This window comes from Microcaecilia unicolor, chromosome 2, assembly GCF_901765095.1.
Source record: "Microcaecilia unicolor chromosome 2, aMicUni1.1, whole genome shotgun sequence".
NCBI lineage: Eukaryota > Metazoa > Chordata > Amphibia > Gymnophiona > Siphonopidae > Microcaecilia > Microcaecilia unicolor.
This window is the reverse complement of record NC_044032.1, coordinates 232431968-232663215: the sequence shown is the minus strand read 5'-3', so window position 1 is coordinate 232663215 and position 231248 is coordinate 232431968. Positions and strand designations below refer to the sequence as shown.

The 231248-nt window shown below is 44.9% G+C and overlaps 1 protein-coding gene across 4 annotated transcripts; it reads right to left on the bottom strand.

Annotated features, from left to right (window-relative positions):
* Nucleotides 1-17979: 17979 nt before the first annotated feature.
* On the bottom strand, nt 17980-227066 carry LOC115463361. Of its 4 annotated transcripts, XM_030193784.1 has the most exons (14): nt 227021-227049; nt 216368-216397; nt 165907-165959; nt 165630-165720; nt 162679-162769; nt 132485-132739; nt 126599-126853; nt 104083-104337; nt 87771-87839; nt 84277-84312; nt 69337-69450; nt 54401-54513; nt 41134-41305; nt 17980-18383 (listed from the first exon to the last, which is right to left on the bottom strand). In XM_030193784.1, the coding sequence occupies exons 6-14, from the start codon at nt 132714-132716 to the stop codon at nt 18373-18375; spliced, it is 1257 nt and encodes a 418-aa protein (XP_030049644.1). In that variant the 5' UTR covers nt 132717-132739; nt 162679-162769; nt 165630-165720; nt 165907-165959; nt 216368-216397; nt 227021-227049; the 3' UTR covers nt 17980-18372. The 4 variants fall into 4 exon arrangements, with proteins under 4 accessions (XP_030049644.1, XP_030049645.1, XP_030049646.1 ...); XM_030193785.1 differs by lacking the exon at nt 165907-165959 and having other exon boundaries at nt 227021-227066; XM_030193786.1 differs by lacking the exons at nt 165907-165959; nt 216368-216397 and having other exon boundaries at nt 227021-227039.
* Between the last annotated feature and the right edge of the window lie 4182 nt (nt 227067-231248).

The window sequence follows — 231248 nt, the reverse complement described above, 5'->3', positions numbered from 1 at the left end:
AGTCATCATCAGCTTGGATGAAAACCTCCTTATGGTGGTGGTGGTACTAAAGGGAGGGGCGTCAAAGGTAGCTAGAGTCAAGGAGGTTTGATTGAGAACTAGGGGCGGCATGACGTCCAAATGTTGAAGCCACTTAGGGTAAACTGAGTTTCCCCTTCCCCGCGTTGCCGTCGTTCTGCGTACACTCAAAACAAAGCAAACAAACCTCTGAGTTACTGCATCCACGTTGTCGTTCTTTGTTGTTGGTATCATTTTTATTTAATCTCACTTATATTTTTAAACATGCCAGCTTGTGCAGCGTACGGATGTACTACTACTACTATTACTACTATTTAGCATTTCTATAGCGCTACAAGGCGTACGCAGCGCTGCACAAACATAGAAGACAGTCCCTGCTCAAAGAGCTTACAATCTAATAGACAAAAAATAAAGTAATCAAATCAATTAATGTGTACAGGATAACAGGAAGGAGGAGAGGAGGGTAGGTGGAGGTGGGTGGTTACAAGTGGTTACGAGTCAAAAGTAGGGTTACCATTTTGTGTCCTCTGAAAAAGAGGACACATGTCACGCCCCTACCCCGCCCCCGCCACGCCTCATACCCCACCCCCGCCACGCCCCCTTCAGGTCCTCGTTCCGCCCCTCTATTCCCCGCCCCCCGTCACATGGTTCCCCCCCTCACTTACTATCTAGCCCTGGTGGTCTAGTAGGGTCTTCTCTTCGGGGCAGGAAAGAGCCCCCTCTTTCCTGCCCGGAGCGCTGCCTGTCCTTGCCTGCTGCATCCTCCTCGGTCTGGCTGGAGATTCAAAATGGCCACCGAGAGTTGAAGTGGCCTCGCGAGAGTTCAACTCTCGGCGGCCATTTTGAATCCCCAGCCAGACCGAAGAGGATGATAGACAGGGGAGGCAGCACTCCAGGCAGGAAAGAGGGGGCTCTTTCCTGCCTCGAAGACGTCACTAGACCACCAGGGAACATGGTAAGGAAGGGGAGGGGACGGGAGTAGGGTTACCACGGCGCCGATCGCCCGCCCACACGCACGCGCCTGCCCGCACCCGCGCCGACGTTTGTCCAGAAATCCGGACAAACGTGGGTGCAGGCAAAATCCGCCGGACGCCCCGGACATGCCCTCAAAAAGAGGACATGTCCGGGGAAATCCGGACGAATGGTAACCCTAGTCAAAAGCAATGTTAAAGAGGTGGGCTTTCAGTCTAGATTTAAAGGTGGCCAAGGATGGGGCAAGACGTAGGGGCTCAGGAAGTTTATTCCAGGCGTACGGTGCAGTGAGACAGAAGGTGCAAAGTCTGGAGTTGGCAGTAGTGGAGAAGGGAACAGATAAGAAGGATTTATCCATGGAGCGGAGTGCACGGGAAGGGGTGTAGGGAAGGACGAGTGTGGAGAGATACTGGGGAGCAGCAGAGTGAGTACATTTATAGGTTAGTAGAAGAAGTTTGAACAGGATGCGAAAACGGATAGGGAGCCAGTGAAGCGACTTGAGGAGAGGGGTAGTATGAGTAAAGCAACCCTGGTGGAAGACGAGATGGGCAGCAGAGTTTTGAACCGATTGGAGAGGGGAGAGGTGACTAAGTGGGAGGCCAGCAAGAAGCAGATTGCAGTAGTCTAAACGAGAGGTGACAAGGGTGTGGATGAGGGTTTTGGTAGAGTGCTCGGAAAGAAAGGGGCGGATTTTACAGATGTTGTAAAGAAAGAAATGACAGGTCTTGGCGATCTGCTGGATATGATCAGAAAAGGAGAGAGAAGAGTCAAAGATGACCCCAAGGTTTCGAGCTGAGGAGACAGGGAGAATGAGAGAGCCATCAACAAAAATAGAAAATGGGGGGAGTGGGGAGGTGGGTTTGGGGGGAAAAATGAGAAGCTCGGTTTTGGTCATGTTTAATTTCAGGTGGCGTTGAGACATCCAGACAGCAATGTCAGACAAGCACGCTGAAACTTTGGTTTGGATGCAAGGTGAGATATCAGGGGTAGAAAGGTAGATTTTGGAGTCATCAGCATAGAGATGGTAGGAAAAGCCATGGGATGAGATTAATGAACCAAGGGAAGAAGTGTAGATAGAAAAGAGAAGGGGACCAAGAACAGAACCCTGAGGTACGCCGACAGGCAGAGGGATAGAAGTAGAAGAGGATCCACCAGAGTGAACACTGAAGGTGCGGAGGGAGAGGTAGGAAGAGAACCAGGAAAGGACAGAGCCCTGGAATCCAAGTGAGATCAGGGTATCGAGGAGTATGCTGTGATCGACAGTGTCAAAAGCAGCGGAAAGATCAAGAAGAATGAGGATGGAATAGAGACCTCTGGATTTAGCCAGTAATAGGTCACTGGAGACTTTAGTAAGCGCAGTTTCGGTTGAGTGGAGAGGGCGAAAACCAGATTGTAGTGGGTCAAGAATAGCATGTGAGGAGAGAAAATCAAGGCAGCGGTGGTGAACAGCACGCTCAAGTAATTTGGAGAGAAAAGGGAGGAGGGAGATGGGTCGGTAATTAGAGGGACAAGTAGGGTCGAGTGAAGGCTTCTTAAGGAGAGGTGTTACCACAGCATGTTTAAAGGCAGTAGGGACAGTTGCAGTGGAAAGTGAGAGGTTGAGAATGTGACAGATAAAAGGAAAAAGAGCAGGTGAGATGGCATTAAGAAGGTGGGTGCGAATGGGATCAGAGGAACAGGTGGTACATTTTGAGGAAGAAAGGAGAAGTGTAGTTTCCTCTATAGTAACTTCAGGAAAGGAGGAAAAGGAATGAGGGGAAGGAGAGAGAGGGGAACGGGCTAATGGAGGGAGAGGTGGCGAGGTAGAGAATTCAAGGTTTATCTTTTGAACCTTGTCATGAAAGAATTCAGCAAGGGTCTGAGAAGATAATGAAGGGGGAGTTGGGGGAGGGGGCACCTTGAGGAGAGAGTTCAATGTGGTGAAGAGAAGTCGAGGGTTAGAGCCAAGAGAGTTGGTCAGTTAGATATAATAACCCTGTTTGGCGTGTAAAAGAGCAGATTGGAAGGAGGTCAGCATGAACTTAAAGTGTAAGAAATCAGCAAGGGCCCGAGATTTCCGCCAGAGGCGTTCGGCGGAGCGGGTACAGGAGGAAGTATAATAACGGAATAACTTTTCATTTTATTAAAAATCGTAATCAGTGTGTCAATTTGTAGGGGTTTGTTATAGGGACACTCTAACGTGTTATATTTGTGCAGATATTTTTTTTCTCCTGGTAAAGGGCCACAGAAACAGATATCATGTTATGAGAATCAGGTGCTCAACATTCAGAGTTTCTATCTATTTACTTATTTATGACATTTATATCCCACATTAAACATGAATTAGGTTGAAACTTGGGAACATTTAAAATTAGGGCTGTTGATCGATTACATGTTTCAATCACATGATTAATCGCAATTAAATTTTTTAATTGTGTGATTAATCACATGGTCCAAGTGTAAAATAAATGTACCACCATGTACACATAGTTGTTTACATTTTTTATTGATCCTAAACATTTCAACCAATAACTTTGATTCCAGTTTCCTTACAAGAATGCAGTTTCTTCAAGCATGTGAAAGGCAAATCTGTAAGCTTGTGCATAGAGAGATGTGTGTCAATTAAGCACCACCAAAAGTGACTGCCTTGAGTATGTTTTTTGCTTTTTTCTGGATTTAGCTGGCATCTTTCTCAGTAGTAGCTATGGGTGAGCTACATTCAGGTAGACTAAGTATTTCCTTGTCTAGTGGTGAATTACAATCGAATTTTGTTTGGTTTTGGCCCTAATAATTTTTATTAACCATATTCAAAATAACAACTATGACTTTATTATATCAAAACCATCCTCTACAAAATGAATAAAACCTGCAATCCTTCTACACATTGTTGCTCGTAATACAAACACATATTCACACAACATCACACCAATACCATCAGTTGAAACAGCACATAAGTCCTCTTCCTCAATGTGGAACAAATATTGAAGTATAAAAGTCTCTGTACTTATCTTAAGCATCGTCCATCTCTCTGGCCCACTGTCAAATATATGTGTCCATGTTATTTTATCACCAAGATCTTCAAACCAAATTCTTCAGCGAAACAACACCCAGTCAGTGGGACAGTGTGACAGTCAATCTTCCAGAATTGCTGTTGAAAGCACACCCTCTCCAGAAGCATTCCACTCGTGCTTTCCTCCACATCCAATGAACCATTGTTTAAATGAGTCCACAGCCACCAGCATTATGAATCCATTAAGACATCTCTCTTATCTGCACCCTTCTCCTCCACCGCTAACTCCAGACTCCGTTCCTTCTATCTTGCTGCACCATATGCCTGGCATAGACTCCCTGAGCTGGTACGTCAAGCTCCATCTCTGGACGTCTTCAAATCTAGGCTAAAAGCCCACCTTTTTGATGCTGCCTTTAGCTCCTAACCCTTACTCGTTCAGTACCCATACTTTATCATTCCCACCTTAGTAATTCCCTTATCTCTTATTTGTCCTGTTTGTATGTCCTAATTAGATTGTAAGCTCTGTCGAGCAGGGACTGTCTCTTCATGTTCAAGTGTACAGCGCTGCGTATGTCTTTTAGCACTATAGAAATGATAAGTAGTAGTATTAAGACTTGACCCTACATGGTCCATGTTTCGCTCACCAGAGCGTCTTCAGGGGTCAATATATCTATACATAGAACAACAATCATAGTAGCATATTCCAACCCACTCACACAGTACTCCAAACATACAGATAGTGCTTCATATTCAAACTAAACCCCAAACACTTATCGGCTACAGTGAGCTTTAGTGACCTCGATCATGCTGCCATATCGCAGCAGGTAAGTCAAAAAGACACATACATATGGCGCAAGACAGGATATCAGTCTTTAAATACACTTCCTGCCTATACAGAAGCCATTCAATCTCTTTGTTAAGACCATGGGGAATCACAGTGTTCCACAAAAAAATCAAACGTTGCTCCTTCCTAGACAACATCAGGGGAACATTACCACCCCTATGGGTTAACACTTTATGTAATACCACAAATCTTAAATCTTGGACCAAATGACCTGCATGTAGTCAATGGGATACCAGGGGAGCTTCCGTGCGTTGTGTACATAAATGACTTAGGTGCTGGGCTAGCTGCACCTTAACTTTGCGCGTGGTCTGCCCGATATACCATAGCCCACATGGGCATCATATTCCATACACGCACTGAAATGTATTGCAGTCAGTGAGAGTTTGTAATTTAAACCTATGTCCCTGAGAATGTGGAACAACAATCTCCTTCACCTGCAGGCCATATTGGCAGTAAACGCATTGACGACTTGCATAATGACCCTTAACAACCATATCACCCTCAACATACCTCCAGCAAAGAGCCACTCTCTCAAATTCATACCTCAAGTAAATGCAAACATCGGCATTTGTTGAAATTGGGTATGTATAGCCAACATGGCCCAATGCTTCTTGATAACTTGCATCACCAGTTTAGATGCATGAGTATAAGCTAATCCACAGGTAAGATGCGACGACTGTTTCACAGGAGTGGGCTGGCTGAGCCATTCCCATTGGACATTATACGCACACTTTAAAGCCCTCCGTACCACCTTGAAAGGGTAGCCCCGCTATTTAAAGCGAGTCATCATGAGTCCCTCTTGTTCTTGAAAATCTCGATGGGAATTACATAATCTGCGAATACACAGAAATTGGCTTCCTGGGATACTATCTTTCAGCTTCTGCGGATGGTGGCTGCGGTAATGCAGGATGGCATTACAATCTGTATCCTTATGATAGTATCATGTTGTGAGTTGCCCATCAGCCCACTGAATATTGACATCCAAGAAGTTCACACTGGAACCACCTACATGGGATACCATTGGGAACAATGAACACCACAACCAATGAAACATAAGACATAAGAGCCATACTGGGTCAGACCAATGATCCAGCTAACCCAGTATCCTGTTTCCAACAGTGGCCAAGCCAGGTACATGACAGAAATCCAAATCATGGCAACATTCCATGCTACCAATCTCAGGGCAAGCAGTTGCTTCCCCATGTCTGTCAGTAGACTATGGACTTTTCCACCAGCATATGTGCCAGCATACCACACAGATTATACTTCACATATTTAGAATGTAATTTTGTACTTGTGGCAATGGAAGGTTAAGTGACTTGCCCAAGATCACAGGGACCAGCAGCAAGATTTGAACCTAGCTTTGCTGGTTGTCAGCCTGGTACTGTAACCACTAGTCTACTCCTCCACAAAGCTGCAGAACTTCCTGTTATAGAGACAGTTTTGGGGTCAGGTGAGAAGCAGCATGCTTTCACTGCAGTGGTCAAGGCCATGAGGAACAGAAAGAAGGAGCATGCAGAGGAGAGGGGGCTGCCAGAGTGGGGCACCTAATTTGAGGCACCAAGTTATAGAATTGCTGCCATAGACTACACAAATGAATTAGCCATTAAGCCAGTTATTTAGACAAAGCAATTGATTGGCACTCTCAGAGAGCAGAGATGATCTACGTTTGTCAATAATAAACCCTGCTTTGGAGAATAAACGTTCACATGGAACTGTGGTTGCTGGAGCACAAAGATAACATCTTGCCAATTTTGAGAGAGCTGGGTACTCGGTGCAGCATTTTCTCCACCAGTCTAAAACGTGAACTTCTCCATTTAAAATGTGCTTTGCTGGTAAGGATCCAAGATGGCCGCAGTCTATTGAGGCGCTGTGAGTCGCGATTACTCTTGTTCTTAAAATGCCTAAACGACGAGGGCGAGTAGCAGCCAGAGCCCCGCTATCTACTCCCTCCTTACCTGGTCCTCTTGACCGCTTCGTTCGACCACAGAGTGTTGCTTTTGAAAGCGGGACGTTACCAGTCGGGATGTCCGGCATGTTAGGAGATTCGGTCTCCCCTGGTCTGGAAACCACCCTCAGTCCCGCTATGCGGACTCCGCCTCCCCAGCCGGTTGGAGCAAGCTCCTTTCTTGTTGACTCGATCGGGTCTCCCAACGAAGGTGAGAGGGACCCGGAAGAACATCGAGTGGAGGACTCGTTATCATCTCAAGTTGGGGAAACGCTACCACCGTGGAATGCGGGGAGAGGTCCCGAGGAACAGAGAGAGATCCATGCGACGGCATCTGAGAGGTTTGAAATGCCTAAAGAACTAATTGTTAAACCAAAAGAGGTAACTTTAGATAAACTATGGGATTTGGTTTCTGCCTTGGGACAAACTTTCCTGAAACAAGCAAATGAAATTGCCCCAAAGGTAAACTTATTAGAGAAAGACTTGGGAAAACTGGAGGAAAAAACTAAAGAAATGGATAATAAAGCTGACAAGGCTGAGCAAAGAATTGCAAAAATGGAAACATTACAACCTTTGATGATAAATGACTTGGCTAATCTTCGAAAAAAAATGGAAACATTTGATAATTATACTAAAAGTCATAACTTAAGATTTGTAAATTTTCCCAAGATACAGACAATACCTCCTCTTGATATGTTAAAGAGATATTTCCGTGAAGTTTTGAATGTATCAGACCAGAACTTGCCACCATTTACTTCTGTTTATTATGTCCCAGGAAAAGAACTGAATCCAATTCCTGAAACTCCAATAGATGTATCTCTTTTGCTTGAAACTTCTGATTCTGAATTAGCAACGGCTGCAACCTTGGTTGCTACCGTTGCTTTGTTGCCGGATAAGGGTTGGATCTTCCGTCTTTTCTTTCGTAACAGAGAAAAACCCTTTTTGGGCTGTAAGATATTATTATTTCCTGATGTCTCTAAGGAGACAAGGAAACGGAGGAAACAATTTTTGCTCCTTAAGTCTGGCATAATACAGTTGGGGGGTACCTTCTTTTTAAGATACCCCTGCAAGTGTATAGTAAGACTTGATGGAAAGAAATATGTGTTTACAGAGCCTACGCATGCATCGGCTCTTATAGCCTCGAGAAAAAAGGACAACGCTTAATAAATAAGTAATACACCTCAATGGCACTTGCTTAATCCTGTTAATTTTTAAAAAAATTTAATTATTCTCCTTGTATTCCTGAATCTTGGATTCTTAGTTTATGGACTTGAGTATTAATGATTTCTTTACAGATTGTTAATCTTTATTGTTATATGATATTTTTTGTTTTATGTTCTTTTCCGATCAAGATGTTTTCTTGAATGTTTGATGAAATGAATAAATAATAAAATAAAAAAAAAAAAAATAAAATGTGCTTTGCTTTATAAAGTTCCAACTTGCCTACTGGTTGTTCCTCATCTTTATCATCAGAGCTAGGTGGCAGATTGAATTTAATTTTCTTCTGTGGTTGTTTCTTGAGAGATAAAAGTAAAGGTCTAAGGCTTTAAGTTTCCACAGCAAGCAATTGTTTGATGGAAACCCAACTAGCTTCTTGTTCTGTATGAGTAAGAAATGCCAACTTCTTGAACTGTACATCCAAAGCACATGCTATGGACAAAAAACTCTGCTTGTGCCTGCTAAGCTCTGCACAAAATGTCTCCTTAAAGCGAATTATGTATGCAGGATCATCATTAGATATGGTAAACTTCCCGCACCTGGGGGCTCAACCCCTGGGGAAAGGAGGGAGACACAGGGGGAACTTGGGGTTGGCCAACAGCTCGGTGGGAATTCTTCCTCCATCGGGCACAAGGGCTCACATCTCCACTTGGCGAACCTGACAGCAGCTTAGTAAAAGGAGCCCATTATTAAAAGGACTCCTAAATGTTTAGTGAAATTTATTACTATGAGATATTTTCTTTAACTCAGTACATTTGAACATTTTTCTTAATAAACAGTTTTCTATCTCGGTAGAAACTAGACCTACAGATGATGTGATGGGGTTTTCCTCTTGTTAATATGGAGATTTACAAGTGAACATTATAGTCTGTTTTTTTCTTTTTAGTTTAAGTTTCTTTCTTTCTTCTTCCCTATTGGTTTCTGATGGATCATCCATGTATAGGTATTTATTGTTATGTTTCACTTCTCTATTTGCTGTACAAAATGGATTCTTGTAATTTGTGTTGGAAAACCAATAAATAATAAATTTAAAAAATTGCAAATTATTTAATAAAAACAAATATTAATGCTGTCATGCAAAAAGAAGTTTATGGAGGCAATTTCCTTAGTACTTGCCTAGCTGCAAAGTCCACAGGTACTTTCACATGTCAGCTTGCATTATTCTACTTTATATGTGGCCATTATTTTTTTTTACTAAAAGTTTTGAAAATAGAAACTTATGTACATTGTTTCAATCCCTTCACTAACCCTGTCTCAGAAAACCACCCCCAAATGCAAGTAAAAACACACCTTGTGGAGATTTATGTATACAAGATGGACAATTTTCATACATCCAGTTTATACAGGTAAAAGGCTTCTTGCTCTCAGAGATTGCTTTAAAAATTGTTGCGCCTCTGTCTATATACTAGTAACACATTCATCTTTTTGGTACAGACACTGTCACTTTCCATTGCCTGGTGATGTGGTCTACATCTTCAACAGCAGCTGCCATGGGGCATAACAATTTGCTGTTTGCCAGCAATACACAGACAGCAGCTGCTATAGATCTGTGGGGATCCCTTCTCTGTGCCCACCATACAGATTAGATCTACAGTGGGGCCAGGATAATCCCTTCCCCACCATCTCTGATGCAGACAGCTGCCAATGCAGGGCTACGGGATTTCTCCTCCCTGCCCTCTTGCCACAACACAATCACTATGGGGCTATAGGAACCCAGTCCCTGTCGTTCCTTCCACATACACTGACTGTAGCTATTGTGGGACCAGGGGGTCCCCTCTGTACCATTTTGACACAGACTATAGAGCTGAGGAGAATTCACTTTCTCCCCCCTCACTTTCAACTCCTATACACAGAGAACAGCTATTACAGGCCACAGGATCCCTTCTCAGCCTTCCCTACACAGGCTAGAATCACCAGTGGACCAGAGGGATTCTCTCCTTACCCACCCCAGTACAGGCTGGGGTCCTTCACTTCCCCATTCTAATCACACAGACCACATTTGCAATAAGACAAGGGCATCTCCTGTTCACCTCTCCAAACCAGCACAGTTACCCTCAGGTCAGGGAAATTCAGTTCTATGCAACCTTACAGACTCAAGTCATTGCTGAACCAAGGGAATCTCTTCCCTGCCAACCTCACTAATACAGGCTGGAACCACCAGAGGGTCAAGAGAATCCCCTGTTCACCATGTCTGATGTAGACAGCAGCCATTAGAGTAAAAAAAACTCACTTTCCAAGCCCCCATCCATCCATTGTAGGTATAGGAGTATCCCTCTCCATCAACAGAGATAGCAAGCCATCATGAGTCTACAAAAATCCTAGCTGCCCTACATAGATCTGAGCTACTATGAGATCAGAGGTATCCTCTCTTCCCAGAGAAATAATGGCCTTTAGTGGGTCAAAAATAATCCCCAAGAACAAAGTCATAGGCGCAAGCTCTTTGCTTGTTTTTTTTTCTTTATTTATAATTTTCAAGTTAAATGACAAGTAATAATCTTACAATGTCACAGCAATACAGCAATATAATAATTTTTAAACATATATACTACTACTACTACTACTACTTATCATTTCTATAGCGCTACTAGACATACGCAGCGCTGTACACTTGAACACGAAGAGACAGTCCCTGCTCGACAGAGCTTACAATCTAATTAGGACAGACAAACAGGATAAACAAGCGATAAGGGAATATTAAAGTGAGGATGATAAAATAAGGGTTCTGAACAAGTGAATAAGGGTTAGGAGTTAAAAGCAACATCAAAAAGGTGGGCTTTTAGCTTAGATTTGAAGACGGCCAGAGATGGAGCTTGACGTACTGGCTCAGGAAGTCTATTCCAGGCATATGGTGCAGCAAGATAAAAGGAACGGAGTCTGGAGTTAGCGGTGGAAGAGAAGGGTGCAGATAAGAGAGATTTACCCAGTGAACGGAGTTCCCAGGGAGGAATGTAGGGAGAGATGAGAGTGGAGAGGTACTGAGGAGCTGCAGAGTGAATGCACTTATAGGTCAATAAGAGGAGTTTGAACTGTATGCGGAAACGGATAGGAAGCCAGTGAAGTGACTTGAGGAGAGGGCTAATATGAACATAACGACCCTGGCGGAATATTAGTCATGCAGCAGAATTTTGAACAGATTGAAGAGGAGAGAGATGGCTAAGTGGGAAACCTGTGAGAAGCAAGTTGCAATAGTCTAAGCGAGAGGTGATAAGAGCGTGGATGAGGGTTCTGGTAGTGTGCTCAGAAAGGAAAGGGCGAATTTTGCTGATATTATAGAGAAAGAAACAATAGGTTTTAGCAGTCTGTTGAATTTGTGCAGAGAAGGAGAGGGAGGAGTCGAAGATGACCCCAAAGTTACGAGCTGATGAGACAGGAAGGATGAGAGTGTTATCCACAGAAATAGAGAATGGGGGAGGAGGAGAGGTTGGTTTAGGGGGAAAGATAAGAAGCTCAGTCTTGGTTTTTTTTTTTTTTTTGTTACATTTGTACCCCGCGCTTTCCCACTCATGGCAGGCTCAATGCGGCGGGCAATGGAGGGTTAAGTGACTTGCCCAAAGTCACAAGGAGCTGCCTGTGCTGGGAATCGAACTCAGTTCCTCAGGACCAAAGTCCACCACCCTAACCACTAGGCCACTCCTGGTCATGTTTAGTTTCAGATGGCGCTGAGACATCCAGGCAGCAATGTCAGACAGGCAGGCTGATACTTTGGCCTGGATTTCGGCTGAGATTTCTGGTGTGGAGAGGTAGATCTGGGAGTCATCAGCGAGTCATCAGCGTAAAGATGATACTGAAAACCATGGGATGAGATCAGAGTACCAAGGAAAGAAGTATAGATGGAGAAGAGAAGAGGTCCCAGGACAGATCCCTGAGGTACACCAACTGACAGTGGGATAGAAGTATAAAAGGATCCACTAGAGTATACACTAAAGGTATACGCTGGGAGAGATAAGAAGAAAACCAGGAAAGAACAGAGCCCTGAAATCCAAGTGAGGACAGCGTATCAAGGAGTAGGCTATGATCAACAGTGTCAAAAGCAGCAGATCGAGAAGGATGAGGATAGAATAGAGACCTTTGGATCTGGCTAGGAACAGATCATTGGAGACTTTAGCAAGCGTTGTTTCAGTTGAATGATGAGGATGAAAGCCAGATTGAAGTGGATCAAGAATAGCTTGAGATGAAAGAAAGTCAAGGCAACGGCGGTGAACAGCACGTTCAAGTATCTTGGATAGGAAAGGGAGGAGGGAGATGGGGCGACAGGTAGGGTCCAATGAAGGTTTTTTAAGGAGTGGTGTGACTACGGCATGTTTGAAGGCATCAGGAACAGTCGCAGTGGACAGTGAAAGATTGAGGATACAACAGATAAACGGGATGACAGTAGGAGAGATAGTGTTAAGTAGATGGGTGGGAACAGGATTAGAGGAACAGGTAGTTAGTTTCGAGGAGGAAAGAAGATGTGTAGTTTCCTCTTCAGTGGTTTCAGAAAAGGAAGAAAAGAAAGAAAAGGAGGCAGGGGTTGGAGGGTTGAGAGAATGGACTAAGGGAAGGAGAGGAGGAGGTGACCTGGTTGAGAATTCAAGTTTAATCTTGTGAACCTTATCATGAAAGAACTCAGCCAGAGTCTGGGGGGGAAAGGGAAGGGGGGGTTGGAGGTCTTCCATTATTTACTCAAAAATATAAGCAATAGGTAAATATATAACTATTATTCCATTTATCCATTATTTTTCATTTTTGCTTCCTTAGACCACTATAAGAAAGGGGGGACGGTCATATATATTAGAGAAGATTCTTACAAATCATATACTCATATAAAAGAAAGGCGTCAAGATGGCGATGCACCTGGTCGTGAGGTAAAACGCTCCGAAGACCCTGAAACCTCTTCGGAGTTTGGTTTTTTTGTTCAGCGCTTAAAACTTTTGGAAAATTCTTGGTGTGATGCCGCACACGAAGAGGAAAGGTGTGACGAGGGTGGGAATCCCGCCTACCTCATCCTCGACGCCACTTCAGCCGACTCTGGAACGTTTCCTGACCAGAGCCTCCCAGATGGGATTGAGAGGGATGGGACCCACTGAAGAGATGCCTGGAGAAGAAGACTCTCTATGGGCAAATGAGACATCTTTATCCCCCACTCCAGCTCCAAAAATACCTCCATGTCTAGGAGAGACTGCATTGAGGAAGGGCGAGGTAAACTCCACCAGAAGTGCAAGCAGTGAGCCCCCCGATCGGGATTCCGAGCTGCAGCAGAAGTCCCTGGCGTTAGAGTTCCCAACTATTGCAGGGAACTCAGGAAAAACTATGGAGGTTAACCTAGAAACGATATGGCTGGTTCTGAAGAAAATGGAGGTTTCTATTCAAGAATCTCAAGGTGAAGTAAGTACTTTAACCACCAGATTCGGAGAACTACAAGGTATGGTTGAAAAAATCAAAGATGAACTTTTAGATAAAGGTTTTACAACAAAAGGTAGATCAATTTTCCGAATTCAAAACAGCTGTTGCAAAAGATAAAGTTTTCCTTCACAACAAAATTGAGCAAATAGAAAATCATAATAGACGCTTAAACCAAAGGATCCTGAATTTCCCAAAGACTCCTGGAATTTCGCCTTTAGATATGTTTAAAAGATATTCAACTGAAATTTTGAAAATGCCCCTGTGAAGCCTTTCCCCCAATAAATAAGATTTTCTATTTACCACAAAAGAAAGGAAAAGAGAAGGGAGAAACAGGTGTTCCTGAAGATAAAAGTTTGGATTTGGAAAATATATTGGCAATATTAGAACAATCCCTTGAAGTTATAACTCAGAGAGTGACATTGTTAATTTCGTTTGTTTTTGAGGAAGATCTGAATGCAATAATGAGACTATACTTTAGAAATTCATCCTCTTTATTTGCTGGTGGAAAATTTTGGATGTTTTAGGATGTCACTAAAACCACTCAACAGAGAAGAAAAATGTTTTTGAAAATGAAACAAAAAAACTTTAGAAGTGGGTGGGACTTTTTTCTTGACCTACCCTTGTAAATGTATAGTCCGATTAGGACTAACAAAGCAGTGGCGTAGCCAGACTGCCAATTTTGGATGGGCCTGAACCCAAAGTGGGTGGGCACAAAATTTTCTCTCTACCCCCCTCCCCCAGCAAAATTTAGTCACGCTAATCAGATGCATTTGTCACACAGGGTAAAGTGCTGCTTTTCAGTGCATCAGATTTCAGAAAATTTATTTAATAGCCTAACACCCTTTTCAATGAGCTTTCAGAGGCCAAAACCTCCTGCCTCAGGTCAGTACATATAAGTACATAAGTAATGCCATACTGGGAAAAGACCAAGGGTCCATCGAGCCCAGCATTCTGTCCACGACAGCGGCCAATCCAGGCCAAGGGCACCTGGCAAGCTTCCCAAACGTACAAACATTCTATACATGTTATTCCTGGAATTTTGGATTTTTCCAAGTCCGTTTAGTAGCGGTTTATGGACTTGTCCTTTAGGAATCCGTCCAACCCCTTTTTAAACTCTGCTAAGCTAACCGCCTTCACCACTTTCTCCGGCAACGAATTCCAGAGTTTAATTACACGTTGGGTGAAGAAAAATTTTCTCCGATTTGTTTTAAATTTACTACACTGTAGTTTCATCGCATGCCCCCTAGTCCTAGTATTTTTGGAAAGCGTGAACAGACGCTTCACATCCACCTGTTCCACTCCACTCATTATTTTATATACCTCTATCATGTCTCCCCTCAGCCGTCTCTTCTCCAAGCTGTATAGCCCTAGCCTCCTTAGTCTTTCTTCATAGGGAAGTCGTCCCATCCCCGCTATCATTTTAGTCGCCCTTCGCTGCACCTTTTCCAATTCTACTATATTTTTCTTGAGATGCGGCGACCAGAATTGAACACAATACTCAAGGTGCGGTCGCACCATGGAGCGATACAACGGCATTATAACATCCTCACACCTGTTTTCCATACCTTTCCTAATAATACCCAACATTCTATTTGCTTTCTTAGCCGCAGCAGCACACTGAGCAGAAGGTTTCAGTGTGTTATCGACGACGACACCCAGATCCCTTTCTTGGTCCGTAACTCCTAACGTGGAACCTTGCATGACGTAGCTATAATTCGGGTTCTTTTTTCCCACATGCATCACCTTGCACTTGCTCACATTAAACATCATCTGCCATTTAGCCGCCCAGTCTCCCAGTTTCGTAAGGTCCTCTTGTAATTTTTCACAATCCTGTCGCGATTTAACGACTTTGAATAACTTTGTGTCATCAGCAAATTTAATTACCTCGCTAGTTACTCCCATCTCTAAATCATTTATAAATATATTAAAAAGCAGCGGTCCTAGCATGGACCCCTGAGGAACCCCACTAACTACCCTTCTCCATTGTGAATACTGCCCATTTAACCCCACTCTCTGTTTCCTATCCTTCAACCAGTATAATGCTGTTACGGTATCCTCGCCTGACCTAAGGAAGGAAGTATTGGTCTCTGAAACTTCATTAACACAGGTACCATATTACTTTATCCTAAATTAAAAATAAAATTATTTTCTTTACCTTTCTTGTATGGCCATTTACTTTTTCTCATTGTGTCGCTCCCAGTCTCTAGATTCTGCTTTCCTTCGTTTTCGCTTAACTCTTCTGCCACGGTTTCCTGGCCATGTCTCATTTTTCTCTCCTTTTTCTTTGCGTTCTTCAATATTTTTCTGCCTCTCTCTCTCTGTCCAGATTTAATTCATTCTTACTATCCATTCTTTAATTTCCTTCATCTACTTATGGCTTTTCATCTTTTTCTCACCCTTGTTCTCCCCATGCCCCTTCCTCTTATTCTCCAGTCTTTCACTACTCTCCTTTTCCATCCAGCAGCTCTCTTCTTTCTCTCCCCATCCTTCCAGTCTCCCCTCTCTCCCCATCCTTCCAGTAGTCTCCCCTCTTTCTTTCTGCATCCTTCCGTCCAGTGTCACCTCTTTCTCCCTACCCTTCCATCCAGCGTCTTCCCTCTTTCTCTCCCCATCCATCCTTCCATCCATCTATCCTCTCTCCTGATCCTTCCATCTAATGTCTCTCTCCCTCTTTCTAACCAGTGTCTCTGTATCACTCTACCCTTTTCTGTTCAGTGTCCCTTCTCTCTCCACATCCTTCCAGTCTCTCACCTTTCTCTGCATCCTTGCAGTCTCTCCCCTTTCTCTCCCCATCCTTCCATCCAGAGTCTCTTTCCCCATCCATCCGTTTTCCCTCTATCTCTCCCCATCCTTCCATCTGTTTTCTATCTTTTCTCCCCATCCTTCCATGTTTTCCCTCTTTCTCCTCATCCTTCCATGTTTTCCCTCATTCTCTGCCATCCTTCCATCTGTTTTCCCTCTTTTCTCCCCATCCTTCTAAATTTTCCCTCTTTCTCCCCATCCTTCCAAGTTTTCCCTCATTCTCCCCATCCTTCCATGTTTCCCTCTTTCTCCCCATCCTTCCATGTTTTCCCTCATTCTCTGCCATCCTTCTATCTGTTTTCCCTCTTTTCTCCCCATCCTTCCATGTTTTCCCTCTTTCTCCCCATCCTTCCATCTGTTTTCCCTCTTTTTCTCCCCATCCTTCCATGTTTTCCCTCTTTTCTTCGACGAGGCTCGCCCTGCATGCCAGCGCCAGCCCCCATTGCCGGCCACTGCTGCTTTTCCTGTTGAGCAGCAGGGCCGGCGCTACAAAAAAGAAGAAGCGCTAAATGCGCTAAGGACGAGAAATGTTTAAAAAAAAAAAGCACGGCACCGGCAGGCACTGTCTCGGCAGCCTTGAGGCATTGGCTGCTGAAGCATTGGCTGCTGGCTCGCAGGCTCCTCCCGTGGAGGAGCAAGCCTGTGAAAACTGCTGGAAAACATCAAGGTATTTGTAGTTATAAGAGTATAAATTGTTGTAAGTGGGTAATGAGTGAGATACAGGATCGTCAATGCAGCTTTCTTGTTTTGTTGTAGCTGAACCCCTGAAGATGCCTGTGAGGCGAAACGCATTGAGTACGTAGGGTTTCAACAGCAGGAACCGGGTTTTAACAACAGAAACCTGGGTGTAACAGCGGAATATCAAAGAATTATCAGCTTCAAGAGGCAAAGCTAATTTTTCATGAAGAGGTCATCTTCATGGTGAAGAGTTGCAGGATATGACAGCTGAGTAATAAGAATGTGGAGCTCAAGCTTTAAGGATTTACAATAATAGTAAACACCAAGGAGGAATTGAAGAGCTTTGTGGACTGTGCATCATGGTGTTTTAATAGAGCACTGGACCTGTAGTATTTGAACTGGAAACTGTCATTGATTATTACTCAGCAGTCTTAAGTTCTGTGATAAAATAATGTAATATGTAATGAGTAGATGAGAGAAAGGGATAATGGATGGTGTAATTAGTAATAGGAAGGAGCAGAATTAGCTGATTTAAGATTGTTTTGTATTGAAACGGAATATGAAAAAATATATTTGAAAAAACAAAAAGAAGAGTTATTATTTAAATATAGTGGTTACGAGTAGGTTGGATATACAGTTAAAGTTGGTAACCCCTAAGAGTATATAGAGCTCGGTGGCAGTGGATTATATACATATTCATTAAGGATATCCTGAAAACCTGACTGGCTCTGGGATACCAAGGACACGTTTTGGAACCCCTGATCTAGATTGATAACTATCAAGCATGTATAAAATTTGCTTGGTTGGCCCAGAACAAATCATAGAAATTATTAGCCTTGGGAAGCCCACACCATCAGGATGTTTTAAAACACTTGCACTCAGGAGCAATTAGTCAGTCCAGAATTTATTATGTTTTTCAGCATTTACAAATTAGATCAATGTTACAAGCAGGGGCGTATCTGACTTTCCCTGGTAGGGGGGGGCCAGAGCCCGAAGTGCGGGGGCCGTTTTTCGCCCCCTCCCATAGGCTTCCACTGGCAGCACGGGAGGGTTGGCGGTGGTAGCGGGGGCCAGGGCCAAATGTACGGGGGCCAGGCACCCGTTGGCCCCATTACAGATACGCCCCTGGTTACAAGACTGATGGAGAAAAACATGACAAAAAAAGAAGCCTCTTATAAAAAAGGTATAAAATAAAATGGTGTCATAGCTACACCAAAGGTTGCTACAGAGCATCATGATCCATTATATGTAATTACAATATTGTGTATGCAATTATGTGTTTATTGTAATCTGCTCTCTTCAGATTGCAGAGGGCAGAATATTAGGTTAAGAAATCAAATAAATGAAATATTTCAGCAGGCATTAAGACAGAAATACGTTCATTTTATGTTATACACAAAATATGTTCAGCACTGTAGAAATCGTTACATGTAAGCAGCCGTGAGACAGGATTGTACTGATGATTCAGCTACTGAAAGGTACCTTCTTGCATATGATATGGAGTGGTAATAAAGTACAGTCTTATGGCATCTCTGTAATAAAATATACAAAACAATAAAAAATTAAAAAGATCCATTTCTTTAGTAAACAAACCAACACCCCCAAAAACTTTTATAATTGTGATATATACCCTCAATAGAGAGCCACCCATCATCCCATCATCGCACATGAAAAGTCCTATAAAGTCTTTAGACCTAACATTCTTTAAATTGTGGCCTATAAATGAATCTTGATGTTACTAATGTCCAAATGATTCCACCAACACACTTGTGAAAATTAATAAGCATAAGAAGATGAAAAAAGCTTGACATGGGACTTGTCTGGCCAAATGCTTCCAGTAAACTCCCAGATAAAAGATTAAAATGGCAAGTTGGGCTCCATTGTGCATCCCTGAGTGATTAAAACATTTCAACCCTACAATATATTCATATCTCCGACACCAGCTATGTTTCCCATTATGCTTCTTCAGGGAGATATAACTAATCTAAAAATGAAAACAATATCAAAATTATGTTTAAAAAATAATAAGATATACTTCAATCAACACATTTCTAAATTTCATGCATGGATGTCATCGGAGTGAGCACTCTCTGGTCTGCTCTGAACTAACTGTTCAAAAATGCTGTTTAGCTATGCGGGTGTTGGCATTGAATATTTCCAAGCTACATAACTGCCGGCTCCTTGTGAACACCGCCGCACTGCCTGGTTACTTGTCACTGAATATTGGTGGTTGGGCAGCCAGGATTCTCTCCTGACGCTTAAATCACTTTGAATACTGGGCAGAATGTGATTATGGTGTGATAGAAAGATGTGGGGCATGAACAGCATGGTAAAATCTGATTAAAATGCATTTCTCCTGATGTTTCTGCTCCAGTTAACTCTTTTGGGAACTAAGGCAGTGGTTCCTAAACTTGGTCCTGGAGGTACTCCAGACAGTCAGGTTTTCAGGATACCCACAATGAATATTTATGAAAGAGATTTGCATGCACTGCCTCCACTGCATACAAATCTATTTCATGAATATTCATTGTGGATATACTGAAAACCTGGTTGACTGGCTGGGATGCATCCAGGACTAGGTTTGGGAATCACTTGGCTAAGGGATTTTGCTTTTATTTTTCATTTGCCAACTTTTTTCCTTTGTATTTGATTTCCTATTATTCCTGCTTTCTGGGATTCAGTGGAATTTTACTTGTATTGTATATTTTGAAATTTCAATGAAGTTAAAGTTTTAAAAAATCTTATTAAAATGCCATTGACAGCTTTTATGGTGCTATTTTACAGACACTTATTTATTTATTTATTTATTTTCTGCATTTATATCCCACATTTCCCCACCTCTTTGCAGGCTCAATGTGGCTTACAAATATGTACCTATGTGTCATTATAGAATAGATTCAAAATCTGCCTCCTAGTGTAGGCAACCTGTTTTCAAATTGCCCTCATGCTGCACATTATAAGATGTGCATAATGTCATAAGACCATAAGAATAGCCATAGTGGGTCAGACCAATTGTCCATCTAGCCCAGTATCCTGCTTCCAACTGTGGCCAATCCAGGTCACAAGTACCTGCCAGAAACCCAAATAGTAGCAACATTCCATGCTACCAATCCCGGGGCAAGCAGTGGCTTCCCTCATGTCTATCTCAATAAAGACTATGGACTTTTCCTCCAGGAACTTGCCCAAACCTTTTTTAAACCTAGATACGCTAAACACTGTTACCATATCCTCCAGGAATGAATTTCCGAGTTTAACTATTCTTTGAGTGAAAAAAATATTTCCTCCTATTTATTTTAAAAGTATTTCCATGTAATTTCATTGAGTGTCCCCTGGTCTTTGTACTTTTTGAAAGAATGAAAAATCAATTCACTTTTACCAGTTCTACACCACTAAGGATTTTATAGACCTCAATCATATCCCCACCTCAGCCGTCTCTTTTCCAAGCTGAAGAGCCCTAACCTCTTTAGCCTTTCCTCATATGAGAGGAGTTCCATCCCCATTATCATTTTGGTTGCTCTTCTTTGAACCTTTTCTAATTCTGCTATATCTTTTTTGAGATACGGTGACCAGAATTGAATGCAATACTTAACGTGAGGTCACACTATGGAGCAATACAGAGGCATTACAATATTCTTGGTGTTAATTTGCATCCCTTTCCTAATAATTCTATAACTTGTGCACTATTCTATAACTTCTGCATGCAATTTTACATGCTAAGCATAAAAATATGCATGCAAGATTATAGAATGAGGGGGTAAGGGTCTACAAATGAATACCTTAGAAAGAGATACAGTGGTGGAAATAAGTATTTGATCCCTTGCTGATTTTGTAAGTTTGCCCACTGACAAAGACATGAGCAGCCCATAATTGAAGGGTAGGTTATTGGTAACAGTGAGAGATAGCACATCACAAATTAAATCCGGAAAATCACATTGTGGAAAGTATATGAATTTATTTGCATTCTGCAGAGGGAAATAAGTATTTAATCCCTCTGGCAAACAAGACCTAATACTTGGTGGCAAAACCCTTGTTGGCAAGCACAGCAGTCAGACGTCGTCTGTAGTTGATGATGAGGTTTGCACACATGTCAGGAGGAATTTTGGTCCACTCCTCTTTGCAGATCATCTCTAAATCATTAAGAGTTCTGGGCTGTCGCTTGGCAACTCGCAGCTTCAGCTCCCTCCATAAGTTTTCAATGGGATTAAGGTCTGGTGACTGGCTAGGCCACTCCATGACCCTAATGTGCTTCTTCCTGAGCCACTCCTTTGTTGCCTTGGCTGTATGTTTTGGGTCATTGTCGTGCTGGAAGACCCAGCCACGACCCATTTTTAAGGCCCTGGCGGAGGGAAGGAGGTTGTCACTCAGAATTGTACGGTACATGGCCCCATCCATTCTCCCATTGATGCGGTGAAGTAGTCCTGTGCCCTTAGCAGAGAAACACCCCCAAAACATAACATTTCCACCTCCATGCTTGACAGTGGGGACGGTGTTCTTTGGGTCATAGGCAGCATTTCTCTTCCTCCAAACACGGCGAGTTGAGTTCATGCCAAAGAGCTCAATTTTTGTCTCATCTGACCACAGCACCTTCTCCCAATCACTCTCGGCATCATCCAGGTGTTCACTGGCAAACTTCAGACGGGCCGTCACATGTGCCTTCCGGAGCAGGGGGACCTTGCGGGCACTGCAGGATTGCAATCCGTTATGTCGTAATGTGTTACCAATGGTTTTCGTGGTGACAGTGGTCCCAGCTGCCTTGAGATCATTGACAAGTTCCCCCCTTGTAGTTGTAGGCTGATTTCTAACCTTCCTCATGATCAAGGATACCCCACGAGGTGAGATTTTGCGTGGAGCCCCAGATCTTTGTCGATTGACAGTCATTTTGTACTTCTTCCATTTTCTTACTATGGCACCAACAGTTGTCTCCTTCTCGCCCAGCGTCTTACTGATGGTTTTGTAGCCCATTCCAGCCTTGTGCAGGTGTATGATCTTGTCCCTGACATCCTTAGACAGCTCCTTGCTCTTGGCCATTTTGTAGAGGTTAGAGTCTGACTGATTCACTGAGTCTGTGGACAGGTGTCTTTCATACAGGTGACCATTGCCGACAGCTGTCTGTCATGCAGGTAACGAGTTGATTTGGAGCATCTACCTGGTCTGTAGGGGCCAGATCTCTTACTGGTTGGTGGGGGATCAAATACTTATTTCCCTCTGCAGAATGCAAATAAATTCATATACTTTCCACAATGTGATTTTCCGGATTTAATTTGTGATGTGCTATCTCTCACTGTTACCAATAACCTACCCTTCAATTATGGGCTGCTCATGTCTTTGTCAGTGGGCAAACTTACAAAATCAGCAAGGGATCAAATACTTATTTCCACCACTGTATGATAGTTATATATTTAAATACTCATCAGAGCATGGCAGCAGTTGGCATAGGAACTGATAATCTCAGGATCCTAAAACCAGGAGATAACCTGTTGAGCAATGGGACCAATAAAAGGTGGCAGTTTCCTCTAGAACAGTGGTTCTCAAACTTGTTCTGGGGAACTTCCAGCCAGTCAGGTTTTCAGGATATCCACAATGAATATGCATGAGAGAGATTTGCCTATAATAGAGGAGTAGGCATGGATATTCATTGTGGATATCCTGAAAACCTGACTGGCTGGAGGTTCCGCAGGACAGGTTTGAGAACCACAACTCTGGAATCATGGGATGTTGGATATTCCGAAAAGCAAAAAGAGTCAAGCTTACTTTGACAGGCATTTTTTCTAGGTGCGCTAAAAAATAATTCTGCGCACGCCCAAAACGTGCATCTACACTACCATCTAGCATCTCTCCCATCTCTCTCCTTTCCCTTCCATCCAGTATCTCCAATGTCCAGTTTCTCTCTTCCTCCTCTTCCATCCAATATCTTTCCTCTCCCTTCCATCCAGAATCTCTCTCCCCATTCCATCCAGCATCTCCTCCCCCTTCCATACAATATCTGTCCCTCTCCTCCCTTTCCATTCAGCCAGGGGCAGTGGAACTTCTTTTTGGTTGGAGGGGCCAAACAAACCTAACTCTAGATCTCTAATTGTTGACACTGTGATGGTAAAATATTGGTGTCATGGCCCCTGTGGCCCATCCCATTCTGCTGCCTATGCATCCAGAATCTCCTCCCCCTTCCATCCAGCATCTCACTTCACTACCCATCATCCCCCTTTGTCATGTCCCCTACCCTACCTCAACGCAAGTGGCATTCTCGGGCTGCACAGGGTCCCGTCGACATGCACACTTGACTGGCACAGCCTTGAGCCATGTGTGTATAGTTCTTCTCTGGCTGCAGGCTCCTTGATTGCTTTGCTTCCACCCACCTGGGTCTGCTCTTCCTGGCTTCCCTTGCTTCTCTCCTATTAGTCTTCCGGTTCCTCCTTCCCCTGCTCGTCCTATGGCTGTGCCCCTTCTCCCTGCTGATGTCAGATGCCAGCACTTGATCAGCTGAGCTCTCCCTAGACTCCTTGCTTCGGCTTCTACTTTGGTAGGTGTTACTTGCTCAGTAGTGTGTTTCTCCTCTACTTTGTTCTTCGTTGCTGACCTAGCCTATACCTGGATTACTCTCGTGTCTGCTGCCTGCCTACTGACTCTGCCTGTACCTGGATTACTCTTGTATCTGCTGCCTGCCTACTGACCTTGCCTGTACCTGGATTACTCTTGTGTCTGCTGCCTGCCTATTGACTCTGCCTGTACCTGGATTATTTTTTGCTGCAGGGGCGTAGCCAGACCTCGGCGGGAGGGGACGCCAGAGCCCGAGGTGGGGAACACTGTTTAGTAGCCTCCCCCCGCCACTTTGGACCCCCCCGCAACTGCAACCCCCCCCCCCCCCCCCCCCCCCGCTGCCACAACCGCATCTATATAGTAACATAGTAGATTAAGACCAGTATGGTTTATCCAGTCTGCCCAACAAGATAAACTCATTACATATGGTATGAAGTGATACATAATATGTATGCCTGATCTTGATTTATCCTTGCCTTTTTTAGAGCATAGACAGTAGAAGTCTGCCCAGCACTGTCCTTGTTCTAAAATTTCTGAAGTTGTTGTTATAGCCCCTGAAAAGCTCCACTCTAGCCTATCCAAGTCTATTCATCCTTGATTAGGGCACAGACTGTTGAAGTCAGCCCAGCACTGGCTTTCCTACCTAATCTCTCCAGAGCTTGTTTGGATCTGATCCTTCTAAACAGGATTCCTTCGTGTTTGAATTCCATTACAGTTTTCATCTCTTCCACCTCCCGCGGGAGGGCATTCCAGGTATCTACCACCCTCTCATTGAAAAAATACTTTCTTTTTTTTTTTTGAAAATATCTTTATTGTGTCTTTGGTGTACAATATTGTCAGAAAAAAGTACAACATAAAGTACATAAACATGTCCCTATGAGGGGACTTCCGCTGATACAACAACAAACATATTGATAACCAATACACAGGTATATCACAAGGAAGGCTGCATGACTGTGTCTTGTAAATTTGTAGAACACCTTAGACTTTTTTATGATTAAACTTCCCATCCCTCCCATCCCCCCCTCCCCCCCCCCCCCTGTTGCCCACTGCTGTTAACCCGACACTTCTAAATCTCCTTGATTTCTGCTTGGAGATGTCTTTCACTCTCTTTTCCGTGTATTAGCTTAGAATCCATCAATTAGCCCTCAATTATTCTCTGCCGAGGGATCTATTAGCAAAGTGTCAGCCTCTGGAAATCTACCCCAAATCAGTCGGTATTGCTGCAATCCTGTAGATGCCTGGGGTTGTATTGTCTTCAGTACCCAGCTAGCCATTTCTCTCATTAGACCCACCCACACATTGAGCAGGGGAGGGACATTGTCTATCCAAGACATCAGGATACACTTTTTGACCAGTATGGTGGCCACTATAATGAACTTACATTGGGCCTCATTCAGCCCTTGCTCTCTCAGGTTTATCAAACTACCCATGTATACAACTGAGTAGGACCATTCAAATTCCGCTTGTACCAGACGCTCTATGTGAGTAAGAGCACCCTGCCAGAGCTTATCCAGTTTGGGACATTCCATAAAAGAGTGCAGCAGAGTCCCCACATGCGCCCTACATCTCATACAGTGATCATCTGTCCACAGCCCCAATGCTTTCCCCTTTGCCCTGGAAATGTGAACCCTGTGCAAAATGCGAAATTGTATCTCCTGCAAAGCAGCATTGGGTGTAACTTTGCAAAGCTCTCCAAAGGCCGTCCCTAATTCTTCCTCGGTTACTGTTCCCCCAATTTCTTTACTCCACGTATTTGCTAGTTGTGTCAGGTATGTAGTTTTTCTGTTGTCCCTGATAATCTTATGCCACATAGACAACTTGTTTAAGATAGGTGGCACCTGCATAAGCATTAAATCCAATTTACTAAAGGTGACCGGGCCCCCGTTTTTACGTTCTATTGACAATACATAGTCCCTGGCTTGCAAAAAAGCATAAAACTGGGTATTAGGGAAGTTCCATGCACGCTTGAGCTGCTCGAAAGACGGGAAGGTCTGTTCACCCACCTGACGGAATTCCCCAATGTATCTACACCCCCTTGCTTTCCAAGATTGAAATACCGTGTTTCCAAGACCCGCTGGGAAGTCTGGGTTCCCCGTCAACGTGACAAAAGGACTCACTCCTCCCCTAGTGCCGCCAAGCTCTTTCCACCATTTCCAGGCCCTCCGCAATGCGAGCAAGTATGGACTGATTTTTACCTTGCCAAGACCACTAGTCTGAGCCTTGTCTATAAGTACGAATGGATCTAGAGGAGCACACCAACTCTCCCAAAAATCATCCGGGGAGAAAGTCGATCCCCCGGAATGTAACTCATGTATCCAGCGCATCAGTGCTGCCACGTTGTACGCTCTAAGGTCGGGGAGCCGGAGGCCCCCCTGTGTTTTATCTAGCACTAATTTAGCAAGTGAGATCCTGGGTCTTTTCGCGTGCCAAATGAATGAAGTAATTATGCTGCGATATTGGCCCTCTTCCCTTTTACAGATCCATAATGGCACCATCTGTAGGGGATACAATATTTTCGGTAGCAGGACCATTTTTACTAGAGCCACTCGCCCCATAAAACTGACTGGAAGGTCTTTCCATTTGTTGCATAACTTTTTAATGGCTTCCAGCCTTTCCACTACATTTTTTTTGTACACCCAGTCTACCCTTGCACTTAAGTATACTCCCAGATATTTGATCCCTTCACTGGCCCATCCCAACGGAAAGTCTGACATCTGAACACATGCACAGGGATTACTAATTGGAAGTGCCTCCGACTTCCCAAAGTTAATGCACAAACCCGAAAATTGGCCAAACTGTTTAATAAGGTCCATCACTTGGAAGATGCCTGTGGATGCATCGTCCACCAGTAACAGCATGTCGTCAGCGAACATATTTATGCGGTATTCCCGACCTCCTACCTGAACCCCTTTCAAAGTCGGCTCTTGTCTGATTTTTGCCGCTAATGGCTCGAGGGTGAGGATAAACAGAAGAGGCGACAAGGGGCACCCCTGTCTGGTGCCTCCCCCCAAGCGCACCACCGGAGTCAGCATATCATTTATTATAATTTGGGCAGTGGGATTGCTATATAATGCCTGAACCCACTCCAGGAACTCGCCTGTAATACCAAATTTGCGGAGTACCCAAAATAGGTATTCCCACACTACTTTGTCGAAAGCCTTTTCGGCATCTAGGCTTGCCATGATCTTGTCCCCTGCTATTTTCCTGCCCTCCAACAGAATGCGGCTGACCTTCAGTATGTTGGCTGAGGCGAATCTGCCCTTTACAAAGCCCACTTGGTCTTGGTGCACTAGATGTGGGACCACTGCGCCCAGACGCGCTGCTAAGACTGCCGCCAAGATCTTAATGTCCTGGTTCAGTAGGGATATAGGGCGGTAAGAACCTACAAGCTCCACATCTTTACCGGGTTTTGGTAGTACCGTGATATGTACATGGTTCAGAACAGTACCCATATCACCAGAGTCACGTACCTCCTCACACATAGCCACAAATGATGGGACTAGCTCACCCTGCAGAATTTTATAGAACTCTGTTCCCAGGCCATCAGGTCCAGGGGCCTTTGCCAATTTCAATTGTTTTATGACCTTCAGTACCTCCTGCCCCTCAATTGGTCTATTCAGACTAGCCACCTGAGTCTCAACAAGGGATGGCAATCTCAGCCCTGCAAAAAAACTCTCGCAACTGGTCTCTGAGAACGATCCCTTTGCATAGAGTGAGGAGTAAAATTGAACAAATTCTTGTTGAATCTCTGTCCTCCCCGTTTGGATTTTACCTTGTCTATCTTTAATTTTTCCTATGAAACTTTTCCCACTTCTTTGCCGCACCAGGGTTGCTAGCAGTTTCCCCGTTTTGTTGCCCCATCTGTGCATGCGGTATTTATATAGACGGATATCGTACAATGCTCTAGCATCTAGCGCTGTCTGTAATCTCTTTCTTGCTGCTGCGTATTCCAACCTTTTTACTTCTGAGGGCGCGAGGACGAGCTCTCTCCTTGCTCCCTGCACCTGAGCTATAAGTGTGTGAAGCTCCCCATCCCTTTTCCTATTGAGTGCAGCGGTGTACGCCAATATCTTTCCGCGGATTACTGCCTTTGCCGCTTCCCAAAAGACTCTATCATTTACTGGCTGCTTTGAATTGTCTTCTACATATTCTTTCCACACCTGCTTTAAATATTTGCAGAAGGCCTGGTCCTGGTACAGTGCCGGGTTCATTCGCCAACGGTTCATCTTTTCCTTTCCACCCCACCTCAGTTGGACCCATACTGGGGCATGATCAGATACGACCGCCTCGCCAATGTCTGCTTTCTCAGTCAATCTCACTAAAGACTGACTTATCAGCACATAGTCAAGGCGTGCATGGACTCCGTGAGGGTGAGAAAAAAAGGTAAACTCCCTCTCTTCTAGGTGTAATAATCTCCAAATGTCAATTACTCCCAATTCATTGATAAGAAAGTTCACCCCCCTCCCCTCATGGTCTTTGCTGACTATCTTGGCTGGTTTCCTGTCTATCGAGGGGTCACTGGTTATATTGAGGTCTCCCCCTAGTATAAATGGGTAGTTGTCAAAGGTGGTGAGCTTTGCAGCCAATAGGGTAAAGAACTTCTGTGAATATATATTAGGTGCATATATGCTACATATAGCTACTTTCTGTCCCTGCAAGAGGCCTGCTATAATTACGTACCGGCCCTCCGGATCTTGATATAATCTGTGCAGCTCAAAGGCCAAGTTCTTTTTTAAAAGGATTGCCACACCTCTCTGCCTATTATTGTAGGAGGCGTAGTATACTTCCCCCACCCAATCTCTACGTAATTTGATATGTTCAGCGTTCCCCAAGTGTGTTTCCTGCAGTAAGGCGATGTCAGCTTGTTGTTTCCGTAATGTCTGTAAAATTTTAAAGCGCTTGACTGGTGAGTGGACTCCGTCCACATTTAGTGATATCACTCTCAAGCTAGCCATATAAAAGCAATCTCCATAGCCAAATGTTTTCAGTAAATATCATGAGATTCATACCAAGGGGGCCTCCCAGCCAAACCCCCCAGGAAGTTCTTGTACCAGCATACAGTATGTTAGTTAGCTTCTTCATTTGTGTAGTGAGCAACTTCTTCCCCAATCCCTCCCCCCTTCTCTTCACTCCCTGCCCCCCTCCCCTGGAAGGATATCCCCCCTTGCCTTCCAAGCTCTCCCGCCCAGTCATCACATTCATTCTCCCCTCCACACACAACCAGTACTTCACATCATTCATCCCCCTAACACTAACTCTCCCCGTTCCCTTGAGCTTACCCTCCCCCCCTACAAGTTAATCTCTTATAACCTTCTTTGAGCCTGTCCTGATTCTACTCCATGATGCCCTGCCTGTATCGTGCGATACATTGTTAAACGTAATGCCTTTAAACTTTAGTCTCTTAACAGAGACCATTTAGCAGGCCACCCACTAAAGGAGCTTATAACATTTGGAACATGTTAACCATAGCATGTAAAACATAAACATAACTAAACTCGTACAGATAATCAATTGCAAATTACAAATTACAATTTGAGGGGCTCACATTCTTTGCAGGCCATATCTGAGTGTGAAATACTTCAGGCACTACCACTTTTCTCGTCTCGTGCCCCACAGCTTGGGCAAAGTGAGATATAGTAAAAACTTTGAGGAGGCTCTCTTTGTTGCCAGACCGTGAAGGGTGTCAGCTCGTTGCTGAGCATGATCCTTCTCCTCCCATCTCCACGTGCATCCATCTCTAGCAGGCAGCTTTTATTAATCTGATCCATTAGCCTGCAAAAGTCCAACACTTGTCGAGAGCCTCCTTCCCCTTGCTGAACTTGCTGTGGGGCTCTGCCCATTGTCAACTGACATTTGCCATCAGTGCTGCGGCCATATCTTCTGTGTCTCAGAATTTTTGAAATAAGAAAATTGGTAACTGTACACTGAAAAACATGCTTTCAAAGCTGCATACGTTCCACATAGTTCTCCAAGTCTTTAGGTTCTGTGAAGAAAAGTACCTTGTTATCCTGCATGATACGAACTTTAGCAGGGAAAAGCAATGCAAACTTCACTCCTTTCTCATACAGCCTCTTGCAATGCTGTCCCATCTTTCGACGCTGTTCAGTTACTGCGGCAGAGTAATCTTGAAACAGTAAGATTTTATGCCCCTCGTATTCCAGGCCCCCTTTTCCTTTCCGGAATGCTAATAAAAGTTTTTCCTTATCAGCATAATTTAGGATTCTGGCAATAACCGTCCTAGGGCGTGCATTTCCCTCTTTCAGAGCACCGAGTCTGTGTACCCGCTCAACCTTCAATCCCTTCTCAGGCTCCTTTAATCCCAGCTTTTCCGGTAACCATGTCTCCATGAAATGCCATAAGTCTTTCTCCTTTACTGTTTCTGGGAGTCCCACTACTCTCACATTGTTTCTTCTGCTCCTATTCTCCAGATCGTCTAGTTGCTGCTCCAGTTTCCCGCATTTCTGTTCAAGTGCCACCAACCTCGTGTCTGCTGCCTCTGCCCTGTCCTCCTGCCTGGAGATTCTTTCCTCTGCTTGTTGCAGCCTCGCGCCCTGCCGCTCCACAGCCTCTCTGATTTGTTCCACTGATGTCTGAAACTTTGATAGTTTTTCTCCCAGGATTGCGGTAACTTGTTGAATCAAGTCTTTAAAGGCGTCTGCTGGCTGGCTGACCTCCCCCGCGGCCATGTTTATCGTCGCCATTTTGGCGCGCGCTTCCACCTCGCGGGTCTTTTTAGGCCACTGAGTCTTAGCGGGCATGCCCGTCTCTCGGCCTCGTAAAGCTGTTGATTAGGGCGCCGATGCGCTGCCCCGCTCTTCCGCTGTACGCGACTCCGTTTTTTGTAATTTAAAAGAGCTTTTTGCGGTTAAATTTGCAGATTTTCAGGGGCGTCGGGAGCGGAGCTAGATCGCGTGCGTCCGATCAGCCGCGTTGCATCATGGGACCCCCGAAAAAATACTTTCTGACATTATTCCTGAGTCAGCCCCCTTTCAACTTCAATTCACGCCCTCTAGTTTTACAACCTTCCTGTCTCTGGAAAAGGTTTGTTTGTGGATTAATACCTTTCAAATATTTGAACGTCTGTATCATATCATCCCCATTTCTCCTTTCCTCCAGAGTATGCATGTTTAGGTCAGCAAGTCTCTCCATATACATCTTGCTATGTAAACCCCCTACAATTTTCTTCACTTTTCTCTGAACTGCTTCAAGTCTTTTAACATCCTTAGCAAGATAAGGCCTCCAAAACTGAACAAATACTCCAAGTGTGTGTGGGGGGGGGGGGGGGGGGGACTCACCAATGACTTGTACAGGGGCTTCAACACCACTTTTCTTCTGCTGGTTATACCCCTCTCTAAACAATTGAGTCAATATACTGTTTAATAAAATTTGATTCATCTTCATTGTGATCCAGTCTCTGGGACTCCTGGTTCTTTACCCACTTCTTCATTGTTTTGTGATTATCCGTGGGACTTCTCTGAGTTCTCCATGTTTGTGGATTCTCTACTGGTCTACACCCCTCTCTATGCAACCTAGCATCCTTCTGGCTGCAGCCACTGCCTTGTTGCACTGTTTTGTCACCTTCAGATCTTCAGACACCATCACCCCAAGGTCCCTCTCTTTAGCCGAGCTTACCAATCTCTCCTCTCCTATCCAATAGGTCTCTGTTGTATTTCTGCACCCCAAGTGCATTACTCTGCACTTCTTGGCATTACATTTCAACTGTTCTCAAAAATACAGCACAATTATATACTATTGATTTAAAACATATGAAGTTTGTTATATTAACCCAAACTAATAGATTTTACATTATGTTTCTGTCAAATAACAAGCTCATACCAATAGCCAACACCGTGATTGACGTACACCTCTTTATTAACTCTATTTAATATCTTAATACATTGTCTGTCTGTAGATGAAAATAATAGAATTGTATGGTACAGGGTGAAATCATTTGGGTTATGGACAAGATGTTAGTTTAGGTGTAATTAGAGTTAATAAAGAGGTGTACATCTATCACAGTGTTGGCTATTGCTATGAGCTTATTATTTGACAGAAATATGATGTAAAATCTATTAGTTTGGGTTACCATAAAAAACTTCATAAGTTTTAAATCAATAGTGCATAATTGTGCTGTATTTTTGAGAACATGTGTAAAGTACCTCAATCTGCACTACCCCAGCTGTAAAGGTCTCAAGTACAAAACTTATTATGGATCCAATTTCTCCTTCCTGGGCAGCCGTCTATGGAACGCTCTCCCTAGACCTATTCGAGCAATCCATGACCACCTACCATTTAGAAAAGCATCTATTCAAACAAGCCTACCCAAAAGACCCAGATTAATCTCTTGAACCCATCTACCTTACATATATTGAAGAGAAAACGACATTGACCCAGACTCTATCTCCCACCTTACCTTCCTCTCTCTATCACCTGTCTCTACCTACCTATCCATCCTATTACTACCCATCCATCCTATTATGATGTTATACTTAATTTCCTACCTTACATAACAAAATTCTGTGTTACCTATTACTATGTAAGCCGGTTGTGGTAATTAGTCATTAAATTTCAACTGCCAGACCCTTGACCAGTTTTCTAGTGTTTGGAGATCCCTTCTCATGGTTTCTACTCCTTCCAGGGTATCCACTCTATTTGCTATCTTTGTGTCATCTGCAAACAGGCAAACTTTGCCTTCTAACCCTTCAGCTATGTCTCGCACAAATATATTAAAGAGAATCGACCCCAGCACCAACCCCTGAGGCACTCCACTACTCACCTTCCTTTCTTCAGAGCTGATTCCATTTACCACCACTCTCTGCCGCCTGTTCGTCAACCAGTTTCCAATCCAGTTCACCACTTTGGGTCCTAAGCTCAGCCCTTTCAATTTTTTCACAAGTCTTCTGTGAGGGACTATATCAAAGGCTTTGTTGAAATCCAAGTAGATTACATTCAGACCACGTTCTTCATCCAGTTTTTGGTCACCCAATCAAAGAAGTCAATCAGATTCATTTGGCAGGATTTTCCTTTAGTAAAGCCATGTTGCCTCAGATCTTGAAACCTGTTTGCTTCTAGAAAGTCAACTATCCTTTCCTTCAGCAGTGATTCCATTATTTTTCCTACCACCAGCATAAGGCTTGCTGGCCTATAGTTTCCCACTTCTGCCCTGTCTCCACTTTTCTGAAGAGGGACCACATCAGCTCGTCTCCAATCCCTCGGAACCTCTCTTGTCTCTAAAGAACTATTAAATAAATCCTTAAGAGGTCCTACCAGGACTTCTCAAGCTCTCTCAGTATCCTGGGATGAATGTATCCCATCCGGCCCCATAACTTTGTCCACTTTTAGAATTTATTTATTTATTTATTGCATTTGTATCCCACATTTTCCCACCTTTTTGCGGGTTCAGTGTGGCTTACAATATATTATGAATCATGGAAATACAATTTGTTACAACTCGGTTATGGATTACATTGTGATGAGTTATGCGAGACAAAGTCAAAGTATCATTAAGGAATATAATAATGGAGAAGAGCACTGAAACATTGGAAGGAAATAATGGAAACAAAAGGGGGCAATATATAATAACAGGAAAACATTTGGTATACATTTTCTGTGAGTAAAGGTATGAGTGTGGTGAGATTATGGGGGATGAGAGATCAGAAGTGGCTGTATTGATGCATTACTCAACAGTGAGTGTGGGCTTTATGTGTTTTGATTCTTTCCGTAAATTTTCTCAAAAAGATGGGTCTTCAATAGTTTGCGGAAGGTGGCTTGCTCGTAGATCATTTTCAAGCTGTTTATAAATGCTTTCTTTTGTGAACGGTCAATATCCACTCCATTCCCAGATATTCCCTTGGCAACTGACCACGGTCAATGTTTAGCACATTTGCTTTATCCTCATCATTCTCCATATAGCTATTCTCAGTATCCTTCAGTCTTGCAATCCCATTCCTATTTTTTCTTCTTTCTCCAATATATCTAAAAAAGGTCTTGCATCTCTCTTTACATCTTTGACCATTTTTTCTTCCGCCCACACTTTCATTAGCCATATTTCCCTCTTTGCTTATTTGAGCTTAATCTGGTAATCTTTTCCGTGATCCTCTCGTTGCGTTATTCTATATTTCTTGAACGAAACCTCCTTTGCTCTTATTTTTTCATAACTATTAGAAAAAATAGAACCATAACAAGTTGCAATAATTTAAATATAAAAGTGAAAATGGTGCACAGAAACATACACGTGACAACTTGGAGCTCATTTTCAAAACAGAAAAACATCTAAAAAGTGACATAAAGCAGCATTTGGACATTTTTCTCACAAAAACGTCCAAGTCAGTATTTTCGAAACCTATTTTTAGATGTTTTTCTTTGAAGTCCGTCAGAAGTGCGTCCAAATATCAAGGGGGCGTATCAGGGGTGTGTTCAGGGCGGGACTTGGGCGTTCCTGAGACTTAGACGTTTTTCAACCATAAGGGAAGAAAGCAAAAACATCCAGGACTAAAACTACGACATTTTCAGCTAGACCTGTTTTTATAATGAATAAAGCACAAAAGGTGCCCTAAATAACCAGATGACCACTGAAGGGAATCAGGGATGACCTCCCCTTATTCCCCCAGTGGTCACTAACCCCCTCCCACCCCCCCACCCCCCACCCCCCCGAAAATGTGATTAAAAACATTACTTGCCAGCCAGCTTCAGATGTTATACTCAGGTCCATTAGAACAACATGCAGGTCCCTGGAGTAATCTAGTGGTGGGTGCAGTGCACTGCAGACAGGTGGACTACTACTACTACTACTATTTAGCATTTCTATAGCGCTACAAGGCGTACGCAGCGCTGCACAAACATAGAAGAAAGACAGTCCCTGCTCAAAGAGCTTACAATCTAATAGACAAAAATAAAGTAAGCAAATCAAATCAATTAATGTGTACAGGAAGGAGGAGAGGAGGGTAGGTGGAGGCAAGTGGTTACAAGTGGTTATGAGTCAAAAGCAATGTTAAAGAGGTGGGCTTTCAGTCTAGATTTAAAGGTGGCCAAGGATGGGGCAAGACATAGGGGCTCAGGAAGTTTATTCCAGGCGTAGGGTGCAGTGAAATAGAAGGCGCGAAGTCTGGAGTTGGCAGTAATGGAGAAGGGAACAGATAAGAAGGATACTTGTGGAGGAAACTGTGAGCCCTCCAAAACTCACCAGAAACCCACTGTACCCACATATAGGTGCCCCCTTCACCCATAAGGGCTATGGTAGTGGTGTACAGTTGGGGGTAGTGGGTTTTGGTGGGGCTCAGCAGACAAGGTAAGGGAGATGCGTACCTGGGAGCATTTTATGATGTCCACTGCAGTGCCCCCTAGGGTGTCCTATTGCTTTCCTGGGATGTCAGGGGGACCAGTGTACTAAAAATGCTGTCTCCTCCTACATTCCAATGGCTTGATTGTGTGTGTTTTGCACTTGGACTTTTTTTTTTTTTTTTCGAAAATGGACCAAAAAATAACACGACCAAATCACAAAGCCTTCTATTTTTGAAAACAAAAGATAGACGTTTTTCTTTTTTGAAAATGACCTTCTTTCCTATTCAGATTTTGGATTTTTTTTGCAAAATATCCAAAGTCGGACTTAGACGTCATATCGAAAATGCCCCTCCTTGTGACTCAAATCACCACTTGGTCAACACTAGTTCAATCATTGCACCAACATACCCTACCAGAAAGTTCAGTTCTCAGTTCATAAAAATATATATCACACTTATCTGTAGATGGAGTAATCTTTGAAAAATTAATGGTAGGGTTTGTGTAGTTCTCTGATGGACCTACCCTATTTTGTGATTTTTGGATCCAGCCTCCTGATGAAGCAATATTGTGAAACATGATCATGTCGAGGACTGGATTTGGAGAGGGAGATTTCATGAAGATGTGATTTGATTTGCCTTTACATGTTGATGTGTGTTTTGTACTGTTATGAGTATTCTACATCTTAATCTGGTGCACTAGCACCTCCCTACCAGTGATTTCTCCAAGGTTACTCCATCTACAGGTAAGTGTGATATATATTTTTATGAACTGAGGACTGAATTTTCTGGTAGGGTATTTTGGTGCAATGATTGAACTTGTGATGACCAAGTGGTGATTTCAGTCACAAGGTATCACGTTTGTGTTTCTGAGAACCATTTTCACTTTCATATTTAAATTATTGCAGCTTGCTATGGTTCTATTTTTTCTAATAGCATTAGTTATTTGAACCATAGATTTTCAGGCTCATTTTTGAAAGAGATGGACGTCCAAAAAGTGACATAAATCAGCACTTGGACATCCTTCTCACAGAGACGTCTAAATCTGTATAATTGAAACCCGATTTTGGATGTCAAGGGGGCTATCGGAGGCGTGTTCGAGGCGGTACTTGGGCGTTCCTACAACTTGGACGTCTTTGAGCCATAATGGAAAAAAGCAAAGACGTCCATGACTAAAACTTGGACATTTTCACCCAGACCTGTTTTTATTACGAATAAGGCACAAACATGTGCCCAAAATGACCAGATGACCTCCCCTGACTCCCCCAGTGGTCACTAACCCCCTCCCACCTTCAAAAAACATCATTAAAAATATTACTTGCCAGCCTCTGTGTCAGCCTCAGATGTCATACTCAGGTCCATGACAGCGAATGCAAGTCCCCGGAGTAGTTTATTAGTAGGTGCAGTGCACTTCAGACAGGTGGACCAAGGCCCATACCCCCCCCCTACCTGTTACATTTATGGAGGAAACAGCGAGCCATTCAAAACCCACCAGAAACCCTCTGTACCCACATATAGGTGCCCCCCTTCACCCGTAAGGGCTATGGTAGTGGTGTACAGTTGGGGGTAGTGGGTTTTGGGTGGAGGGGTTGGGGGGCTTAACACACAAGGTAAGGGAGCTATGTACCTGGGAGCAATTTATGAAGTCCACTGCAGTGCCCCCAAGGGTGCCCGGCTGGTTCTGCTGGTGTCCTGCCATGTCGGGGACCAGTGCATTAGAAATGCTGGCTCCTCCCACGACCAAATGGCTTGACTTTGGACGTTTTAGACTTGGATGTCTTTGAGTTCGAAAATCACTGAAAATCAAAGACGTCCAAATCCAAGGACATCTAAATTCAAGGACGTCCATGGTATTTTCGAAACCAAAGATGGACGTCCATCTTTTTTCGAAAATGACCATTTCCCTGCCTCCGAATTTGGACGTTTTACAAAGACATCCAAATTCCAACATAGTTGTTTCTTTCGAAAATGCCCCTCTTTGTATCCCACACAAATTTCTTTGCTTATTAGCCTTATTTTTACAGTCACTTGTTTGGAGAACCGTATAGGCTTCCTGTTTCTCTTGTTTTGTTTACTTTCCTTGTGTAAATATTGGTTGCCATATTTATAGCAGTTTTCAGCTTGGACACTTCTACTTCTCCAATTACCCCTGCCGTCAGCTCCTTCTTCAAGTATTCCCCCATTTTACCAGAATTAGTATGTTTGAAATCCAGTGCTTGGAGTTTTGTGCATCCTGCACTCCACTTTTACTCTTACATCAAACCATATCGTGTGATGATCACTATTACCTAGGTGGGCACCCACATGGACATTGGAACACTTCCTCCATTTGTGAGCATCCCATGTTGACCCTTCCCTTGTGGGTTTGGTCAACATTTGTCTGAGCAAAGAACTTTGATAGGCATCACGATCTCTCTACCTCTTTCTGATTCTGCCGACGGGACAATTCAATCCACTTCAGGCAAGTTGAAATCATCCAACAATAGCACCTCGCTTTTCATACTAAGCTTATGGATATCTTCTATCAGGTCCTTCTCCAGCTTCTCCATTTGTGCCAGAGGTCTGTAAATAACACCCGTGTGGATAGGTTCCATCTTCTCTTTCCAGGACAATCTATATAGCTTTTCCTTTCCCCAGGTACCTCACATTTCAGCTGCTCTGATATTGTTTTTTTTACATATAATGCCACTCCACCTTTTCGGATACTTTCTAAAAAAAATCATAGCCCGGTATGGTTGCATCCCATTCATGGGAATATTTGAACCATGTCTCTGTAATAGCAACAATATCTAAATTTTCCTCAAATATCAGGGCTTGCAGATCCTTTCTACTTAGGCTGCGAGAACATTGATGCCTGTCAAAGTTCTTTGCTTTCAATATGCTAATTGAGTTAGGCTGGTTATCTTTATTCACATGACCTTTCCCTTTGCCATCCTGTTTTTTCTGGGGATGACTTTCTGAATTCCCTTGTTCCCAGGGCCGGTCTTAAGGTGAGGCGACTGAGGCGGCTGCATAGGGCCTTGCGCTCAGGGGGGCCCTGCGCGGCGCGCCTGAGGTCGCCCCGCCCCGACCGCCCGAGCTCCAGTCCTCCCTCCCTCTGAACGGTGCGTGACGGCGGCGTGATGGGGTGGTCCGCCCCGGATGTCAGCGGGTGGGGGGTGCTCTGCTCCTGCTGCTCCCACCCTGTCCTGCCTTTAAAAAAACAATTTTGAAGCGCCGGAGTGACAGGCAGCGCCTCGCGTCTGCCCTGCTACTAAAAATCTCTTCGATGACTTCGTTTGGCCTTCCCACATTGAGTCCCGCCCGCCCTCACAGTAATTGGAAGTTACCTCAGAGGAGGGCGGGACTCGATGTGGGAAGGCCCAACGATATCAAAGAGATTTTTAGTAGCAGTGCAAATGCGAGGCGCTACCTGTCACTCCGGCACTTCAAAATAGTTTTTTTTAAAGGCAGTGAGGGTGGTGGGCGGCAGGAGAACGGAGCGGGTAGGTGGGTCGGGGGGAGGGACTCAGATGGGAGAAGGGTGTGGGGTAGGGGTTCTCAGGTGGGGGAAGGGTGGGGTGCGGAGGGGGTTCTCAAATGGGAAGGAGACTGAGGTGGGGAGGGGGTTCACGGATGGGAGAAGGGAATGGGGAGGGGGTTCTTGGATGGTTGAAGGGGACGGGTGGGGAGGGGACTGGGGTTCTTGGATGGGAGAAGGGGACTGGGGAGGGGGTTCTCGGGTGGGAGAAGGGGACTGGCACTGGGGTCTGAGAAGGGGCCATATGGGAAAATGGGGGCCATGCCTGGGGCTGGTGGGAAAATGGGGCATGCGTGGGTCAGGTGGGAGAATGGTTCTGAAAAGGGGGGCCCTAATACAAGGCATGTGGATGAAGGGGGCTGAAACTAGGGGCTGAAAAGGAGGGTAAGTGGGATAAGGGGGCTAGTACTGGGACTGGAGGCAGAAAAGGGGCAGGGGCTGAAAAGGGGACAGGGAGAAGTGGCTGGTGGGCTGAAGCTCGGGACTGGTGGGAGAAAGGGCTAGGGCTGAAATGGGGGACTGGTGGGATAGTGGGACTGGAACTGGGGGCTGAAAAAAAGGGGTGGAGAGAGGGGCAGATCCTGGATGGGGGAGCGAGAGGGAGGGCAAACCCTGGATGGATGGGAGAGGGAGGGCAAATTGTGGATTGAAGGGGCAGAGAGAAAGGGCAGACAGTGGATGGACGGGATAGAAAGGGCAGACAGTGAATGGATGGGAGAGAGAGAGGGGGCAGACGGGCAGATGGTGGATGGATCATGGAAGGGGCAGTCCGCCCCGGGTGCACACGCTCGGGGGGTGCCGGCCCCACTGGTTCCCTGCTCCCTCTGCCCCGGAACAGGTTACTTCATGTTCTGGGGCAGAGAGAGCAGGGAAACAGCGGGGCCGACGCAGCTCCGAGTGACGTGCACTCGGGGCGGATCGGCCCTCCTGCAGGTAAGAATGCGGTCCGGGGGGGGGGGGGGGGTTGGCTCTGGAGGGGGGGTGCGCAGCGGCAACCCGCCCTGGGTGCCATTAGCCCTCGCTACGGCACTGTGTGGATGGAAGGGGCAGGGAGAGAGGGCAGACATTGGATGGAGGGGACAGCAGAGAAGCCAGACACTGGATGGCAGAGAGAGACCGAAGACAGATGCTGGATGGAAGGAAGACAGTGAAAAGAAGATGAGGAAAGCAGAAACCAGAGACAATAAACTGTAAATAAAATATATATTTTTATTTTTTTGCTCTAGGATAAAGTAGTATTGTAGATGTGTTAATAAATGTTTATAATAGAACATGTAAACAAGGTAATCTTTTTATTGGACTAATTTTAATACATTTTGGCTAACTTTTGGAGAACAAAACCCCCTTCTTCAGGTCAGGATAGGATACTGTAACAGTACTATACTATATTGACCTGAGGAAGGATGTTTTGGCCTCTGAAAGCTAAATCTATTAGTCCAATAAAATGGTATTATTTTATTTTCTATATTTGTTTTATTTCTATTTGTTAATTTGTAAAGTGGTGATTGATATTTGCTAGTTTTTTTTTCAAATTTACATCTGCTGTCTTTATATTTTGCACAGTACTAGGGGACATTTTCTGTTTCTGTGGTATTGCATTGTATGCAGAGTCTGGCATCTTGGGGGTTCAGTTTAATTTTTGTCTAAATAGAAAGTTTAAATATTACTACTTATTCTATAGTGGATTAGGGTGTATCTGTGTTTGTGAAAAAGACATGGCTTTCAGTTGGCATTGACTGTGCAGAATCGATGATCTGTACTATTCTGTCTGGTTTCATTTTACAATAGGTGAATTGATGTTCTAGTGCTCACAGTAGTGTTTTAAGATGTTTTCCTTTTCTTTGTGTGATTCGTAGAAATGACTGCTTATGGTATGGTAGAATTGCTCTATAGGTCCTGAGTGTTTTGTATTCTCGGCATACCTAGTACTGGATTTTGGAGGGGGGTGTTAAAAAATGACAGGGAGGGAGGGAGAGGGGCCTTGGAGCTGGGAGGGAGGGAGGCCTTGGAGCTGGGGGCCTTGGAGCTCGGAGGGAGAGGTGGCCGGCCCTGGAGCTAGGGTGGGGGCGGAGTTAGGATGGGGGCAGGGCTAGGGTGGGGCCCCATCAAATTGGTCTGCATAGGGCCCCGCACTTGCTAAGACCGGCCCTGCTTGTTCCCTTTTGTCACCCCCACCCTCTAGTTTTGTCACCCCAACCATCTCTTCCCTCTCTCTATCCTTCCCTTTCATCCAGCCTCTCCTTTTCCATATCCACCCCCCCAAGCATCTTCTATTGCCCTTCCCCGACTGTACCCCAGTCACTGCTGCTTCTTGGAATCAGCAGCAGCAGCAGCAGCAGCAGCAATAAAAAGCAAATATGTATGAGGCTGTGGGCACTATTTGTGTCCCTACTTGCTGTTTTTGTTCCTTCCCTCTGAAACAGGAAATTGTATCTCTACTCAGCCCAATGTTTTCATCATCGACCTTGTTATACCCAATGTTTTATTCCACTATGTTACTCATATTCTTGTATTATTATTAATTGTATCTCTACTCAGCCATGGTAATTGCCAGGGCGGAATATTGTAAGCCACATTGAGCCTGCAAATAGGTGGGAAAATGTGGGATACAAATGCAACAAATAAAATAAAATAAAAACATCAGAGGGGGCAGGACCAGCATCGCCAGCAGACGTGCGAATAGAGACTGTGGCCTGCATCTATTTCTGTTGTTTTTCCATTGCTACTGCTGGTCTCAAGAAGCAGAGCAGCAGCAGCGGAGATGCCAGTGGAAGGGAGGGTGAGGAAGGGCATGGTCATACCGGATGCCTGTGGTGGAGAGGAGACAGATGGGAAGATGATGGATCATGTTGGGTGGGGGGGTGGAGGCAGTGGGCCTCCTGATCTGGGCCCTCAAGCATTACCCAGTTGCTCAAATGGTCAATCCATCCCAGTTAACATTGATTTTACCTATCTCAAATTGTAATTCCGCCTTTTGGTTGTTTCTCGTCATATCGATGTTTTCTCCTTTGACACACAGATAGAGGTCTTTATTTAAGTGCCACTGGAATGACCAAACATTTCCATTCTTATGTATGATGAAAAGATGTTGATGATCATACTTATCCTCTTGGTCTATTTTCTATTAAAAAAAATGATACACAAATGATGTAATTAGTAAATTTTTTTTCTTAATAAGCTAAAGAAAATATTTCAACCAAGAAGTTACAGATAAGCATGTATAAACTTAAAGGGGTTAATTTCATAGCAGAGTGCTTAGGTAAAGTGAGCAGAAAAGTGCTATTTTGGCACTAATTTATAAAGACATAGGCACCTGTATGACTTTATAAAATACTAGCTCAAATTCAGCAGCAATAGCTCCTGAATTCAAGGTGCTGACATTACACCTGCAGGTACAGCGAAGATGCATACCTGTAACAGGCATTCTTTGAGGACAGCAGGCCATATATTCTCACATCTGGTGACGTGTCCCATGTCGCCCAGTTTGGAGCTTTGAAAAAAGCTTTGTATAGATTTAAGAGTGCACACAGCACTCCCACTGTGCATGTACGAGTGCCTTCCCGCCCACCACGAGAGTGCAGGACCATCAGTACAATGGAATAGTAGAGAGACAACTCCATGGGGAGGAGGGAGGGTAAGTGAGAAAATATGGTCTGCTGTTATTGGAGAATATCTGCTACAGGTAATTTATCTTTGCTTTCTCCGAGGACAAGCAGGCCAATAATTCTCACATATGGGAATCCCTAGCTATCAGGCTAACTGAAAACAACAACAGTGGTCAATTTAACCTTGCAACGGTGAGGTCAAAATACAGATTAACCTGAAACTATACACAAACTGTATGAGAGTGCAGTCTGGAACAGAACAAAACAGGCCTAGGGATGTAGAGTTGGATTCTAGACACCAAACAAATTCTACAGTACTGTCTGTCCAAACTGACTATTGCATCAGGTATGCTGCTGAAGGCACTAGTGAGATGTGAATGTGTGGCGTGAAGACCACATTGCAGCCTTGGAAATTTTTCAGTGGAAGCTGACCTCAAGTGGGCTACCGATGCAGCCATGGTTCTGACATTGTGAGCCTTGACATGACCCTCAAGAGACAGCCCAGCCTGGGCATAAGTGAAGGAAATGCAGTCTACTAACCAATTACAAATGGTGTGTTTCCCCGATGATGACCCCTATCCTGTTAGGATCATAAGAAACAAAAAATTGGGTAGACTGTCTGTGGGGCCTAGTCTGCTCCAAGTAAAAGGTCAATACTTGCTTGCAGTCCAAAGTGTGCAGTGTGCTCTCGCCAGGATGGGCATGAGGTCTGGGAAAGAATGTTGACAAGACAATCATTTGGTTCAGATGGAACTTTGACACAACCTTAGGCATGATTGTAGGGAGCATGCAGAGAGCTACTCTGTTGTGATAAAACTTAATAAAAGGTGGATACACTACTAAGGCCTGAAGCTCACTGACTCTGTGAGCTGAAGTAACAGCAACCAAAAACAAGACCTTCCAGATCAAATACTTCAGATGATAGGAATCAAGTGGCTCAAAAGGAGCTTTCATCTGCTGGGTGAGAACAACATTGAGGTCCCATGACACCAGTGGAGGTTTGACAGGCAGCTTTGTCAACAGCAAACCTCTCATGAATCAAACTAAAGGCTGTCCAGAGATGGGCTTACCCTCTACATGATGATGATAAGCACTAACTGCATTGAGGTGAACCCTTACACAGTTGCTCTCAGATTCAGAAAGGTGTAGAAGGTATTCAATTAGGCTCTGTGTAAGGCAGGAAATCAGACATTTGGTAAAGACCCTGGCGGCCAACACAAGGCTAAAGGGCAACACGCAGTACTGGAAGTGATGTGTCCTTAGCCAAAACTGAAGATACTTCCTGTGATGTGAAAGTATTGGGATATAAGTGGAAGCATCTTTTAAGTCAGGAAAGCATAGCCTGAATCAAGGGGAGAAGGGTGTCCAAGGAAACCATCCTGAACATTTCTTTGATCAGGAATTTGTTCAGAGCCCTTAGGTCTAGAATGGGATGCATCCCCCTTGTCTTCTTTTGCACAAGGAAGTACCTGGAATAGAATCCCTTCCCTTCTTCCCCTGGTGGAAGGGGGTTGACCACATGGGCCTTTAGAAGGGCGTAGAGTTCCTCTGCAGGTACCTGAATCCAGCACAGGGACCTACAGAGGACTCCCAGTTCTTTTCTTGATTGTCCTATAAGATCTCGTGATGCAGAAACATCACAGCCTCTCTAGGAGAAGATTGGTAGTCCAGGACCTTGAACATCTTAGCCCTGGGCTTGTCCTCCACATCCAAAGGAATAGGAATGGCAGCAGCCATTTCCTTAACAAAAGATGGGAAGGAAAGGCTTTCCAGTGGAGATTTTCTCCTTTCTTTTGGAGAGGAGGGATCAGATGGGATACCATAAGACTCCTCCTCTGAGAAGTACTATGGATACTCATCAGACTCCCATGAGCACTCCTCATGGGAGGGCTGAGACCAAGCCTGCCTCGACAAAGAGGAATCATGTCCCCAAGAGGGTTTTCGAGGTGTTGGCTCCACCTCGACTCTGATGAAGCTTCCTCCACTGACGTCGAGGAGGTGCCAACATGGGTGGCAGTTGACGACCATGCTGCAGGAGGCACAGGCATTGGACACCTCACCGTAGGCTGATGGCCATATGAGGCAGAAGTAAGAGGTATGGCAGGCGCAAGCACCCCAGATGCCAATGCACTCTGATGTAATAGCCTTGCCAAAAGCTCAGGGAGCAAGGCCCTGAAGTGCTTATTGAGGGCCAACATCGGGAAAGGCTGGGGTGTCGGTTCAGAGATAGGCTGCAGAACTGTCAAGGTCGGAGTAGGTGCCTGGCAATTCCTGTATGGAGGCGGAGTGGTCCTCCCAACGCTGATGCTTCTCAAATATCGGGTGTTCCCTCGGTGTCCTGGAGCTCCCAGCACCATGCATTGAGGACAATTGATGCCGATGCTTCTTGGGCTTCCCCCAATGCCAGTCATCGACGTTTCTTGGTGCCGACAAGGCCAATGTCAAATCCTCACGTCGCCTTGTGGTCAGGTCCGACTGGGCCTGGGGGGGCCTGCACAGCAACCGGCATCAAGGCAGGTGGAGACCCACTCGATACATGGCTACTCCCAGTGTTTAAGGATATAGCAGACATGCGGACAGATGCACTTGATGCTGATGCAATCCCTGATGCCAATACTGAAGACACTGATGCTGATACTGATGCTTCGAACCTGGCTTCAAAACGTTTTTCTCATTGAGCCTCTCTGCCCAACTGGGTTCTTTTCTTCATACAAAGACAAAGAACACAGTTAGAAGGGTATGTTCAGTCCTCAAACACTGAAGATTCCAAGAATGGTGTTTTTGCCAGAGATGGTCCTATTGCACTGGCTGCAGCACTTAAAGCCACTGGGAACCTTCAATGACATGGAAGAAAAAACAGCCATGGCTAATTCAAAAGAGGCAAAGCACCAAGAAAGAAAAGGGAGAAAGCCAGACCGAGGCTCAGGCCTAAGTGCGACCTACCAAGCATGGTTAAAACGAAAGGAAACTTTAAAAGAAGGACAAAATATCCTAAGACTGTAAGGGTAAGGGGAAAAAATGTCCCGCAAGAGAAAGTAAGACAAAATGAAACAAAAAACCCCCAGGCAGGCACAAAATAGAGGCTCTCAAAAAAACTCTCTCAAACTGAGCTGTGAGGAGTGATGAAAATGGCATCCTCTCCTCACCATGGAAAAAAAAGAGAACTGGTGGTCCCGCACTTGTACATGTTCAGTAGGAGCACTGTGCACACTCTTAAAGCTATATAAAGCTTTTTCCAAGCTCTGAACTGGGTGACGCGGGACATGTCACCCACATGTGAGAATTATTGGCTTGCTTGTCCTCTGAGAAAAATGTTAGTGTGTACTACTTTATGCATGTATTCATGTATTTTATAATTTATGCATGTGTAGTAGTTGTGTATGCTCATTCTCTGCCTAAACTCTGCCCTTGTGCACAGCTACTGCAAAAGTATGTGCCAGCATGCATTTTACTTGCTTTTAGACATGACCTAATTTTGTAAGAGCCCATTTACTTGTTAAAAAAAAAAAAAAAAAAAAAAATATATATATATATATATATAAGATGATCCTTATATATCTGCTGTCACTGCAATAAGCACACAGATGCTGAGACTGAGCCACCTTAGGGTAGGTGGAGCTAACCTGCTGAGTCAGGGGTTGGGCTCAGGCAGGGAGGAGGTTAAATGCCCTGGAGCAGAACAGATCAGGGAGGACCTAAGTGACGGAATCCTCCCAGGGTGTTCCCGTTAGCTGCAGAATCTGGGGAGATCCCAGGGAAGAGGAGTGGCCCTCACCAGACTTTGATATCCTGTGTTTGCCAGAAGCAGAGGCTTGCAGTGAGGTAGGACAAGTTTCCTTAGAACCTTAAATTACAAGAGTGAGTGTCATCTAAACCTGTGAGGCTGTATTAGAGACAGACTACAGGAATCTTGGAGTTAAGGAGAGTTGACTATGCACGGAACCTGTGGAAGCCACGTCCGGGACAGACTGCAGGGACCCTGAAGCAAGAGGGAAAAGTACTGTACATTGAATTGTGCAGCTTGTCAGGGACAGGGATCAAAGGAACTGTAGTAAATCTCCAAGAAATTGTTTGGTTAGAGTATCCAGCCTGTGGAGAGAACTGATTTGGTAAATCCTTACTTTCAATTTAATAAAGTTATTGTTTTACTTACCGTACTTATGTGTGGCTGTATTCCTGAGAGTTCCAACCCTGGCCATGGAGCCACACTGTCACATTTATATATGTCTGTTCTGTCAGTATTTTCTATGCTTGTCCAAGTTTAATCATGGAGATGGGTTCTGGACATTTACTTTCATATTTCAATACCTTTTGTGTGTTTGGATCTGTTAATACTATTAGGTAGGCCTGGATGCCTATGATAGCTGGTGCTAACTTTAAAAAAGGAGATAAAGCAGCTTTTAAACTAGAATGGGGGGAAAGCTGGAAAGCTGACAGTCACCCAGGAGCACATAGTTTGGTATGGAGTATCCTTGAAGGATACTATTGAAACAGGACATTTAGGGAATCCCAGTAGAGAGGTTTCAACAATGCTTAAAGAAGCCAGGTGTCCTTAATGAGAGAGCAGGATAAAGGATGCACATTATCCCCTTAACATCTAAGCAGCTTGTAGATCCAAGGAATAAACACAATTTGAAATGCCTGTATACAAATGTTAGAAGCCTAAAAAATAAGATGGGAGAGTTAGAGTATGTAGCACTAAATGATGAGGTAGATATAATAGGCATTTCAAAGACTTGGTGGAGAGAGGGCAATCAATGGGACACTGTGTTAACAGGGTACAAATTGTAATGCAATGATAGAGAGGATCAAATTGGAGGGGCGGGTGGTTGCGCTATATGTTAAAGAGGGAATTGAGTCAAATAAAATAAGCATTCCACATGAAACAGATAATAGCGTGGAATCATTATGGATAGAAATTCCATGTGTGAAGGGAAGGAGTATTCTTGTAGGGCTGTACTACAGTCTGCCAGGAGAAATGTTTATAGAGATAAGGAAAGCTGGCAAATTGGGCAACACTATAATAATGGTTGATTTCAGTTACCCCAATATTGACCGGCTAAATGTTACATCAGGGAGTTCCAGGGAGATAAAATTTCTAGATGTAATTAACAACTGCTTCTTGGAGCAACTGGTCCAGGAACCAACAAGAGGGGGAACCATTTTGGATCTGGTCCTTGGTGGCGTGCAGGGCATAGTGCGAGAGGTGGTGGTGTTGGGTCACCTAGGAAACAGTGATTATAACATGATCAAGTTTGAGATACTATCTGGGATGAACCCACAAAGAAAATCTACATAGCTGCATTTAAGTTTCAAAAGGGTGACTATAATAAAATGAGGAACGTGGTTAAAAAGAAGCTAAAAGGATTGGCTGCTGAGGTTAGGACACTAAATCAGGCATGGACGTTATTCAAAAATACCATCTTGGAAGCCCAGACCAGATACATTCCACATATTTGTAAAGGTGGAAAGAAGAGAAAATGACAGCCAGCATGGTGCTAGGTTTGTTTTTGGAGTTTCCAGATTTGAACATATAACTCCATATTTGAAACAACTTCATTGGTTACCTGTGAAATATCAAGTGCAGCATAAAGTTTTGAGTATAATTCATCAATTAATAGATGGTAAAATACCTTGGTATTTTGGCCAAGTTTTCACTCTGTCTATATCAGGAATGTCTGAGTTTGCAATTGATGTCTTCAGTAAATGATGTCTTTACTCAGGTTTCTGCTTTTTCTATAGCAGGAATGTTAATGTGGAATATCTTGCAAGGTCAGCTTTGCTTAACTATTAGTTTCCAGCAATTTAAGAAATTATTTAAAACACAGCTTTTTGTTCAAGCATGCTATTGATATAGTGCAGATTTGGAAGTTATGACAGCATCATCTTAAGTTTTGGATTATGTTAGTAGTATTTCATGTTATATTTCTGTTAATTGATAATTTGTTTTACATTGGTATGTATGTTTTTATGGGAACCGCCTAGTTTATAGGCGGATTGAAAGTGTTTGAAATAAATAAATAAAGAAAGAAAATAATAAAGAAGGCTAAAGGAGAATATAGAGAAACTTGTTGCAGAGGCTAAAACTCACAGTAACAACTTTTTCAGGTACATTAGAAGCAGAAAGTCTGTGAGGGAATCCATGGAATCGTTAGAGCATGAAGGAGCAAAAGGGACAATCAGGGACAGTAAGACCATAGCAGAGAAACTGAATGAATTCTTTGCTTCGGTCTTTATGGAAAAAGATGCATGAGATCTGCCTGCACGGAAATGGTTTTCAAGGGTGATGATACGGAGGAACTGAAAGAAATCTTGGTGAACCTGGAAGATGTACTGAGCCAAATTAACAAAGAGTAGTAAATCACCTGTACTGGATGACATACATCCAAGGGTACTCAAAGAACTCAGGCATGAAATTGCTGATCTGTTGAAACCTGTAACCTGTCGTTAAAATCATCCATAGTACCTGAAGGTTCGAGGGTGGCTAATGTGACACCGATTTTTTAAAAGGGCTCCAGAGATAATCTGGGAAATTACAGACTGGTAAGCCTGATGTCAGTGCCAGGCAAAATAGTGGAAAGTGTTATAAAGAATAAAATTACAGAACACACAGACAAACATTGTTTAATGGGACAGAGTCAGCATGGGTTCAGCCAAGGGAAGTCTTGCCTCACCAACTTGCTTCATTTTTTTGAAGGTGTGAATAAACATGTGGATAAAGGTGAGCCAGTTGATGTAGTGTATCTAGATTTTCAGAAACATTTTATAAAGTTCCTCATGAGAGACTCCTGAGAAAATTAAAAAGTCATGGGATAGGAGGCAAGGGTCTCGTGTGGATTAGGAATTGGTTATTGGACAGAAAACAGAGGATAGGGTTAAATGGTCATTTCTCTCAATGGAGGAGGGTGAACAGTGGAGTGCCACAGGGATCAGTACTGGGACCGGTGCTATTTAACTTATCTATAAATGATATGGAAATCGGAACGACAAGTGAGGTGATTAAATTTGCAAATGACACAAAACTATTCAAAGTTGTTAAAACACGTGCGGACTGTGAAATATTGCAGGAAGACCTTAGGAAACTGGAAGACTGGGCATCAAAATAGCAGATGAAATTTAATGTGGACCAATGAAAGGTGATGCATATTGGAAAGAATAATCTGAATCATAGTTACCTGATGCTAGGGTCTACCTTGGGGATCAGCACTCAAGAAAAACATCTAGGTGTCGTTTTAGATAATATGCTGAAATCTTCTGTTCAGTGTGTGGCAGCAGACAAAAAAGCAAACAGGATGCTAGGAATTATTAGGAAAGGGACGGTGAATAAGACTGAAAATACCATAATGCCTCTGTATCGCTCCATGGTCTCCACTGTTACCACATTCTCCAGAAAAGAGTTCCAGAGTTTAACTATTTGTTGAGTGAAAAATTATTTCCTCCTATTTGTTTTAAAAGTATTTCCATGTAACTTCATTGAGTGACCCTAGTCTTTTTACTTTTGGAATCAGTAAAAAAATCAATTTACTTCTACTCATTCTACTTCACTCAGGATTTTGTAGACCTCAGTAATATTTCCCCTCATCTGTCTCTTTTCCAAGCTGAAGAGGCCTAACCTGTTTAGCCTTTCCTCATATGAGAGGAGTTCTATCCACTTTATCATTCTGGCTGCTCTTCTTTGAACCTTTTCTAATTCTGCTATATCTTTTTTGAGATACGGTGACCAGAACTGAATGCAATTCTAAAGGTGCGGTCACACCATGGAGCAAGTTAAACCAAAAAAGCTGCACTCTCAAGCTTTTATTTTATCAAGCTGTGTGAATGTGGAACATTTTGCTTGTTCATCTTAGAATGGAGCCTAATTACTTGAAAATTTTGGAGTAAATTGAGAACTTTTTTTATTTTCTAAATGTTACTGAGGGCAAGGGGTACTCCAGGACTGGACTTGGGAAACACTGGCATAAAAGGATGGAGCCTCCTGTAACCACAACCAAAACAAACCAGCAAGGCAATAAAACGTAAGAACCAGTTTATTATGTTGTTGACTTTTGATGTTTTCAATATTTATAATAATCCTGACAGATCAGTGGCATAGCTATGGGGGGGCCTGCCCCCCCCCCCCCCCCCCCACAAAATTGGATCCAGGGCTCCTGGTTTCGCTGGTGGGGATTCCCAACCCCCGCCAGCTGAAGTTTTTCTCCAGTGATGTTATCTGCACATTGCCTTGCTTCCCCTCACGTTGCGTGCTTGCTCGGTTTTCGTGAAACTGAGCATGCACTATTTGAACATGCTCAGTTTCACTAAAACCAAGCATGCAAGTGACATGAGGGGAAGCAAGGCAGGCAATGTGCAAAGAACAATGCTGTAGAAAGGCTTCAGCTGGTGGGGGTTGGGGACCCCTGCCAGCTAAGGTATATGGGGGTTGCGGCAGGGCAGGGACTGTGGCGGGGAGTGGGCTACAAACTGTGCCCCCCCCCCACTTTGGGCTCCAGACCCCCCAAATGCTAGGGTCTGGCTACACCCCTTCAGTGTATATTGTTTATCCTGTAAGGTTTGCAGTTATTTACTTTCATTCTTTGTAACTCCAATTTTAAAAGTTATTCTTAACCAATTTATATTGGTTTTATGTAATCAATACTTTATTTATTTAACATTTGTGCCCTAGAATGTTCAAAGCTACTGTAGGTGGATTCATAATTGTAATTTTAATAGTTTCCATTTGTATTTGTTTTGACTCGTTTTATGTATGGAATCATTTATTCATGTATTTATTTATTATAAATGAACTGTTTATAGTAATGTATGACTCCTGACCATAGGCGTAGACTGGGGGGGGCGAGGGGGGGCAATGCCCCCCCAAACGACAATGACGTGGACTGGCGCTAGAATGAAAAAAAAAAAAAAAACAAGCAGGCACGCGCTCGTCTCCGTCCGCTTCGCTGCTTCCCTGCCCTCTCTGTCTGCGTCCCACCCGAAAGGAAATGACATCAGAGGAAGGCGGGACGCAGACAGAGAGGGCAGGGAAGCAGCGAAGCGGACGGAGACGAGTGTGTCTATAATCTACCCCCTCTCTTCCTACCCTCCGGCGCAGGCAGCACCAATCTTCTCTAAGCCTTTCTTGTTCCTGGCAGCGGTAGCGACGTACACGCTGCCTTCAGCTCTGCCCCGAAGCCTTCTCTTCCTGTTCCCGCATAGGTGGGAACAGGAACTTGAAGAGAAGGCTTCCGGGGCAGACCGAAGGCAGCGTGTACGTCGCTACCGCTGCCAGGAACACAGAAAGGCTGAAGAAGACTGCTGCCCGCACCGGAGGGAGGGAGGAAGAGAGGGGGTAAACGGAGTCACGATCCTGGACCTCGCGGGGGGGGGGGGGGCAGCAGAGGGAAGATGAATGGGACTGGGAGGGTGGAGAGCAGAGGGAAGGAGTAAGAGATGGATGGGACTGGGAGGGGTGGGTGGGGAGCAGAGGGAAGGACCAGGAATTGGATTGGACTGGACTGGGAAAGGAGGTCAGAGGGAAGGAGCAGGAGATGGATGGGACTGGGAGGGGTGGGAAGCAGAGGGAAGGACCAGGAATTGGATTGGACTGGACTGGGAAAGGAGGTCAGAGGGAAGGAGCAAGAGATGGATGGGACTGGGAGGGGTGGGTGGGGAGCAGAGGGAAGGACCAGGAATTGGATTGGACTGGACTGGGAAAGGAGGTCAGAGGGAAGGAGCAGGAGATGGATGGGACTGGGAGGGGTGGGAAGCAGAGGGAAGGAGCAGGAGATGGATGGGACTGGGAGGGTGGGAAGCAGAGGGAAGGAGCAGGAGATGGATGGGACTGGGAGGGTGGGAAGCAGAGGGAAGGAGCAGGAGATGGATGGGACTGGGAGGGTGGGAAGCAGTGGGAAGGAGCAGGAAATGGATGGGACTGGGAGGGGTGGGAAGCAGAGGGAAGGAGCAAGAGATGGATGGGACTGGGAGGGGTGGGTGGGGAGCAGAGGGAAGGACCAGGAATTGGATGGGACTGGGAGGGGTGGGAAGCAGAGGGAAGGAGCAAGAGATGGATGGGACTGGGAGGGGTGGGTGGGGAGCAGAGGGAAGGACCAGGAATTGGATTGGACTGGACTGGGAAAGGAGGTCAGAGGGAAGGAGCAGGAGATGGATGGGACTGGGAGGGGTGGGAAGCAGAGGGAAGGAGCAAGAGATGGATGGGACTGGGAGGGGTGGGTGGGTGGGTGGGGAGCAGAGGGAAGGAGTAAGAGATGGATGGGACTGGGAGGGGTGGGTGGGGAGCAGAGGGAAGGACCAGGAATTGGATTGGACTGGGAAAGGAGGTGAGCAGAGGGAAGGAGCAAGAGATGGATGGGACTGCGAGGGGTGGGGAGCAGAGGGATGGACCAGGAGATGGATGGGATTTGGAGAGGTCAGGCACAGCAGAGGAAAGGAGCAAGAGATGGATGGGACGGAGGGATGGTGAGCAGAGGGAAGGAACAGAAGATGGATGGGACTGCGAGGGGTGGGGAGCAGAGGGATGGACCAGGAGATGGATGGGATTTGGAGAGGTCAGGCACAGCAGAGGGAAGGAGCAAGAGATGGATGGGACGGAGGGATGGTGAGCAGAGGGAAGGAACAGAAGATGGATGGGACTGGGAGGGGTGGGGAGCAGCGGGAAGGAGCAAGAGATGGTTGGGACTGGGAGGGGTGGGGAGCAGAGGGAAGGAGCAAGAGATGGATGGGACTGGGAGGGTGGGGAGCAGAGGGAAGCCTACTGGAAAGAAGACACTGCATAAAACAGAAGACACTGGGATCAAAGCGAATAGAAAAACTAAATGATCAGACAACAAAGGTAAATAAAAGTTTATTTTATTCATAATTTATTAATTGAAATGTGTCAGCTTTTTGAAATGTGCATCTGTGATATTTTGCCTGTAAATTTAATTTCCTTCCTCCATATTAGCATATTATTTGCATATGTATATATGCAAATGATATGCTAATATGCTCCGCCCATTCTTTGCCCCCCCAAATGAAACAGTCAAACTACGCCTATGCTCCTGACGCAAGCACTGATTGCCGAAACACTGCCATGTCGAGTCTTTTGAATTGTTCCTTTTGTGCCACAGACATTCATTGATGGACTGAATATTAAATGCTTTTGACGTTTTTCTTGGACTGGTTCTTGTGTTTTATTGCCCTTCTGGTTTATTTTGGTGCATATACTAGTAGCACCATTAGTACATGGCATTACAAATTGTCCATTTTACTGCTGTGTTATAAAGGCCCTTAGCATGTGGGAAAAACCCACTAGGGTACGCTATCCGCCTTATTTTCGAAAGAGAAAGACGCCCATATTTCGACCCAAATCGGGAGATGGGTGTCTTTCTCCCGTGGGCGCCCAAATCGGTATAATCGAAAGCCGATTTTGGGCGTCTTCAACTGCAATCTGTCGCGGAAACGGCCAAAGTTGATGGGGGCGTGTCGGAGGCGTGGTGAAGGTGGGGCTGGGGCGTGTTTATCAACCGAGGAGAGATGGGCGTCCTTGGCCGATAATCGAAAAAAGAAAGGCGTTTTAGCGCGAATTTGGGTCACTTTTTTGGACCTTTTTTTTTCACGAACAAGTCCCAAAAAAGTGCCCTAAATGACCAGATGACCACCGGAGGGAATCAGGGATGACCACCCCTGACTCCCCCAATGGTCACTAACCACCTCCCACTCAAAAAAAACAACTTTAAAACTTTTTCTTTCCAGCCTGTATGCCAGCCTCAAATGTCATACCCAGCGCCATCACAGCAGTATGCAGGTCCCTGGAGCAGTTGTCAGTGGGTGCAGTGGACTTCAGCCAGGTGGACCCAGGCCCATCCCCCCCTACCTGTTACACTTGTGGTGGTAAATGGGAGCCCTCCAAACCACCCCCAAAACCCACTGTACCCACATCTAGGTGCCCCCCTTCAGCCATAATGGTGTAGAGTTGTGGGGAGTGGGTTTTGGGGGGGATTTGGGGGAGAATTTGGGGGGCTCAGCACCCAAGGGAAGGGAGCTATGGACTTCAGAGGTAGTTAACTTTTTTTTTAATTGTTACAAGTGCCCCCTAGGGTGCCCGGTTGGTGTCCTGGCATGTGAGGGGGACCAGTGCACTACGAATCCTGGCCCCTCCCACGACCCAATGCCTTGGATTTGGTCGCTTTTGAGCTGGACGCCTTCAGTTTCCATTATTGCTGAAAAACGAAATCGCCCTGCTCAAATCCGCACAAATCCGATGCATTTGGCTGGCACAAACCGTATTATCGGAAAAAAGATGGACGCCCATTTTTTCCGAAAATACGGTTTATCCTGCCCCTTCACGTACCCGTTCTCGGAGATAGACGCCCATTAAGATGGGCATTCGCGTTCGATTATGCCCCTCTATGTCCACTTTACACTGCAGCTTAGTAAAAGAACACATAAAATAGTCATCCAGTGATTTTGTTTTTTTATAGATAATCTTCTTCAGTACAGCTAACAATTCAGCACTATACATAGGACTAACAAAAGCAGATCATTTTAGAGGCCATCATGTGCAACATTCTTCTTTTGTCTTCCTGTACACCCACCTTTTGTTCACAGGGAAAAAAAATAGAGGTTTGGTACAATACCTCAAGGTAGAGCTTCTTTTTATAACACAACTGCAATATATATTCTCCGAATGTCAGAACCAAAGCCACTTTAGATTTATTGTCTTCCGCTGGGTGGTAATATATTGATCCACCTAAAACATAACATGAAGACCTTGTGTGAGAACATGGAAATTAATAAGGGTTTTAATTAATATTATCCTAATAATAAACAGGGCTGGCCCAAGAGTATTTGACACCCTAGGCAACCTTCAGCTATGTATCCCCCTCCCCCCACTAAGGGGTGGTTCAAGGCCCTACTCCTTACATGCCCACCATCCCCCTTTCTCTACATGCACCTCCTCTCCAAGCTGTTCAGCACCTTTCCCCTTCCCTACCTCCCCTCCCCTCCATGATGGCCAGCATATCTCTCCTTCCCTGCCTCCCTCCACCCCAAGGGGTTCAGCATCTGTCATTTCACCACCTCCACTCCAAGGTAAGCAACATCTCTCTCTTTCCCTACCTCCCCTTCTCAAAATGTCCAGCATCTCATATTCTCTCTCTTCTCTTTCCTGTGGTGCTTGGCATCCCTTTTCTTCCCTACCTCCTCTTCGCAAAATGTCAAAAGTATGTAAGCATCACTATACTGGGACAGGCCAAAGGTCCATCAAGCCCAGTATCCTGTTTCCAATCATAAGGACCTGGAAAGATCCCAAAAGAGTAAAACAGATTTTTTTTCTTTTCTAAAAAAGGCAGTGGATTTCCCCAAGCCTATCTTAATAATGGTTTATGGACTTTTCTTTCAGGAACTTAGCCAAACCTTTTTTAAACCTTGCTAAGGTAACTTCTTTAAACATGCAACTGGCTCTGCAGTATAACTATTTCATTTTGGATGGATGTATTTATTAATAAATTGTTGGGCATTGTGATGGATGCATAATTTCCCCCTCACTCGCCAATTTATTTAAGGCTAATTTTGAAGAGCAATAGGTTTATTCTTCCCTTGCTAATTGTTATTTGACATGCTAGTATCAATACATTGATGACATTTTTGTTCTGTGGTCTGATATAGTGACCCAGATTCAAGATTTTATACAGACATTGAACAATAGTCATCCTATTATTCATTTTGACTTGAGCTTTGGGATTTTTCACAATACGTTTTTTTCAAAACCTACAAAGAGAAATACTTTTTTGCATTACGATTGCATGAAACCTCAACATGCCAAGATAAGTTTTCCTTTTTCTCAGTTCTTGCATTATAGGAGAACTTGGGATTCAATAGAATATGCTCATCTCATCACTTAAACTGGAAAACAGGTTTATCTCAGGAAACTCGTGAGTAAAGCTTGGAAGAGAGCTTTATGTAATTATCATGAGGATTAATTATCTCTCTACTCTCATGAGACTGAAGAGATGCATGAAGGCTTTTGAACGGTTACTGCTTTGTTTGCATACAGCAGGTCTGATGTTTGGTTTGGTAAATCTGAGACTGCATCGGGACGTGGGAAATGTGGCAGTTGTTCATTGTGTGCCTTCATCCGTAATGGCACACAACTGGTGGATCCTGTGAAGAACCGTACTTTCAAATTTAGTAATTCCACTACATGCACATCTTGAAATGTGATTTACATGATCACTTGTCCTTGCCATTTGAAATATGTGAGACAAATTTCACGCATGTTTAAGACAAGGATTATCGAACATCGACATTGTGTGTCCCGTGGGAAGCTAGAAGAACCTTTAGTTAGACACTCTTCAGTTTCATCATACATTTTCAGAATTATGCTGTATGGTCATTGATCAGATTCAGTACACTTCAAGAAGTCAAAACATACCTCTTTAAAGCACATATAAATGAATCTCTCTTTGCGGCAAAATGAACCAGGAGGTACCTGTGGCATTCCATATCATTTTTTCCTTCCCTTTCTACCCTATCAATTATTGTACTTCTCCCTTTTGCCCTAATAGGTCTTGCCTGTCACGGTTGTGGCCCTGTTTCATGCTCTCACTCATCTCGCCACCTGGCTGCGATGGACTGTCTGTTTGCTGTTTCCCATGTTCCAGAAGTCATGCTGGTCCGGTCCGGATCTTCCAGCCTTCCAGACAGTCTTGGGATTTTTGGAACTTAGCAGCACCCTTACCTGGTGAACTCCCTTGCATGTTGCAGTGGCGTAGCCAGACAGCCAATTTTGGATGGGCCTGAGCCCAAATTGGATGGGCACAACATTTTTTCTGCGCTGTCCTACTCTCACATGTCACCCCCACATTTCACCCTCTCATCCACCCCCATGTTCAACCTCTCTTTCTTCCTCCCTCTCTCCTTCTGTCCACATCACTCTCACTGTCTCCCTTCCTTGTGCCCTTGGTCCAACATCTCTCTTGTTCTTCCTTCTTCTTCACCATACAGCATCTCTCCCTCTCTCCTACTTCTATGTCCAACATTTCTCTCTCTCTCCCTGTCTCTTCTGCATCTCTCCCTCCCACTCCACACCCAGCATTTCTTCCTCTCTCTCCCCATGCATCTCTCCCTCCCCCTCCATCCTCATGTCCATTTCTCCCTCTCTCGCCTCAGCATCTCTTCCTCTCTCTCCATCCCATGCAGCAGCTCTTCCTCCCACCCCACCTCCAACAGTTGTCTCCCCCGACCCATGTAGCATCTCTCCCTCCCATCCCATGTCCAACTTTCTCCCTCACTCTTTACCCCCCTGTGCAGCAACTCTCCCTCCCACCCCACCTCTCTCTCCCTCCCATCCCAAATAATTATTTTTTCTTATCTACACCCCAGGCAGCATCTCTTCCTCCCTCACCTCAAAAAATTAATCCTCTCTCTTCCCTCCCCCTGTGCAGCACCTCTTTCATCCCCTCCCCTCCATGCAGTTCTTTTTGTGATCCTTTGTCTGAATCTCCCCTCTCCTTTTACAAACATCACATCAGCTTGTCCTGCGCCTACCTCAAAGAACTTCTGCCTGAAATTCTTCTCCCCGCTGCTGGATCAGACACACAGAGAAGCACAACTGAAAAGGCGACTGATATCCTACAGCACAGCATCAACTGGCGGACGGGGAAGCAAAACCAAATGCAAGAGAAAAAAAAAGTGTGTTTTAAGTAACACTTTAAAGGGAGAGAAGGACAATTCAGGAGAAAGCGCTGGAGGGAGATCATTCCAGAGCTAGAAACGCAGTAACTGAAAATTCACAGCCCCGAAACAGTGCCCAAGGATATTTCACCTTTGAAAACCACAAACTGTGTCTGACAGCTCCTGTGTCGTGTCCTTCACAAAGCAGCTATGATATTTACACATCAAGCAAATCCATGATTTCTCGCAGTTCGCAGGACTCACCTCTGCAGGATCCTTTTGAAGTTCCCAATCAACCAGAGAAGTGCTTTTCCAGGAAACTCACACTCAGGAGGCAGCAGATAGAAGACTCAAACTTCAGCCAAAGTAACTAAGTCATTGGGTGTGAACAGCGTCCGCCAATCTTGGCTCAGCGAAATGCTGAAAATGTAGCGCAGGGTATGTGTAATCGGTGACACGTACAGCAGTGGACATTAACAGGCCAAAGTACAGCTTCTTGCACCTCTTCGGGTTTTAGTGCTGAAGTGCATTCCTTTAAGTGTGTGCTCTCAGGTGGAGGAGGTGTGCCAAGCATTGAAAATATGATAATCCCAACAGACCCTAAAGATTTTGACGTTTTTACTATTACAGCTGTTTGAGAACGGAGGGGACAGCACGAGTGTCCAGGTATTATTTCTGTACTAAGGGATTCAACCTTTGCCTTCCTTTTAAGGTCCCTGCAGCATTCTTTTTTTTGCCCGTCGCCGGCAGCGCTGCGATTCACACAGGCTGCTCCTCTCCCCCTTGCCGCATCCATCCGGCCCTCTCTGATGCACTTCCTGTTTTCATAGGGCCAAATGGATGCTGCAGGGGGAGCGGAGCGGCCTCTGTGAATCGTAGCGCTGCCGGCGATGGGTGAAAAAAGGAATGCTGCAGGGACCGAGGCAGCAGCAGGGAGAACAATTTCAGGCAGGCAACACTCCTGGACCAGACCCAAAAGCAGCGATGTTGTTGGGTTGAGGCTAGTTAGGGCGGGCGGGCCTGGAGCAAAAGTGGCTGGGCCTGGGCCCATCCAGGCCCGCCCGTGGCTACGCCCCTGGTATGTTGCCTTTATTTAGCACCTGGGAACTTTCAGGCTTTGCCTTGGCATCAGAGGTCTTCAGTCCTGTTCTTGTCCTTGTTGGTCTGTTGCGATTCCTGCCCTGAAAGCTTGTTTTGCCTGTTTTTGACCTTGCTGGTTTCCTAGTTTATTCTACTGTCTGCTGCCTGCCCAAGACTCTGCTTGCTTCCTGGTTTGTTCTAAGGTCTGCTGCCTGCCCAAGACTCTGCTTGTTTCCTGGTTTATTCTACTGTCTGCTGCCTGCCCAAGTCTCTGCTTGTTTCCTGGTTTGTTCTACTGTCTGCCACCTGCCCAAGACTCTGCTTGATTCCTGATTTACTATTGATTGCCGCCAGCCTACAGACTCTGTGTGGTTCCTGGTTTCCCTGCTGCTTTGCTGCCTACCGGTAAGACTGCGTGATTCATGGTCTATTCTCCTGCTTCTGCTTAGTGCTTCTGCTCCAGTCCAGCTGCTCCAGTCTGGCCTGTGCCCGTCTGTCTGTGGTCTGCCTTGCCTCCTGTTTGGGTGATTTGCCTGCCGCTGCCACTCCTCGGCAGTGGCCCAAGGGCTCACAGACCCAGTGTGTCGTGAGAAGCGTGACATTGCCTGAATATTGTCTTTGTTTGTGTTGTCCCCTTTTCTTATTTATAGATTGTACACCGCTCTGAAATACTCCAAAGGGTGGGATAGTACATTTTTAATAAACTTGAAACTTGGTGCTGAAAGAAGCAATATCCAATGTGAAGTTAAGTCCTGATAGCATACTAGTGAGGTTGAAATAGACTGGGCCCTGGCAGTGCGGTAGCCAGGAAGGTCTCACAGTCTCCACCCTTGACAATCACCCACGAATGCTAAATGAAATGTCAAGAAAGGGAGAAGTCTTACAGGTGGATGTGATGCTAGGGAACACCTGGAAGGTAACAGCCAGGTTGCTTGTATCCAGTGATGTATCTCTCATTAATATCACCCTCACTCGCCAAATCAAAGAGCAAGGGCTTGCCAGGCATGCAAAATATCCACCCCAGGCTCTTCTTGTGCCTGGCTTGGGGGTTAACATGTCCTGGAAATCATTTGTGTTCCCATGTGATTGGTGAACAAGGAGTTTGTGCACAACTGTTATATTGTGCGAAACTTCCAACAGCTGCTTCTGCTGGAATTAAACTATTTTGTATGGTTGGGAGCAATAATCAATTTCTTACACAGCGTACTGTGGAGTAGACTGGAAAGTGCAAGGTCAAGAGCACCCAAGACATTAAAGCTCTGTATTTGCTTGGGCCATCAAGCCCTTGATACAGTGGTTTTCTTCAACCCAAATACCCAATTTGGGGAATTGGGATTAACCACATCTGCTGTGCCATGCATGGAAATAACTGAGATCCCTATTTATCTACTGGTTACGAACCGCTGGCCAGAGGCAATCGCTGTCCGAAGAAAGGAGTCCTTGGGTTTCCTAGTGGGGGAATCCTTTCCTGGAGTTGGGTCAGTTTGCCCGTTATTGGCTCTGCACCTAGAACCTGGGATTGTAGCCCGGGGGGGGGGGGGGCGGCACCTGAGTGTGTTTATACTGGACCAAAGGGTCTTTTGGATATGATGTTTGTTTTGTTCATATGAAAATGAATCAACCTCAATAGGGCTAGAGGAAGACCGTCTACTTCTGTCATATGATTCTGAGGCTGCTGGGGCATCCTTTGATTTACCCCACGCAAGTCATGTAGTGCACATTGTACAGACAACCTCTTTGCATGACAAGGTAGAGGAATCCATAGAAAAAGGAATCACCCTTTTCCTGGGTTCATGAGTTTGGTAAAGGAACAGGCCATCCAGGCTGATGCCTGTATATCAAAAGAGGAGTGACAGAGCTCAAGAACTTAATTTACAAATATCAGGACCTCTTCGTAGTTGACTCATATGATTGTAAGTTGATCAACCTCCATGTCACTCACAACCCAACTGAGCCCAACAGTAAACCTGTCTTTGTGTGCCAGTATAAGATTCCACTGACATCTTATGAGTCTGTACAAGAGATTCTGAACATCCTAGAAGCATGAGACAACATCTGACAGTGCAACGGCCGCTATAATTCACCCATATGGCCCATTCTGAAGAAGAATAACACATGGAGACCCAGCCATTGGGAGGTTCTATGCCTACATCTCAGACCCCGAGTGTCATGTGTACATTTACCAAGTGGCTTCAGTATTTACTAGCTCCCAACTGCACTGCTGAAATGACAGCTACTCTTCTCATCAAACATGTGTTTAGTCGATGAGGTCTACTAATCTGGGTAGACTCCGATTAGGGACCTCATTTCACAGGTAAGGTAATTCAGCACATGTGGAAAATTCTAGGTGTCGAGAATTGCTTATCATCCTCAGTCCTCAGGTCAGGTGGAACGATTAAACAAAACCATATTAGCATACTTAAAAAGTATGTTTCCTGTCTGGCAGAGGCTGGAATATGAAGTTACCCTTGGTGTTAATCCTTTAGTGTCCAATGTTCCCGTAATAAGCCATATGGGAACTGATTGATGGGAACATTGGACACTAAAGGGAATGGCTATCAGGTCCACACCTTACCGTTCCATGGGACTGTCACTATTTGAGATGATGACAGGTAGGGAAATGACTCTGCCCATCCACCTACTGTACAGAACCCAGGATGTCAATCTCACTAGTGTCACCACCGCACATGAATATATCACCCATTTACACCAAGTCTTGCAGGCAGCATATTCCTTTGCACAGAGAAACCTGAACAAAGCTGTCAGAGGGCAGAAAACCTATTATGATCTAAAAGCTACTGACAAAGAATATCAAGTTGGTGATAAGGTCTTCTATTATAATTTTGAAAGGGACAGGGCCAAGAGTTGTAAATTTCTACTTAACTGGAAGGGCCCCTACCAAGTTGTTAAGGCATTCCCTGTTGCCTATCAACTCTGCATTAGGAAGGCCAGTGATGAGGAAAGTACGCTAAAGTGGGTCCATATTAATCAGCTCAGGTCATGTCACCCTAGGAAGCTTACTGCCATCCTAAGTGAGGAGGAAAATGAGGGAAACTCTGGTTCTGATGAATAAACTGTTTGTATTTATATTTTCCAAGTGAACTCCTAAGAAATTGGCTGGGATGATGAGTTGTCAAAGATCTTTCTAGCTAAACTAACTGACTTTCAATTTTAGGAGAGTGGACCTCATCCCTGTTGCTCTGTCTGCTAGACCTTCGATTCTGTCTCTCCAGGCCTAGGAGAAGGATAGACACAGTGGTGTAGCTAAGGGTGGGCTGGGGGGGCACAGGCCCACCCATTCTTGCCTCAGGCCCACCCAGTTTTGTGGCCCCCAAAGCACCTCATTGGCAGGCCTCTCTCTCTCACAGCAGCTATCCATCTCTCTCTGCCCTCCCCTGTCTACCTTTGAGCGTTGTCTGCAACAATTCCTTTAGGCGACGTGCGCCAACCCTGTAGGCTTCCCTCTACCGTGTCCCACCCTCAATGATGTCACTTCCTGTTTCTTCACTGGCAGCACCGCAGGGACACGGTAGAAGGAAGTCTGCAGGACCGGTGCAGGTTGCTTACAGGAATTGCTGCCGGTGACAGCTTAGAGGTACACCAGGGAGGGCGAGGTTTCAGAGAGAGATAGGCAGATGCCGGGCAGAGTGGGGGAAGAGAGGGGAAGATGCCAGGTGGGGGGAGGGGAGAGATGATGATGTGGAGGGAAAAGTTTTTTTTTAAATATGTATGCACGGGGTGCACCCGGGTTAACGCAGGGCCTATGCTCCTGGATAGAAAAGTCACAAGGGGGGGGGGGGGGTAATGAAAAAGTTTAGATTGCTAATTTACTAACTCCTTTTAATGTGAAAGAGTATCATATCCAACACTAACCTCTGGGTGGTCCCAGGGGTAACCTTTGGGTGGTTCCAGGGGTAACCAATTAATGCCCAGTAAACACTGTTAGTGCTATTATTTTAAAGTTAGTATTGTTTTTTTTCTCATGTGTGTGTGTGTGTGTGTGTGTTTTTTAAGTTTACACTGTCCAGGTCATTGCAAAATAAATAAAAACAATTTTTGAAACCTTTCTTTAAAGGTAGGGCTTGTGCCCAGGAGTCCTGGCACGGACACAAAGTTATTTATGCCAAGGGGCACCCCCTTTTACCATTTTAATGTCATTTTGCCATGTATGTGGTCACTGGCTTTTGATCTGCTATAGCAAAGAAATAAACCATGGTTCAATATTTTTGCTTTTTGCCAATGGCTATATTATCTTTGGCCTTGTGCATTATTTTTGGTTTTATGATTTTGCCAGCGAACAAATCAGATCATGACTATTTTTGTAACTTAAGGCTCAAAAGTGCTAACATAAAATGCTTATGCTTAAAAAACTGTGGTGCACTTTTTTGAAATTTAAATTCCAATCCAATTTTAAAGTTATATAAATGCATTTCAAATTTGTTTTCCTAAATATGTATGTACATACCTCCTAGGTGTAACCACAATGGATCAGATTCACTATTCAGTTATGTAACCAAACACACTGTGAATCAAATGTACACATTAACAAACCACTTAATGTGTATTTGCTGAAATGAGAGGAAAAACCTCATACTGACGTGGCTCAACTCGGTTGCTTAAACTGGAAATATTAACAAAGACTGTGAAAATCTGTAAAAAAAAAAATCTCTGAGCCCACAGTGAAAAAGTAATCATAGGCACAAAAACCTCTCACTTTTTCACTGTGGGCTCAGAGATTTTTTTTTACAGATTTTCACAATCTTCGTTAATATTTCCGATTTAAGCAACCAAGACTGTGAAAATCTGTAAAACAATCTCTGAGCCCACAGTGAAAAAGTGAGAGTTTTTGTGCCTATGATTACTTTTCACTGTGGGCTCAGAGATTGTTTTACAGATTTTCACAGTCTTGGTTGCTTAAATCGGAAATATTAACGAAGATTGTGAAAATCTGTAAAAAACAATCTCTGAGCCCACAGTGAAAAAGTGAGAGTTTTTGTGCCTATGATTACTTTTCACTGTGGGCTCAGAGATTGTTTTACAGATTTTCACAGTCTTGGTTGCTTAAATCGGAAATATTAACGAAGATTGTGAAAATCTGTAAAAAAAAATCTCTGAGCCCACAGTGAAAAAGTAATCATAGGCACAAAAACCTCTCACTTTTTCACTGTGGGCTCAGAGATTTTTTTTTACAGATTTTCACAATCTTCGTTAATATTTCCGATTTAAGCAACCAAGACTGTGAAAATCTGTAAAACAATCTCTGAGCCCACAGTGAAAAAGTGAGAGTTTTTGTGCCTATGATTACTTTTCACTGTGGACTCAGAGATTGTTTTACAGATTTTCACAGTCTTTGCTAATATTTCCGGTTTAAGCAACTGAGTTGAGCCACAGCAGTATGAAGTTTTTCCTCTCATTTCAGCAAATACACATGAAGTGGTTTGTTAATGTGTACATTTGATTCACAGTGCGTTTGTGTACATACCTCCTAAACAAAGGAGGTCATAAGGTACTGGTTTCCTGTCTACATTACTCATACCTATTATCATAACAGGTTTAGTTTAGGCAGATATACATTTCTACACCTGTTTTTCTTAGGTTATACAAACTTTTATTCACACATATGTTTTTACCTCTCATAATTACATTTAGGTTTTCCTAAATACATTTTTTGTGTTAAATTAGGTCACATATATGCAGTCAGTATTAGATAATAGAAAGGTAATTTACTTTCATTATATCTGAGTGTTTTCATATCATACTGTAATGGTACCAATACTTGTTTCAGAATTATATACGGATTGCTTCATTGCATTTTGTGATTTTACTGACAATGATATGTATATATTCTGTACATTATTGTGTTTTATTCACTTTATTGTTTGTTTGTAAGCCACATTGAACTTGAGTCTATTTCGGGCTAATGTGGGGTATAAATGTCATGAATGAAATGAATGAATGAATATATATATATATATATATATATATATATATATATATATACTGTATATATATATTCTGAGTGAAACATTTATCTTAAGTTTGTGCTTGGCTAGTATATTGTTGTTATTCGATATGATAAGCGATAAGGTTTTCTCCATTTTTAATGGTTTTACTAGTAGTACATGCACACCTAGTATAGTGCAGTTTTATCTATATCTTATAAGTTAGACCAAATATTACTATTTTATATACTGCTTTCATATTATTTCCATTGTCATAATACATATTAGGTTAAGTTACTACATTCCGATGATGTTTACTGTAATTTTAGTGCAAAATCTCTGTAGGTTTTTTTCCATGAATAGGTTTTTCCTATGCTGACATATCGTTGATGGCTATGCTTGCAATATTTATATACTATCGATATTTTGTTGCACTGATTTATGACAGACATTATACAGTTCTTTTTGTGTATTTATTGCAATATTATTTCATGTAGTATACTTTTTGTTGATGAACTAAGCTGCATTCATTGTCAGAGACTTATAAGCATGAATGTCTATAGTTACTGTGGCATGGACTTTCTAATTCACTCAAAGAAGTGTGTTGTATGCCACACTCAACTTTTGTTATAGCGTTGTTTATTCCTGCTTGCAAGTTTTAAGTGTAATGCCCAGCATGGTAAGGACTGCATCCATTGAACTTTCCCATGGATTCTATGGACAGACAACTATACATCGCCAGCAGCCCATGCTGTGGACATTAAAGATCACTAAAGTCAGTGGTGTGCTGGTAAATGTTTAACAGGCTCTCTCCCCGGTCCCCCTTCTGCACCCCCCCAAATTGCAGAGATGGCTATAGCCAGGGAGAGAGCCTGGGGGGGGGGGGCAATGCATTACTCCAGGGAAAAAAATTAAATGATCCCAGGTTCCAATCGAATTCATGTTTAATGTGCGATAAAATGCCATAAATAAGTAAATAAATATAAACTTTTAATGTTGAGCACCTGATTCTCAAAGTGAACATATTCCAAATGCTATAATGAAAATAAAATGATTTTTTCTACCTTTGTTGGCTGGTGACTTTGTTTTTCTGATCATGCTGGCCCAATATCCGATTCTGCTGCTATCTGTCCTCTTAACTCCGTTTCCAGGGCTTCCTTTCCATTTATTTCTTTCATTTCCTCTTCATTTGTGATCCTCAGCTGCTGCCTATTTTCATCCATGTGCAGTTTTTCTCCTCTCTTCCTTTTCCTTCATATCATCTCCTTCCTCACTCTTCCCTCCCCTCCATCCATGTCCAGCATTTCTTCTCTCTCCCCTACCCTCCCCTCCATCCACCTACCCATGTCCAGCAACCCTCCTCTCTCCCCTGCCCCCCCTCCATCCACCCATGCCCAGCGACTCTCCTTTCTCCCCTGCCCCCCTCCTCCAGCTACCCATGCCCAGCGACTCTCCTCTCTCCCCTGCCCCCCTCCTCCAGCTACCCATGTCCAGCGACTCCTTTCTCTCCCCTGCCACCCATGTCCAGCAAGTCCCTTCTCTCCCCTGCCCCCCTCCAGCCACTGAGGTTGTCCAGTGGATGCTTCGGGGCAGGCAGGAAAGATCCCCAGTCTTTCTTGCCCGCTGCCAGCGCTGACTCTCCCCCGCTGTTGGATCGCTCTTCAAAATGGCCACCGAGACTAACAAGGGCGGCCTCCAAGACTTCAGCATGCAACCCATGATTTTGTTATAAAAGGGGGCTCATCTGAGGCAAAGGGCTGTTGGGTTGACATTCCATATGAGGAGCAGACTTGCACCGCATCTGACTGACCATCTGAGGAACACATTGCCACCTGCTAGAAGTCTGCATCAAGTTGAATGTGCCATGTGCTTTTTTGTAGTGCTGTGTGGGGATAGAGTAGCTTGACTGGATTAGAACTCCGTCTAGAATAATGTGCATTTACTCTGAGCAGTTTCTATGAAATGACTTCCTGTGTCTTTATTTTTGTCTTCTTTGCACATGATCTTTGCTGCTATTTTATATAAATAAGCACCCTATTTTTAATAATACTGGGTTGTGGAGTTAGTTCTTTTGATATTTCGGCATTGTGAGCTTGGAGCTAAAGATAAAAGGGAACACATATGCTTCTGACATTTCACTTACTAATGCTGGTATTGCTAGAGACCCATTCTTTTATCATTTATACTGTGTCAAGTTCTCCCCATAACCCTCCACAAGGTTGATATCTGTGTACACCCCACACTCCTCTTCATCCCACAAGTCCAGCACACCTCTGTTTTCCCTCCAGCATACCTCTCCCTTCCCTCCCGCCCTCCTCCTCCTCCTACGTCCAGCACACCTCTGTTTTCCTTCCAGTCCTCTTCCTCCTTCTCCTCCTCCTCCCACAAGTCCAACACACCTCTCCCTTCCTTCCAGCCCCCTCCCCCCCCAAAAAAAGTATAGCACTTCTCTTCCTTACTCCAATCCAGCCACCCCCAATACAACATCCCTCACTGCCTTCACTCCCACAGTCCAGTATCATTACCTTTTCCTTCTCCCCTCACCCACCCACTGATCACTGCTGCCACAGTGCTTGCAGCTTATATTTTCAGGCTGTCGCTGGCAGTGGCAGCAATTCACAAAAGCACTTCAGAGCCTTCCCTCTGTTGCATCCAGTCCTCTCTGATGCAACTTCCTGTTTATGCAAGGTCTGGATGCAGCAGAGGGAAGGTCCTGAACTGCATGTGTGAAACACTGCCAGCGACAGCCCGAAAATGTAAGCTGCAAGCACTATGGCAGTGGTGGTGGGGGGGAGAGAAGGGAGAGGCAGTGATCCCTGATCTGTAGGAAGGAAAGCAGCAAGGGATGCTGGAATGTGGGTGGCTAGGGTGTACCACTTCTGGGTGGGCCTTGGGCAAAAGTGGGTGGTTCTGGATCCATCCAGGCTCACCTGTTGCTATGCCCCTGGTTGGCAGAAGGGGGAGCATGAGGGGCTGGGGCCACCACAGAGACTGTGAATGTGAACCAGTTCACATGCTGCACAAAGATTCTCTCTTTCTACTTCCAACACCACCAGCTGAAGACATGCACCACTTTAATCTGACCCTTAAAAGCGTTTGGCTCTGGGCCAAGGACATGTTCCTTGTGGCAATGCAGCTCCGGGCAATTCTGCTGGATGCTTCTATTCTTGGCCTTGGGTGGATTATTTTATAGAAGATGGCAGGAGACTTGCAGGAAGGGGATACTTGAAAACAGAATCCTCCCTATTATGAATGACTGCTTGGGTGCAGAGTGGGTAAGGCAGTGATTAAGCCCTTTGCATATTGCAAGTAAGGCTCTGTTACCTAGTGCACTGGATCTAACTTGTGCTGCTCTACTAGCAAATTAGCATGGAATGGAACCTACAGCGGCCAATTATAAGGCAAGTGGGCACTTAGATTCTTCTTGCTAGAAATAGCTCAGCTGAGACTTCTAGTGCCTCGACTAGTAATTGGACTTACTAAATTTTATTTTGCTACGTTCTTACAGCTTGAAAATCAGAGGGCTGTTTCTTCTGCCTAATTGACAGTAGTAGGAGGACAGAGCCTTTGGAGGGAAACTGTATTGATACAAATAGCAAGCCCAGTGGGGGTAGCCTGGTTTTTGGCTTCAGCTCCCTAGCCATTGTACCACTGCTGCAAGGGGACTAGGCTTGGACTTATTCTCTATGAGGAAAGGCTAAAGTGGCTAGGGCTCTTCAGCTTGGAGATAAGATAGCTGAGGGGATAACTCATCTACTATAGCTACTTAAATCACTCCTCTCCTTCTTCTTTTACCCTCATCTAACCTCTGCACAACATTAAATGTATATGTCACCTTGCAATGACAATGTTAACAAAACTATATAAGCCACATTGAGCCTGCAAACAGGTGGGATAATGTGGGATACAAATGCAATAAATAAATAAATAAATAAATATGATAGAGGTCTATAAAATAATGAGTGGAGTGGAACAGGTAGACGTGAAGTATCTGTTTACTCTTTCCAAAAATACTAGGACTAGGAGGCATGTGATGAAGCTATAAAGTAGTAAATTTAAAACAAATCGGAGAAAATGTTTCTTCACTCAACATGTAATTAAACTCTGGAATTCGTTGCCAGAGAATGTGATAAAGGCAGTTAGCTTAGCGGGGTTTAAAAAAGGTTTGGACGGCTTCGTAAAGGAAAGTCCATAGACCATTATTAAAATGGACTTGGAGAAAATCCACTGCCTATTTCTAGGATGGTATACAACAACTTATAGGTGGCGTGAAAAATGGTGGCATTTTTTGCGCCACCTATAAGTTGTTGTGTACCATTCAAGATATAGTGGTGGAACGTTGCCAACTTTTTGTGTGTATTTCTAGGATGAGCAGCATAAAATGTATTGTACTGTTTTGGGATCTTGCCAGGTATTTGTGACCTGGATTGGCCACTGTTGGAAACAGGATGCTGGGCTTGATGGACCTGTGATCTGTCCCAGTATGGCAATACTTATGCACTTATGACTGTACGTAGTTAACTCTGAGAAGTTCCATTTTTTCCCAAAATCATTCAAGTTTAAATAAACTATTGGACTCAGAACTGCAATGTTGTCCTGGATTGACTTATTGGATGAAAGAAGAGTGCTAAGTGACTGGATTTGCAGTTTTGTTTCAGCCTCTCAGGGTGCTGGTCCCAGTCTTAACCTCACAAAACAGTCCTAAACATACTTAAAATAACACATCCTGATGTTTCCCAGGCAAACAAGATGAATTCTTATATCTGCTGTAATAAACTAATCTGAATGGTTAATTACACAGAGGTATACTCAGCAAAGGCATTATTGACAATTTTTAAAAAACATGAATTTAATACGTAAGAAATGTTGTACAATACCTTTATCGTCAGCACGTTCACCAGCAGCCAGTTCAAATTTATCACAAGCACTCTGCTTAACAATTACAGATTTCTGACTGGCTACTGACATAATGTTGTAAAATTTTTTTATATCTGAAAAAAATACAATTCATTCTTAACTTCTAGAACATGAAACATTGAAACACAGAATACAATAACAGATAAAAACCATAAGGCCCACTGAAACAATTAAGATCTTCTCAGATGGCATTGTTGGCATTTTCAATTTTAACTATTTGTGTTTCATTGACAGGTTGTTACACAGACTAGCTGTTGGCTGAAGGGATACCTAGAGTATATTTAAAATGTTTAATGTTTACACAGAGGCTTGATGTACCGCCTTTCTTAAAAAGAAAACCAAAGCTGTGTACAATACTAGCATGAAGCAAATACTATACTATACTGTACTACCAGAGTTTTCTATACCACTATTTTTCCAAAAAGGATTCAAAGCGGTTTGCATTAATGGAAGAGACTCCAATAATAAGGAGCAAATAAAAATCTAACAACATAACATATTAACTAAATAAAATTATTGTTCAAATAGATAGGTTTTTAATTCTTTCCTAAAAGAAAAGTAAGAAGGCACAAGCTTTTAATTCTTTCCTAAAAGAAAAGTAAGAAGGCACAAGCTTCAATTCCAAAAGTAATTTGTTCCATATTCTGGCCCCAATAAAAATAAAAGAGGCCTCAAAAACAGATTTAAATCGAATATTTTTTTTTAAAGAAGAAAAAACTAACCTCAGAGTTCTCAAGAAGCCTTTCTATCTACAAATGGACTCACCAACAACCCCAAAATTGATTTAAATATTAAAGGATATACATTTACATATCATTAGCCAATAAAAATCTCAAAAAATAAGAGCCACACTATCAAAGCGCCCAGTACCACTAATTAATCTGATAGCTGTGTTTTGCATCAATTGTAAATGTTTTAACTGCTTTGTCGAAATATGAGAATAAAGTGAGGGAGCAGGACTGCTTGAGCAACAGTTCTAAAGTCTTCCTTCACTAATGAAGATCTTATTGCCCCTAGTTGTTGAATATTAAAAAAGAATCTACGATAACTCCTAGCACTCTGGAATAATCCTCAATATTTAACTCCTCACCTGAAGACAATCCGCCCGATATTCAAAGGTATTTAACCAGCCAGAAACAGCACCTGGATGGTTAAATACCTTCACGCTGGTTACCGCTGATTTTCAGTGTCTGACTGGTTAAGTGTAGTGGTCAGACAGACCCACATAAATAGTAGGTCTATCTTTGGCTGCTAGAACTTAGCTGGTCAGCTGATGAATATTGGCTAAACCAGCTATATTTGCAGCGCTTTAAAAAAAACCCTGGAAATTCAATGCTGGTGGCCGCATACGGCCCCAACATTGAATTTCCGGGTTCATTGGTGACAGCGGGAGTTAGCCGGTCTAACTCCTGCTGTCTCAATATCGGGGCCAATGTAACTATCATATTTGGCAATTTAACTACATCTCCGAACCAAAGTACCTTTATTTTCTGTTTATTCAACTTTAAAAGATGATTCATAGCCCAATTGTCAATCAAAGAGATGTAATATTTGATATAATTTAAAGTACTATCCAAACTAGACAAAGCAATACCAGAAGAAATATATCATCTGCGTAAGATAGTATAAGAATTTCGTCATCTGATTGCTCAGTTCTGATGGCGGGAGGTAATGCATTCCAGAGGGACTGAGCTTGGCAGAAGAATGCCGAGTGTCTTGTAGATTTGAGATGGCAGCAAAAGAGAGGTGGAATAGATAGAAGATTAGATTAGAATGAGTGACATGTCCGGGAAGGGACATAAAGTGTAATAAAAGAAGAAGCATAAGCAGGAGCACCCAAATAAATAACCTTATGGGCCATGGTTAAGATCTTATGTTGGATGTGATGTGAAGCTGGATAGGAAGCCAATGGTGGTGTGCCAAAACAGGGGAAACCTGATCATAGCGATTGGCCCAAATCAGAATTCTAATAACAGTACTTTGAACTGTTTGTATTCTCTTTAACGAAGATAGCAGGAGTCCGGAGAGGATGATATTACAGTAGTTAAGACAGGATGTGACAAGTGCACGGAGCAATGTAGCACAAGGAGAGTCATCTAAATAGTGATGGAGAGAATAAGTAAGCTGTAGTGAGAAGAATCAAGATTTGACAGTTGAGGAAATATGAGCTGTAAAGGACAACTAAGAATTGAGAAACACACCAAGATACTTCATAGAGAACCCCTTAGAGAGGGTGTGACAGAAGGCCACAAGAGGTGTCCAGAAACACAAAGGACCATCTTTTTAGAGGGATTAAAGATTAACTCATGAGAAGAGAGCCTGGAATCAATTGTCTCTAAACATTTTTGTAGAGGAGATAAATTAGGAGTAGAGTTCTGAGGAAAAACAGCAAGATATCAGCATATATATAGAATCTCACAGTGTAAAACTGGATAAAAGAATCTAAAGACTCAAGAAAAATTGAAAAGAGGAGAAAGCACTGAGCCTTGGGGAAGGCCTGGTGTGAGGGGGGAAAAGTCAGAAACAGAAGAAGGCCAAGTGACCTGAAAGAACGGTTGGAAAGAAAAGAGAACCACTTGAGCACATTTCTGGAAATGCTACAAAAAGAAAGTTGGTGAAGAAGTAGGCCATGATCTACCAGAAAAAAAGTTGCTGTGAGATCCAGTGAAATCAGCAATACACTGTTGACCCTTTCAATGGCAGAGTAAAGATAATTTAGTAGAGAAGCCATAATGATTTGAACAAAACCAGATTGGGTAGAGGGACACTGTGAATGTGTGTTTTTAAATTAGAATTTGGATGCATAAGAACAACCATACTAAAACCAATTTTGCATACATTACATATAAATAAAACCATAAAGTAAACAGACATCTTAACAGAAAATTCACACTGGTCAATATTCAGCCTGTAGTGATCAGCATTCAATGGCAATGAATATCTTGGGCTAATGCAGGTCCCAACTGATTAGATTGTAAGCTCCTTCGAGCAGGGACTGTCCTTTGTTAAACTGTACAGTGCTGCGTAACCCTAGTAGCGCTCTAGAAATGTTAAGTAGTAGTAGTAGTATATTCAGACACTTATGTGGGTCATGGCTGAGGCAGCACTGAAAACTGCTCTCTCTCTCTGGTGGAGCCTTTCCTCTGCTGCGCACTGCCAACAGGAAGTTTCAGCAGAGAGGCAGGACGCAGCAGAGGAAAAGTCCCGCCAGACAGAAAGCAGCTTTCTGCGCTGCCTCAGCCACAACCCACCGCAGTGTTTGGAGAACCTGTCGGGGGGGCACGGGTAGACAGATGCATGCGAGCGTTTGGGGGGTGAGGGGAGGGTGAAGAGATGCCAGATCCAAGGGAGGGAGAGCAGAGGGAATACAGAGAGTGCAAGGGACACCTGGAGCAAAAGTAGGAAAAAAAAGCATTTTTTCTGAATTTATTAATTGTAATATGTCAGCTTTGGGAAATGTGCATCCATCCTCCCTCCCCCCAGTCACCACTATCGTGGGAGCGTTGGTGTTATAGGGGAACCCATCTCAATTTTTCCACCCAGGGCCCATTCAATCCTAGCTAAGCCATTACACATAGCATAGCATAACATTTCAGTACATGCACAGTTATGTGATAATATGTTTTCTGCTCAGACATGTGCACAGCACAAGCTGCCTTTAGTGCAGAATCTTGTGTACATGAGTCCAGTGTGCTCTCCCTGTTTAGTGCACAGGTTCTTTGCAGGTCCTATTTGCATATGATTTGTTTACTGCATCAGCAAGCAAAATATGCATTATGCTTGTATCAGAAGCCATGTGCTCAGCCATCATTATGGACAATATGTTGAAATTTTCAGTACAGTGTACCGTGGATGCTAAAAAAGCAAATAGAATGTTAGGGATTATTCAAAAAGGGATGGAGAGCAAAACTGGGAAAATGATAATGCCACTGTGTATTGTGTCAATAAACAACGTTAAAGCTCCAGTGATTAGCACAAATTCAAAGCAACAACACTTCAAACCATATATTTAGGTTTGTGATATATATGCCTTAATTTTTTGTTTAGAAGACCTCAGTTTATCAGAGTCATGGGGCACTCAATGGTTTTAGCTGCCACTCTCCTATTGTCACTGGTCTTCATATAAATTTTATGTTTCTTTTTTTCACAGTCTATTCCCCTTGGAAGTAATCTATCCAAGTTAAGTGTGCTACTAAGTTGTTACATAAGAACACTGCCTTTTGTATGGTAGAAGTCTTTAAGACAATATTTAATGAAGGAACAACAAAAGTATAACAGAAAATTATATATAATAAAAATATATAACAAAAATTAAGGCATATATTATATCACAAGCCTAAATATATGGCTTGAACTGTGTATTGTGTGCCATTCCAGGTGCTCCATCTGTAAAAGGATATAGCACAACTGGAAAAGGTTCAGAGAAGGGTGACAAGATTGATAAAAGAAAATAGAACACCTCCCTTATTATGAAAGGCTTAACAGGTTAGGTCTGTTCAGCTTGAAGGAAAGATGACTAAGAATGGATATAATGGATATTTATAAAATAATGAGTGGGGTGGAACGTTTAATAGGGAATAGTTGTCTAACCTTTCAAACAAAACAAAAACAAGAGGACACGCTATGAAACTTTACACAACCTGCAGACTGAAATCAAATTGTAGATAATATTTTTTTCACATAGCTTATAATCAAGTTGTGGAATTTGTTGAAAAAGGACGTAGTCAAGGGAACCTCCATAGTAGGATTCAAAAGAGGACTGGACAAGTTCCTGGAGGAAAAGTCCATAAAATATTATTAGCGAGGTAGATTTGGGACAGCCATTGTTCTGCCAGGAAATGAGCTAGGAGAAACAAATCGTTTTGGGATCTGCCAGGTATTTGTGACCTTGAACGGCCATTGTCAGAGATAGGATGCTGGGCTTGATGGACCTTGATCTGACCACTGGTATTGAGAGGGATAGCTACTGAGTTATTTTCTATCTTTTTGCTGAAGGGATTTCTATCCTGAAATATTGTCCCTGCTATAGTTTTGATGTAGGTTCATTTGAACTTCTTCACTAAAGCGGGGACAAGGAAGAAGTGGGAAACTACAGGCCGGTATGCCTCACTTTGGTGGTTGGAAAACTAATGGAGATGCTGCTGAAGGAAAGAGTACTGAACTTCCTAGAATCTAACGGGTTGCAAGATCCAAGGCAATAGGTTTTACCAAAGAAAAATTGTGCCAAATGAGTATGATTAATTTATTTTACTGAGAGCCCAGAGAACAGCATAAAGGACATGCGCTAGATGCAGATCTACTTAGAGTTCAACAAAGATTTTGATATGGTTTCTCATAGGTCGGAGTGGGCTGAAGTTAGGACACAAGGTGGTGAACTGGATTAAAAACTGGTTGACTGACAGATAACAGAGGGTGGGGTGAATGGAGTTTATTCAGAAGAAAGGAAGGTGAGTAGTGGAGAGCCTCAGGGATCAGTACTGGGACTGATTCTATTTAATATATTTGTGAGCGACATTGTCAAAGGATTAGAAGGAAAGGTCTCTGTCTCTGTTATGAAAGATGGATTTGGATGGGCTCCAGTGGGCTTTGACAGCAACTTCAGCAATTGGGAAATAGGACCAGTGCTGGGCAGACTTCTACAGTCTGTGACACAAGAATAGCAGAGACAGATCAAGAACAAGTGTGTGTTTTTTTTGTGTCACATTCATATCAAAAGCCATGAGACACCTTAAGGTTGATAGCAAGTAAAATGTTGTCAGTTTGCAAAGTATTGACAATGAATGTGACTATGCTGCAGCCAAAATTATAAAACCACTCTTCCATGATTATGTGACTGTCCTATTTTTGATGCCAGTATATGATCACGATGGAGTGTAACCTGCATGGAGTGGCAGGTGCGGCTCTTCCCCCTTTATTGGGCAGTCTGGATGGATCACCAAATATTGTATTGAGTCTATGTTCAAATGCCACATTCAGAATTTGTTTTAAATGCCAGCTGTGGTGTTTAAATTGTCCACATATATTCAGCATCACTGTCTGCAGAGGTGGCGGTGCTGAATAACCAGTTATACAGATAGCAGTGATATTTAGTCACTATCTGGAGGGCTATGCAGCCTTTTGGTTGTCCAAACCACTGTTCCTTCTAAGCTGAGTGGGAGTCCTTCACCTATAGACATGCCAGTGGGAGAAGCTATTTCACTCTCACATTTTCAATAGTGAGAGGTAGGCAAGCTCTGCGGGACTCCAGAGACCCTGCCTGTCCCTAGCAATGGAAAACACAATATTGAAGCACCTCCTCCAACCTGTAGCAATGCAGTTGGAGGACTCCCGTTCAGCTTAGAGGAAACAGTGTTCCCAACTTTATCCATATATCTCTGCAGATAGTGGCTGAATATGCAGAGCTAGACAAAACACCCACACTCTATCCAAATGGTGCAGGGGCAGTGTCCATACAATGCTGCTGAAAATTCACAGATAGGGCCTGGATAGAGCATACTGCATATTTGGATAGTGGCTGGCACTGTTTGTATATACCTTTTGTCAAAATTAACTGATTTTGACAGGTGACACACCCACTTCTGGGTTCTCAGCTAATCAGAAACTAGGACATACTCAAGCCATGCCTACTCCCCACCCCCTCTGATGACATCATCACCCTTACACCACCCAATCCCCGTCCCCTTTTGATGATGTCACCAGATATAACATCTTAATCCCATCCAAGCCCTGCCCTTTTTGCATAGCCATGCTCCTTTCCCTGACTTATTTCCATACTCATACCCCAACCCCACCTCTTTTCTTACATAGACCTGACACAAACTCCACCCCTTTTGGTGTTATCATGGGAAGTGACATCATAGCCATTCCCCTTTTGCAAAATGGTGGCTACTGTATACAGCACATCACTTCCTGTTTCCGCTACTATCCACCATCTTGGATGGGGGTCACATGATGGAAAATGATTTTTAAAAACCCTGACACTGCCCCCTACAGCTGTGGAGGAATGTGCTCATGTGCAGCTTAACTATTTTTTTCTCATAGGAAAGAAAACAGACATTTTGGGGTTTTTTCTTATACTTTTTCTCTTTCAAAAGGATACCTTGTGCTTATTTTTAAAAAGCTGTTTTTAAGAATGACAGGCTGATTACTGAATGACAGTCATTTTAGTATAACCCTAAGGGGTTAAAATAATCTTAACTGGGCTCCTCAAGAGGGAAAAGTAAGGGTTCTATAGTGACATCACTATGGGACAACAGCTGAGCAAGCTGAGACCTGGTTGCCTTGCAACGGCTTGCTGGTCAGCAGAGGAGAAGGGAAAAAGCGGTTGAGAGAGAAGGTGAAAAGCACTGGAAGTGAGAGGACGTATGGTGGTGATCTATGATAGGGAGAGGAATAATTTAAAATCATTTCTTTAGGGAAGATATAAATGCCGGGGAAGACAGTGGAGACACTGGCTGTGGGTGACTGGTGAGAGTGAGAGGGACTGTGATTTTTGATTTCTGGGGGAGAGTGTGGAAGTTAAAGGGGTGTCTGAGGGGAGTTTGAAGGTGAGTTTAATCTGTGAGAAAGGAAATTTTAAAGCTGTGTCTGTGTGAAAGGAGTGTGGTGTGACAGTGATCTGAAATAGGGTTTGTGAAGTTAAAGAAAATCCAGCTCTGTTATAAGGGGAAATGTGCTGACTTTATGTAAGGTCTGTGGGATGGAATGTTGGAGTGCTAACTGATTATGGAATGAGTGACTGTGTGAGGTACTTGAGTGCAGTGCCAGAGCCTGCTGCAGCACTTTAGAATAAGGACACAACAGTGAGAAATAGGTTTTGCAGAGAGAAATCCCTTTAACTTATTTTGTTTTAATTAGTGTATGTGGCCACAGTATTATGCACTAATTGCATATCACCCAGGAAGGAGTTTATGCTGGAATAAATATAGGGAGTTTATGGTTTTGCTTCCCAGTTTGTGTTATTTATAAGTGAGGTTTAGGGAGAAGAAACCTGTGGAGCATCCTACACCAAAGATTTCTACAAGGGCCCCCACGCAAGAAAGAATCTGCTCTAATTGGCTACAGATTGAGCAATTGCAGATAAGTGCCAATCCTAAAGGAAAGCTTTGTTAAAGCGAATGCTACATACCTGTAGAAGGTATTCTCCGAGGACAGCAGGCTGATTGTTCTCACTGATGGGTGACGTCCACGGCAGCCCCCTCCAATCAGAAACTTCACTAGCAAAGGCCTTAGCTAGTCCTCGCGCGCCGATGCGCACCGCGCATGCACGGCCGTCTTCCCGCCCGAACCGGCTCGTGTTCGTCAGTCCCGTATGTAGCAAGACAAAGACAAGGGAAGACACAACTCCAAAGGGGAGGCGGGCGGGTTTGTGAGAACAATCAGCCTGCTGTCCTCGGAGAATACCTTCTACAGGTATGTAGCATTCGCTTTCTCCGAGGACAAGCAGGCTGCTTGTTCTCACTGATGGGGTATCCCTAGCCCCCAGGCTCACTCAAAACAACAAACATGGTCAATTGGGCCTCGCAACGGCGAGGACATAACTGAGATTGACCTAAAAACGTATCCAACTAACTGAGAGTGTAGCCTGGAACAGAATAATAAATGGGCCTAGGGGGGTGGAGTTGGATTCTAAACCCCGACCAGATTCTGAAGCACTGACTGCCCGAACCGACTGTCGCGTCGAGTATCCTGCTGCAGGCAGTAATGAGATGTGAATGTGTGGACAGATGGCCACGTCGCAGCTTTGCAAATCTCTTCAATAGTGGCTGACTTCAAGTGGGCCACTGACGCTGCCATGGCTCTAACATTATGAGCCGTGACATGACCCTCAAGAGCCAGCCCAGCCTGGGCGTAAGTGAAGGAAATGCAATCTGCTAGCCAATTGGAAATGGTGCGTTTCCCCACAGCCACTCCCCTCCTGTTGGGATCAAAAGAAACAAACAATTGGGCGGACTGTTTGTTGGGCTGTGTCCGCTCCAGATAGAAGGCCAATGTGTGCAGCTGACGTTCAGCAGGGCAGGAATGAGGACGGGGAAAGAATGTTGGCAAGACAATTGACTGGTTCAGATGGAACTCCGACACTACCTTCGGCAAGAACTTAGGGTGAGTGCGGAGGACTACTCTGTTGTGATGAAATTTGGTGTAAGGGGCCTGGGCTACCAGGCCTGAAGCTCACTGACTCTACGAGCTGAAGTAACTGCCACCAAGAAAATGACCTTTCAGGTCAAGTACTTCAGATGGCAGGAGTTCAGTGGCTCAAAAGGAGGTTTCATCAGCTGGGCGAGAACGACATTGAGATCCCATGACACTGTAGGAGGTTTGACGGGGGGCTTTGACAAAAGCAAACCTCTCATGAAGCGAACAACTAAAGGCTGTCCTGAGATCGGCTTACCTTCCACACGATAATGGTATGCACTGATTGCGCTAAGGTGAACCCTTACAGAGTTGGTCTTGAGACCAGACTCAGACAAGTGCAGAAGGTATTCAAGCAGGGTCTGTGTAGGACAAGAGCGAGGATCTAAGGCCTTGCTGTCACACCAGACGGCAAACCTCCTCCATAAAAAGAAGCAACTCCTCTTAGTGGAATCTTTTCTGGAAGCAAGCAAGACACGGGAGACACCCTCCGACAGACCCAAGGAGGCAAAGTCTACGCTCTCAACATCCAGGCCGTGAGAGCCAGAGACTGGAGGTTGGGATGCAGAAGCGCCCCCTCGTTCTGGGTGATGAGGGTCAGAAAACACTCCAATCTCCATGGTTCTTTGGAGGACAACTCCAGAAGGAGAGGGAACCAGATCTGACGCGGCCAAAAAGGAGCAATCAGAATCATGGTGCCTCGGTCTTGCTTGAGTTTCAACAAAGTCTTCCCCACCAGAGGTATGGGAGGATAAGCATACAGCAGTCCTTCCCCCCAATCCAGGAGGAAGGCATTCGATGCCAGTCGGCCGTGGGCCTGAAGTCTGGAACAGAACTGAGGGACCTTGTGGTTGGCTCGAGATGCAAAGAGATCTACCAAGGGGGTGCCCCACACCTGGAAGATCTGGCGCACTACTCTGGAGTTGAGCGACCACTCGTGAGGTTGCATAATCCTGCTCAACCTGTCGGCCAGACTGTTGTTTACGTCTGCCAGATATGTGGTTTGGAGCAACATGCCGTGATGGCGAGCCCACAGCCACATGCTGACGGCTTCCTGACACAGGGGGCGAGATACGGTGCCCCCCTGCTTGTTGATGTAATACATGGCAACCTGGTTGTCTGTCTGAATTTGGATAATTTGGTGGGACAGCCGATCTCTGAAAGCCTTCAGAGCGTTCCAGACCGCTCGTAACTCCAGGAGATTGATCTGCAGATCGCGTTCCTGGAGGGACCAGCTTCCTTGGGTGTGAAGTCCATCGACATGAGCTCCCCACCCCAGGAGAGATGCATCCGTAGTCAGCATCTTTTGTGGCTGAGGAATTTGGAAAGGGCGTCCCAGAGTCAAATTGGACCAAATCGTCCACCAGTGCAGGGATTTGAGAAAACTCGTGGACAGGTGGATCACGTCCTCTAGATCCCCAGCAGCCTGGAACCACTGGGAGGCTAGGGTCCATTGAGCAGATCGCATGTGAAGGCGTGCCATGGGAGTCACATGGACTGTGGAGGCCATGTGGCCAAGCAATCTCAACATCTGCCGAGCTGTGATCTGCTGGGACGCTCGTACCCGGGAGACGAGGGACAGCAGATTGTTGGCCCTTGTCTCCGGAAGATAGGCACGAGCCGTCCGAGAATCCAGCAGAGCTCCTATGAATTCGAGTCTCTGCACTGGGAGAAGATGGGACTTTGGGTAATTTATCACAAACCCCAGTAGCTCCAGGAGTCGAATAGTCATCTGCATGGACTGCAGAGCTCCTGCCTCGGATGTGTTCTTCACCAGCCAATCGTCGAGATAAGGGAACACATGCACTCCCAGCCTGCGAAGCGCTGCTGCTACTACAGCCAGGCACTTCGTGAACACCCTGGGCACAGAGGCGAGCCCAAAGGGTAGCACACAGTACTGGAAGTGACGTGTGCCCAGTTGAAATCGCAGATACTGCCTGTGAGCTGGCAATATCGGGATGTGTGTGTAGGCGTCCTTCAAGTCCAGAGAGCATAGCCAATCGTTTTCCTGAATCATGGGAAGAAGGGTGCCCAGGGAAAGCATCCTGAACTTTTCCTTGACCAGATATTTGTTCAGGGCCCTTAGGTCTAGGATGGGACGCATACCCCCTGTTTTCTTTTCCACAAGGAAGTACCTGGAATAGAATCCCAACCCTTCTTGCCTGGATGGCACGGGCTCGACCGCATTGGCGCTGAGAAGGGCGGAGAGTTCCTCTGCAAGTACCTGCTTGTGCTGGAAGCTGTAGGACTGAGCTCCTGGTGGGCAATTTGGAGGCTTTGAGGCCAAATTGAGGGTGTATCCCTGCCGGACTATTTGGAGAACCCAACGGTCGGAGGTTATAAGAGGCCACCTTTGGTGAAAAACTTTCAACCTCCCCCCGACCGGCAGATCGCCCGGCACGGACACGTTGATGTCGGCTGTGCTCTGCTGGAGCCAGTCAAAAGCTCGTCCCCTGCTTCTGCTGGGGAGCCGTGGGGCCTTGCTGAGGCGCACGCTGCTGACGAGAGCGAGCACGCTGGGGCTTAGCCTGGGCCGCAGGCTGTCGGGAAGGAGGATTGTACCTACGCTTACCAGAAGAGTAGGGAACAGCCTTCCCCCATAAAAACGTCTACCTGAGGAGGTAGATGCTGAAGGCTGCCGGCGGGAGAACTTGTCGAAAGCGGTATCCCGCTGGTGGAGCTGTTCTACCACCAGTTCGACTTTCTCTCCAAAAATGATGTCCGCACGGCAAGGGGAGTCCGCAATCCGCTGCTGGATCCTATTCTCCAGGTCGGAGGCACGCAGCCATGAGAGTCTGCGCATCACCACACCTTGAGAAGCGGCCCTGGACGCAACATCAAAGGTATCATATACCCCTCTGGCCAGGAATTTCCTACAAGCCTTCAGCTGCCTGACCACCTCCTGAAACGGCTTGGCTTGCTCAGGAGGGAGCTGGTCCACCAAGCCCGCCAACTGCCGCACATTGTTCCGCATATGGATGCTCGTGTAGAGCTGGTAGGACTGGATCTTGGCCATGAGCATAGAAGAATGGTAGGCCTTCTTCCCAAAGGAGTCTAAGGTTCTAGAGTCTTTGACCGGGGGCGCTGAAGCATGCTCCCTAGAACTCTTAGCCTTCCTTAGGGCCAGATCCACCACACCAGAGTCGTGAGGCAACTGCGTGCGCATCAGCTCTGGGTCCCCATGGATCTGGTACTGGGACTCGATCTTCTTGGGAATGTGGAGATTACTTAGAGGCTTGGTCCAGTTCGCCAGCAATGTCTTTTTTAGGACATGATGCATGGGTACTGTGGACGCTTCCTTAGGTGGAGAAGGATAGTCCAAGAGCTCAAACATTTCAGCCCTGGGCTCATCCTCCACAACCACCAGGAAGGGGATGGCCGTAGACATCTCCCGGACAAAGGCCGCAAAAGACAGACTCTCGGGAGGAGAAAGCTGCCTTTCAGGGGAGGGAGTGGGATCCGAAGGAAGGCCATCAGATTCCTCGTCAGAGAAATATCTGATGTCCTCCTCCTCCTCCCACGAGGCCTCACCATCGGTATCAGACACAAGTTCATGAACCTGTGTCTGAAGCCGTGCCCGACTCGACTTCGTGGAAACACGGCCACGGTGGGAGCGTCGAGAGGTAGACTCCCTCGCCAGCACTGGTGAAGCTCCCTCCACTGACGTCGTCGGGGAGTCTTCCTGGGAGGCGGCCGCAGCCGGTACCGCAAGCGGTACCAATGTCGGAGACCTCACCCCGGACAAGGGGCCAGCCGGCGCCTCACTCAACGATACCGGTGGCGCAGGCACCGCGGGTACCGTAGGGGAAGGGCGCAACAGCTCTCCCAGAATCTCTGGGAGAACGGCCCCGAGACTCTCGTGCAGAGCGGCTGTGGAGAAAGACATGGAAGCCGATGCAGGCATTGAGGTCAGAGTCTGTTCCGGGCGTGGAGGCGGTTCCGGGTTGTCCAAGTTGGAGCGCATCGACACCTCCTGAACAGAGGGTGAGCGATCCTCTCGGTGCCGATGCCTACTGGGTGCCGACTCCCTCTGCGACCCAGGGCTCTTGGTACCGACGCGGGAAGAAGACCGGTGTCGATGCTTCTTTGATTTTTTCAAATGAAGCATGTCACCGGAGCTTCCCGGTACCGACGAGGAGGATGTAGAATCCAACCGTCGCTTCCTCGAGGGCCGAGGCCGAAGAAGATCGATCTCGGGGGGGCTGTACCGCAGGAGCCCTCAGGGCAGGAGGAGACCCACCCGAAGGCTCACTGCCACCAGCAGGGAATGGACAGCCCTCACCTGCACTACCGACGAAGCACCACCGTCCGACGACATCAGCAGCAGCGGAGGTCCCGGTACCAACGACGTCGATGCAGCTGTCCGATGCCTCGGTACCGACGATGCAAGAGGTCGGCGCTTCGATGCAGCCGATGCCATCGATGCCGAAACTGATGGTCTGGATGCTGTCGACGCCGATGTACTCGGTGCACCCTGTGCTGACGTCGACGAAGAGCCCGAGAACAACACGTTCCACTGGGCTAATCTCGCTACCTGAGTCCGCTTTTTCAAAAGAGCACAAAGACTACAGGCCTACGGGTGGTGCCCAGCCCCGAGGCACTGAAGACACGACGTGTGCCTATCAGTGAGCGAGATTACCCGGGCGCACTGGGTGCACTTCTTGAAGCCACTGGAAGACTTCAATGACATGGGCGGAAAAATCACGCCGGCGAAATCAAAATTCGCGATGATGACGGAAGGCACCAAAAAATAAGGAGAAAAAACCCGTACGAGGCCAAAGAAAGCCGGTCCCGAAGCGAAAGAAAACTTACGCGGGGAAAAAGCTGGAAGTACGAGAAGAGAAGAATAAAACCAGAACGGTTCTAAAACTATATATATACTAGCAGTTGAGCCCGTAAAAATGGGCTGGTATTGGGGTTTTCCTTCCTTCCCCCCCCCCCCCTGCGAGGTCGCCACCGCTACCGTTCCCCCCCCCCCCCCCGGAGTCGCCGCCATCCCTCCACCCGGCCCGGGCCCTCTCTCTCTAGTCCGCTACTAAACTTACACATCCATTCACCGGAACGCAGCACGCACATCAGCTGAGCTGCCGTCAGCCCTTCCTTCTCTGCCTGTGTCCCGCCCTCCTGTGACGTAACGTCAGCGAGGGCGGGACACAGGCAGGGAAGGAAGGCCGATGGCAGCTCAGCTGATGTGCATGCTGCGTTCCGGCGAATGGATGTGTAAGTTTAGTAGCGGAGAGAGGGCCCGGGCCGGGTGTGTGTGTGTGTGTGGGGGGGGGGGGGTTAACGGTAGAGGTGACCTCGGGTGGGCGGGTGCGGTATCAACCTCGGCGGCGCAGTTTCCCTCTCTTTCCTGCCCTCGTCATCACATATTGACGCGGGGGCGGGACAGAGAGGGAAGTCTCTACTGCGCATTTGCGAGTGAGTCGGTCACTCGCCGTTTATATGTTTGATATATATATTTTTGTCTCGAAAAACACTAAGAAGCGCGAGGTCAACTAGAGGGGCACGAAACGGCGCGAAAACACGACCGTCCCGAGCGCGGACAAAAGAAGACTGACGAACACGAGCTGGTTCAGGGCGGGAAGACGGCCGTGCATGCGCGGTGCACATCGGCGCGCGAGGACTGGCAAAGGCCTTTGCTAGTGAAGTTTCCGATTGGAGGGGGCTGCCGTGGACATCACCCATCAGTGAGAACAAGCAGCCTGCTTGTCCTCGGAGAATCTGAATTTGCTTAAAGCAAAAGTGAGAGTTAATAAAATACTTACCTGAACTGAGGAAGGTTCTCTCCTGGAAGTAAGCAGCTGAAAGAAAAGGGTTACACAAAGAATCAAATTCTTGACAGATTCTGAGTAAAGGGGAAATAAATAAAAAGGTTAAATGTGTGGTTCTTAAAAGAAGTGAAGGAAAATTGCTCTATACATTACATAGTTAAATACTTACCTCAGTTTGAAAATATAAGAATAAAAAAACAGTATTAACTTTCAAAGTTGTAGGTTTGATTCTTTTAAGTTTTGAGAGAACTGAGTTCAATTGGGAAAAAAATTGAGTCTAACTTCCTTATGCATCCTCCTAAGGTGAGCAAGGAGTTTAGTAGTGTTTTTTTGTATCCCTCACCCTGCTCCTGACAAAGCTTCAGAGCGCCTGGCCCAACTACAGACAAAAGGCACTCTGATTTACTTTCCCGGAGGTTTGACGCTCAGGAGGGGGCGGGGCTTACAAAAATGGCGTAGTCGGCAGGATAGGGCCTCACTTTATTCATCAAAATAAACTGAATGTGGGTCACTCATATATAATTTTGAGGAGATATTTATCTTGTAAACCTTGTGGTTCAGCATTTATCATTGTGAAGATAATTGTTCATTCATATTTGAAAGGGTTGATGTAGAATCAATTTTGGGAGGGTTGACCTCTGACTGTGGGGAAGAATTCTGTTTTGATTGCGGATTCCACACACCAGGTAATAGTGTGGGCAGGATTTCTCACTTAGTCCACCAGCCAAAATGAGATCTAACCTGCAAAGTATAATGGAAGATTTGAGTGCTCTTGTAATTTGGTGGTCCCTGGTGAATCCCTGAATTTTCCTGAAGATCAGAGTTCTCTCCTAGGTACAGTGATGGCAGGCCAGTTTGCAAAGTTACAGGCCATCATCAGAGAAGTAGTGGACAGGGAGGAGCACCAAGAAGAACTCTGGAAGAGGAACAAAAGTGAATGGTGTCATCAGGAATGTTTCAAGGAAAAGAGAAGATCGCTCTCCTACTTGTGACAAATGGAAGAAGCAGGCCAAAATCTGCTACAGGTGTGGTCAGACAGGACATGTTCAGCGTTACTGTATGGTTGAGCTTAAAGAGGAACAAGACTTCCACTATGGGAGAGGACAAAGGACTGAAAGTGCCTGGAGGTAGCATGAGCAAAACCTGAATCCTGAGCGACAAATAGGTCCAGGTCCAGGAAGAGAACGTGAGCAGAACCCGAATCCTGAGCAACGAAGAAGTCCAGTTCCTAATCCAGGAAGAGAGTGTTCCCCAAGTCCCAAGCCAATATGGTGGTATCAGATTTATAGAACTGTGGAGGTGCAACAGATTGATGCAACAATTTAAAATGGAAGAAAAATTGGATGTGTTACAAGAATCGTTGAATAAGTTGGCAGAAGAACAGAAGAAAAAGAGGACAGTGAGAGTGATCTAACAGTTGCTGGGGAGGAAGAAGAAAAGACAGATGTGATACAGTTAGTTGAGAGAACTGTGTCAACAAAAGTCAATGACATGCTTGTGGAACAAATAGCACAATTGAGAGAAGAAGTGATACAAGTTTCCAGGCAGGAAGAGACTTCAGAATTGTCATCAGAAGAGTCTTCTGAAGAGCTATTGATAGAAGCAGCAGCAGTAAAAAATGGAGACTGTTCTGCTGAAGAGCAGCTTCATGAAAGTTCTCCTGGTCTCTGGGAGGAGAATTTAAAAATGGAAGAGATGAAGTCACAGGAAGAGCCAATAATGGAACAGTTGGGTCCATTGGATGCATCAGAAGAAATCCCATGGATAAGAATGGGATTGAAGAAAATATAGCCATTGTAGAGGAGGGGAACCTCAAGAATGAGAAGCCTGGAGAATCCGGAAATTTGAAAGAAGATATGGTTAATAAAGAAGATGATAAATGGAAAGACCATTTAATGCCGAACCAGCCCTTAGTATTAGAAAAGAAACAGCAAGGGAATGGGCATAGATGTAAGAATAACTTAAGGAAAACCACAACTAAAGTACCAACTATAATAAAGAAAAAAGGGAAGAAGAGAAAAGTGGAAAGTTACCAGGAAAACTATTCAGAGAGGTGGTCTGAGACTGTCCAGAGACGATCATCAGTTTTTACTTCTTGCATTGTGAGATGGAAAAAGTTGGGAGAACGCAGTTGTACCAAAGTGAAATTATCTCAGTGGACGGCATGGGAAGGTGAGATAGAGATGAGAATGAAAGAACAGAATAAAAAGATCTATTATGACTTTAAGAAGAGGAAAAAGTATTTGCTGGCCCAGGTGAGAGCATTGATTCTGAGGGAGGATCTGGGGATTGCCTGGGCATAGCCTTACAGGAAAACTAAAGGAGGTGAAGAAAATAGTTATATGTAAAACTTATAAAACCGTATCATTACTTGAATTGTAAATGTCACTATGGTGGCATGGTTAAAAAAATGTTATGGTGTGAAACGTTGAATTGGGATGGAATGTAAGTTGGTGGGGTGATAAAAAAAATGTTTACTGCGTACATTTGTTTTACCTGGCCAGCGTGAATGTAACCCTAAAGGGTTAAAATAATATTAACTGGGCTCCTCAAGAGGGAAAAGTAAGGGTTCTATAGTGACATCACTATGGGACAACAGCTGAGCAAGCTGAGACCTGGTTGCCTTGGCAACGGCTTGCTGGTCAGCAGAGGAGAAGGGAAAAAGCGGTTGAGAGAGAAGGTGAAAAGCACTGGAAGTGAGAGGACGTATGGTGGTGATCTATGATAGGGAGAGGAATAATTTGAAGTTTTCTTTAGGGAAGATATAAATGCCGGGGAAGACAGTGGAGACACTGGCTGTGGGTGACTGGTGAGAGTGAGAGGGACTGTGATTTTTGATTTCTGGGGGAGAGTGTGGAAGTTAAAGGGGTGTCTGAGGGGAGTTTGAAGGTGAGTTTAATCTGTGAGAAAGGAAATTTTAAAGCTGCATCTGTGTGAAAGGAGTGTGGTGTGACAGTGATCTGAAATAGGGGTTTGTGAAGTTAAAGAAAATCCAGCTCTGTTATAAGGGGAAATATGCTGACTTTATGTAAGGTCTGTGGGATGGAATGTTGGAGTGCTGATTATGGAATGAGTGACTGTGTGAGGTGCTTGAGTGCAGTGCCAGAGCCTGCTGCAGCACTTTAGAATAAGGACACAACAGTGAGAAACAGGTTTTGCAGAGAGAAATCCCTTTAACTAACATATTAGTGTATGTGGCCACAGAATTATGCACTAATTGCATGCCACCCAGGAAGGAGTTTATTCTGGAATAAATATAGGGAGTTTAGGGTTTTGCCTCCCAGTTTGTGTTATTTATAAGTGAGGTTTAGGGAGAAGAAACCTGTGGAGCATCCTACACCAAAGATTTCTACAAGGGCCCCCACACAAGAAAGAATCTGCTCTAATTGGCTACAGATTGATCAAATGCAGATAAGTGCCAACCTAAAGGAAAACTTTGTTAATCTGAATTTGCTTAAAGCAAAAGTGAGAGTTAATAAAATACTTACCTGAACCGCAGATGATGGTTCTCTCCTGGAAGTGAGGAGAAGCTTTAAGAATCAAATTCCTGACAGATTCTGAGTAAAGGGAAAATAAATAAAAAGGTTAAATGTGTGGTTCTTAAAAGAAGTGAAGGAAAATTGCTCTGTACATTACATAGTTAAATACTTACCTCAATTTGAAAATATAAGAATAAAAAAACAGTATTAGCTATCAAAGTTGTAGGTTTGATTCTTTTAAGTTTTGAGAGAACTGAGTTCAATTGGGAAAAGAATTGAGTCTAACTTCCTTATGCATCCTCCTAAGGTGAGCAAGGAGTTTAGTAGTGTTTTTTTTTTTGTATCCCTCACCCTGCTCCTGAGATAGCTTCAAAGCGCCTGGCCCGACTACAGACAAAAGGCACTCTGATTTACTTTCCTGGAGGTTTGATGCTCTGGAGGGGGCGGGGCTTACATTAGGTTTTAAAACAATAGGATTGACCCATCCTCCTCTTTGCTTTAAAAAGGGCACATATAGACAAAAGCCAATCATAACAGCTCTGCTGTAAAATCATTCATCAACCCCTCCCTTTCCCTAGCCTTCAAGTCCCCCTTTCCCCTTTCCAAGCCATCCTCTGTAGAAAGAACTAGTGTGAACACTATGGAGCTGTTCCAAGCACTTTCATCGTCCTGCTTTTTCAAGAGCTGTTTGTTTTTTTCCAGCAATCATGCTGTTCTCTGTGTGAGATCAATAGGGGTTTGTAGCCTCCTCCTGCGATACCCTCCCCTTTCCCATAGCTAGCAACAAACTTATAGGTAATCCCTGCTCTGCCATTTCCAGGAAGTGTGGACTTAAGCAGTAGCCGTAAGGCAGATGTACTTTTCCTCCCTACTTTTTCAAGAGAGATCATAACAGAACCATTTTTTGCTTTCAGACCCGTTCACACAGGCAGAAGCCCATTCACCTTTCTTTTTTTTTTCAAAGCCGTTGTAAGATAAGTTTCACAAGAAACTGGAGGGTTTTTTTCTGAACAATGCTGCAAAAAAAAAAAAAAAAGCTCAATAAAACTCATCTCTCAAGGCAGAGCTGTACTGCTTGTGTGACAAACCCTCCCCCCTCCCCTGTCCCCTACCCCCTCCTGTTTTTGAGACATCTGTATGAGCTCAGTCTGCATGAGCTGATTATTTTTCTACAAGGAGAAACATACAAGTTAAAAAAAAAAGTTGAGTATAGCACCAGTAAAAGAAATAGCGATGAAAAAAGTGGCAGAAGAAATGCTTTATACAGGGATTGTTTTGCCCTAACAGTATTCATCTAGGAAACATACGTTTTAATGCTTTACCCTCATATGTATTCATCTAGGAAGAATACAATATTTAAAAAAAAAGCTAAGTAAAAGCATATGCAAAGAGTATGCATATAATCAGTAGCTATAAGGCAACATCTTAAATTTTGAATCAAAACCCATTTATCATACACAACCCTTTGAATTATTTAAGTACACGAGATTCAGTGTGTCACTGAGCCTTGTTTCTGACTATTACTTTTGCTGAATAGATATTTTAGTTTGTTCATTTGGTGGCACCATAGGATCGTAATCCATCACTAGCTCCTTAAAACTGCAAACATTTATTTTCTTGCTGTTTTTGCTGTTGAGTGTGATGACTTTTACCTTCAGACGAATCTCACCGCTGGATAGCCTGTACCCGTATGTTTTATGACAGGCCAAAACAAAATCTGTGATATGCTCACCCTTAGGGATTTTGCTTTTTAATTCACCTAAATAGTCACCCAAAGGAGGGTCCCACTCACTCTCCTTACTTACAAAAATCACAGAGTCTGTATCGTGATAAAGGCAGCGCTCTTGTAAAGCGTCTAGCCGGGTACGTGCTATTGTAAAAGAAGCTATGAAGATGTTAGTGTTACCCAGGGCCGCCGAGAGACTAAGCTGGGCCTGGGGCAAGGCCACCCCCCCGGCCGACACCCCTCCCCGCCGCTGCAGTCCCCGGTCTCACCTGCCTGCCCTTGGCTCCGTCCGCCACCGGGCCCCCTGCATTAAAATTGGCAGCACCTCAGCTCTGTTTGGAAAGGCAGATTGCCTCCCTTTGGGCCTTCCCTCACTGTGTCCCGCCCTCGTCTGATGTAACTTCCGGTTTCCGCGAGGGCGGGACACAGAGAGGGCCCGAAGGGAAACAGAGCTGAGGCACTGCTGATTTTAATGCAGGGGGCCCGGTGGCAGATGGAGCCGAGGGCAGGCAGGTGAGACTGGGGACTGCAGCGCCAGCAGCCTGACCCCAGCGCCGGGCCTACCTTGAAGGCCCAGGCCTGGGGAATTTGTCCCCCCTGCCCCCCCTCTCGGCAGCCCTGGTGTTACCAGGTGGTGCACAAAGTTCCTTTGAGTGCTTTCAGGTGACAAGTGCCGCATCATCGTCTATCAGATTGCAAGACGACACGGTATATTTGGGGGGAAAAACAGGTCTCTCACAATGATTGTGACAGGTAGATTTCTTCTTTGATTAAACTTTCCCCACAAAGAGCTTAAGAACAGTTTTGCAATTTGTCATTTTGCACGGTTCATGGTTATCTGATCAGCACATAAAAGCACACCTTTTTGACAGAAATCATATATGTACCTGTTTTGCTGTTCAGCATTATTACACTACTGATGAAACCCTGATGCTTCCTGCTTTTGATGTAGATGCATGTTTATGTATTCTGTAAAGAGTTGTGTAGATGTATGTTCAAAATGCCAGACCTCGTGCATTTCCTCCACCCTCCCTTTCGCTATAGCCATTTCCAATTCTACGGTACACCATGTCCCAACCAGGGCTCTCTCTCTGTCATCATGAGCGCATTTCTCCTGCTGACCCGTTACACCACATGTGCAACACAATGGAAACATAAGTTTACCATGCAGCCTAATGGACAGTATGGGAAAAAAGCGTCCACATGGTGGGAACACCTTGACTTTCTCAAGTCTGAACTAATTGAGAGGGGGACAAAATTTTCATAGATGATTTGGGGGTACCCAATCGAATATAACCCTGGTGTAAATGCCGATACCTAAATTACATATGGAAAGGGAATATTCTATAACAGTGTGTGTAAATTATAGGAACTCCCATGACCCGTCCATGCCCCTCCCATGGCCACACCCCCTTTTCAGATTCTCATCTTAGAATTAACATGCATCACTTAGACATTTGGGCATGTACATGCTAATTAAAGCCAATCAGTGTCAATAATTGCTTACTAAGTTCAATTCAGTGCTGATTGGCTTGGTAAGATAATTAAGTTGTGTGCACAGATTCAGAATGTGACTAGATTTGCGTACACAACTCAAGTTGCACTATGTAGAATCCAGCGGATGTAAACACCATCCTAACATGGCCACATTTCAGCAGATGCCTGCATTAGGGATGTAGTTTCTAAAAACCAAACAAAATATCTTACACTGCTAATCTAAGTATAAATTGATAAAATTAAAAGCCATACTGGTGAAAAACATGTAAAGACATATATATCATTTTGAAAATTACAACTCTCTAATGTAAAGGATGTTGTATTAATAAGTTTTATCACATAATTTACTTTTTAATCCTGAATCAATGTTAGATATTTGGAATTCAGGGGTAACTAAAACATTATTAAAACTGTCAGAATTATAACTAAAAAAGATAAGGCAAAACAAAAATCATTGGTATACCGGGAATTTAGCTCTTTTGAAAAGGGCCTGTAGAAGAACAGAGAGTTTATGGAGAATGATTAAGAATCAATCTTATTTTGCATCATGGCATTCCAATATTAGAAAATATAAGAATGCAATTTCCTTAGCTAAAGTTGAACATTATGAACAGATTATAAAACAATCTGACAATTCTTCCAAAGAGTTATTTAAGCTGTCTACTAGGATGATTAATACACATGACATAGTTTTCATACCTCAAAAACTACAACCACCTAAATAATTTCTCTGTATTGCCTTACAAATGATTATTCGTTTGTATTATTGAAAATAATAATTAAAAAAAAAAACTACAACCATCTGCAGAAAGCCTAGCTAAGTTTTTTCAAACTAAAGATAACAAAATTAGGCAAAACTTCAAATCGAGTACAGAGGATTATGTGGATTACTGTCAAGTGTCTGTTTTGGAAATCAGCAGTTCCCCTGGAGATAGGGTTTGGTATCACATTCTCGGTGGTTTCTCTGGACAATATTGTGAAGTTGGTGAAAAGGCTGTCTACGAAATCTTGTAGTTTAGATATCTGTCCTTCCTATTTATTGCAGTCTGCTTCTATGAAAATAATATTATGGTTATGGCCTCTATCAGGTGGGAACCTAGGTTTGGAGCGGGAAGGGAAAATGCTATATTTGCAAGATGGGAACAGAAGGGAGTGGAGAAATTTAGAGATGTGCTGCATGGGAGTGGAATGTGTAGCTTCGAGGAGGTGTGCACCAGATATGGAATCCCCGCGGGAGAGAGATTTGCATACATGCAACTAACACATTTTATAGAAAGAGAGGGGTGGAGGAGGGGACACCCAAGGGAGAAGGAAAGTCTACAGAATTTGTGGAAATTATTGGGGAGAGTTCCAAAACCCATTTCAGTGATATACAGATTTATTCAAGGGGATGAAGATAAAAAATACCCATTCCCAGTGGCGTTCCCAGCCTGGATGGCACCCGGGGCGGATCCCCGATGTGCCCCCCCCCCCCCCACCTGCGAAATGACACCTTCCCCCCCCCCCCCAGCGAAATGACCCCCCCCCCCCCGGGTGCACGCCGCTGGGGGTGGTGGTGCCGCGGCGCACGCCTGTGGGCTCCGACTTCGCTAACTTCGCTCGTTCGCTGCAGCTCCCTCTGCCCCGGAACAGGAACCTGTTCCGGGGCAGAGGGAGCTGCAGCGAACGAGCGAAGTTAGCGAAGTCGGAGCCCACAGGCGCGCGCGCCGCAGCATCCCCCAGCGGCATGCACCCGGGGCGGACCACCCCCACCGCCCCTCCCTTGGTACGCCACTGCCCATTCCAGGAAGCTTGGTAAAGAGATCTGCAATGTCAATTTACAGAGAGGGAGTGGGAAGATATCTGTGGGGAAGTACAAAAAGCATCAGTTTGTGTGTTAATGCAGGAAAATGCGTACAAAGTACTAACACGATGGTACTACATACCAGAGAGACTAAAGAAGATGTACCCAGGTGTGTCAGATGTATGCTGGAGGTGTAAGAAACAGAGGGACATTTCTCCATGTGTGGTGGACGTGTGAGGGGGTGGCAGTATTTTGGCAGGCAGTGATGAAAGCGCTGGTCAGAACTATGGGAGTTTCACTGGTGTGTGGGCCACGACAGTGTTTATTGGGATTGTATAATGAACGAGAGGAGTGGGAGGAAACTGCTGCGGTGGGGAATAGCAGCGGCTAAGTGTCTTATCGCACACTGTTGGAAATCAGTAGACCCCCCAAGTATTGGGGATTGGAAGGTCAAAGTGAGACTTTTGTGGCATATGGAACGACTCACAGTATATAGAAGGGAGGGTGAACATCGCCATAAAAGGGGATGGGCAAGACTTCAACAAATGCTCGAGAGACTTTAAGGGGTGGAGGAAGCATTCCAGGGAGGGGGATGGGTATTAGGTGGGGATTCAGGGTTGAAGGGGAGGGAGAGATTTTGGGAGGGATAGAGAAATGACGGGGCAAGAACGATCCCACCACCTGTGACAGGCAGGTGAACCATAAAACTGGAGACAATAAAAAGAGGAACAAGGGTGGAGGGTATTGTATTTTGAGATATGTGGGTTATTAACAAGACGTGTTAAAGTTGGTTATATAAGTTAATCGGATAGTCAATATGTTGTGACTTTGAGAAGAAATGGAAGTATAAGTGGAAGTATATTGTATGGTTTCATTGATATAAATGTTTGCAGAAATTTCAAAAGACCCAATAAAAATTTAAAGTAAAAAAAAAAAAGAAAATAATATTATGGTTGTCAGAGTTGATTTAAAGGAAGGTCAATACCCTGATTCAGTTTCAGAGATTGTTCTCGCTCCTATATTCAAATCACTGGGTGCACATTTAACAGTAGTGGACAATTATAGACCAGTTGCTGGAATTCTTTGACTTTTCAACAGCTTTCTGATTTCATCTCTAATAATGATTTGTTACATCTTTCCCAACATGGGTTTCATCCTTTTCATAGTATGAAATCACTTCTTTTGATTTTGACTATAGAAATCAAGGATATTTTGAGTAGAGGTGGTCAGATGATACTCTTACAGGGGCCCTTTTACTAAGCTGCGTAAGTGTCTACGCGCACCCAACGCTCTTGCGGTAATTTCATTTTTGGTGAGTGTTCGATACACGCATCCAAAAAATAATTTTTATTTTCGGACAGGCGTATTGGACACATGCCAAGTGGCATTTGACAAGCGTAGGTATTACCGCCCGGTTACTGCGTGACACTTTACTGCTAGGTCAATGGCTGGCAGTAAGATCTCAGACCTAAAATGGACGCGCGGCAATTTTCAGAAAAAATTTAAAAAGGCGTTTTTTACAGGTGCGCTGAAAAATGATTCTGCACGTGCCCAAAATATGCATCTACACTACCGCAGGCCATTTTTCATCGTGCCTTTGTACAGGGCCCCACAGTTTGATATTTTGGTGGCTTTTGATGCAATAGATCACTCTTTTCAGGCTTAATGAATTGAGTATCACAGATACAGGGCCAGATTCTATATATGGTGCCTATAAAATCAGCATGGACTCCTTTTCGACTAAGCGTATTCTATAAGATTTACATGCGGTATATAGAATACACTTAGCTGATTTTGTCGTGCCTAAATCTGCATGTGCTCATTTACACCAACGAAAACTTGGTGTAAATCCTGGTGCATAGATTTAGGCACACGTGTAGATTTTGGAATGCCCTCAAAATGCCCATAAACATGCCCCTTTTGAACTGCATGAATTTATTCTGAACTGCACGCTTTACCATTTAGGTGCAGTTCATTATAGAACACTCTTAGCAAGTTGTGCTCGTAAAAAGCAATTATTGCCAATTAGTGTTCATTATTGCTTGTTAAGTGCTTTTAAAAACGCTAATTGTCATGTTAACAGTGGCGATCCTAGCCAGCATGACACCCGGGGCGGAGCGCCGATGCGCCCCCCCCACCCGGGTGCAGTGCGCCCCCCCCCCCTGGCGAAATGACACCCCCCCCGGGGTACACACCGCTGGGGGGGGGGGTGCCGCAGCGCGCGCCTGTCAGCTGAGTTCGCTGACTTCGCTAACTTCGCTGCAGCTCCCTCTGCTTCGGCTGGAACAGGAAGTAACCTGTTCTGGGGCAGAGGGAGCTGCAGCGAAGTTAGCGATGTCAGCAAACTCAGCTGACAGGCGCACGCCGCGGCACCGCCCAGCGGCGTGCACCCGAGGCGGACCACCCCCACCGCCCTCCCCCTTGGTACGCCACTGCATGTTAAGCAAATTAAGTTATGCACGTAGTTATAGAATGCACCTGGATTTCGGCACGCAGATTTAGGCATGCTATATAGAATCCTGGCGGACAGTGTTAAAATGGTTTGAACAGTTTCTGAAAAAGAAGTCATATAAAGTTCAGAAGAATAGGATGGTGTTGGCATCTTGGCTGTCTAGTTGTGGTGTACCGCAGGGGTCACCACTTTTTCCTTTATAAAAGGCACCTCTAACGTTCGAATGAAGCCTCAAGCCAGAAACTTGAGGCAGCCGAGATATCCGGTTTGGCCATGAGTGTCTGCCCCGCCCTCGCGTCACAACGTGATGACGTTGAGGGCGGACCAAACACACTCAATGAATCAAGGAAGCCCATTGGTTAATCTCTGTTTCCACTCCCCAACGCAGCCGTCATTCCCATACACTGAAAACCAAACAAAATCGCCACTGCACCCCTTCCCCCCGCCCACACTCCCCCTCACCCACCCTCCTGCAGCCGCTTGCTCACCATTCCGCCGCACCCCCCTCTCCTCTCCGACTCTGGCCATGCAGCAGGACAATTACTACACACGAGTGGAACTGACCCAATCAACTACAATGTAAGCAAGGAGGCCCATTGGTTAATCTCGATTTCCACTCCCCAACACAGCTGTCATTCCCATACACTCAAAACCAAGCACACCTACAAGCTGCTGATACACATTGTCGGTTTTTTTCCCTTCTTCCATCTGAAACACGTCTAAAGCTGTTTCTACTGGATAAACTGCGCCTTTACAGGTAAAGGACAAAAGGTTTTTGTTTTCTTACTGCACACCTTTTTCATTTATTTGAAAGCTACACATCTGTACATATCAATATCATGAAATCTAAACTACATATCACTAAAAGTTTATCCAGCCGTTCCCTGTCAATGTGTGTCACTGAAAGAGTATAAGGGAGCTCCAGCTGCCTGTGGGTCACGACAGGACTTAGCTGCTGGACGCCAGAAGCAGTGTCTCCTTAGGTTGACAGCAAATAGCAACCCCCCCCCCCCCCCCCACCACCAAGCACCTCGGAGGGAGGGAGGGAGGAAGGGAGGGGACAGGACCATGGAACTGGGAGGGACCCTTGAACTGGTAAGGGGACCCTGGAACTGGGAGGCGCACTATGGAACTGGGAGGGAGGGAGGGAAGGTGACCCTGGAACTGGGAGGGTGGGGACCCTGAAACTCTGAGGGAGGGTGGGGGGGACCCTGAAACTGGAAGGGACCCTGGAACTCGGAAGGAGGGGGGATGACCCTGGAACTCAGAGGGGGGATGACCCTGGAACTCGGAAGGAGGGAGGGGGGATGACCCTGGAACTTGGAGAGACGGAGAGACGGAGGGAGGGATGGAGGGGGGACCCTGGAACTGGGACGGAGGAGGGAGGGGCCCCTGGCACACACTCTGATTCTCACACACACACTCTCTCTCTCTCACGGACACACTCGCACCCAGTCTCACTCTCTCTCTCACACACACACTCGCACATTCACTCTCTCTCACACAGTCAATCTCACACACACTCTCTCAAACATACACACTCCGAGGAAAACCTTGCTAGCGCCCATTTCATTTCTGTCAGAAACGGGCCTTTTTCACTAGTTATTTAATATTTATATGAGACCATTGGGAGAGGGCTGAACTTCCTTGGGAATTTTTGTAATGTCTTATGCTGATGATATTTCTCTTTTATGTTCTGCGTCGGATACCTTTGAGAATACTAGTAGAATGTTGATAAGCAATATTTTACTGGTTGACTCTTGGTCACAAAACAAGTTTCTAAAGCTTAACAGACAAAAGACCAAGATGGTATGGTTTGGGGATTTTGATTCTTTACCCTGGAAATCTTTGCAACTTGTTGCCAGAGAGGTTTTAAAAATTGAGAATAATTCTAAAGTTGTAGATGTGATTTTGGATTCAAGATTCACTTTAGAAGATCAAATTAATGCTCTTGTTAAAAAATTCAATTTTTGATTACATCAGCTGAGGGCAGTAATTTTTGAGTGTTCAGAGTTTTAGAACTGCTGCACAGGTGGTTTTGCTTCCCTATTTAGATTATTGTAATTCTTACCCCCCCCCCCCCCCCCCGTTTACTAAGCCACGCTAGAGACTGCCATGTGTTAATGCTGACACAGCCCATTCACTTTGAATGGGCTGTGTCGGCATTACCGCAGAGCAGCCGCTAGCACCGTTTAGTAAATGGGAGGGGGTTATATGGAGGTATTGCTGTAAGACTACAAAACAAATTACAATTATTTCAAAATATTGCAGCCAGATTGATTTTCAAGATGAGTAAATCTGAAAGAGCATCTTCTCTTCTCAGAAAACTTCACTGCCTTCCGATCTCCCAATGAATAAGTTTTAAAGTTGCATGTATGGTTTTTAAATCATTCGTAGGTCAAACGTTTTACAAGATACTGCTTTTTGTTGACCACAAATAGGGCTATTCAGCATGTTCAGTTTTTGACCATGGCCTTTCCAAGTTTTAGAGGAATTAAATTGAAAAAATATTTGGAGTCTTCCATTAAAGTTCTATCAGCTAGGATTTGGAATAGATTACCACATTTTATTAAATGTTCTCAATCTTATTTGTTATTCAGGAAGCATCTGAAAACTCTCTTGTTTACTAATATTGACACGGAGTAATGCTGAATGTTTTTTGTTTATACTATGTAATTCCACCTGTTTGAGGTTGTTTCTTATTATGTAATCCATGATGAATCATATTAGAGATATTGTGGAATATAAAACACCTGTCCCCGATATTCAACCTGCGGCAGTCAGCGTTTTTTAAAAATGCTGATCGTCGCTGGCTAAATTATCCCCCAATATTCAGTGCTGGACCATGCCGGACACCAGCACTGAATATTGGGGATAATTTTGGGCGGCCTGGCCACCCAGACTTATGAGGGTCCGGCTGATATTCAGCCGGGGCCGTATAAGAGTTATGCGGCCCCAGCTGAATATTGGGCCATGGAACCACATAACCTTGTTTGTTTTCTATTTTTTTTAAAACCCAGTCCCCAAGCCCCGTCTTGCTCCCCCCCCCCCCACACACCAATGTCCCCTCTTTCCCTCCTTCCTTCCCCCAGCCCGCATCAAGAGGACACCCCCCTTCAACCCCCAACCATGAAGGTAAGCCCTCACTCCTTCCCCTTGTGGCATCTCTGTGATATGGCTGCTGCAACCTTGCAGCAGCTAGCGGTACTTCACGATAGGGGACATTGGCACGGGGGGGGATGAGTTTGGGCTCTGGGGCTGCTTTTTTTTCCCAAGAAAACAAAAAGTTATGCAGGTACCGGCTCAATATTCAGAGCTGATACCCGCATTGCTAACCAACCTAAATAAAGCTGCTTAGCTATGCGGGGTGCCGGCACTGAATACTGCCAGCACCCGCATAACCTGGGCCTCCTCTACAGTACTGACCCCAGCGCCACCCCTGACCTGCCCACATTTTGTTTACGTGGTCTCAGGGGATATTCAGCAGCACTGTCTGATTAAGTGCCGCTGAATATCCCCGGTGAGGCGGCGGGAAGCTATTTAAGCGGGCAGGAGAGGCTCCTGCCCACTTAAATTGCTTTGAATATCGGCCTACTGCAGTATAGTATAGTATTTGAGAGGCAGGCATCTGCTGAAACATGGCTGCATTGGAACTGTGTTCACTAAATCAAATTTTATGTGCCATACTGGTGTTCCATCGTTATTCTTCTACCATCTTGCTGATCACTGATCGTCTACTTTTACCTCTCGTTGTGTACACAAAATTACATGCAACAATACTTTGGGAAATGTGTCAGACTAGCAAAACTGTCAGCTAAAGTTCTCTTTCAGTATCAGCATCTACCAGATGTTAAACTAATTCAGTCCAGCTAAGTTAACTAGACATCAATAGAAACTTATGCTAATCAATTAATTTATGTTCCTCAACATAACCTCATCCGCAAAACTGCCCAAAATTTGATAATTCAGCTTGGTCACTCTGCACTGGTAAATTTTCAAAGGGACCCATAAAGTGGGTGAACTGTGTTAGGCAGCTAGATCCCCTTGAAACATTTACCCCATAGCTGTTAACGGGGTCTTTTTGATGCCTTAGTTAAGTAGCATATATTAGAATAAAAGTCCAGGCTAGAGAAGACTGAACCTCCTACTCATTTCACATCTTTACATTTCTCCTCATTATTTCTGATCATCAGACTGAGTTTCAAATCAGTTTGACAAAGATTTTTTTAAGTTCAGGTTCACTCAAAGTAGTAATTTTATGATGCTTCTTCCACAGGTAAAACCTGTTTTAAATATGGAAAAGGGTTTTTATGAAATTGAGTGAATGCATAAATGTGTACAAATTATACAAATGAAAAGTATGAGCTTCTTCTTAGGTGATCACCACGTTAGCATTTGTGGGAGCATAATTTGGGTGGAATGGAAGCAGTGTAGCGATGTATGTGCAAGTTTTATTAAATACGTGGGTACATCCAGAGAATATACATGCGTATTTGCACTTATTTTGGAACAAGTATTCATTTGTATGTCGGCATTTTGTGCATTGATAGGGCTGGATCTGGGTGCCTATTTTATAAAGACAAAGAGCAGGCTATGTTGCTTTATAAAACAGTCAATGTTCATTAACTAATGACATCCACTGTCAAAACACATGTACCGTAGACCTTAGCAGTGCCCTTCACCAGCCATAAACTTTAAATTGGTAAGTCTTTTGCCATTTTGAAGCCAGAACATTACAGAGGCTTTGGAATGCCAGAATCAATAGAGAGGGAATGCCTTGATACAGCTTACCAGTGAAACATAGAGGGGCATAATCGAACGCGAACGCCTATCTCCATGGGCGTCTCTGTCCGAAAACAGGTACGTGAAGAGGCAGGACAGACCGTATTTTCGAAAAAATTGACATTTTTCAGCTGAGTGTTTGTTTTTTTTTAGCGATAATGGAAACTAAAAACGCCCAGCTCAAAAACGTCCTAATCTGAGCCATTTGGTCGTGGGAGGGGCCACGATTCGTAGTACACTCGCCCCCCTGACATGCCAGGACATCAACTGGGCACCCTAGAGGTCAGTGCGGTGGACTTCAAACAACGCTCCCACATGCATAGCTCCCTTACCATGGGTGCTGAGCACCCAACCCCCCTCCCCCAAAACCCACTACCCACAAATGTACAACACTACCATAGCTCTTAGGGGTGAAGGGGGCACCTACATGTGGGTACAGTGGGTTTTGGAGACCTCCCATTTACCAGCACAAGTGTTACAGGTAGGGGGGGATGGGCCTGGGTCCACCTGGCTGAAGTGCACTGCGGTACCCACTAAAAAGTGCTCCAGGGACCTGCATACATGCAGGCCTCTAGGACTTGTTGCTGCTATATAACATTGGCACACCAGTTGACACCTGAAGACTAATCTCTCCGAAAACGTCCTTTATTGGAATAAGCACGCTTACTCACAGTTAACTGCAGATCACAGGTTGTGCTCCACTGGCAACGAGTCTCCCTGGTACTGAGATGAGCAGTAGGTCAGAGCTGGCAGAATGCTGTACAATGCCCTCTTTCAGCCACATTCAAGGGAAGAACTAAGTTCTGTAACGTGGCTAACAAGTGAAAGGGATCTAAAACTGGCTTACAAAAATGGCCACTACCTCATGGACTACCGGAAACAAAACAGGGCACACTCTGACCCAGTAAGCAGGGGGAAAAGCACCATAGGAGTAGAGCCTACCAACTACCAACATCGTGAGCATTTGCCACAAGCTAGTGGAATCACGGAGCCCAATACTCTACACCCACCACAATGCATTGCTGATGTGACTCTGCAGTGCGCATAACAGAAAAGGTGTCACATTCTCCCGAGAGCCACATCAGAACCAGGGAAAGGCTGTCACAGGATAGAATACATTCTGCTGTCATGGAGGTGGGTACGGCATTTGAGGCTGGCATAAAAAAAGTTTTTAAAGTGGGGTTTTTTTGGTGGGAGGGGGTTAGTGACCACCGGGGAAGTCCAGGGAGGTCATCCCCGATTCCCTCCAGTGGTCATCTGGTCAGTTGGGGCACTTCTTTGGGACTTGTTCGTGAAAAAAAAGGGTGCAAAAAATTGACCCAAAATCGCAGTAAAAACGCCTTTTTTTTTCGATTATCAGCTAAAGACGCCCATCTCTCCTCGGCCAATAACCACGCCCCAGATCCACCTTCACTACGCCTCCGATATGCCCCCATCAACTTTACCCGTTTCCGTGACGGATTGCAGTTGGAAACGCCCAAAATCGGCTTTCGATTATACCGATTTGGGCGCCCACGGGAGAAAGACGCCCATCTCCCGATTTGGGTCGCAATATAGGCGTTTTTCTCTTTCGATTATAAGCAGGATAGTCTGTGTTGGATAGACTACCCTCAATTATCAATGGAATAGGCATCTTTAACATGAGTATTTTTTGACTTACCAGCTTAAAGTTTATGGTTGGTGAGGAGCACCGCTGAGTCTACGGTATATGTGTATTGATGGTGGAAGTCATTGGTGAATGAACATTGACTGCTATATGATTTCCTACAATTTTGAGCCACTAAATGACAGCCTTTATACAACAGGCACCTTTTTTAGAATTCTCCCATAGACATCCTGATATATAATCAGGCCCTAAGGTGGCAAATTTCAAAACCTTTCAGAGGCAAGCATGTATAGCCCCATAAAAAGACTTAGAAAATTCCTCCTTCTATCCCCAGCATGGTTAAAAGTACAGCCACTGTGAATAGCATGCATACTTTTACCCAGGGGGGATGGGGGAGAATAGAGCCCGACCGAAACCATGATCTTTGGTTTCTCCTGAACTGAATCTGCAACCAAAATTGGCCACTTGGTTTTGGTAGAAACCAAAGTCAAAAGCAAAACTGTTCCTCTCAAGCATCTTCTCCCCCCCCCCCAGTGGCAGACCCCTTCCCAAGTCGATCCCCCCAACAGCAGCGCCCTTCTGGGCCTACCCTTTTGTTGGTGGGTAATAGGTACAGGAGCATCCCCACTCATTCCTGTGCATGGCCAGCTCAAGGTGAAAATGGCTTTGGAACTTCTCATGGCAGTATTGCGAGACTGCTGCCTGAGATCCTGGTAGCAATTTTCAGATTGGAACCAGCATGGGCAACAGTGATCCTCACTCATCCTTGCTCACGTTGGTTCCAATCTCAAGACAGCTGCCGAGACCTCCTGCGGCAGTTTTGCGAGACTGCCACGGGAAATCCCAGAACCATTTTCACTTGGAGCCAGCCATGCACAGGAGTGAGTGGGGATTCTCCTGTGCCCAGTACCCACCAATGAAAAGCTAGGCCCAGGAGGGGGCTGCCGCTAGGGAGCTGGGTTCAGGAGCGAGTGGGTCCTGATCCGAGGGAGAGCTGCTGCCAGTGGGCCCGACTTCTACTGAAGGGGCAGAGAGTGATTGTGAGAGGGGAAGAGTTTTAGTTTCAGCCCTAAATGCACTGGCATTTTCGACCGAAATCTGAACCCAAATTTTGAGACAGTTTATTAGTGCTGAATCTGAAACTGAACCCAAAATTTGGTCAGCCTCTAGGAGAGAAGAGAATTGGGATTAGGATGGGAAAGAAAAATACATACAAGGATTTCATTTTTGACATGCTCATATGAGTACTTTGGGCTAGTGGTTAGGGTGGTGGACTTTGGTCCTGGGGAACTGAGGAACTGAGTTCGATTCCTACTTCAGGCACAGGCAGCTCCTTGTGACTCTGGGCAAGTCACTCAATCCTCCATTGCCCCATGTAAGCCGCATCGAGCCTGCCATGAGTGGGAAAGCGTGGGGTACAAATGTAACAAAAAAAAAAGAAAAAAAAATGTCGCTGAAAAAAAGGCACCAGGAAAAATCAGCACTTAGAGCTATGAACACTCCGGGATAAACACCCTTTATAGAATAGCACTTAGCGGAGATTCCCCTGCCCAACTCTGGGTCTGAAGATTTACGCCAGCTGAAACCTAGTGTGCAAGTTGGGTGCAGACTCCTGGCATTCTTTACTAGTGCTCGCATCTGTTGAGAATGCCCCAGATCCGCCTATGCCCCTCCTGTGGTCGCACTCTCTTTTGGATTACATGCTATGGGATTTGGGCACCTAGAAATACAGAATAGCATGCAGCCGGATACACATGCAATCCTTAACCGGTGCCAATTAACATCAAAAATTGATTTGTTAGCATCCAGTTATTGATGTTAATTGATTGATAATTAGGTTTTGTGCACATCTTGGGATTGCACCCAAATTTAGGTGTGGATATTCGGGTGCCCATTCTAGAATCTGGGGGTTTGTACCTTGCATTTGCTCACCTGCCTAAATTTTCAAAGGAATAGCGCCCTATAGGAATATTTACAATTTTGATGTATCCATATAATTGATACTAGTATAATTAATGACACAAACTATAAAGCTATGAATGTACATTTTGAAATGGTTCTTAAATATCTACATGTTAATTCATGTGCTGTACTATTTAGATGCTGACTAACTGGTTGCAAGTCATGTGAACTGTTTCACCTATGCTCTAGCCCAATCAAAAATCAAGCCTAAGTAGGGAAGTTATCAACATGGGCTACCCTTAAAAAAGGTTATTTTACCACAAGTTGGGTTATTGTAGCAATGGAATGAGACCCTGTGCTTAAATAACCTGACTTATGGTAGAATTATTCGACTTAACAGTAACCTACATTGATAACTTCCCGCCTAAATGTCTCTGAATTTCATCCATTTAGATTTTATATCAAGGGTGCAAATCATCTGTTTTGTCTATCAACACAAAATGGATGAGGTTCTTAGTAAATCTGTTCCTCTGTATGAAGACTAAAATAATTCTGCTTTGTCCATATGAGTACCTCTTTTGTTTGTCATGCAGGACTTCATGATTACAGAGTATCTTTTTTCTGCTTTTTTAATTTTATTCTGTCTCTTGTTGGTTGTTTTCTGGCTTCTGGTAGTCACACAGGTTTGAAAGGAGAGTGCTTGGGCATACTGAACATCCTTAGTTGGAAGTCTTTGCTTCTTTGAGCGTAGAAAATATTTGTTTAAGAAGCAAATCTCAGATGTTGAAGAAGTTTGATCCTGCATGGCAGGTGTGCGTCTTGTAATCCCTAGAATGCAGGAGAGAGAAATTAAACGTATTACCTTATTTTGCATTACAAATGTTCTTCAAAATCTATCCACCCCATAACCATCTTAAATCCACTATTGGAGTAATTCTCTACAGGTCACCTAAAATTGCCTGGACGATGCATGCTAACTGCGCAAGCGAAATAACCAATTACAGACCAGTAGCATCCATACCACTAATAACCAAAATAACCGAAGGAATGGTAACTAAACAACTCACAAACTATCTAAACAAACACTCAATACTGCATGATGCCCAATCAGGATTCCGGTCGAATCACAGCACAGAAACAGTATTAATTACCCTTATGACTAAATTTAAACAAATGATTGCAACCGGCAACAATATACTCCTCCTACAATTTAATATGTCAAGTGCCTTCGACATGGTTGACCACGAAATCCTATTACACACACTTGAATATTTTGGCATTGGAAGAAATGTCCTAAACTGGTTCAAGGGGTTCCTAACCCAGCGGTCATATCAAGTCACATCGAATTCAACCACGTCTGCTGCATGGACACCTGAATGTGGAGTACCACAAGGATCACCCCTCTCACCAACCATTTTCAACCTAATGATGATCCCCTTGGCAAAACTCCTATCAAACCATAACCTCAACCCATATATATACGCCGATGATGTAATAATATACATCCCTTTCAAACAAGACATGAAAGAAATCTTCAATGAAATCAACCAAAGTCTACACATCATGAACACCTGGGCAGATGCATTTCGCTTGAAGCTAAATGCAGAAAAAACTCAATGCCTGATACTCACTTCCCAGTACAACACGAATGAATTCATCGCTATAAACACACCAAAACTAAACCTTCCAATCTCAGAAACGTTAAAAATCCTTGGAGTCACTATCGACCGCCACCTAACACTCGAAACTCATGCAAACAACACAACCAAAAAGATGTTCTACTACATGTGGAAACTGAAAAGAATAAGACCATTCTTCCCAAGATCCGTCGTTCGCAGCTTAGTGCAATCCCTCGTACTCAGTCATCTGGACTACTGCAACTCACTATACGCAGGTTGCAAAGAGCAAATACTGAAGAAACTTCAAACAGCCCAGAATACAGCAGCCAGACTCATCTTCGGAAAACCAAAATATGAAAGTGCAAAACCCTTACGAGAGAAGCTACACTGGTTCCCACTCAAGGAACGCATTACTTTTAAAGTATGCACATTAGTCCACAAAATCATTCACAGTGAAGCCCCAGCCTACATGTCTGATTTAATAGACTTACCACCCAGAAACGATAAAAGATCATCCCGAACTTCCCTCAACCTCCACTTCCCTAATTGCAAGGGCTTGAAATACAAGGCGCTGCACGCGTCAACCTTTTCTTACATGAGCACGCAGTTCTGGAATACACTGCCGCGCAACCTGAAAATGATCTACGAGCAAGCCACCTTCCGCAAACTATTGAAGACCCATCTTTTTGAGAAAATTTACGGAAAGAACTAAAACACATAAAGCTCACACTCACTGTTCAGTAATGCATCAATACAGCCACTTCTGAATTCTCATCCCCCGTAATCTCACCACACTCATACTTTTACCCACAGAAAATGTATACCAAATGTTTTCCTGTTATTATATATTGCCCCTTTTTGTTTCCGTTATTTCCTTCCAATGTTTCAGTGCTCTTTTCCATTATTATATTCCTTAACGATACTTTGACTTTGTCTCGCATAACTTATCACAATGTAACCCATAACCGAGTTGTAACAAATTGTATTTCCATGATTCATAATATACTGTAAGCCACACTGAACCCGCAAAAAGGTGGGAAAATGTGGGATACAAATGCAATAAATAAATAAATATTATGCATGTAATTGCTGTTATAGAATAGAGCACACGTCTGCAGTTATGCATCCAGTTTTTTGAATGTAACTGATAATATTATATAACCCACATACAGAAGTGCTAGGTACACCCTGACCTTCACATGCTCCTCCCAAGTACATGACCCACTTGCAGTTGAGCCCTATGGATTTTGCATTAACAATTTGTGGAATCTCGACTAACTGCTAGTTAGTGCAAATTATCTCCAATTAACCGATTATAGCCAATAACTGGTTGTGAATGCCAATTAGCAGCTAATTATTAAACTATGCGTGTAACTGACCCTATTCTATAACTTGTGTGTGCAACTTTGTGCACAAAACAGACAATTATGCCTGCAGGTTTATAGAATTAAGGGTGAATCAATAACCTGAACATCCTTTCGCATCTGAAATTCGATTATACTGTTCTCAATCTTATCTGTTATTCAGGAAGCATCTGAAAACCCACTTTTTTACTAATATTGACATAGAGTAATGCTGAATGTTTTTTGTTTATACTATGTAATTCCACCTGTTTGAGGTTGTTTCTTATTATGTAATCCATGATGAAGTATATTAGAGATATTGTGGAATATAAAACGCCTGTCCCCGATATTCAACCTGCGGCAGTCAGTGTTTTTTTTAAATGCTGATCGTCGCTGGCTAAATTATCCCCCGATATTCAGTGCTGGACCATGCCGGGCACCAGCACTGAATATTGGGGATAATTTTGGGCAGCCTGGCCATCCAGACTTATGAGGGTCCGGCTGATATTCAGCCGGGGCCATATAAGAGTTATGCGGCCCCAGCTGAATATTGGGCCATGGACCCACATAACCTTGTTTTGTTTTCTATTTTTTTAAACCCAGTCCCCAAGCCCCGTCTTGCTCCCCCCCCCCATACACCAATGTCCCCTCTTTCCCTCCTTCCCTCCCCCAGCCCGCATCAAGAGGACACCCCTTCAACCCTCAACCATGAAGGTAAGCCCTGGCCTTACCTACATCCCTGGTGGTCCAGCAGGGTCATTGGGGCAGAAGAACTGTCCCCTCACTCCATCCCCCTTGTGGCATCTCTGTAATATGGCTGCTGCAACCTCCTGCAGCAGCTAACGGTACTTCACGATAGGGGACATTGGCACAGGGGGGGATGAGTTTGGGCTCTGGGGCTGCTTTTTTTTTTTCCAAGAAAACAAAAAGTTATGCGGGTACTGGTTCAATATTCAGAGCTGATACCCGCATTGCTAACCAACCTAAATAAAGCTGCTTAGCTATGCGGGGTGCCGGCACAGAATACTGCCGGCACCTGCATAACCTGGGCCTCCTCTACAGTGCTGACCCCAGCGCCACCCCTGACCTGCCCACATTTTGTTTTGCGTGGTCTCAGGGGATATTCAGCAGCATTGTCTGATTAAGTGCCGCTGAATATCCCCGGTGAGGCGGCGGGAAGCTATTTAAGCGGGCAGGAAAGGCTCCTGCCCACTTAAATTGCTTTGAATATCGGCCTACTGCAGTATAATATAGTATTTGAGAGGCAGGCATCTGCTGAAACATGGCTGCATTGGAACTGTGTTCACTAAATCAAATTTTATGTGCCATACTGGTGTTCCATTGTTATTCTTCTACCATCTTGCTGATCACTGATTGTCTACTTTTACCTCTCGTTGTGTACATAAAATTACATACAACAATACTTTGGGAAATGTGTCAGACTAGCAAAACTGCTACCTAAAGTTCTCTTTCAGTATCAGCATCTACCAGATGTTAAACTAATTCAGTCCAGCTAAATTAACTAGACATCAATGGAAACTTATGCTAGTCAATTAATTTATGTTCCCCAACATAACCTCATCCGCAAAACTGCCCAAAATTTGATAATTCAGCTTGGTCACTCTGCACTGGTAAATTTTCAAAGGGACCCATAAAGTGGGTGAACTGTGTTAGGCAGCTAGATCCCCTTGAAACATTTACCCCATAGCTGTTAACGGGGTCTTTTTGATACCTTAGTTAAGTAGCATATCTCTCTATATAAAAAGCAACATCAACGTTCTATGAAGCCTCTAGCCGGAAGTGTGAAGGGGGAGAGATATCCGGTTTCCCTATGAGTGTGTGCCCCGCCCTCTCTGTAACACAGTCAGTGAAGGAAAACAGCAGAGCACGAAATCAAATCGCTGGCTCTGTAACAGTGAAGGACTCAGAGAGGGGAGGGGAGAGAGGCCAGAGGGCAGGGACACACACACTCCCACATGCACACAGAAGAAAACATTGCTAGCCCCCGTTTCATTTGCATCAGAAACGGGGCTTTTTTACTAGTATTAGAATAAAAGTCCAGGCTAGAGAAGACTGAACCTCCTACTCATTTCACATCTTTACATTTCTCCTCATTATTTCTGATCGTCAGACTGAGTTTCAAATCAGTTTGACAAAGATTTTTTTAAGTTCAGGTTCACTCAAAGTAGTAATTTTATGATGCTTCTTCCACAGGTAAAACCTGTTTTAAATATGGAAAAGGGTTTTTATGAAATTGAGTGAATGCATAAATGTGTACAAATTATACAAATGAAAAGTATGAGCTTCTTCTTAGGTGATCACTACGTTGGCATTTCTGGGAGCATAATTTGGGTGGAATGGAAGCAGTGTAACGATGTATGTGCATGTTTTATTAAATACGTGGGTACATCCAGAGAATATACATGCGTATTTGCACTTATTTTGGAACAAGTATTAATTTGTATGTCGGCATTTTGTGCATTGATAGGGCTGGATCTGGGTGCCTATTTTATAAAGACAAAGAGCAGGCTATGCTGCTTTATAAAACAGTCAATGTTCATTAACTAATGACATCCACTGTCAAAACACATGTACCATAGACCTTAGCAGTGCCCCTCACCAGCCATAAACTTTAAATTGGTAAGCCTTTCGCCATTTTGAAGCCAGAACATTACAGAGGCTTTGGAATGCCAAAATCAATAGAGAGGGAATGCCTTGATACAGCTTACTAGTGAAACATAGTCTGTGTTGGATAGACTACCCTCAATTATCAATGGAATTGGCATCTTTAAGATGAGTATTTTTTTAAATCTTTGTATAGGAGATAGAGAGCTAATGGGAGATATAAGATAGTGCGTTGAAAGTATTAAAACATTTTGAAATTTGAAAATTTATATAAAAAGAAAAATTATTACATTATTTAATCCAACGGACCGATGAGGAGGTGAGTGCCTAAGATTTACCAGCTTAAAGTTTATGGTTGGTGAGGAGCACCGCTGAGTCTATGGTATATGTGTATTGATGGTGGAAGTCATTGGTGAATGAACATTGACTGCTATATGATTTCCTACAATTTTGAGCCACTAAATGACAGCCTTTATACAACAGGCAAGCAGAAAAGTTAGATGAACTTGAAAACAGGGCACGTCGCAGTAACCTTAGGTTGGTGGGGATACGGGAATCTCTCCCTGATAAGAATCTGAGCACTATATTGGAAGAGTGGCTGACAAAAGAAGTTGCCCTATCTGATAGCTGTGGCCCGTTCTGCATAGAGAGAGCCCATAGGATTGGGCGGCAGCAGCAAGGCAATCAGCGCCCCAGGGTAATCATTCTCAAAGTTCACAACTACATTCACAAGGAAGAGATCCTCAGAGGCTGTCGCCTGAAAAGAGAGTCTTTAACATATGCAGGCGCTCAGGTACGAATCTTTCAAGATTATTTGGCTAGCGTCCAGGATAAGAGGCGGAGGTTTCACCGGGTTTACACAGCCCTGGTGGAAAGGAAGACGTGCTTTATGTTGTTGTATCCGGCTACCCTGAAAATTCAGCATGAAGAGAAATGGATCTCTTTTGTGTCGGAGCAAACAGCCCTGCAGTTTTTGAACAGAGAACTGAAAGGAGCAGAGAGCCCGATTTGATGTGGTGACACTTAGTGTCTGGTCTTATAGAAAATGCATTTGTTTGTTGAAAGTGGGGGTTGCGCTGATTAGCCAGTAACCTTTGAGTTATGACAGTTATGTATGTTACAATATGTAAAGCGGAGGTGGAGGGTGGGGGGTCGGGCGGGGGCTACAGCACTTTGTGACTTTGCTATCATGGGGATAGTTAAGTGGAGGGTATGTGGTGGGGGAGGGGGCTAAGGTGGGGTGTGGGGAAATGGGGGTGGAGGGTGAGAGAGGAGCGGGAGGGTTAGTGAGGAAGGCAGTGGGGTGGGGAGGGGGAGATTGCCACAGGTGAGAATAATGTTTGGGGTTGTGATTGCTGCGCGCTGCGGTGGGCGATTGAAGGATTGTGACCTCTGGGTGAAGGCTGGGCGCCCGGGGGCCTTATTGGTCTTTAAGATCTTGAAAAGCAAAGAGGTGGAGTATTGGGAACCGGGTTAAATGAAGCCGCCTAGACTAATTTCTTGGAATGTATCTGGTATTGGGTCCCCAATAAAAAGAGCAAAAATTTTAACAACCTTGCAATATCACCGGGCCTCGATTGCATGCTTACAGGAGACAAAATTGTCTGATGCAGAACATCTAAAGCTTAAGCAACGATGGGTGGGGGAATGCTTCTTTTCATCGGCACTATGAAGGAAGGGGGGGGATGCAATTCTTATTCACAAAAACTTGCAATGTAAAGTGCGTGTGGTGGCGCAAGACAGTCAGGGGAGATATATATTGCTGCATTTAAACATAATGGGGCAGGAGATCTTCCTGCTCAATGTGTATGGTCCGAATGTGTATGACCACTCCTTCTTTCAGCACATAGTGCATTTGGGATTCGCCACTCAACCGCCCCTTGGCTTTTAATGGGGGATTTCAATCAGGTGATGGATGGGCAGCAAGATCGGTCGGCCCCCTCTGCGGTGACAGCAATGGGTAGGGGCAGAGGTTTATAATATCTGTGTAAAGCGCTGAACCTGGTAGATCCTTGGCGCCTGGTTAACCCCAATGTGCGCGACTACACCCACCTTTCGCGAGCTCATGGCACCTGGTCAAGACTAGATTATATACTAACGGCTAGAGCCCTTTTCCCACAGATTGTACAAGCGGAGATTGGACCACTAGAGATTTCGGATCACTCCCTGGTATGGGTAGACATAGAATTGGGGGCGGCGAGGTTAGAGGGTAATCGGTGGAAATTCCCTGCGTATTTAGCAGGAGATGCCCACTTCCAAGAACACATTAGACAGAAATGGTTATTGTTTGCAGAGGCAAATGAGTGCCACGAAGAGGAGGCTCTTCTATACTGGGAAACCTCGAAAGCGGTCATGAGAGGGGAGATTATTTCCTATATGTGTGCGCGGGCAAAGTGTCTAGTACAAGGCATAGTCCAGTTGGAACATAAATTTAAGATAGCAAAACGGAAATATCTTGCAACACCTAGCCCAGGACTTAGAGAGGAGATGGTGTCGACGCTTGCGGCACTAAACTCGCTAATACAGGAACGAACCAAGAAACAGCTCTTTCATCGCGCTTACACCTTTCATAGATTTGGCAATAGATCAGGGAAGCTGCTGGCCAGAGTAGCGAAGTCTTGGGGGGGAACAGATTCATCGCTTCTTTGGTGAGGCTGGACGGCACGAGAGAGGTCCAGTCCGTGGGTATTGTGCAGATCTTACACAATTTTTATGCCTCTTTATATGATAAACCAGACACTCAGAGTGGCCCCTCATTAGTAGATTACTTGGAAGATTCGGGCATCCCAAGATCATCAGCAGAGGTGGTAGGGCAGTTAAACTCCCCTTGAAAGCTAAGGAAATACAGAGGGTGATTAAGATGTTAAAAAGAGGTACTGCCCCAGGCCTGGATGGCTTCACCGCAGAGTGTTACCAGTGTATGCTGCCCCAGATATGCGGTGCCTTGGTTTCCTTTTTTGAATCCTCAGTTGCAGAGGGCAGGTTTCCACAGGGCACCAATGAAGCCTGGATCATGCTCATTCCAAAGCCGGGTAGGAATCCAGAGTATCCAGAGTCTTATGGACCCATCTCCCTTATTAATGTGGATTTAAAGATATTAGCCAGGGTGTTAGCAGAGCGGCTGAGTCCTCATATAGTGTAAACATGATGAGGCTATTGTGATGAATTGTGAAGCTCCCACCTCAGGCTCCCCGGTCCCTCTTTCACTCAGGGTGAGCTGGTTCTCAGTATGCAGATTTTATGCAAATTCAGATCCTACCCCTTCTTACTCGGGGTGACCTGGTTCTCAAAAAAAAGCTAACAGAGTCAGGTCTTATCAACAGGATTTCTTCCCTACAAATCTTTATTCCTGCCCATGGGGCACACCTCTCTTAGCTTAAAACAGTTTCACAAGCTCAACAGTTCTTCCAGCTTAACCATTTCCTTTCTTCCTCTCAGTGCAATCTTCCAGTTTAAACATTTCTCCTTGCACTGTTCAATGTCCCTCAATTTCTTCCTCCTGAGCCTTTTCCCCCTGGCATTTGGGCTCAGTACTAGCTCAGTCCCGGACACACAGTCCCTCCTTGTAGCACACAGCTTTAGACACCCAGTCTCTTCTCAATATTCACTCTGGGACACCCAGTACCTCTTCACTGTTCTAAACACAGTCTTTGCATCTGGGACACACAGTACCTCTTCACTGTTCTAAACACAGTCTTTGCACCTGGGACACACAGTACCTCTTTGAACACATAGTTCTTAGCCTGGCACTCTAGGGCCTTCTTACCCCAGCCAGCTTCCTTGCCTTGCACACCAGTTCTCCTCCCGTCTCAAAAGGGCTCAGCCAGTATTTCCCCTGGGGAATGCTGCCTCAGCTACCAGCTCTCTTCTTCCCACTGCTAGCTCTCCCCTCTCTCCTCCCACTTCAGTGGGGTATTAAGTGGCTAATGGCAAACAGGACCCAGCCCATAACTGGCTGCACCTGTTTCCACCTCCAGGACTCTCCCCGGTCCTAGCGAGCTCCAGCTATACCTCCCTTTTCTGGCTCCCTCTTGACTCACCTAGCCCTTCTCCCTGGACATTTTAGGGGGGTCAGCGCCCTCTAGGGGCCTAACCAGGGTAGGACAGCCTCTTCCTTATCACAATAGGCACCTTGATTGGGGAGGGACAGGTGGGGTTTGTTAGGGGTAGACATTGATCTTTGAATGTGCTTAAAGTCTGTATAGCCATTGCCCTTAGCCGCCTCCTAGAGGAACCTCCATTGTTGGTGAGTCTAGATGCCGAAAAGGCGTTTGACAAGGTCAGTTGGGACTACCTGTTTGGGGTCTTAGATTATGTGGGCCTAAAGGGTTGGATTGGACACGCGATTATAGCACTGTATTCTCAGCCAAGGGCCTCCCTACTAATAAATGGTCTCCGCTCGTCTTCATGCCAGATAGCCAGGGGGACAAGGCAGGGGTGCCCACTTTCCCCCTTGCTGTTCCTGCTCTATTTAGAGCCTTTGTTGCGCACTATTCAAAAAGATCCTGAAATCTGGGGGATTGAGACTCCCACGTTTGTGGTTAAGACCCTAGCATTCGCAGATGATGTTCTGCTTGAGGCAGCCATGGGCAAAGAATAATTCTGAGAAATCATATTAAGGGTTAATTCTGTTAAAATCTGGGGTTTAAAAGTGGTGTTTGAATTCTAGCTTTTTACCTTGCAAGCAAGATAAAGGAATGCAGGCTGGAATTAATTACTAGAAGTCTAGCGTTTGCCGGGCTGGGTTAGAAAGGTCAGAAAGACCCTTGTGATTGATGGATTGCTAAGCAAACACATATGTATTCTATTATGAGCCGGCATATTGCAGGCAGTTTGTTTAGGATTAGTTTAAAATGCTTAGGAGAAAATAGTTAGATTCTAAATAATTCTAGATATTCCTGATGTTTAGATATATCTTATAAGGAATACTGATTATGCTTATTTTAGAATATGTGTATTCTGTGTAGTTAATATGTAGAAAACCTTTTTAAATTCTGTATTACTCTTTGTCTGCTGTTTAAGAGGTCAAGCAAAGACTGCAGTGAAGAGGTCAAACATGTGTTTTGACTTATCTGCAGTTCTGGCTGGTTCAATGTATAAGCTGATAGGTGAACGAGGTCAGAACTAGTCAGCTCTCTTCTCCTTGATTAATTATAGCTAAGTGTAGGACTGGCCTCCTGAAAGTAATAACAGACCATAGCCGTATGCCATTAAGTAAGATTGGCCCTTGACCCCTTTAATGAATGCCAGAGTTCAGCTAGCAGGTAGTATGAAGCTGACTAGGAATATGAGAATAACCAATGTCAGATGGGGCCTCTTAGTCTCTAAGGGAATCCAGTTTAAGCTATAGCTGAGAAATCAATCATAATGAGAAATGTAAGAGTTCTGGAGACCAAATGTCTGGTGTAAGGGGCCCCAGGTCACAGGTCAGTTTAGGATGTCTGGAACCTATGTAACTGATATTTCAAAAGTAATGATTGGTTGAGGCCAGGTAACCAATCTATTCCTTAACCAATTGGAGAGTAAGGGGGGGCAAGGCTAGGAGGGGGATAGAACAGTATTTAAGTAGGAGCAGAAGCAGTTTACGTCAGAAGAAAGGAAGGAGAGCTGAAAGAAAGCTGGAAGACAACAGGAGAGAAAGAGAGCAGAAGGAACAGACAGAAGAGAAGAGAGCTGAAGAGGACAGACAAAAGCCATAACATCCAGAGAGCTGAGAGAGAGAGAAGAGAGCTAGAACTGATGTCCTGCTTTGTTTGCTGGCAAATAAAGAAAATTTCTCTCTCATACTGGTGTGTGCTGTCTGACTCCTGAAGCATCACAAATTCATGTATCAATTCCTGCAACAATTCTTGGTGGCAGCGGTGGGATCCTGAATCCTGCATTAATCCCAGCACCCAACTGACTGGAGAACATTCGCCGGGTATGTATTCTGTATTTTGTATTGTAATTCTAGCTAGAAAATTGTAAATCAGCCCCTCAAAAATTGAGGAAGGAGAGCCTGATCAACTCTCAGCGAAGGCCCTAGTACCTTCTAGTCGCGGGGACTAGAAGCGAAAACGCTTGAGCTTATCTGTATCTGAGAAATCTGAAATTGTTGGGTGGGATTTTCTGTATGGAATGTGTGATGCGTGAATGTTAAAAGAGTGGGGACCCCTTACCGTAAATCCAAAAAAAATTGCCCCTCCCCTTTTGTGTGTTGTAACTGTAAGCATTATGGGTGGGACATCATCTAGACAAATTGCTACCCCCCTAGATTGTATGCTTAAGAACTTTAAAAAAGGATTTTTAATTAATGACTATGGACAGACTTTAAGCTCAAGTACTTTAAGAACCTTGTGTGAAGTTGAGTGGCCATCTATGGGAGTGGGGTGGCCCCCTAGTGGCAGCTTAGATATTGAAGTAATCCGGAAGGTCTACAGCATAGTTGTAGGAGAACCAGAATATTCTGAACAACTCCCTTATATAGATTCCTGGGACAGCCTTGTGACTGACCCTCCCTCGTGGTTGAAAACTTATATGGGATCCCCAGTAAAATTCATGTTAGGTCGTGTTCAAAGAAAGATTAGAAAATCTAAACTAGAAGAGGGAAAGAGCCCCAGGAAGCCTACCACCCAATCGGTGGCTTCCGCCCCTACCCTGTCCGAGAAACCCATACTCTCTGATGACCCCTCAGACCTTGAGCCACCACCTTATGGCCCATTGTTGGGGTTCCATGCTACCCCCAGAGATCCACGCCGTCCAGCCCAAGCCTCTCCAGCACAGGCTTCTCCGGATAGTTCTTCCCCTCCTGTGCCACACCTGCCACACCCTAGGTTGGACTTTTCACCCAGTCTCTACCCTTCTGTGCCACATCCTCTCCTGTTAACCTCTGAAGACCCGCTTTGGGTTCCACTCCCTGACTCCTCAACTCCCGACAGCCCAGCCTCTCCTTCTAATACCCCTACCCACTCATTAGGGGCCCGGCATCCCTTTCAATGGACTGAATCACCTGTGACCACCTCTCAGTCTATGAGTACCCCTCCCCATCCCTCAGGGGTTCAACCTACCTCCACTGAATGGGTTAGACCCGCTGCAATCACCTTTGAGCATGATAGGAGGGTAGCTCCTAGCTCTACCTCAGGTTCCATTCCCACCTCCTCGAGAGTTCTGCCACTCCGACAGGTAACCATCACTCGACCGGATCCTAATAATGAGGGTCAGGTTATACAGGCACAGGCCTATCAGTATGTACCCTTCACAACCACTGATCTCCTGAATTGGAAGACGCATTACCCCTCTTATACTGAAAAGCCTCAGGCAGTGGTGGACCTAGTGACTAGCATTATGGCCACCCATAACCCAACCTGGACTGATTGTCAACAACTTCTCCTGACCCTCTTCACAACTGAGGAGAGGCGGAAGATTTTGCAAAATGCTGAGGCCATCACGCGAGAGCGTGTCCCCGGGGGGACACAGGATCCAGAGGGATGGGTTAGAGCTCGGTTTCCTCGCGCAGCTCCAGCTTGGGATCCAAATGATGGGCAGCACTATGAACTGTTGTCTGGCTATTGCCGGGACTTGCTGGAAGGTATGAGGAAAGGCATAAAGAGGCCCATTAATCTGGCAAAGGTTTCTGAAATTCTCCAAGGGGCAACTGAATCCCCTGGGGCCTTTCTAGAGCGACTAATTGAAGCCTACAGAACATACACCCCATTTGATCCTGAAGCCCAAGAAAACCAGAGAATGGTGAATAGCGCATTGGTGGCCCAGAGTATGCCAGATATCCGGAAGAAGTTGCAGCGTCAGGAGGGATTCGCAGGGATGAATACCACCCAGCTAATTGAGATCGCAACCAAGGTTTTCATTAATAGAGATCAGGAGGTGCGCCGAGAGGCTGACCGGAAGATGCAGAAGAAGGCCGACCTTTTAGCGGCAGCCATTACTAATTCCACCCTTAACCGAGGTCGACCTCTAGCTAATGGGAAGCCAAAGTGGGACCCCGGACCACCAGCCAGGCCCCGAGATTCCTTCAATCAATCCCGGCCAAGGGGGGAGAATCCCAGACCAAGATTGGAGAGGGATCAGTGTGCCTATTGTAAGGAAAGAGGGCACTGGAAAGATGAATGCCCCCAGAGGCGCCAGGGACTGAGAAGGGGACCAGGAGATCGAGGAAGCCGAGGCCGAGTTCGAGAGGGAAGATATGAGCCTCCTGAATCTGACATCATCGGGATAGCTGAGATGGCAGAATGGGACGAATAGGACAGACCGGGTTCCTACAAACTGGGCTCCCAGGAACCTATGGTCAAGTTAACTATAGGGAGCCGCTCAATTCCATTCATGATTGATACAGGAGCTGAACATTCTGTTGTGACGGAGCGATTAGCGCCTGTGTCTGGAAAAACTGTCCGAGTGGTGGGTGCCACGGGGGTGCAGAACCGGAGGCCCTTTCTGACAACCCGTAGATGCCAATTAGGCTCACACATAGTCTCTCATGAATTCCTGTATATGCCAGACTGTCCAATCCCTTTGTTAGGCCGAGACCTGCTGTCCAAGCTTAGGGCCCAAATTTCCTTTGATTCTGATGGCCAGACTTCAGTCTCCTTTCGGCCCCCGATATCCAGCCCTAAGGGTATATTGAGTTTCTGCTGCCCCCTTGAGGAAGAATGGCGGCTGCATCAGTCGCAGGGCCAAGTTGACCTACCCCTGGCAGACAGCTTTCAGGTTAGTGGGGTATGGGCAGAAGATAATCCCCCAGGGTTGGCCCGAAATATTCCTCCTGTACATGTAGATTTACTTCCAAGTGCCCGGCCAATCCATCTTCGCCAATACCCAATTCCCCGAAAGGCTCTGGAAGGGATTCAAGCACATCTGAATCGTTTGTTATCCCATGGAATTATTCGTCCTTGCCAGTCTCCATGGAATACGCCACTATTGCCAGTTCAGAAGCCAGGGACTGAGGACTACCGGCCAGTCCAAGACTTACGAGTGGTCAACAAATCCACTATTTCATTACACCCTGTAGTGCCTAATCCATATGTCCTGTTAGGATTGATACCTTCTGGAGCTACCCATTTCACGACACTAGATCTAAAAGATGCCTTCTTTTGTATTCGGGTGGCCCCCGCCAGTCAATTGCTTTTTGCCTTTCAATGGGAAAACCCAGTAACAGGAAGGAAGCTTCAGTATACATGGACCCGCCTGCCACAGGGGTTCAAGAACTCCCCCACCATTTTTGGGACTGCCCTAGGACAAGACCTTAAGACTTTTAAATCTGAGCCTTCCAGGCGAGTTTTACTCCAGTATGTAGATGACCTCCTGATTGCAGCAGTGACCCAGGAAGAGTGTTTTGAGGCTACTAGAGAATTGCTGGAGCTACTCTTGGATGCAGGCTATAAGGTCTCACGCTCAAAGGCCCAACTCTGTCAGTCAGAAGTGAAGTATCTGGGCTTTTGCATTTCCCAGGGAAGTCGGAGACTGGATGCTAGTAGGAAGCAAGCGGTAGCTGCAATTCCCCAACCCAAGTCCAGAAGAGAAGTTAGGGAATTTCTGGGAGCAGCCGGATTTTGCAGAATTTGGATTCCAAATTTTGCATTGATGGCGAAACCCCTTTACCAAGCCACAAAGGGGGGTGAAAAGGAACCATTTGAATGGGGACCTACTGCTCAACAATCCTTCATTGCCATAAAGAAAGCCCTACTCCAAGCCCCTGCGTTAGGCCTTCCTGATGTGGAGAAACCTTTCTCATTGTATGTCCACGAGCGACAGGGGGTTGCTCTGGGTGTGCTGACCCAGATGATGGGATCCTGGCAGAGGCCTGTTGCATACCTGTCTAAACAGCTGGATGGAGTGGCTAAAGGATGGCCAGCCTGCATGAGGGCCATTGCAGCAACAGCCTTACTGGTCCAGGAAGCTGATAAGTTGACTTTGGGGCAAGAACTGGTTGTTAAAGTCCCCCATGCAGTTCTCACCCTCATGGAGTATAAGGGCAACCACTGGTTTACAAATAACCGCATGGTTAAGTACCAAGCCAGCTTGTGTGAGAATCCACGGATACACCTGGAAACAGTGGCTACATTCAATCCTGCTACTCTTTTGCCAGCATCTGAGGGACCACCAGATCATGACTGTATCCAAACTATGGATGAAGTGTACTCCAGTCGACCAGATCTTAAAGATGTGCCTTGGAGGGACCCAGATGTAATTTATTTTACAGATGGAAGCAGTTATGTGGAGAACTCCAAGCGACTGGCAGGCTATGCTGTGGTGACAGAGGACAAGGTGATAGAAGCAAGAGCCCTGCCCCAAGGAACTTCAGCCCAGAAAGCAGAACTTGTGGCCCTCATACGAGCTCTGGAGCTAGCAGCAGGACTGGTAACCAACATTTATACTGATTCCAAGTATGCCTTCACAACTCTACATGCTCATGGAGCTTTGTATAAGGAAAAGGGACTCATAAATGCTGCAGGCCAACCTGTTAAGTATGGACCTGAAATACTTCAGCTGCTAGAGGCTGTTTGGGCCCCCAAGAAGGTAGCTGTCATTCACTGTAGGGGACACCAAAGAATAGATACTCCAGTGGCCCGAGGGAATCGCCATGCTGATCGGGTGGCCAAGGAAGCTGCTCGAGGACCCCCAGCAAGTACTGTGACCCCCCTGTTCCAAATTCGACTGCAAGAATGGACGCCTATGTATACCCAAATGGAAGAGAAATGGGCTCAAGAAGAAGGTGCGGTAAGGAGACCTGATGGCTGGTTACATCTCCCTGATACCAGAGTTCTGGTGCCACGCCACCTAGCTTGGCCTGTAGTGTCTCAAGCTCATGACCTATCACACTTAGGGAAAACAGCACTAGCCCGTCTACTCAATCGAGTAGTGGTGCTGGAAGGATTGGATAGTCTGGTTGCCACTGCCTCTGCCCGATGTACTCTCTGTGCCCAGAATAATGCTCGTCAGGGACCCCGTATTCCACCAGGAGTTCAGTCTAGAGGACTAACACCCTTTGAGTCCCTAGTTATAGACTTCACAGAAATGCCCAGGAGCGGTAGGCTCCGATATCTCTTGGTCATGGTCTGTACCTTTTCTGGGTGGGTGGAAGCATATCCTACAGTTACTGAGAAAGCCACAGAAGTAGCTCGAGCTCTCCTTAGGGATGTCATCCCCAGGTATGGATTGCCCCTTGCCATAGGTTCAGATAATGGTCCCGCCTTTGTTGAAGCTACACTTCAGGCCCTGTCCCGCGCATTGCGCATTACCTGGAAATTGCATTGTGCCTATCGTCCCCAGAGTTCAGGGCAGGTTGAGCGAGCAAACAGAACCTTGAAAAATAGCCTAGCAAAGATTTGTCAGGAAACCCAATTGAAATGGCCACAGGCATTGCCACTAGCCCTCTTCCGCCTCCGATGCACCCCAACTAAAGGAACAGCCCTCTCTCCCTTTGAAATTGTGTATGGGAAGCCCCCAGCCATTTTACAGGGAATTAAGGGAGACATAGGGATTTTAGGGTCTGCCCAGGTGCAGGAGCAGGTAGCCCTCCTGGGTAAGGTAATTTCTGAGCTTCAGTCTTATGTGAGAGAAATAAACCCTGTCCCCTTCCAGGCTCAGGTACATTCCTTCCTGCCAGGGGATAGAGTTTGGGTGAAAGATTGGAGGCTTCAGCCTCTGGGGCCCCGATGGAAAGGACCTTTTACTGTTTTGCTTTCTACCCCTGCAGCTGTGAAGGTCGCAGGGATTACTCCATGGGTCCATTGGTCTCGAATTAAGTCTGCTGATCAGACTGAGCCCAGCACGGATCAGACGGAGCCTAGACAGTGGAGAGCAGAAAGTGATCCAGCGGAGCCATTGAAGTTGCGCCTGACCCGAACCAAAGAATCTACTAGCTGAAAAGAAGGGTCAACTGCATACTGCAGGAGCGGCTGAACTTCGGCTTCATACTGAGACTCTTTCTTGCCTGATTCTGGCTTTCTTGGAATTTGAAAGCTTGATCCTTGTCAGTTGAGGGTCTATCCCAACTGGTATAAGAACTCAAAGACTGAGAACACTATATGAGAGTAATCTGTGATTAGCACAGACTGTTGAAATATTATTGCTTAATTAGTTTGCTGTATTTGTTTTAGATCAGGAAGAAAGAAAATGTTAGTAGTTTGGATGCTTTTGTTGTTTTCTACTCCTTGCCTCCTTGTTCCTAATACCCCAACTCGCTCCAACCTTTGGTTACACTCAGTCCAGGAACTAATTAGCCAGGCAAAGATTACTTCCCCTTGTATTGTGTGTTCCCGATTTTCTCCTTATACCACAGATGTCCCAGCTGTTCCTGTCCCTGTGCAACTCCCAGCTCTTATACCTCCCTACTTTTCGAGTTCAGGCCCTTGGAGCCAGGATTATACTTGGTGGTCCTTTTATAATGCTACTTCCCCCTCTGACTCTTCTCTAAGGCCAGTTTTTACGTCTCCCTATCCAGCCTCTGGAGTGTTTTGTTTAACAAGAAGCATCTCAACTGTTCTTCCCATTCCCTGTAACTATACTAATGTTCTCCCAGAAAAAGGAGAATCTGTGTGGGTAGTTTCTCCAGGTACTCCTATGTGCCCTACTACCATACCTGTAGATTATGACCCAGGTGATTATCTGGCTCCTAAGCGTACCACTGAGAAGACTATAGTGTCCAAGCTTATTTTCTACTTTCATAAGTCCCCGGGGTATGAAGAGTTACTAACAAATGAGCAGCCTGTCACAATTGGGGATTGGCGCCTATGGTGTGCAAAGTCTCCATTTCGTCTTCGTTCCCCCTGGGATAGGGGCTCGCATTATGGGCACCCTAAGTACCCTGTCCAGCCTGAGCCAACATTTATTGGGAACTTTCCTCACCCTCTCCTTGGTCATTACTGGCTCTGTGATAATGTCCTCCACATGATTCTTCCCTCCACATATGATTTTTGTGTATTGGTAACCTTGAATTATTTTCCTAAAGTTATTCCTCTTCTCAAACCACCATCCCCGCACCGCTCTAAGCGGGAGGCCTTGTCCTTACCCTCCTCCGTTGCCACAGAGGATGAGGTGATTGAATTAGCCCTCCAGTATATCAATTCTACTTATCCTCTGACTAAAAAGAGACTTGTAGCCCTTTCTGCCACAGCCTGGATTCCAATTGGAGGCCCGGTAGCGGGTATTACTGAACTAGGTATGGCTACTCGGAGACTTCAGTCCCTACTCCATGTTTTAGTTCATGAGCTGAATGTGGTAGTCAATGCATTGCAGGATCAAATTAATGAATTAAGTATAGTTTCTCGGTATAACCGTATGGGTCTTGACTACCTCTTTGCAGCCCAGGGTGGTCTCTGCACAGTGTTAAATTCTTCAGAGTGCTGTACTATTGTCATAAATAGGACGCATGTAGTTAGGCATGCCATGGATAAAGTCCTACAGTTGGCCAGCCTTAATGTGGAGGATTACCGAGGAGGATTAGACCTTACCTCCTGGTGGTGGTCATTGACCTCCTGGATACGTCCTTTGTTTATTTCCCTAATAGTCTTAGTTTTAGCAGGGTTGTTGTTTTGTTTCCTGGCCTCATGTGCTTCGGCAGTATGCCGTCGGACCTTAACAAGTAGGGTAATGGTGGTTCATAAGTCTATTCCCAGTTAGGATCACTATAATCTCCAGAGTTTGAGTTGTGAGACTTATCTCTGCATAAGCTGATTTTAGTCTCAAAGGGGGGAATGAGGCAGCCATGGGCAAAGAATAATTCTGAGAAATCATATTAAGGGTTAATTCTGTTAAAATCTGGGGTTTAAAAGTGGTGTTTGAATTCTAGCTTTTTACCTTGCAAGCAAGATAAAGGAATGCAGGCTGGAATTAATTACTAGAAGTCTAGCGTTTGCCGGGCTGGGTTAGAAAGGTCAGAAAGACCCTTGTGATTGATGGATTGCTAAGCAAACACATATGTATTCTATTATGAGCCGGCATATTGCAGGCAGTTTGTTTAGGATTAGTTTAAAATGCTTAGGAGAAAATAGTTAGATTCTAAATAATTCTAGATATTCCTGATGTTTAGATATATCTTATAAGGAATACTGATTATGCTTATTTTAGAATATGTGTATTCTGTGTAGTTAATATGTAGAAAACCTTTTTAAATTCTGTATTACTCTTTGTCTGCTGTTTAAGAGGTCAAGCAAAGACTGCAGTGAAGAGGTCAAACATGTGTTTTGACTTATCTGCAGTTCTGGCTGGTTCAATGTATAAGCTGATAGGTGAACGAGGTCAGAACTAGTCAGCTCTCTTCTCCTTGATTAATTATAGCTAAGTGTAGGACTGGCCTCCTGAAAGTAATAACAGACCATAGCCGTATGCCATTAAGTAAGATTGGCCCTTGACCCCTTTAATGAATGCCAGAGTTCAGCTAGCAGGTAGTATGAAGCTGACTAGGAATATGAGAATAACCAATGTCAGATGGGGCCTCTTAGTCTCTAAGGGAATCCAGTTTAAGCTATAGCTGAGAAATCAATCATAATGAGAAATGTAAGAGTTCTGGAGACCAAATGTCTGGTGTAAGGGGCCCCAGGTCACAGGTCAGTTTAGGATGTCTGGAACCTATGTAACTGATATTTCAAAAGTAATGATTGGTTGAGGCCAGGTAACCAATCTATTCCTTAACCAATTGGAGAGTAAGGGGGGGGCAAGGCTAGGAGGGGGATAGAACAGTATTTAAGTAGGAGCAGAAGCAGTTTACGTCAGAAGAAAGGAAGGAGAGCTGAAAGAAAGCTGGAAGACAACAGGAGAGAAAGAGAGCAGAAGGAACAGACAGAAGAGAAGAGAGCTGAAGAGGACAGACAAAAGCCATAACATCCAGAGAGCTGAGAGAGAGAGAAGAGAGCTAGAACTGATGTCCTGCTTTGTTTGCTGGCAAATAAAGAAGATTTCTCTCTCATACTGGTGTGTGCTGTCTGACTCCTGAAGCATCACAAATTCATGTATCAATTCCTGCAACATGCTGACCTTGACAAACCCTAGCCAGTCGCTCGATCACCTTCTGGATACCATAAGAGAATTTGGTTATTTTTCTGGGTTTACTCTTAACTTACAGAAGTCTGTGGCCTTTCCTGTGCAGAGCTCGATTAGGGAGACTTGGGAGGGAGAGTTCCCCCTCTTGTGGTCCACGGGCCCCATAAAATATCTGGGAGTGTTGATCCCAGCAGACTTGACCAGCCTGTATGAGGTGAATGTAGAACCCCTATGAATATGCACACGCCATACCTTGCAGAGTTGGCATTCGCTCCCACTGTCCCTCATAGGTAGAATTGCCCTTTACAATATGATCCTGGTGCCTAAGTGGACCTATATGCTACAAATGATTCCTATTTTCCTTAAACAAAGAGATGAAAATTGGGTGACATGGTTGGTGACATGTTTTATATGGCAGGGCAAAAAGCCACGATTACGAGCCTCTCAGCTGTTCCTGCCGCGCGCAGGGGGGGGGGGGAATGGGATTGCTGAATGTAAAGCTTTTTTCGATAGCAAGTAACATGCGCCATCTTATGGATTGGTTCCGGGGATCTTCTTACTTCACGTGTACCAGGACGGAGGTGGGACTGTTTGCCCCATCCCATTTTAGTGCTTGGTTACATGCGGCTCCGGGGAAGGTGTCTACACCCCGGGCATTTGCACCGTTGTTATTGCCTGTGAGGAAAGCATGGCGGTGGATCTGTCGTTTTTATGGCTTATCTGCAGAATCTTCCCCGCTGTTGCCAATCCAGGGTAATAGGGATTTTCCCCCGGGATCTACATTGATGGGCTTTGGTACTTGGGCAACTAGGAACTTACAATATTTGCACCAGTTTTACAACGAAAGTGGTGCACTTAAATCCCAGGATGAACACCGGGTGGAATATGGGGTGGAGGGTTTCCACTTCCTATCTATGTTTCAACTAAGCCATTACATAAGGTCTCTTCCGCCTACTACATTAACACCACAGGTATGGGAAAAGCTAGTTACCATACTAGGGTTAGATGCACACTTAAGGGTCCCACTTAAATATTACCATGCTACTTTACGGGAGCAGTTGGGTGAGGTGGATTATGATAATTTAACTAACCTCTGGAACAACGAATTGGTGGTAGGTCTCCAGAGTGATAGTCTGAAGATTTGTCTCATGGGGATGCAGAGACGGGTGGAAAATGTGACATTGCAAAAGATCCAGTACAAAATTTTAATGCGGATGTACATATCTCCTCACAGAGCCTATAGGGCCTCCATGCGGATGGATGATGTATGTGCGAAGTGTGCACAACCCCTGGATGGTTTGGGCCATATGTTTTGGACCTGCCTGCGGATCCTTGGCTTTTGGCGGCAAGTATGTCAGCATGTGTCCAGTCTGTGGGGGGTTACCTGGAGGCCCGCTTCATCTCAGCTCTTTGAGGTGTTCCGGGTGTCCCCGTATTTGCCCAGGGGTCTCAAATGCTTTTTAAAATGGTCAATTCTGATGGGCAAGAAATCAATTCTCCAGCAGTGGATAGTTGCAGAACCTCTGTCATTACAGCAATGGCAATCCAATATGATCTCTCTCTTTGCATTGGAGCGCAGAGGAGTGGAAGACTTGTCCTCGCCTCGGGGAGACCTATTCTGTCAAGCCTGGTCTCCCTTCTGGGATTCATTGACTGTGGTAGCGCGTAGCAGAATCCTGAATGCATAAGCTAGATGGTGTGGTGGGGGGGGGGGGGGGAAGATTTAGGGGGGGGGTGGGGGGAGGGGGAGGAATGTGGGAAATTGCTGTATGTTAGACCACTTCTTAGACGGGTAAATGAAGAACCATTGTAGAACATATTATTAGTGAGGGGATAAAAATTACTTTGGATGGACTGTTGTGTGGGGGAAGAGGATGTTGATAGGGGGGAAGATTTGCTTAGTGAAGAAGTATCCGACTCTAAGATAGAGACTATTGATCTACATCCTGCTGATATCAAAGAATACAGTGAAGTAGGTGGATAATGAGGGGGATGGACGGGGGGATAGAGGGGGAAGAGGGGTATTAGAGGGGATATATAAAATGCGCAGTTTGGTGAATTGTATTGAAGTTGTGTTTGTATTGTTCTTTTCTATTTGAGACACTTTTCACCAATAAAAACATTTAAACATAATTCATGTGCTGTACCAGTTAGATGCTGACTAACTGGTTGCAAGTCATGTGAACTGTTTCACCTATGCTCTAGCCCAATCAAAAATCAAGCCTAAGTAGGGAAGTTATCAACATGGGCTACCATTAAGAAAGGTTATTTTACCACAAGTTGGGTTATTGTAGCAATGGAATGAGACCCTGTGCTTAAATAACCTAACTTAAGGTAGAATTATTCGACTTAACAGTAACCTACATTGATAACTTTCCGCCTAAATGTCTCTGAATTTCATCCATTTAGATTTTATATCAAGGGTGCAAATCATCTCTTTTGTCTATCAACACAAAATGGATGAGGTTCTCAGTAAATCTGTTCCTCTGTATGAAGACTAAAATAATTCTGCTTTGTCCATATGAGTACCTCTTTTGTTTGTCATGCAGGACTTCATGATTACAGAGTATCTTTTTTCTGCTTTTTTAATTTTATTCTGTCTCTTGTTGGTTGTTTTCTGGCTTCTGGTAGTCACACAGGTTTGAAAGGAGAGTGCTTGGGCACACTGAACATCCTTAGTTGGAAGTCTTTGCTTCTTTGAGCGTAGAAAATGTTTGTTTAAGAAGCAAATCTCAAATGTTGAAGAAGTTTGATCCTGCATGGCAGATGTGCGTCTTGTAATCCCTAGAATGCAGGAGAGAGAAATTAAACGTATTACCTTATCTTGCATTACAAATGTTCTTCAAAATCTATCCACCCCATAACCATCTTAAATCCACTATTGGAGTAATTCTCTACAGGTCACCTAAAATTGCCTGGACGATGCATGCTAACTGCTAATTGTATATTATGCCTGTAATTGCTGTTATAGAATACAGCACACGTCTGCAGTTATGCATCCAGTTTTTTGAACGTAACTGATAATATTTTATAACCCACATACAGAAGTGCTAGATACACCCTGACCTTTACATGCTCCTTCCAAGTACATGACCCACTTGCAGTTGAGCGCTATGGATTTTGCATTAACAATTTGTGGAATCTCGACTAACTGCTAGTTAGTGCAAATTATCTCCAATTAACCAATTATAGCCAATAACTGGTTGTGAATGCCAATTAGCAGCTAATTATTAAACTATGTGTGTAACTGACCCTATTCTATAACTTGTGTGTGCAACTTTGTGCACAAAACAGACAATTATGCCTGCAGGTTTATAGAATTAGGGGTGAATCAATAACCTGAACATCGTTTTGCATCTGAAATTCGATTATACTGTTCTCAATCTTATTTGTTATTCAGGAAGCATCTGAAAACCCTCTTGTTTACTAATATTGACATGGAGTAATGCTGAATGTTTTTTGTTTATACTATGTAATTCCACCTGTTTGAGGTTGTTTCTTATTATGTAATCCATGATGAATCATATTAGAGATATTGTGGAATATAAAACACCTGTCCCCGATATTCAACCTGCGGCAGTCAGCATTTTTTTAAAATGCTGATCGTCGCTGGCTAAATTATCCCCCGATATTCAGTGCTGGACCATGCCGGGCACCAGCACTGAATATTGGGGATAATTCTGGGCGGCCCGCCAACCCAGAACTTATGAGGGTCCGGCAGATATTCAGCCGGGGCCGTATAAGAGTTATGCGGCCCCAGCTGAATATTGGGCCATGGAACCACATAACCTTGTTTGTTTTCTATTTTTTTTAAAACCCAGTCCCCAAGCCCCGTCTTGCTCCCCCCCTCCAAACCAATGTCCCCTCTTTCCCTCCTTCCCTCCCCCAGCCCGCATCAAGAGGACACCCCCCTTCAACCCCCAACCATGAAGGTAAGCCCTCACTCCTTCCCCTTGTGGCATCTCTGTAATATGGCTGCTGCAACCTCTTGCAGCAGCTAACGGTACTTCACGATAGGGGACATTGGCACGGGGGGGATGAGTTTGGGCTCTGGGGCTGCTTTTTTTTTTTCCAAGAAAACAAAAAGTTATGCGGGTACCGGTTCAATATTCAGAGCTGATACCCGCATTGCTAACCAACCTAAATAAAGCTGCTTAGCTATGCGGGGTGCTAGCACTGAATACTGCCGGCACCCGCATAACCTGGGCCTCCTCTACAGTGCTGACCCCAGCGCCACCCCTAACCTGCCCTCATTTTGTTTGCGTGGTCTCAGGGGATATTCAGCAGCACTGTCTGATTAAGTGCCGCTGAATATCCCCGGTGAGGCGGCGGGAAGCTATTTAAGCGGGCAGGAAAGGCTCCTGCCCACTTAAATTGCTTTGAATATCGGCCTACTGCAGTATAATATAGTATTTGAGAGGCAGGCATCTGCTGAAACATGGCTGCATTGGAACTGTGTTCACTAAATCAAATTTTATGTGCCATACTGGTGTTCCATTGTTATTCTTCTACCATCTTGCTGATCACTGATCGTCTATTTTTACCTCTCGTTGTGTACACAAAATTACATGCAACAATACTTTGGGAAATGTGTCAGACTAGCAAAACTGTCAGCTAAAGTTCTCTTTCAGTATCAGCATCTACCAGATGTGAAACTAATTCAGTCCAGCTAAGTTAACTAGACATCAATAGAAACTTATGCTAATCAATTAATTTATGTTCCTCAACATATCCTCATCCGCAAAACTGCCCAAAATTTGATAATTCAGCTTGGTCACTCTGCACTGGTAAATTTTCAAAGGGACCCATAAAGTGGGTGAACTGTGTTAGGCAGCTAGATCCCCTTGAAACATTTACCCCATAGCTGTTAACGGGGTCTTTTTGATGCCTTAGTTAAGTAGCATATATTAGAATAAAAGTCCAGGCTAGAGAAGACTGAACCTCCTACTCATTTCACATCTTTACATTTCTCCTCATTATTTCTGATCATCAGACTGAGTTTCAAATCAGTTTGACAAAGATTTTTTTAAGTTCAGGTTCACTCAAAGTAGTAATTTTATGATGCTTCTTCCAAAGGTAAAACCTGTTTTAAATATGGAAAAGGGTTTTTATGAAATTGAGTGAATGCATAAATGTGTACAAATTATACAACTGAAAAGTATGAGCTTCTTTTTAGGTGATCACTACGTTGGCATTTCTGGGAGCATAATTTGGGTGGAATGGAAGCAGTGTAACGATGTATGTGCATGTTTTATTAAATACGTGGGTACATCCAGAGAATATACATGCGTATTTGCACTTATTTTGGAACAAGTATTCATTTGTATGTCGGCATTTTGTGCATTGATAGGGCTGGATCTGGGTGCCTATTTTATAAAGACAAAGAGCAGGCTATGTTGCTTTATAAAACAGTCAATGTTCATTAACTAATGACATCCACTGTCAAAACACATGTACCGTAGACCTTAGCAGTGCCCTTCACCAGCCATAAACTTTAAATTGGTAAGTCTTTTGCCATTTTGAAGCCAGAACATTACAGAGGATTTGGAATGCCAGAATCAATAGAGAGGGAATGCCTTGATACAGCTTACCAGTGAAACATAATCTGTGTTGGATAGACTACCCTCAATTATCAATGGAATTGGCATCTTTAAGATGAGTATTTTTTTAAATCTTTGTATAGGAGATAGAGAGCTAATGGGAGATATAAGATAGTGCGTTGAAAGTATTAAAACATTTTGAAATTTGAAAATTTATATAAAAAGAAAAATTATTACATTATTTAAGCCAACGGATCGATGAGGAGGTGGGTGCCTAAGACTTACCAGCTTAAAGTTTATGGTTGGTGAGGAGCACCGCTGAGTCTAGGGTATATGTGATTGATGGTGGAAGTCATTGGTGAATGAACATTGACTGCTATATGATTTCCTACAATTTTGAGCCACTAAATGACAGCCTTTATACTGTACAACAGGTACCTTTTTAGAATTCTCCCATAGACATCCTGATATATAATCAGGCCCTAAGGTGGCAAATTTCAAAACCTTTCAGAGAGGCAAGCAGGTATAGCCCCATAAAAAGACTTAGAAAATTCCTCCTTCTATCCCCAGCATGGTTAAAAGTACAGCCACTGTGAATAGCATGCATACTTTTACCCAGGGGGGATGGGGGCGAATAGAGCCCGACTGAAACCATGATTTTTGGTTTCTCCTGAACTGAATCTGCAACCAAAATTGGCCACTTGGTTTTGGTAGAAACCAGTCAAAAGCAAAACTGTTCCTCTCAAGCATCTTCCCCCCCCCCCCCCCCCCCCAGTGGCAGACCCCTTCCCAAGTCGATCCCCCCAACAGCAGCCCCCTTCTGGGCCTACCTTTTCGTTGGTGGGTAATAGGTACAGGAGCATCCCCACTCATTCCTGTGCATGGCCAACTCAAGGTGAAAATGGCTTTGGAACTTCTCATGGCAGTATTGCGAGACTGCTGCCTGAGATCCTGGTAGCAATTTTCAGATTGGAACCAGCATGGGCAACAGTGATCCTCACTCATCCTTCTCATGTTGGTTACAATCTCAAGATAGCTGCCGAGACCTCCTGCGGCAGTTTTGTGAGACTGCCACGGGAAGTCCCAGAACCATTTTCACTTGGAGCCAGCCATGCACAGGAGTGAGTGGGGATTCTCCTGTGCCCAGTACCCACCAATGAAAAGCTAGGCCCAGGAGGGGGCTGCCGTTAGGAAGCTGGGTTCAGGAGTGAGTGGGTCCTGATCCGAGGGAGAGCTGCTGCCAGTGGGCCCGACTTCTACTGAAGGGGCAGAGAGTGATTGCGAGATGGGAAGAGTTTTGGTTCCAGCCCAAAATGCACTGGCATTTTCGACCGAAATCTGAACCCAAATTTTGAGACAGTTTATTAGTGCTGAATCTGAAACTGAACCCAAAATTTGGTCAGCCTCTAGGAGAGAAGAGAATTGGGATTAGGATGGGAAAGAAAAATACATACAAGGATTTCATTTTTGACATGCTCAGATGAGTACTTTGGGCTGAATTCAGTAAATGTTGCTGAAAAAAAGGCACCAGGAAAAAATCAGCACTTAGAGCTATGAACACTCTGGGATAAACACCCTTTATAGAATAGCACTTAGCGGAGATTCCCCTGCCCAACTCTGGGTCTGAAGATTTACGCCAGCTGAAACCTAGTGTGCAAGTTGGGTGCAGACTCCTGGCATTCTTTAATAGTGCTCGCATCTGTTGAGAACGCCCCTGATCCGCCTATGCCCTCCTGTGGTTGCACTCTCTTTTGGATTACATGCTATGGGATTTGGGCACCTAGGAATACAGAATAGCATGCAGCCGGATACACATGCAATCCCTAACCAGTGCCAATTAACATTGATTGATAATTAGGTTGCGTGCACATCTTGGGATTGCACCCAAATTTAGGTGTGGATATTTGGGTGCCCATTCTAGAATCTTGGAGTTTGTACCTTGCATTAGCTCAGCTGACTAAATTTTCAAAGGAATAGTGCCCTATAGGAATACAGGAATGAAAACATCAACTAGTGTAATGATTGAATCTCAAAATCATTGTTAAGGCTTCCAAAAGTAAAGGAACTGCAAACAGAACCTAACGAGTGGTGTGGTTTATAATTGTGCACAAAATCATTTGTGCATTTGTCTCCTTTGTCCTCATTGAGGTCTTCAGAGCAAGCAATCTTGTAAAAAGGCACTTTCTATCCACATGGAATGAAACCTTGAAACTTGCTGGCAAGTATCTCCAGTTATATCAGTCTTTAGTCCTCTGCAATAGCAGCTCAGCCAGGAACCTCAGTCCTTGAGGTTCCCTGCCAGAGCAGTGTTCCTCCCTCTGCACAGCAACAAACAACCCTGTGGCCTCCCACACAGTGCCCTTTTCTTTATGCCAAAGTCACTTATCTGAACTCCTCCACTTCCATACGTTCCTCCCCACCGTGTGTAACAGCAGGAAGATCTGTCTCACTCACTTCCCATTCCATGGTTTCATTCCATGTGGATAGAAAGTATCTATTTACAAGACTCCTGATGTAGGCCTATCTGGCCGAAACACAACGTTGTGTCGAGTCAATTTTTATGTGTAATTGTTTTATTATCATTTGTTTGGAAAATTAATAAACGCTGGTTATTTTAATTTCAGTTTGGTTCCAATCTTTGGATAGCCTGGTTTTTATATTCCCACCTTTTTTGTTTTTGTTAGAATTATTCAACTTAACAGTAACCTACATTGATAACTTCCTGCCTAAATGTCTCTGAATTTCATCCATTTAGATTTTATATCAAGGGTGCAAATCATCTGTTTTGTCTATCAACACAAAATGGATGAGGTTCTCAGTAAATCTGTTCCTCTGTATGAAGACTAAAATAATTCTGCTTTGTCCATATGAGTACCTCTTTTGTTTGTCATGCAGGACTTCGTGATTACAGAGTATCTTTTTTCTGCTTTTTTAATTTTATTCTGTCTCTTGTTGGTTGTTTTCTGGCTTCTGGTAGTCACACAGGTTTGAAAGGAGAGTGCTTGGGCACACTGAACATCCTTAGTTGGAAGTCTTTGCTTCTTTGAGCGTAGAAAATATGTCTTTAAGAAGCAAATCTCAAACGTTGAAGAAGTTTGATCCTGCATGGCAGACGTGCGCCTTGTAATCACTAGAATGCAGGAGAGAGAAATTAAACGCATTACCTTATCTTGCATTACAAATGTTCTTCAAAATCTAGCCACCCCATAACCATCTTAAATCCACTATTGGAGTAATTCTCTACAGGTCACCTAAAATTGCCTGGACAATGCATGCTAACTGCGAATTGTATATTATGCGTGTAATTGCTGTTATAGAATAGAACACACGTCTGCAGTTATGCATCCAGTTTTTTTTTTTTCTCCATATCATTTTATTGATAACACTGAACAGATCATATCAAATAATGCAAACAATACATATAAAAATGTCATCAAGTTTATATATTTTCTCCCTCCTCCCCCCCCCCTCTCCATTCCCACCCTCAACTATTCCGCTACAAGTTCTATTAACAATTCAATATCCTGCTTCTCACAACGGGTGTCAGGGTATCCCAAAACGGGAGCCAGGTTTTACAGAACTGGTCTCCCTTCTTTGAAGCTAAATCTCCCACTTTTTTTTTTTCCAACATACAGCATTGCATCATAGCACCGCACCATTGTGGTGTTTCGGGTGGGTCTGGTTGTAACCATAGCTGTAATATGGTACGTTTGCCCATCAAGATTGCTCTTTTCAAGAACTCTTTAAGTCTCTCTGGTGACTTGCCATAAATTTTATAGACATCAAATAATTGTCCCGGTGTTGGCTGCCAATGTATGTTCCACATTTGCGATACTTGATGTCCAAGTTTTATCCAGAAGGGCTTTATCCTTGGGCAGTATCAGAACATATGTCCCAAAGATGCCCCCACTGTTCCACATTTTGGGCAGTCATCTGTTGCTCTCAAAGTCGCCTTGTAGGCCCTGTGTGGTGATATATACAATCTCATGAGAAATTTGTAATGCATTTCCTGCCAGGTTACATTCTCCGTCACACTGTACACACCCTTTAAGCTCAGTTTTATCTGTTCTGGATCCGGTTTCCATCGGAGCTCCTGATGCCATTGTTGTGACACCTGCGCATAGTCAAGTGTTTCCTGTAAATCTCTTAAATGATGATGAAAGTATTTGAGTGGCACTTTTAATTGTGCTTCTAGGCCCAGCATCTCACTCATTGATTCCCATATTTGTTGGGTAAGAGCCATGGCCGGCAACGTTCGTATATAATGTTTAAGTTGCAAATATTGAAAATAGTTTTTTTGTTCAAGTCCAAATTCTGTACATAGGGCCTGAAATGTTTTAATAACCCCTGTCTCCGACACTACTTGGAATAGATATTTAATACCACACATCTCCCATTTCCTAAACCACGCAGATTTTCCTCCCTCCGGGAATGCTGAGTTACCTTTAATGGGTAGTAATGGGGACACCATATTATTCCATTTGTTTTTTTTACTCAACCATTTCCATGTTTTCCGCAGGGGGTTCAATAGAGATCTATATGGGCCTAGGTTTGGGAGTTCCTCCGGAGGGGCATGTAGCCAATAAGCAAATCCCATTGGGGCCATCAGCAGAGTTTCCACTTTCGTACAGGAGAAAAACTCTCTGGAACGAAACCAATCTGATAAATGTCTCAGGTTACAAGCAATTGAAATAAGTTTTAAATCAAGCAGCCCCAGCCCTCCTTTTAGGCAAGGTCTCATAAGTTTATGTAATCCAATACGTGCGCATTTTCCTTGCCACAGAAATGTCGTGAGGGTTTTTTTTAGCCACCTCTCCTCTTTATATCCCAGTACAGCAGGAATCATCTGGAAGGTATATGTCCGTTTGGGAAAAATAAACATGTTGTACATGGTGATTCTTCCCCTCAAAGACAAAGGTAAGCCCTGCCATCCCTGTAGAGCCTCCCTTGTATGCCTCATTAAGGGGTCCATATTTTCCTTATACAACTTTGTTAGATCCCTCGGTACCTTGATCCCTAGGTATTTAAGTGAGCCCCGGGCCCATTGAAAGGGAAAGGGACCCTCCCACTCCTCTTGCACTGTTTCTTGTACTGAAAGGGCCAGTGATTTTTGCAAGTTTAGTTGCAATCCTGAATAGAACCCAAATTCGTCTATGACTTCTAGTAGGCGTTGGACTGAAGTTTTTGGTTGGGTAAGTGTGAGAAGCATATCATCAGCAAAAGCCAGGGTTTTAATTAGGGTCCCATGAAGCGTAACTCCCTGTATGTCTGGGTCTAAAAGCATGGTACGCAATAGCGGTTCCAAATATATGAGGAACAGCAAAGGGGATAGTGGACATCCTTGCCTAGTGCCACGCTCTACTCCAAATGGCTTAGATCTGGTACCGTTTATTAGTAGTTGTGCTGTGGTGTTTTTGTACAGTGTTTTTGTAGCTTTTAAAAACCAGCCATCCAAGCCCGTATATTCAAGTACTTGGAACATATAGTCCCAGTTAACTTTGTCAAATGCTTTGGCTGCATCTAGGCTAACCAATATGAGAGGGTCCCCTGTAGCTTGCCCATATGCCACTGCCAATAGGGCTTTCCGTACCTGTTGAACTGCTTGACGGCCCTTAACAAACCCCACCTGGTGTTCTCCAATTAATACTGGCAAGTAGTGCATCAGTCTATCTGCTAAGATTCGGGATAGAATCTTTACATCAACGTTAATGAGGGAGATGGGCCTATAGGATTCTACTTGATCTTTAGGTTTGCCTGGTTTAGGTATTAGGGTGATCAACGCCTCATTCTCTCTGGGTGAAAAGGTTCCCCTGGCAACCACTGCTTCTAAATAGTCAGTTAACGCTCCACAGTTGTGGTGTTAGCATTTTGTAATACTCATTGGAGAAGCCGTCCAATCCTGGTGCGGACCCTATTTGTAGATTTTTTATTACTTTGAATACTTCTTGTGTTTGTAGGGGTTTAGATAGTATTTGACTGGCTTCCTCTGGCAATCGTGGCATTTTTGCATCCTCTAAGTAATCTTTAGTCAGAGGGCCTTGGACCCTATTTTGGGAAGTATACATCTGTGTAAAGTGCTCATGAAATGCGTTTACTATATCCTGTAACTGGTTAAACTTGTCCCCCTTGGCGTTTTCAATCAAAGGGATAAATCGCTGTGTAGTAGCTGCTTTTGCCACCCTTGTCAATAATTTCCCAGACTTGTTCCCAAATCTTTGAAAATTCAGACGTCGCGCTATTAACTGTTTCTTTGTTTGCTCATGTATCAGGGAGTTCAATGCTACTAGGGCTGCAGACATTGAGTCTCTGTTAATTGTTGTTGGGTTACCCAAGTATTTCCTCTTGGCCTTTATATATGTTGTTTCTAGTTGTAATATCCCGGCTGCCAGGCGTTTTTTCCTAGCACACTGAAATGCTATTATTTCTCCCCTCATAACCGCCTTAGAGGCTTCCCAATATATTGTAGGAGAATCACATGATATCGAGTTTGTGTCTTCATATAGTTGCCATTTTTCTTGCATGTGTTCTTGTTGGAATAATGTATTGTATTTTACATGCATTGCCTGTCAGCTATTATTTCTCTGTGATTACTCTGTGACCTCTGATGTAAATTGCTTAGAGAGGTCACACCCATGCAACTTCCTGTGGGGGTTAGGCACAGCACATGGAGCTCATGTTCTCTCCTAAGCTGAGAGGATCTATGGTGGTGTGAGCATCCATTACCATCTAAGCACATGGAAAGAGCTGATAATCCAAATGTATAGTATTATGTATATATAAGCCTGTCTGATTATAATCTAACTACAAACTGTGAGTAAACAGATGTTTTGTTACTTCAACTTTAAAGTGACTCAGCAGTGAATTATTCTGGGGTGTATGAGAGAGATGAAGAAAAGAAATTAACATTTCTAAAGCTGAAGCTGTGTGTATAAAAATCTGCTAATTATTTACTACAAATAATCCAACAAAAGGGTTATGGGCCCAGGGCCAGGAATTGAAAAAGAAGAGAAATATTACCAGGCAGTAAAAAAAAAAAAAGCCACATTTTTCTCTTAAGTTTTAAAAGAAAGATTCAGTCTGTCTCTCTCTCCCCCCACACACCAAACAACAGGCAAGGCTAAGAAAATGGCTGAGGGAGGAAATTCACCATTTTTCTACTCTCTCAAGGTGCCTAAATTAACTGAATTTAATTATCAGCAGTGGGAACTAAGATTCATATGTCTCCTTCAAGCCAAGAAACTAAATATATGCTTAGACCAAAACAGAACAGCTGAAAATATGGCTGAATGGGACAATGCAAACTATTATGTGAAGTGCATGTTTTTGGAAGCTCTCTCAGAGAAACAAGCCATATTAGTGGAGGGAAAAGATACACCAAAGGACATTTTATATAAACTGAGAACTATGTATGCAACTACATATGCAAAGCAGCAACCAATTTGGTTGGCAGAGTTGAATGAAACCAAATTAAGGGATAAAAGTAAATGTAATGATCACATTATGCATCTTATGTCTTCATTTCAAAAGTTAGAACTTTCTGGAATTCCCATGTGTGATGCATTGAAAAGAGCATTTCTTTTTACCTCACTATCAAAGAAGTTTGATGTTTTTAGGTCTGTAAATGAAGCCATTGAAGGGCAATCTTTTGAACAGGCAGCATCAAAACTAAGGCAGGAATGCATAATAAATGATTCTGAGGAGATGTGTTCTCAAAGCAAGTCAGAGAGAAATGAAACAAATTTCTTGGCAAAGAACAGAGGAAGGCGGAGCTATGGGAAAACTCCACCCAAGGGCAAGCTGATTTGCTATTCATGTGGAAAGGAGGGACATGTATCTAAATGGTGTAAGGAAACACAAAACACCCCCTCTAGCTCACCTAAGCCAATGGAACTAAAGAATTTTCCAAGCAGAAAATGTATGAAAGACAATGATAAACACAAGGGCTTTCTAATGGCAGAAAAATCTTTGACTATGGTAAATAATAATTCAAATGAAAGTACTTGGATTTTGGATTCGGGGAGCACATGCCATTTAACCAATTCTAAGGATTTCTTTCAGGAAATGTGTCCAGAAGAAGGTATTCTTAAAACTGCAAACGCAGGGACTGCTAAGATCCAAGCAAAAGGCATTGGATTCTTAAAATGCAAAGTGTCTAATGAAGTTAAAGAAATTCCTGTAAGTGATGTCTTGTATATTCCCCAAGCAGTTTGCAATATGCTTAGTGTATCTACATTAGATAAGAAGGGATTTGTGATTCATTTTGAAAACAGTAAGTGCACAATCTCTAAAAATGATGAAGTGTATGCTGAAGCTTTTATGCATAATGATGTTTATAAACTGAGCATTTCAGGTGAAGCCTCACATCTGGCGCAAGTAAGGAAGAATGATGGTAAATGTAGTCTGGAAATCTGGCATCGCCGCCTGGGACATCGTGATTTTAAGGTGATCCAGGATCTTTACAGTAAGCAACTTGCCACAGGCATTCAGATAAGTGCAGATACTGGTAAAATGGAGAAATGCATAGACTGTGTTACTCAAAAAGGTGTGAGACCCTCATTTCCTGCATACACAGGAAATAGGAGTAATAAAGTACTGGACTTAATACACAGTGACTTATGTGGACCGTTTAATATCCCATCATTGGGAAATAACAGATTTGTGCTAATATTCTTGGATGATTTCTCTAGATACTGTGTGGCCTATTTGCTGAAAGAAAAAAATCAAGTCACAGACATGCTGAAGAAATACGTAGCCATGGTGAGCAATAAATTTGAAAGAAAACCAAAGGTTCTTCAGACCGACAATGGTGGTGAGTTCACTTCACAAAGCATGCGCACATTTCTAGAACAAGAAGGCATTCAGCATATCACAACAGTAGCTTATACACCAGAACAAAATTCTGTTGCAGAGAGAAAATTTAGGTCACTTGTGGAAATGACCAGATGTATGCTGTCAGATAGCAATCTCCCTAAAAGACTATGGGGGGAAGCCATTCTCACAGCAGTGTACCTACAAAACAGAATGCCAACTAAAGGCGCTGAGCGCACACCACATGAGACATGGCATGGTAGGAAGCCAAACCTGTCACACATAAGAACATTTGGAAGTACAGCATATGCTCATGTACCAAAGCAAAGAAGGCATAAGCTGGATTCCACAACAGAAAGGGGCATTTTAGTTGGCTATGCTCCAGGACACAAAGGATATAGAATTTTGAATCTGAAAACTGGCATTGTTGGCATAAGACATGTTACATATTTTGATGAAAACAAAAGGGTTGATAAAGGCTGGATTATCCCAGATGAGCCTTATCATCCAGAATATGAAACTAGAACCATAATAGACATGCCAGTGTATATAAATGCCATACCAAGGCAGATGTCTGAAAGCAACTCATCTGTATCTAACGAGGAACAGGCAGAGGAAGCAGACACAGAAAGGATCATCGCAGGAGACAGTACAGTTGGAGAAGGGGAATCAATTGGAGAAGGACTCTCAGATTTAGAGGATGCGGAAAGGTCAGACCAACCTGTTGTCAGACGCTCATCCAGGGAAAACAAAGGTGTTCCACCCCCAAGACTGTCTTACCTAACAAAGTCAGCAGAAGCTCAAGAGCCCTTAACATGGGATGAGATTGAGAAAATGCCAGCAGAAGAAGCTGCTGAATGGCGTAAAGCTGCACAAGAAGAAATTGATGCATTGGATAAAAATAATACTTGGATTCTTACAAAATTACCTCCTGGCAAGAAAGCTATAGGATGCAAATGGGTATTCAAGTTAAAAAGGAATGCACAAGGAAAAGTGGAAAGGTATAAAGCCAGATTAGTCGCAAAGGGATATCTTCAAAAATATGGAGAAGATTTTGATGAAGTGTTTGCACCTGTAGTGAAACACACGACAATTAGAACACTTCTGAGCATTGCAGTCTCAAAAGGCATGCAAGTCAACCACATTGATGTAAAAACAGCATTTCTTCATGGAGATATAACTGAAGACTTGTACATGGAACAGCCAACAGGTTTCATAAATACAAAACAAAGACAGCTAGTGTGTAAATTAAACAAAGGTCTTTATGGATTAAAGCAAAGTGCAAAATGTTGGAATGACAAATTGCATGAAATATTGACAAATTTAGGATTTAAGCAAGGTGAAGCAGATAAATGTTTGTACACTAGGTGCAGAAATGGACAATATGCATACATTTTAGCTTTTGTTGATGATCTGCTCATTGCAAGCGAAAGTGAGCAAGAGTACAAGGACATTGTAAAATATTTAAACCTGAATGTTGAGATAAAAGAACTTGGTAATGTGTCATACTATCTTGGTATAGAAATTGAGAAACAAAATGATGGTTCTTATCTTCTAAGCCAGAAGCAGAAAATAAATGAGCTTATTGAAAGTTTAGGTATGCAAGATGCCCAAGTTGTAAGCACTCCCATGATCACTGATTTTCTGAAGGATGAAACAGTAAGAGAACCTTTACCAGATAACATCCAATATAGATCAGCCATAGGTAAGCTTTTATATCTAACTACCACATACAGGGCTGATATAGCAAATGCAGTAGGAATTTTGAGCAGAAGGGTCAGCTCACCTACCAAATCAGATTGGACTGCAGTTAAAAGGATGGTAAGGTATTTAAAAGGTACCATTGATTGTAAATTAAAGATTTCAGCCAATAGTAATCCAAAACTAATATGTTACTGTGATTCAGATTGGGCAGGGGATCATTCTGATTATAAATCCACAAGTGGATATGTGTTTATGTATGGAAATGTACAAATTTCATGGGCCAGTCATAAACAAAGTATTGTGAGTCTGTCTTCTACAGAAGCTGAATATGTGGCTGTATCAGAAGCATGCAGAGAACTGATGTGGATTGAAAAACTTTTGCTGGATTTTGGAATAGCTGAACAGAGACCAATCCAGATAATGGAAGATAATCAGAGCTGCATCCGACTGTCACAGAATGACAAGGTTCAGTCACGCACCAAGCACATCGCAACGAAATACCACAACGTGCGAGAGCTGGCGAAAGAAGGGGTCATCAGTCTACACTATTGTCACACCAGTGAGATGACAGCTGACATCATGACCAAACCGTTACCCAGAGAACGTTTTGTGAATCTGCGTATAAAGCTTGGACTTTGTATGAATAAATAATTGCATGACAGTTATGCATGAGAAGGGGTTTGTTGGAATAATGTATTGTATTTTACATGCATTGCCTGTCAGCTATTATTTCTCTGTGATTACTCTGTGACCTCTGATGTAAATTGCTTAGAGAGGTCACACCCATGCAACTTCCTGTGGGGGTTAGGCACAGCACATGGAGCTCATGTTCTCTCCTAAGCTGAGAGGATCTATGGTGGTGTGAGCATCCATTACCATCTAAGCACATGGAAAGAGCTGATAATCCAAATGTATAGTATTATGTATATATAAGCCTGTCTGATTATAATCTAACTACAAACTGTGAGTAAACAGATGTTTTGTTACTTCAACTTTAAAGTGACTCAGCAGTGAATTATTCTGGGGTGTATGAGAGAGATGAAGAAAAGAAATTAACATTTCTAAAGCTGAAGCTGTGTGTATAAAAATCTGCTAATTATTTACTACAAATAATCCAACAGTTCTAACAGTTGTTTATCTTGGTATAAATATGCAGGAAATCTCCATTTATTGCTTCCTCCACTACCCCCACCTATATTAATTTCCACCCATATCATGCTATGGTCCGATATTTCCATCGGGCCAATAGTGGCTTTCTGGACTTTAAAGAACCAGGGTTGTGATATTAGTATGTAGTCAATTCTGGACCAGGAGGAATGTACTTTGGACTGATGTGTATAGTCTTTTGTTGTGGGGTGGAGAGTGCGCCACGGATCAATTAATTGGAGGTGTTTACAAAGCATTGGTATCCCCTTCCCCTTACCTGACCCGGGAATAGTTGTAGGTGTGGATCTATCTAGACTCGGGTCTAGTACTTGATTAAAATCTCCCGCCCATATCCAGGGGGCATCACTGTACTGTAGTCCTAGTGTTATAAGGGACTGGAAGAAATTTGGGCTATAAGCATTTGGGGCGTATATTGCACAGATGTAAAACTTTTGTCCTTGGTAGTTTATTTGTAAGAGTACAAGTCGTCCCTCAGTGTCTCTATGGATTAGTTTTGTTGTGCAGGGTAATCCCTTACGAATAAGTATTGCCACCCCGCTCCTCCTATTACCCGAAGAGGAGAAGTGGCTTTCACCCACCCATCGCTGGCATAGTTTTTTGTGCTCTGAGTCAGATAACTTTGTTTCCTGTAAGCATGCAATATCTATACCTTGTCTCTTTATCTGTGTCAGAATTTTATATCGTTTTACAGGTGATGTGACTCCTGAAACATTCCATGATAATATCTTAAGACCAGTTCGACTAATCTTTCCTGTGTTTCATGGAAACTATTATGGATAACATCAAAATATTCCTCCGGGAGCCCAGCCTCCCCCGGGGGGTATGTGGTTCAACTTGTGGGAAATTTTTCATTATCCCAAACACTCCATTTGTGAGAATAAACATTATTAAGAACTTCTTCGCTATTTTATAACATGACCCCACTCCTATCTCTTCCCTCCCACCCTTGCCCACCCCCCTCCCTCCCTCCCTCCCTGTGTCTAACCCCCTTATCCCCCCCCCTTTGCTCCCAGATTGGCCCTGAGATGGAAAACCCCATCTAGGCAGACTCACAGCGTGCCGGTTCCCCACTCACCCCCAGGTCCAACAATGCAATAATACAACATATAAACTATGACCTCTATGTGAAAAGTCTTTACAGTGCTAATCGTCCCATCAAGACATTTCAATCAATTGCAGAATGTGCTCACCACCATGTGCTCAAAACTGGTTCAAGCCGGTGTTTCCTGGCTTTTCAGCTCTTGGTTAATGTATTGCCGTGCTAATTGTTCTGATGTAAATGTTATCCACTTCCCGTTTTCCATAATTTTTAGAGTGGCAGGGTAAAGCAGCATAAACCTGATATTTTGTTCAATCAAAGTTGTACACACCGGGTGAAATTTCCTTCTCTTTTCTTGTATGCTGGCTGAGTAATCTTGAAATATGCGGATCTGGGCACCTGCGTAGTTAAGCGAATCTCTTTTCTGACGGAATCCCTGTAGGATTTCTTCTTTGTGAATATAGTTGTGAATTTTTATAATTACCACTCTGGGTTTAGCTCCATTTAGGTGTGGTTTCCCCAGCCTATGTGCTCTTTCAATGCATAGTGGACCTCTGCTGTCCGAGATAGCAAATTCTTTAGAAATCCAACTTTCAAGCAACGTGCCTAGGTTTTTATCAGGAATTGTTTCAGGCAGACCCACCAGCCTAAGATTACATCGTCTGGCTCTGTTTTCTAGTTCATCCAACTTCTCCTCTTGGGCGGCCAGGCGTTTTTTTAGGTTGGAAAGTTCTGGCTCTTGCTGTTGCCAAGTTTCTTCGATTTCAGAGACTCTCCTTTCCACCTCCGCGGTTCTGCTGTTGATTTCTCCCAATCGGCTGTCCAGTTTCTCCAGCTTCCCCTCTAATGTGAGGAATCGAGGCTCTAGCGCTGTGCCCACCGCCGTTACTAATTGTGAGAGCTGTCTGGCGGTAAATTCAGCCTCGCCTCGCGGCGACGCGGCCGCCATCTTGGATTCGCCGCTCATTACCAAGGTCTTTTCTTTTTCATTTTTGGAGCTCTTCCTCGTGCTTCCAAGCGGCATGGGTACGAGAAATGGGTCCATGCACCTTCCACCACACTTTAACGGGACGAAGTTATTATATTTTGAGGTCAGTCAGTTTGTAGGACGCCGGGAGCGAGCGGGGTCCGCGGAGCAGCACCAAACCGTTGCTATCGCTCCAACTGCATCACGTGACTCGCATCCAGTTTGTTTTTTTTTAATGTAACTGATAATATTATATAACCCACATACAGAAGTGCTAGGTACACCCTGACCTTTACATGCTCCTCCCAAGTACATGACCCACTTGCAGTTGAGCGCTATGGATTTTGCATTAACAATTTGTGGAATCTCGACTAACTGCTAGTTAGTGCAAATTATCTCCAATTAACTGATTATAGCCAATAACTGGTTGTGAATGCCAATTAGCAGCTAATTATTAAACTATGCGTGTAACTGACCCTATTCTATAACTTGTGTGTGCAACTTTGTGCACAAAACAGACAATTATGCCTGCAGGTTTATAGAATTAAGGGTGAATCAATAACCTGAACATCCTTTCGCATCTGAAATTCGATTATACTGTGTGTGACAAATCCATTAGTATTTGCTGTATCTAATCATTAGTAGGCCTTGACCTGTATTTTCTGCTAATTCCAGCTCATTTTTAACACTCATTTTTTAAACTTAAGTTTTATTGTCATCTTTGCAGACTGTGACCTTATTTTTAGTTTATTTTATTTACAAAGACTTAATATACCACCCTACAACATGGAAGTGACTTCAAAGTGGTGTACAAAGTTAAAGCTACAAGGGAATAGAAATCTACAAGGTAGAGAGTTGCATGGGGCCAGAAATCCAACCCATCCCTGCCAGAATCTAACCCGTCCCCACCCATTTCCGTGGGGAATCTAACCTGTCCGTACCCGACCCCGCCGCAAGTAATCTCCTCCAACCCAGTCCCCAGCCCACCCAGCCCCTGCTGCACCACAGTCACCCTGCTACTTCCCCCACCCCCTCCAAGAAAGAGATCTGCATCTAGCAGTCCAACTGATTCCTTTACTGGCTTCTTGCCACACAGGGGAAGGCCAAGCTGCAGGGTAGTCTCCAGAGCCTAAGATAAGTGCAGCCCTGCCAAATTTATAGCAGAATCGTTCACAATTTAATATATCGGTTTTGTATTTAGTTTTGACATATTCATGTGAATCACTTTATTTTGAGTCACTAATGGATTGAGGTGGTTTTTGTCGATGATTAAACTTATCACCAGAGAGGTCTTTGAATCAAAGAATTAGACCTGGTAATTGATGAGACTTTTCCCCACATTTGCAAACTAGTGCACTTTGAGATCTCATGGTCCAGGTTTTGGTTGATAGTGATACCTTTTAAATTTCCCCAGAGCCACCCATAAATTTTCCAAATGTTCTGAGTCCTCTGGATCATTTCATAGTCACCCTTAACTGATAACGAAGTGTTTAATTTGTATATATGGGAATAAATCCCCCCCCCCCCCAAATTTTGTATATAGGTCTGAAATCAAAAGTAAACGTTAAGGAGGAAAGTATGAAAAATGATCCTGTTCCAACAGACTGGCAGCTTTGTCTGGATTAATTTCTTTGTCTAAAAGCAATATAGATGAGCTGCCCAGTATACCAGAGGAGACTGGAAAACTGCTCTGCCCCACAATTCAACATTCTGTCACTGAAACAATCAAAAATACCGGTGAACAAACACCGTCATCGCAGTTGCAGGCATGGCATGCGAACACCATCTTCAACGACTACTTTTTTATGACCCCAGATGTAGGTCCTTGCTGTGGGCATCAAGTGTCTTCTGCCAGTGTGCTAGCGCTGAGTGCAATATGCAAAGGCAGAGAGGTTCCAAATGGCTAATAAGCCCAGCAGGCAGCTGAGACTCAGGTGCAACAATCACCAAGCAACTAAGGGTCGGGCAGTCTGGAAGATCCGGACTGGACTGAGCTGAAATCTGGAACGGGTGACAGCACACCAACAATCTAATACAGCCAACACACAGAGACAGAGACAGAACTAACTCACAAAGAACAGACAGAAGTCAGCTCAGAAGCTGACCACAGGAAACAAGGTGAGTCTGAGAGGGGTCATGGCCACAGACGTGACACATACTGGGGAAGACCAAAGGTCCATCGAGCCCAGCATCCTGTTTCCAACAGTGGCCAATCCAGGTCACAAATACCCGGCAAGATCCCCAAAATGTACAAAACATTTTATACTGCTTATCCCAGAAATAGTGGATTTTCCCCACGTCCATTTAATAACGGTCTATGGACTTTTCCTTTAGGAAGCCGTCCAAACCTTTTTTAAACTCCGCTAAGCTAACCGCCTTTACCACATTCTCTGGCAACGAATTCCAGAGTTTAATCACACGTTGAGTTAAGAAAAACCTTGCATGACGTAGCTATAATTCGGGTTCCTCTTTCCCACATGCATCACTTTGCACTTGCTCACATTAAATGTCATCTGCCATTTAGATGCCCAGTCTCCCAGTCTCGTAAGGTCCTCTTGTAATTTTTCACAATCCTCCCACGATTTAACGACTTTGAATAACTTTGTGTCATCAGCAAATTTAATTACCACTCCCATCTCTAGGTCATTTATAAATATGTTAAAAAGCAGCGGTCCTAGCACAGAGCCCTGGGGAACCCCACTAACTACCCTTCTCCATTGAGAATCCTGACCATTTAACCCTACTCTCTGTTTTCTATCTTTTAACCAGTTTTTAATCCACAATAGAACACTACCTCATATCCCATGACTCTCCAATTTCCTCTGGAGTCTTTCATGAGGTACTTTGTCAAACGCCTTTTGAAAATCCAGATACACAATATCAACCGGCTCACCTTTATCCACATGTTTGTTCACCCCTTCAAAGAAATGTAGTAGATTGGTGAGGCAAGATTTCCCTTCACTAAATCCATGTTGACTTTGAGGGGCATAATCGAAAGGTCGTCCAAGTATGAATTAGGATGCCCTCGCGAAGTCGGCCAAAATCAGATAGGTATAATTGAAAAATAGTATGGACATCCTTAGACATTCGATTATCGCAGTTGAAAACGGCCAAATCTGGGCCGCACAAAGAATAGTAAAAAGAATGTACCTAGTTGTTCCGCAAGTACAGTGCATGCAGTTCCAGACGTCCAGGTACGGGAAATATGAGGAACATTCATAAGCGTAAAATACAGGAATCAAGGACGTGTTCCTCACAGAACTGCCGAAGGATCATGCAGGCCCACCGAATGTTCCTCATATTTCCTGTATCTGGATGTCCGGAATTACATGCACTGTACTTACGGAATATGCAGCTATATGCATATTGTGTATATCTGAAGAGGTTCGCATTCTTCATACTGATCTATATAAGGAAAGCTCCGCATGCATCATTCAAATAAGGGCCCATACGCATGACAACCATTCATGCATGTCAGGACGTCTGTGCTTACAGCGTCCACGTGCTGACTCGTCCATATCCATATATGGGGTAGTAATCCATTTATAGACCTGTGCACAAAAGCACGTCCGTCACGCATGGCCATCCATATAAGGCGACGCCATGTTTTCCATCGGTTATTCACTGAGAAACATGGAGCTCCGTAGGGAGCTGAATTATAGTGAGGCAGAGAGCCTGCTGCTCATGCAGCTGTGCCTGAGGCACTGCCACAGGCTCTTCCTGCACCACCACCACCTGCCCCCCAGGATTGACTCTATTAGAGCCTGGTCTCACATCAGGGACAGGCTGGAAAGGTAAGTGTTTGCTCCCACCCCCCCCCCCCCCCCCCCATGGCTATCAGGTCCCCCTCCTGTAGCTACTCATATAAGAGCTCCATCATGAATATAAGCACTAACTTGAGTCTGCATTCAAGGATAATGAGTAATATGTGTACATGCACAATCATTAATAAAATGTATGTACTAGAAAGGAAAACCATTCCCACATCCCACAATAATGGATACAAACGGTACTCTCTGTCCTCATGGCCACCTCAATGACATCACCTGTACCAATGTAATGCCCCCCCCCCCCCCCCCCCCCTCAATCAGTGTTGTGCATCTCTGCTATTTGATTTTCAAATGAATTTGTGTGCTGAAGGCAAGAAGGGCCATCCCCTGACTCCTGCTGTACAAACTTATATCTTGTAGAAGATTCGCCATTCACAGGGACCTGGAGTCCCTCTGGAGGAGGTTCCGGCGTGTGAGGCGAGAGAGCCCTGACATAATCAGGGCAGTGCGACGGCGCCTGAGGGCTCGACGTAAGTATTAAAAACAGGACACCTGTACTCATTTGCAGGGTTTTTTTTGAGGGGGTACTTGGGGGTACTGAGTACCGGCACCTTTTCCATTGTCTACTAACATTGACTCATGGACCCCAAGTTTTAATGAAAGAGCTGAGGCTCTACACACCAATTCTGCCTTGTCATCGATTCTGTGACTGGTTGCAGGGTCCTGGCTATGGTGGGGTGGGTCCCTCAGTGATCACCCCATCCCGGAAGGGTGGCCTGGCATTTGAGTACCGGCACCTTTTTTGCTAGAAAAAAATGCACTGCTCATTTGTAAATGTATTTATTTGATAATGCAAATGTCCTGTACAATATCAGTTTCCATGTGGCTAATAGGCAACTAGTAAGTCATAACAGCTCTGTCTCAGATCAAGGCCTGAGGTTGCAGCTACCCTCCCATGAGTGTGGCTACAACTTCCAACTAACCTCCTCTGAGATGAATGAGATGACAAGCCTCACTTCTGTATCCCCCTTTCTGGGGTGGATACTGTTTCATGGTATTCCTGCCTGAGGTCCTACTCTTAGTGGATGTCATTGCCTCATATTAAAGTTATGTGCTAACACCCTCCCCCCAAAAACAATACAAAAAGCAAAAACAGGTCAGCCAACCCTAGTCACAAATCATAATGCAAACATGCTGCTGACTAATGAGTGTGGTCTGCCAACATATCCTGTGTATTCTGTGTCAGACCAGCTTCCAGGGTTCCCTGTCATGTCATCTCATGCATCTCACACCCCATGGATATAGCCCAGGGCTCACCACACCTTTCCCCATCCCCGCCTCAGGCCAGCCAGCTCCTGCAAGCCATGTTGGATGTGCTGATCTCAACCCCAACCCTTTTACATACACAGGGCACCAGCAGCAGCAGGAGGAGGCGGCCGAGGAGGCCCAGGAGGAGGCCGAGGAGGAGGAGGCCATGATGGAGGAGGCCCCACCACCTGCAGCCCCATCCCCAGCCCCATCCCCTTCCCCAGCTCCATCCCCTGCCCCAGCTCCATGCCCTGCTCCAGCCCCATCCCCTTCCCCAGCTCCAGCCCCATCCCCCGCCCTGCGCCTCCTGCAGCAGCTGGTAGATTGGCAGAACCAGTTGCTGCAGGAGGTCGCAGCCATAAGGCAGGGTAATGAGCAGCTCCACAGGCCACTGAGGGTGCTTATGGTGCTGCTCATTACCCTGCTACAAAGGGCATTGCAAAGAGGGTGTGGCTGCCCTTGAAAGACTTTGGGGGGGGGGGGGGGGGAATTTGTACACAGTTTTGGTTAAATATAAGTTTTATATATTTCATACAACAGGGTGTGTGTGTGTCTACCTTGTGCATTACATAATATCAAATGCTGGTGTTGATGTGAGAGGAGGCAGCAATATGGATTGCATAGAATGTGAACTGTGAAAGAGAAAATTTGGTACATATCTGTGATAAGTGTGGCCATGTAGAAGGCCACTTGGCCATTCCAACCTGCATGGCTGTATGTGCAGGGGGGTGGGAGGCTGGGTGGCATAGGCGGTCGGTGGCCCAACTGTTTGGGGAGGCTAAAGGGGGCGGGGTTTGGGGTGGAGCCAGGGGTGGAGCTTAAATCCATAATTGTCTGATAACACACAGAAAAAATAAATAAAAATAAAAGTCAGAATTAATACCTTTTATTAAATTTAGATATTAGATATATATCATATGTCAAAGAATAAAGTGGTTGCTCAAAGCATATACTAACCACAATCGCTCAACTGTAAAACACTATGCACAAATTTGTGCAAAAACACATTCAGAACCTTACTGTACCATAACACTAGGCAGACCCTAATACACCAATATACCACCCATATGGAAAATGCAGACCGTCAACAATATGAAACAAGGGATCATAATATCACAATTCTCATGTAGAGCCACAAAACACCCTTTTAGGGTGGATAGTGTTCACAATGAGCTCCTTTTATTAACAACTATATGTAGATCCTTCAAGAGGTAGTATGTCATGATTTAGGCTCTAAAACCCTTTCTGATGTTTTGGTGCCACCTCAGTAAGGCCAATACACAATCTCTCCACTGCAAAACACTATATACAAACTTGTGCAAAAACACACTCATAACCTTGGCAAACTATAACAGCACTAATTCCAAGGACAGGATGAGCTACAACCTTATGCGTGGAAAGGCAGCACTGTAATTACACCGGGCTCTAAAACCTAGTGAAACAAAAAAAAAAAGGGCTGTAAATACTACACACTAGTAGAATACTGCACCTTGATTACACATGAAAAACACATGACACAACAGATATGAAGGCAAAACTGGAAATTTACCTCAGGAAGTCAGACTCAGCATGCAGCAATACTAGAAAAATTGAAACTTACATGCAAAATATCACAGATGCACATTTCCAAAAGCTGACATATTTCAGTTAATAAATCCTGAATAAAATACTTTTACCTTTGTTGTCTGATCATTTAGTTTTTCTATTCGCTTTGGTCCCAGTGTCTTCTTTCCGTTTGATATTTTTTCTCTCACCATGTCCACCATCCTCCTGTGTCCTTATGCATCCTGTCTACCATCTGTAGCCCTGTCCCTATCCTTTCTCCAGTTTCAGCATCTGCCCTCAAAGTGTTCCGATCCAGCCCTTAAATTCAGCAATTTTCCCTCCATCTATATCCAGCATTTCTCCCCTCCCCTCCATCCATTTGCAGGTACTTCCTTTGTCTTTCCTTCCCTCCATCCGTGTCCAACATTTCTCCTCTGTTCCCTGCCCTCCACTCCATCCATGTCCAGATTTCTCCTCTCTTCCCTCCCCTCCATCCATCCATCCATGTCCAGCACCTTCCCTCTTTCTCTCCTACCCTTCCATCCAGTGTCATCCCTCTTTCTCTCTCCATCCTTCTATCCATTACCCTCTCCCAATCCTTCTGTCTATTGTCTCCCTCTCCTTCCATCCATTGTCTCCCTCTATATCTCCTTCCTTCTAAACAGTTCTCTCTCTTGACCCTTTTCCATTCAGCATGTCCTCTCTATCCCCATCCTTCCAGTGTCTTTCCTCTTTCCCTCCCTACCCTTACGTCCAGTGTCTTCCCTCTTTCTGCACCCTCCTTCCAGCTTTTCCCTCTTTCTCCCTCCTTTCATTCAGCATTTCTCCGTCTGACAGCTAGGGTCTCCCCCAGTTTCTCCCCAGCAGCTTCTCTCTCCTGCCCATGTCCCCTCTTTCTGCCGCCATCTTTCCACTAATCTCTCTCTCTGTACCCTTCTTCCATCCAGCATCTTCCCTCTGGCTCTCCCCTGCTCTTTTCCATGGCCCCTCTTTCTCTCCCCATCTCTCTCTGGCTCTTCCCTGCTCTTTTCCATGTCCCTGGCTTTCCCCTGCTCTCTTCCATGCCCCCCTTTTTCTCTCCCCATCTCTCTCTGGCTCTCCCCTGCTCTCTTCCATGTCCCCTCTTCCTCTCCCCATCTCTCTCTGGCTCTCCCCTGCACTTTTCCACTTTCTCTCTCTCTCCTCCAGCGTCCTCATGCATCTCTCCTCTCCCTCATGCATCCCACCTTTCTCTTCCCTCCCCTTCTTGCTTCCATCACTCTTACTCCTTTCTCCACCCCCCTTTTCCCATTCCCACGCCCTGCCATTGCTTTCCTTCCTCCCTCTTCCCCTTAGATGTGGCATCTCACATCCTCCTCTCGCCACCCCCCTTTCCCTTTGGTCGGTCGGTCTGTCTGTCTGGCATCGCTTCCCCTCCCCCCCCGGACTAGTGCGGTACCGTATCGCTCTCCCCCTCCGCTCCTGTCACGTCGTCTTTCAAGGAGGCTTCCTTCCTGTAGCATCAGCAATGATGTAAGCGCCGTTGCTTTCAGCCTGCCCCGGAAGCACTCTCTGAACAGCTTCCCGCGTAGGAGGGACGCTGTCCAGAGAAGGCTTCCGGGGCAGGCTGAAAGCAACAGCGCTTACATCATTGCTGATGCTACAGGAAGGAAGCCTCCTTGAAAGACGACATGACAGGAGCGGAGGGGGAGAGCGGCACCGCACTAGTCGGGAGGACGGGGGTAAAGACCGGGACCGTCGCGCACCAGTCGGGGGGGGGGGGGGAGGGAGCCGGGAGGGAGATGTTAATGAGCTGCATCCACCCCGCCCCGCCCTTGCTGCACTTCTGGCTGGGGAGGCTTAGCCTCCCCAAGCCTCTTATACCGGGCGCCTATTCTGGGTGGCCTTTTCTGTTGAGGAACAGAAATGGCCATTCAGCCTCTCTCCCCCCTTAGCATAGAGCCCCACAGCACAGAGTAGTGTAAATAATAGATTTGTTGTCTAGCATTAGTGATCTGCCAAGTAGAAACTTGCAGATAACCCTAGGTAGCGCATAGATGATGTTTGCTCTCTGATCACCAGACACCCTTACCCACAACCACACTACATTGGTGGGGGCCATGAAGGAGCTACAAACAGCTGGGTCATCTTTTCACATTCAATGCATCAGCAATGGTATATAGTGCTGAGGAGAAAAGGGAAAACAATGGTAAAAGCATTAGCTGGATGGTTACTTCAGCACAATTGCAGTATAATACAATGGGTACAGAAGGGCACAGGCTAAGGGACATAAATAAATATGTTTTTAATTATTTTGATTGTGCTCACACCTTTTTCAGTAGTAGCTCAAGGTGAGTTACATTCAGGTATTCTGGATATTTCTCTGTCTCAGGAGAGCTCTAAGTTTGTACCTGAGGCAATGGAGGGTTAAGTGACTTGCCCAAGATCACAAGGAGCAGCAGTGGGATTTGAACTGGCAACCTTTGGATTGCAAGACCAGTGCTCTAGGCTGTAGCCACCTGCAGGTAATTTGGGTTAGGACCTGTAACCACAAACCCTCTCCCTCGCCATGACTTAAGGGCTCAGTAGGCACTACCTGTGGCCACCTTGAAACTAGTTTGCAGGCTAGATTTTAGAAATGTTGTTGTTCCATAACTATGGAGAATTGTAGGACTGTGTTCAATAATGTGGTAAAGACATTCATTGCATATATTATTCCCCCCTCTCCCTCCCAGCAACCTTGAGAATGGGTGGGCACTTCATAAATGGGGACTGGGGTTCACCACATAAAGAAGGATGGAACCTACCGGGAAGCGGTACAGCATTGAGGACCATCACTGCTCCAACCACTGCACAGCAACCTGGTGAAAATAGAGGTAAGAGTTGAATGCAGAGTACATACAGTGAATGGAGAGTCCTTGATCATGAGCAGAAAGAGAAGAGGTGGCTGAGAAGTATGAGCTTACCTTGAACTTGTGTTTCAAGAATGTGTACTTGATTGGTGTGTCTTCTATCTCCTGGACCAGTAGCTCGATTTCCGGATCAGTGAAATGACCCTTACCGGTGGGTGCTTGCTTTGGTGCCATTGTACCAATCTCTTCGCTCCCACAGACTGGCTGCTACAACCAGGCAGAGAGAACGGGAGACAGTAAGGGAGCAGCTCAAGGGATGTGGAAGACTGCAAACGGAAGTGGTTCCGGCTGAGGGCAACCAAAAATAACAACCCCAAAAATAAACAGGTGTACAAAAGCATACAGTGGCAAAAACAAAGGTTACTATAAGTGAAGCTAAAACGCTTTGAAATACCATCCCATAATGTAAATAAAAACCGCAAAGGTGCAAGCACAGAGAATGCCGTTTTAAAGGGCCATCAATTAAGGGAATGCAGCTGGGGACGCCCATAGTTCTCCACCCATACTCGAAATCATGCCAGCCAAATTGCTAGAGCAGCTGGGGACGTTTAGGGATTTTGTGCATAATCGAAATTAGTCCGCCCCTCTCAGGCCCGCCCTGGCAAATATTTAGGCGCCCCTCTCTGTATTTTCGAATCGCATTGGTACAATGGCACCAAGGCAGCCCCTGACCCGCAAGGGTAATTTCAGTGATCCGGAAATCGAGCTACTGGCGCAGGAGATTGAGAGAAGACACAGCAATCTCTTCGCTCCCACAGGCCAGAGGCTGGCTGCTACTACAAAGCAGCGAGAATGGGAGGCGGTAAGGGACCTGGTGAATGCAGTCTTCCATTGTGGCAGAGACGTGGAAGACTGCAAACGCAAGTGGCGCAAGCTGAGGCGTGATGTGAGGAGGAAGGCTGGTGCCAACCCCCCAGCAGATGACACCGCTAACCTCACCCCCTTGGAGCGCATGATTCGTGGCCTCTTACTCCAGGAGGGGATCCATGGGATCGGGTCCCTTGACACTTCAACACAGCCTGAGGGCTCAGGTAGGTTGATCATTATGAAGCTGGGGTATCTGTTGTGCTGCACTGCACTCTGTGTTGGGGGACAGGAGGAGGGAGGTGGGGGGAGGAGTTTCAGCAATGTGTGTCTCTGACTGTCTTCAAATGTAGACTAAAAGCCCACCTTTATGATGCTGCCTTTAACTCCTAACCAATACTCCTTGCTCAGTACCCTTACTCACTATCCCCACCTTAGTAATTCCCTTACCTCTTACTTGTCTGTCTGTCTGTCTGTCTTAATTAGATTGTAAGCTCTGTTTGATTAGTAGTAGTAGTGTGCAGTGGTGTAGGAAGGGGGGGGGGGCGGTGGGGCGGTCCGCCCCGGGTGCACGCTGCTGGGGGGGGGGGGGGGGGGGGTCGGCTCCGCTGGTTCACTGCTCTCTCTGCCCCGGAACAGATTACTTCCTGTTCCGGGGCAGAGAGAGCAGGGAACCAGCGGAGCCGACGCAGCTCCCAGCGACGTGCACTCGGGGCGGAGCGGTCCTCCCACTCACCCCCTTTGGTAAGAATGCGCTCTGGGGGGTGGGGGTGGGGGTGCGCCGTGCTGCACCGGGGGGGGGGGGGGGGTGCGCAGCGGCGAACTGCCCCGGGTGTCAGCTGCCCTCGCTACAGCACTGGTAGTGTGTGTAGGTTACCATTGTTTCACAGCTTTGGGGCCCTTCCCCACTCCCTCCTCTTTTCCCATCACCAAACTCTGCATATTTCCTTCCCACACCTCTGTGCTGTAGCCACTGTGGGCCACATGCATTAAAGAAAAAGGAGCCAGCAACCTGGTTCATAAAGCAGTTCTAGGCAGTCTAGCAAGTCAGTAGTGAAACAAGACATGCACAAATGTCCTTCACTTAAACAAATATAGAACAAAAAGCTTGTCCAGAATTTGTGAGCGGTGTCCTTCTCTTGGCTCTCCGTCCACCACCTCTACCCAGCTGCCTGTGTGGCTCTCTTTCACATCGGTGCCAATCCCATTCCACCTCGCCATCTCTTTGCTGGGTCATCAAGTGTGGGGCAATGTATATAAATGCTGAAAAACAAAAGTGGGTTATTTTCACCAACACACTTCCTCCCCTTTTGCTATACAGGCGATGACTCTGATGAGGCTGACCCTAGTGGGCTCCAGTCCCAGCAAAGCAGTACAGCAGCAGTAGAGGCTCTACCTCCACCACCTGCAGCAGCAGAAGCAGCAGCAGTAGAGGCTCTACCTCCACCACCTGCACCAGCATCAGTACAGGCTGTACCTCCACCACCTGTAGCCTTTGCTGATGAAGAAGATCCAGAAAGGGGGGCACCTCCTCGCCAGAGGCCATCCAGCCAGAGGAGGCAACTACTGTGCATGGCCACTCAATTGCTGCATCACAATGTGCAGATGGAGGAGTACTGGCGCCAGAAATTACAGCTGTAGCGGGAAGCACTCCAGGCGCAGCGGGACGCACACCAGGAAGCACTGCAGGCGCAGCGGGAAGCACACCAGGAAGTGGTAGAGGCCCAACATGCTATGGTCCAGCAACTCCAATGGCTGGAGCATAGCATCGAGGGCCTGCGCCATGACCTCACACCACCTACTCCAGCCCTGATGCAGCATCAAGAACTGGCGTCCACTTCCTCCACTGCACAGCAACCACCGGCTAAGAGGAGGACCTTGAGATCGTCCACCTCCCCAGCCACTGGTGCAGCACCCACCACACCAGCTCCCCTTCTGGGTCCTGTGCCCAGGTTGCAGCCCACAAGGTGGCCGGACTTCCACAGGGCAGCTGAGGCAGCAGGCTGCCGTGTGGATACAGAGGAGGACAGTGGGAACAGCCCATCAGAGGAGTCTGAACAGACTTCTCCTGAAGCACCAGCTGCAAAGGAACACGGTGGGAGGGGTAGGAGGGGACGGGGGAGGGGACGGGAAAAGTGATGGGACATGTTGGATGGTGAGGGTTGGTGGGTGGGGGGTGAGGTGGTGGTGGTGGTGTTATGTAAATACTTATGTGATTGATAGAAATAAATGTCAACTTACTCTCACAGAAAACTTGTCTCGATGAGTCTTTGCCTCGCTCTGACCCCCAGCTGGTGAGCAGTGAGCTCTGCTCTCTGGGCGGGAGGTGGAGGGGGCTCCTCATCATGGTCATCTGGGGCCTGCTCCTCTGGTGGCTGTGGCTCTTCTGGGAGGGCCTGTCCTCTGCGCACGGCCAAACTGTGTAGCATGCAGCAGGCCATGAAGATGTTTGCCACCTTTTGGGCTGAAGGAGGGGTTGGAGCTGCTCACAAAGCTGCTGAATGGTGGCCCTATCGAAACGGTACCTTGTGAGACACTGCTGGTCAGTGAGGTCTAGGAAAGTGGTGCGGGCCCTGAACACTCTGGGCCGTTAGTACCTGCTGCGGGGTCTGGCCTCTTTCTCCAACATGCAAGCCACCAGTGAATTTAGTGCTTCCATTTCCTCACCAGTGCTCACCTCTCCCTACCGACTTCACGTGAAACAACAGCAACAAACAGAACCTCACTCCCACCACCAACAAACACGCTGCAATTGCAAGCACTCTCACTGACCCCTTATAAACTCTCTGGCCACTCACTCGCCAAACAGGAAATGACTGTGTTCACACACACAGCTGCAGCAGTACAGAGGTAATGCAATTATGAACTTGGAACAGTGAATGTGAGGGGAAGGGGCCGATAGTGGAAGGAGTAGTGGTATCTGGGCTTGGGGGCTAGAAGGGGTAGGGAAAGGTGAAAAGGTAAAACACAAAAGAGGCAGGTGAGGGTGAAGACGTTCTGACTAGGGCACACAGACAAAGGTAACAGGTACTCAACAAACTCTCAGCTTTCTCTGCAAACAACAATTCAGCTCTCCCAACAACGATCTCGCCACGCTCCATAAACCTATGGGTAGGATCCAGTCAATGGGAATGTACTGAGGCTGATGTAGTCACAGGAAAGGAAAGGGTGAGCCACAAGAAAGTTCCTGTGCTTCACAAATGGGGCCTTGGAGCTTAGACAGAGTCATCGTCCTGTGCTGAGGGTGGGGGAGGTTCTGAGAAGTGTTAAGAATGGAAGGATGAGGAGGTGTGACAGGGCTGCTGCAAGCTGATTTAAAAAATGTTAGCAGCTGCATCAACATTACATGATGGGCAATGATTGTGTGTGTGTGTGGGGGGGTGGGTGGGGGTGGAGATACTCAGGCCCTCATGATCAAAAGCCCTGCGCTGTTCCAAACAGCGCCCTAAAAATAGCGCCGGGACAGCGCAGGGCTTTTCTGCATCGATTATCAAAGATAATGCATGCAAATCTAAGCAGCGCTATTATCTTTGATTATCATCTTGAAGTGCGGGAGAATTGCGCCTGAGCATGCGCTCAGCACAATCCTCCCGCACTTGTTTGACAGGTCTGGGCTGTCAAAAGGCCAAACTTGTCAAACAGCCTGCCAGGCCCGAACAACGAGGGCTGGAGGACCGAACGTTGTCTCCAGCCCCCCCCCCACATACCCCCAGAAAACATTGAAGCCGCCGCCAGCGGCCAAACCCTCTCCCACCCTCCCACCCAGCGACGGGGGGGGGGGCTGGAGATCCGGTGGGTCTCCACCCCCCCCCCCCCCCAGAACCCCCATAAATCGTGGTGGCCGCCTCCGGCCAAAAGCTAACACACCCTGTTATCCATGGACGGGGGTGGGGTGGGGTTGGAGGTCCGGTGGACCCCAACTCCTCCCCCCCCCCCCCAGCGTTCTGCATTGAATTCCTGGTGGTCCGTGGTCACCCTCCATTCCTCCCAGCCGCCCCCCCTACCTTTTGTTGGAGGAGGGACGCAGCCTGCCTGCCTCCCTCCTCTTCCTGTCGATGCCGCTGAAAAATGTCGGCGCCCAGCCCCGCCATTTTTCAGCGGTGTCGACAAGAAGAGGAGGGAGGCAGGCAGGCTGCGTTCCTCCTCCAACAAACGCGGAGGGGGGGCGACCACGAACCACCAGGGATTCAATGCAGAACGCTGGGGGGGAGGAGTTGGGATGGGCTGGAGGTCCACCGGACCTCCAGCCCCCACCCCCCGTCGATGGATAACAGGGTGTGTTAGCTTTTGGCCGGAGGCGGCCACCACGATTTATGGGGGTTTGGGGGGGCTGGAGACCCACCGAACCTCCAGCCCCCCCGTTGGAGGGTGGAACAGCGTTTGGCCAGAGGCGGCCACCACGATTTATGGGGGTTGGGGGGGCTGGAGACCCACCGGATCTCCAGCCCTCCCTGGGCATGGAGGGGGTCGGCTTGTCGGGGGGGACCGGAGGTCCACCGGACCTCCACTCCCCCGTTTGCGTTTGCTTTGGGGGGGGAACGGGGGCCTGCCAGCATGCAACTGCTCACCATTCCTCCCCAATGATCCGCAAAGTCTAACGCCAGTTCAGAGCTGGCGTTGATTTTGCCGCGACCAGCGACCCAATCTTTGGCGCGCTGGCCGCTGATCATTGGGGATGAATGCGTTAAGCGCTGATTAGCATGCATTTGCAAGCTAATTGCGCTAGAAGCCCTGTTTAGCATGCATTTGCATGCTACTTGCGCTAAGAGCCCTCGAGTGCGTTGTTTCAGGTGCTCGAGGGCTCTGATCATCGGCAGCAAACTCCGGCACTAGTATGGCGTTAACAGCCTCTAGCGCCGGAGTTTGCTTTTGATCATGAGGGCTTCAATGAGCACATGAGAAACAACACCCTGTGTGTATATATGTCTATCTCTTTCTGGTGGGGAATTTGTCAACAACAAAACTGGAAATCAAAACCCTAAGTCACCAAGCAACTAGAATGCTGCAAAGTAGGGATGGACCAATGGGTTTCCACAAAATGAGGGTCCAAATCTTACTTTAAAAAAAGCCAAATACACATCCCTCATTTTGTGGAAACCTATTGGTCTGTCCCTACTTTGCAGTGTTCTAGGGGATTTTGTCATATAAACTTTCCTTGTTGGGATGATGAAGTTCATTGGTACAAATATACCCATGTAATTACCCTGTGGAAGGAAGTTTTCAGCCCAGTTTGACCAGGTAATTCTTTAGTTCCCCAGGGAAATTCTTTTGAAAACTGTCTTCTTGTCTATTCATCTTCTGTTGCTTCTTCCATTTGTGAAGTTTATTTTTTTTTTATCTTTCTAGTTTTTTAAACACATTGTAAATCTTCAGTCTCTAGGGTGGTCCAAGTTTGGAATCTCTGATTTGTACCAGAGGCAATTGATGGTGAGAATAACTTCCCAGGCTTTTGACCCACTATTTTAACTACTAGGCTATTTGCTCCACATGAAACATGTGCTTGCACAGTCCCCATAAGAACATATAAGTACATAAGTACATAAGTAATGCCACACTGGGAAAAGACCAAAGGTCCATCGAGCCCAGCATCCTGTCCACGACACCGGCCAATCCAGGCCAAGGGCACCTGGCAAGCTTCCCAAACGTACAAACATTCTATACATTTTATTCCTAGAATTGTGGATTTTTCCCAAGTCCATTTAGTAGTGGTTTATGGACTTGTCCTTTAGGAAACCGTCTAACCCCTTTTTAAACTCTGCTAAGCTAACCGCCTTTACCACGTTCTCCGGCAAAAAATTCCAGAGTTTAATTATGCGTTGGATGAAGAAACATTTTCTCCGATTTGTTTTAAATTTACTACACTGTAGTTTTATCACATGCCCCCTAGTCCTAGTATTTTTGGAAAGCGTGAACAGACGCTTCACATCCGCCTGTTCCACTCCACTCAATATTTTATATACCTCTATCATGTCTCCCCTCAGCCATCTCTTCTCCAAGCTGAGAAGCCCTAGCCTCCTTAGTCTTTCTTCATAGGGAAGTCGTCTCATCTCCGCTATCATTTTAGTTGCCCTTCGCTGCACCTTTTCCAATTCTACTATATCCTTCTTGAGATGCGGCGACCAGAATTGAACATAGTACTCAAGGTGCGTTCGCACCATGGAGCGATACAACAGCATTATAACATCCTCACACCTATTTTCCATACCTTTCCTAATAATACTCAACATTCTATTCGCTTTCCTAGCTGCAGCAGCACACTGAGCAGAAGGTTTCAGTGTATTATCGATGACAACACCCAGATCCCTTTCTTGGTCCGTAACCCCTAACGTGGAACCTTGCATGACGTAGCTATAATTCAGGTTCTTTTTTCCCACATGCATCACCTTGCACTTGCTCACATTAAACGTCATCTGCCATTTAGCCGCCCAGTCTCCCAGTCTCGTAAGGTCCTTCTGTAATTTTTCACAATCCTGTCGCGAGTTAACGACTTTGAAGACTTTGTCTTTTCATGTTCATTTGTACAGCGCTGCGTAAGTCTAGTAGCGCTATAGAAATGTTTAATAGTAGTAGTAGTAATAGTTGAAGAACTTTGTGTCATCAGCAAATTTAATTACCTCGCTAGTTACTCCCATCTCTAAATCATTTATAAATATGTTAAAAAGCAGTGGTCCTAGCACAGACCCCTGAGGAACCCCACTAACTACCCTTCTCCACTGTGAATACTGCCCATTTAATCCCACTCTCTTTTTCCTATCCTTCAACCAGTTTTTAATCCACAATAGGACATTTCCTCCTATCCCATGACCCTCCAATTTCCTCTGTAGCCTTTCATGAGGTACCTTGTCAAACGTTTTTTGAAAATCCAGATACACAATATCAACCGGCTCCCCTTTGTCCACATGTTTGTTTACTCCTTCAAAGAATTGAAGTAAATTGGTCAGGCAAGATTTCCCCACACAAAAGCCGTGCTGACTTGGTCTCAGTAATCCATGTCCTTGGATGTGCTCTGTAATTTTGTTTTGGATAATAGCCTCTACCATTTTCCCCGGCACCGACGTCAGACTCACCGGTCTATAATTTCCCGGATCTCCCCTGGAACCTTTTTTAAAAATTGGCATTACATTGGCCACCCTCCAATCTTCCTGAACCACGCTCGATTTTAAGGATAAATTACATATCACTAACAGTAGCTCTGCAAGCTCATTTTTCAGTTCTATCAGTACTCTAGGATGAATACCATCCAGTCCAGGAGATTTGCTACTCTTCAGTTTTCTGAACTGCCCCATTACGTCCTCCAGGTTTACCGTGAAGTCAGTGAGTTTCTCCGACTCATCCGCTTGAAATACCATTTCCGACACCGGTATCCCACCCAAATCTTCCTCGGTGAAGACCAAAGCAAAGAATTCATTCAATCTCTCCGCTAAGTCTTTGTCTTCCTTGATTGCCCCTTTTACCCCTCGGTCATCCAGCGGCCCAACCGATTCTTTTGCCGGCTTCCTGCTTTTAATATACCAAAAAAATTTTTGCTATGTTTTTTTGCCTCTAATACTATCTTTTTTTCGTAATCCCTTTTGGCCTTCTTTATCTGCACCTTGCATTTGCTTTGACACTCCTTATGCTGCTTCTTGTTATTTTCAGACGGTTCCTTCTTCCATTTTCTGAAGGCGTTTCTTTTAGCCCTAATAGCTTCCTTCACCTCACTTTTCAACCACGCCGGCTGTCTTTTGGACTTCTGTCTTTCTTTTCTAATTCGCGGAATATGTTTAGCCTGGGCCTCCAGGATGGTATTTTTGAACAGCATCCATGCCTGCTGTACAGTTTTTACCCTCTCAGTTGCCCCCCTAAGTTTTTTTTTAACTGTTCTTCTCATTTTATCATAGTCTCCTTTTTTAAAGTTAAACGCTAACGTGTTTGACTTCCTGTGTATAGATACTTCAAGGTTGATATCAAAACTGATCATATTATGATCACTGTTATCAAGTGGCCCCAGTACCATAACGTCCCTCACCAGATCATGCGCTCCACTAAGGACCGAGTCTAGAATTTTTCCTTCTCTCGTCGGCTCCTGCACCAGCTGCTCCATAAAGCTGTCCTTGATTTCATCAAGGAATTGTATCTCTCTAGCATATCCCGATGTTACATTTACCCAGTCTATATTTGGATAATTGAAGTCACCCATTATTATCACATTGCCCATTTTGTTTGCGTCTCTGATTACTTTTATCATTTCTGCGTCTACCTGCTCATCCTGGCGAGGCGGACGGTAGTACATTCCTATCACCGTCCTTTTCCCTTTTATACATGGAATTTCAACCCACAATGATTCAAAGGTGTGATTTGTGTCCTGCTGAATTTGTAATCTATCTGAGTCAAGGCTCTCGTTAATATACAATGCTACCCCTCCACCAGTCCGGTCCACCCTATCACTACGATATACTTTGTACCCCAGTATGACAGTGTCCCACTGGTTATCCACCTTCCACCAGGTCTCAGTAATGCCTATTATATCCAATTTTTCATTTAGTGCAATATATTCCAATTCTCCCATCTTATTTCTTAGACTCCTAGCACTTGCATATAGACATTTCAGAGTATGTTTGTTTTTCCTATTTGCATGATGCTTAGTACTTGACACTATTGATTTGCCATCTTTTTCTGATCTTTAGTTGTATTTAAGGGCACCTGGCCTACCATGGTCTGTTGTGCAACCTCACTATCCAGAAACCCTATCTTCCCTGTTTGTGAGGTATCTTTGCAAGATACTTTATCCCGAACCATGCGCTTCTGAGCGACTGTCGGCCTTCCCCTCATTTCTAGTTTAAAAGCTGCTCTATCTCCTTTTTAAATGCCGAAGCCAGACTAAAACTAGATCCTGCAGTGCCTGTTAGATTCTATCTGTTAATGCTGTGGTACAAAGCTTTTAAAACTAAGTGGAAAAGACTATGGAGATTAGCTGTTAAAATTTGCTTTTTATATTTTTATTTTGCCTAACACTAACCTACAATTCCTCCTTTAAACCCCAATCTTTAAGTTCCCAAAGCACAAAGCAAAGTAGCGTTCACTTACCAGAGAAATGTCCTCTTCTCTCAGAACTTCTCACAACCTTTTGCTGTCACTGCTCATAGAGCTACACTCTGTAATTTTCCCTTTGCTGCTTCTGGAGAGATAAAGGGTGGGCAGAGATAAAGTGACTGTGGCTGGTTTTTTTTTTTAGGGGGAGGGAAGGACTGAGAAATAAATAAGGGCCCACAGATCAGGGGCGTAGCCACGAGTGGGCCTGGATGGCCCCAGGCCCACCCATTTTCCCTCCAGGCCCGCCCATCCACATCCTTCATGCGCTGTCGCTGCCCTTTTGTCCCGCGAAGGCAGTGTTCAGTGTTTCCATCCTGCCCTGTCTTTTCCCCAAGCTCGGCTGCATCGGTCCCTGCAAGTGGAAATTTGGAATCCTTCTCCTTTTCGTCCGTTGCGCTGCGCTGCCATTCACACAGGCAGCTTCGCTCCTCCCTGCCGCGTCAATCTGGCCCTTTCTGATGCACTTCCTGTTTAGGGCCGGATGAACGTGGTGGGGGAGAGCGAAGAGGATTCCACTTCCAGGGACGATGCAGCAGAGCCTGGGGAGAAGACAGGGCAGGAAGGAAACGCTGAACGCTGCCTCCGCGGGACAAAAGGGCAGAGACAGCGCGGGAAGGATGTGGATGCGCGGGCCTGGAGGGAAAGTGGCTGAGCTGCTGGGACATGGGAGGGAGAGGAGGAAGGGACTTGAGGGAAGGGAGAGAGCTACTGAACATGGGAGGGAGAGGAAGAAGGGACTGGAGGGAAGGGAGAGAGCTACTGGGGCAGACTCAAGAAAAATGTCAGGAAGTATTTTTTCACGGAGCGAGTAGTGGATGCTTGGAATGCCCTCCCGCGGGAGGTGGTGGAAATGAAAATGGTAACGGAATTCAAACATGCGTGGGATAAGCATAAAGGAATCCTGTGCCGAAGGAATGGATCCTCAGTAGCTTAGTCAAGATCGGGAGGCGGGGCTGGTGGTTGGGAGGCAGGGATAGTGCTGGGCAGACTTATACGGTCTGTGCCAGAGCCGGTGGTGGGAAGCGGGACTGGTGGTTGGGAGGCGGGGATAGTGCTGGACAGACTTGTACGGTCTGTGCCAGAGCTGGTGGTTGGGAGGCGAGGCTGGTGGTTGGGAGGCGAGGATAGTGCTGGGCAGACTTATACGGTCTGTGCCAGAGCCGTTGGTTGGGAGGCGGGGATAGTGCTGGGCAGACTTATATGGTCTGTGCCCTGAACAGCACAGGTACAAATCAAAGTAGGGTATACACAAAAAATAGCAAATATGAGTTATCTTGTTGGGCAGACTGGATGGACCGTGCAGGTCTTTTTCTGCCGTCATCATCTACTATGACATGGGAGGGAGAGGAAGAAGGGACTGGAGGGAAAGGAGAGAGCTGCTGGCACATGGGAGGGAAAGGAGGAAGGGACTTGAGGGAAGGGAGTGAGCTACTGGACATGGGAGAGAGAGGAAGAAGGGACTGGAGGGAAGGGAGAGAGCTACTGGGACATGTGAGGGAGAGAAAGAAGGGACTGGTGGGAAGGGAGAGAGCTGCTGGGACATGGGAGGGAGAGGAAGAAGAGACTGGAGGGAAGGGAGAGAGCTGCTGGGACATGGGAGGGAGAGGAAGAAGGGACTGGAGGGAAGGGAGAGAGCTACTGGACATGGGAGGGAGAGGAGGAAGGGGCTGGAGAGCTGCTGGACAAGGGAGGAAGAGGAAGAAGGGACTAGAGGGAAGGGAGAGAGCTGCTGGACATGGGATGGAGAGGAGGAGGGGATTGGATGGAAGGGAGAGAGCTGCTGGACATGGGAGGGAGAGGAGGAAGGGGCTGGAGAGTGCTGGACAAGGGAGAAAGAGGAAGAAGGGACTGGAGGGGAGAGAGCTGCTGGACATGGGAGGATAGGGAGAGAAAGAGGGGAGATGGATGAAAGGATGCAGAGAGAAAGGGGAGAGACTGGAAGGATGTGGAGAGAGAGGGGAGACTGAACAGAAAAGGGTAGAGAGATAGACACTGGATAGAAGGAGAGGGGAGATAGACACTAGATGGAAGGATCAGGAGAGAGGATAGATGGGTGGAAGGATGAGGAGAGAAAGAAGGAAGACACTGGATAGAAGGGTAGGGAGAAAAAGGAGACGCTGGATGCAAAAGAAAGGGGGGAAACACTGGAAGGATGGGGAGAGAGAGGGGAGCTGCTGGATGGAAAAAGGGAGAGGACAGAGTAGGGAAAGACTGGAGAATAAGAGGAAGGGGCATGTGGAGAACAAGGGTGAGGAAAAGATGAAAAGCCATAGGTGATGAACAGACAGGAAACCCTGGCAAGAGAAAGACGAAGGAAAGCAGAATCTAGAGACTGGGAGCAACACAATGAGAAAAAGTAAATGGCCATACAACAAAGGTAAAGAAAATAATTTTATTTTTAATTTAGGATAAAGTAATATGGTACCTGTGTTAATAAAGTTTCAGAGACCAATACTTCCTTCCTTAAGTCAGGAGAGGATACCATAACAGCATTATACTGACCTGAGGCAGGAGGTTTTGGCCTCTGAAAAAGGGTGTTAGGCTATTAAATAAATTATTTTCTGAAACCTGATGCACTGAAAAGCAGCACTTTACCCCTGTGTGACAAATGCATCTGATTAGTGTGACTAAATTTTGCTGGGGAAGGGGGGTAGAGAGAAAATTTTGTGCCCACCCACTTTAGGTTCAGGCCCATCCAAAATTGGCAGTCTGGCTACGCCACTGCCACAGATGTTTACCCAGAGCCCAATATAGTGTCAATCCACCCCAGAGAAGTTTTTAAAACTAAGTGGAAAAGACTATGGAGATTAGCTGTTAAAATTTGCTTTTTATATATATTTTTTTGCTTTTTATATTTTTATTTTGCCTAACACTAACCTACAATTCCTCCTTTAAACCCCAATCTTTAAGTTCCTAAAGCACAAAGCAAAGTAGTGTTCACTTACCAGAGAAACGTCCTCTTCTCTCGGAACTTCTCATAACCTTTTGCTGTCACTGCTCATAGAGCTACACTCTGTAATTTTCCCTTTGCTGCTTCTGGAAAGATAAAGGGTGGGCAGAGATAAAGTGACTGTGGCTGGTTTTTTTTTAGGGGGAGGGAAGGACTGAGAAATAAATAAGGGCCCACAGATGTTTACCCAGAGCCCAATATAGTGTCAATCCACCCCAGCGAAAAACATGTATTAACTACAACACATGGCATGGAATTGCTTTGTTTTTTACCTTTGTCCTAGTATCTGTGAACCCTAGATGAAACTGGTAGTTTCCAGATCTTGCTAGAAAGAAAAGGCACAATGCATTAGAGTTGTCAGTATATAGAAAGAAATGAAGAGAACTTCTTTTAATTTTTATATTGACCAGTTTGTGTGAAATGTCTGGCTGTGTCAGCACTTGGTTTCTTTCCGACAAGTGATTGACATCCAGGTTGCTCCTTAATTATACACCCAAGAGATTTGTATAACTGGATGAGTGAAATTAAGTAAACTGACATACAGTAAAGAATGCTGTTCCCAAAAGTAACCTTTTAAGTACATAAGTATTACCATACTGGGACAGACCGAAGGTCCATCAAGCCCAGCATCCTGTTTCCAGCAGTGGCCAATCCAGGTTACGAGTACCTGGCAAGATTCTAAAACTTTGTAGCTTTTACTACATTCTCTGGCAATGAATTCCAGAGTTTAATTACACGTTGAGTGAAGAAATATTTTCTCTGATTTGTTTTAAATTTACAACTTTGTAGCTTCATTGCAGGCCTCCTAGTCCTAGTATTTTTTGTTTTTTTTTAAATATTTTATTTTTGAATTTTAACAGCAAAAGGAGAAGATAAGAAAAAGAAATTACAACAGGATATCCAGCTGGATAATTTCTCCAATACGAATAGCACATTGCAAAATAATATTACAATCAATCATTTCTCTCTCTCCCCTTTCCCCCTTCCCACCTCCCTCCCCCCATTTATATAGTATTTCTTCAGCATCTCAGCTACGTTACCAACATAGAAGGACCGGGACCAGCAGACCATTGAACATAAGGGTCCCAAACACGATAATAAGACCCCAATTGCTTCGTGCGTAAAGCTGTTAACTTAGACATTAAATTAATATAGTCCATCTTTTGCAAAATCAATCGGAGTCTCAGTAGGGTTGGTTGCTTCCAAGCAGCCGCAAGCACCAATTTACTAGCAACAAACACATAAGCGACTAGCTAATGTGTATAGGATTTCACCCTGTAAGGTCTGACATGTAAGAGGCAATATTCCATCTTCAGCGGATACTGGACTCCTGTTAGAGTAAACACAAAATTCAAAATAGTAGTCCAGAACTCTTGGGCATGTGGGCAGGCCCACAAAATATGAACCATGTCACCTTCCAGTCCACATTGCCGCCAACATAAGGCTGAACTTGCAGGAAATATTTTGGATAGTCTTTTTGGCGTGTAATACCAATTGTATAGGATCTTATGGCCATTTTCCATCAAGCTACAAGAATCGATACTTTAAGCAAAGATTTGAAAATATGTTCCCATTGCTCAGATTCAAAGGAAACACCCAATGCAGCTTCCCATTTGGATAAGTAATATGTAACTGGTTTTTGGTAAGCCAAAAGGGCTCTATATATTCTAGAAATACATCCCTTATTTGCCCCACTCACCATTGCCCGCTCTAAGGGTGCTTCAGTTAAATTTAGATCACCTTTGGCTCTTCTAACCACAAACTTTTTACCAGAGCAAGTTAACATTGAACTCTTTTTATTTGTTTACTTTAATCTCATTGATATTACTGAATGTTTATACTTTATCCTTGTTCTCAAATATCTGAAATGAATGTATATCTACTCATTTCTAATTTCTATTACATTTTTTGTACCTTAACACAATAATATTCTGTATTTCTCATTCTGATAATGGCGTTTGCCATTGCGGCATAATGTAAGCCACGTTGAGCCTGCAAAGAGGTGGGAAAATGTGGGATACAATTGCAGCAAATAAATAAATAAACTCCACACAATCGCTAATGGGTCTAAAGATGATTTCCCCCTTACTCTGGTCGCTTTTATTTCTGGTCTAACTAATGCTGCCCATGTTCCCGCCCATGCAAAACCATTTCGCTATCCATTATATGCTGGAGGCGTCCATTTCGTAATGCCACCCCTAACACGCCCCTGACATGCCCCTTGTGAGGGTGCCCATAAATGGGCATACGCGCGCTGAGAGCGCCCTTAAAGTCCTGTTTCGATTATTAGGTTTGGGCGCCCTTTGTTCACAGGGACGCCCATATGCCTTTTGGGTCACTTTTTGGATGCCCTTGACTTTTGAAAATAAGCTGGTTTGTCTCATTAATCCATTCTTTTGACTCACTGGTCTATAATTTCCCGGATCTCCTCTGTAACCTTTTTTATTGCTTCACTATACGGCAGCTGTGTGGGTTAAGCCTCTCTGGGTTTCAGTGTGCTGGCTGCCTGTGTCTGGTAGTTGTGACATCATCAGGCAGGGCCTTGATAAGGAAGTGGTGTTCTTCCCTTCAGGGCCTTTGCAACGTTTGTGTTGGCTTTAGGTAGGGGTGGTGCAGTGTGCACTTTGTGACTGACTTTGTGTCTAGCTTCCCTGTTTGCTTTTGCTAAAGGTCCAGGTTAGTGTGGGTGTAGTGTGCACTTTTGACTTGTGTTTAGCTTTCCTGCTTTTCCCTTGTGGTTCCCCTGCTTTCCCTTTTGGTGCTGTTAGTAGCACTTCTGTTTGTGTAGTGCATAGTAGCACTGCTGTTTGTGTAGTGCTTAGTAGCACTTTTGTTGGTTTACTGTTAGGAGCACTTCTGTTAGTTCAGTACCTAGGAGCACTCCTGTTTCAAGCTTGTTTTAGTATCCTGGTCCCTGTGTTATCCTGTATCCGGTAAGTCCTGCCGGCTGCTCAAACTCAGGAGCTCAACTCCTGGGGGGTCAGTGGCTAAGTGTAGGTGAAGGTGTGCGGACCACTCCGGTGTACTCCAGTCCAGAGTGTTCCGGTCCTGTGTGCTCCAGTCCGGTGTGTTCCAGTCCAGTTCAAACCAGTCGGTGTACTCCAGACCAGTGTGTTCCGGTTCTGTTTGCTCCAGTCCGGTGTGTTCCAGTCCAGTATGGACCAGTCCAGTGTACTCCAGTCCAGTGTGTTCCAGTTGTTCAAGTCCAGTGCGGACCAGTCCGGTGTACTCTAGTCCAGTGTGTTCCAGTCCAGTGCGGACCCGTCCAGTGTCCTCCAGTCCAGGGGGTTCCAGTCCATGTGTTTCGGCTCGCTGGGCAGTGCCTGCAGTCCTTGCCTGTGCCGGTGTGCTAGCCCAGTGTTGGTTGGTGGGTTTTACCTGCTGCTGTCGCTCCTTGTCAGCAGCCCAAGGGCTCATGTTTGCTCCAGAGCCCGTCCCTGCGGGCTCTGAACCTGAGAACCTGACAGTACCTCATGAAAGACTCCAGAGGAAATTGGAGAGTCATGGGAGAGGAGGTTGTGTTCTATTATGGATTAAAAACTGGTTAAAAGATAGAAAACAGAGAGTAGGGTTAAATGGTCAGTATTCTCAATGGAGAAGGGTAGTTAATGGGGTTCCCCAGGGCTCTGTGCTGGGACCGCTGCTTTTTAACATATTTATAAATGACCTAGAGATGGGAGTAACTAGTGAGGTAATTAAATTTGCTGATGACACAAAGTTATTCAAAGTTGTTAAAATCGCGGAAGGATTGTGAAAAATTACATGAGGACCTTACGAGACTGGGAGACTGGGCATCTAAATGGCAGATGACGTTTAATGTGAGCAAGTTCAAAGTGATGCATGTGGGAAAGAGGAACCCGAATTATAGCTACGTCATGCAAAGTTCCACGTTAGGAGTCAAGGACCAAGAAAGGGACCTAGGTGTCGTTGTTGATGATACGTTGAAACCTTCTGCTCAGTGTGCTGCTACGGCTTAGAAAGCAAATAGAATGTTAGGTATTATTAGGAAAGGAATGGAAAACAAAAATGAGGATGTTATAATGCCTTTGTATCACTCCATGCTGCGACCACACCTCGAATATTGTGTTCAATTCTGGTCACCGCATCTCAAAAAAGATATAGTGGAATTAGAGAAGGTGCAGAGAAGGGTGACGAAAATGATAAAGGGGATGGGACGATTTCTCAATGAGGAAAGGCTAAAGCGGCTAGGGCTCTTCAGCTTGGAGAAAAGGCGGCTGAAGGGAGATATGATAGAGGTCTATAAAATAATGAGTGGAGTTGAACGGGTAGATGTGAAGCGTCTGTTCACGCTTTCCAAAAATACTAGGACTAGGGGGCATGCGATGAAGCTACAATGTAGTAAATTTAAAACGAATCAGAGAAAATATTTCTTCACTCAACGTGTAATTAAACTCTGGAATTCGTTGCCAGAGAATGTGGTAAAGGCGGTTAGCTTAGCGGAGTTAAAAATAAGGTTTGGACGGCTTCCTAAAGGAAAAGTCCATAGACCGTTATTAAATGGACTTGGGGAAAATCCACTATTTCTGGGATAAGCAGTATAAAATGTTTTGTACTTTTTGGGGATCTTGCCAGGTATTTGTAACCTGGATTGGCCACTGTTGGAAACAGGATGCTGGGCTTGATGGACCTTTGGTCTTTCCCAGTATGGCAATACTTATGTACTTATGTACAGTAACCACCATTTCTACATCCTCTGGCAACGAGTTCCAGAGCTTAATTATTCATTGAGTGAAAACATATTTCCTCCTATTTGTTTTAAAAGTATGCTGTCACTTTTTGGAGCGCGTTTATAGACTCCGTCTTGGAAGAAGTCTATGGCCTGGTTTGCTCAGTTTACATCGCATTCACCACACTCGGCAGCAATAAAGTCATCTGAGTTATATGAAGACCTCATTTTAGAGCCCCTGACGCAGCCCTTATGGGCGAAACAGAGTCTGTGTCGGACCCTTTTTTTACAATAAAGTTTGAATTGCACTACTGACTGATCTGCTTTGGATCCTCAGAAGCTTAGCCGAGATTGGGTGGTGGAGCCGGTGGTGGGAGGCGGGGCTAGTGCTGGGCAGACTTCTACGGTCTGTACCCTGAAAATGACAGATACAAATCAAGGTAAGGTATACACAAAAAGTAGCACATATGAGTTTATCTTGTTGGGCAGACTGGATGGACCGTGCAGGTCTTTTTCTGTTGTCATCTACTATTATCTCTCTATATAAAAGGCAACACCAACGTTCTATGAAGCCTCCAGCCGGAAGTGTGAAGGGGGCGAGATATCCGGTTTCCCTATGAGTGTCTGCCCCGGCCTCTCTGTAACACAGTCAGTGAAGGAAAACAGCAGAGCACGAAATCAAATCGCTGGCCTGGCTCTGTAACAGTGAAGGACTCAGAGGGGGGAGGGGAGAGAGGCCAGAGGCCAGGGACACACACACTCCCACATGCACACAGAAGAAAACATTGCTAGCCCCCCCGTTTCATTTGCATCAGAAACGGGGCTTTTTTACTAGTGTTACTATGTTTGTCTCCATGTGCAAATTACTATACATAGGTAAAATGAAACTGCAGTTTAACAAAAGACTCATAGCGGTCGATGTTGAAAGCGATTTATTTATTTACTAGTAAAAAAGGCCCGTTTCTGACACAAATGAAAAGGGCGCTAGCAAGGTTTTCCTCGGAGTGTGTATGTTTGAGAGAGTGTGTGTGAGAGTGACTGTGTGAGAGAGAGTGAATGTGTGTGTGTGTGACAGAGAGAGAGTGAGTGTGGGTGCGAGTGTGTCTGTGAGAGAGTGTGTGTGTGAGAATGAGAGTATGTGCAAGTGCGTATGTGAGCCACAGTGAGTGTGAGAGAGTGTGTTTCACACAGATACAGTGTGTGTGAGAGAGAGTGTGTGTGTGAGACAGATAGAGTGTGAGAGAGTATGTGTGCAATACACAGACTCTCTGTGAGAGCGAGAGTGTATGAGATTGAGAGAGTGTTTGAGAGTGACTGTGTGACACATAGAGAGTGAATGTGATACAGTGTGAGACATAGAGTGTGTGGTAGTGTATAAGAGTGAGAGAGACTCTGACTGTGAGAGAGAGAGAGAGAGTGTGTGTGAGAGAGTGTGTGTGTGACAGAGATACTTCCCCCCCCCCTCTGTGTGGTCGCAGGACCCCCTCCCCCTCCCTCTCTGTGGTCGCAGGACCCCTCCCCCTCCCTCTCTGGTCCCCCTCCCCACTCCTCTCAGGTCTCAGGACACCCTCCTCCTCCCCCTACCCCCTCTCAGGTCTCCGGACCCCCTCCCCTCTGGTCTCAGGACCCCCTCCCCCTTCGTGGTCTCAGACCCCACCCCTGCCGCCCTCGCCGCCACGCCCCCCCCAAAGTCGCAGCCGCTCACCCCTCCACCCCCCCAGGGTGCCACCGCTCCTCCCCCTCCACCTCCACCCGAGGTCGCCGCAGCCACTGCTCCCCTCTCCACCCCCCCCCCCAGGTTGCCGCCGCTCCCCCCTCCGTCTGACGTCAGCTCAGCTGCCATTTCCGGCCACTGCTGCTTCTCCTGTTGTGCAACAGCGGCCGGTTCCAAAAAAAAACCAAAACCTGCAAAAATGCTTTTAAAAAGGAAGCGGAGCACCGTAGGCAGCCATCGGCTGTCAGCTCTGCATCCGCTCCTCCTCTCACCTCTCACATCGCTGCGCTCCTCTGGGGTTCTACTCCAGGGGCAGTGACGTGAGAGGTGAGAGGAGGAGTGGATGCAGAGCTGATAGCTGATGGCTGCCTGCGGTGACCTGCTTCCTTTTTAAAAGCATTTTTGCAGGGTTTTTTTTGTTTTGTTTTTGTACTGGCTGCTGCTGCTCAACAGGAGAAGCAGCAGTGGCCGGAAATGGCAGCTGAGCTGCCGTCGGACGGAGGGGGGAGCGGCGGCAACCTGGGGGGGGGGGTGGAGAGGGGAGCAGTGGCTGCGGCGACCTCGGGTGGAGGTGGAGGGGGAGGAGCGGTGGCACCCTGGGGGGGGTGGAGGGGTGAGCGGCTGCGACTTTGGGGGGGGCGTGGCGGCGAGGGCGGCAGGGGTGGGGTCTGAGACCACGGAGGGGGAGGGGGTCCTGAGACCAGAGGGGAGGGGGTCCGGAGACCTGAGAGGGGGTAGGGGGAGGAGGAGGGTGTCCTGAGACCTGAGAGGAGTGGGGAGGGGGACCAGAGAGGGAGGGGGAGGGGTCCTGCGACCACAGAGAGGGAGGGGGAGGGGGTCCTGCGACCACACAGAGGGGGGGGGAGTATCTCTGTTTATTTATTTCTAATATTTGTTTTAAATATTTATACATTTTTATAATTATATTGATGTACAAATACTGTTATTACCCTCCCTTCTGATATTCAAAGTCACTTAAACAGCCAAGATCGGCAATTTGGCAGTTAAATGCCACATAGCTGGCTATCCGGCCATGTCCTGCTGATTATTGCCAATTAGTGGCTAGTGGATAGCCGGTTATATCAGGCAATATAACCAGCTATCTAATGATTTTTGGTGCATTACCACTTAACTTTAGCAGCCATTACATTACAGGACACTTATATCAACACATACCTCTGGAGTTCAGTGTGGCTTGCATGTCAAGAAGACTGGCCACGTGCAAGGCAGTCCTATCTTTGGCCAGTTTGATTTGACCGGCTACTGCTGAATATCGGCTTGGCTGGTCAATGTCAAACTGGCCAAAAGAAAACGGGATATTCAGTGCTGGTCACCGGAAATGGCCCAGAATTGAGTATCTAGTTGTAGTGCTGACCACGGGAGTTAGCTGTCTGAATATTGGCCTCCACTATTTTACTTTTATGTTACTTTACCTTAATGTCCAGTTTTGCATAGTTTTATGGTTTTATTTATGTGATTTGGAGGAGCATTTTCGATATGACGTCCAAATCTGACGTTTTGTAAATGCCTCGGCCTACTTATCATCCCTTATTTTTCCTCACTATCCTGTCCATTCCTTGGATTCTGCTTATAAGTGTCGCCTAGCCATCCTGTCAGTATCTGTGTTTAATTCGAGTCTACTCACATTTCTGCCTTCTTTTATGTGGTATCCCCAGTATGGAATTCCCTGCCCCCTGGTCTTCAGAAAGAACCTTTTTATTTAAAATTTAGATCTGCCCTAAAGACATATCTTTTCCAATTAGCTTTTGCCTTGCCCTGATTCTTGGTTGCATTTCTGCAGCAGGATCTTACGGACTACCTGTCCTACTACTACTACTACTATTTAGCATTTCTATAGCGCTACAAGGCGTACGCAGCGCTGCACAAACATAGAAGAAAGACAGTCCCTGCTCAAAGAGCTTACAATCTAATAGACAAAACATAAAGTAAGCAAATCAAATCAATTAATGTGTACAGGAAGGAGGAGAGGAGGGTAGGTGGAGGCAAGTGGTTACAAGTAGTTACGAGTCAAAAGCAATGTTAAAGAGGTGGGCTTTCAGTCTAGATTTAAAGGTGGCCAAGGATGGGGCAAGACGTAGGGGCTCAGGAAGTTTATTCCAGGCGTAGGGTGCAGCGAGACAGAAAGCGCGAAGTCTGGAGTTGGCAGTAGTGGAGAAGGGAACAGATAAGAAGGATTTATCCATGGAGCGGAGTGCACGGGAAGGGGTGTAGGGAAGGACGAGTGTGGAGAGATACTGGGGAGCAGCAGAGTGAGTACATTTATAGGTTAGTAGAAGAAGTTTGAACAGGATACGAAAATGGATAGGGAGCCAGTGAAGCGACTTGAGGAGAGGGGTAGTATGAGTAAAGCGACCCTGGTCTTGCGTCAGAGGTGCAGCACATTGCGATGACTGTTCATCCCTCTTACCCCTTCTCACTTTTCTTCTTCTCATTTGAACTACAGATGGAGTTCCATTACTTTTATAATTACATAGGGCTCCTTTTACAAAGCTGCGCAACCGATTTCGGCATGGCAAATGCGATGAAGCACATTCAATTCCTATGGACTTTGTCATATTTGCTGCACCAGAATCATTAGTGTGGGTTTGTAATAGGAGCCCTTAGTTTATAAACTGCTTTGAACGTCCCCTCATAAAGCGGTATATCAAGCACGCTATAAACAATACATATTTGCCACATGGAAGGCTGCAAACAAAACGTAGAGTTGGATATCAACCACAGGAAAGAAAAAGTATGATAATAGGCTTTATCTGAGTGGAGCATATTCGCTTTTTTTTTTTTTTTTTAAGCCTGTCATGGCCTCATTTTGGCTAATCAGGGGCATACATTAATAAGCACATTTCCAATGGTCACAGAAAAAAGAATTGCAATTTTGTTTGTAAGATAAGCTGCTTTAAACTAGTGCTAGAGACTGTATGACATAACTAATATACATTCTTTTCTGCCTTTGAAGGGATGATATACATTCCATAATTGAGTGTGAGAAATACAATTCTACATTTTGTCTGCGGTTTATGTGATGGATTTTGCCTCTGCCTTTGACCACATGGAAGGCTGTACAGGTCCTGGCTAGGCTATATTCATATGGCAAATGTAAAATGCTGCACTCCAGCAGCTTCCCCCTTCCATAACAGCTCCCACTCTTTGTATGTACCTTATTTTCTTTCAATACAAAGCACGTGCACAAAGGTCAGTCCCTCTGGTGTAGTATGATCAGAACTACATAGCATATAAATTCCCATCTAAAACACTGTGACAAAATGTTACAAAAAATTTTCATTGAATTTTTATTTTAATAAATACTTTCCCCTATATATGTGCATAAGTACATAAGTATTGCCATACTGGGACAGACCAAAGGTCCATCAAGCCCAGTATCCTGTTTCCAACAGTGGCCAATCCAGGTCACAAATACCTGGCACGATCCCAAAAAAGTACAAAACATTTTATGCTGCTTAGTACAAAAGTAATACCACACTGGGAAAAGACCAAGGGGGTCCATCAAGCCCAGCATCCTGTCCACGGCAGCAGCCAATCCATGCCAAGGGCACCTAGCAAGCTTCCCAAATGTACAAACATTCTATACATGTTATTCCTGGAATTGTGGATTTTTCCCAAGTGCATTTAGTAGTGGTTTATGGAAAATCCAGATACACAATATCAACCGGCTCCCTTCTGTCCACGTTTGTTTACTCCTTCAAAGAATTGAAGTAAATTGGTCAGGCAAGATTTCCCTTCACTAAAGCCGTGCTGACTTGGTCTCAGTAATCCATGTCCTTGTATGTGCTGTGCAATTTTGTTTTTGATAATAGCCTCTACCATTTTCCCTGGCACCGACATCAGACTCACCAGTCTATAATTTCCCGGATCTCCCCTGGAACCTTTTTTAAAAATCGGCGTTACATTGGCCACCCTCCAATCTTCCGGTACCATGCCTGATTTTAAGGATAAATTGCATATCACTAGCAGTAGCTCCGCAAGCTCATTTTTCAGTTCTATCAGTACTCTAGGATGAATACCATCCGGTCCAGGATGTTTGCTACTCTTCAGTTTGCTGAACTGCCCCATTACGCCCTCCAGGTTTACCGTGAAGTCAGTAAGTTTCTCCAACTCGTTCGCTTGAAATACCATTTCTGACACCGGTATCCCACCCAAATCTTCCTCGGTGAAGACCGAAGCAAAGAATTCATTCAATCTCTCCGCTACGTCTTTACCTTCCTTGATTGCCCCTTTTACCCCTCGGTCATCCAGCGGCCCAACCGATTCATTTGCCGGCTTCCTGCTTTTAATATAGTAGTTTACCTACGTCAGAGGAGGGCGGGCCCAGGAAGAAAGAAGGGACGTCTGAGGAGGCCTTCTGACTCGCCGATCAGCTGTTCTTGCCCGTGCAGCAGAGGTGACAGGCGCTGCATGGGCCGGTAAGGCAAAGGGGGGGGGGGTCGTTGGAGGTGGGAGTGGCAGCCATGACCAAAGGGGGGGCGGCGGGGGCGGGGCACGGGAGCAGAGCATGGCAGGAGGCGGAGCTAGTGTGGGAGAATACAGGAAGGGAGGAGGGCTGGCCCGGGGCTGCTAAAATTGGAGATTTTTCGTGCGGGAGGGGGGGGGGAAGCGGGGAGCAGCGGGGGGGGGGGGGGGGGACAAGGCGTCCATACAGGACGCTCATGACGAGTGCCTTTGCCCCCTCCTGAAACACACGTGTTTGTGGGGTTTTTTTTTTTGTTTTGACAGCTGGGCCTTTGTGGCATGCGCAGAGCAGCCAGCATAACGCTTGGGCTGCTCTGCGCATGCTTTAGGCGCTGATTAACGACGGGTTTAACGATTCTGTGATACATCCTACTTTGCAATACCGATCCGAACATTTCTGGAGTGTTTTTGTAGTGCATTCCTCGTTTTTTTAAAATCGTTAAGCACTTTTACGATTCTTATTTTTTAACGTTTGGTTGATGCATCTGGGCCTCAGAGACTGCAGTAACAAAAGACTACACCTCCACCTATTTTCAGACAAAGACTAAGCCCATCTAAGCTCAATCACACTCAGACAATGGACTAGCAGATGTCCAGGCAGGAAGTCTTGTGATGTCATTGAGCATGTGACCTGTTGCCATGCTCCATCTCAAAGCCAGATGCCCAGAATTCAGCTACACAGGAGCTTTCTAATTGGACCAAGGGCAACCACCTGACAATAAATGCCCAGTTCAGACACTTTAAAAGCAGGGGCTCTTTCTTTAGAAAGAGTTCTTCCTGGCTGTTCCTGATGCTCGTGCTCCTGTCCTAGTCGCTGCTGCCCTGAAGTGATTAAATCTAAAAGCAAGCTAGAATCCTGACTTCTCAAGCTGGACATCACATCCACCTAAAAGAAACTGCTTCAAGCTCATCAGACAGCAAATCTACAAAGAACCTTCCTGTTCCAGCAAGGATCTCCTGCATCACTCTCCATAGCAGCCTCCATCAATGTGAGTTATCCAGTTTCATTTACAATCAAACCTGTTATTTTGTAGCACACTTCCATTGGTAAAAGATCCTCTCTAAAACTGCCTCTCTATTGTAAACTTATTACCTTGACTGTACTAGAAATAAACATTTTCTTTTAAAGTTAACTATCTGGCCTTTATATTGGGAAAAGCACATGTTCTCACATGTGCAAGCTCCAAATGCTCTAAGCACATGTTACCTTTTAAAGTTACACTGATAGCACATGGTCGCTTTTTAAACTTAGTGCCATGCTTTGAGCACATGCTCCAAAACGTACAGTGCAGGTTAATGTAATTAATTCAAATTTAGTGTATTTACTTCCCCTTTTCCTTACCTTATAGGTAATTGGGAAATAATAAAACAGAACAGAATCAAAATATAAATACAGCACATGTTGCGACCACATGCTCTGAGCGATCCCCTCTATTCTTAAACATCATTTTGGAACTGTAACATTTCCTGTAACAGTAGATCCACTAAACAAAAACATGGTCACTCCCCACATGTGTGGGTTCTGTCCTGTCCTGCTTGGCAGAACAATCAGAGAGCTAACCTAATTGTCACTGTTTCAGATCCCACTGGGATCTCTGTCAGTCGCCAGTCTTATGTACAGACTGGACCTCCTTCATCCGTCAAGGTGTGGTTCCCCTCACCCACCTTCTTCCCCAGCAGGACACCACACTCTCTGGGTTCTTGATCCCTCCTACACAGAGCCAATTCTCCACTTCTAGTTGCCCTTGCTAGCAGGCAGAAATGCTACACTGTGCTTCCGCGGCCCCCATTTCTTTTGCCAGGACAGGATACCCCCTCAGTTCCTTGGGTCTTGGCTGAAGTTCAGGCTACTAAAGACCCCATGTAGGTCCAAGCTAACATTTTTATTACTCAGATCCCGCCCCCGATTTAATAATTTGTGCCAATCATCTCTTCTCATAGCACTCTCTTACTGTAATCTAATAGAGCTCCTCCCCCTAAAAAACAATAGGCCATTCCCCAGCAGAACAGTATTCTCCTATCCCGGCCCCTTCTGGCTGTGTTACAGTGTTCCTCCCTGAGTAATCCCCAGGAAAACCCACCCCTTCTGGTGCCCAAGAGGGTTTCCCCGAGGAGGTTACGTACATATCTGTGTCTGGCTTGTTTGTATGATGCCATAGCCTGATGGTTTGAGACACAGAATAACTGAATTACTTGGGTTCACTATGGCTCTTTGTAGCCTGTCACGCAGCCCTCAATTTGTCTGGAGACAGAGACACGTTTTAATGTACTACTTATCATTTCTATAGCGCTACTAGATGTACGCAGCACTGTACACTTGAACTATTCTTGTGACAGGTCCAGGGAGATGGTGCCCTTTATATACTGGGTTTTACTACTACTATAAATCACTTCTATAGCGCTACCAGACGTACGCAGCGCTTTACAATTGAACATGAAGAAGAAAGACAGTCCCTGCTCAAAAGAGCTTACAATCTAAATCAGGACAAACAGACAAGACCAAAAAGGATAAGGGAAGGACAGACAGAAGGACACATAAGGATAAGATAAAAGTTACAAGTCAGGAGTCAAAAGCAGCATCAAACAGGTAGGCCTTTAGCCCGGATTTGAAGGCAGCCAGGGATGGAGCTAGACGTAATGGCTCAGGAAGCCTATTCCAGGCATAAGGTGCGGCGACATAGAAGGAGCGGAGTCTGGAGTTAGCGATGGAAGAGAAGGGTGCAATTAGGAGAGATTTGTCTAGTGAATGGAGTTCTAGGGAAGGAGTGTAGGGAGAGATGAGGGTGGAGAGGTAGTGAGGGGCTGCAGAGTGAATGCACTTATAGGTCAACAAGAGGAGCTTGAATTGTATACGGAAACAGATAGGGAGCCAGTGAAGTGATTTCAGGAGAGGGCTGATATGAGCATAACGACTTTGGCGAAATATTAGTCGTGCGGCAGAGTTTTGAACAGATTGAAGAGGAGAGAGATGGCTGAGTGGAAGACCTGAGAGAAGCAAGTTGCAGTAGTCTAAGCGAGAGTTGATGAGAGTTTGGATGAGGGTTCTGATAGCGTGTTCAGAAAGGAAAGGGCGAATTCTGGCGATGTTATAAAGGAAGAAATGACAGGTTTTAGCAATCTGTTGAATATGGGCAGAGAAGGAGCGAGAGGAGTCGAAGATGACCCCAAGGTTGCGAGCAGACAAGACAGGAAGAATGAGCGTGTTGTCGACATAAATAGAGAATGGGGGAAGGGGAGAGGTTGGTTTAGGAGGGAAGATAAGGAGTTCAGTTTTGGACATATTGAGTTTCAGGTGGCGGTGAAACATCCAGGTAGCAATGTCAGAGAGGCAGGCAGATACCTTGGACTGGATTTCTGCCGAGATTACTGGTGTGGAGAGGTAGATCTGGGAGTCATCAGCGTAAAGGTGATACTGAAAGCCATGTGATGAGATCAAGGCACCAAGGGAGGAAGTATAGATGGAGAAAAGGAGAGGTCCTAGAACAGATCCTTGAGGTACACCCACTGACAGCGGAATAGAGGAAGAGGAGGAACCACCAGAGTATACACTAAAAGTACGCTGTGAGAGATAAGAAGAGAACCAGGAGAGAACAGAATTCCAAAATCCAAGTGAGGACAGCGTGTCAAGGAGTAGGCTGTGATCAACAGTATCAAAGGCAGCAGAAAGATTGAGAAGGAGGAGGATAGAATAAAGCCCTTTGGATTTAGCCAGGAATAGATCATTGGAGACCTTAGTAACTGCTGTTTCAGTTGAATGAAGGGGACAAAAGCCAGATTGGAGTGGATCAAGAATAGGTTGAGAAGAAAGAAAGTCGAGGCAGCGACGGTGGACAGCACGTTCTAGTAACTTGGATAAGAAAGGAAGGAGGGAGATGGGGCGATAGTTGGAAGGAAAGGTAGGATCCAGAGAAGGTTTTTTGAGGAGTGGGGTGACTACAGCATGCTTAAAGGCATCAGGGACAGTCGCAGTGGAAAGTGACAGATTGAGGATATGTCAGATGAAAGGGGTGACAGCTGGCGAGATAGTGTTGAGTAGGTGAGTGGGAATAGGGTCAGAGGAGCAGGTGGTTAGTTTTGAGGATTGAAGAAGTAAAGTTTCTTCTTCAGTGATTTTGGAAAAAGAAGAAAAGGAGGTAGGGGTAAGAGGGTTGGGAGAGTGGACTAAGGGAAGAAGGGGTGGAGGAGAACTGGTTGTGAATTCAAGTTTTATCTTGTGAACCTTATCGTGAAAGTAATCAGCCAAAGTCTGGGGAGAAAGTGAAGGGGGAGTTGGAGGAGAAGGCGCTTTGAGGAGAGAGTTGTCATGTTGGTGACAGTTTCCTTGTCTGTGCTCACCTCGCCCTCTGGTGGCCAGACCTGGTGGCTGCAATAGACTGTCTGTTTGCTGTCACCCATTCCAGACTTCAGCCCAGTTCAGTCCAGATCTTCCAGGCTGCCAGAATTGCTTTCCTTGTTTGTACCTGAACAGCACCCATAATTGCCTTGTGATTGCTGCAGCTGAGCTTTAGGAGCTGATGGGCTTTATTAATCACCTAGAAACTTCTGTGTTTGCCTTTGCATCGTCTAAGGTCCCTGGTATGTGGGTGTGCTCTGTGCACTTCTGCCTATTCCAGTTTTATTCTGAGTTCTTGCCTGGTTCTTGTTTGTTTATGTGTAGTTAGCTTTGGTTTTATTGTTTAGTTCCTAGTCTTGTTTCTGGTCTGCATTTCCTTGTCTTGTGTCTGTGTTCTTTATTAGTAGCTGCTTGGCAGCTTTTAGTCCTGACTCCCTCCTGTCTGTGTTTCTGTCTTAGTGGCTGCCTGGCAGCTTGTAGTCTTGACTCTGTTGTGTGTTTCCTGCTGGTATCCAGTTCCTGCCCAGTCCGGTAAGTCCTGTCGGCCGCCTGCACCCAGGGGCTCAACTCCTGGGGAAGGGTAGTCAAGTGCAGGTGAAGCCTTGCTCCAGTCCTGTGTTCCAGTCCAAGTGTTCTTGTCCAGTGTGTTCCTGCTTTGCTTATCCCTGTCTGCAGTCCCTGCTTTGTGTGTGTGTTAGCCCAGTACTGGTTGGGGTGGTTTTGCCTGCCACTGCCGCTCCTTGGCAGCGGCCCAAGGGCTCACAAACCTAGTTGCTGCTTTGAGACCTGACAAGAGTTAAGCTTGGCAAAGAGACGTTTAGTGTTTGAACCAATAGAGTTAGTCAATTGGATGTAGTAGTTCTGCTTGGCAAGTTGGAGAGCAGACTGGAAGGAGGTCAGCAAGAACTTGAAGTGTATGAAGTCAGCATGGGCAGGAGATTTAAGCCAGAGGCGTTCAGCAGAGCGGGCACAAGAGCGTAGGTGACAGATTGTAGGGGTCAGCCAAGGTTGAGGTTTGGTACGTTTAACAGGACGAGACACGGGAGGAGCGAGAGTGTCCAGAGCAGATGACAGAATAGTATTATAGGAAGAGACAGCCTCATTGACGGACTTGGTTGACATAGCAGTAGAGAAGAGATTTGAGATGTTGGAAGACAGGGTAGAAGGGTTAATAGCCTGTAGATTCCTAAATGTGTTGGTTAGAATAGGACGGGACTGGGGAGGAGGGTGTTGAAGTGTGAAAGTTATAAGATGATGGTCAGAAAGGGGGAGAGTTGAGGAAAGGAAATTGGATGGTGAGCAGTTGGAGAAGAGTATGAGATCAAGACAGTGGCCATTTTGGTGAGTGGGAGTGGTGGAGCACAGTTGAAGATTGAAGGAGGATGTTAAGGCAAGGAATTGGGAAGTAGAAGAATTAGAGGAATCATCAGCGTGGATGTTGAAGTCACCAAGAATGAGGGACGGAGATGAAGGTTCAAGAAAAACGGAGAGCCAGGCATCAAAGTCAGTGAGGGACTTATCGGGGGGTTGGTAAATAACTGCAACTCGGAGTGGCAGCGAGTTGAATAAGCGGATGGAATGGACTTCAAAGGATGAGGAGTGAGACTGAGGTATGAGAAGGGGCTGAAATCTGCAAGAGGGTGAAAGTAGGAACCCAACGCCGCCTCTGCGGCCAACCGGGCGAGAAGTGTGGGAAAAGAGGTAGCCTCCATGGCATAGGGCAGGGACTGAGGTAGAGTCATCAGGTGGGAGCCAAGTTTCAGTTAGGGCGAGGAGTTGGAGAGAAATGGAGATGAAGAGGTCATGGGTAAAGGAAAGTTTGTTGCAGACAGATCGGGCATTCCATAGGGCGTACAAGAAGGGGAGGGAAGAGGGGGAAAGGAGGGGAATAGAAATGAGGTTGGAGACATTCCGGAGTGGTCTGTATAGATAGGATGAGGATTGGTGTGGGGGACCCGGATTGGGATTGATGTCCCCTGCGGATAGCAGGAGAAGGAGTAAGAGAATACGAAGAAGGGTAGGGGAGGTAGGACGACGAAGGCGGGACGTGCATAGGAGGAATGGAGATGGGTCTACAGCAGGAAGGAAATGTTGAAGGTTGAGGGCTAAGGAGGAGGAAGGGGAAAGGAGAGAAGGTGAGGTGATGAGGGTAAGGGGAGGGTAAAGTGTAGCAGCAGTGTAAAGTGTTTTTGGGTTAAGAAGTAGGTTGGGAAGGGACAGCATCAGGAAGAGAGTGTGTACAGGGGCCATGGTCATGCAGAATTGGATTGCTGGAACTCTGGAATGTTGGAATGGGTGAAACTGGTACGATGGGCTACTGGGGGAAGGTGATGAATTAGGAATAGATGTAATTGGAAGAGGTCATTAGTGATAATTTGGCTGTTAGGGAGGCTATTTAAGAAATGTCACTCTAGGGGTGGGTGGGTAAAGGGAAAGGGTGGGAGGGACTAAGCCTAAACTCACGGACAGAGCTGTTGTTTGCAGCCAGTCTATCTCTAAAAGGTAGATTCTCTAAAAAGCTGTTAGCTTTGAGGCTGAAGTTTGCTCTCCCCAATAGAGAAACTAGTCACACCCACTAAGTTTGAAATTGTGGGGGGAAGGGAAGCAAAAAGCCTAAACTCAGGGACTGGGTTTTAGTGGGGTGTAGCTTTTTCTGCCTTCCTCAGCTACTTTTCAAGGGTGCTGGCAATTTGGATTTGGTGCACTTCTGAGGCGTTGCTATGCTTGTGCATGATTCATCTGCATGATGTTGTGACATCTCTGATTCCTTGCAACATCCTTTCTTCACTCATTTCTCCTGCTCTGTCCTGTGATAGAACTTCCTTCTCTGGGGAAGGTTGCTCTCTTATTGAACCTGATCTGTAGTCTCTGTCAGGCTCTGTGCCTTCTTATGTAGTCCCTCCTGTGACCAGGCTGGGGAAACAGCTTTCTGAGCCTGGGTAGAAATAGTCTGGCCAACAACAGGGTGTCTGCATCACCAAACTGTGGCATGCATATCACAGCTACAATTTTGGGACTGTCCCTGCATCTGTGACATCAACTCCTGCATAGCAGAAATGCTTGTGCATACTTTGTGGTGCACAATGCACAGCGCGCATGCCAGTGGGCGTCTCATTGCCATTTGGCAAACATGTTGGTGCAAATCTGGGCATCAGTTGTGTAAAGGTGTGTTACCTTTGGTGAATTCTAGCATGCATTTTGGCACATCTTTTTAGGAGCACCATTGGGACACTAACAGGCTTATTTTCGAAAGAGAAGGGCGTCCATCTTTCGACACAAATCACAAGATAGGCGTCCTTCTCACAGGGTCACCCAAATTGGCATAATTGAAAGCCGATTTTGGGCCTCCTCAACTGCTTTCCATCGTGGGGACGACCAAAGTTCATGGGGTCATGTTGGAAGCATAGCGAAGGCGGGACTGGGGCGTGCCTAACACATGGGTGTCCTCGACCGATAATGGAAAAAAGAAGGGCGTCCTTGACGAACACACGACTTTACCTGGTCCTTTTTTTCTTACTACCAAGCCACAAAAATGTGCCCTAAATGACCAGATGACCACCGGAGGGAATCGGGGATGACCTCCCCTTACTCCCCCAGTGGTCACTAACCCCCTCCCACCCTCAAAAAAATTTTTTTAAATATTTTTTTGCCAGCCTCTATGCCAGCCTCAACTATCATACCTAGCTCCATGACAGCAGTATGCAGGTCCCTGGAGCAGTTTTAGTGGGTGCAGCACACTTCAGCAGGCAGACCCAGGCCTATCCCCCCCTACCTGTTACACTTGTGGTGGTAAATGTGAGCCCTTCAAAACCCACTGTACCCATATATAGGTGCCCCCCTTCACCCATAAGGGCTATGGTAGTGGTGTACAGTTGTGGGGAGTGGGTTTTTTTGGGGGGGTTGAGGGGCTCAGCACACAAGGTAAGGGAGCTATGCACCTGGGAGCAATTTATGAAGTCCACTGCAGTGCCCCCTAGGGTACTCAGTTGGTGTCCTGGCATGTCAGGGGGACCAGAGCACTACAAATGCTGGCTCCTCCCACGACCAAAGGGCTTGGATTTGGTCATTTCTGAGATGGGCGTCCTCGGTTTCTATTATTGCCGAAAATCGGGGATGACCATCTCTAAGGTTGACCTAAATTTCGCGATTTGGGCATCCCCGACCGTATTATCGAAACAAAAGATGGACGCCCATCTTGTTTTGATAATACAGGTTTCCCCGCCCCTTTGCCGGGACGTCCTGCGAGGACGTCCTCAGGAAAGCTTGGGCGCCCCTTTCAATTATGCCCCTCTTGGTGCCCTTTATAGAATTGCCTTTTCTAACCTTAAGTAGAAGATGCAGCTCACTCTAGTATTTAACAAAATGCAGCTCACACAGATTTCTGTAGCAGTGAATCAGTTATGAAAATGGTAAAATAAGTGCAAAGAGTTTTCAAATAGGTTACTGGACTTACAAGCACAGCTCAGTATTTCACATAAAAACTGCTATCAGTGGCGTAGCCAGACAGCTGATTTAGGGTGGGCCAGAGCCCAAAGAGAGTGGAGCCAAAAATTCATCTCTTCCCCTGTACTCCTCCTCTTGCACCCCCAAAACCAAAAAGACTACTTGAGCTGGTAGGGGTTCACAAGACCTGCAAGCCGAAGACCTCCTCTCAGCAGAAAGAACACATACCCTAAGGGACACTGCCACCAGCTGCATAGGGTGTAAGTGTTCTTTATGCAAGGAGGAGGTACTCAGCTAGCGGGGCTTGCGGATCCCTGTAACACCAATGGAGCACTGATTTGGCCCTGCTACACCACTGCTACCTCTGCTACTTATCATTTCTGTAGTGCTACTAGACATATACAAACATGCAAGAGACAGCTCCTGCTTGACAGAGCTTATAATCTATCCAATAAAGAAATTAGGGGGGGGGGGGGAATCATTTATTATTTATTTTATTTATTTACTTATTGCATACATTTGATATACTGCAAAAGGCCTACATACAGGCAGCTAAACAGTTTACAAGGCAGAAAGCGCAAAACAGACAACTAGGTGGTTATAAAGCATAACAAAGGCAATAAAACAGATCAAAGCACTCTGAGTCTAGAGAGAGTCAAGCAGAAGAAGAAAAGCAGGTAGAGAGGAGGTGGGATTTAAGGGCTTGCTTAAAAGCTGGGAAAGAGGGTTGGTTCCTAATGTGAAGGGGTAGGTCACTCCAGGGCTTTGGACCAACAAATCGGAAAGCAGAGTCATGGAAGGTAGAGAGATGGAGTTGAGTGTGTGATGGTAAAACCAGAAGATTACTATTAGCAGAGCAGAGACATCGGAAAGGAGCATAGGGGATGAGGAGGTTGTTGAGATAGGCTGGAGTGCAAAGACACCTTGACTTGTAAACCAGAAGTAGAATTTTGAACTTGATGTGGGCCAAGACGGGTAACCAATGTTTAGAAAAAAGAAGGGGAGTGACATGATCAAAATGGTAGGCATTATGGAAAAGCTTAACTGCTATAGACTGCACCAACTGTAAGTGCTTGATAGAAGTAAGAGGTAGGCCAGTATAGAGGCAGTTGCAGTAGTCAAGATGGGAGATCACAAGCAAGCGAAGATGAACTGCAGAAAGGCAGGGGCGAACTGACTGAGGCCCAGATGATCAAAAGCCCTGCGCTGTTCCAAACAGCGCCCTAAAAATAGCGCCGGGACAGCGCAGGGCTTTTCTGCATCGATGATCAAAGATAATGCATGCAAATCTAAGCAGCGCTATTATCTTTGATCATCATGTTTAAAGTGCAGGAGAATTGTGCCAAGCATGCGCTCAGCACAATCCTCCCGCACTTGTTTGACAGGTCTGGGCTGTCAAAAGCCCAAACCTGTCAAACAGCCTGCCCCGAGGCCCGAACGAGGCCCCCCCCCCCCAAACCCCCAGAAAACGTCGTGGCCACCGCCGGCCAAACCCTCTCCCACCCTCCCACCCAGCGACGGGGGTGGGGTGGGGGCTGGAGGATCGGTGGGTCTCCAGCCCCCGAAACCCCCAGAAATCATTGCTCCATCGACGGGGGGTGGGGGGTGGGTGGGGGCTGTAGCCCCGCCCAGAACATCCCAGGATGCAGTGGGCGGTGCTGGGCGCCGCCATTTTGGGCGTCGACTGACTGGAAGAGGAGGAAGGCAGGCAGGCTGCGTCCCTCCTCCAACACAAGGTAGGGGGGCCGGGACGGGGCCAGGGGGGTGTCACGACACCACGGACCACCAGGGAATCTAAGGACAACGCTGGGGGGATTTGGGGTGGGCTGGAGGTCCAGCCCCCCCCGTCCCCCCGTCGATGGAGCAACAATTTCTGGGGGTTTCGGGGGCTGGAGACCCACCCGTTGATGGATCGACGATTTCTGGGGGTTTCGGGGGCTGGAGACCCACCGGACCTCCAGCCCCCCGTTCGCGTTTGCCTTGGGGGGGGGGGGGAAGGGGGGCCTGCCAGCATGCAACTGCATGCTGGACAGGGCTCACCATTCCTCCCCAATGATCCGCAAAATCTAACGCCAGCTCGGAGCTGGCGTTGATTTTGCTGCGGCCAGCGACCCAATCTTTGGCGCGCTGGTCGCTGATCATTGGGGATGAATGCGTTAAGCGCCAATTAGCATGCATTTGCAAGCTAATTGCGCTAGAAGCCCTGTTTAGCATGCATTTGCATGCTACTTGCACTGAGAGCCCTCGAGTGCGCTGTTTCAGGCGCTCGAGGGCTCTGATCATGGGTCGGCTGCAAACTCTGGCGCTAGTATGGCGTTAACAGCCTCTAGCGACAGAGTTTGCTTTTGATCATGAGGACCGAATGCGGTGGACTTCAAGAAAGAGGAGCGCAACACAGAGTCGATTTGAGACTTGAAGGTGAGAAAGGAATCAAAAGTAACACCGAGAATCTAACAGTCTTTGAAAGGAAGTGAGACACCGTCAAGTGAAGGAGGGGGAAGGGAAATGTAGCGGGAAAAGAAAGGACTCACATTTAGAAGAGTTAAGAAAGAGGAGATTACTCTTAAGCCAAGAGTTGACATAAACTAGACAGGAATTGAGACGGTGAACAGAGGAGGCATCAGAGGCTTTGCATCAGAGGCTTTGCAGAGAATTTTAATATCGTCCACGTAGCAGAATGGTGTGCAGGAGTGTTCTTGAATAATGGTAAGCAGGGGTTTGAGGAAAATATTAAAGCGGGTCAGGACTGAAATGGAACCTTGATGGATGCTGGACAGTACACGGAGTGAAGCAGTAGATGATTCTTGAAAGAAATGCTGATAAGAGCTGCTGCTGAGGTAACTGGAGAACCAGGTAAGGACTGTGCCGGAAATGCCAGTAGAGCGGAGGCAGTGCAGAAACAGTGTGTGATCAACAAGGCATGATTAAAACAACACAGGTATTAAACAGGTGAGTAAGGGGTTAAAAATTAAAAGCAGCCTCAAAAAGGTGGGCTTTTAGCCTGGATTTCAATAAGACCAGAGAGGAAGCAGGATGTACCCACTCAAGAAGCCTGTTCCAGATGTACTATGCAGCAGAGGAGAAGGGACAGAGTGTGGAGTTGGCAGTGGAGGAGAAGACACAGGTAAGGGTATATCAAATAAAACTAACATTGACATGAGTGACTTACCTGATGTACGGAGTGATAAGAGGGGAGAGATACTGAGCAGCTGCATAATAAATGCCCTTGTAAGCAATAAGAAGTGTTTGAACTGTATACAGAAACAGATAGGGAGCCAACAGAGTGACGTGGAAAGAGGAACTTTCTCAATTTCATTAGACACAACAAATACAAACAAAGCATTAGTATTAATCCAGGCCTTGCCAAAGGGAAGGAAATAGCCTGAGAAAGTTGCTCTTGCTTAGCCTAAGCAGCCTTCCTCTTTCTGACTCAGCTCATTTTCAAATGCACACCTTTCCATTAAAAAGCAGTTATCAGAAAATGATGGTCCTCATGCTTATATGCCTATAGCCCATGTAGAGGGTAACTGGGAACCTGATAGGAACCTATGCTGTAAAACAAGGTAGGTGCCTATTTTCCTTTAGAGAATAATAGCGTAACAGGTGATATACGCACCTATAACATAGGCACAGGCCTAGGGCTGGGATATGTGCGTGTCTATATTCAAGAGACACATGCATAACAAACAGTATTTTATAATTTACGCATGTGTGAGTCCTGCCCCCTCCCTACCCAGACTCCAGCTATGTGTACACCCTCAAACTGCATAGTATTGACAGTACATGCATTTTATTTATTTAGATTTTGCTCACACCTTTTTCAGTAGTAGCTCAAGGTGAGTTACATTCAGGTAGACTGGATATTTCTCTGTCCCAGGAGGGCTCACAATCTAAGTTTGTACCTGAGGCAATGGAGGGTTAAGTGACTTGCCCAAGATCACCAGGAGCAGCAGCAGGATTTGAACCGGCCACCTCTGGATTGCAAGACCTTTGCTCTAACCACTAATGAATGTTTATAGAACAGCATATAGGTGCATATTTGGTGAATATACACGTATGTTCACAAATATGCATGGATACGCCAGTATTCTAATGGTTTATGCACATCTCTGGTGCTTAAATACAGGTGCCTTCTGTATAAAATTCCCCCCTTACTGTTCATAGGTAAATTAGTGGACTATCCCCAGGAATCTATACATTTATTTATTTATTTGTTTGTTACATTTGTATCCCACATTTTCCCACATATTTGCAGGCTCAATGTGGTTTACATAATACTGTGAACGCATTCGCCAAGTCCGGTACGGGATAAGTACAAAATGTTGTAGTGGGATAGGGAAGATAATATTCAATCAAGTTGGGTTTGAGGTATAAGAGTTAATGTCCAATACGATCTTTGATAGTGAAGTGTTGAAGGGTTGAGTCATTTAGTTGGGTCAGTCGGATATGCCTTTCCGAATAGGTGAGTCTTTAATAATTTTCTGAATTTTAGGTGATCGTAAGTTGTTTTCACCACTTGTGGCAGTGCGTTCCACAGGCGCGTGCTTATGTAAGAGAAGTTGGACGCATGGGTTGTCTTGTATTTTAGTCCTTTACATGGTGCTAAAAGCTGGGTGTGCAAATTTGGGTGCACGCCCAGTTTGCATGTGCAATTTAATTGAGCAATGAGCCAATTAGTAATCAATTAGTGACATTAATTGGCAGCAGTTTGGAATTGTGCACACATCTTGCTAGGTGCTGATCTATAAAGACGTGTGCTCAAATCTTATAGTATGCAACTGAAAAGGGGGTGTGTTTGTGGGGGGGCATGGGCAGGTCAGGGGTGTTCACTAAAGTTATGCGCAGTATTACAGAATTCGTGGGATCTGCGCCAGGTTTCAGTTGGTGTAAATCCTTGCGCTCAAAAGTTGGGAACAGATCCTGGCATTACATGCTATTCTATAAACAGCGCCCAACTCAGCATGCTGTTTATAGAATAGTGCTTGGCATGCATTTTTTTTTTTTTTACTGAATCTAGTCCTATTTTATTTATTTATTTATTTACAGAATTTCTAGCCCACATCATCTACAATTCTGAGCAGGTAACAAAATGCATTCACAATTGTATACATAAACAATAAATACAAAAACAAACCCACATAAAAACAAGACAAAAGTAATCAATAGCAGCAATTCCTGCCAAATCATCTTCTGGCAGAAAGGCAATCTGGCTTCCGTGCAGGGTATAGCATGAAGACTGCCCTCTTATCATAAACTGACAAACTGCACAGCAGTCTAGATGCAGGATCTGTGTGACTATCCTGCTAGACATCTCAGTAACTTTTGACACAGTACATTATGACTTTTACTTGTAAGCTTTGATCCTGTGGCCTAGAAGGCAAAGCACTGATCCTGCTTCTCCTCATTCATAAAGGATAGAGAGCAGCACGTGCAGAGGGACTTAGTAATATCTCATCTATGGTCTTTCTCATCAGGAGTTCCGCATGGTTCAATTTTGTAACCGGTTATGTTCAATTTATATATGAAAAATTTTTACATTGATTTTGGACAGAGCACACATTAATTACATATGTTATGCGAATGATATCTAGACATATTGCTCATTAGGGAAGGATCATGTTGCTGTTATTGAAAAACTAAATCAACATACGAAGGAGGCTGAGTACTGGCTGATGACAAATAAGCTCAAATTAAACCCATCTAAGACCAAGATATTAAGAATCTATTGGCTCAGATATTTTTTTCCTGTCCAGAGAGATCAAATTAGGTAATCAATGCTTGGTCCCTGTTGAGGAAGTGAGAGCGCTGGGCATTTGGTTGGATTCCTTTCTGACTATGATAAGTTCAGGTAAGTTCTGTAGTGAAAAATCTTGTTTTTTCTCACCTATGGAACATATTTATAAAGGAGGTAGGGATAGTGCTGGGCAGACTTATACGGTCTGTGCCAGAGCCGATGGTGGGAGGCGGGGCAGGTGGTTGGGAGGTGGGGATAGTGCTGGGCAGAATTATACGGTCTGTGCCCTGAAAAAGACAGGTACAAATCAAGGTAAGGTATACACAAAAAATGACACGTGAGTTTATCTTGTTGGGCAGACTGGGTGGACCGTGCAGGTCTTTTTCTGCCGTCATCTACTATGTTACTATGTATGAGTCCTTTACCAAGCCACGCTAAAAAGTGGCTGGTGCTGATGTCAGCGCATGGGTTCTCAAAGTGCTGCAGCCATTTTTAGCATGGCCTTGCCATATTTCTTTTGTAATGGCCACACGCTAATTTCCCATTAGCGTGTGGCCATTACTGCAGGAGCCCTTACTGCCACCTATTTAGGAGACAGAAATAGAAAAGTAACACCACAACAGATAGGAAAGGGAGAGAACAGAAAAGACCATGCCATCTTCCCCAAAAACCCTCCTGTGAACAGAAGGAGAGGCAAAAAATACCAGAGAGGTTGAGAAATGGAAGCACACTGAAAAAAGTGAAGAACCAGTATGGTAAAATAACATTTATTGGTCAACAATAGACCCAACATGGCCGTGTTTAGGCAGTTGCCTGCCTCAGGGGTAGAATTTCTACAGTTGAAAACAGAAACATAAATAGCTTGCATCTGAGATAAAATAAAAACAGTAAATAAAAATCATAATAATGAACAAATACCCCACTCTGTTTCAGAGTGCATGCAGCTGTACTGTATCTGATGTTAATAATCGTGATAAATGCCTAATACCTCAAGCTCCACTTTTAAAACAGGTGAGGACAAATAAACTAACCTCGTCCTTCAAACTAAAAGTTCAAAGGAGGAAAAGGAAACTAATTGTAAGATATATCTCACATAAACAGACCCAGAATCAATTGCTAGCAAATTAAATTTTATTTTAAACTGGAACTCAATTGTACTTAAAAGTTTTTCGTTCAAACTAAACAATAATATGTCAGCTCAAGGGATTTTTTTTCCAATTGTGTAAGTTTAGCTAAAGTTATTTTTCAACTTTTCTTTTCCCACAGAATATTTTAACAGACTTTGAGAACTGCAGGACCTTTTGAGCAATAAGTACATAAGTACATAAGTAGTGCCATACTGGGAAAGACCAAAGGTCCATCTAGCCCAGCATCCTGTCACCGACAGTGGCCAATCCAGGTCAAGGGCACCTGGCATGCTCCCCAAACGTTGAGGAATTTTTCCAGTCCATTTAATAGCGGTCTATGGACTTGTCCTTTAGGAATCTATCTAACCCCTTTTTAAACTCCGTCAAGCTAACCGCCCGTACCACGTTCTCCGGCAATGAATTCCAGAGTCTAATTACACGTTGGGTGAAGAAAAATTTTCTCCGATTCGTTTTAAATTTACCACACTGTAGCTTCAACTCATGCCCTCTAGTCCTAGTATTTTTGGATAGCGTGAACAGTCGCTTCACATCCACCCGATCCATTCCACTCATTATTTTATACACTTCTATCATATCTCCCCTCAGCCGTCTCTTCTCCAAGCTGAAAAGCCCTAGCCTTCTCAGCCTCTCTTCATAGGAAAGTCGTCCCATCCCCATTATCAGATAAGTACTATTCTGGGGGGAGGTCACCTATAAGTACTAGTATTGTACTTTATAGTATCGTAAAACCATCTCCCACTTACATAAAAATTGATTCTTTGTGCTGTTGTTTTATCCTACCCAGAAACAAAGGTAAGTGGAGGTTTTTTCCTTTCTTCACTTTACTAATGTCAAAGTCCTCTTTAATGCTGTATATAGATTCAGTTGTACTTAACTGTAGATCTCTCTTGTTACTCAACTTCTTTGGTCTGTCTTGCATGGGGGCCCGTACACAGACTTCATGGACTATTACCGTTGAACCGCTAGCTTAATTCAAAATAAAAGGAAGCAAAATCCTTTCTCTTTATTTTATTCCATCAGATTTATACTTTGGGGTTTATTGACAAACACTGTGGCCTTTCTTTCTAGAATAAATAAAACAAATAATTATATGCCCTACCTTCCAGGACCTATACTTCTTACTGATTCCCTATCATACTGAAGAGTTTAGCAATTCTCTATAACAGATTCACTCAAACATCCACTCTCATGCAGTCACTTTAAAACCTAAGCCTGTTTATTCCTGCACTGCTGGGCATATACCAATCATACACATATAACCAGTTTAGTGAACATTCAGACACTCACTTCTGTAAAGAAACAAAATGGAGCTCATTTTCAAACGACAAAAAAGTCCAAAAAGTGGCGTAAGTCTGCCTTTGGATGTTATACTCACAAAAACGTCTAAACTGGTATTTCCAAAACCAATTTTTAGACGTGTTTCTATGAAGTCCGTCAGAAGTGCATTCAAATCACAAGGGGGCGTTTCAGGGGCATGTTAAGAGTGAGATCTGGGCGTTCCTAACACTTGGACATTTTTCAGCTATAAAGGAACAAAACAAAACTGTCTAGGAAGGGGGAGCCTATTCCGAAAGGATGGGCTCCATCTTAACCAGAGTGGGACCAGGCTGCTGGCATCGGCGTTTAAGAAGGAGATAGAGCAGCTTTTAAACTAGAAATGGGGGGAAGGCCGACAGTCGCTCAAAAGAGCATGGTTCGGGATAAGGTATCTTTCAAAGATATCACCATAACAGGGAAGATAGAGTATCCTGATAGTGAGGTTGCAAAAGAGATTGTAGTAGATCGGGTATCTTTAAATAACAATAAAAATCAGACAAAAGATTGCCAATTAATACTGTCAAGTACTAAGCATGATGTACTTAGGAACAACAAACATAGTTTGAAATGTCTATATGCGAATGCCAGGAGCCTAAGAAATAAGATGGGGGAGTTAGAATATATTGCACTAAATGAAAAATTAGATATAATAGGCATCTCTGAGACCTGGTGGAAGGAGGATAACCAGTGGGACACTGTCATACCGGGGTACAAATTATATCGTAGTGATAGGGTGAATCGGATTGGTGGAGGGGTAGCATTGTATATTAACGAGAGCCTTGAATCAAATAGATTGAAAATTCTGCAGGAAGCAAAACACTCCTTGGAATCACTGTGGATTGAAATTCCATGTGCAAAGGGGAAAAGGATAGTGATAGGAGTGTACTACCGTCCGCCTGGCCAGGACGAACAGACGGATGCGGAAATGTTAAAGGAAATCAGGGACGCAAACAAACTGGGCAACACAATAATAATGGGGGATTTCAATTACCCGCATATAGACTGGGGTAATGTACATCTGTACACGCAAGGGACATAAGATTTCTTGATGAAATCAAGGACAGCTTCATGGAACAGCTAGTTCAGGAGCCGACAAGAGAAGGAAAAATACTAGACTTAGTCCTTAGTGGTGCTCATGATCTAGTGCAGGGGGTAACGATACGAGGGCCGCTTGATAACAGTGATCATAATATGATCGGTTTTGATATTGGCATTGAAGGAAGTGAAACTAGGAAATCAAGTACGCTAGCGTTTAACTATAGAAAAGGTGATTACGACAAAATGAGAAAAATGGTGAAAAAAAGACTGAAAGGAGCAGCTCGCAGAGTAAAAAACTTGCATCAGGCGTGGATGCTGTTTAAAAACGCCATCCTGGAGGTTCAGGACAAATATATTCCACGTATTAGAAAAAAGGGAAAAAAGACTAAACGTCAGCCGGCGTGGCTAAACAGTAAGATAAAGGAAATCATTAGAGCCAAAAAACAATCCTTCAGAAAGTGGAGAAGAGAACCAACTGAAAGTAACAGGATAGATCATAAGGAATGCCAAGCCAAATGCAAAGCGGAGATAAGGAGGGCAAAAAAGGACTTTGAGAAGAAATTAGCGTTGGAAGCAAAAATACATAGTAAAAACTTTTTTAGATACATTAAAAGCAGGAAACCGGCCAAAGAGTCGGTTGGGCCGCTGGACGAAAATGGTGTTAAAGGGGCGATCAAGGAGGACAAAGCCGTAGCGGAGAAATTAAACGAATTCTTTGCTTCGGTCTTCACCGAGGAGGATTTGGGGGGGACACCGGTGCCGGAAAGAATATTTGAAGCGGGGGAGTCGGAGAAACTAAACAAATTCTCTGTAACCTTGGAGGATGTAATGGGTCAGTTCAGCAAGCTGAAGAGTAGTAAATCACCGGGACCTGATGGTATTCATCCCAGAGTATTAATAGAACTAAAAAATGAACTTGCGGAGCTACTGTTAGAAATATGCAATCTGTCCCTAAAATCGAGTGTAATACCGGAAGACTGGAGGGTAGCCAATGTTACTCCGATTTTTAAGAAGGGTTCCAGAGGAGATCCGGGAAATTATAGACCGGTGAGTCTGACGTCGGTGCCGGGCAAGATGGTGGAGGCTATTATTAAGAATAAAATTGCAGAGCATATACAAAAACATGGACTGATGAGACAAAGTCAGCACGGATTTAGTGAAGGGAAGTCTTGCCTCACCAATCTAATGCATTTTTTTGAGGGGGTAAGCAAACATGTGGACAATGGGGAGCCGGTTGATATTGTATATCTGGATTTTCAGAAGGCGTTTGACAAAGTGCCGCACGAAAGACTCCTGAAGAAATTGCAGAGTCATGGAATCGGAGGTAGGGTATTATTATGGATTAAGAACTGGTTGAAAGATAGGAAGCAGAGAGTAGGATTGCGTGGCCAGTATTCTCAGTGGAGGAGGGTAGTTAGTGGGGTCCCGCAGGGGTCTGTGCTGGGTCCGTTGCTTTTTAATGTATTTATAAATGACCTAGAGATGGGAATAACTAGTGAGGTAATTAAATTCGCCGATGACACAAAATTATTCAGGGTCGTCAAGTCGCAGGAGGAATGTGAACGATTACAGGAGGACCTTGCGAGACTGGGAGAATGGGCGTGCAAGTGGCAGATGAACTTCAATGTTGACAAGTGCAAAGTGATGCATGTGGGTAAGAGGAACCCGAATTATAGCTACGTCTTGCAAGGTTCCGCGTTAGGAGTTACGGATCAAGAAAGGGATCTGGGTGTCGTCGTCGATGATACGCTGAAACCTTCTGCTCAGTGTGCTGCTGCGGCTAGGAAAGCGAATAGAATGTTGGGTGTTATTAAGAAGGGTATGGAGTCCAGGTGTGCGGATGTTATAATGCCGTTGTATCGCTCCATGGTGCGACCGCACCTGGAGTATTGTGTTCAGTACTGGTCTCCGTATCTCAAAAAAGATATAGTAGAATTGGAAAAGGTACAGCGAAGGGCGACGAAAATGATAGTGGGGATGGGACGACTTTCCTATGAAGAGAGGCTGAGAAGGCTAGGGCTTTTCAGCTTGGAGAAGAGACGGCTGAGGGGAGATATGATAGAAGTGTATAAAATAATGAGTGGAATGGATCGGGTGGATGTGAAGCGACTGTTCACGCTATCCAAAAATACTAGGACTAGAGGGCATGAGTTGAAGCTACAGTGTGGTAAATTTAAAACGAATTGGAGAAAATTTTTCTTCACCCAACGTGTAATTAGACTCTGGAATTCATTGCCGGAGAACGTGGTACGGGCGGTTAGCTTGACGGAGTTTAAAAAGGGGTTAGATAGATTCCTAAAGGACAAGTCCATAGACCGCTATTAAATGGACTGGAAAAATTCCTCAACGTTTGGGGAGCATGCCAGGTGCCCTTGACCTGGATTGGCCACTGTCGGTGACAGGATGCTGGGCTAGATGGACCTTTGGTCTTTCCCAGTATGGCACTACTTATGTACTTATGTACTTATGTACTTAGGACTAAAACTAAGATGTTTTGAGCTAGACCTGTTTTTATAACGAATAAGGCACAAAAAGGTGCACTAAATGACCACTGGAGGGAATCAGGGATGACCTCCCCTTACTTCTCCAGTGGTCACTAACACCCTCCCACACCAAAATGTGATTTAAAACATTATTTGTCAGCCTCTATGCCAGCCACAGATGTTATACTCAGGTCCATTAGAACAGCATTCAGGTCCCTGGAGTAGTCTAGTGGTAGGTGCAGTGCACTGTCGACAGGTGAACCCAGGCCCACCCCTCCCCCTACCTGTTACACTTGTGGAGGAAACTATGAGCCCTCCAAAACTCACCAGAAACCCACTGTACCCACATATAGGTGCCCCCTTCACCATAGGGGCCATGGTAGTGGTATACAGTTGGGGGTAGTGGGTTTTGGGGGGCTCAGAAGACAAGATAATGGAGCAATGGTGAGATGTGTACCTGGGAGCATTTTATGAAGTCCACTGCAGTGCCCCCTAGGGTGCCCTATTACTTTCCTGGGATGTCTGGGGGACCACTCTGCTAAAAATGCTGGCTCCTCCTATATCCCAATGGCTTGATTTTCGGAGATAAAAGGACACTACGGTAGAATGGGGTTTTTTTTTAATACAAGTGTACTATACACCAAGTTCCCACAATGCTTTGTATGTCACTTTATATATATATATATATATATATATATAGTGATAAGAGTCACATCCAGGATAGTTGGGTTAAGGCAGTTTCAGTCTGAAATACAAGTCCCAGAAGGCATTGCAGGCAAGGAGCCAGGGGGTGAGATGAAGAACCCGGACTGGACTCCTAGCTGCAATAGGGGAATACAAGGGTGTAAGCTGGCAGGATGTGTAGATTGGCTGCCACTAGGGGGAAAGAGAGATAGGAAACCCTGTATCCAGGAGCTCCTCATTAGTCTAATGCTCTACTCAGCTGGTATGGGTGTGGGGGAAGCTAATGCAAGGAGAATGATTGGTTGTGAGAGCAGAAGCCAGGGATTGATTAGGCAGGTGGGAAGGAGTCCCAGGAGAGAAGCAGGAAGAAAGAAGCATTGCAGGCTGAAAACCTTTGGGTAAGAGAGGTCCCTAAAGTATTGAAGCAGGCTGAAATCCCTTGGGTGTGAGGAAGTCCCAAAAGTATTTGCAGGCTGAAAATCCTTGGGTAAGGGAGTCCCTAAAGTACTGAATTTACCAGTGAAGCTGATGCAGGGTGAAATCCCTTGGGTATGAGGAGTCCCTAAAGTATTGAACTCTCCTGAAGGTAAAGAGAGTAGAAGGTATTAACTGCTGCTTTGTGATTTAACTGTGATGATGAACGGAAAGAACTGCTTCTATTTGGAATTGAACTACTGTTTATTGTGCACTGGATAAAAAGCCCAGACTGGAGCTGACTGTGAACCTGTATTGAATCCTGGTATGTGCTGATAGCCTACTGCTTAAAGGGGACTATTTGCCACACACTTTCAGGTGGCTTATATGTGCTTAAGATTGAAGGTGAATGCTGCTGTTGGAACTGTGTATCAGGTCTACTAGAAACCTGCATGGAATAAAGATTGAAGTTGCTGGTGGACATTTATTTCTTGACTGTACCGGGAGCCTGTGGCTGGCCTTTCCTATCTTACACATATGCTTGGCTTCTGGAGGGTGTTTTTTCCCCCCTGTTTGTTTGGGTAGTTTTGCTAAATGGCAACACTTAAAATAGTTCCCTGGAATTTGGGAAGAGTAACGTCGCCCATTAAATGCCAAAATAATTTGCAAGTGTTATATAGATAAAAGTTAGACATTGTCTTATTACAATAAACTCATCTTTCTTCCTCTGAACACCAGAAATTCCGGAAGTGGTGGGTGAGCCAACTAGTAGAATTCCCAGCAGCGAACCACAAGGCACGGATATTAATTTTATTTCACAAAAGCTTAGATGCACAATCCATAAAAGTATTCAGAGTGCAGATGGTAGATGTGTGTTGGTTCAGGTCTCTATATCCCACGATACATTCTGGCTGTGTAATTTCTATGTGCCTAATGTTTTCAACAATTAAACTTTTTGTAAATTAATTCAAACCCTTACCCCCCCTAATAGAGAATAACTTAATCTTAGGAGGTGATTTTAATGCCGTATACGATCCAATGGTTGATAAATCTCACCCGCCTAGCCATACGTGCTTTGAGCCAGATATGGGGTTGCCCCTGTTGTGCAGTGCATTGGACCTCATAGATGTATGGTGTACCCTAAACCCAGTGGATTAAGACTACACACACCTATCCCATGCACACTCCACTCGTATTGATTACCTATTTGTCTCCAAAACTCTAGTATTCCCAAAGCTGAAATAGGACCTTATGGGGTCTCAGATCATGCTCTAGTGTGGCTACAGCTTCGTCTAGGAGGAAGCAGTCCATGTTTTTTTCAGTGGAGATTCCCACTAGACTTCTATACAGATTCCAAATTTCACAAATGTTTGCACAAAAAATGTCAGGAGTACTACTTCCATAACCAACAGCATGCTGATCAATTCTTTTTTGGGAGACAGTGAAAGCCATATTGAGGGAAGGGCATTGCCTATCACAAAAGGAAATGTAAAATGAGGGACCAGCATATTCTACACCTGGAGGTTGCGGTGCATAAATATAGACACCTTTTTGGTTTGACCCCTATGCCTCGTAACAAGACCTTGTTGCTTACAGCCCTGGCAGATCTTAACACACTTTTACACCAATGGGTAGTTAAATCAATCACCTATTACAAATATCAATTATGCTTCCATGGAAATAAAGTGGTAGATTGCTGACAAACTTAATAAGAGCTCAACAAGGCCCCAAGAAGATTCTACAGTTATATCGCAGTGACAAAACACTAACACACTCAGAAGAAGAAATTAACTCTATCTTCCAACATTACTTTGATACCCTCTATAAATCTGCAGATCATATGTCAGGGTCACTCTATCCGGACAACTTGGACCTGCCAGTATACCTACTCCACAGGCTTCCATGTTAAATGCCCCTTTCACTGTGGATGAGATTCGGTTTGCCATCACTTCTAGTATGTTTGGTAAGATGCCAGGCCCAGACAGATATCGAGATGCATTCTACAAATTACTTGTGACTCACATATGTCCCCACCTAGTGGCAATGTTTACCTCAATTGTGCACACAAAACAGCTGCCGGAATCCCTACAGATAGTACAGATCATCGTTCTAACCAAACCAGGAAGGGATCCCTTAAAGCCATCCTCCTATCGCCAAATCTCTCTTCTTAAATTCAAAACTAAACTTTTGGCCAAAGTGCTTGCTAATCGTCTGCCGAAACTATTGCCATTCTTAGTTGATAAGTCCCAAGAGGGATTCATGAGAGGTCGCACAGCTACTAAGAACATCAGAGCTATTTTGGCTTTGTTGGACCAGGTCCACCGGCAGAGAGTGGCATCTTTGTTAGTAAGCTTTGACGTGGAGAAAGCATTTGATAGGGTCTCTTGGGATTTTTTATTCACCATGCTGGATAGATATGGCATTCGGGGATTTTTCTTTCAGGCAATACAGAGTCTTTATCACTGCCCACAGGTGTCTCTGTTCGTTAATGGGCTCAGCTCTCCCCATTTTTTCTTGATCGAGGTACTCGTCATGGCTGCCCTGTCTCTCCTCTCCTGTTTGTCCTTACATTAGATCCTCTGATCAGAGAAATCAAGACCCATCCGGAGATTGAGGGCATCTCCTTTCGTAATACTTTTGCAGATGACTTACTAGTTCATGTTACCAGTCCCCACTAATCATTAGCTGCCTTGATGGAACTATTTGTGGTATGGTGTTTATTTAGGCTTTTTGTTGAATTTTAATAAATAATTGGCACTAGTGTCCAAAGTTAATATCTCAGACACCTGGCCTGGGTCCTTCCCTCTAAAGTGGGCTTGGGGGGGCCTTTAGATATCTGGGAATATATTTGTCGATTCAAACTTCCCAGTTCTATCGATTGAACATTGATAGGTTGTTGCAGTCTACAGCGGATACCCTGGCAGGTTGGCGTAATCTTCCTCTTAGCCTGCATGGAAGGATTCAACTTTTTCGTATGACAGAATTCCCACAATGGCTATATACTCTACAGATGTTGCCTTTAAAGTTTGTGTTTATTAAAAAAGGACCTTCAGACGTTACAAAAGATTCTTACCCGTTTTTGTTGAAATAGTACAAAACACAAGGATTCTTTTCGGATGTTTCTGGGTTCCTGGCAGGGACGGGGCTCCCTAACATTAAATGATATAATCAGGCATGTCTATTGTGCCACCTGATATATTGAAGATCGTTCAGACTATACTCCTTTACATATAAAGCACAATTATTTTCACCCTTAGAATCTCACTTATTTACTCCATACTCCTCCTGCTAACTTGCTTCCAGATGTGCAGAACAATATTCTTCTTCGTCCTTTGAGGAGCCCGTAGCTGGAGCTTACTCATTGTTGGCAAACCTCTGCTGAAGTATAAGACTTACTTCCCATTCAAGGCAATGCACTATTTATCCCCAGCAGGGATAATCCAGCCTTTAGATTGTGGGGTGACATGGGAATCCATTTTTTATGTCAGGCATTGGGAGAGGGTTGACGCATAAAGCTGTTGGCTCAATTGGGAGGCAGGAGGCTGACACGGATGTTGGACGCATATGCACACCAACAGCTTGGCCACTATCCAGCTTATTTTCGAAAGTGATAACCGGTCATCTTCCGACACAAATCGGGAGATGGCCGGCCATCTCCTAAAACCGGCCAAATCGGTATAATCGAAAGCCGATTTTTGGACACACTCGCCGGCATTCTGTCGCGGAGGCGGCTAAACTTCAAGGGGGCGTGTTGGCAGGGTAGTGAAGGCGGGATGTGGGCGTGCTTACGAGATGGCCGGCTTCAGCTGATAATGGAAAAAAGAAAACCGGCGATGACGAGCATTTGGCCGGTTATACTTGGTCTATTTATTTTCACGACCAAGTCTCAAAAAGATGCCCAAACTGACCAGATGACCACCGGAAGGAATCGGGGATGACCTCCCCATACTCCTCCAGTGGTCACCAACCCCCTCCCACCAAAAAAAAAACAACTTTAAAACATTTCCTTCCTAGGAGGGGAAGCCAGTCGGCCAGCTCGTAAAAAAAAAAAAGGATCTTGCTGATCAGTTATGTTATGACTTACTTGTTCTGGAGTGCTGTATTTTGTGATACTGTTTTGAGAAATGTTCAAGAAAGACTTCATACAAATTAAAGAAGTCCCTGCCGTTCATTTTCCCTTGATGGCTGTCCCTGACGTGCACTTCCCTTAATAGCCATCTTTCTCTCCAAAAGTGCACTTCTCTTAATGGCCGCCTTTCTCCCCAAACAGGGAAATCAAAACAGTTTTTGCTCACAGTTTTTTTAGTAGTAACAGTGGGATTTGAACCAGCCACCTCTGCATTATAAGAGCCATGATGTAACCACTTGGCCACAGCTCCACTTACTTGGCTGTCCCTCTCTTTTGATTATACCCCTTCAGGTCTCTCTCAGCCAATCACTGTGTGTTAAGCTGTCTGTTAGTGGCTGAGAGAGACCTGGAGGGGTATAATCAAAAGTGAGGGACACCCAAGTAAGTGGAGCTGTGGCCAAGTGGTTACATCACTGGTCTTGTAATGCAGCGGTGGCTGGTTCAAATCCCACTGTTGCTACAAAAAAAGCAGTGTGCAAAAACTTTTGATTTCCCTGTTCAGGGAGAAAGACGGCCATTAAGAGAAGTGCACTTTCGAAGAGAAAGATGGCTATTAAGGGAAGTGTACGTCAGGGACAGCCATCAAGGGAAAATGAACGGCAGGGACTTTTTTAATTTGTATGAAGTCTTTCTTGAACATTTCTCAAAACAGTATCACAAAATACAGCCCTCCTGAACAAGTAAGTCATAACATAACTGATCAGCAAGATCTAAACATCCAGAAGTACCAGTGCACTACGAATGCTGGCCCCTCCCACGGCCAAATACCTTGGATTAGGCCGGGTTTGAGATGGCCGGTTCCAGTTTCCATTATTGCTGAAAAACAAAGTAGGCCATCTCAAACCCGGCGATCTGTGGCATTTGGCCGGCCCCAACCGTATTATCGAAACAAAAGTTGGCCGGCCATCTTTTTCGATAATACGGTTCCAGCCAGCTGTTGCAGCGCCGCCAAAATAGATCGCCGGCAATCGATTTCACCGGCGCCGTTTGATTATGCCCCTCCACGTGGCTTCCCCAGACTGAGAGGCCCTTCAGACTTCCCTAGCGCAAAAAATTTGGGATTTCTTTCCTATAAACAAGAAGCATTGATCAACTGAATCGGTCCTACACTTGTACATAATGAGATTATTTCTGTATCCTGATCTCTCTGCCCTTCAAAGTGGTGCACGGATCTCTGTCGTTCAACAATTCCTCTTACAATAACAGTTCTCACTTTTTCAGTCGATGCGGCTTATACGGAATGTCATTTTTGTCTTTTGCATAGGGCCTACATAACGCGAACACAGCTTTTCCACATGGGAAGGGTAGATTCCCCTTTGTGCCCAAAATGCACCTTAGATATTATTTCTTTTTACCATGCTTTTTGGCCCTGTCCAAATATTCAACTCTTTTGGAAGTCTACCCTCTCTTATTTAAGTTGGCTCCCTCACTCCCTGATTCCTTTGTCTCCATTGGGCCTTCTCTTAGATTATTTTGAGGCCTTTGTACTGCATGGTAGGGGTGGACGTCAATTTATAAGTAAAGCGGGGCTTGTAGGTAAAAAGATTATCTTGGGAGTCTGGACAATGGCTGACACACCTTCTTATTGGGCATGGTGAAATAAATTACACTCCATGATGTTATTGGAAAAGTTGGCAGCTATAAAGTCACCTAGATGTAGGAAAGACTTCCTTTTGGTCTGGGATCCATATATCCAGTCGCTGCCCTCTAGGGTGCACAGTGAGATTTTGAACACGTTATGAGTGCTGGAAGCTTGGTAGATATATTAACTTAAAAAAATAATAATTAGCTATACTACATACAGGGGTCATAAGGACCAAGGCCTCTGGTGTATGAGTCCTTTGAATGCTCAAGGGGGGGAAGGTTATACGGGGAGGGGGGAGAAAAAGGGAGCACACTGTTGTTGATTCTAAAGTTTTGTTTTGTTAACATTGATTCTTGATTTCAATGCCAAAGATTTAAGCTAAATGAAAAGTATGCACTTAAAATGACTAGGACATAAAACATTCAACATTAGTGATTTGAATGTCGAACGTTTGTATGTTCTATTCATCTTAAGTACGTACTTTTTTTTTATTTAAAGTTGCAATAATTTATGGAACAGTCTGAACAATATTCATTGATTATATATCAGATGCATATTGATTTGTTCACTAGTATCACTTTCCATCCCATTTTATTTTTTTGCACAGAAACATGTACAATATATTTGTTCATTATGATGGTTTTTATTTACTTTTTTTATTTTATCTCAGATGCAAGTGTGTATTTAGATTTCTGTTTTCAGTTGTAGAAATTCTACCCCTAATGCAGGCAACTGCCAAAACATGACCTATAAAAGCTATTTTGCAATACTGGTTCTTCACTTATACAGTGTACTTCCAGTTCTCAAACCACCCTAAAGACCCTCCCTCCACATCCAAAGAGAGCTAGGATCTACTGCAATGGAAGACTAAGCAATGAAAGCCTGTGCAAATAAATTCATCTTTAGAGCAGTTTTCAGTTTTAAGAATGAGACTTCAGTGTGCAAGGTCAAGGGCAAGGCATTCCAAAGCAACAGGGTAAAGAAGCAAAACGTGTGTTGGTGTGTAGATTCTAGGTGGGTGAGGTGAATAGGGGGACATGAAGTCGACTATTATGAAGAGCATGTAATGTCCTGGGCTGGGTATAGAAAGTGAAGAGTGAAGCCAGATAGGAGAAATTGTGTCAATGTGTGAAACCTATATTGGATATGAAAAGATATGGGGAGCCAGTGATGTTTTAACAGGAGGGAGGCAGCGTGATCAGAACAGGTCACATTAGAGGTAAGTCTAATGTTCTGTATAGATTGCAGCCCCTTCATTATGTATAGAGGAAAACCAGTGTATAATATATTGCAGTAATATAGCCTTGATGCTATTAGAGCCTAAAGTAGCATTTTCTGTGAATGCTCATCTAAAAAAGGGCCGATAAACAAGAACTGCTGGAACACCCAGAAACATTTACCAAGGAGGAAACCTGAGATTCAAAAGTCACGTTGTGGTCAATAATAATGCCTAGCAATTTGCATTGAGACACTAGTATAACAACAGGAATATTATTTAGCATTGGCACTGGCGTAAGAGAGACAGATAGGTGTGTCAGTAAGCCAAGCCACAACCATTTAGATGGATTCCATATTAGACAATTCTCAAATAGCCAATTAGAGATGGCAATCAGCAGGCCTGGGCCCTACTGAGGTCAATCTTTGAAGGGTCCATAACATCTAACAAAAGGATATCATTTGCATAGTAGAATGTGGTAAGTCTATGATTCTGAACAAGTAGAGTGAAAGGACCCAAAATAATGTTAAAGAGTAATGGGGCGAACATGGAACCCTGAGGGTCCTACAAGTGAGGGTGTACTGAGCAGATGAGGAGAGACAAGAGATCGAGAATGACCTGTTGCCCAAAAATGAACAAAACCAAGTGAGCACTGGCCCAGTAATACTACAAGATTGAAGTCTGGTCAAGAGAATGGACTGATCCACTAAATCTAATGCTGTGATAAGATCTAGGGAAATGACTATAGCAACATTTTCTTGATCAAATGCAAAGTGTATGCCATTCAGCAGTGCAGTTAGGACAGTCTGTGCTGTGGCCTAAAGCCAGACTGTCTTGGATGCAACACATTAAGATTCTCAACATGGTGGAGAAGTTGTTGAAAGACAATCTGTTATTCTGTTAGCTAGGATAGATAGCAAATATTAGAGGTGGGAGAATAATTATTTATCACTGAAGGATCTGCCTTAGGCTTTTTCAGAATAGGCCTGACTATGGTGTGTTTCCATGAGTGAGGGAGTTTCCCCATAGCTGTTAGTTACTCTGCTATCAGTAGATAGAATTTAAAATTATTTGTATGATTTTTAAGGCTCTCCAGGGAAGAGACCCATACTACTCAAGCTTGAGCCCTGTGTTCTGTGGGCCAGACCTCATAGGAAATCCCTGCAGAGAACGTGATAATGGCAAGTAGTAGTAAGACTTTCTTTTGTGATGTTCCAGCCCTATGGAATCTGCTCTCTTGAGCTGAGAAGAAGAAGTGAAACTGCTACTTTTCACAAGCCTTATAAGGCTTGGTTATTCTTGTTTGCATTTAAGGATTAAGAATATGAACTGTATATATTTCAATATAACTATATTACAAATTGTATTCATTTTGAATTGTGTATTTATTTTTAATGTTGTAAAATGTTTCATAACCTTTGAGGAAACCAGTACAATAAAATGAGAAATAAGGGGTCCTTTTACTCAGCTGTGCTAAAAGTAGCCTACGGTATAGTACATGGGTTTACCACACACTGAGGCCACTTTTAGCATGGCAGTAAAATGGTTGCATTTTCTATTTCTCCCATTAATGGCCACATGCTAATTTACTAATTAGTTCATGGCCATTAGCATGCGAGCCCTTACCACCACCTATTAATTTGGCTGATGTGGTAACCAAGCGCTAATCGGTTAGCTGGGCATGCCTACTCTCCACCCCAAACATGCCCTCACTGCTAAAAAACATTTTCTATTTTTTAGCACATTTGTAGCATGCACCAAACACAAAACTACCGCGGGATGATTTAAGGCACCCTGCAGCAGTGGCTATTAACCTGAGGTAAGCACACGTTTATGCTTACTGCAGCTTAGTAAAAGGACACCTAAATATGTACCTGCTGTTGGTGCATCCCGTACTATACCTATAGCCTGCCCTGCCTCATCCAGCTGCCACCATTGTGCCACCAGGCAGAGGTAGATGTGTATGTTGTTTGGAATGGTCCTGATTTTGCTGGCAAAGTGCACATTACTGCCCAATGCTTTGGCCAACTTGCAGCCAGGAATAGCACTGATTACTAACACTGATATATGTTTAAATTCCCCAACTGAGACCAAACGGTAAACTGAACACAAGATTTCCAGGTAGTAAATGTAAAACAGCAAAGTGGTAAATGGAAGAAGGTTCAACAAACAAGGGCATTTCAAAAATACTATGTTTTACTTTTATACATATATTGTATAGAAATTACACAAAAGGAACTTGTTTTGCAGTTACATAAAAGACTCAACATGGAACAGTGTTTCAGCACTGAATGCCTGCCTCGGGAGTCTGTCGTAGATATAGTCCAGTGCTATCTACGAAAGACCCCTGAGGCAGGCACTCAGTGCCGAAACACGGTGCCGTGTCGAGTCTTTTATGTAACGGCAATACAAGTTCCTTTTGTGTAATTTCTATACAATATGTGTATTAAGGTAAAACATAGTATTTTGAAGTGCCCTTGTTTGTTGAGCCTTCTTCCGTTTTCCACTTGTTTGGTGTTTTGTTTTTGATATTCCTCAACAATCTTTAAATTCAGCGCGGATTACATTGATCATAGAAATACATACAAATTCAAGAAATTTAGAACCAATAAGAATAAAATATTGTCCTCAGCACATAATTTGTATTTATTTATTTATTTACAACATTTGTATCCCACATTTTCCCACCTATTTGCAGGCTCAATGTGGCTTACATATTTTCGTAATGGTGATTACCAGTTCCGGAAAAAAAGAAATGCATAGTTAAGGTAGAGGAGACAGAATGGAGTAAGTATTCAGGAAGGAAAGTTCATCTTATAATAAAAATCGGGATAACTTAGTTTGAAACAATCATGAATATTAAACTTCAAAATTAGTATGAGCGATAGGAAATAAAGAATTAAATATTGTAAAAGTCCAGTGTACATCTTGTTAATTGACAATTAGGGTGCGTTATTATGGTAAGCTTTCTTGTATAAATTGGTCTTCGATAATTTATGGAAATTAATTATGTCGTGGGTTGTTTTTATGGTTTTTGGTAGTTCATTCCAGATTTGCGTGGCTATGTAGGAGAAACTAGATGCATATGTTAGTTTATATTTTAGTCCTTTACAGTTGGGATAATCAGTCCTAAAAAATATTTCTTTAAAAGAAATAGTTTCAATTATTTTCTAAAAACCATATAATCCAAAATAACTCTAATCCCAGGTGGAAGAGAATTCCAAACCTGAGCTGCCAAGTATTGAAAAGTAGCAGAGTAGGGAACTGTAATTGCAAAGGATTTCTGGAAAAACATTCACAGATCTAGGCAATAAACTAATTAGGTCTTTCATATACAGAGGAGCATCTCCATAAAGTATTTTGAACACAAGAGTTCATAATTTAAAATGAAGTTGGGCCTTGTCTGGCTATACTTTATTGTTATGCTGTTAACAAAATTGTAAGTTTTATGTTAAACTGTAGCTGCTGCTGTACATCGCCTTGAGTGAATCTCTTCATAAAGGTGGTTAATAAATCCTAATAAATAAATAAAATACTCCGTAGGGAGGTGGCGAGGCATTGACATTCATTGGCTCTTCCCATGTTCTCTTGAGTAAAGTCTGCTTTGTGGGATGCCTATTATATGAGCAGGTTGACAGCCCAACGTCAGAACTGACTGGCTGTTTTTAATCAACAATGGGCACCTTTTGTGGAGTGGCATCAGAATTTTTGACTGTAACTTTTTTAGACTTTTTTTTTTCCTTCTGGGACTTACTTTGCTTGGACCCACAGCCAGATGGGTTTTGATGGGATGGGGGTTGGGGGGAGGGTTGGGTTTATTTTGCATTTTTGGTTGTTTTCCTTTTATCAGTGGTTTTTTTGTTGGGGTATATAATTGTTCAACAGCTGTTTGCACTATTATTCTTTTGAGTTTGCATGGCTTTCAAAAAAATGCAAATTTTAAAAAAGTAAAAAAAAAAGTAAAAAGTAAAAAATGAAATTTGGCCTCAACTGGAAGCCAATGTAATCTGAACTACAATGAAGAAGCCCTCTCAAACTTGTGAACTGAGTAGATAAGACAAGCTGCCGTATTTTGGATCATTTGGATTTTTCTCAAAAAGAGCTTAGAACAGCCCAAATAGATGCTATTATAGTAATCCAACTGACCCAATATGAAGCTCTGTACCACAAGTTTGAAAGCCTCTTGATCAAAATAACTCCTAACCCTTCTTAGTTTTTTCATCATATAAATATTTTCTTAACCAGAGCTTGACCTTGTAAATCAGGAGTTAACGTATTGGTCAGAATTACGCCCAAAATTTTCAAACTGAATTCAAGCTTAAATTGCAGATTAGCTAATTTCAGAACACTGTCATTCCATATTTCTGAAGGCTGATCAATCATCAAAACGTTGGTCTTACCCTTGTTCAGCTTCAAGAGATGAGCAGAAATCCATTCTTCTAATAGAGTGGAGGAGTGGCCTAGTGGTTAGAGCACCAGTTGTGACATCCAGAGGTGGCTGGTTCAAATCCCACTGCTGCTCCTTGTGATCTTGGGCAAGTCACTTATCTCTCCATTGCCTCAGGTACAAACTTAGATTGTGAGCCTGCCTGGGACAGAGAAATACCCACTGTACCTGAATGTAACTCAGACAGAGAAATACCTAGTGTACCTGAATGTAACTCACTTGAGCTACTACTGAAAAAGGCGTGAGCAAAATCTAAATAAATAAAGACAAGTGCAATCTGCAATTTTATTTGGAATAATAGTATCCTGTGAACATATTGGAATAAACACTGTAATATAATATATATATATATATATATATATATATAAAAACCCAGCTTGACGCATAACATAACCCAAAGAGATACCAAACACATTGAATAATAAAGGTGAGTCCAGTGAAACTCCGCAAACAGGGCGCCAATAGTCTGAGTCCGAACTATGCATTTTCATGCAATATGAATGATGGGTTAGAAATCCATTAAACTATGCCAACACATGACCTGAGATACCTAATTCACTAACGATCAACAGCATTTGCTTGTGATCAACTAGGTCAAATGCACAGGATAGGTCAAATTGTAACTGGACTGCCCTGTGTCCCTTGCTAAGCAATGCTCTACCCTCTGCAGTAATCGTGCTTATGATTGTTTCCGTACTATGACGCTGTCAAACCTAGATTGTGCTTCATTAGTCAGCTAGAGATCACCTGCCTAATATAAGTTGTCCTGGAAGGTACTTGGTAAATGAAATCTTCTTAAAGCCCACATTCTTAATGTTTGCAAGGGATGGTCATCCAGGAAAATTATTTTCCCAATGCACCATGTCACCACCTTTGATGCTACATGCAAGCTTGCCCTAAAAGAGTAATGTTGAACACCACCTCATCTCCTATATGGCAAATTGCTTAGATGCAGTGGTGTGCTGGAGCCGGCTCTGTCCGGCTCGCAAGAGCCGCTTGTTAATTTTTGACAGCTCTTGCGAGCCGGTTGTTGTTTGGGGCGAGCCGGCTCCATTACAGAGGTAAGCATGGCAGGAGGGCACCATGCTTACCTCCCCTCCCGCTCCCAAACATGTGCAGCGATTTTCCTTCTCCCCCCCCCCCACCGTCCCCTCCCGCTCCCATCCATCTTGTTTAGTACCTCTCTGTTAAAGCGCCGCCTTATTTAAGCCCTGCTGCGTCTCCAGCCTTCCCTCCCTGCTTGCTTCGATGAGTTCGTTCGTGCCCTTAGTCCCGCCTTCTGACGTCATACGGGGAAGGGACAAGGGAGAGAGAAGAAATGCTGGACACGGAGGGAAGATAGAGGAAGGAGATTAGATGAGGGAAAAGGAAGTGAGGAGAGAAACTGCACATGGATGGAGAAAATAGGCAGAAGCTGGATCCACTGTACAGTCAAGTCTGCGGAGGACCAGAAATGAAGAAGAAAGAAGGAAAGAAAAGAAAAGAAATATATGGAAAGGAAGCCCTGGAAATGGAGTCAAGGGAACAGATATTGAGCAGTAGAATCAGATACTGGGCCAGCATGATCAGAGAAACAAAGTCACCAGACAACAAAGGTAGAAAATGTTTTTTTATTTTCATTATAGTGTTTGGAATATGTCCACTTTGAGAATCAGGTGCTGAACGTTAAAAGTTTATATTTATTTACTTATTTATGGCATTTTATCCCATATTAAACATGAATTAGATTGGAACCTGGGATCATTTAATTTTTTTTCCCTGGAGAGAGTAATGCATTGCCCCCCCCCCCAGCTATAGCCAGCTGTGCAATTTTTTTTTTGGGGGGGGGTGCAGAGGTGGATGGGGGGGGGGGGCACAGTGGTGGACCGGGGAGAGAGCCTGTTGTTAAAAATTTACCAGCACACCACTGCTTAGATGGGTGTCATAATTACTCACCTGCCACCCTGTTTGGGGAGGGGGAAAAGACTGGGGGCCCATCATGGGAAGTAGATTTTCTCTTTTCTGTAGCTATCCTTCCACTGATATGTGAAGTCCGCAATGGATTTCCACCAAAGTATCAGCACATTCCATTCAACCTAGCTCAAAAGGGTGTTGCTTCTGGAAATAATGCAGCATGCAGCTATTTGAAATATTGGCAATTGCCCATTAGTTTTCTCAATGGCCTTTGGACAGTACATACATTCTGCACTGCATGAGTACCAGCCTGAGGAATTCAGCAGGAAGGAGTGTTGTATGAATCCTCAGTGCTTCTACTATAATCCACGAATAGAATAAAACTCTCTTGCTGACCTCATATGTATTCAGGCAGGTTGGTGTCCTTTAGGTGAACTTTCTAACTTCCTGTCATTCTAGAAAGGGATAGACTTAGCAGGAAAGCAGTAAAATGATAAGTGTCCAGTATAATTAGTGGGAGGCTCTGGTGGCAGCAGAATCCTCCTCTGACTATACAACTGAGACTGGTCCTTGAAACCATGTCTTAGGTTTGAATCTCCTGCCTCTGACCTTCCATCCTGTCTTATCAGCATAGTACCTGGGCTAGAAAGCCTATTAACTGTGACTCAGACCAGTAAAATGTTAAATATAAAGAATTAGACTGAACTGTGCAGGTGTCAGATCCAATGCCCTGTCTGGATCTCTAGAAGGATCGGGGACCCTTCTATATCCCTTCATTTCTACTCCCAAAGTAAAAGGGATGGAGAAGTTGGAGTATTGCTGTGATTCCATCAAGGCACTTGAATGACAAACTTTGTGATCTAACAACACTTTAAGACTGAAGAACTACAGTGTTTATCAACTCTACAGGGGATTTAGTGGGTTCCCACACAACTAAAGGGATCATAATCAGAGAATCACCATTTGGAACTCTGGCTCCCTGGGTTTCCCTCAAGAGTACTGGCTAACTGTAAGTGATAACTAACTGGAAACAGCACTGATAATTGTAAGAAGGGAATTACTAATCCTAACTGTAACCTGCAGTGAGAGAACGAACTGAAGAACTGTATTTGACCCCTGCTGTCCACAGTGGTAGGAGATAGGAGTTTAAAGGAGTAAATCACTGCTGAAAGACAGAAGTGAGGTAAAAGAAATCACCTTACCATTGTTATAATTACACTTGCCTTTAAAGATATTAGTAAATCCTAGTTCAGAACACCATCTTTGGAGTTGACTGAGTTATTGAGTGTGAAGAATTATACAAGTCTGAACTACTTATTTGGCCTCCTGGATATTTATCCAGTCCCAGCCTCGGTCCTGAAATCATAACTGTGGCTATGTACATTGTTCTCACAGCATTTAACTGCCACTTAGACAAGATTTTTAACTCGGGTTACATAATCTGGTGCACAAACAGAGGCGAACATAAGCAATAAAAGCAAACAGCAGAGGGTGAGAAATTAACCGACAATCCAGGAGCAGAGGTGACTTGCCCAGTCCTGCATCAGAGAGAGGCTCCATAAGGTCAGCAACTTCTATTGCAGGGGAGTCCCCCATATGCACAAACTCAAAAGTCACTGGGTCGGACCAGGCCCAAATGAGGCAGGCCACAGACACTATTGCCATTCCAAGGGTTTACTCCTGACAGGTGTGTTAGCCATTGCCAATCCCTCTAAGATGGAGGTCCCAGACTGACTTTTGGGAGGCCTCAAATCAAATAACTATGTGTGCCAGCTATTGGGAAAGAGTTCCAACATCTAATATTGCAGGATCCTCCTGACTCTTGGCTTGTGGTAGTGGAGGACCTAGAGTTTACCTGTTTGGCTTTACGCATGTAATAAGTGGGGCTGGAAATGTGTATGATGAGGAAACTGAAGCATCTGATTATGAGGGTGCTTATTTTCTGGCCAGCACCACTGATTCAGCAGAAGAGGATAATGGGGACCCTGAGATTTGACACACAAACCAGTCTTGAAAGGTATGTCTATACCACCAGAATATATGCAAAACTGGGACAGGGCAGAGAACAAAAAAGGCCTGTTTGAGAGGTCGGACAAGCATATGCGGTGTATGGTCTAGGAATTGTGAGGTTTACACTAGCCATACAATCTACTACATGTGATGGCCATGGTAGAATCCAAAAGAGACGTGTGGGTTCATGATGATATATAATCAGGAAACTGATTTTAGATCCTGTACTATCAGGGTATTCAAGAAAGGATGAGGTGGTACAAAAACCTATGGACTGCCAATTCAGAGAAAGGTTCAAAGGGTGGTCTGTTATGAAAAACTCTGTGTGAATAGTAGGTTATATGGACAAAGCAACATATTATTCAGTTTCCTGCATTATTATTTATAGAGCTACCATTAAAAAAACAAATTGCATTTAAAGAGGCTGATTGCAATAACAAAATGTACCATAGGCTGTTATCAAAAGGTTTTTAAGTTTATGTGTATCTTGTGCTGAGACTTTTGTCTCTCTTTTCAAATGTTTTATGGCAGGCTTGTCCAAACCTTTTCTATTGGGGGGCCACATTTGATATTTTGTAACATTCAGAGGGCCAAAATACACACTGTCGTATTTTTCCACATGTTTTAACACATAGTGTCAAAACACAATGGTGTATTTTCCCCTCCCTAGCTTTCACCCAGTCTCACTCTCGCTCATGTAACCCCTCCCCCCAGCCTTTACCCAGTCTCTCTTGACCATGTAACCCCCCAGTCTTCACCCATCTCTTTCGCTCATTTAAACCCACCTCCATGCTTTCAACCAGTCTCTCTCGCTCATGTAAACCCCCCATGCCTTCACCTGGCTTCAACAGCAGGTACCATGCAGCTCCTGCTTACAGAGAGCCAGGTTGCAGTGGGGAAGTGGGAATCCCATTTACTGTAAGCAATTCAAGAATTGCCAAGCTTCCAAGAGCCAGAAAAAAATCTCTTGGTGAGCCGGGTGCTGTCCCACAGGCCATAGGTTGGACAAGCCTGTTCTATAGTATGTTGATTCCAGTGGCATAGGCAGATGACATTTTGGGTGGGCCTTGAATTAACACAGGTGGGCACTAGGCAACCCCCCCCCCCCACCCAATGTAACCCAGCATCTCCCTGGCCCTTCCCAACCCCCATCCCCTCATTCAGAATGGCTTTAAGCTAAATCACCAGATTTCAGTATGTGAGCATTATATATTTATCCCTCACTAAAGTCTTCAAATCAATTTTATTCACCAGTCTCACACAACTTCAGAGACTCTCTCACTCTAAACTTTGGCAAGTTCACTAACAGGCTTATTTTCGAAAAAGAAGGACGCCCATCTTTCGACACAAATCGGAAGATGGGTGTCCAAATCGGTATAATCGAAAGCCGATTTTGGACGTCCCCAACTGCTTTCCGTTGCAGGGACGGCCAAAGTTCCCGGGGGCGTGATCCGAGGCTTAGCAAAAACGGGACTTGGGCGTGCCTAACACATGGACGTCCTTGACCCATAATGGAAAAGAAAAGGGAGTCCCCGACGAGCACTTGGATGACTTTACCTGGTTCTGTTTTTCTTACGACCAAGCCATAAAAAGGTGCCCGAAATGACCAGATGACCACCGGAGAGAATCGGGGATGACCTCCCCCCTTACTCCCCCAGTGGTCACTAACCCCCTCCCACCGTCAAAAAACATCTTTAACAATATGTCGTGCCAGCCTCAGATGTCATACTCGGCTCCATCACAGCAGTATGCAGGTCTCTGGAGCAGTTTTAGTGGTTACAGTGCACTTCAGGCAGGCGGACCCAGGCCCATCCCTCTCCCTACCTGTTACACTTGTGGTGGTAAATGTGAGCCCTCCAAAACCCACCAGAAAACCACTGTACCCACATCTAGGTGCCCCCCTTCACCCGTAAGGACTATGGTAGTGGTGTACAGTTGGGGGTAGTGGGTTTTATGGGGCTCACACACAAGGTAAGGGAGCTATGTTCCTGGGAGCAATTTCTGAAGTCCACTGCAGTGCCCCCAAGGGTGCCCGGTTGGTGTCCTGGCACGTCAGGGGGACCAGTGCACTACAAATGCTGGCTCCTCCCACGACCAAAGGGCTTGCATGTGGTCGTTTCTGAGATGGGCGTCCTTGGTTTCCATTATCGCCGAAAATCAGAAACGACCAAGTCTAGGGACGACCTACATTTCAAGATTTGGACGTCCCTGACCATATTATCAAAACAGAAGATGGACGTCCACCTTGTTTCGATAATACAGGTTTCCCCGCCCCTCCATCGGGACGTTTTGCAAGGACGTCCTCAACAAAACTTGGGCATCCCTTTCGATTATGCCCCTCCACATGAAATGTTCTAGAAAAGCATTTTCACAATCACAAACCACTCATCCTTCCTATCCCAGCAGGATACAGTAAAATTAGAAAAGGTCCAGAGAAGGGCAACAAAAATGATATAGGGGACACAGCACCTCCCTTATGAAGACAGGCTACACAGGTTAGGGCTTTTCGGCTAGCAGAGAAGGTTGAGAGGAGATATAAAAAGTTTATAAAATCATGAGCTGGCTGGGGTGAAATGGTTTAAATAGGAAAATATACTTTAACCTTTCAAACAACAACAAAACATAAGGACAGTCCATGAAACTAGTGGCCACCAAACTGAAAACAAATTTACAAAGCTTTTTTTTATTTCCAAATCAGCACATAATTATGCTGTAGAACCTGTAGCCGGATGATATGATCAACATGACTAACACAGGGGATTCAAAAGAGGTTTGGACAAGTTCTTGGAAGAAAACTCCATAAAAAAAATTATTATGCAGGTGGACTTAGAAGAGCCTTTGCTCATCCCAGGAAATGAGCAATGAGAAGAGCTGATTCAGGAATCAGGCCTGTGCTTTCATTTTCTGTTCTCCCGACCCACACAGACTCCTGTTTTTCTTGTACCAAATAACAAAAATCAGAATTTCACTCACTAGCTCTTTTTCCACACCAAACGTCTGAACCTGAAATACAAGGATAAGTTTATGAGATGTATATTGTGTCTGCTTCGCTCATTCCACGCGCCCTCTGCCCCGGAACAGGAAGTAACCTGTTCCGGGGCAGAGGGAGCACGGAACGAGCGGAGCAGACAGGCGCGCAGCACCCCCCCCCCCCCAGCGGCATGCACCTGGGGCGGACCACCCCCACCGCCCCCCCCCCTTGGTACGCCACTGCAGCACCTGAAGGTTTGCAAATCTACATTGTTTTGGGGACAGTGGCGTAGCCAAGGGTGGGCTCAGGCCCATCAGTAGCAGCACACCTACGATGTGGCTGGCAGAGATTCCCAAGCTGAAAACTCCCAACAACTGTCCCTCCTGCATACCATATAAATAGCAGATCTTCGCCTGCAGGAAGCAGTGACTGATACATACTGTTCACTCCGGCCCGAAAGCCTTCCCCTCTGACTTATTCCCTATGCAGAAACAGGAAGCTGCATCAGTGGGAAGGATGTGGGGCAAACATGAGTATGTGTATTAGTTGCTGCTTACTGCCGGTGAAAATCTGCTATTTAAAAGGTGTGCAGGGGAGGGGGGATATTTAAGAGACCATATGGCATGCAGGAGAGAGAAGGAGAGACCAAATCACCTGTGGGATGGGGTGGAGTTCTTCTGCCCATCCATCTTGGGCCCAGGCCCATCCAAAATTGGGTGTCTGGCTACGCCCCTGTTTGGGGAGTTTATTTTAGTTTAAACCCTGCTTAAATAGGGAAGCCTGTTTTCTTTGGTGGGACCTGTTGGCTTTGGGGAAACCCTGACTGATGGAAAGTTTGCTGGGGAGTGACATACAATCCAGAGCTGGAAAAACTGAGGAAAATCATAAGAGATCTACAACCTATACTCCAGGAGGATGAATTACTGAAAGAGATATTCCCATCCCCACCAGTACTGGCCTTCCGACAACCACCCAACTTAAAACACAAGCTAATCAGAAGTAAACTTCCATCACAGACTGAAAAGGAACAGAAGGGCACATGTCCCTGTAATTTATCCAGTTGCAAACTATGCCAAAATATTTCACAGGACCCCACAGTTACCCACAAAGGAAAGATATTCAACATAAAGGGATCTTTCACTTGCTCATCTTCCAATGTGGTATATATCATTCTGTGTAAAAAATGTAAAGAAGGATGCTATATTGGAGAAACAGGCCAGATGCTTAAGACAAGATTCGATTTACATAGACATCACATGTACAATACAGCCAGTAGGGCCCCCACCCCGGTGGGACAGCACTTCACAGAACCAGGACACTATACCAGTGATTTCACAGTAAGAATACTGAAAGGTAACTTTAAAACCATACAAGAACGTAAGACCTTTGAAGTCAGAATGATTGAATATTTTAACACCCAACAGAAAGGACTTATCAAGGATCTGGGGTTCCTAGCCCATTATAAACCATAAAGCTGTATGTCTCTGTTGATCACCCTCCCCTCACCTACCCACACCCATCCTGTTAGAATATCAATGATATGCTTTGATGTCCGCATGCATACCTCCGACCCACCCCCATCCTCCCACCCTGCCAGACTGTCATAGTAATGCTTGAATGTTTTCACTTATATACACTGTCAGCTAGCACATTTGCTTATTTCCGATCTGACGAAGAAGGGCAACCTTCGAAAGCTAATCAAGAAATGTATTAAGTTATGTCCAATAAAAAAGGTATCATCTTATCCATGTTTTATTTTGTTTGATTTCTATTGATAACCTGGGGAGAATTACAAACCTGCTCCCAAAACTGAAACCTTGATTATTTTGAGAAACTCTGTTGAATTTGAAAGGCTTGTTTATGAAGGAGGACTGCCTGGTGGGAAGAGGGGAAATCCTGCTTGGGGCCAGCCCTGTTTTGTTTCCTACTGACTTTGACAAAAGGCGAGATTTCAAAAGGACTATTGCCTCCCCCTCAGGGAAGGAAGAGGGCAGAGACCTTGTGTTCAGTGGGCTGGTTTACCAAACCAGGTAGATAAGCCCTAACCCAGGGCTCTGAAGTGAAGTTTTTTTGTCATTAACCTGAAAAATAAAGGAATGTTTTGAAGTGTCCACTGGTGGCAGTTTGTGAAGATCTTGCTATTCGCGGGAGGCGGCAGCTTCCTCCCCCCATAGTGGAGCAGCAGGACCGTTTACAATATTTAAATGTTAATAAAGTTTAACTTTAATAAAATTAAAAAGAATTTATATATGGCTTCTACCAGTAAGGACTTGTATCTCCCTGCCCAGAAGAGCTTACATGGTTTGGTAAAGTGTTTATATATTAAATGTATTTGATCTCTGGAAGTGTCTAACCCTATATTGACCCACTGAATACTGACCAGGCAGTGGCGTACCAAGGGCGGGGTGGTCCGCCCCAGGTGTAAGAATAAAGGAGGGTGCTCCGCTCCCACCCCATCCTGTTTTCATTCATGCTGCTGGCGCTGCAGTCCCCAGTCTCTACCTGTCTACCCTTAGCTCCCTCAACAGCCCCCTTCTCTCTGCCAATCGGCCCCCTGCAATGCATTTTAAAAACATCTGAATCGGCAGCGCTGCGCCTGTGTGCAGCGCCTTGCGTCCGCCTGTGAAAGAAGCAGATTGCTTTGGGCCTTCCCTCACTGTGTCCTGCCCTCGCGGAAATAGGAAGTTACATCAGAAGGGAGGGGAGGGCACAGTGAGGGAAGGCCCGAGGTGATCTGCTTCTTTCACAGACAGACGTGAGGCGCTGCACATTGGTGCAGTGCTGCTGATTCTGATGTTTTTAAAATGCATTGCAGGGGGCCGGGTAGCAGAGAGAAGGGGGCTGTCGAGGGAGCTGAGGGTAGACAGGTGGGGATTGGGTCGGCCGGGGGGGGGGGGGGCTCAGATGAGAGAAGGGAGCTGGAATTGGGGCCATGCCTGGGGCAGGAGGGAGAATGGGGCTGAAAAGGGGGGACCATAATGCAAGGCAGGTGGATGAAGCGGACTGGAACTGGGAGCTGAAAAGGAGGGTAGGTGGGATAAGGGAGCTAGTTCTGGAACTGGGGGCTGACAAGGGGCAGGGGCTAGGACTGGGGGCTCAAAAGGGGACAGGGAGAAGGTGGCTGGGGCTGAGGCTCAGGGACTGGTGGGAGAAAAGGGCTGGGGCTGAAACTGGGGGTTGATGAGACAATGGGGCTGGAACTGGGGTCTGAAAAGGGGGGGGGCTCTACACCACTCCTCCCTCTCCTACCCCTACATCCCCTGCCCATTTCACCTATCTCAACCTATTTCCTAACAACCACATCATACCTCTACTATTGCTACAGCTGTGTTCTTTCTGTGATACTATGTAATTCCATACTATGTAAGCCGCATTGAGCCTGCTACCGAGCGGGAAAGAGCGGGGTATAAATGCAACAAATAAATAAATAATAAATAAGAAGTGGGCTGGGGCTGGAACTGGGGTCTGAAAAGAAGGGGCAGAGAGAGAGAGAGAGAGAGAAAGAGAGGACAGATCCTGGATGGAAGGGAGAGAGAGGGAGGGCAGATACTGGATGGATGGGAGGAGGGCAAATGGTGGATGGAAGGGGCAGACCGAAAGGGCAGACATTGGATGGAAGGGAGAGAGAGAGAGCAGACAGTGGTTGGAAGGGGGAAAGAGAGAGAGAGGGCAGACGGGCAGATGATGGATGGAAGGGGCAGAGATAGAGGGCAGATGCTAGATGGAAGGGAGAGAGAGGGCAGATGGTTGGAAGGGGCAGAGGGAGAGAGAGGGGACAGGAGAGAAAGGGCAGACACTGGATGGCAGGGACAGGAAGAGAGAGAAGGCAGAGCTGGATGGAAGGGAGAGAGTGAAGAGGAGAAAAGCAGAAACCAGCGACAACAAACTGTAAATACATTTTTTTTCATTTTTTGTTTTAGGATAAAGTAGTATTGGAGCTGTGTTAATAAATGTTTATAAATAGAACATGGAAATAATGTAATCTTTTTATTGGACTAATTTTAATACATTTTGACTAATTTTCGTAGAACAACCCCCCCCCCCCTCAGGTCAGGATAGGATACTGTAACAGCAGTATACTGTAATGACCTGAGAAGGAAGGTTTTGGCCTCTGAAAGCTAAATGTATTAGTCCAATAAAATTGTATTTTATTTCCTGTATTTGTTTTATTTTTATTTGTTAACTTCATGATTTTGTGATTTGTTACTATGTAAGCCGCATAGAGCTTGCGATGAGCGGGAATTGTGCGGGATACATATGTAATAAATAAATAAATAAATAAATAAAGTGGTGAAATTTACATCTGCTATCTTTATATTTTGCACAGTACTAGGGGTCATTTTCTGTTTCTGTGGTGCACTGTATGCAGAATCTGGCTTCTTGGGGATTCAGTAATTTTTCTGTAAATAGAAAGTTTGTGGTTACTTATTCTATAGTGGATTAGGATGTGTCTGTGAAAAAGACATGGCTTTCAGTTGGCATTCATTGTGCAGGATCGACGATCTTCGTTTTACAACAGGTGAATTGATGTTTCAGTTCTCACTGCAATGTTTAAGATGCTTCCTTTTCCTAGGTACACCCTTATGTGGCTCATAGAAATTACTGCTCTATAGGTCCTGAGTGCTTTGTATTCTCAGTATGCCTAGTATTGGGTTTTGGAAGGGGGTGTTAAAAAAAGCCTGGCTCCGGGTGTCATATACCCTAGGTACATATCACCAATGAAAGGGAAGAGAGTACCAAATCCAGTCATCCTATATAATAAAACGCACCTCCAAAGTTCTGAAGCCGAGAAAGTGAAGCCTTCAAGTCTTGAAGCATTCCTGCAACGTTCCGGAACTACATGTCATCAATTGAGGAGATGGAGCCTTACAGAGCACACGAATTTCAAGGCTTAAAGGCTTCACTTTCTCGGCTTCAGAACATTGGAGGTGTGTTTTATTATATAGGATGTGCTCAGTGCTTTTCTGTAGCACATGGGGGGAATTTAATATATGCTGATTAAAGTGGAGGAGTGGCTGGAGGGGGGCAGGGGAGAGAGGAGAATCGAGGGGAGCAGGGGACACAGGAGAATCGCTGGGTGGCTGGAGGGGGGGGGCAAGGGAAAAAGGAGAATCGCTGGATGGCTGGAGGGGGGCAGGGGAGAGAGGAGAATCGCTGGGTGGCTGGAGGGGGGCAGGTGAGAGAGGAGACTCGCTGGGGGGCAGGGGACAGAGGACTCAGTGGGTGGCTGGAGGGGGGCAGGGGAGAGAAGAGCATCGGTGGGTGGCTGGAGGGGGGCAAGGGAAAAAGTAGAATTGGTGGGTGGCTGAAGGGGGAGCAGGGGAGAGAGGAGAATCACTGGGTGGCTGGAGGGGGGGACAGAGGAGACACACTCGCACCCAGCAGTGTCACACACACACAGACACACTCGCACATTCACTCTCTCTCTCACACACAGTCAATCTCACACATACTCTCTCAAACATACACACTCCGAGGAAAACCTTGCTAGCGCTCATTTAATTTGTGTCAGAAACGGGCCTGTTTTACTAGTATAAATATGACTCTCAAGGTAATTGGCAAAAGAAAACTCTCAAAAGAACACAACAACTATAACTCTATGAGGTGCATTCGTATTGTTTGAAAGGTTAAGGGGAAAAGCCTCTGATTCAAGCCCAACCTCCAACCCATTAGTTATAGGTTAATAACAAGGGTGGAGTTTTTGTGTATGTAAATGTTGGGTATATTTTTCGTCATAGGCAAAAATCCCTTTGATATACATAAATGCTATCTCCACAGAGTATATGAGGGATCCAAATAAAACATGAAAGAATCAAATCCAGACTTAGCTTTCAATTGCGAGTGCAGGGAAATGTGTGAATCATTGGTTCAGCATGCCGACTCTAGCCATAGTTTCGCTAGAGAAGTGCTGTATAACATTTGAGCAAAATATCTCACTCACAGCTATTACCCAAAGTGAGAAGTAACATTGAACCTTCAGAAGATAGAGAGTCCAACGTTAAATCCCCAATTTGCGTAGACCTCCCCTGCTGTTTGGGGGTCTTTTACTGAGGGGTCCTTTTACTAAGCTGCATAGGTGCCTACGAGTGCCCAACACGCGTCAATTAGAAGTTACTGTCCGGCTACCACACAGCCTGTGCAGTAATTTTATTTTTGACGTGCATCTGCTACGCGCACCAGAAAATATATTTTATTTTCTGGCGCAAGGGAGAAAATCGGTGGTAATTCTGACTTCGATTACCACACAGTTAACGTGAGAGACCTTACTGCTAAGTCAATGGCTGGTGGTAACAGGGGCGTAGCTACGGGTGGGCCTGGGTGGAGCGAAGCAGGGGCAGTGACGTAAGAGATGGGAGGAGCCTGCAGAGCCAGCAGCCAATCCTTCGAGGCTGCCTCCGGTGCCGCGTTTTTTTAAAAACATTTTTTCTCGTCGAGTCGTCGTTTGCGTTGGCGCTCAGCTCAGTCAGCTGAGCGCTTCTTCTTTTTGTAGCGCCGGCCCTGCTGCTCATCAGGAAAAGCAGCAGTGGCCGGCAATGGGAGCTGGGGCTGGTGGGCCTGAATCGGGAGAGGGAAAATGGATGGCAGGATGGGGAGAAAGAGGGAAAATGGAAGGATGGTGAGAGAAAGAGGGAAAACAGATGGGAGGATGGCAGAGAAAGAGGGAAAACGGAAGGATGGGGAGAGAAAGAGGGAAAACAGATGGGAGGATGGCAGAGAAAAAGGGAAAATGGAAGGATGAGGAGAGAAAGAGGGAAAACAGATGGGAGGATGGCAGAGAAAGAGGGAAAACAGATGGGAGGATGGCAGAGAAAGAGGGAAAACGGAGGATGGGGAGAGAAAGAGGGAAAACAGATGGGAGGATGGCAGAGAAAGAGGGAAAACGGAAGGATGGGGAGAGAAAGAGGGAAACAGATGGAGGATGGCAGAGAAAGAGGGAAAACGGAAGGATGGGGAGAGAAAGAGGGAAACAGATGGGAGGATGGCAGAGAAAGAGGGAAAACGGAAGGATGGGGAGAGAAAGAGGGAAAACAGATGGGAGGATGGCAGAGAAAGAGGGAAAATGGAAGGATGGGGAGAGAAAGAGGGAAAACAGATGGAAGGATGGCAGAGAAAGAGGGAAAACAGATGGAAGGATGGCAGAGAAAGAGGGGAGATGGATGAAAGGATGCAGAGAAAAAGGGGAGAGACTGGAAGGATGTGGAGAGAGAAGGGACACTGAACAGAAAAGGGTAGACAGATAGACACTGGTTAGAAGGAGGGAGAGAGACAATAGATGGAAGGATCAGGAGAGAAGGTAGATGGGTAGAAGGATGGGGAGGGGAAGACGCTGGTTGGAAGGGTAGGGAGAAAGAGGTGACAGTGGATGGAAGGATGCAGAAAGAAAGAGGGGAGACTACTGGAAGGATGGGGAGAGAGAGGGGAGACACTGGAAGGATGGGGAGAGAAAGAAGAGAGCTGCTGGATGGAAAAGGAGAGTAGTGAAAGACTGGAGAATAAGAGGAAGGGGCATGGGGAGAACAAGGGTGAGAAAAAGATGAAAAGCCATAAGTAGATGAAGGAAATTAAAGAATGGATAGTAAGAATTAATTAAATCTGGACACAGAGAGAGGCAGAAAAATATTGAAGAACGCAAAGAAAAAGGAGAGAAAAATGAGAAATGGCCAGGAAACCGTGGCAGAAGAGTTAAGCGAAAACGAAGGAAAGCAGAATCTAGAGACTGGGAGCAACACAATGAGAAAAAGTAAATGGCCATACAACAAAGGTAAAGAAAATAATTTTATTTTTAATTTAGGATAAAGTAATAAGGTGTTAATAAAGTTTCAGAGACCAATACTTCCTTCCTTAGGTCAGGAGAGGATACTGTAACAGCATTATACTGACCTGAGGCAGGAGGTTTTGGCCTCTGAAAGCTCACTGAAAAGGATTAGGCTATTAAATAAATTGTCTGAAATCGGATGCACTGAAAAGCAGCACTTTACCCTGTGTGACAAATGTATCTGAATGTGACTAAATTTTGCTGGGGGAGGGGGGGGTAGAGAGAAAATTTTGTGCCCACCCACTTTGGGTTCAGGCCCACCCAAAATTGGCAGTCTGGCTACGCCACTGGGCGGTAAGGTCTCAGACCCAAAATTGACATGTGCCCATTTTTATTTTGGCAAACGTCCATTTTTGGCAACATTTTTTAAAAAGGCCTTTTTTTACAGGTGCGCTGAAAAATGGATGCACGCTTCCACAACACGTGCCTACACTACCGCAGCCCATTTTTCAGCGCACTTTAGTAAAAGGACCCCTAAGCCATGGTATTGTTTTTAGGTCGCTCGCCCATTATATTTCTATGAGTGTCTCGGTGTTTACTGCCAGCTGATTTCTACAGTGAGCTAAACATGTTACCGAGGCTAAGTAAAAGGCCCCCTTAACCACCAAAAAGAAGGAAAGGTGCTTAGGATCCCAAAAAATATGTTTAGAGGACTGAAAAGTAATTATACACGTACATGGAAATTTAAGATAGAATGTTGCCCCTAATTGCAAAACTCCAGTGGAGGAGAAATCGCGTCCGTCGCTTCTGAGATACTTTTGATAAATCAGGAAACACATTAATTTTTGTCCTCTAAACAGATATACTTTCCTTTTAAAAAAGCATTTGAGCAAAAAATCTCACTCTTAGCTGTTACTCTAAATGCCAAAACACCAGTTATTTTCTACCGTGAGCTAAAAACGCTACCGCGACTTAGTAAAAGGACCCCTTAGGTATCTGTTCTGAAGATAAACAATTGTTTCGCCAATTCCTTAGGGGAGACTTTAGCATGGAGTGTTGCCACAATTTGGGTTTCTGCCAGGTACTTGTGACCTGGCTTGGCTACTGTTTGGAAAACAGGATACTGGGCTTGATGGACCAGTATGGCTACTCTTATGTTCTTATTTAGCTATATCTATTTTGGAGACTTCAGATTTAGCTAAAACTATTCACCCAATGATAAACACCTTATCGGGTCAAATGAATGCATTGGAGGAAAAGGTGTTACAATTGAAAAAAAACACTATGAAGATAGTGGTATATGTTGAAGAAGTGGAACCTGTGCAGAGTGCCAGATTCAACTCTGGTCAGCTTGTTGGGCAGACTGGATGGACGGTGCAGGTGTTTTTCTGCCAACATTTACTATGTTACTATAGAGTTGCATACAATTTCCCTCAAAAGATCAAAGTGTTTCATAAAGCTGATAACTTTTAAAAGCTAGTCATAAATGTATTGCATTAGGCCCAATATAAAAGCATCTGTTTATTTTTGTAAACTTTTATTTACATGCAAAAAAATCTAAGAAAGTCTGGCAAATGTCTTTAAATGTACAATTGTATCTTCCGCATTCCTGATTCCAATAACCAAATTACATCTCTGGCGCTGGCTAATAGTGGGCTATCAATCAACCTTATTGCCCTTATCATAGAACAAATATTTGTTTTGTTATCTGCTGTCTTTGCTTTAAGATCTCTGATTTGCGTATGATTCTGTTTGGGATATTTTGCTCTGTGTTTCTGGTGGGGGTAGAAGAGGGGTGTACAGCCCAAACAGCTTAAAAAGTGTCTGATCAATTTTTCAAGTAAAAAAAATAAAATAAAATAAGCACGTATATATAAGTACAGCAAAGGGCAGATTTTCAGTAAAACCAAAAATGACAATGCAAAATGATTTCACACATAACATTTAACCTTTGCTCGTTAAGGGGCCCTTTTACTAAGGTGCATAGGTGCCTACGCGCGTCCAACTGGCATTACTGCCCGGGTACCACGTGCCCCGGGCGGTAATTCCATTTCTGATGCACGCATAAAACACACAGTAGAAAATAGTTTCTATTTTCTACCACGTGGCGCTTACCCGGTGGTAATCGGCAGTTGACGCGCGCTGGCCATTTACCGCCCGGTTAGCACATGAGACCTTACCACTAAGTCAATGGGTGGTGGTAAGGTCTCAGCCCAAAAATGGACACGCGCTGATTTTGCCGCACATCCATTTTCAGGCACAAAAATAATGCCTTTTTTTCCTTGCGCGCTGAGGAAATGGACCTGCGTGCGTCCAAAACACACGCCTACACCAGCGCAGGTCACTTTTAGGTGCACCATAGTAAAAGGGCCCCTAAGGTTACTGCCTTAGCAGCCTTGACCTAGAACACTATCTCAGGGCCATGGTTTAAAGTAAAGCAAATGTCTTTATAGTCAGCATATGTGTAAAACTACACCTTCTCCTGCTAAGAAGGCTATAAGTATGGTCAACTGATAATGACCCTAACAGTAAACTCCACCAGCTCCAGTATCCGAGTACAGTTCAAAAGTGATCTGGACAGTGTGATTCTTACAAAAAAAAAAAAAAAGTTTGGCTCCTTAGAAACTTTCTACAAAAGTTCTACTGGCACGAGGACCTCAGATCATTTTTAGTTTCTTTTTACTTTTGCTCTCTGTAGTATTTGCTATTCAAAATGTACAGTCAGCGCACACTTGAATTCACTAGGCACCACAACAATACTTCTAGCAGATTAATACAAAAAAAAAAGAATATATCTTTGCAAAAGCTAATAAGTTGTAGTAGTTTTGCATTTAGGCCATCAACAGTACCAAGAAAATTAAACTCGCAGATTTGCTGAAAAATGTCTCTTTTGACTTACCTTCTATTTCTAACTTGTACTTCTTAATGGGATTGCAGCTTTGCAGTGAACTGTAGAAACTGCTGCAATTCGCCTTTTATTACTTTGCTGCTTGGCAAGTGGCCCAGCCTAAAGACTGCCAAAAAGATTGCTCATTGGCCTGTCTACATGCCAAGCATTTAAATAAGAGCCACATCCAGGGGGTTGAGAATCTATTCTTCAGCTCAGAATCCCTGCTGGCACAGAACCAGATAATGGGCAGTGGTCAAAGAGATTCCGGTGTGTAAACAAGTGGTTACCCAAGCAAAAAAATTTAAAAAGTTTGAAAATTACCCCTCCTCCCCCCCCCCCAGTGCAGATCAACCTAGGAATGCTGTTCATAGTTTATGTACTTTTCACTCAGTTGAAAAGAGAGGTCAGGGACAGGTTGGGAGCAGTGGCGTAGCCAGACCTCGCCGGGAGGGGGGTCCAGAGCCCGAGGTGGGGGGTCACTGTTTAGCCGCTCCCCCCCGAGCCGCTGCCGCCACATTGGATCCCCCTGCCAGCCTGCCGATGATCCCCTTGAACCCCCCCCCCGCCACCAACCTCCCCCGCCGTCACCGCCCGCCCCGCCGCCACATCAGATACCTTGTTTGCTGGCGGGGGTCCCCGAACCCCGCCAGCCGAAGAGAGTCTTCTTCAGCGCCGGAGTAGCGCCTTCGTTCAACTAAGTTCCTGGTGTGATCAGCTGTTTCTGACGCCATACGTCCTGCACGGGGCTACATGCACGGTGTAGGACGTAAGGCGTCAGAAACAGCTGATCACACCAGGAACTTAGTTGAACGAAGGCGCTACTCCGGCGCTGAAGAAGACTCTCTTCGGCTGGCGGGGTTCGGGGACCCCCGCCAGCAAACAAGGTATCTGATGCGGCAGCGGGGCGGGCGGCGATGGCAGGGGAGGGTTGGTGGCGGGAGGGGGGTTCAAGGGGATCGTTGGCAGGGGGCCAGAGCCTAATCTATGGGGGCCCAGGCCCCACGTAGCTATGCCACTGGTTGGGAGAGTCAAAGCACGTGCAGAGATTTCATTTTGAAATCTTCAGGCATGCTTTCAGTTATCTGGTGCCAAAGTACCGTGGTGGCCACTCAAAACTCAGTCTTGGATTTCAAGCATGCTGTCTTTAGTAAAATGGGGGAATACCTGAGGAAGGAGCTGATGGGCTGGGAGGACAAATGAGAAGTGGAAGGACAGTGGTCCAGGCTGAAAGAAGCTATAAATATGGCCACAAACCTTTATGTAAGGAGAGTAAATAAAAGCAAGAGAAAAAGGAAACCAATATGGTTCTCCAAACAAGTGGCTGAGAAAATAAAGGCTAAAGAGTTGGCATTCCTGAAATACAGAAGAACTCAAGAAGAGAAACATGGAGAGGAGGAGTGGCCTAGTGGTTAGGGTGGTGGACTTTGGTCCTGAGGAACTGAGTTCAATTCCCGGCACAGACAGCTCCTTGTAACTCTGGGCAAGTCACTTAACCCTTCATTGCCCCATGTAAGCCACATTGAGCCTGCCATGAGTGGGATAGCGCAGCGTACAAATGTAACAAAAAAAAAAAATACCAGATGAAACTGAAAGAAGCCAAGAGAGAGATACACAAGCTAGGATTACCATATTTTGTTCTTTCAAAAAGAGGACACATGTCCTGCCCCCTGCCCTGCCCCTTTTGCATCCTTGCCCCTGTCACATATTCCCCTTCCCTCCCCCTGGGTCACATATTCCCCTCCCCTTACTATCTATTGCCCAGGTGGTCTAGTGACCTCTTCGGGGCAGGAAAGAGCCCCCTCTTTCCTGCCCGGAGAGCTGCCCTTGCCCTGCATCCTGTTGCTGTGACGGTCTTTGGATTAAAAATGGCTGCCGAGAGTTGACGTCTCGCGAGGCCGCTTCACCTGGATGGACCGTACAGGTCTTTCTCTGCCGTCATCTACTAAGTTACTATATGTTACTATGATCCAACTTTTGGTTTGGTGCCCTCCCATTGGCATGCCCCCCAAGACCATTCCCCCCCCCCCCCCAGCCTGCCTTTAAAAGCGGTTTCCCTCTCCTGAATACTGATAGTGTTTCACTTCACACTACCCACATTGGCCTCTAAGTTTTCCCTCTACTGCGCCCCGGCCCCTCCTTTGACATAACTTTCCATTTCCACAGGGGCATGACAGAAGGAAAATGCCAGGGCAATGATGCAGGTAGCATTAGGTGAAATGCTGCCTGTGTTTGGGAGGGGAAAACTGCCTATAAAGGTAGACAGGGGAAGGTGGCCTGAGACAGAAAGAGGAAGAGGGTTGCCTGCTCTTTTTCCCCCCTGCACACGCAATGCCACTAGGTAAGCTCTGGGCCAGCTCAACTTATAGGGCCAGTGACATCACAGGCTCAGGCATTTGGCTCCCTTATCTCTGGCACCCTGGGCCAGAGCCTAACCTGGTCAATAGGTTAAACCGGCCCTGTCTGGTGCCTTACCTTATACACTAAGGGGCCCTTTTACTAAAGCACGGAAAAGTGGCCTGCACTGGTGGAAGTGCATGTTTTGGATGCGCACAGGCCCATTTTTCAGTGTGCCTAGAAGAAAGGCATATTTTTTTTGTGGCCAAAAATGGATGTATAGCAAAATTAAAAATCAGCGAGCGTCCATTTTCGGCCTTATCGCCACCCATTGACTTAGTGGTAAGGTCTCACACGCTAACCGGGTGATAATTAGCCAGCATGCATAAACTGCCAGGTAAGCGCCACACGGTAAAAAATAGAAAATATTTTCTACTGCGTGTTTTGGGTGCGTGCCAAAAATGGAATTACTGCCCGGGGCAAATGGTAGCCAGGTGATAATTCCAGTTTGATGCGTGTTGGACGTGCATAGGTGCCTACACACTTTTGTAAAAGGGCCCCTAAGATAGATATACAGAAAGACTTGCAGTAGAGCCGTGCACAGATGTGGCTTCTACCACGAGCGTAATAGCATAGAATGCATCAAGTTAATCATATGCAAATTTAATGTGCAGCAAATCCGTGCCAAAAATGGGGGGAGTATGCCGGATGCATGTGCATATGGTTTTGCAGTAAGCGCAGCTTCTTGTGCGCATGTCTGAACCAAAACTGAAGGTGTAAATATACATCAGCGCCTTTTCTTCAGTACCTGAATATAAGTTTTGCAAAAATTGTCTGCGCTTCAAATCTTTGAGAGGTTCATAGTTAGGCGCAGAAGAAGAGGCAGTGATAATATGCTTTCACTTTTAGCTTTGTTTGGACACAGGCACATTTGTCTATTCACCATGGGGTTACTTTTACTAAGGTGCGCTGAAAAATGGCCCTGCGCTGGTGTAGACGCATGTACTGGATGAGCACAGGTCCATTTTTCAGCACACCTGCAGAAAGGCCTTTTTTGGGGGGGATGAAAATGGACGTGCGGCAAAATAAAATTGGAACGCATCCATTTTGGGCCTGAGACCTTACCGCCACCCATTGACTTAGCAGTAAGTTCTCACGCATTAACCGGGCGGTAATGGTCTACACGTGAGAATGACGATTACCGCTCAGTTTCCGCCATGTGCCGGAAAATAAAAATTATTTACGGCGTGCGTAGCGGACACATGTAAAATCGAAATTACCACAGCGGGCCATGCAGTAGCCGGGCAGTAACTTCGAATTGATGCATGTTGATACGCCTAAGTACCTACTGCGGCTTAGTAAAAGGGCCCCATCTGCCCTTAAAACTTGCATGGGCTTCCTTCGACTTGCATTACAAGACAAAACCAGCATTTAAATGTGAAAGATTGACAATTTTCCACAAAACCTTCTACACTATGCTGGACCCTTGTAATTTCTCACCATTGTGCATGCATCACAAGTGGGCGGCATTCTCTCTGCATAGCATGGAACACTTAAAGTAGGTCACCCGCATACATTTTAATACTACTTGTTGCTCTGTTTTCCAACACAGGTTAACACCTGTCGTCGCGTATAGCCTGATTCACCTGCGCAGGGATTTTCAGCTGTTTGAAATGGCAGAACTGCTCTTGCAGGAACATTTCCTATGTTACCTGGCTGGCTATTAGGTTGTATGGTGCTACTAGAAAGTCTTTATTAAGGGGCCCTTTTACTAAGGCACATAGGCGCCTACACACATCCATGCACGCCAAATTGGAACTACCTTCTGGTTACCGCGTGCCATGGGCGGTAATTCCATTTTGACGTGTGCCCAAAACATGCGGTAGAAAATATTTTCTATTTT

Coding starts and splice junctions, on each gene's coding strand:
- LOC115463361 (XM_030193785.1), bottom strand. CDS start 132,716: ATGCAGGATCAAACTTCTTCAACGTTTGAGATTTGCTTCTTAAAGACA. Junction 87,840..104,082: donor CTGCATGACAAACAAAAGAG/GTACTCATATGG, acceptor CCCTTTACTCAG/AATCTGTCAGGAATTTGATT. Junction 69,451..84,276: donor GAGAACCTTCCTCAGTTCAG/GTAAGTATTTTA, acceptor TATTTTTTTCAG/ATATAAAAAAATTTTACAAC.